The sequence below is a fragment of the Bos mutus genome, chromosome 1 (assembly GCF_027580195.1).
Source record: "Bos mutus isolate GX-2022 chromosome 1, NWIPB_WYAK_1.1, whole genome shotgun sequence".
Classification (NCBI taxonomy): Eukaryota; Metazoa; Chordata; class Mammalia; order Artiodactyla; family Bovidae; genus Bos; species Bos mutus.
The window spans coordinates 129,102,193-129,342,502 of record NC_091617.1 but is presented as its reverse complement, the minus strand read 5'-3'; the positions used below and the strand labels follow the sequence as shown (position 1 = coordinate 129,342,502).

Below are 240,310 nucleotides of genomic sequence, written 5' to 3'. Positions count from 1 at the left end.
TGTTGAGTTTCAAGGCAGCTTTTTCACTCTCCCCTTTCACGCTTATCAAGAGGCTCTTTAGTTCCTCTTTGCTTTCTGCCATTAGAGTGGTATCATCTGCATATCTGAGGTTGTTGTTTTTTCTCCTGGCAATCTTGATTCCAGCTTGTGATTCATCCAGCCCTGTATTTCACATGATGTACTCTACATGTAAGTTAAATAATCAGGGTGACAATATACAGCCTTGATGTACTCCTTGACTGCTTTTGAACTAGTCCTTTGTTCCATGTCCAGTTCTAACCATTGCTTCTTGACTGGCGTACAGGTTTCTCAGGAGGCAGGTAAGGTGGTCTGCTATTCCCATCGCTTCTAAGAATTTTCCACGTTTGCTGTGATCCACACAGTCAAAGGCTTTAGAGTAGTTTAATGAAGCAGATGTTTTTTCTGGAATTCCCTTTCTTTTCCTATGATCCAATAGATGCTGGCAATTTGACTCACTTAACTATAAAACCACTTAAGTATTCTTGCCTTGAGAACTCCATGAACAGTATGAAAAGGTAAAAAGATAGGACACTGAAAGATGAACTCCCCAGTTTGGTAGGTGCCTAATATGCTACTGGAGATCAGGGGAGAGATAACCCCAGAAAGAATGAAGAGACAGAGCCAAAGCAAAAACAACACCCAGTTGTGGATGTGACTGGTGATAGAAGCAAAGTCCAAATGCTATAAAGAGCAATATTGCATAGGAACCTGGAATGTTAGGTCCATGAATCAAGGCAAAGAGGAAGTGGTCAAACAGGAGATGACAAGAGTGAACATCAACATTTTAGGAATTAGCAAACTAAAATGGACTGGAATGGGTGAATTTAACTCAGATGACCATTAATCAACTACTGTGGGCAAGAATCCCTTAGAAGTAATGGAGTAGCCATCATTGTCAACAAAAGAGTCCGAAAAGCAGTACTTGGATGCATCTCAAAAACAGCAGAATGATCTCTTGTTCGTTTCCAAGGCAAACCATTATATCACAGTAATCCAAATCTATGCTCCACCAGTAATGCTGAAAAAGCTGAAGTTGAACGGTTCTATGAAGACCTACGAGGCCTTCTAGAACTAACACCCAAAAAAGACGTCCTTTTCATTATAGTGGACTGGAATGCAAAAGTAGGAAGTCAAGAAACGCCTGGAGTAACAGGCAAATTTGGCCTTGGAGTACAGAATGAAGCAGGGCAAAGGTTAACAGAGTTTTGCCAAGAGAATGCACTGGTCACAGTGACACCCTCTTCCAACAACACAAGACAAGACTCTACACGTGGACATCACCAGATGGTCAATAACGAAATCAGACTGATTACATTCTTTGTAGCCAAAGATGGAGACGCTCCATAGAGTCAGCAAAAACAAAACCGGTAGTGGACTGTGGCTCAGACCATGAATTCCTTATTGCCAGATTCAGACTTAAATTTAAGAAAGTAGGGAAACCACTAGACCATTCAGTTATAATCTAAATTAAATCCCTTACGATTATAAGGTGGAAGTGACAAATAGATTCAAGGGATTAGATATGGTAGACAGAGTGCCTAAAGAACTATGGATGTACGTTCGTGACATTGTACAGGAAACAGGGATCAAGACCATCCTCAAGAAAAAGAAATGCAAAAAAGCAAAATGGCTGTCTGAGGAGGCCTTACAAATAGCTGTGAAAGGAAGAGAAGCAAAAAGCAAAGGAGAAAACGAAAGATATACCATTTGAATGCAGAGTTCCAAAGAATAGCAAGGAGAGATAAAAAGCCTTGCTCATGATCAATGCAAAGAAATAAAGGAAAAAAATGAAATGGGAAAGACTAGAGAGCTCTTCAAGAAAATTAGAGATACCAAGGGAACACTTCATGCAAAGATGGGCATAACAAAGGACAGAAATGGCATGGACCTAAAAGAAGCAGAAGATATTAAGAAGAGGTGGCAAGAGTCCACAGAAGAACTATACAAAAATGGTCTTCACGACCAAGATAATCACGATGGTGTGATCACCCACCTAGAGCCAGACATCCTGGAATGTGAAGTCAAGTAAGCTTTAGGAAGCATCACTACAAACAAAGCTAGTGGAGATGATGGAATTCCAGATAAGCTATTTCAGATCCTACAAGATGATGCTGTGAAAGTGCTGAACTTGACATGTCAGCAAATTTGGAAAACTCAGCAGTGGCCACAGGACTGGAAAAGGTCAGTTTTCATTCCAATCTTAAAGAAAAGGAATGCCAAAGAATGCTCAAAATACCTCACAATTGCAGTCATCTTACACACTAGCTAGCAAAGTAATGCTCAAAATTCTCCAAGCCAGGCTTCAACAGTATATGAACTGTGAACTTCCAGATGTTCAAGCTGGTTTTAGAAAAGGCAGAGGAACCAGAGATCAAATTGCCAACATCCACTGGATCATTGAAAAAGCAAGAGAGTTCCAGAAAAACTATCTACTTTTACTTTATTGACTATACCCAAGCTTTTGACTGTGTGGATCACAACAAACTGTGGAAAATTCTTCAAGAGATGAGAATACCAGACCACCTGACCTGCTCTTGAGAAATGTGTATGCAGGTCAGGAAGCAACAGTTAGAACTGGACATGGAACAACAGACTGGTTCCAAATAGGGAAAGGGCTATGTCAAGGGTGTATACTGTCACCCTGCTTATTTAACTTATATGCAGAGTACATCATGAGAAATGTTGGGCTGGATGAAGCAGAAGCTGGAATCAAGATTGCCGGGAGAAATAAAAAACCTCAGATATGCAGACGACACCACCCTTATGGCAGAAAGTGAAGAAGAACTAAAGAGCCTCTTGATTAAAGTGAAAGAAGAGAGTGAAAAAGTTGGCTTAAAGTTCAACATTCAGAAAACGAAGATCATGGCATCTGGTTCCGTCACTTCATGGGAAATAGATGGGGAAACAGTGGAAACAGTGGCAGACTTTATTTTGGGGGGCTCCAGAATCACTGCAGATGGTGACTGAAGCCATGAAATTAAAAGATGCTTGCTCCTTGGAAGAAAAGGTATGACCAACCTAGATAGCATATTAAAGAGCAGAGACATTACTTTGCCGACAAAGGTCGGTTTTTGCTAGTCAAAGGTATGGTTTTTCCAGTAGTCATGTATGGATGTGAGAGTTGGACTGTGAAGAAAGGTGAGCGCTGAAGAATTGATGCTTTTTAACTGTGGTGTTGGAGATGACTCTTGAGAGTCCCTTGGACTGCAAGGAGATCCAACCAGTCAATCCTAAAGGAAATCAATCCTGAATATTCATTGGAAGGACTGATGCTGAAGCTGAAACTCCAAAACTTTGGCCACCTGAAGTGAAGAAGTGACTCATTTGAAAGGATCCTGATGCTGGGAAAGATCGAGGGCAGGAGAAGGAGACGACAGAGAATGAGATGGTTGGATGGCATCACCAACTCAATGGACATGAGTCTGAGTGAACTCTGACAGTTAGTGATGGACAGGGAGGCCTGGCATGCTGCAGTCCATGGGGTCGCAAAGAGTCAGCAGGACTTAGCACCTGAAGTGAACTATAAAACCATAAACAAAACCACAAGATATGCCCCAGGCCATTAGATGGAAGAAAAATGTCACCACCCTTCTAGTAATTCGATAATCCAATTTGACCTCATAGCATCAGACACTTCTCTACCTATTAAGAAGGAGGAGGTAGTGAAGGAGGAGCTCACAATGTATGCCTTACCTCTGCATCTATGTCTACTTGAAGAAGATGGGCTTTTCCCCTCCCCCCCTTTTTTCAATATAAAACTGTAGCTCAGTCAATCCTTGGGGCAGAGCTCCTTTGCCTGTCCACTTGCATCACTTATAAGCATCCTATATTAATAAATCTACTTCTTGCCTATCACTTTGCCTCTCGCTGAATTACTTACTGATACACAAAGAACTTGAGCCTTAGGAAGTCCAGGTACCAGGTGAGTGATTCTAATTAAAAGATTATGGGTTCAAGTCCCAAGTTGGGTTTTAGTGCTGTTTGAGTCCTAGTCACGTGGGTTAGGGTCCCAAATTGGGTTTTGGCTGGGTTTGAGTCCTGGCGTCATGGGTTAGAGTCCCAGACTGGGCTTTGGATGGCTTCAAGTCCTGGCTTCATGGGTTCAGTTTACAAACTACGTTTTGGCTGGGATTGAGTCCCAACACGTAGATTCAAGTCCCCATCTGAGGAAAATGGATTCAAGAGGAGCCTGGCATGCTACAGTCTATGGGGTTGCAAAGAGTTGAACATGATTCAGCAACTGAACGACAAAAATAAATATTATTTCTATATATAACTATAGAAGGTGGAGTTGGAAGCAAACATAGCAAATTCATGAAAATGTTGGTCTTCAGGGAGGAGAAGAAAGTAAAGGTATTAGGGTTGAAAGTCAAATACCAATTTATTTTCAGTATTTCCTTCTACTAGTGAAACAGGAGGGAAGGGGGAAGGGTACAACATTTTTAAAATGACATACCTATAGGACATGATAAAAACTGGCTAGGACCAACTAGCTCCAAGATGGTGGAAGATTCGACTTCCAATATACCTTAAGCCTCACTAAACACTGATTCTATTCATTAGCTAAATGACACACTCAACAGTACCATGCGTTCCAAGCTAATCATAAAACTCCAAAAAGTAGGCAGTGCCCAATTCCTGGAAATCTTCACTCCTTCCCTGAAATAGTTGAAATAATCCTCCCACTCATTAGCCTATGAAATTACCCAGATAATAAAAACACACCATATTTGGGAAACTTTCATCTTCTGAGATGGCCCACACTCTGTCTGTGGAGTGTTTCTGTGCAAATAAATTCACTTCTTATCTATCACTTTGCCTCTCACTTTAATCTTTCTACACCGAGAACCTGAGCTTCATTACATCCTGAGACCCAGTGTGTGATCTAAATTAATAAGCCACGGGTTCAAGATCCAACCTGAGTTGCACAGTTTCATTGGGATTTTTTATTGAGCCAGTATTTAAAAATGGTCAATTCTGGTGCTGGGAATATAAGCATTTTTCTCTGTTGGTTCGGTTCAGTTGCTCAGTTGTGTCCAACTCTCTGCAACCACATGAACAGCATGCCAGGCCTCCAAGTCCATCACCAACTCCCAGAGTTCACTCAAACTCATGTCCATTGAGTCGGTGATGCCATCCAGCCATTTCATCCTCTGTCGTCCACTTCTCCTCCTGCCCCCAATCCCTCCCAGAGTCTTTTCCAATGAGTCAACTCTTTGCATGAGGTGGCCAAAGTACTGAGTTTCAGCTTTAGCATCATTCCTTCCAAAGAAATCCCAGGGCTGATCTCCTTGCAGTCCAAGGGACTCTCAAGAGTCTTCTCCAACACCACAGTTCAAAAGCATCAATTCTTCGGCACTCAGCCTTCTTCACAGTCCAACTCTCACATCCATACATGACTACTGGAAATTTTCAAAGTAAACGATGCAGATTTTTGTCTTAACCAATTGAAACACAAGCCTTGGAATGCTCCTTAGACACTTTAAAGGTGCCTTCCTTTGGTTCTTTGGTCTAAGTAAGGGTGAATCTACAAACCCCACTCTCCAGATGACTCAGACCAAAATCTTATTTTCTCCTAAAACTGTCAAATGTTTCTGGTTTTAAGTTTATAAATTCATTTTGGTCTGATCCTTCTCCACTTTCCATGTTTTGTGTTGGTGGAGCCAGAGGCTCTTTGTGCTGAAGGAGGGAGGCCCAAGCAGAGGCAGCCTGGCTGGAGCAGGAGACTGGTTACTGGACTGGTGCTGACACACAATCCGCTGAGTCCAGAATCCTGGGCTCTGGGCTCATTTGAACGTCTCTGTGCAGCTTCCATTCACACATAGCCGATAGTCATGCTGGACCAATACTGGAAGGGCACGTGGAAAGTTTTAAACCTGTAGGTATCAAGTGATGTAACATTTCCCTTTAATTTTGATGTCCATTCTTGCTGTTTAAGAAGTAATTTCAGGAAATCCATTAATTCATTAACAATTCCCTTCTCCAAAGGACGCCCAATGAAAACATGGACTCTTGTGAATGAAAGCACTCTCTTAAAATAAATCACTGATGTCTATGGGTGGGCTGGTGAGAAGTAGTTTGAGGGGCTAGAGCAAGAACATCCAGGCACTTCTCGGGAAACAAGAAAACAATCTGAGAGTGGAAATAAAGTCAAAAGCAGGATCACCAGGCGAGTATGTTTCACACTCAGGTCAATACCTTTCACGGTGTTTTGTTCACACTTTCTTTTCATAACAATCCTCTTTGATAACAACTGGCCATGCCTACCTCCAGTGTGCTGGGCCCAGGGAATAAGTAGGTAGAAAATACAGCCTAAACTGGTATGTTCCTTAATTCCAGATATCCCAGAATCTATACCCAAGAAGGAAACATTTGCAGAATTCGCAGAATATTTCGCAGAATAAGCCAGCGGCGGTATCAGACTGCCTCACTTATGCAAGGGACAGACTTGAATGCACTTCATGAGTGGGCTGAACCCCTCTGCACTCTGGGGCCCTTAGGCAGAGGGGCTGCCCAGACCCCCAAGACAGGATCTATATTCATGTACAATACTTTTCTAACAGCAGATTCTGATACAGGCTGGCTTCATGTGCTGGTCCTGCAACTTCTGTAGGGCTTTGCTGCTGCTGCTGCTGCTGCTGCTAAGTCACTTCAGTCATGTCCGACTCTGTGCAATCCCAGAGACGGCAGCTCACCAGGCTCCCCCATCCCTGGGATTCTCCAGGCAAGAACACTGGAGTGGGTTGCCATTTCCTTCTCCAATGCACGAAAGTGAAAAGTGAAAATGAAGTCGCTCAGTCGTGTCCGACACTTAGCAACCCCATGGACTGCAGCCTACCAGGCTCCTCCATCCATAGGATTTTCCAGACAAGAGTACTGGAGTGGGGTGCCATTGCCTTCTCCGCTGTAGGGCTTTGAGTCTCTGTAAAATGGGAATAACTACTGGACTGTTGTGAGAACTACAGGCAATAATATACAAGGCACAAAGCAAGCATTCAATAAATTATACCTTATTGGTCTTGTAAAAGATATTCTGATTCCCAAAGTTTTACAAGAAAAGATTCTTCATTAAACAATATTTTTGAGCTGCTGCCCAACCAGGGTTTCCTGGCCCTAACCCAACAATTCACAAGTGTTTCTCAGAAGATCTAAGGACAAGAAAAAGGAATTAGGGACGCATCTTCATCTATTTCTGGAAATTTCCACTCTGGGGCCTTTTGCCTTCTCCCCTATCTCCCTGGTTCATTCTTTCAATCATCATTTATTGAAAAGTCTCTATTCAAGACACCGGTGCAGAAGAAAATGCAAGTATGAAAAGTCTTTGTCTCCAGGGAGCATTCAATACAGGGTAGCAAACAGGAAATCAGTGCTCTCTAAGCAGAATCCCTGTAACATAATTTCCCTAGGAATTCAGTCCATTACTTCGAAGACTAGTTAATCTAATCAATAGATTCTTCTTTATTATTATTATTTCTCAACTGCTGTTCTCTCACATACTTGCTCAGCATCCTCACTACCAATCCCAGAGGTGAAACAATCCTTTACATTAACACCAAGCTGAGGGAAGAAACTATACACTGGGACCTGTATGTCCCTTTGCCCTCAAATCTTCAGAGCCCCCAGAGAACCCTTTCACATGTTGGTTTTGCTGCTGAACCCATTTTCCACAGGAACCACTCACTGCTCTTTTCAGATGGCCCACTCAACCATCCCCTCCTCTGCAGTTATTGCTGTCTCTTCTTAATGAAAATCAAGGCCACCTGAAACATTACTCAGGTCTACTCTTCATTCATTCAACAACACTTATCAGAGCACAGTAGGAGCCTGCACTGTGCAGACGTGGGAGCTGCTACAGTGAGAACCAAGCGGCCATGGTCCTTGACTTCACAAACCTCAGCCTACTATTAAGCTGCGAGGGAGCCATGCTCTGTCGCTTCAGCCCTGTGCGACTGCGACCCCATGAGCTGTAGCCCGCCAGGCTCCTCTGTCCATGGGATTCTCCAGGAAAGAACACTGGAGTGGGTTGTGGTGCTTCCTCCAGGGGATCTTCCCAACCCAGGTTACCAACCTCATTGCTGGCGGATTCTTTACCGCTGAACCACCGCGGAAACTCTATTATGCTGTACATTCAACAAAGATTACACGAATACTTGTACAACTTGAACAGAACTGAGGAGAATTCCAGGTGTTGCAAGTCTTAGGATAGTTTTTCTTAGGAAATGCTATGTGACGAACAATCTCAATCTCAATGGAAGTTAACTAAGGGAAGAGGCAGGGAGGAGCGTCCAGGCAAAGGGAAGAGCATCTGCAGAGGCCCTGGGGTGAAGGACTTCACATCATTTGAGGATCTATCTCAAGGAAGCCAGGGGAGACCGGGGCAACATCATACATGGGGCCTCATGCCCATCCTAACGAGTTTTGATCTTTCTAGGAGTAATCAGAAGCTTTACAGAGTTTCAAGGACACAATGCTATGATCGTTTTTACCTGCCCCGTGGCTTCAGAGCAGGCAAGGTCTGGTTTTGCCCACCGGGTTCGCTCCAGTGTCCAGACAGCGCCCGCTGTCAGCTGGTTCTTACGGAGGCGTCTCGGGGAGTAAGAGTGCAAAGCCGGCCGCGCGGACCGCGGGCGTGGGTTGGGTCGCCGCGCGGGGGAGGGGCGGGCGGCGGTCGGCGCTGGGCACCTCGGGGACCTGAAGCGCGACAAAGAGTCGGCGCGCTCGGAGCTCTCGCTTCCGCGGAGGCTGCGTCTGGTTCTCGGCGAAGGGCCTAGGAGGTCCAGTCGGCGGAACCCACCGGTCTCTGGGCCCAGACCCCCCAGAGGCCCACGGCGCCCAGGTGAGCCTCACGTCCCAGGTGGGGCGGCCCGGCCGGCCCGGAAGCCCCTGCGCGCAGCGCCGGGCGCCCCCGCCGCGGTGCGAGCAGCCGCCATCTCCGGGCTGCGGCGACGGCGGCGGCGGGCGTGCTGGGCCGTGGGCGGTGCCCTGGCGGCGGTGCGACCCCGCGGTGAGGCCTAGGCCCGCGCGGGAGGCGGGTAGGGGACTCCGGGCGTCTCCCAGAGACCCGGCCTGGCGGCGGTTTGCTACTGCCCGGCCAGGCCCTGGAACCCGCGGCTCCGGCCTCTGCCCGACTATAAATTCATTATTTGTCGCAGTCGGAAGAGTGGAGCAGACGTCACAGGGAAGGAAGCGCAGGAGCCGAACCTTCGCTCCCGGGGAGCACCGGATTCACATTAAAGTGTCTTTCCTTCCAGTCCCCTTTTCCCTGCAAAAATGAGCCGGCTGTATTTTTGCAGAACCCGGATCACAAAGGGCTGCAGCCTGGCTTCTTTGTCTTACCAATACATCCCACGCGTCTGCGCGCGGCTGATGTTTGTCTCCATCCTTTTTACTGGCTGCGAACCGGTGCTTTGGTGCCAGGTTTTCCGCGCCTGACCAGAGCTCCATGCTTGCTGAGTGACAGGACTGTGATTCACTCCACGGATTATCTTCACGATGGTGAACAAACAGGTGGTTTTCAGTTCTTAGCTATTACAAAAAACGATTCGTTGAGCGCTGTTCCGTCTGGTTTCTTGATTGTGTAGAGAGGCTTGTGGTACTCATTGCAAAATGCTCCTTGGAAAAGTTATTCGCGGTTTTTGTGCCTCACATTTGGGAACACCTGGCTCAGAGAGCTAACTGACAGACCTTGTTGGAGGTCCCAGTGCTGATCCTGCGGACACCGTCAACACCTCTTTGTTAAGTTTGTTCAATAGCTGGCCTTACCTAGAGCTTTGCTGAAAAGAACCTGAATACCTTAGTAATTTTTAAAACCGACTTAGGTTTAGCTTGGATAAACCATTACAGTCCCCAGTACGATTAAACCTAAGTTAAAGCAAAATTCAAGCTGGGATTAGATAAATAGTGGAAACGTTGTAAAGTCCTACTCTGAAACATGGATGTTGAGTTGGTAGGACAGGGATTTTAAATGATTATGCTGAGGGATGTGTCACTAGAGCCTCAAGAAACTTGCCGTGAAGACCTGTAAACGTTCAAGTAAGTGACATTGTCCTTATCAGTGAAAATAAATGGAATTTGTTTTTCCATCCGTTTTACTTACATTTTAAAACGTGTGTGCTGAAATAGAGGGAATTTTTCTTTGTAATGATCATTTTCCAGTTTGGTCTCATGGTCCTGATAATTAAATGTATGTATAAGTTTTAAATGACAATGGATGAATTCCTTTCTCTCAAGTTTTAAAGCATAGGCTTCCTTGGTCTTCCCACCTATTTGGCAGGGCTAGGATCCTTTCTCTGGAGACTTTTTCTGGTTCTTTGTTGTTTAGCCCCTAAGTCGTGTCTGACACAGTTTTGAGACTTAGCGCGCCAGGCTTCTGTGTCCAAGGATTTTCCAGGCAAGAATACTGGAGTGGGTTGCCATTTCCTTCTCCAGGTGATCTTCCTGACCCGGGGATTTATGAACAGCACCACCCCAACACCCCAACCCACATCCCCCCACTCACCCCCACACCCCCACCTCCTGCCTTGGCAGACAGATAGATTCTTTGCCTCTGAGCCACCTGGGTAGCCCTGTTCTGTTCTTTACTGCTTCCCTTACCCACAGTGCCATGGCTGTGCTGTAATCATCTTTTGTCTCTCCAGTCTCTCACTCTGAGCTTAGTGCCTGGTGTATGAGTGACTGACGACTGCTAGCGTGGCGGATGAATTTAGAATATGACAGTAGCTTAGAGATTTGTGTGACAGGTAAATTTATTATTCAAATGAGTAAGGTAGAAACCCGGGACATGGACAGCTGTGATCATCTCTTGGTCATAAGCAAAATCGTATTCCAAAAAACACTACTGGCAAGACACTCGGGTTGTTTTTTTTTTAGTTTTGTTGAGATATAATTCATATACCTTACAATTCACCCATCTAAAGGATACAATTCAATGGGTTTTTTGTGTATTACAGTATTAATTTTTAAAAGTTGTGATCAATATACGACATAAAAATAGCCATTTAAAAATGTCCAGTTCAGTGATGTAAATGAACATAAAGTTCATTTATGATGTACAGCCATCACCACTATTTCCAAAACATTTTCAACACCTTCAACTGATACTCCCTAAATAAATGTTGAATGTATGAATGAATGTTGATAGTAGAGAGAAGTATATTTTATGTGACTTTGATTTCTAACCTCTCTTCTAATTTGTGTTGTCTTTTATGCTGTATATGAAATATAATTAAGAGGGTACTAAGCCTTATCTGGAGAAGGCAATGGCACCCCACTCCAGTACTCTTGCCTGGAAAATCCCATGGATGGAGGAGCCTGGTAGGCTGTAGTTCATGGGGTCGCTAAGAGTCAGACACGTCTGAGCGTCTTCACTTTCACTTTTCACTTTCATGCATTGGAGAAGGAAATGGCAACCCACTCCAGTGTTCTTGCCTGGAGAATCCCAGGGATGGGGGAGCCTGGTGGGCTGCTGTCTATGGGATCGCACAGAGTCGGACACAACTGAAGTGACTTAGTAGTAGTAATAAGCCTTATCTTAGTGTGGTAATACTTGAAATTCCTTAAAGTGAAAAACTGGGCAGTTCTTTCAAGTTTGTTGAATTACTGAACATTCTAGAGTCTCTAAAAGTTGTAGAGCAAAATCTGAGTGACGTCCCAAACTCTACTCTAATTTACAAAATACACGTACCCTAGGTTATATTATGCTATTTAGCTTACTCTATTGCTCTGTGTTCTTTTTGCTTTGATAGTTGCAGGATACCCTCCACTTTCATAGGAGGTATCCTAAGAGGTATATTTAAGACTAGAAAAATCCACAAATATATAAGGTGCTAATTTTTAAAAAGGGATTTATTTTAGGTACAATGTATTTTGAATCTTTAGTTTTTATTCTAAAATGTTTAGCTTTTTTTTGCCTGTTGGGTTGCTTTTATGGGTGCTAAGCTCTTCTTTAATATCTTTTAAAAAGCTATTTGTCACGTTTGGTTATTTCCAGACAAAAAAAGATTGGCAATCTCCCGTTTTTACAAGGAAAAAGCACCCTTGGACATCTATATGGAAAAGACTAGACTAGAGTAGGTCTTGGAAGCAAAAAAACAGTTGAATTTATTATTCGGTAGGTTTGACAGGGGTACAATTGTTAATCCTAAATCTTCAAATGTGGATGGTTTCCTATGCATGTGAGTATTACATGTGCTTCTGATTTTTAGCATTATAGCCCAGATAATTACACAGGTGTTCTGGACTCTGGATTTGGCTTGGACTCTTCTGGTGACCTGAGCAACCGTATAACTTTTATAAATTCATTATTGGCACTAGTAAATTAAGTGGGTTTGAGTAAGTGGGCAAATTAAGTTTGCTCTTAGAAAGCAAACTAGTACATCCTTTGCTCCTTCCTGCAAGCTTAACATTTCTTTGAAGTTATCTTTAAAAAATTTTTTTAATTATGTATTGTACCATAATACAACTTTCTAAATTTTAATATGAAGATTGAATTTTAAATTTGTTACTACCATGTAACATGGTGCCTCCAGAGGGCGTATTCTGTTTATCCTGGGGTTTTCTGTATTCCCTGACCTACTGCCTCTTATCCTTGGGACTTCTCAATCTGAGAAGCAAGGGACCCAGAGGACCTCTACGTCTCTTGCACCTCTGATGTGGTATGATACTTGAAATAAACTAGAGTTTATTCTCTTAGTTTTAGGAAATTATAAATCCATAACAGGGAAAAATATGACTGGCTGATTTGCATGATTTAATTTATTTCCCTGACAATTAGAGATTGCAATTCTATTGTATGTAAAAGCTGTTTCATCAGAAACTGCATGCATTTTAAGAAATGGATTGCAAAGTTAGAAAAACTCTCTGCACGTGTCATCTTTGTTGCTCTCAATCTTTCTTTGCTGCACTTCTGCTTTTTTCTTTCCTGGCTCCTAATTGGATTAAAGACTGTTTTGCCAACCATGGCATCTGGAGATGACAGTCCTATCTTTGAAGATGACGAAAGGTAAATGTCTTGCATTGTGATAAAACTGGATTATGAAGCTTTAAGGATGGGCTTTAATCATTCAGGAGAGTATCCAGGCTACTTTTTTGGAGAATACATTTTGTAATACTGCAGAATGCATAGTTGCTTCTCTGTGATTTCCAGCAAGGGTGGTGAACACCTGGCGTGGAGGTGGTCACCACTAACGAGGCATCCTTTCCCATAAAACCTGGATGTGAGGTCTGCACATCCCTCTCAGCACAAAATTCTTGGCAGTCACTTCCAAAATGATATAAAACCTATTTACTGTTTCTGGTTCAGAGCCTACAAAGAAGATCAGAGTGAATGAAGAGGAGGATGTGGTTAAGAGAATAGACTCTGGGACCAGACTCCTAAAATTATACCCTATCTGCCACTTACTGTCATTGTGATCTTAGACAAGCCTTTAGCCTCTCTGAGTCTCAGTTTCCTCATCTGTAAATAGAGAATAACAGTACCCCCCTCATGGTGAGGATTCTTTGAGTTAATGTGTGTAAAGCTCTTAGAACAGTGATTGGCACACAGTAAGTACTGAATAACTGTTAGCTATGAACATTACTGCTGTAATGTTACTTCTCTCAAAGCTAAAAATCTGTATCAGTATAAAAATATTACTTATATGTTATATATGCATTATATATAATATATTTTTATATTAAGACATTAATATAAAATACATGTTTAAGTTGTGCCAGAAACATCACAAGACAGAATTCTTTATATTTTTAATAAGATTTCCTGAAATAATGACAAGATTACTGTGTTCCATAATATTTTTGTATCTATTATGGAACATTTCTTCTATGACTTTTTTTCCTCAGTCTTAGTATTTTTAATTAGAACCTTTTTTGTTAAAATGAATCCCTAGTTATTGGTTCAAATATAAAAGGTTCTAAGAATTCTTGCTTTAGAGTGATAGGATCTGAAATGATAAAACCAAAATTAAATACTGTGCTTTTTAAATGACAGGAGGGAGGAGTAGAAACTTTTTACTGACCTTTCTGTGGCCAAGCTTAGAATACTGTCCTGGATAAACTGATTGATTCTTAATCCTATTACTATTAAGGTGACTTTGGAATTATCTGACTGTATACCCATAGATAGTAATTTCATCTTAAAAGAAGAATGCATAACAGGGTGAAAATAGTTACATGGATTGTAAGTAGGCTTTCTTAGCTTGTATCACTTTAATATTTTGTAATTTTAGGGCTTTTTAAGATCTGATATTTTCATCTTGGAAGGATTAACTGGTTATTCTGTTACTGTTTTTGCCTATTATAATTGCTTAATTTTATTCCCTTAGCCCTCCTTACAGCCTGGAAAAAATGACAGATCTTGTAGCTGTTTGGGAAGTTGCTTTAAGTGATGGAGTCCATAAAATTGAATTTGAACATGGGACCACATCAGGCAAACGAGTGGTGTATGTAGATGGGAAGGTAGGAAAAAATGGTACTTTGTGAAATCTAGTGTACAGAGAAGCTCGATTTTGCTAATGTATATTCATCCACTGTGAATTCAATGCTTTTCCCTTACAGTGGTTATATGTATATTGGCTTGTATCATTTTGCCATAAAAAGCAGACTAGTAATAGTTGTGGAATTCATAGACTATAACATCTAATATTTAACTTTAAAATGCCTTTATTTTCTAAAATCTTTGTATCATGAAGTAATAAAATCACATCTAAATAGCATTGCCATTTATTCCCTTTAATTATATTATTTCCAAAGTTAAACATTAAATTTTCTCCCATTTGTATGTTTTTAACTTCCGTATTTTATTACTTAGGAAGTGATAAGAAAAGAATGGATGTTCAAATTGGTGGGCAAAGAAACCTTCTGCGTTGGAGCTGCAAAGACAAAAGCAACCATAAATATCGATGCTGTCAGTGGTTTTGCTTATGAATATACTCTGGAAATTAATGGGAAAAGTCTCAAGAAGTATATGGAGAACAGATCAAAAACCACCAATACTTGGGTATTACATTTGGATAGTGAGGACTTTAGAGTTGTGTTAGGTAAGTGAAAGCCATTTCTGCAGAATTCGTTGGCTTTTTATGATAGCTGTTTACTTCAGTTCCTCTAACTCTCCAGACCTTTCATGGGAGCTTTGAATAGGAGAGTGGTACGTGCAGGTGTGTTTCTCACGTGTCCTCTGGGAATGAAGTATTTGTTGAATTGACCGATTTATACGGAAAATGTGAGAGCCAGATTTTATAGTGGTAGATTTGAAAATTATAAACTTGGGTTTAAAAAGAGAAATATTGATGTAGACATTTAATTTGTCATTATTTGATATTTCTCTTCAAAAGAATGTCTGAAGGCAGTTGGAAATTTAAGGTTTATCAGAAAGAAGGGAATTTTTCTCTAGGTTTAGGACTACAGCAGATCAAAATAATCAACGTCCAGGTAAAGTAGATTAAAAAATAAAAAGTAAGCCATTGATCCTTAAGCTAAGTTCTATTGTTACAGATTGCCATTTGTGTTCTTGATTTCACTCAGCCTACAAAACTTGAAAGACAAGCATTTGCTACCTTTGTTTATTACTGGTTACTCCTAGTATTTTCTGCTTCTCATATCACTGAAAGTGAAAGTGTTAGTCACTCAGTGGTGTCCAACTATTTGCAAACCTACCAGGCTTCTCTGTCCATGGAATTCTCCAGGCAAGAATCCTGGAATGGGTTGCCATTCCCTTCTCCAGGGGATCTCCCCAATCCAGGGATTGAACGCAGGTCTCCAGCATTGCAGGTGGATTCTTTACCGTATGAAGTAGCCTCCAATCACTAAGAGTTACCAGGGAATCCAACATTATGTAGATCACCTCATTGATTTATTGATTGATTTAGATAATACTGAGAACCTCATAAATGGCAGCTTATGTACCAGGCCTTGAAGACACGTAAATGAAGAGACTATCCATGTCTTTTAAGAGAGTATAGTTTAATTGAATGCTAGAAAAATTTTTTAAGAATGAAAAATACTTATCAAGTAATAAATGCACATGGTTGAAAAAAACAAACCAAAAAAAGAAAACCCTCTTGTATGGTTTATTTATTAAAGAAATTGGGTCAGATTTTTCTTGAAGAGGAGAGGGTATGTTCTGAATTTTGTGGATTCCATTCCTGTGATATTCTTCTATTAGTATTTCCTGCAAGTTGGTATTTGAAGAATTGATCAAATTTAAGGTTTTTTTATTTTTCAGGTAAGACATTATATTTATTCTATCAAGAGGCACATGGTTTTGCTTTGTCTAATTTTTTGATGTTGGCACCACTAATACCTAAGTGTCTATATCCATTAATTCATTGGCAGATGGATTCATTAATTCATTAATTCATTGGCAGATGGATTCATTCATTCATTAATTCATTGGCAGATGGATATATTCTGATTCCATCATTTCTTGTTCGTTAGCTGGAGTGCTCATACAGTGAGAAACTTCCTGTTGTCTACTATTTAGTTACACAGAGGCACATTTTGTATGACAAATGTAGGATCACAGCTTGTTTTCCCTTAACTACCAGTTTTCAAGATATTAAATTGATTCCTTTTTCTTTCCTAAAGGTGATCATTTAGGTTTTTTTTTTTTTAATCATTGGGCTTCCCAAATAACTTGTGGATTTAAACAAATTGCAGTGTTTCAGTACACTGCAATTATTATCCTTACTGATGCTCAAATTGTCCCATTTTTGGCCATTGTAGTGCTCCTTAGATCGGCTCCTGAGTCAAGGGAACTGTGTACATTCATAGGTAGATAGATATCGGGAGGAACGGGGAAGAGAGAGAGACTTTATCAAAAAATAAAATAGCTTATGAGTTCATACTGATGCTTATAATTCAAATTCCAGGATACCAGTTTTTTTAATTTAATCTCCTCTAATATCTTTATGTTCCTTCTTCCACACTGAGAATCCTTCTTCTCAGGGACACAGAGGATGATGCAAATAGAATATAATTACTTATTTCCTTTGTGCCATAATTATGTACATACTAATCTCAGTTAACAACAGAAATACTCTACCACCATTAATACAGTGACTGCCCAAAATTTGTCTTCCTTGGTGGCTCAGTGGTAAAAAATCTGCCTGCAATGCAGAGCCACTGGAGACACAGGTTGGATCCCTGGGTTGGTAAGATCTCCTGGAGGAGGGCATGACATCCCACTCCAGTATTGCCTGGAGAATCACATGGACAGAAGAGCCTGGCAGGCTACAGTTCGGTCACTAAGAGTCAGACACCACTGAAGCGACTTAGCAAGTACGCTTGCACAATTTAAAACAACTTTTTGCATATCATTTTCCAACTGTACTGCGTCTACATTGTCAGAACATACAGCTGTTATATACTATGCCAGGCTGCCATTGGGTGGCCACTCCCATATCTCCTGGACCCTCTGCCTTTCTCTCCGTGCCTCTAGCCCAGCTCAAAGTCCTTTCTCCACTCTCCAAGTGAGGCTTCTGTCTCAACGTGCAGGGAGAAAAGACTCTGTTCCTGGAGTAGATGGCTTGTCAGATGGCACCTCATCCTTGAACCCCAGGCAGCCTTTGACCCCCAGACTCCTTGTAAACACACAGGTCCTGCTTCTCTCTAGTCTTTGTTATAACAACCAAAGCTTGTCTTCTGGCTGCTTGATGACTATAGTCTTCTCTCCTGACACTCCGGGGGACCCTGACATTCACAAGTGGTTCTGGGGATCCTCCCCAAAATGCACATATATCTGTCTGTGCACATGGCATGCATATAACTCAGTTGGTAAAGAATCCACCTGCGATGCAGGAGACCCCAGTTTGATTCCCTGGTCAGGAAGATCCACTGGAGAAGGGGTAGGCTACCCACTCCAGCATTCTTGGGCTTCCCTTATGGCTCAGCTGGTAAAGAATCTGCCAGCAATGCAGGAGAACTGGGTTCAATCCCTGGGTTGGGAAGATCCTCTGGAGAAGGGAAAGGCTACCCACTCCAGTATTCTGGCCTAAGAATTCCATGGTATAGTCCATGGGGTCACAAAGAGTCAGACAGGACTGAGTGACTTTCACTTTCCCTGGAGTGAACTGTGGCCACTTAGCTAATGCCCAAGTGTATCATGGCAACATTTTGCTCTATTGTGTCAGCACTGTATTCAGCACAGTCCATCAAATACTATATTTTTTATTATGATTCTATAACTTTTCCCCAAAGTGAAATCATAACAAAATGAATAGAGATTATTGTACTCTTCAGTATGAAATTTACAGAGAAGGCAATGGCACCCTACTCCAGTACTCTTGCCTAGAAAATCCTATGGATGGAGGAGCCTGGTAGGCTGCAGTCCATGGGGTCACTAAGAGTTGGACACGACTGCGCGACTACACTTTCACTTTTCACTTTCATGCATTGGAGAAGGAAATGGCAACCCACTCCAGTATTCTTGCCTGGAGAATCCCCAGGATGGCAGAGCCTGGTGGGCTGCCATGTATGGGATTGCACAGAGTCGGACACGACTAAAGTGACTTAGAGGCAGCAGCAGCAGCAGCAGTGTGAAATTTAAGGCTAAATTGCTATCTGTCTATATGAATGCTATGCAGCCTTTTCTGTGGTTTCTTTGTGCCATCGTCCAGGTGGGTTAGTATGAGAGGCAGGGAGAATCATCTAGTCTCTTGATGTTAAAGAAAATTTGGGGAAGGACAAATTAGGAGTTTGGGATTAACAGACGCACACTGCATATATAAAATACATCACCAACAAGGACCTATTGTATAGATCAAGGAACTCTATTCAGTATTTTGTAATAATCTATAAGGGTAAAGACCCTGAAAAAGGAAAGCAATATTGGCTACAATCCAAAAAATAAAAATGAAAAATTAAAGGGATAAGGTCAAATATTATATTACTTGAAATATGTAAGTTTTGAAAAAGTCCATGGCACTCTTTAATTTGCTAAAATATATTGATACCCTAAATGGAAACATACTGTAATCCTCAGTCAGTTCAGTTCAGTTCAGTCACTCAGTCGTGTCCCACTCTTTGCGACCCCATGAATCGCAGCACACCAGGCCTCCCTGTCCATCACCAACTCCCGGAGTTCACTCAAACTCACGTCCATCGAGTCGGTGATGCCATCCAGCCATCTCATCCTCTGTCGTCCACTTCTCCTCCTGCCCCCAATCCCTCCCAGCATCAGAGTCTTTTCCAATGAGTCAACTCTTCGCATGAGGTGGCCAAAGTATTGGAGTTTCAGCTTTAGCATCATTCCTCCAATGAACACCCAGGGCTGCTCTCCTTTAGGATGGACTGGTTGGATCTCCTTACAGTCCAAGGGACTCTCAAGAATCTTCTCCAACACCACAGTTCAAAAGTATCAATTCTTCGGCGCTCAGCTTTCTTCACAGTCCAACTCTCGCATCCATATATGACCACTGGAAAAACCATAGCCTTGACTAGACGGACCTTTGTTGGCAAAGTAATGTCTCTGCTTTTGAATATGCTATCTAGGTTGGTCATAACTTTTCTTCCAAGGAGTGTGTAAACCCTTCTTTGATTCAATACCAGACCTTAGAAATTTAATTAAGACACTTCAGGTGATGTTTAAGAAAAAGGACATTCTCATATGGAAACGTCTCGTTACATTCATTTGTCTGCATCCTCCTTTATAGATTTTCTGTAACAAATCTTCATCAGTATATATCATAATTTTGTCTTAAAAGAGTGGTTTCATTTTGATTTTGTCTCTGAACAAAAAAACACAATTTCTTCAAATTTGGAAGAATTTCAAAGCCATGAAAAGTTAGTGGAGTTTTCAAAATCCAGTGTATCAAAATTTTCTTAAAATAATAAAGAGTTAACTTTATCTTTAAATCCCAGGTTATAATTTTTTGTAATCGGTTACTTTTACAGAGAAAGACACTCTGGATGTGTGGTGCAATGGTAAAAAAATGGAGACAGCGGTAAGTTGATCATTTGATCACTGTCACCATGTGCATGAGTGACCAGTGAAACGTTGCTGTGTTTCCTAACGATGCAGATATTTATAATTAATGAAGGTCCTTTTGGTTAAAAACAAAAGAGATGAAGTAATCCTGACTCCAGAATCTGAAGCCCTTTCCTGCGCAGTGCCTGGGGTAGTGAGAGTTTGGAAACAACTCATCTGGTGATTGGCACCAGCCTTGGACCCTGCTTGTCCTTTCCTGGACGATCCTCTATCCTAAAAAGATCTAGCCCACATTTTAAAACTTCCTTCCCAAAGGTTGCATCCTCTTGTGTTTATCCTGGTTAAAGTGGTGCTTTATACTACGGTTTCTCAAATTTGCATGCACAGAATCATCTCAGATCTTGCTAAAATCATATTCTAACATGTCCTCAGGTGATGCCCAAGTTGCTGGCCCATGGTCACACTCTGAATAGGAAAGCTTTACACCATACACTCAAAACAGATGGTACTTTCTAAAAGCAAAGGTTGTGAAAAAGAAACGAAACACACATGTCAGATGAGACAAAGGCAAACAGGAAAGGGCACTGTCACAAACCCCAGAAGACAAGTGGAATTTGTAGAGTAGCAGTGCTGAGAGGCTGCCCCGCTCGTTGTAGCCGAGAAAACCCTAGTGTGTTGGACTTTTGCTGCCTTGCACTGTTATGGCTGTGGTGGGATAAGTATAGATGTGAATTTCAAGTAGGTAGGATATAATCATGGTGTGCACAGCACATGGAGGAAGTGAGGCAGAGGAGACAGTCCTGGACACCAGGCAGTGTGGGCCTAGGAACTGGAATCACTGGGGGGAAATATCCACGTGTTATGGGATCAGCTGGCAAGTAGGGCATACCATCCTGGGTGTCCCCTTTCGTGCTGACTTCAGTTGTGACACCAGAGCTAGAGATGATGAAAAGCATGAGAAGCTCTCTTTGCCGGCATACTGTAGCTAGCTACCCATTGTGGTTGCTGCTATTACCTTCTTTATCTGTTGTAGGTCTGGGAGGGTGAGGAGAAGTCCTTGGAGGGAAGGCCTGGAATGAATTTATTCAGTAGACAAGCTAGAATCTGCTGGGCCTTGCAACTGCTTCTAAGGAAGTGCACAAGCCAGAAATCAAAAGTTACAAAGATTAATGTGTTTCTGTTTCTTAATCCTGATATTAATTCTTAAAGGGAAATGCAACCAGGGTTCACTCAAAATTGAATGTCAGCGTTTGAGCCACCCTCCGGTTCCATCTACCCATTGAGACTTTTATGCAGAGAGGCTTAGTGAGCTCTTCAATATTTTAGGGCCTGTTTTGGACCAGATTCAGTTACCATTAACATGGATTGGGTGCCCGATGCCATACCTGGTGGTCCTTTCTGTTCTTTCTGTCCTACCATGGAAATTTCTAGATGAAGAGTCAGCAGTTTGGGGTCACATTCCCTCCAACCCTCCAGGAATTCTCCTGTGCAAAAGTAGCATTGTTTCAAGAATGTGGTTGTAAATAAGCAAGAAGTTGAAATAATATTCATCCACAATGTCTTTGTTCCTAACTGACAAGAAGCCACAAGTGTTTGGACAATACCTCTCTCTCACCCAGTTGTCTCCTCCTTGTAACAGCAGCCTAGTTGGCAAGGTAGTTTTGGCAGCTCTGTGTCAGGCAGCCTTCCCCAGCACTATGCGCACCTGCTCTCGCTGCCTGTGAACTGCAGCTTTTTTTCTCCATTTCCTTTTCATCTCAAAGCATCATGACCAGATTATGTATCTGTCAGATTGCCAAGAAGCAATTTACAAGGATTGTATCACTCAACCCTTGCTCTTCTCTCTAAATTGATTTTGACAGAAGTATGCCCTAAAGGCTTTTTGCAAAGCTCAATGTGAAAAGGGCTAAAAGAATACACTGGACTCCAGGATCAGCACCCCACCCCCAGTCCTTGTGGTGGTCAGTACACATCCGTGTTGGCCAGATTCTTCCCAGAGAAAAACAAAAAGCTTCCCTCTCTGATGCCTCCTGTGCTTTCTCTGGTTAGATAATGTTAGCAACGGGACGGGGCCTTGCTCTGTCTGCTTTGGCTGCCAGGAAGCTCATAGCCAAGTTGTACATCTGATAGTGCTTCTTTTGCTTCTTGGCATAATTCATTTTTATCCTCTAAGCCTCATGCTCTTCCTTACTTTTCTGTGCTCCTTGGCCCCTATCTTTTTACTCTAAATCAGTGCTGTTCAACAGAAATATACTATGAGCCACAGATACGAGCATCATATATAACTTCTAATAACCACATTTCGAAAGTCTTATGGTGAAGTTCTTCTTAATAAAAATTTAAGTCACTGTATCAAAAATATTATTTAAAATGTAATAAATATATAAATTTTCCAATGAATTTTTTTTAACCATTCTTTGTTTCATACTAAGTCTTCCAAATCCACTGTATATTTTCCCCTATAATAGTGTATCTCATTTCAGACACACCACATTCCATGCGTGATTGCCACCTGTGGCCAAGGGCTGTTGTACCATATGCAGCAAGTCTAGACTCGGTTCAGTTCAGTTGCTCAGTCGTGTCCAACTTTTTGTGACCCGATGGGCTGCAGCACGCCAGGCTTCCCTGTCCATCACCAACTCCCGGAGCTTACTCAAACTCATGTCCCTTGAGTCGGTGATGCCATCCAACCATCTCATCCTCTGTCATCCCCTTCTCCTCCTGCCTTCAATCTCTCCCAGCATCAGGGTCTTTTCCAATGACTCAGTTCTTCGCATCAGGTGGCCAAAGTATTGGAGTTTCAGCTTTAGCATCAGTCCTTCCAATGAATATTTAGGATGGATTTCCTTTAGGATTGACTGGTTTGATCTCCTTGCAGTCCAAGGGACTCTCAAGAGTCTTCTCCAACACCACAGTTCAAAAGCATCAATTCTTCACCACTCAGCTTTCTTTCTAGTCCAACTCTCACATCCATACATGACTACTGGAAAAACAATAGCTTTGAGTAGATGGACCTTTGTTGGCAAAGTAATGTTTTGACTTTTTAATTTGTTGTCTAGCTTGGTCATAGCTTTTCTTCCAAGGAGGAAGTGTCTTTTAATTTCATGGCTGCAGTCACCATCTGCAGTGATTATTTTGGAACCCAAGAAAATAAAGTCTGTCACTGTTTCCATCGTTTCCCCATCTATTTGCCATGAAGTAATGGAACTGGATGCCATGATCTTACTTTTCTGAATGTTGAGTTTTAAGCCAACTTTTTCATACTCCTCTTTCACTTTCATCAAAGGCTCTTTAGTTCTTCACTTTCTGTCATAAGTGTGGTGTCATGTGCATATCTGAGGTTATTGATATTTCTCCCAGCAATCTTGATTCCAGCTTGTGCTTCATCTAGCCCAACATTTCACATGACCTACCCTCATATGTGTTAAATAAGCAGGGTGACAATATACAGCCTTGACGTACTGCTTTCCCTATTTGGAACCAGTCTGTTGTTCTATGTCCAGTTCTAACTGTTGCTTCTTGACCTGCATACAGATTTCTCAGGAACCAGGTCAGGTTGTCTGGTATTCCCATCTCTTTCAAAATTTTCCAGTTCGTTGTGATCCACACAGTCAAAGGCTTTGGTGTAGTCAGTAAAGCAGATGTTTTTCTGGAACTCTCTTGCTTTTTCAATGATCCAGTGGATGTTGGCAATTTGATCTCTGGTTCCTCTGGCTTTTCTAAATCCAGCTTGAACATCTGGAAGTTCATGGTTCACATACTGTTGAAGCCTGACTTGGAAAATCTTGAGCATTACTTTGCTAGCATGCAAGATGAGAGAAATTTGTGTGGTAGTTTGAACATTCTTTGGCATTGCCTTTCTTTGGGATTGGAATGAAAACTGACCTTTTCCAGTCCTGTTGCCATTGCTGAGTTTTCCAAATTTGCTGGCATATTGAGTGCATCATTTTCATAGCATCATCCTGTAGGATTGAAATAGCTCAACTGGAATTCCATCACCTCCACTAGCTTTGTTTGTAGTGATGCTTCGTAAGGCCCACTTGACTTTGCGTTCCAGGATGTCTGGCTCTAGGTGAGTGATCACACCATCGTGGTGATCTGGCTCACGAAGATCTTTTTGTATAGTTCTTCTGTGTATTCCTGCACCCTCTTCTTACAATAGTGTTAGGTTTTATGTTATTTATGTTGTTATTTATTGTAAGCCACCTATAGCCTGAGGAATCTGATTTTTAGAGTGGCGAAGAACACTCCATCCCTTATTGAGTGGGGTCTTCAGCAAGTTATTTAATGACTGTGTGCCTGTTTCCTCATGTATAAAATGTTGATAATAATTATACTCCAATCAGGTTATTGTGAGGATGCCATAAAGCAATGCATGTAAACCATTCTTTGTATAGAAGGAATCACAAATTTCCTATCATTTTTACTTTTGAAAAGACTGTATTATCTGCATAGTATATGTTATAGTCACATAGCCATGAGATATACTTTTTTTTTTTCCTCTGAAACAAGATTCTTAAAGACTATAGTGGTACAAATAAAAGACTTTGAATTTATAACTTAGACCTTAAAACACCTAAAAATAAGCTTATAATTTTAATTTTGCAAAGCTTACCATTGAGCTAACATGTACTTCATCATGCCTCCCTTTCTTGGTGATGTTAATGCTCTGGACAAAGATAAATGTTTCTGAAACACTAATTCCTCCTACTTTTGTTTGCCTAGGGTGAGTTTGTAGATGATGGGACTGAAACTCACTTCAATATTGGGAATCATGACTGTTACATAAAGGCTGTCAGTAGCGGCAAGCGGAAAGAAGGGATTATTCATAGTCTCATTGTGGATAACAGAGAAATCCCAGAGATTGTTGAATGACTTCATGTTAATGAATTTTAATCTTAAGAAGTAAAGATCAGGACTTTTAAATTACTGTGGTAATTAAATATGTTCAGCATGTACTTTTCAGTACATCTAGTCACCCTGTTTTTTAGTTTCTTGAAAGTAGTATTTTAAGCATCAGGAAAAAAATATGTATCATGAAAATTGCAATTTATTTTGTAAATAATGTAAAATGTTTTAAAGTCAAATGGAAAATAAGATATGGACCAAAAAATCACTACTGTTTCATAGGAGCAACTTTTAGTATAATAAACACTATAAAGTAACATCAGTGCTGCTTGATTTGTCTTTCTTGAAATGGATATCTTTGTATATATTTTTTTTAAATGTATTTCTGACCAGTGTACTCACTTTAAACTTGTTTTGTTGTTTTTATTTTTGGGCCGCCCTGTGTCTTCATTGCTGTGTGTGGGCTTTCTCTAGTTGTGATGAGCAGGGGCTGCTCTTCATTGTGGTGCACAGGCTTCTCATTGCAGTGGCTTCTCTAGTGGAGCACAGACTCTAGAGCAAGGGTTTGAGGCAGGAGACAGTGGGTCTCTGGGTAAAACTGAGCCTTTGTTCTCACCCAGATACTCCAAGGACAAAGCTAGTGGTAGAAGCTGAGTTCTGCTAAAGCAAAGAGATAAGGTGCCTACTCCTGAGGTCAAGGAAGACTTCCCTGTCTCTACATGCTCAGGAAGTCTTCTTGAGAATCGAAAAGTAAGGGGACCCCACTCCATAATCAGTGTAGATATGCAGCCATAGGCTTCGACAGTGGGATCCTTCTTTGCAAAAAGTTGTGCATACATCTTGGGGAGGATCTATGGACCACTCAGGTGTGAAAAGAGAAACAATTGGCCAAGAGTAAGCAAAGACCCAGAAGGACTGTCCTCATAAGTGCATGACGTCACCTCAGTACTGTGCTGCTCCTCCTCACTCAGGACACCCGCATTTCTCTCCAGGTGTGTTTCCGCCTAGTGTCTGATGCACTGCACTCCCTGTTAGAGAGGGTGCCCATATCCTTTCTCTTGGGTGTGTATCTCTGCCCTGCTTCTGAGTTGGATAAACAAACTGGTTTCCTGTGTGCTCTCCCATACATTGTGCTGTGCCTCTAATAATAAACTTTGTACCTGTTTTTACAGTTTTTGCCTCCTTGAAACATTCTTGCTTTCTAATAGGGGCAAAAACCAGGGTCAGTTTGCTTCTAGCCCCGAGTCCCTGGTGGTCTAATGGGTAGCCTCTTGGTCTTCTTTCAGGCTACTCGGGTTTAATTCCTGGGCAGGGAACTAAGATCTCTCCTCAGGACCATTCACTGCTCTCCCTCCGAGATCAGGCTCAGTAGTTGTGGTGCTCGGGCTTTGTTGCTCCATGGCATGTGGGATCTTCCCGGACCAGGGATCAAATCCATGTCCCCTGCCTTGGCAAGTAGATTTGTAACCACTGGACCACCAGGGAACTCTTCTTTGTATGTTTTTAACCTGTGCAGATAGATTGTCTAGTTTAAAGCAGTTGTTGTTCAATGATATTAACTTAACTGGAGAAAATGAGAAATTTCCAGAAATTTAAGGAAATGTCAAATAGAGTAACATAAAAATTTAATCAAGAATTCGTTCAGTTCAGTCGCTCAGTTGTGTCTGAGTCTTTGTGACCCCATGAACCACAGCATGCCAGGCCTCCCTGTCCATCACCAACTCCCGGAGTCCACCCAAACCCATATCCATCGAGTTGGTGATGCCATCCAACCATCTCATCTCATCCTCTGTCGTCCCCTTCTCCTCCTGCCCTCAATCTTTCCCAGCTTCAGGGCCTTTTAGGTTTCTGAAAATGTAATTGTTTTTGTTTCGTCACCACGAGGCCAAAAAAAAGCAAAACGAGGAAGAAGCAAAGCTTCTTTACAGCAGACACCATCAGTTGCATCATCAGGCAGTAAAAAGTCAGAGTTGAATGCTTGTGTGGAGGTTAGCACCAGTGTTAACATTTTGTGAAAGAAACAGGCCCACCCAGGCAGACTCACACAGTCTACTCATCTCTGAAGTCCTTTCAAGGCAGGACAGTTTAATAGTAGAGCCTTTTATTAGGGTATTTCATGTCTATTATCAAATGGGGATCCTCCATGAGAGGGAGAATACTCCATTTTCTAGACTTGTTCTGTCCTCTACAGTAGCCATTAGTCTTGTAACTATTCAAGTTAAATTAATTGAAATACAATCAAAAACTCAATTCCTTTATCACACTGACCACATTTCAGGTCCTCAGCAGTCACACAAAGATAGCAGCTACCACGGTGGACAAACAGAACATTTCGATCATCACACCAAGTTCAACTGAACAGCACTGGCCTAGAGACAATTTCTCAAATTTAGTGAGCTGTTTTGTACTTGCACAGTCAGGGTTTAAGTCCAGGTTTTTCGAATGCTAAACCCCATTAGCTTTGCTACTGTCTCTCTGCCACTCATTATTTCTAAGAGATGTGTGGCGGAACAGAAGTACAACCATGCTCTAACACAAGGCAGAGAAACTGAAAACCATCCTCCTGCTTTTCTCATGCCACCCCACGCTTTCCTTCACTGCCACTTAAAGACGAGGAGATGAACTAAGAGGGACGCTTCTGAGGCTTTTTAAACTCATTTTGCATTTGCTGTTAAGTGTTCTGGTGTGGTGGTTTTCATTTCCCTTGAATAAAGGGAGTCTTTTAATGGCCATATTTTATCTGATACAAAAAATGTTTTGTGCCAGGGCCAAAAGTAAACCAGTTATTTTTAGTCACTTTGTTTTAAACTCTGATTCAGTCTTCTGAAGATCAAACCTTGTGAAGGTAGTTTGCCTTTGACTTGGTTAACTCCTGTTTTTTGGTTAGTTTTGTAAATTTAAAGCAGCATGTTAATGAGGAAGGGGTACAGCCTGTGTTTGAACTTCAGCACAAAAGGTTAAGTTCTCCTTTTGTTTTAATACTATATTTTAACTGATACACAAAATTTAATTTCAACATGCAATCAGAATACAAATTCTTTATGAGATAATTTATATCTTCTATTTTTAAGTTCTTGAGCCTCAAGTTCTCCATCCCAACAAATGAAGTTATTTGTTTTGTTTAATGTAATGAGATAGTTTAGATGTACAAAAACCAGAAAGCAATATGACAAACCCTTGTATTATTTTGCGGGTTCATCTATCATCTAGTTTAGTAATTAAAGCATTAAAATACAACTGAAGAGGCACATGCCCTTGCTATACCTAAACTTCTCTCTTGCCCAAGTAATCACTATCATGAACTTGATAATTATTATTACCATGCAAGTCTGTATTCTTTATCTGTATAGGTGTACAGCCCTAAAAATATTCAGTATTACTTACAATTTTAAATGTTAGATTCTATAGATTCTTCCTACAACTTGCTTGTTTCCCATTCAGTACTGATTTTAAGACAGATCTGGGGTGGTACATGTAACTTCAGTTCCTTTTAACCCCTGCATTCAGCCATATGAATTTGCCATCCACTTGCCTCAGCAGTTTTCAAACAGTCACTATACCATCAGAGCTCTAACAAACATCTTTGTGTCTCTGTGTATGTCCCTTGAGGATATGCTAGAGTTTCTCTTGGGCTTAGCTATTTAAACTGTGTCCCTGGACCAGTGACAATTACATCACCTAGGAACTTGCTGAAATTAAGAATCTCATGAATTGGGAGATTGGGACTGACATATATACACTACTATTTATAAAAAATGGCTGTCTGGGGAAGCCTTACAAATAGCTGTGAAAAGAAGAGAAGCGAAAAGCAAAGGAGAAAAGGAAAGATATAAGCATCTGAATGCAGAGTTCCAAAGAATAGCAAGGAGAGAGAAGAAAGCCTTCCTCAGCGATCAATGCAAAGAAATAGAGGAAAACAACAGAATGGGAAAGACTAGAGATCTCTTCAAGAAAATTAGAGATACCAAGGGAACATTTCATGCAAAGATGGGCTTGATAAAGGACAGAAATGGTATGGACCTAACAGAAGCAGTAGATATTAAGAAGAGGTGGCAAGAATACACAGAAGAACTGTACAAAAAAGATCTTCACGACCAAGATAATCACGATGGTATGATCACTTACCTACAGCCGAATATCCTGGAATGTGAAGTCAAGTGGGCCTTGGAAAGCATCACTACGAACAAAGCTAGTGGAGGTGATGGAATTTCAGTTGAGCTCTTGCAAATCCTGAAAGATGATGCTGTGAAAGTCCTGCACTCAATATGCCAGCAAATTTGGAAAACTCAGCAGTGGCCACAGGACTGGAAATGATCAGTTTTCATTCCAATCCCAAAGAAAGGCAATGCCAAAGAAAGCTCAAACTACAGCACAATTGCACTCATCTCACACGCTAGTACAGTAATGCTCAAAATTCTCCAAGCCAGGCTTCAGCAGTACGTGAACCGTGAACTTCCAGATGTTCAAGCTGGTTTTAGAAAAGGCAGAGGAACCAGAGATCAAATTGCCAACATCTGCTGGATTATGGAAAAAGCAAGAGAGTTCCAGAAAAACATCTATTTCTGCTTTATTGACTATGCCAAAGCCTTTGACTGTGTGGATCACAACTGTGGAAAATTCTGAAAGAGGTGGGAATACCAGACCACCTTAAACTGCCTCTTGAGAAACCTATATGCAGGTCAGGAAGCAACAGTTAGAACTGGACATGGAACAACAGACTGGTTCCAAATAGGAAAAGGAGTACGTCAAGGCTGTATATTGTTACCTTACTTATTTAACTTCTATGCAGAGTACATCATGAGAAACGCTGGACTGGAAGAAGCACAAGCTGGAATCAAGATTGCCAGGAGAAATATCAATAACCTCAGATATGCAGATGACACCACCCTTATGGCAGAAAGTGAAGAGGAACTAAAAAGCCTCTTGATGAAAGTGAAAGAGGAGAGTGAAAAAGTTGGCTTAAAGCTCAACACTCAGAAAATGAAGATCATGGCATCTGGTCCCATCACTTCATGGGAAATAGATAGGGAACCAGTGGAAACAGTGTCAGACTTTGTTTTTGGGGGCTCCAAAATCACTGCAGATGGTGATTGCAGCCATGAAATTAAAAGACGCTTATTCCTTGGAAGGAAAGTTATGACTAACCTAGATAGTATATTGAAAAGCAGAGGCATTACTTTGCGACATTACTTTGCCAACAAAGGTCCCTCTAGTCAAGGCTATGGTTTTTCCTGTGGTCATGTATGGATATGAGAGTTGGACTCTGAGGAAAGCTGAGCGCCGAAGAATTGATGCTTTTGAACTGTGGTGTTGGAGAAGACTCTTGAGAGTCCCTTGGACTGCAAGGAGATCCAACCAGTCCATTCTGAAGGAGATCAGCCCTGGGGTTTCTTTGGAAGGACTGATGCTAAAGCTGAAACTCCAGTACTTTGGGCACCTCATGCGAAGAGTTGACTCATTGGAAAAGACTCTGATGCTGGAAGGGATTGGGGGCAGGAGGAGAAGGGGACGACAGAGGATGAGATGGCTGGATGGCATCACCAACTCGATGGATGTGAGACTGAGTGAACTCTGGGAGTTGGGGATGGATGGGGAGGCCTGGCGTGCTGCGATTCATGGGGTCGCAAAGAGTCGGACATGACTGAGCCACTGAACTGATCTGAATGAACCCCTACTGTATAGTGCATGGAACTCTACTCGATGCTCTGTGGTGACCTAAATGGGAAAGAAATCAAAAAACAGTGGGGATATATTATGGCTGATTCACTTGGCTGGCTGTACAGCAGAAACTGACCCAGCAAAGTAAAGCAACTATATTCCAATTAATAAGGAAAAGAAAAAAGAAAAAAAAAAACAACAGACTCTCAGACCTTTCCAGCCTAACAAATCATAATCGGGTTTTAACTAGATCCTGTGGTGATCTGTTTGTACATCAAGGATTGAGAGGCACTGATGTAGGTATGCCACAAAGTAGAATTGCTGAATTAAAGAGGAGTTCAGATCTTATCAGAGACTTATCAAAATGCTCTTATAGGTGGTTGTGCCACTATAAACTTTGACCAGCAGAGTTTTCTACCTCAAATCCTCAAAATTTGATACAATCAGGATCTCAGTATTATGCCAATCTTTTTAAAAAATTCTATGTCATTTTATTTTCTCTGGTCACTAATTGGGTGTCTTACATGTTTATTGGCCATTCAGGTGTCCTTTCTCAAGAATTACCTTTTTCATTTCTTTTGACTATTTTTCTGTTGATATGTAATCCCATGACTGTAGTCTTTCCCTGATAGCAGTATAAAATGTGCAATAGATCAGCACATTTTGTGCAGCGCAGTCATGCTTTCCACTTCACGCACTATTTATATCCTCTAAAGAGCTCTGAGGGCAGGGATCATGTACTGCTGTATCCCCTGGGATCTAGCACACCCCTCACAGATGAAGGGCAGTGAGATTTGTATTAAAGTAGCCAGCTCAGAGGAGAGATCTGGAATGGAGATATATAATGAGCATCATTAGCATATAGAAGAGATTTAATGCAATGGAAACGAGTAACATCAACTAGGAAGGTTGTAGAGAAATGAAAAAGGAAGATTAAATCCTGAAGGGCTATAGCATTTAGGCAAGGGAGATCTTCAATGAGGAAGGAAATTCTAAAGCTATCAAGCAAAAGACAAACTTTGATTATCTAGAAATCTAAATGTTGCATAGTAAAGGATACCATAAGCAAATCCAATATACAAACAATAGACAAGGGGAAGAAACTTATAATGGAGATGACAAGAGTCAAGATATATGTAAAAGCTCTTAAAAACTGATAAGAAAAGTCGGGTTAACTGTAAATTGGTTAAAGGATATTAATAGCCTATTCACAGAAAAGGAAATCCAAATAGCAAATAAATATATTTTTTAATGCTCAAATTAATTTATGTTTAGGAGTATTATTTTAAAAATGAAAACAGGAAAAGATATTTGAAAAGAACAATGACTGAAATATGGAAGAAAGGGTACCCCCTCACACTTTGGTGACAAAATTAATAAAATAAGCCTCAATGAAATGAGGCAGAAGCTATATGAAAGTGGAGAAATAATTAGTAGAGGATGGAATAAAAGTGGAAAGGGTAATGCTGACAAATCTCTTGCTAATAACTGAAAAATTGTTCAAAATATATGAATGGGCATCAACAGAAATAACCAACAATAGAAAGAGACCCATATGATTTGTAGATTAAGAATTCATTAGCTATAAAGCTCAAAATGATTATGTTTAAAATGTTCAAGGTAATAAAAAGACAACTCTGAAAATTTCACAGAGAACAAAAAATATTAAAAGGCAGAGGAAAATTTGAAAAGAACCATATGGAAACTGTAGAACTGAAAAGTATGACATTAATAACTCAGAATCAGAAAAATAATAAATTGGGAAATAGGTGAGAAGAAAATATCTAGGAGAAAAATACAAAGAGATTATAGAGAAGAGTAATTAAAATATAGACTATACAGTTAAAGGTCAAATACATGTAAACAGAGTTCTAAAAAGACAGAGAATTATGAAAAAGTAGATTTGAAGAGAATTTTCCAAATGAAAAAAGGTAGCAAGCAATAGACTGAGGAAGATCTGCAGACACCAAGTAGGAAGAAAACCAGCCCTCGGTATATTATAGGGAAATTGCTAAGAACCAAAGAAAAACATAAAAAAATTTTAAAGTGTCTGCTGCTGCTGCTAAGTTGCTTCAGTCGTGTCAGACTCTGTGTGACCTCATAGACGGCAGCCCACTAGGCTCCCCCCATCCCCGGGACTCTCCAGGCAAGAACACTGGAGTGGGTTGCCATTTCCTTCTCCAATACATGAAAGCGAAAAGTGAAAGTGAAGACGCCCAGTCGCGTCCGACTCCCAGTGACCCCATGGACTGCAGCCCACCAGGCTCCTCTGTCCATGGGATTTTCCAGGCAAGAGTACTGGAGTGGGGTGCCATTGCCTAGTGGGAAAAAAATGCATATTAAAATATAGTTAATTTCTTAACAGAAATGATAGAAATAAGAGAACACTGGAAATAATCCTCCAAAGTGCTGAAATAAGTAACTACCAAGCTAAATTTCTGTACCCAGCAAAAGTACCATTTACTAATAAGGCAAATAAAAGCTGAACAAATTAATCAAGTGGAGAACAACTTAGCATTTCCCTGGTAGTGCAGTGAATAAGAATCCTCCTGCCAATGCAGGGCACACAGGTTTGATCCCTGGTCCAGGAAGATTTCACATGTCACAGAGCAACTAGGTCCATGTGCCGCGGCTGCTGAGCCCACACCCTAAAGCCTGCTAGTCACAACTACTGAACCCACTTGCTGCAACTACTGAAGCCCAAGTGCCTAGAGCCTGTGCTCCTCAAAAAAGAGAAGCCGCCACAATGAGAAGCCCTCATACCACAAGGAAGAGCAGTGCCTACTCACCACAACTGGAGAAAGTCCATGCAAAGCAATGAAGACCCAGTGCAGCAGAAAGTAAAATAAATTTTAAAAAAAGTAGAAAAATTTAGGAATTATGAAAGGGTCTTCTTTGGTCTAAGAAAAAAATCATCCCAGATGAAAACTTGAAAATACAGGGGAAAAAAAGATAAAAAGCAATAGTAAAAATATACAGTTGACCCTTGAACAAAATGGGTTGGACTTACACAGGTCCACTTACAATAAACTTTCTTTTCCCCAGTAAATACATACTAAAGTATACTAATGATCCACAGTTGACTGAATCTGTGGATATAGAACCATATATAGGGAAAGTGAAAGTGTTAGTCACTCAGTCATGTCCAATTCTTGGCGAGCCCATGGACTATAGCCTGCAAGGCTCCTCTGTCCATGGAATTCTCCAGGCAAGAATACTGGAGTGGGTTGCCATTCCCTTCTCCAGAGGATCTTCCTGACTCACAGACTGAACCCAGGTCTCTTACACTGCAGGCAGATTCTTTACCAGTTGTGCCATTCTGCCCTTGGACTAAAGTATACTAAATGATCCACAGTTAACTGAATCTGTGGATATAGAACCACATAGAGGGAGGGGTGACTAAAGTTACATTCAGATTTCTGATTGTGTGGGATATTGGCCCCCACAGCCTCCATGTTGTTCAAGGGTTAATTGTATATTTAATGAACAATGGCTGTATAAAATAATACTTTCTTGTGGGATTTAAGACTGATACATGTTTAAAATCCAATAACAACAGCATATAGGTTGGTAGAAACTTAAACAGATTTAAAGAGTTCTAGGTTCTTGTGTTGTCTCAGATTAGATCAGATCAGATCAGTTGCTCAGTCATGCCCGACTCTGCGACCCCATGAATCGCAGCACGCTAGGCCTCCCTGTCAATCACCAAACTCCCGGAGTTCACTCAGACTCACGTCCATCGAATCAGTGATGCCATCCATCCATCTCATCCTCTGTTGTCCCCTTCTCCTCCTGCCCCCAATCCCTCCCAGCATCAAAGTCTTTTCCAGTGAGTCAACTCTTCGCATGAGGTGCCCAAAGCACTGGAGTTTCAGCTTTAGCATCATTCCTTCCAAAGAAATCCCAGGGCTGATCTCCTTGCAGTCCAAGGGACTCTCAAGAGTCTTCTCCAACACCACACTTCAAAAGCATCAATTCTTCGGCGCTCAGCTTTCTTTACAGTCCAACTCTCACATCCATACATGACTACTGGAAAAACCATAACCTTGACTAGACAGACCTTTGTTGGCAAAGTAACGTCTCTGCTTTTGAATATGCTATCTAGCTTGGTCATAACTTTCCTTCCAAGGAGTAAGCATCTTTTAATTTCATGGCTGCAGTCACCATCTGCAGTGATTTTGGAGACCAGAAAAATAAAGTCTGACACTGTTTCCACTGGTTCCCCATCTATTTCCCATGAAGTGATGGGACTGGATGCCATGATCTTCGTTTTCTGAATGTTGAGCTTTAAGCCAACTTTTTCACTCTCCACTTTCACTTTCATCAAGAGGCTCTTCAGTTCCTCTTCACTTTCTGCCATAAGGGTGGTGTCATCTGCATATCTGAGGTTATAGATATTTCTCTCAGCAATCTTGATTCCAGCTTGTGTTTCTTCCAATCCAGCGTTTCTCATGATGTACTCTGCATATAAGTTAAATACGCAGGGTGACAATATACAGCCTTGAGGTACTCCTTTTCCTATCTGGAACCAGTCTGTTTTTCCATGTCCAGTTCTAACTGTTGCTTCCTGCCCTGCATACAAATTTCTCAAGAGGCAGGTCAGGTGGTCTGGTATTCCCATCTCTTTCAGAATTTTCCACAGTTTATTGTAACCAGTATAGGCAAATTCAAAATTATAGTAGGATATTTTAACTTACCACTTTTATAAATGCCAGGCAAAAATTCAGTAATAATAAATAAATTTAAATAATTTAATAGCAGAATAGTTCTAATGAACATATGTAAAACGTTGATCTAATAACTTAATCTAATGAACATATGTAAAAATGTTGATCTAATAACTTAAATTGGGATTTTTTTTCATGTGCACACTGAACATTTATGAAACTTGAAATGTCATAATGACAATATTGTATCATAAAAAGTAGGTTCCATAATTTTGAAAGAATTTAAACTCATGTTCTATGAATGCCATACAATCTAGATATCAGTAACAAAATAATAATAATAAAATCCATGTGTATTTGGAAATAAATATACTTCAAAGTAACCTGCAGGTCACAAAGACAACAAAATGATAATTTTGGAAATATTTTCTATTGAATTGTGACGAAAAGTCTTCATTATCAAAATTTATAGGATGCAGATAAAGATTGTTATCATAAAAGCTAAAACTGATCAGCTAAGCAACCTTCTTATAAAGATGTAGGAGAGGAATAATAGCAAAATAAACCTAAATAAAGTACAAACAAGGAAATAATAAGGATAAAAGGACAGTAGAAAACAAATGTACAACAGAGGATCAAAAAAAGCCAAAAACTGATTTTTGTAAGACAACTGAAAAACTTCTAGTGACAGTAACTGAGAATACAGAGAAGGCACTAACCAAAACCAAGAATGAAAAGAGGATATCACTATCAATCCTGCAACATTAATACACTCTTAACATATGGATTATTTTATAAAAATAAGTTTGAAATGGTAGGTGAAATGGACACATACCTAGAAAATCACAACTCTTCAAAGCATATTTTTATAATCTGAATATTCCTGTAGCTATTAAGGAAACTAAATCCATACCTCAAAGAAACATCAGACATAAGGTCACTACCAAGGTTCTATTAAACATTTAAGAAATAACGCAAACCTTACCTGTGTTGTAAGGTCACCAAAAAGTTAATGACAAAAGCTGAAACAGACCTTAAAAAAAATTTATGGACCAATCCAACTGATGAAAATAGATACAGAAATCTCAAATGAATTATTAGCAAATAAAATCCGGGAATATAATTTAAAAAATATTACATCACAATCAATTCGGGCTCATTCCAGAAATGTAAGTATTTGGTTAAATATATGAACATCAGTCAATATAACTGAGTGTTTCTCAAGTGGCTCAGTTGTAAAAAGTAGGAGATATGGGTTTGATCTCTGTTGGGAAAATCCTCTGGAGGAGGAAATGGCAACTCACTCCATTATTCGTGTCTGGGAAATCTCATGGACAGAAGAACCTGGCAGGCTACAGTTCTTGGGGTTTCAAAGAGTTGGACACAACTGAGCAACTAGCTGGCACACAGTGATATAACTCACCAAATGAGAACAATTATTTGATCATTTTTGTAAAATGTAGAAAAATAACTTGATAGTATTCAGCATTCTTCATCATTTTTGAAACAAGTCCTGTGGGAACTGAAACATGCTTCCTTAACCTGATAAAAGATCCAGATTCCAAAGTAAACACCATACCTATTGAAGATTTTCCCTTTGAGATCAGCAAAAGGTTAAATACTGCTTCTATTCATCTTTTGTTGGAATTCCTAACCAGTGCAGAAGGGCAAGAAAAAGAAATAAAATGCTGAAGGGAATGGAAAAGAAGAAATAAAGGGACTAATCATTGCACATGACATATGCAAAATCAAAATGATTTCTATAAATGGTTAATAAGAATGTTTATGTCTGCTAAATAGAAACATCAATATCTACTGATTGCTCTGAAACTTTAGTTAAAACTATTAAAACACAGGTTGCTGGATTCCAACTCTCAAATTTCTGATTAAGTTTTGGGGTGGGGGTCAAGAATTTGCATTCTGCCCAGTTCCAAGGTATCAATATCCATGATATTACCTCTAGTCAAATCACTGTGGATAGATACTCCATTGTCATGGATTATAAGAGTCAACATTCTGAAGGTATCTATTTACCTCAACCTAAGGTAGTGCAACATCATTTAAAATTTTCATATTTGGGGCATCTCAGCAAGTAGATTCTGAAATGTATACTGAGGCATCACAGATAACTGTGAGTAAAGGGCATGGGTGCTTAAGACAGACTCCCTGAATTTGAATACTGCCTCCTACTTAGTGACTGTGCGTTCTGTCACTTGTAAAACAGGAAAGAACTATCACATGATTGTTAAAAAGATTAAATATATATAGTTTAGATGTATGCCCAGCACACATTAAGTACTATGCATGAGTTTAATGATTAAGTAAAATAAAATAAAAAAATAGGAAAATGAAATCTACTGGATATCTTCTAGAGTTCAGATGCAGACTCATGCATATGTGGACAGATAGTTTATGACCAAGGGTGATATAGAACAGTGGGGAAAGAGGATTATATTTCCAAATGAAAGTGAAAGTGAAGTCGCTCAGTCGTGTCCGACTCTTTGCGACCCCATGGACTGTAGCCTACCAGGCTCCTCTGTCCATGGGATTTTCCAGGCAATAGTACTGGAGTGAATTGCCATTTCCTTCTCCAGGGGATCTTCCCAACCCAGGGATCAAACCCGGGTCTCCCACATTGTAGACAGGCGCTTTACCGTCTGAGCCAACAGGGAAGCCAGATAGTTTAATAAATTGTTTAATAAATTGTTATAAGCACTCATTTTAGCATTACTTGGTAAAAATAAAGATGTATATAATTCTGTGACCCATCAATTTTAACCTTAAGTATATACATCCAAAGAAATACATACACATGTGAAATAGGAGATAAATTCTGATAATCACAGCAGCATCATTTGTAATAGCCTCAAACTAGAAACAACCTGTATGTGCCCAAGAGTAGACAGGATATATAAATTATAGGGTATCCATAACATGGAATACTATACAATGATGATAAAGGATGGAGATACATGCAATTAAATGGCTGAATCTTAAACAGTGCTGATGGAAAGAATCCTGATGATTGCCATAAAAGAAGATATGGTGATTACCTTGGCAGAACCTTTACAAGGAAGGGGAACTTGAACGTTTTCTCAGATTTTGACAATGTTGTTTCTTGATCTGAGTGGTGGTGACCTGGATATTTGCTCTATATGGTAATAGTATTTATATGTATTATTGTTTTATGTTCTTTTCAGTAGGTGCCTTTTCCACAATAAAAATGGTAGAAGAGAAGGTGGAGAATATCTGAAAGGCCAGACTTGTAAGTATTAAACCTGGGTGGGAGGAGGGAGGAGGGTTCAGGATGGGGAACACAGGTATACCTGTGGCGGATTCATTTTGATATTTGGCAAAACTAATACAATATTGTAAAGTTTAAAAATAAAATAAAATTAAAAAAAAAAAGTAAAGGGGAATCAGAAGTTCCAAAAATCCATTATATATTTTCATATAGTAATAACCCAGAAAGTGATGTCACACATTTTCTTCTTCATTGGAAAAGGGAATTGCCGGGAGCCAGCATGAGGAAATCCACTCGTGGCAAAGGTCATGAGGAAGGAGGCTGGACATACGCAAAGGCGGGATCGAGCCTCAGGAGTCCCCCTGGAAATTCTCGAGCATCTATCCTAAAAACCAGAGTCTGCCTACTTTACTACTTTGTGCTCTCACCTACACCTCTGACTTTATGGGGGGCTATCCCCCACCACCTCTTTCGGAGAAGGAGTTAACTTAGAGCTCGTTAAAAATAATTTCTGGGCATGATAGCAGTGTTTCAACCTACAGACTCCTCTGAAGGTTCTCTAGCCTGCCTGACAGGCTTGTCCGGCCACATGTGATTGTTCACAGCCTCCCAACCATGAGAGGCACGAGATGCTTTAAACCTTCTAAAAACAGGTTCTTTAGAGAAGTTATAAAACTATTAGTATAGTATAGTGGGCTGATTAGAAATTGTATTGAAGGGTTTTTTATTTGTTGAGCCAATGTTTACTGCTAAGTCTCCACATCCCCTGCCTTTATACACATTGATGAATATATAGAAAAAATAAGTATTAACCTTGATATTAATCACATTAGACCTTAGGCTAAACAAATTCTTTCCTTAATTAAAACCCACTACACCCTCACCCTATAGGAATGTAACTTTATCTGGTACCTTCGAAAGGTGGTGTCTGTTTTAAGAATAATCACCCCTGGAGAAATAAGTGTCCTGGTTGACTGACCGCTGTCACAAGGAGAGGGTCATAAATTGTCAGCAGGCCCCCTGGCCAGAAGATGATGTAACACCCCCTAAGACCTCTGTATACATTTGTATGAAGCACCTGACTTTAATAAAAGTCAGGACTGCTGACCCCGTGTGACTTTTGTATAACATCTCAGTGTATAAAAACAGACCCTGGAAAAATAAAAAATGGGATCAGCTCCTCGAAATACTGGTCTCCTCACGTCACTCTCTCTCTCAACCTCTGGCTGAGTTTCCATCTGGAGGGCAGAGGCCTGCCAAGCTTACTAATTTTGCCTGGGCTTCTAAGATCCAACCGGGGAGGCCTCAGTGTCTCCTCTTCCATGGGAGAACAGAAGGACGCCTGTGGCCTATGTAAGTGGCGCAAACTTCTTGGCTTGAAGTTTTATTGGTTTTCCGCGTAAACCAAGCTAACTCAGCCTCTTTTCTCCACTGAATTTTCCTGCTGAGCTATCCTCATTATATTACTCTTTATATCTCTAATTAATATTTAATTAAAGCCAGTGTATTCACCGACACCATCTCTCCTTCAGATTTCCCTGGATCCACCAGGGCTGGACCCTGGCAGGGAATAAAACCATTACTGATACTGAAAGAGAACAAGGCTCTGGGATGACATGATCCTACGGAAGAGATGCAGCATTCTGGTGTGCAGAAAGGGGAAGAGGGAGGTAGAAATAAGCAATTGTTGATCCGGTTATTGACCATGAATCATGCTTTAGATATACTGTACCTCCCTGCCTACTATGCTCTCCCCACTACCCCTTCACCTAGCTTCTATCTGTCCCTGAAGAACTCAGCTTAAAGGCCCACTTCTCCAGGAAACTGCAGCTCCTGGTCCCTCCCTCCTAAAAGCTGCTTGCCCCCCAACAGTCAGGGTCACATGGCACAGTACCTCTCTGCTCTTCACCTTGTAGACCAATCTTTCACCTCTACAGGCAAGTGATCCCTGCATTTCAGGCCAAGATCTGGGGCTGACGGTCAGGGCTATAGGCTGGACAAGGCAGAACTGAGAAAACACTGGAAGACTGAAGATGGGCAGAGAGCTCTGGAGCCTTCCATGAGATTCCTCCCTTCAGTGGCCTTCAGGAGGGGGAAGCAGAGAAATAAATGAGATTGCCTTTGAGTTGGGACTCAGCACATGTTTCCATTCAGTCTTAAACTAGCCTGTTCCACAGAATTGAGTACAGCAGTTATTACCAACCCCACACTACAAACAGGAAGCTCAGACCGTGAGAAAGAAAATAAACACCTTATTCCAAGGTCAGAGAGGCATAGCTGGATTGCAAATCCTAGCCTCTGTAGCTCACAGTCTGACTATAGACATGAGGAGAATACACAGGAAATAACAAAGTCATCTTTTGTCATCCCAGACCTGGGTAGATACAGATGCTGTCCTCAAGTATGGAAATGTATAGGGTTTCCAAACCTTGTTTTGGGAAAGAACCAAAGGCAGGGAGCCAAGGCAATGAGTAATCAGCCCCCAGGCAGGGAACTGTTCCTGCAACCCAGACCCCTAGCGCACCGTGGACGGTGGCTATCATTCATCTTTCTGACTCAGGAGAAGCCCCTAAGAATCAGACATGCAAGTCAGCAAGTGTGTACGGAGTAGCTGCTCGGAGTGCTGAGCAGCTATGGAATGCTACCATTGCTATCTATGGGGGCCTATGGCAGCGGGCAGGACAGTCAAGAGCCATGCCAGCCTCAGGTCCAGCACTGGCTGGGCAACTTCATTTCCATTTCTTACTCATGAAGACATTCACTAATTAAACATATGTTTACCAAGGAACCCATGCACTGAGATGTGTTTGGAAACAGTGGTACCCACTTCTGCATGGCAATGCTCACCACTTTCTAAATCCCTGACCCGTATCCTGGTGTATGTAACGGTGGACTGCTATAGGACAGAGACTCCTCAAACAAACCTGTCCTTCTTCAGTTCTACTCCTGGCACTCTCATTGAGCTAGAACAGTCCCTGTTCATCGAGCACTGAACTGAATGGTCAGTCAGTTCAGAGCTCCACCCCCACCATCAGCTGAGTTACTTCCAAGAAACTGTGCTCTGATCATCTGCCTAATGGAAGAGAGCTATAGAGTGACTAGCCTGGCCTTGGGTACCAAGTTTAACTGAAAGGACATTTTTCCAGACCTCAGGAACCTTCCCAAAGGCATGGAAACTCTGTGAGGACACCCTCATGTCTCAGGCTCCCAAAGTCCAAGAGGCCTCCCATACTGCCTGATGGGCTGGGAAACAAGGAGAGCAGTCACCGAAGAGACCATGATCCTCAGCTTACTCCTGAGGCTGCTTTGTCTGCTGATTTGACCATTTCTGACAGTCTCAGCACCAAAGTTCAAAGGCCTGTGCTGCCCATAAAGAAGAGGTCCACACATCCCAAGAGCAACCAAAACCAGCTCACCCATTTATTTGACTGAGAACATTAAGGAAGACAACAAAATTAAACAATTTTTAATAAAATTCCTATAGAAAACTCAGTCTCAGGGCAAACATTCAGTTCTCTTTTCCATGTCATTGAGGACTGAGAGCTCCCAAGAGTCTTTGGAGAATAAGCAGTAGTTTTGCTGGATGTTGCCAGTACTCAGAAAGAGCCTCCATTTACACATTCAAACCAGTAGTTCCTATTGCACATATTAACATTATCTGCAATCTAGCACCCTAAATATATGGTACCTCAACAAATAAATTAAAGAGTTCCATGTAGCATGAAACATTTCAATTTGAACTAATATTCCTGAAAAATCACATTATTACAAGTTTTAATAAATACAGTAAGAACAGCTGGCATTTGACTAAAACACTGAATTTTAGGTCTGGAGTTTATTCCATAAATAGTTTCCTGTTCATTTGCTTTCTGTCTGGGATACATTTGCTCAAGTATTATGCTCTATGAAGTGAACTCTTTCATAGATACCATGTAAAAACTGTATTAATATGTGCCTCATTATAGAAGCAGCTGGAAGAACTGGATCACATATTAAGTAAAAAGTAACTTAGGAAAAAGCTCTGCTTTTGTAAAACTTTAAAACACAGGCTGAAGAAAATCAAAATAATATCTTTTTATATAGAACTCCCACTAGAAATTTTATAAATATATATGCAGCATAAATTATATTTGCCTCACCAAGCAGATTTTCAGCAATTCTGGCTGGGATGATGCTATCATGGTAGATAAATATCAACAAAAGAATTAATGTTTCCACAGGTTTAAAAGATTTCTCTTGAAAAACAATCATAATTTCAAATTATATTATAATTTGTAGTTCACACAATTTAAAAAGGGAGGAAAGAAAGCTTTCTTTTAAGCCTCATTTGGAAAGTAAGAACAGCTACTAGTCCCCAGGTATGGATAAGTTGGCTGAGTGATAACACTTGGTCACAATATGAAAAAGAAGTATTTACATCTTTCCAGAAAAGTACCAAATACTTAAAAAAAAAAAAAGACAAAAATAATCTCTAGTAGCATTCCTTGGCGTGCAAAGTCAGCAGGAAATGATTATCCATAATGTTGAGTTTTCATGATGAATCTTGGAAGCATTCAAAAAGCAGAGGGTGTTGTCAGGGATTATTCAGATTACGTTACTGTGGGATGCCCCATTCTTAATTTATCTCTCGGTTCCAGGATTTCATTCCCTTTATAACATCTCTGGCAGGGTCATGTTCAATTTAGTGCAAGTGCAAAATGAAAACTAAACGAAACCAACAAACACATTAGGAGCAAAGGCTGATTGTTAAGATCTGTAGTCTTTGCGAACTGTGTGGGCCATCCAATTGACTTTAGTAGTCCAACTTTCCCTGAGTGCCTCATCAAATTTTTGCTTGAATTGCTTGAGTGCTTCTTCTTCAGTCTTCCCTAAGGCAAGAGAGTCCTGGCAATGAAAGAGAAAAATGTGATTTTATATAGTCTCCATAGTGAGGCGCAAACCTCAAAGTCTGTAGAAGGCTGGCTCGGCCATACAGTGCACACTCCATGTTCTTATTCAAATACCATTTACAGGAGAGAGCATGAACACCAAGGTATGGTGACAATATGACCTCTGCCAAAGGGTTTTCGTAGATGAAATGAATTTACAATTACTGCAAGACAACTATTTAGGTTCTTGCGGCTACCACTCAAGGTTAAATGATTTTATTCCATTTCCTTTGAACGTCTAGATAAAACAGGTAGATACAACTGAGCTCTATGTTTACAAGGCCCAAATTACAAAGGAAAGAGGTTTATACCTTAAGATACTGTATATCCTTGACTGAGGTGAGCTCAGGAAGCCCTGCAGTCAACATCAGTGCAAAGAGCGTGATGAAGAGATTCCCATGCCGGCGTAAAATCAGATATGCATCCTCACAACACTGGCGGAACCTTCAGTTGATTCAAGCAAATCACAGGAATATTATATCAGAACGAAAACAAGATATTTCATAAATGAAAATGAGACATATAGTGAAACTTCCCATAAAGCTGAAATTTTTACTTCTTTGAAAATTGTCTGAGGATGAAAATTTACATAAAATAAATCAAGCTCTCGAAAACCACATATATCTTTTCCAGAAACAAAACTAAACAGAAATATATAAAACGCAAAGTCATACTTAAACTACACTTTTTAATTCTGTGAGACATAAACAATTAATTGTAAAAAAGTGGCAATTATACTCCATAAGGATTTGTAACCACATTTCTAGACTTTAGATTTGTGGTCTGACTCCAGAGACTTAATTTCTTTAACGTCCCCCGAATATATTCTGCAGAAGCCCAGAAAGATCTGGAAATAATACTAGAAATCATTTGTTAAGCCTATCATATGAGTTGGTCACATCATATAATATATCGTTTATTATCAAAATACCCCTGAAGCTTAGTTATTTTTGTCACCATTGAAAATGAAGAAACAAATCTGAGATGATAAGTAATGTGTTTGGAAACATCAAACACCAAAGAATAGATATGAGATTACAAAGTCATTCTGTGAACCCTTACTCTCTTTTATCATACTTCACATTGAATGACAGCAAAATGCCAGTCCCTTTCAGCATTTCAAATGTCTATCAAATGTCTTAACAGTTTCAGAGAATTTTCCAATGCAGGTAAAAGGCAGCATTCTATTGGAATAAAACAGCAATTTATCTCAAATTCCTAGCATTATTTTTCATTCTCTGAATCAGAACATGGATCTCACAGGCAAATTCCCTGAAACCTCCTGTTGGCAGACTGACTATCTCCCCAATTAAATCTCTCTCAGCTAAGAAATGCTAGCCTAACTGAGAAAACAGTAGATGTGTTTACTTTGACACAAGGGCGATACTCACCGGCCAAATTTTTCTGTGTTTCCTGTTTTTCCTTGTTGAATCACATGAATGAAATCATAAGTAAGAATAAAAGGCACTCGCTCCCTTTTAATGCCAAATTTAGACTTGAAATTTCCAAGAATATGTCCAAAGTCAATGTGGAAGAGCTAGAAAACAAATGGGATTTAATTTCCACCCCCGTTTTTTTCGGGTGGGTTCTGAATAAAAAGGCAAGGTCTCAGCAGTCTTAGACCCTGAAGTACTACATCCAAAGTCATCAGACCCCTTTCTCACTTTTCATAGACTCTTGGATCATTTGAGAAAACAGTGCTTCTGATATTCATAGGTCTTTTATATTTAACAATAACCCTGATATTAAACTGCATATACCCAGTGGGAAAGATCAATCTTTAAAAAGAAAAATATATGCAAATCATAAACATGTCTGATTTTAAAAAGTCAAATAGTTTTATATACAGAACCAAACCAAAAGACAGTATATCCTTGCCCCACCGGTTCCTTCACTACCTTAAGTGCTACTACTTAGAGGTAACTTCTTCCCACACTTTCACATGTCTTTCCTGATATTTGCCTCCATTTTCCTAAATAGTTTATTTAGGAAATAGTTTCCTAAATATGTTTATTCTTATTTTTTACTTCCTAATTTTAGATTACTGTGAAAGGTAAAGATTTAGTGGTCTTGTGATGATGTTTGTTGTGATGATGTGATAGTATTAATACGTTTATACTTATTTTTACTTCCTAATTTTAGATTACTGTGAAAGGTAAAGATTTAGTAGTCTTGTGATGATGTGATGCCTCATAATGCAGCACAACTATAGAATAATTTATGGTTAAATCAATGTTGATGTTCCATTGCTAAGTCGTGTGTGACTCTTTTTGACCCCATGGACTGTTGCACGCCAAGCTCCTCTGTGCTCCATTATCTAGTCTTTATATTGTTCAAACTGTGTAAATATATTTCAAAGTTAAGTCATGTGGTAATGGTATATACTATGATTACATTTCCTTTTTTTTTTCAATTTTATTTATTTTTGGCTGTGCCGGGTCTTTGATGCACAGGCTTTTCTCCAGTTGCAGTGGTGGGCTTCTTTCTCACTGCAGTGGATTCTCTTGTTGAGGAGAACGGGCTCTGGGGCATGCCGGCTTCGGTGGTTATAGCATGTGGGCTCAGTAGCTGCAGCTTCCGAGCTCTAGAGTACGGGCTCAACAGTTGTCGCTCATGGGCTTCGCTGCTCCACAGCACATGTGATCTTCCCAGGTCAAGCCCGTCTCTCCTGCACTGGCAGGCAGATTCTTTACCATTGAGCCACCAGGGAAGCTGTACATTTCCTTTTCTGCTCATCTTTTTCCTTGACAAAACTTTTGTTTTGTTGTTTTCTTAGTGTTCTACGATCTGGTCATTAATTTTTCACAAAATCTTAAAATTCTAAAAATCATTGTAAAACAGTTGTCCACCGGGTCAGGTAGTCTGTCAGTTCCTGTCTCTGCTTGGCTGTTCTCCACGCCTGCCACAGAACTGTCACCCTGTGCTCACCCTTCACTCTTCTCCTATTTGGAGTCCCTGATTCCCAGGCCCCACATCACTGTCTCTTTTGGTATACACCAGACTTTCTCAATATTGGCACCACTGACATCTGGGCCCTGTAATTCTTGTATATGAGTGTTTATCATATACACTATATCTGGCAGCATCTCTAGCCTCTACTGAGAGATGCCTGAAGAATACCCCTATCTCCATCACGACAACCAGAAACGTCTTCAGGCACTGACAAATGTTCCCTAGAGGCAAAAGCACCCCCAGTTGAGAACTACTGGTTTAGACCTTCGTTCTGACATCCTCCTGAAAAAAAGGCACAGAGGTGATACAACTTTTAGAACCATTTTTCTACTTTTATACTGAAAGTCTGATATAGAATTAATTCTAGGTTAGAAATGAATTTTCACTCAAAATTATGAAGGATAATTTCCACTGTTTTATACTTTCCAACGTTGCTATTGAGAAGTCAAATCTTTCTGACTTATGAACCCTAGTATGCGGCCTGGTGTGTCTCTGGGAAGGTTTTAAGACCTTCACTTTATGCCTGATGCACTGCAATATGAGGGTGGATGGCCTCACTAAGGGTCTTTTCATCCACTATAAAGGATCTTTTGTTGCCATTTGGCTGAATATTCATGAACATCAGCTTTAGGAACCATCTTTATTTTCTGGCTAAGTTCCTTCCCTTCCTCTTATGAGCTACATTCTTCTGTAACGTTAGGATAGACAGTAAACCTCCCTGGACTAATTCTCTGTCATCAAAATCTTTATTCTACATATTAGGCATTTTGTTCCTTTTCGGGACATTAAAGGACAATATATATCACGGTGCCTCAAAAACAGAATCGGGGCCAAACTGCCAGGATTTAAATCCTGGTAGTCATTCTCTGTTTATCCATCTTCTCATCTGTAAATGAGGATAATACTACTTAATCTGTAAAGTTGTCATAATGATGATTCAAGGAGTTAACATATAAAGAATTTAAAGAACTATGCTTTCTATAAGACTTCAAAAAATCTTAGTTCATCTTTAATCTATATTATTCTAATTTTATTTGTTCTTCTTAACTTCCAAAAATTCCATTTTCTGATTTTTAAAAATAGAATCTTATTACTTCATAGATACAGTGTCTTTTCTTTTTTCACTTTTTAAATCATCTTCTGTTTACTGTAGTTACTCTGTTTTCCCAGAGTTCTTTTCCCCCCATTTTGCTTCTTTTTGGTCTCTATCTCCATCTGTTTCTACAAATGTCTAATAATCTTTGGCTGACCATTCATGTTTAAGAATGAGTCACTAAAAAGATGAATGAAAAATCTAAGGATGTGGTAGGATTCCTGATCACTGGGCTTCCTTGCAGAATGACTGGGGAAAGACCTCAACAGTCAGGACCTGTGAGCTTCACTGGAACAGAAGAGATTCTCTTGAGATGAACCATCTAGTCTCTCGGGAGAGTGGGAATATACACCTGGTTGCTATGTTCCTGGAGCAAAGCAAGCAGAAGTGGCTGGGAGTCATACTGTTTTTCATGACAACAATCACTTCATCCCCATTTTTAATATGGCAACTTACTCTTAAGCTTCTGTAGAACCTGTGTGTCCTTGAGTCAGAGGAATTGGTTTCTTCGGAGAACCGTCTAGCCCTTCTTAGAGTTAGGAAGGAGATGTGAGTACCTAACTGCTCCATATATACGCTACCAGTCAATCCTGTTTTTAGCTTCTTCTCCTCTCCCCATCTCTAGCAGCACCCACTGCCTCTAATTCCTGAGGGTGACACATCCACCTACAAGTAGCCATTTTCTCAGCTATGCTAAGTCACTGCTATTTCTCCATTTTGCTGTTGCTCATCCCCAAATCTGCTGATGTCTTTCACCCTTTGTGGCCTCTATTATCTTTGATATCTTGGATTTACATATTTTTTAATTTATTTTTTATTGAAGGATAATTGCTTTATAAATTTTGCTGTTTTCTGTCAATCCTCAACATGAATCAGCCATAGGTATACCTATATCCCCTCCATATTGAAACTCCCTCCCCATCCTACCCCTCTAGGTTGATACAGAGCCCTTTCCTGAGCCAAACAGCAAATTCCCATTGGCTATCTATTTCACATATGGCAATGTAAGTTTCCATGTTATTCTTTCCACACATCTCACCCTCTACCCTCTCCCCATGTCCAGAAGTTTATTCTCTGTGTCTGCTTCTGCACCACTGCCCTGTAAATAAATTCTTCAGTACCATTTTTCTAAATTCTGTATATATGTGTTAGAATATGGTATTTATCTTTCTCTTTCTGACTCACTTCACCCTCCATAATAGGTTCTAGGTTCATCCACCTCATTAGAACTGACTCAAATGTGTACCTTTTTATGGCTGAGTAACATTCCATTGTGTATATGTACCACAACTTTATCCATTCATCTGTCGATGGACATCTAGGTTGTTTCCATGTTCTAGCTGTTGTAAATAGTGCTGCAATGAACAATGGTATACATGTGTCTCTTTCAATTTTGGTTTCCTCAGTGTATATGCATAGGAGTGGGATTGTTAGGTTATATGGTGGTTTTATTCCTAGTCCTTTTAAGGAATCTCCATACCAACTTCCAAATAATGGCTGTATCAATTTACATTCCCACCAACAGTGCAAGAGTGTTCCCTTTTCTCCACAGCCTCTCTAGTATTTATTGTTTGTAGACTTCTGGATGAGGGCCATTCTGACTGGTGTTAGGAGATATCTCATTGTAGTTTTGATTTGCATTTCTCTAATAATGAGCTATGTTGAGCATCTTTTCATGTGTTTGTTTGCCATCTCTATGTCTTCTTTGGAGAAATGTCTGTTTAGGTCTTTTTCCTACTTTTTGATTGGGTTGTTTGTTTTTCTGGTATTGAGTTGTTTGAACTGCTTGTATATTTTGGAAATTAATTGTCATTTCTGTATACAGTTCTTCCATCTCCTTAGGTAAGTTTATTCCTAGATATTTCATTCTTTTTGTTGTAATGGTGAATGGGAATGAATCCTTAATTTCTCTTTCGGATTTTTCATCATTAATATATAGAAATGCAAGTGACTTCTGTGTATTGATTTTGTATCCTGCAATTTTGCTAAATTCACTGATCAGCTCTAGTAATTTTCTTATACTATCTTTAGGGTTCTATGTACAGTATCATGTCATCAGTAAACAGTGAGAGCTTTGCATTTTCTTTTCCAATCTGGATTCCTTTTATTTCTTTCTCTTCTCTGATTGCTGTAGCTAGGACTTCCAGAACTATGTTGAATAATAGTGGTGAAAGTGGACACCTTGTCCTGTTCCTGATCATGGGGGAAGGCTTTCAGTTTTTCACCACTAAGAATAATGTTTGCTGTAGGCTTATCATATATGGCCTTTTACTATGTTGAGGCAGGTTCCTTCTATGCCCATTTTTTTGAAGAGTTTTAATCATAAATGGGTGCTGAATTTTGTCAAAGGCTTTTCCTGCATCTACTGAGATGATCATATGGTTTTTATCTCTCAATTTGTTAACATGGTGTATCATATTGATTGATTTGCATATGTTGAAGAATCCTTGCACCCCTGGAGTAAACCCAACTTGATCATGGTGTATGAGCTTTTTGATGTGTTGCTGAATTCTGTTTGCTAAACTTTTATTGAGGATTTTTGCATCTGTGTTCATCAGTGATATTGGCCTGTAGTTTTCTTTTTCTGTTTTGTCTTTGTCTGCTTTTGGTATCAGGGTTATGGTGTCCTCCTAGAATGAGTCTGGAAGTGTTCCTTCCTCTGCAATTTTTTGAGAGAGTTCTAGAAGGACAGGCATTAGCTCTTCTCTAAATGTTTGATAGAATTCTCCTGTGAAGCCATCGTGTCCTTGGCTTTTCTGTTCTGGGAGACTTTTTTTATCACAGCTTTAATTTCAGGGCTTGTAACTTGGTTGTTCATAATTTCTATTGCTTCCTGGTTCGGTCATGGAAAACTGAACTTTCTCAGAACCTGTCCATTTCTTCCAGGTTATGTACTTTATTGCCTATAGTTATTCATAATAATCTCTTATAATCCTTTGTATTTCTGCATTGTCTGTTGCAACCTCTCCTTTTTCATTTCTAAGTTTGTTGATTTGATTCTTCTCTTTTTTATTTTTTATTTTATTCTTTTTTATTGATGAGTCTGGCTAAGGGTTTGTCAATATTGTTTATCTTCTCAAAGAACCTGCTTTTAGTTTTATTAATCTTTACTATTATTTTTTTCATTTCAATTTCATTTATTTCTGCTCGGATCTTTATGATTTCTTTCTTTCTACTAATTTTGGAGTTTTTTTCTTTTTCTTTTCCCAGTTGTTTTAGGTGTAAATTTAGGTTTACTCTCTTCGATGTTTTCCTTGTTTCTTGAGGTAGGATCATATTGCTATAAACTTCCCTCTTAGAATTCCTTTTGCTGCTTTGAGTTGTCGTGGTTTCTTTGTCATTTGTTTCTAGAAATTTTCTTATTTCCCTTTTGACCTCTTCAGTAACCTGTTGTTAATTTAGAAATGTGTTGTTTAATCTCTATGTGTTTGTGTTTCTTACAGGTTTTTTCTTGTAATTGATATCTAGTCTCATAGTCTCATAGCGTTGTGGTTGGAGAAGATGCTCGATACAATTTCAATTTTCTGAAATTTACTGAGGTTTGATTTGTGACCCTAACATATTTCTTATTCTTCAATATCTTATTAGAAGGGAGTCAAGAAAGAATGGAGAAAAACCTGTGTTTCAATCTGATTAACCAGAAGTCTGAGGGGATTTTTTTTAAGTGTGAACACAAGGTTCATCTCTCAAAGCCAAAACCAGATCTACTCAGATCTCCAAGGAGGTATAAAATTCTGGGTCCCTCTGAGAGTCAGAGTTCACATAGTGACCCAGAGATTTTTATTCTGGAATTCCTCTAGTGTCAGGGAATTATGGCTAAACTGAAAAATATCTCAAATTATTTTATCCCTCTTTGCTTAAAATATAAGATTTACAAATAAAAGTCACTCTGAACATTTAGAAATCTTTTATTTCAAAACTAAGTTTCTTTATAATAAATAACCTGGTATAGTTACTAAGCTATGCCAAAATGATATTACTCACACTCCCTTTCTCATTACTCCCACAGATGATCATATGTGATATTCTAAAAGAAAAAATAAAGTGGGATTTGTCTCAACTGTTTCTTTTCTTAATCTTTTCTTTCTTTACACCCTACATAATACCTGCTTCCTCTATCTGCAGGTACATGTGTCCCCCAAATACAATTTCTTATATTGAAGGACTAGGTCACTTATAAATAACCTCAATAATTTGTAAGCATTTAAATAAATGTTATCACCTAACTTTAAGCAAACAAACCAATATAAATGAAGCAGATGGTATATGAAACAAGGGGTGGGAAATAAAAGAAAAGCCAAAGACATGACTCAGAGAATCATAAAGAATCTGAGTTTCATTAAGAGACTGTGCTGCATATAACAGCATCACTGAGGTCCTTGCAGACTCTGGCTGCTTACCTGGCCAGTTTTTTTGACCATGATGTTATCACTATGTCTGTCACCAATCCCAAGGACATAAGAAGCTACACAGTAGCCGGCACAGGATAGGGTAAACTCCTCAATGGCTCGGTCCAGGTCATCCCTGAATGAGAGAAAAAAACAGAAGAAAAGATTTTAGTCTCCAAAGGTATGGGATGGAGCCAATCCACATTTCTGTTTCCTTTCAGAGGAGCAGGGCAGAGAGGAGTCAGCAGGCTGGCTCAGATACCAGATAACTAGAAATCAACTGTTCAAACTGCTGTGTCCTGGGGCTCATGTTTCAGTGAGGATGGGGGGTAGTTTCATATGAATAGTAATGAGAGGAGACCATCAGCTTTGCTGGTGATACTGGGCTTTGGAACACTTTTGTAGTTTTGAACAAAGACTAAAATCCATATTTAAGAGTTAAGTATTGAGGTTCCAATCATTTAAGTCACTGATTTAAATCAGAAACAACTAACATAGACCCTTTAGGGACAAGGCCCTAAATCAGAATTTGAACATTGATTCTCATATACAAGTTCCTGGATTTTGCCAATGATAAACATTTAAGTCTGACTTCAAAGTCTTAAGCCAGTAATACTTTTAGTGTTTCCTTCTCATTGAAAATTCATTAATTTCCTATGTATTAGGGATTGTACAACACAATAACACAAATAACACAATTCCGCGGCTTCCCTGGTGGCGCGGGTGGTAAAAAGCATATGCCTGCAATGTGGGAGACCTGGGTTCAATCCGTGGGCTGGGAAGATCCCCTGGAGGAGGGAATGGCAACTCACTCCAGTATTCTTGCCTGGAGAATCTCATGAACAGAGGAGCCTGGCAGTTCTCTGGAGTTACAAAGAGTTGGACACGACTGAATGACTAAGCACACACAGCACAACAGAATTTCTAGCACTGTATTTTTCAGTTTGGAGAGACCACTTGACAAACTCATTTACTTCTACTGTAAAAATCTACTGAAAATTTACTTAAGTTCATACATTCCCATAATTACAGAAGTTCATGCACTTAAAAAGTTATATGTTACTCGTTAAATACTTAAACTCTTAGGTTTGTTAAACTACTGCTCGGCTCTGAAATTTTATCTAGATGAAGTACAATTCAATGCTAATCTGTTAGACTCTAGGAAGGCCTGTTTATCATTTTGATCTAACCAGAAATGAAGCAATAGATAATATTAATATTTCCTCTAGGACACTGATGAGTCTAGCTGAGAGAATAGTTATTTGTTTGACAGTTTGTTCAGAAGACAAACAAAAACACACGAACCCAGAATTGTATTCTTTAAGCCAGTTCAGAAGGGCATCTTTGTTGAAGGCTGCTGCTGCAGCAACATTGCTACTGTTCAGCTGAATGTCAGCAATTGTTTCAGAGGTGCTCACAACTTCAATGAGGCCAGAGCGGTCTCCTGTTGCTAAGCAGCCGTAAGGTAGCATCCTGAAAAGAAGAAAAGGGATATAGAGTCACAGATCTATGCATCCATTAAATGAAAGGTTGACAGAATTCTTTTTTCTTTGAATTTTAAAAAAAGTTTTATTACCATTGATACTCTTGTCACTATTGTATCAGTCATATAAAAAAATATTAGTTCCACCTCCAGTTAGAGGATAAATATCTTGGCCAACAAATAGAGTACTTTATAGAACTCCAAAGTGCCAGCTAAATGTGTAATTTATTACCTGATTATTTGGTGCAATATTCTACTCACTTATGCAGGTAGAAGCATATTAGAGAAAAGAAAAGTCTTTCATTTTTACCCTAAATTTTGGAGAAGAGAATCACCCTTTACAGAGCATCTAGGTGCCACACTGCAAGCTAATAAGCACTTTATACATTACCTTGGTTAACAGCAACCTATCGTTCCACTGTTCAAGCCCACAAACTTAAGGTAATCTATGATTCTTCCTCCCATTCCCAATATTTACCTATCTTGAAAATGCATACAGGCTAAGAAGTTCTCTGTCTTCACCCTTCCTTAACCTACCACCCTAGTTCATGTCACCACCACCCCTATTCAATTACTCAAATTTCCTAACTAGTCTCCCTGCTCCCATAGTATAGTCTGTTCTAAATGCAAGAGCAATATATGCTGTATGCTCAGTCGTGTCCAACTCTTTGCAACCCCATGGACTGGAGCCCACCAGTCTCCTCTATCAAGGCAAGAATACTGGAGTGGGTTGCTATTGCCTTCCACAGGGGATCTTCCTGACCAAGGAATTGAACCCACGTCTCCTGCATCTCTCTGCACTGGCAGGAGAAATTCTTTACCACTGTGCCTCCATTTAAAATACATTCATAGGACTTCTCTGGCAGTCCAGTGGTTAAGACTCCACGCTGCTAATGCAGGGGGTGTGGGTTTGATCCCTGGTTGGGGAACCAAGATCCCACATGCTGCACTTTGTGGCCAAAAGATTTTAAAAAACAAACAGCCATTCATGTCATTCCCCTGACTGCAATTTTCGGCAATCGCTTCCCACCTGAGTGTAAGCCAACATGCTTCTTGGAACTCCCAAGACCTTAAATCTAGTCCTGCTTCCCCTCTCTTAGTATCTTTCCCTTGCTCACTTGTTTTTACTACACTGACTCACTTGCAACTCCTCATACATATTAGGTACAACAGTCTTTCATTCCTTTATCTGTGTTATTTTCTCTGCCTGGAACATTCTTCCCCAAGACATCTACATGGCTTATTCCCTTACCACTTTGAAATCTTTCCTGAAATGGCCCCGTCTCAGTAAAGAATTACCGAATCATCTTATATGCCAACAAACTACCTGTGGTCTCTTCCCTGCTTTATTTTCCTCGATAGCCCTCAACACTCCAAAATCCTGTACATTTTTTTATGTGTTTGTTTACTGTCTGTCTCTACCATTAGGATGTAAATTTCATCAGACAGGGATAATTTGTTCACTGTGTATCTTCAGTACCTGAGAGGGTGTACAAAACAGGCACTCAGTAAGTATTTCTGAATGAATTAAACAAAGTTAACAACAAAATTCCTACAAGTAAGGTGAGTTCCTTACTTAACAATTTTCAAGCACAATGTAACCTTCAATTTGCAAAAAAGTCATCCATTTAAGTAGAAGATCCAAGACTTAAAACTAGGTCTGAGTGGCTCTAAAGCAATCTTTTTAACTGATACAGTCTAGAGTCACTGACTATATAAAAGATCTCTCAGGCTGCTTCCTGTACAAAATAATTTTAGCTAAATTCATACGTAGCATTTTGCTTAAATTTGCATTTATATGATCCCTAATAAAAATCAACACTTTCTCAGGTCTCTTTTAGACATTTCAAGTAGAGTTTCTTTTGTGAATTAGTTAATCAGATATTTGGTCTATTTATTACAGTTTTAAACATTGTTCTTAGAGATTTATGTGAATTCTTTATATATTAGTATTATCCTCTCATTTTGGTTGTTAACGTTTTCTTTGGTTTTCTAAAAACTGTATTATCACTAGAACAAATACAAAATGGAATAAGATACCTTGTAAATTTCAAATATAAGGCTGGTGTCTACAGAAAATGCAAAGTATATAGAATTCACTGATTCAATACATACAAGTGCAGCTATATGTATGTTGGATGAATGTGACTGTTGGATGAATGAGAAGTGCCACTAGAACCTGTCAAGGACTAAGAAAGAGCTCTGTGCGGAGGAAGGACACAAGGGACAGAGGCAAGTACAAGGTAGAGAATAAATGCCGGATCAGGAGAGGAAATGGTCAGTGTTGAAAGACCAGGTGGAGCTTTATCTGTCATGTAAGGGCTTTACCAAAGAGAAAAATATATGTGTGTGTGTGTTGGGGGAATGAATGAATGTGTTAGTGTGAATAATAATCAGATAAAAGAGAGTTTCATTTTAAAGTTTTTAAATTTCCTTCTAACCAACAATTCAATTTTATGGTTCTTTAAGCTATTTCCTATTTCCAACAAAATATGGTTGGGAGCAAAATTGTGAAACTACATGCTGACAGCCTGATGATATACAAATAGCCTGCCTTTACATCTGCATTATTGATCAATTTCCCTTTTTTACAGTTTACCCTTCACTAGAAAAGGCACCTATGGAGCATGACAGTTTTTACCAATCCCCCCATCCTTATCATGACACAGCACATGTGAGGTAAACACGGTCCGGTCAAGTGCACTTTGGCTCACTTTCCGACATCTCTTCCTACCCTACTTGTAGCCAAACTGGGCAAAACTCCAACAACTTCCTCTTCACAAGCAGACACTGATGAAAGCATTTAGTGTCTTGAGGATAAAACGCTCACAATGGGTAGGAAAAAACATCCTTGTCATAAAGACAGTTTGACAGAAGTCAAGCTGGGGACAAACTCTTGGAGCCCTGACCACCTTACAGGGGCCCCCTTAGCACTCAACTTCTCATTCAGGCTATGACAATACTTAGTAAAGTTTATCTTCCTTTCTCAGACTCTCTGACTCAAAGCGCAATTTGTTATCTTTCCATTAAAGCAAGAATTGTAAAATGAGATAAATTCTAAAGCAGCAGGGATGGCAGCCCCATCACCCTACTCTGAATGGGTATGTAGAAAGTTTTCTCTGGCCTTGACTCTGACACACGGAACCAAGTCTTGGTGGTACTTTAGCCCATTGCCTCAAAAGGAGGCAAGTATAATTCTTTTACCTAAGGCTTGCATTGCTTCCATCTTCTTCCTTCATCCTTCTAACCACTGATACCAGTGTCATTAGAACTGCCGTGTAGCTCTCTCAAAGGGAAGTAAACCCCCATTAGTACAACTCAGATATAAAGTCACAATGAAGACAACTCTCCAAAATTCAGTACCTATTTGACACCCAGTGGTCAGAGTGTTCTAATACTGACGGCTTTCAAAAGTTCTAATTTGGCAGGAAAGCTATCAAGAGTATTTTGAGACATCAGAGAAAAATATGTACTTTAATTCATGCTTTTGTAGCACTTTTCAGGAGCTAAAATATTCTGATCAAAATAGTAATGTGTAGAAGGTATCTGAAGATCTGACATTGAACTTAAATGCCTGTAACTTCACTAGAGGCTCAGTGGTAAAGAATCTGCCTGCCAATGCAGGAAACACGGGTTCTATCCATGTTCTGGGAAGATCCCATATACCATGGAGCAACTAAGCCCGTGGGCCACAGCTATCGAGCCCTTGCTCTAGAGAGCCTGGGAGCCGAAACTACCGAGCCCATGTGCTGTAACTACTGAAGTCCGTGCACCCTAGAGACCATGCTCCACAACAAGAGAAGGCACTGGAATGAGAAGTCCATTCTACCACAACCAGAGAGTAGCCACCTTTCATCGCAACTGAAGAAAAGCCAGAAAAAAAAGAAAAGAAAAGCCAGCACAGCATAAAGACCCAACAGAGCCAAAATTAATTAATAAATAAAAGTATTAAAAAAATTAGTGTGTGCTACATGAACCAATTTAACCTCAACAGCTGGCCAAAAGAAAAACAAACATAACACCAACACTGGGGCATGTATATTTATAGAAACAGTCAAAAAAAAATGTTTGCTGAAAAAAACAGCTATTGGTTTGAAAATGAACTCAAAAGAATTAAAATCCTGCATATTTTTTAAAACATGGGATCAGAGTACAAAAAGTCAGCAAAGAACTCAACTGAACAGACAAGTTCCTCTTCTTGTTAGACACACAGTTTCCCCTGAGACTGACACCAAGTTTATTTCTAGCACTTCCACCTGTGGCTGCCTCCCTTTGCCTGAGGTCACAATGAACTTCATTTGATGCTAACTGTGCTTTACAGCTAAACAGAATGGCCAAAAAACAAAAAACTAGGAGAAAAGAATTTAGTTGGGGCTTTCAATTAGTCTGATTAAACTCAGGATAGTCTTTAGCTCAGCCTTTTGCAATTAAAAAGGCTCATTATATGGCTAGAATCTTCTCTACTTTAGTATAGCAGCCCACGGTGGAGCTTTATGTGCTGACCATGGAAACAAGTGACAAGTTACCAGCCAAAGCTTGAAAAGTTTTCCCCATTTTTTATGGACAAATAAAATAAAATCATTTTCATTGGGGTTTACTTTATAAGAATAATTAATAAACTTTTACTGAACTGAACCAGATAGTAAATATTTTAGGTGCTGTAGGTAATTAAATCATTTTGTACCTACAGCACAAAAGTGGTCATAAAAAAAAAAGAAGGGGAAAAAAAAAGGTAGGTCAGACCCCTCTGAGTTTGTGTTCCTCAGGAACAATTTCTTACAGTCAACCATTCCCCTCTTATCTACATATTATTTCTTATGACTAAGTTATTGACCAAAAGTTTGCTACCTATTCAAAACTACCTGTTCTATTTTTACACATATGTATTAGACATTTCTGCTAATTGAAAAGCAAACATCTTTTAATATGACAGTACTCAAAGGTCCTTTTTAGATGTACTATAATCTTACTTCTGTATTCCAATCACACCTACAAGTCATATTTATGGATCAAAACCTATGGCAAATTGTTCACTCTACCTCAACAGTACTGGAAAAGTTTCCAATGGAAAAATTCAAAGACCAGAGAATTCTTAAAAAAAAAACAAACAAAACAATGGACAATTACATACTTGGGCCACCAGAATACTTTTATAAACAAAGAGTTACTAGGTAAGTCTTACCATAATTTTTCCTAACTGCCAAATAACAAAACAACTGAAATCAAATTTAGAGTCTGACAGACCTCAATTTGGATCTAGCTCCACCACTCACTATTTCTGTAATTTTTGACAAACTGTTTATAATCCCTTAAACTTTAATTTTCTCATCTGCTGAAAAGGAATTTTCTCATTTTCTTGTAAATTACATGACATTATACATGTGAAGAACCTAATACAATACCTTGTTCAATCAATAAATATCAACTGTTTTAAGTTTTTAATAAATTAAAGTTAAAAAGAAATAAAGAAATACTCCTAATCTTGCAGGGATAAAGCACAAGTGTAACTGTTGCTAGCTACCTTGCGGACAAAGTTGCTACACATACTAAAACACATAAAAAATAATAAAGGAAAAAAGCTTTTAAAAGTTACAATTAGTAAGAAAGAAAAGGAGATGTCTATATTCCAGATATATAGATTATTCATAGTAGTGGCTCAGGAAGTTACTGACTTGGCTGACATTTTAATCTGCATGAGCAAAGAGACATGGTATCCAGCCCACGAGAACCAGGATCTGGACTTGAAATCCTACACAAAGCTGGGGCTACAAAAGGGCTATCAAGTGTATGAAGAGAACTAGAAAACGTCTGCTCGTTAATAACAGGATATACCATGAGAGTTTGCCTTAGATCTAACCTGGGCCTGGGGTGGGCAATAAAAAAGGAGAGATTCGTGAAAGTGCAAAAAACTGAAGACTTCCCATATGCTTATGAGCCTCAAATATAATCTGAAATATGAGAGCCTGAAGGCAAAGAGTTAACATAAAAACTGGTTGCTCATGCATAAAGATCTTGGGCAAACGCACAAACTAAACCAAAACTCATTTTGGGAGGAACTTTCACACCCTAGGGGGCAAAGGACCATCACAGAAAACACAATATTCACCAATAATGAATTCAAACTAAATATTAGTAACTACACAAGGAAATGAATAATATTAAGCATATAATTGAAAAGGTGATACCCTAAGAGAGAACAGTATGAAAGAGATGCTAAGATGATAAAGATATGAAAAGGAATACCAAGTATAAAAAGAGAAAAGTACAGTATTAATGGGAGAAGAGGTATACAAAAATCAAATCAAATACAAGAGCTAAATAAACAATTACCAAAACAAACACACTACGTTGATACACAAGAGATTAGACGATACTGAAGAGATAATTAATGAACTGGGAGACAGAATGAAAGAAACTACAATAAAGATTAAAAGGAGAGAAATAGCAAAGATATTAAGAAGACATGTAGGACAAAACAGGAAAGACCAAAATACATCTACTAAAGTTTCAAAAGAAAATGAAGAAAACTGCAATGACAAAAAATACGGATTCATTCTGCAGAAAATAAAAGATGTGATTTTCTTAAAAAGATAAAAAGAAAATGTGCAAGTAAAAATAAATCAAAAGAAATCCAAACACAGACAAATTATAGTAAAACTGTAGAAACAAAAGGCAAATAAAACTTTTTTGCTGCAATGGGAATTAAAAAAGACAGCTTATTTAGATTGACAGAAGACTTTAGAAAATGACAACAGAGGTCAGGATACTATGGAATAAAATCTTCAAGATTTCTAAGGAAAGCAGCTGTCAATCTGTATTTCCAAATTCTATAACCAGGTAATATAAGCAAAACCAGGAAGTTAAGGACCTTTGAAAATCCCCCCTTCTAGAACAACAAGAACACTGGCAAAAAAACTGTCAAGAATCAACTATTTCAGTAATACGGAAATATAAAAATGGTTTGCACTGATCTGGGGAGTATTTTTTGGCTCAATCTCAGTTGTGTTTTACTGTTACTTATTCTAATCCCATCTACTTTCCAGTTCTTCAGTAGACATGGCAACAAATGTCCCATAATCACTGTGATTACAGAAATCTGGTAGCCTCTAAAGGGGACAAAAAAGGGGTTGGAGCACCTTCAAAGCCTCATTTCTACATAACTGTCATTCTTTGAACTCTTGCAATTTCTAAGAAGATCCCACTAACAATTCTGTGTTTCTTTGACCTGACTGAAACCTTGCCTACTGTGAACTGCCTTTTAGCTAAGGGTGTTTCTCAAAAATAACCAGGAATAAGGTGTTTAACACTGAGGCTGTCTTAAGGGTAAATAAGAGTTGGGTCAAACAATAAAGAAAAACTTTAACAAAAAACTTAAAGGAAAACCTGTGGAATGAGATGTTCATAAAGGATATGAAAGACTGCAACACATTCAAAGGAATCTAGAAGCTGCATGGTTGTATACATTTCTGGGGTTGTGCAAAGGGATAGAAAAGAGTTGAGAAGGCCCTAGCACTCACTTCTTACTAACTTTGAGGCTTACACAAATTAGGGGTCACAACTCTAAATTACCTGGCTGACTCCTCAAGATATGTCCTAACATGCACAAAGAAACCTCAGTAAAGATTGGAAGACTTAAGAATTCCAGGCATTTAAGGAATCTGTGGTTAATCATTAGCTGACCAATAAACTAACCAAGCAGAGAAATCAGTGACCATGCATGACAAAGAACACAAACTTTACAAAATTAGTTGAGAAGTCATGAAATAAACAACAAACAGCAATAACAAAAAAAATCCTGAACAAGGGAGAGAACCTGATTTTCAAGGTTCACAAGATTAAAACCCTATATTAAGCATGTTCAAAGAAATAAAAGGAGCCATGTCTAAAGAACAAAAGAGAAGTATAAGAATGACAAATCAGATTTTGTTAGTGGTCCAGTGGTTAAGAATCCACCTGCCAATGCAAAGGACATGGGTTCAATCCCTGGTCTGGGAAGATTCTACATGCTGCAGGCCAACTAAGCCCATGTACCTTGGCTTTAGATCCCTACTGAAGGCTGTGTACCCTGGAGCCCATTCTCCACAGCAAGAAACCACCACAACGAGAAGCCCATGCATCACAACTGGAGAGTGGCTCACACTCGCCACAACTGGAGAAAGCCCACATGAAGCAACTGAGACTTAGCATAGCCAAAAATAAATTTTAAAAGTTAGGGGGAAAATATGATGAATCACCAGAGACTATATTTAAATAGAAATTATTTAAATGAACCAAATACCATGACATTTTTCAAAGAACAAGAATAATCCTAAATCTTATCACATACCAAGATTTCAGAATGCGCTACAATAATCAAAACAACATGTAACCAGCACAAAAATCAATGTCCAAAACAGAACAGAGTCCAAAAGTAAACTCATTCAATGGATCAATGAGTCTACGACAAGGGAAGCAAAGCTATACAATTGAGAAAGGACAGTCCCGTCAATAAGTGTCACTGGGAAAACTGGACGGCTACATATAAAGAATGTAAACAGTATCTTCTAACATCATATACAAAAAAAAACTCAAAATGGATTAAAGATCTAAATGTAAGACCTGAAACCACAGAACTCCTACAAGGCAATAGAGGCAGACAATTCCCAAATTCAAAACTTACTACAAATTAATCAAGACTATGCATAGAAATAAAATATATAGGTCAATGAAACAGAATTTAGACTCTAGGAAAATTCCCTCACATTTATAGTCAATTCATGTTTGACACAAGTACCAAGATAATTCAATGAAGAAAGAACAATCTTTTCAACAATGGTGCTGTGACAACTGGATATCAACACACTAAAAAAACGAAACTGTGGACTCCTACCACGTACCATACAAAAATATTAACTAAAAGTGCATTAATGACCTCCTAGATAAGGGCTAAACTAAAATTTTCAGAAGAAAGCATAGGTGTACATCTTCATGATAGTGGATTAGATAATGGTTTCTCAGACCTTACACCAAAAACACAAGAAGCTAGAGGAACAAATAGATAAACTGAACTTCATCAAAGGAAATATTTTGTGCATCTAAGGACACTATCATGAAAGTGAACAAACCCACAGAATGGGAGAAAATATTTGCCAATAATGTATTCACTAGGAGTCTAGTATCCAAAATATGTAAGAAACTCATAACTCAAAAGACAAATATAATAACCCAATTCAAAAATGAGCAAAAAACTTGAATAGGTATTTCTCCAAATAAGATATACAAATGACTATCAAGCACATGAAAATCTGGCTGACATTATTACTCATTAAGAAAATGCAAATTAAAATCACAATGACAAGATTAACAAAATTGCAAGCTAGAAACTGAAAAATACCAATTATAATAGGAGGTTTTAACATAACTCTGAAGTGACAAGTAAAACTTTAATGAGAAGAAAGATCTGGGAATAATCAACAAATTTGATATAACAGACCAGTTTATGACCTTACAGTTATTAACTACAGCATCTGAAATATTTTAAATCAATGAACATCACAATCAATGTGATAGAAAAACTGGGCATATGGTAATGCATAAAAAATCTTAATAAACATGACATTGATCTTACACAGACCACAAAATCTGACAGTAGTCAGATACAATAAAATTAAGACATCATAGAGACACCACCAACAAAAAAGTTCAATGTAATTTGGGAGTCAAAATAATCTAAACTAGCTCAGGACTTGAAGAAATAATAATGGAAATAATAAAACATTTAGAAGTAAATTCTATATAGTGTGATGTATTATAAAAAAGGACAAACAAGTACATTTTAAAACTTAAGGGAAAAAAATTTATGGGAAGCAGTTAATGTAGCTAGAAGAAATATATGTATGGTTTTAAAAAATGGAAATTAATGTCCCTATAGCTCAAATGGTAAAGAATCGCTGGTGATGCAGGAGACCAGGGTTCGATCCTTTGGTCGGGAAGATCCTCTGGAGAAGGGAATGGCAATCCACTCCAGTATTCTTGCCTGGAGAATTCCATGGACAGAGAAGCCTGGCGTGCTGAAGTCCATGAGGTCACAAAGAGTCAGACATGACTGAGCGACTAACACACATACACATACAATGTTCTGTTTCAAAAAATCAGAAACAGAATTAACACAAGTAAAAGGAAGGAAACTATAAAGATGAAATCAATGATAAAAACAGAAAAATTAGAAGCCCATTCTTTTAAAATACTAAGATGCAAACCTCTAAGACTAATCTAGAGAAGACTAATATGGAAAACATACTGCATACAAAATAATTTTACAAATGTAAAAGGAGAAAAAAATTAAACATAGCAGAAGTTGTAAAATTACAAGAAGACATTATAAATAGTATGGTAATAAATTAAAAAACAATGAAGAAATAGACAATTTTTAGCCTCAAAAGGGACTCAAGAAGAGTAATCAAAAAAAACCTAAATCCCAAAAGAGTCAATACTAGGACTAAACTTTCACAGAGATAGAAAAGAAGTCAATTTTAAAATTCGGAAAATAAAAGACAACATCTTTAAGATAATTGTACAGTGAAGGATTTTTAAAAAATAATACAAAAAGCATAAACCTCAAAGAAACCTAGGTAATTCACAGCAGAAAGAAGACACACTAATTATAAACACTGAAAAATTATTCAACCAAAGAAATGCCAATTAAAACTCTATGAGATACCATGTTATATCCACTAGATTTGCAAAAAACTAACAAGTCTGATTGGCAAGGAGATATTTCTGGGGAGAAACATAACACTGGTATAAACATTCTGGAAGCCACTTGGGCAACAGTGGTAAGGTTGAAAGTATACATGCTTTATGACCCAGCAATTCCACTTCTGGCTATATAAACTAAAGAACTCTTCCAAATGTAAGTAAAGAGAAGTGTACAAACAAATAAACACAAATAGCTACTAATAGGGGAATGGATAAACTTGTGCATTTACTCAAAACATTAATACAGAAGTGAAAATAACAAATTAGAACTTCACATATTCATCTTGATAAATCTCGAAACATGTAATAAAAGTAAACTTCAAAAAATTACATGTGATACGACAGTTATTTATTGGAAGTTCAAAACATTCAATGGATATATAATATATAGTTTAAGCACAAACATACACATATTACAGTTTAGAATGATGGTAAATCCTGAGTTGTGAGAAAGGAGAAGATCGTACGATTGCATTAATTTTATCTGCATATTTAATTCCTCTTTGAAAACATGTTAACATCTGTCATTAAACTATTAAATATCTACACAAATCTGGGTTTAAGAGCACAAAAATATTGTAAATTATCATCTATATTTCATGTTTAAAATATTTCACAGTTTAAAAAAACAAAGAATTAAGTAAAAGATGAAGTTATTAATAACTAGCATGGAGAAATGTTTTTAACTGTATGGCCCTATATCATGAAATATGTTTAATGTTTTTCTCTCCTTAAAAGGAGTAAACTGTAGAAAACTAGAGAACCAGGTATACCAAGGGCAGAGGGGATTGTATCATCTTTAATCCTACCACCCATAAGTAATGTCTATTATACCATTTTAGTTTCTGTAAACATTTTAAAATGTGTGTCATTTTTCAGCAAGTTTTTTAAATGGTTGAAAGCATTCTATCAAAATATTTTTTGCATCTCACTGGTTTGCATCTCCAAACTGATAGCAATTCTCTATAAACAATACTTTTAAATACCTGAGATGTTTCATCATATGTGAAAGCTCATAATTTTTTAACCATTGTACTATTGAGCAAACGTTGAAAAGCATGGCCCAATTTTTCTTTTTTACTGTAAATAAAGCAAGAATGAGCACCTTTGTGCATATATCTCTTCACATTTTTAATTTTAAATTAAATTATGGAAATATTGGATATAGAGTATAAATAAATGATACAGAGGTTTGTATTAATTTATAATGGTATACGACAATATCTGTGTTTCTGTTACTGCAACAGTGCTCCAGACTGTATTTCATTTAACAAAATTTTTGGTAAGAAATCAATGGTATCTAATTGTTCTTTTAATTTGAACTTCTACCTTAGAACAAATGGTATTTGCATAATTATTAGCTTATTTATTTTATAACTTGAATGGCCTTTTCACATCTTCTCCCTATATATTTCTATGAACTCTTAATATTTAGAATTTTTATCCCCTTGTCCTGTTCATTATGAATATAACACCTGGGGTGAGGCTCGACTTTGGTTTGTTGACACTTGAACCTTATATTTTTATATAATTAAATATATCAACAGTGTTTCCAATTATTGCTCTTTATCTTAAAAGATTTATAATAATTAAACTTTAAAAATCCATTATGTTTCCTTTTTCTTTGTTACCATACACCTGTTCTTCTCACTGTCTACCCCTAACAATGGTGGCAAGCAAAAAACCCTGGAAGTCCACCTAAAGACTTCCCTTTCAGGAAGGTTAAAAGAATCATGGTTACTAGGCTGAAAAAGAAGAGGCGCAGGCCCTTCTCTGGCTTATCACTCTCACGACCACCAGTGCATCTTTCCTGAGACCAGCTCCAAAACCGCAGATTGGGATGTGACTCTTGCTGTCACAAGTGTAGTTTTACACTTGATGAGGTCTCAGTAAGATAATGTATTGAGAGATTGTTGTAAACTATAAAGTATTATATGGATATGATTATGAACAACAACCAATAATAATATCAGGAAGAAATCAACAAGAAGTTTTTAAAACTCTATTGTGGAAGGAATACAACATGAGATAAAAAGAAATTCACTAGAAATCTTACCGAAGGTCCAGACCAGCTTCTTTCCAGAGTAAATCCATCAAGCGCAGCATTTGGAGTGTCAACATATCCTGCCGTAAATCTAAGCGGGAAAAGCCCGTATGTAAGTGCTCTATACTTTATGCTTAATAACATTAATTTAAGATTAACTAATTCAGCCAGAATTAACTGGCTGGAAAATAAACACTGAAAAATAACTCCTCTGTTAATTTTTTTCCCGGAATTTTAAATTTCTTTTAAAAATAGTTGTAAGCACATACACTTAGGTTCGCTTAATTCCATTTAACAGACCAAACACAGAGATGATATAATCTTCATGTACAGAAGAACCTGAAGCTCTATGAATTTTACATGATTTGCCTGCAATCACATAAGTAATGAATGGTAGCAATCATGACTACCTTCTGGTTGGTGTGATTACTTCAGAGGCATTTCTTTTATAAAATATGGGTAAAATTTTTTAATTAAAATATAAAACTATGGCAGCAATATAAAAATTGCTGTCATTGAAACAATGTTATGAACATATTGAAAATACTCTTATACTTTATAAGCTTTTAACCAAAGGAATACACAGCATTGTATTTTGTAGGGAAAAGGGAAGGCTTATTAGAACAATGCATGTTAAGTACGCTATACAAATCACTTTCCAAAAGGAGAAAAAAAGAGGGTTTATGATAGGTCAAATTCAACTTAATGACCATTAACAGCTACCTACTGGCTGCCATCTGTTTGTTCTACATTTTCACATCACCTTTCAGAGAAAGCAAAGAGACAATAAATGAAAAATACTAAGGAATTTGGCACTGTGAAGAACTCAATACATACCATCACCATTTTTAAAAATCACTCCAACTGAATCCTCACCAAACACCTTGTTGTTGTACACAAGCCACAAAGGCTTCATTTTGGAATCCATGTATTTACACTTCTCAACACTGAAAGGAAGAAAGGGAAAAATTAGCCCACTTCAGTCAAAACATATGGCAAGACTGTAATGTTGCTATGATATACTAGGCCTGGGAAAATCCCTCACCTGTTCCATTCAGGTCTACAGAAGTCAAAACTATAACATTTCTTCTTGGCAGAAAAGCAACTGTGACACTAGCCTTGGTCAGCATGCAGTGATGACAGATGAACTGAATTGAAAATCCAGATTTGCCCTTCTCACCCTTCTCATCGCTATATTTAAAACTCCTCCTTTTCTTTCCTTATTCTTCTTTAACTTTTGTTATCATACATGGACAATAACAATCAGAATATAACACTGGATTGTGAGTTCATTCGTGATTTCCTAAAGAGGGATCAACTCTGAATCCTGATATACTGAACATAATAATTACTTTCCCATTGTTACTTTTACAGGAAAAGTAAAAATAAGAAATCATTTTCTAAGTTTATTCAAAAATTTCATTTTGAAGGAAAGTTTAATTAGTAAATAATCTATGATGGCTGCAAACATTTTGCTTACATCAGACTTTCAACTCTACGTAAGAAACCAGTAATACAGAAAACAAATTTAATTGCATATAATTGAAAGGAAATTAACTTCCACTTACCCCACTGGTAAATTTAGCTAGAAGGCAAACATCCTATTAACATAAGAATAACTTTTGAGAACTTTAATATTTTCCTTCTTTAATTTTATTCCAATTACCAACAGCTGTCTTCACTGCTCCCCTAAAGCAGTCACTCGGAAATCCCTCCTACAATGTTATTTAAAGGGAAGTTCACCAAGCAGAGTACAGAAGGTCACTTACTAGAGTTCTGAGAGGATAACACATGGGTTGAGAGGTGATTGCAGGTCAGAGAGGGCTTCACGGTAAGCATTCTGTTTTAAACAAGTGTGCATTGCTTCTTTCCCTTTGGCTCTATTTAGCTTCATTGCATTCAGTTTGATTAAACTATTTAAAGTTTTTAGTTTATTGAGTGCTTCAACCTGAAAAATAAGTTTCCACAGCACCAAAATTCATTTCTGTTAAAAATAATATCACGTGGTACTATTAATCAATAACCATTCCCTATTAACTCTCCTCGCTACAACATACAGGCAGGGTAATCAGCTAAAGTAAAAATAGTACTCGCCTTATGACAAATATATTACATACAAGGAAATAAATTTATTGTGAACACTTGTCACTTAAAGCATCATTTTTCAAATGTTCACAAATCCTTTTCTTAAATAAAATCTTATAAATTAGAGAAAAGTAAAAAGACCTAGATTGCAGGTGAGACAGTAAGTATGAAACTTTACTCAGAACTCTGTAACTAACTGAGTTCAAATAGAATTTGAAACACAACGAATCTGAACCACACTCTAACTGGGCAACTCTATAGTATGAAAGGAAAATCTGTATTTACAAGTAACCCTGGGATTGACATTACTATCTTTGTTTAACATTTTGTTTAACACTCTTGTTTAACATCTTCTCAGTATATTCTCTTTCCACTAAGGGTATAACATAAATAACTGTTCAATAAAATAAATATGAATACAGACAACAATAGCTGTTGTTCAAGTCTAAATTACTGGTTTTTATAATGAGGTAAACTCTAGCTATCAAAACTTGAAAGTGAAAGTTGCTCAGATGTGTCCAACTCTTTTTGCAACGTGATGGACTATACAGTCCTGGAATTCTCCAGGCCAGAATACTGGAGTGGGTAGCCTTTCCCTTCTCCAGGAGATCTTCACAACCCAGGGATCGAACCCAGGTCTCCCGCATTGCAGGTTGATTCTTTACCGGCTGAGCCATAAGGGAAGCCCAACAATACTGGAGTGGGTAGCTTATCCTTTCTCCAGCAGATCTTCCTGACCCAGGAATTGAACTGGGTCAAATCTCTTACATTGCAGGTGAATTCTTTGCTAGCTGAGGTACCAGAGAAGCCTCTATCAAAACTTAAGCAAATAAAAAAAAACTTACGCAAGTAGTACAAGGGGAATCAACAAGGGCCAACTGAATCAAAATCATGTGTTTAAAAGTCAATCTTATTTTTACCAACTTAAGAACTGTCCAGGTCATATTAGTCAAATTCTTTAAGACCTAGCCTTGGCCAGCCATAAAACATAGAAAGGAATATTTCATTCTATTATTATGTCATTAAAACTGGAAACAACTGACAAATATTAAATACATACATCAACGTGTAAACTGCATATAACAAGCATATAGAATATGTATGCAACAAACATGAACACTATGGTTTGCATTTCCATGAACAGATTTATTTTACACCATGTTTTCATTTCTGAATTTTGCTTCTATACAAAGAAACCACTAAGACTCTACAGGGAAGTGAATTCAGCATGTTGTTTCTACAGACAGGCTGAGGGCTTGCTCACAGGAAACTGGAAAGGTTCTATGTAGTTGGAAGATAAAATCAAGATTGCTGAAGCTTGCCAAGTTAGCCATCTGTCAAAACCACAGACAGCCCATTTCTCAACAATTTCAGGAGCTGTACAAACACTTCTGAGAAGGGAACTAGCTGAAAAGTGGACTATGCAAATAAGAACTTTTTGTAGTATTTCAAATTTTAATTTCTTCCACATTTGTACAGTTGCAAATGTTCAGGGCCTATAGATAATTATGTTGATACACATTTCCTGGAACAGTGTTCTGAATAGCCACATGGCCATTAACCAAATACTTTTAAGTGTTTCAACACCTTGTCACACTGTAAGTTTACAGTGATAACAAGAATTGCCATGTAAAGGGTACAATCTTCCCCTGACTGTTCATTAGTAAGAAAGAGTAAGAATAATGTGATCCGACATATGCCATATTTTTGGTGTTGTAAAAATCAAACTGGGGTTCTCAGAGAAACAAGAAAATGCCCAGTGTAGTTTGATCATATGAATGAGTCCAAAGAAGTAGGGACTTTATCAAGGTGCGGGGGAATGCTGGTGTCTTAATTGACTTTGTGAAAAGCTGAATTTTATTATTCATGCAATGAAAATTACTGCAGGGATTTTGAAAAGGGAATTATTGTTGTTTAGTCGCTAAGTCGTGTTCAACTCTTTAGTAACCCCATGGAGTATAGCGTGCCAGACTCCTCTGTCCATGGGATATCCCAGGCAACAATACGGGAATGGGTTGCCATTTCCTTCTCCAGGGGATCTTCTGCACCCAGGGATTGAACCCATATCTCTTGTACTGATACATGGATTCTATACCTCTGAGCCAGCAGGGAAACCCTGAACAGAAGGTTAGGAGTTGGGAAACAAATGGCGTTCAAGTGAGAGATTTTAGAAAAGGTAAAAAGGGAGAGGAGTCTTTGCCACAAGGAAAATACAATGTAGTATCAAAAAACATAGTCTGGGAGAGCATATTTAATACTACATAAAATGTCAGTTACGTGAGGTGAATATACTACTTTCAGTTTACATTACCTAGATGAAACTTGGACTGCAAGGAGATCCAACCTGTCCATCCTTTAGGATGGACAGGTCTTGAGTGTTCATTGGACAGTCTTGAGTGTTCATTGGAAGGACTGATGTTGAAGCTGAAACTCCAATACTTTGGCCACCTGATGCGAAGAGCTGACTCATTTGAAAAGACCCTGATGCTGGGAAAGATTGAGGGCAGGAGGAGAAGGGGACGACAGAGGATGAAATGGTTGGATGGCATCACCAACTCAATGGACATGAGTTTGAGTAAACTCTGGGAGCTGGTGATGTACAGGGAGGCATGCTGTACTGGAATGCTGCGGTTCATGGGGTCGCAAAGAGTAGGACACAACTGAGTGACTGAACTGAACTGAGATGAAACTACCCTGCTAATATTTACAGCTTACATACTGTAATAATTACAATCACATACTGCTTATGGTCTAAATTTATACAACAGCATTAAGTAGTAAACCTTCAGGACTCATTTTTCTAACATGGACTCATATACATAGAAAAACTGAAAAGTTGATAAATCCCCCGATACTTTCATCAACATCAAATGACGCCTGTGAACTCTACAGTATCAACCAAGCTGAAACTGACTTTACCCAAAGAGACTGTGGCCTTTTGCCACAGTAACTACACACTGGGAGAAAGGAAATAATCAGGCTTTTCAGGGATTTTTGGACACTGTCTCTAGAATGGCACTAATGCAAAGGGACTCAAAACGTCACTGACGTTCACCAAACCAAGGGGGGGCTTACGGAGGTCAAGTTGACAAAAGAGTTTTAGCATAGATCTTTCTCGCAAAGGGCACAGTTAGTTCCAAATACATCTTGTGGTTATTTCTGTAGTTCCAGAATGTATAACTGAAACAGATAATACTCAGAAGCTGGCAGAATTCCCATGTTGGTTCCCTGATCTCTGGAGTGAGGGCTACTATGGTCGGAAAGGCTGGGTGGAAGTTATTACAACTGTTTCTACCTAGTGTTAGTCGCTCAGTCATGCCCGACTCTTTGCGAGCCCATGGACTGCAGTCCACCAGGCTCCTCTGTCCATGAGATTTTCCAGGCAAGGATACTCGAATGGCTTGCTATTTCCTTCTCCGGGGGATCGTCCCTACCCAGGGAATGAACCTGGGTCTCCTGCACTGCAGGCAGATTCTTTACCGACTGAGCTACAAGGGAAACCCATTTCTACCTAAGAAAACAGTAAATACATTCCTGGAATAACTGTATAGGTTAGTGTTATCATCAAGGACTTGAAAGATGCAAGGTGGTGATTCCCATCACATCCTCATTCATCCTGCCTACTTGGCCAATGCAAAAGATAGATGACTCTTAGAGAATTACAGGGGATTGTTACCGCCTTAACCAGGTGGTATATACCAGAGGCAGTTTCACTGCATAAATAAAGTAACTTATCTCCTGGTATCTGGTATGCAACTACTGATTAGACAAATGCTTTATTTTCCACACGTGTCAATAAGGACCACCATAAGCAATCTGCTTAAGTTAGCAATGCCAACAATACACTTCCATTGTCCTAACTCAGGAGTATATTAACTCTCCAGCTCTATGTCATAGTTCATTTGAAGGAATCCTGATCGACTTTCCCTTCAATAAGATATCATGCTGGTCCATTACAGTGATAACATTATGCTGACTGAACCCAGTGAGTAACATGCAGCAACTTCTCTGGACTTAAATTTGTATTTCAGAAAGTGGGAAATAAATTCAGCAAAAAATTTGAGGCCTTCAAACTCAGTGAAATTTCTAGAGCTCAAAGAGTGTAGAGCATGTTAAGATGTCCCTTCTAAGGTAAAAAATAATCTGGTGCTCAGGACCCTCTTTACAAGCAAAATAAGGCACAACCTAGTGAACCTCTTTGGATTTTGGAGACAACATATTCCTCTTGTACCTTGGCCTATGTATTGAGTGATCCAGCACCTGAAAAGGTGCAGGTTTTGAATGAAGTCCAGAATAAGAGAAGGCTCTGCAGCAAGCCCAAACTGCCACACACGTTGTGGCCACATGATCCAACAGACCTAATGGAGCTTGAACGGCCTTTGGCAGGCTCATAGAGCTGAACCATAGCACAAGTCCTTAGGATTTGGCAGAGAAACAAAAACCTACCATCCCCTGCTGACAGCTACTCTCTTTTTGAGAAATAGCTCTTCGAGTTTGCTTCTAGGTTTGAGAGGAGAGTGAATGTAATCATGCAACCTGAGCTGCCTGTCAAGAACCAGGTTTTATCTAACCCAGCACACATAAAGATGGGCGAGCACAGTGGCACTTCATGATCCAGTGAAAGTGGTTATATATAAGACTGTGGTCATGTATGGATGTGAGAGTTGGACTGTGAAGAAGTCTGAGCGCCGAAGAATTGATGCTTTTGAACTGTGGTGTTGGAGAAGACTCTTGAGAGTCCCTTGGACTGCAAGGAGATCAGCCCTGGGATTTCTTTGGAAGGAATGATGCTAAAGCTGAAACTCCAGTACTTTGGTCACCTCATGCGAAGAGTTGACTCATCGGAAAAGACTGATGCTGGGAGGAATTAGGGGCAGGAGGAGAAGGGGACGGCAGAGGATGAGATGGCTGGATGGCATCACTGAGTCGATGGACGTGAGTCTGAGTGAACTCCAGGAGTTGGTGTTGGACAGGGAGGCCTGGCGTGCTGCGATTCATGGGGTGGCAAAGAGTCGGACACAACTGAGCGACTGATCTGATCTGAGCCCAATCTGGCCCTGAAGGCTCAAGTTACATGAAGGAGTAGCCGACATATCCATGATTTCCCACTCCTGTTACACTATCTTCCTTCTCCTAGCCTACAACATGGCCTCATGGGAAGTTCTTTATGATGAATAGATACAGAGAGAGAAGACTTAATCATGGTTTACAGATGACTGGATTACAATACGTAGGCAGGATACAACTGTGGTACAACAGCCACTTTCAGGAATATATCTAAAGGACAGCAGTGAAGGGAAATACTCCCAGTGTGCAGAACTTTGAAAAGTGTACCTGGCTGTTCATTTTGTTTTGAAGGTGAAATGGCCATGTGTGCAATTCATGAGCTGTGACCAAATTTCCAAATTTGCTGGCATATTGAGTGCAGCACTTTCACAGCATCATCTTTTATCATTTGAAATAGCTCAGCTGGAATTCCATCACATGCATTAGCTTTGTTCATAGTGATGCTTCCTACCTATTCTATCGAATATAAAATACTTGATGGCAGCAACATAGCTAATGTGGCTTCAGATCACCAATACCTAACACAAACCCTGGCATATAGCAGGTTCTGAATAAGTATACATTAAGTCATTTTTTAAAAAACTTCTGCCTCTTACACGCCCTCTGCGGCAGGCTCCAGTTCCTCCTCCTCCTTTCTCCACTTCACTAGTCCCTTCAGGCCTGTATAAAGATCCACATAATCATGGAAGTTCTGCGTCCACAGCTTATAAAAATTGGTGGACGGGTTTATAGGAAGAATCCCATCCAAGAACAGACTTATCAACATGAAAAAGAAGATGATGACTATTACCAAGGCCTCGTGGAGTGTGCAGAAGAGCCCTGTGAAACCTACGAGGTGGTGCAGACCCCACAAGGTTTCTGATGTACCGTGAAGGCCCCCAGCCTACTCTACAAGCATATTGTTGGAAAGAGAGGGGACACTAGAAAGAAACTAGAAGTGGAGACCAAAACTTCTATTAGCATTCCTAAGCCTGGACAAGAAGGAGAAATTGTAATCACTGGTCAGCATCGAAGTGGTGTAATTTCAGCCTGAACTCGGATTGATGTTCTTCTGCTCACTTTTAGAAGAAAGCAGCCCTTCACTCACTTCCTTGCCTTTTTCCTCAATGAAGCTGAAGTTCAGGAACGATTTCTGAAATTCCAGGAGGAAGTACTGGAGAAGTGCTCCATGGATCATGGGGTTGATAGCAGCATTTTCCAGAATCCTAAAAAGCTTCACCTAACTATTGGGATGTTGGTGCTTTTGAGTGAGCAAGAGATCCAGCAGACATGTGAGATGCTACAGCAGTGTAAAGAGGAATTCATTGATGACATTTCAGGGGGCAAACCCCTGGAAGTAGAGATGTCAGGGATAGAATGCATGAATGATGATCCTGGCATGGTGGATGTTCTTTATGCCAAAGTCCATATGAAAGATGGCTCCAACAGGCTGCAGGAATTGGTTGATCGAGTGCTGGAACGTTTTCAGGCATCTGGACTAATAGTGAAAGAGTGGAATAGTGTGAAACTCCATGGTACAGTCATGAATACTCTGTTCAGGAAAGACCCCAATGCTATTTGAAAACTTCTACTTTGGTACCCTAAAGCTCAATTCAATTCACATCTCTCAGAGGTTCACAGTGGACAGCTTTGGAAACTATGCCTCCTGTGGACAGATTGACTTCTCCTGAGGTGGATCTTGGGAAGCACTGAAGTTAAAATCCTCACAAGGTGCTGAGGGAGAAGTCTCATCACTTTAAGCGCCAAGGAGGGATGTGGGAAACTGGGGATAACTTCCCTGGGCGGCTCCCCGAGGATGCCACAGTGCCTCGTGGTTGTCCACAGTCACCGCAGTCAGCCGGGATGGTTTTGGGCGTGGGGAGAACATGTGCCTGTAACATATGCCTCTTCATCTTTCTCATAATCTACCTCTCTTTCCAAAGCTCTTCTCTGGAAATGTACCTCTGAAGCCCATTGGAGCTCAGACTCATAGTATTTCTTACATACCTACTGATTTTGCCCCAGCCTTTAAACTTTTTTGTATTAATATTAATACTTTAAGAGAATTACAGATGTGTGATCTTATTAATCTCTCCACCTAGATAAAATATCAACAAATTCTAGAAGGTTTGTATTTTTCCCTTCCTCTTACACTCTAATTTTTAATCAGTACCCAGAATTTCTTTTTCATTGTGGTAAAAAAACACAGAACATAAACTTTAGTCTTAAACCACTTAAAAGTGTACAGTTCAGTGATGTTAATTATATTCATCTTGTGAAATATCTCCAGAACCTTTTCGTCTTACAAATCTGAAACTCTGGACTCATTAAAAAACTCTTCTTTTCCCCCTGCCCCCCAGCAACCACCATTTTACTTTCTACTCCTATGCATTTGACTACCTTGTATAAGTGGAATCATACACTGTTCATCTTTTTGTGACTGGCTTATCCTCCTTAACATAATGCCCTCAGGGTTTATCAATGTGTAGCATGTTACAGGACTTCCTTCCGTGGTAAGAATGAGTAATATTCCACTGGATGATACAGTCATCCCTCAGTTTCTTTGGTTCCAGGACCTCCCTCTGTATCTGTGGATTCTCAAGTCCCTTATATAAAATGGTATAGTATTTGCATATAACTTATACATACCATCCTGGATACTTTAAATCATTTCTAAATTACTTATAATGACCAAATACAATGCCATGTAAATAGTTGCCAGCACACAGTAAGTTCAAGTTTTCCTTTCTGTAACTTTCTGAATATTTTTGGTCCACAGTTGACTGACTCCCCAGATGTGGGATCCATGGATGTGTTGAGGGCTGATTGTACCGCATTTTGTTTATCCAGTCTTTCATCGATGGACACTTAGGTTCCTTCCACCTTTTGGCTGTTGTGAATAATGCCCTATGAACGTCGGTATACCAATATCTGAGACCCTGCTTTCAGTTCCTTTACTACTTAGAACTTTAACTTAAGCAAAATAACTGGTAAAGGTTTCAACCTCTTACTTTGATCTGTCCTTTTTCTTCTGAAGTTGGTCCCTTTTGTGCTCTCTCAGTTCCTGTCTCTTCACCCTACCCCAGCCCTTGCCTTCCCATACCACTGACGGAGCTGCAGTATTTGGCTCTTTTCTGTTTACTTCCCAGGGCAGCAGCAATTGAAATGGTGATATCAGCAGGACTGTGCAGTTTCCCAGGAGAATGTCAGCAACAGAAAGCACTCCTTTGCTGCAGACCGGCAGAGGGTGGGGGCTCTTCTGCTCAGCCCCACCCGTCAGCCCTGCCACTTTCTCTGCTAGGGAGCCCCAGCCTCACTGTCACCTCTCATCCCTGCCCCCCTACAGCTTTCCTCCCTCCGTGGCCTCTGTCTTTCCTTCACCACTTAGTCTCATCCTGATTATTATTTTCTGTTTGAGAAGTCTGATTCTGAACCCCATGTGTTAATAAGGCCACTAACTGGTTAAGACTGTATGTAACACTCAGATTTGTTACCCTTGTAACAGCACAAATCATTTGTGAATAAATGGATTTCTAAAGTGAAAAAAAAAAAAACTTCTAGTGGTAGGCTAGATAACATTCAATTCATGAAAAATTATTGCTAAAGAACAAGAGCATGTCATTGCTATCTGTCAATGAACAATTTCAGCATGAAGAAGCTAATACAGGGCTGCTTCCCTTGATGGCAGAAATGCTCTCATTTCATCCTTTAGGGCACCAAGAAGCCACCAACAATCAAGCCTGGGCCATGGTTATGCATCTCATTTGGACGAAAGCTCTTGAAAAACCATTGCTATTTGCAATTACTTAGCTGTATGAGTCAAGACTATCTCCAAAACAAAAATACACAAATAACTGGATACTGAGACAACTGTCAACAATAACCCTTGATGGAATTCTGTATTCAGTAAAACAGCATCTGTTTATTGGCTTATGTTTTACTTTAGCTTCAAAGATACATTTATACTGAAAAAATGAAATTGTTGTCTATTTTATTTTGATTTAAAAAAGAGGACTATTGCTAAAAAGTGTGAAAACTCCCTGTATAATAATAAAAAAAAAGAGATTTAGTTTTATACTTGGACAGAACTAAGTCTGAAACTTATTCTTTTACTTAATAACTGTGAACTTTTAGGCAACTTATTTAATCTCTTAAAACCTTGTTTTTCACCTTGTCAAATCCAGGCAGTATCAGTGACTACTGTGGCACATTATTAAGAGAGTAAAATAGCATACTTAAAACACTTATTTTGGTTCCTGGCATATAGTAAGCATTTAATATCTGATCTATTAAAAATGACTAATACCTCATTATCTGCAATGATTAGAAAATGAAGACCTAGGAAGAAAATGACAGAATATGAGAGATATTTCATGCCTGAAATATCACAGTTTCAGGCATGTATACACAGTTTGAAAAAGCAGCTTGAGTATATTGAATTCTAGAAGTTATAACACCTACGAACTAAGGTGTCAAAATATGTCAATCTAAAACAAATGACAGAGCATATGAATCATATACACTATTCTTATTGGAAGGAGTATCTCAGTGGTATGAAAAAACAGAGTCTAAAGATTTCACAACAGTTACCATCAAACCCATTGTTAAGCATGTCTAAATAGGTATTTGCTACTAAAAGTTAAGTCATGGTACTAATACTATGAGGAATCCTAATTTTTCAAATAGCATTCTATAACATTCTGCTAAATTTGCCAAAACTTAATTTCTAAGCTTACATTGTTTATTAAAAAATGTATTAATTGAATTTAGATATGGAAATCTCTTATGAAACAATGTGATGGGAGAAATAGCATATGACACAATTTATCATATATCATGTGGCAAAGTGAACATGAAGATTAAAGCAAGCTGATACCTGCTTAGAAAGCGCCTTCATGTGACCTACGCTTCCCCGGCAGTACGCTTCAAGGATAACACCAAATTGTACTGAAACAGCAGGAATGTGTACTTCAGATCTGCAAAAAGGTAACAGTAAAGATTTATCAAATACTTCAGGTCCCCAAATGAAAATACTTTTTAATGAAATTAACTGATGATGCTTATCAAAGAAAGGAAGATCATATCACATATACAGTCACTGGTTGGATGCTAACCTTTTAATTCTTTAAACACTGTAGTTTGAAAAGAAATGTGATATTAACATTAGTTAATGGTTTATTCCATGAAATCTGAAGTTTTTACATCTTGTTTTTTGGAGTGAAATGATAATATTACCAATTTATAGACAATTAAGATGATGGTGATTGCAGCCATGAAATTAAAAGACACTTAGTCCTTGGAAGGAAAGCTATGACCCGCCTACATAGCATATTAAAAAGCAGAGACATAACTTTGCCAAAAAAGGTCCATCTAGTCAAGGCTATGGTTTTTCCAGTAGTCATGTATGGATGTGAGAGTTGGACGGGGAAGAAAGCTGAGCGCTGAAGAATTGATGCTTTTGAAGTGTGGTGTTGGAGAAGACTCCTAAGAGTCCCATGGACTGCAAGGAGTCCCATGGACTGCAAGGAGATCCAACCAGTCCATTCTAAAGGAGATCAGTCCTGGGATTTCTTTGGAAGGAATGATGCTGAAGCTGAAACTCAGTACTTTGGCCACCTCACGCAAAGAGTTGACTCATTGGAAAAGACTCTGATGCTGGGAGGGATTGGGGGCAGAAGGAAAAGGGGACGACAGAGGATGAGATGGCTGGATGGCATCACCGACTCGATGGACGTGAGTCCGAGTGAACTCTGGGAGTTGGTGATGGACAGGGAGGCCTGGCGTGCTGCGATACATGGGGTTGCAAAGAGTCGGACACAACTGAGCGACTGAACTGAACTGAACTGAAGATGAAATAGATCTGACTCATATCACACAATTAACAAATCTCTCAATTGACTTCTATTTGATATTTTTTCTCATTTAAAGAATGGTAAACACATTTGAAAGGAAGGAATAGCTTACTCTGTTATTCATTTGAGGATTTAAAAATAAGAAGATTGAACTAGATGAGAAAGAAGGTAAGTTAAAACGTTAATAATAAAGAAATCAAGATTCATAACTATAACCCCTAAAATTACATCAAAATACTATACAGCTTATTTTCTTTAAGAAGCTAAGCCAAAGAGGAGAAAAGTTATCTTTCTGTTACTGATTAGCTTCAAAAACACGAAGTCCAGGTGGAAAAAAATCACAAATGTCTGAGTAGAGTCAGAAACAAAGAACTGACAATTTTCCTAGGAAACAAAAGATCTTTAGCTCTCTTTCTCAATTTTACTCCCATATAAACTGGTTTACTAACACTGATATATTTCTGAAAATGACCTTGTCAATAAAGAAGCTAAAAATAAAGTTGCTGATATAGGAAAACCTAAAATCTTTTGTGTGTGTGTGTGTGTGTATACATACATAATTTTATTTATTTTTTGGCTGCCTTGGGTCTATGTTGCTGGATGGGCTTTTCTCCAGTTGTGGTGCATTGGTTTCTCATTGTGGTGGCTTCCTTTGTTTCAGACCTCGAGTTCTAGGGCACACGCACTTCAGTAGCTGCTACTCCCAGGCTCTACAGCACAGGCTCAATAACTATAGTGTACGGGTTTAGTTGCTCCACGGTGTGTCGGATCTTCTTCTATCAGGGACTGAACCTGTGTCTCTTTCGTTGGCAGGTGGATTCTTTACCTCTGAGCCACCAGGGAATTCCTAAAATCTTTACTTACACAATAGTAGCAATGATGATACAACTATCCACAACCTTTTGTAGGAATAAGTAAGTCTATTTCTTAATCCAAATATGTCAACACAGTAAGTATACTTTACTGGAAAACAGCAATACTTATAACCATCAGTAGTAGTAATAAAAATTACTATGATGAAAAGTTATTAATTACAGTTAAAAATCAAGGAGGCATAGAGGGACACTTATTTATCTGAGTTACATTGCCAAATCATGAAAATTGAGAATCTGGGTATTGAGAAATAGGAGAAGACACCAGGAAAGCATAAATGTTATGGATGACTCAGAAACAAAGCAGCTGGACTGTTCTGCTAAACGTCCTATATTATGTTGATTAATACTCACAAAAGCATATGGTGGACTCAATTTGAAATATAAAAGACTTACCTGAGGTGCCAAAATAAAAACTGCCCTATCCTCCGATTAGCAAGTGCTCTTTCTAGTAGGAATCTAGACAAGGCACAATCAAGAAAAGGCTCATATTTTAAAACTTGCACCAACTGTAAAAGATATTGAGAGAGTTCTTCATCACTGAAAGAAACAAAACACAGAGTAAGTCACTCAACAATCAGAGCTGGAAAAAGACCCCTCTTACTTATAAAACTTCAAATACTAACTTTGAAACAGTGGTTCTTTTGGGTCAAGCCTGTTGCATGCTTATATTCACTTTCATGACTATAATAACACAAAATAAGCTGAGGATTTCGGTGGACAGAAGAGTATATGAAAAGGAGCAAAGAACAGCTATATGGGGCACTTTGAGTAAGTTAACGAGGTTGATACAAATGATGACTGTATTTACAATCAGCCCAGAGTTATAATAAAAATAGTTTTCTGATCATGCTGAAGAAGTTTACATACTCACTCAATCAGTTTTTTTAAATACAAATTCCATCAGTACTTCAGCAACTTAATTTTCCTTTCCTATCAAAGGGTTAAGTAATTTTTGATCCCAGATAATGAACGAACAATTAAAATTTTCAAATACTTTGAAGAATAAAGAGTACATTTATAAGTTGGAAGGACTCAAGGAATTAACAAAACACTATAATTAAATGAGCTGAATTAATTAAGATTGTGGCTCTCTATTTTGTATCTATCTCCAAACCATTCACATGTAAACAGTCTCATTAGAGGCAATTCCTGTAGTCAGGTTAAGATATGTTATCTCAAGGCCTCTACTTGGTGACTAGTCTTGGACAATAAACGGTTAAGAATGTAGTCTAAATCAGATGTGGAACCTAAATCTAGAACATCATTCATCTGAAAAAAAACCAAAAACACCTCACAAGCAGAAAATTTAACAGAGGAAGACACATTAGAATTACCTATATGGAACATGAGATCACAGCAATCTCTGCCTAGGGGTCAATATATTTGAAAACAACAATTGGCTCATTCCAAGGAGGTGGCAGGTAGCCTGCCCCTCAGGTATCCAATGCAAACTTAGGGAGGCTGAGGAACAATGGGGAGCCTCATTTATAAAAACTATCTATACAACAATTTTAAGCTTACTGTAAAATCCATGCCCATTATAAAACCTATAAATAGTGTGACAGAAGTATAGAAGGGGCTTCCTCTTTCCTAATACTTAAAAAGACATCTCATAAACATACCTGAAAAAATATTTTGTATAATTTGCTTTGAATATCACACAATTTAAAACATAAATGATTTATTTTAAAAAGAAAAAAAAATCACTATATCCTTAATTTTCTGAGAAGTTTTGCTTTTTAAATAATCATACAGAGACTTCCCTGGTGGTCCAGTGGTTAAGATTCTGGACTGCCAATGCAGGAGGTGCAGGTCTGACCCTTGGTCTGAGAACTAAGATCCCACATGCTGTGCGTCACAGCCAAAAGAAAAAAAAAAAAAAGCAAACCATACAGTATAACCCCTCCTTTTGAGGCTAGAAGGAAAATGGAAAAAATTTTAAATGCTCATTGTCTGAGATTGTCTCAGAAATGATATTTTATCAAATAAATCCCACAGATTCTCACACATGTATTACCCTAAAGGGACTATACAAACATGTTCACTGCATTGTTAATAATGGGAAATTTTGAGAAATCTAAAATGGTCTTCAATAGAGAAATGGAGAAATGTAATAAATATCTATGACAGAATATTACACACTAGTGGAAGGAATAAACTACATTTATACATACCAGGAGAAGACTACCCTCAAAAACATAATGTTTGATAAAGGAAAAAAAAACTATGTAAAACAATATATATGTGACAAGACACATTTATGTAATTTTTAAATGTACAATATTACCTCATACCTATACTGTATAGATATATAAAACTGATAAAAACAGAAAAATGATGTATAGAAAATACACACCAAATTTGTGTTAACAGTTGTCTCTGAGAAGTGAAAGTAATCAGGACTAAATAAGCAAACTATGAAGACTCCAACTGTAATGTTAATTGCTTAAAAAATACTTAAAAGTAAAAACTTTAAAAATACAAATTAAGAAATTAATATTTCTTAGTTCTGGGTAGTGGACAGAAAAGAGTTAATAGAATAGCAAGCAAGATTGCTATCCTTTGAAAAAGTAAGCATACAAGGTTAGCCCTTGGCTGGCATCTGGGAATGTAGACAGGGAAGGCTTCTCACCACCCTAACAAATAAGACTAGGTCACTGCTTAAACTGTTCTGCAAACAGTACTGCTTATGCCCAACACCCATTTTCATTCTGGGAGTCTAGGATGTGGGAATATGCTAAACAGAGGTACTTAAATGACTAGGTCTTAATAAAAATCAAACTAATGAACAAACAAACTACAACCAAGTCTCTAACAAGCTTTCTGGTAGATAGTATTCAGGCATGCTGTCACGAATTGTTGCTGGGGGAATTAAGTGTAGTCAGTGTGACTCCTTTTGGAAAGAACTCTTAGAAGCATCTCTCTGGTTTCCTCTGGATTCTGCCCCATGAATTTTTCCTTTGCCAATTCTGCTCTGTATTCTTTTGCTATAATAAATCTTAGCCAAGAGTCATGGAACTGGAGAGTGATCTTGGGGACCACCAGAAGCAGTTTTTGATTGTTTTTTTGTTATAGAGAGGGGACTTCCCTAATGGTTCAGTGGTTAAGATACCATGTTTCCACTGCAGGGGTGTGGGTTTAATCCTTGGTCAGGGATCTAAGATACTATACGCCATGTGGTATGGCCAAAAAGAAAAACATCTGTATCGTGTGTGTGTGTGTGTTGGATAGGAGAGACTTGAGAGTATGAGAGAATAATAGGGAGGAAGAGAACAAATGCTTTGAACGGAATCATTCCTAGCCTGTTCCTTTCTTACAGAACATTCAAGCAGATCTCAACTTCTCTTCTCACCCACAAGTTATTCCTTGACCCCAAAAAGCCTCCTGCAGGAGATACCTCATCTGTTGCAGGCAGCCCACAGCATATTCTCGCACATACTGATCTGGATAGTTGAAATCTAGAAGCTCAAGGGCCTCCCGGGGGGGCAGTTTAGGCCAAATCTGAAGCAGTGCTTGAAGCTGTTTAAAAGTTGAAAGGAAAAAAAAGATTACTTTTCTCTCCTATAACTTCTGAACCACTTATCCGTTTTTTCTTGGTACACAGGAACAGAGATGGTCAAAAGAAAGGAGAAGTATACGTGCAATTACTAAGGCCTCAAAAATCTATTATTGCTAATACAGGTTAACAAAAGATGGTCTCTGCTGAGGTATTCTATAGGTAAGCAGGCAAAAAAGTGATTATATACTTAGCTAGAAGTAGAATGATACACTGAATATATGAATTCTACAATCATTAACCATTACATTTTTTTTTAAAAAAGGAAATAAAGGCAGGGCAAGAGGAGAGGAGAAGGTGAGAGGAAGGGGAGGAGAGAGAAATGACTAAGAAATACTTAAAGGCCTTTGAGAGAGACTAAAGAGGGAGGGATGTATGTATACCTATAGCTGATTCACCTTGTTGTACAGAAATCAACACAACACTGTAAAGCAAATATCCTCCAATTAAAAATAAATTTTTTTAAAAAGAAATACTTAAAAAAATAAAATAAAAAATAAAAAGAAATACTTAAAATTCAAATTACAAATATAAGCTGAAAAAGTACATTAATATATCAACATAAAATTATCTTGAGAGAGTTTAACAGAGTTTATATCTATCAGTTTATAAAACTTTATTGACTAGAATACATTTAAATCCTTTAAATCATAGTAAGTTACCCACAGGAAATAAACAGTACCTAGTTTATTAAATACAGCCAGTTTCCCACTTACAGATGCCACTTAGAAATTATCAAGACATAGGATAAGAAAGCATCCCATGGGGGGATGACTTGGGATTACCCATGAAGGTTGGGTTCAGATGGACATGGAAACCTAAGTTCCAGAAAACCCAAATTTCTAGAAAGGATTTCATCTGCCTCCCAACAGAATGAGTGAGACTCATCAGAGTTGATTTCCTTTTATGAAGGGCTGATATTGGAAAGAGTCCCTTCCTCTTCATGATTTTGGTATCTTTATAGCTTACATTCTTATTGCAGAAGGAAGTGGGAAGAAAAGTGGTTATGGAGGAGAATGAAACACTTTTTTGACAATTATGAGTTGTGGCTGTCCACAGCTCAACCCTATCTGACAAAGTCTTATTCCTTAATTTCTAATTTATGTCGCTGGGTTTTCTTAGGTATTACTTAAACAGCACTGACATCAAGATCAAGGAAGAAGCACAAAATGTATGCAAGACCAGAGATACAAGAATACGGCAAATAGATGGCAATGGCTGAAGGCTTCTCTCAATTGCACGTTCAACCTCAAAGTCGTGTTGCAGGAGGTGGCCTGTGGAACCTGCTGTCTGCCTTGTCATTTGTCATTTGAGCATTTGTGAGAAACTTGGGCTTTGACAATTACATAAAAATAATTTAAATTTATTGTTTTAATTATGAAAATTACAAAACTTCTCATTAATTTCTCAAGTGCCCAAAAAAAGTCAACATCTAAATGAGTAACTAGTAGTTAAGGTATTTTCTCATACAAAACAAATTTAAAATTTAAGTTAAAGCAAAGGAGCAAAGGAAAGATATAAGCATCTGAATGCAGAGTTTCAAAGAATAGCAAGAAGAGATAAGAAAGCCTTCCTCAGTGATCAATGCAAAGAAACAGAGGAAAACAACAGAATGGGAAAGACTAGAGATCTCTTCAAGAAAATCAGAGATACTAAGGGAATATTTCATGCAAAGATGGGCTCGATAAAGGACAGAAATGGTATGGACCTAACAGAAGCAGAAGACATTAAAGAAGAGATGGCAAGAATACACAGAAGAACTGTACAAAAAAGATCTTCACGACCCAGATAACCACGATGGTGTGATCACTGACCTAGAGCCAGACATCCTGGAATGTCAAGTCAAGTGGGTCTTAGAAAGCATCACTACAAACAAAGCTAGTGGAAGTGATGGAATTCCAGTTGAGGTCTTTCAAATCCTGAAAGATGATGCTGTAAAAGTGCTGCACTCAATATGCCAGCAAATTTGCAAAACTCAGCAGTAGCCACAGGACTGGAAAAGGTCAGTTTTCATTCCAATCCCAAAGAAAGGCAATGCCAGAGAATGCTCAAACTACCGCATAATTGTACTCATCTCACACGCTAGTAAAGTAATGCTCAAAATTCTCCAAGCCAGGCTTCAGCAATACGTGAACTGTGAACTTCCAGATGTTCAAGCTGGTTTTAGAAAAGGCAGAGGAACCAGAGATCAAATTGCCAAATCCGCTGGATCATGGAAAAAGTGGGAGAGTTCCAGAAAAACATCTATTTCTGCTTTCTTGACGATGCCAAAGCCTTTGACTCTGTGGATCACAATCAACTGTGGAAAATTCTGAAAGGATGGGAATACCAGACCACCTGATCTGCCTCTTGAGAAATTTGTATGCAGGTCAGGAAGCAACAGTTAGAACTGGACATGGAACAACAGACTGGTTCCAAATAGGAAAAGGGCTATGTCAAGGGTGTATACTGTCACCCTGCTTATTTAACTTATATACAGAGTACATCATGAGAAACGGTGAGCTGGAAGAAACACAAGCTGGAATCAAGATTGCTGGGAGAAATATCAATAACCTCAGATATGCAGATGACACCACCCTTATGGCAGAAAATGAAGAGGAACTAAAAAGCCTCTTGATGATAGTGAAAGTAGAGAGTGAAAAAGTTGGCTTAAAGCTCAACATTCAGAAAACGAAGATCATGGCATCTGGTCCCATCACTTCATGGGAAATAGATGGGGAAAAAGTGGAAACAGTGGCAGACTTTATTTTTTGGGGCTCCAAAATCACTGCAGATGGTGACTGCAGCCATGAAATTAAAAGACGCTTACTCCTTGGAAGGAAAGTTATGACCGACCTAGACAGCATATTGAAAAGCAGAGACATTACTTTGCCAACAAAGGTCCATCTAGTCAAGGCTATGGTTTTTCCTGTGGTCATGTATGGATGTGAGAGTTGGACTGTGAAGAAGGCTGAGCGCCGAAGAACTGATGCTTTTGAAGTGTGGTGTTGGAGAAGACTCTTGAGAGTCCCTTGGACTACAAGGAGATCCAACCAGTCCATTCTGAAGGAGATCAGCCCTGGGATTTCTTTGCAAGGAATGATGCTAAAGCTGAAACTCCAATACTTTGGCCACCTCAAGCGAAGAGTTGACTCACTGGAAAAGACTGATGCTGGGAGGGATTGGGGGCAGGAGGAGAAGGGGATGACAGAGGATGAGAGGGCTGGATGGCATCACTGACTCGATGGACGTGAGTTTGAGTGAACTCTAGGAGTTGGTGATGGAAAGGGAGGCCTGGTGTGCTGCGATTCATAGGGTTGCAAAGAGTCAGACACGATTGAGCAACTGAAATGAACTCAACTGAATGATAATTTATAAAAAATTAACTTTAAATTGCTTTGCATTAGAAAAAATAACCCTTTTGAGTAAATTTTAGAGGTTGATTACATTACTATTATTAATATACATTTACATAAATTACTAACTTGGATATGAAATGTGATACTCTGCAATTTACATAATAAATTATATCAAACTTATTCAACAAATAGAGTGAAATGTTAATTTTTACATTTTAACTTTTACCTTAAATCTTGATTCAATTATTCTTAAACTACTGAAGAAAATGATTACCTCTTATACTTGTTCTTTTAATGTATACAGTACGTGCATGCATACAGTACATAGGCAGACTTACATACACTTACCTGTGGTATCGAAATCCCATGGGGATAGGGCTATTAAGGGAAAATTATGTAAAAATGCTCCTCAGGAGTGTAATAATGAAAAAAGATTGAGGAATACTGGTTTAATGATATGAAACGCCTACCTAATCCCAGGTTTTATCACACAATTCCTCCAAAACTCTAATGGACCAGTACTCCTTATATAGGTAAGGGGGATCGTTTTCTAAGGAACTGACACAATAGTTTAAAAAAACTCCTAGCATCCCCAGTTAACACATGGAATACACTGCTCCACAAACACAATACTGGGATAGATAATGTTATATAATAACAGAGGTTCAACTGGTATTGAAAATAGCCCTACTACTAAAAAGTAATTCTTTTAGTATGTTATTTATAATTATTAAATTGAAATATAAACATTAAATTACACTCATCACTTCAGTTTAATGAAAGCTATGGAAGCAAATAGGGAAGGCAAATCTGACTTAGCCAAATAAATAGTGAAATTAGTGTCACTATTTTCACTGTTTTTCACTATAAATAGTGCAATTAACATGTAATTAATTGCTCATCTCCTGCAGAGACAACTGAATTAATTTCACTATTTATATGGCTATTGAAATCCCTTCTGCAGTATGCTAAAGGAATACTTTCCTGTGGATTAATGGGAGGCTAATCTTTTATAGAATTTTCACCCATGGCTTATACCTTCAGAATCACAGTACAAATCTGCACCAGGTTCTGACTCTCTACTTCTCTTAGGCAGTCAATTTTTAAAAAATTTTTATTTATTCACTTATTTATTTTTGACTGCACTGGGTCTTAGTTGCTGCACAAGTACTTTCTCTAGTTTTGGCGAGCAGGGGCTACTCTCTAGTTGTAGGGCATGGGCTCTAGGGCATGTGAGCTTCAGTACTTAACGACTCGCAGGCACTAGAGAGCACAGGCTCAGTAGCTATGAATGGGCTCAGCTGACCCATGGCATGTAGAATCTTGCCGGCCCAGGTATCAAACCCATGTCCCCTACATCATCAGGTGGATTCTTAACCACTTGAACACTAGGGAAGTTTAGTAATCAATTTATTGAAAATATGGTTTATATTCTCTTCTACCAGTTCAGTGTAACTGGCAATGGTATAGGACTGGGGAGGTGCCAAAACACACTATTTTTTATTCTGTTGCTCTTCCTTTCTAGACTACTAAAAGGGTGGCTTAGGATCATGAAATTCATGTCTTCCTGTACTTGCTTATACATGTTTAGGTTTTTCTATTAGAGTATCCAGTTACACTACTGACTTTTTCTACACAATGGAGGAAATTAAGTTGTATCTGAAAACAACAAATTTCAGATTCACTCATGGAAATGAGACAAGTATACTAAACTCTTCAGTATAAAAATCTGTGTCCCTGGGTTTCAAATAAAAAAATACTAAGCTTGGACTCTCTTACTCTATTTTCTTACAGATAAAATACAAAACCTCTTTTTCAGATAACTTAAAGAGTATAGTAAGAATTTTTTTTCTATTCTAATCTATACAAAATAATAAAATGATGCATTTCTTGGCTAGGCACTTAGAAATGAATGCCAATCATGAGAAGCAGGCAAATGTGCCAACTAAAAAATTCTTATATCTTACATTCAACCATTATGGGGGTTCACAGAAAACTAACCTTGAATTTAAAGAAATAACTGGTTAGATGACAACTATATCGGAATAATTAAAATCTAGCTTTAAAAAAAAGATATCCTGACAAAAATAGCTCCTTTTCAAAGTAAGTAATGGTCATGTGGCCTAACTGTATCAACACTTCAAATAAGGCACATCATATAATTTTGTAACATGATTCCAAAAAAAACTGTTAGACACTAGGAATAAACTCAAAAGAAATCCTTTCTAAACTTAATTTGAGAAATAAAACAATAAAGTAAAGATTTTAAAAATACAAGATTAAAAGAAATATGTATTTCTCAACTAAATTTAACTCATTATAGATTTAACAAAACAAGAAAAAATTTTAAAGACCAACTGAATTTAAGTAAGTAAGGTGAATAAATGCAGTTCTCTTAATATACCAAATGTATTCATTCTGATTAAAAAATCATTTCAAGAAATTTTCTGGAGAACTTTGATAACCAAATGAATTTCGTAATGCCACTGTTTTTTCATACGTTCTTAAAAACAAAATCAAGTAGCTAAAATTTGGTGGCTTCTTCTGTACCCGAATTTTTTTCCCCTTTTCTCTATACTGCATAAAGGCAAATGTCATCAACACTGCCCAACTTTAAATAAATAATAAAAGTGATGTTTTATATCATTTATGATATAAAATGTTAACTTCTAAAAATAGAGGTTAATTTCAAACAATACATATGCATTTTAGACATTCATTGCAAAGGGTCTTAAGATGAAAACCTACAAGTTCATTGATAAAGCTGGTAAAAGTAACCCAGGATCTACCATATGCTGGTGGAAATTATGGATGATTATTCCAAGACCTAAGTTTTAATTATCTTTAGTAAAGGACATAGAAAACCTATTCAGAATTTGGGATTTTGAAATCTTAAAACTTTCTGGACTACCATTTAGATCAGAAGGTCTAAGAGTTTAAAACCTGTAAACTTCTACAGAAAATTATACAACCTATAGAAACATACCTTTGTAGGAAAGGACAATTTACATGAAATCAATAAAGTAATATAACCACCAAATGGAGTTACAAAAATGATCTCTTGTTACCTGAGCAACATCCTCAAGTTTATTCCACTTGATCGACAGCAGCAATTTCGGCAACGCGTGTGGGAAATTCTCTCTGCAGTCTTGTCGCAAAGTCCAAATAAGATCCATTTCATTCTCACACAGTTGAGACAAAGGATCCCTGTCCAAGATTTCTTTCAGTACAGCAAGAAACTTCTTTCCACCTCGACTCTAAGAGAGCAAAATTACTCGTTAGAAAACTAAATCGTGTAAACATCGCAAAGAGTCGGACACGACTGAGCGACTGAACTGAACTGAACTGAACTGAAACCTTGAACACAGGGGTTAGGGGCACCAACTCCCAAGCAGCAGAAAATCCCTAAATCCGTGCATTTAACCAAACCACGAATAATGTGGTACTGTAGAATGTGTATATTAAAAAAAATTCACTTGATCTGCACAGCTCAAACCCGTGATGTTCAAGGGTTAATTATACCAGGAATTTTTAAAATAATTAATGAACTTTAAAATGTGAGATACAATCTAATTCATTAAAAACTTGGAGCTTCCTTTAAAAGTTTTATTAAGCTGAGTATTAAATTTGTAAACTAAAGATGAAGGAAAAATTATTTTTAGTTTTTTAAAAGAAAGAATTAAAAAGAATCCTCTTTTAAAGTCCGTGTACAAACACTAGGTGGCAGAATTGCAATTTGGATTAAAAAGAAGACATATTTGAACTGAGTTTCTCATCTTTTGAAATTTTTAATTGCTATTAAAAAAAAAAACAAAATCAAAGATGAACCAAATATATGAAGTTTTTTTAGAAAAAAGTAATGGGTGCCTTCTTAGCTCTGAGGCACTAAACCATTTAGATTAAGAATTGAATCTTGGCTAAAATCAAACATTAAAAAAAAATCAGTTATCCCATTTTCTTTCCTAATCCTTTTAAGAATATATTAAAATAAAGAAAATGGACCACACTGTTTATTCAATCCAGACTCTGAATTAAGACTAACATGAAAGAAAGAGATACAAAATTTCCCAAATATAAAGAAAAACTATAAAATTTAGGCAAAAATGTATCTCCGTTACCCCACCCCCTCAAAAAATCTACAGAACTATCTGATAAGACTGTGTAAGGAGTTATTAATATATTCTATTACTATGCTATTTGGTACTCGAAATTACTTTAGCTGGGATTTCATATCAACATTAAACTGAATAAATCAAACTACTAACTTTCTAAAGTACTGAGATTCAAAATAGTATATGTATATGTTAAAAAGAATTAGGATAACATAATTGCCCATAGACAAAATCTGAAACAGTCAACCAAACCACCATTGGAACCAATAAGCAATTACACCAAGTGTGGGATACAAGGTTAATACATAAAAGTAAATCATCTTCTTATGTATTAGCAATACACAAGTGGAATTTGAAATTAAACAACACAATACCATTTACATTATTACCCCAAAATAAGTCAACAGGTATAAAGTTAACAAAATAAATACAAGATCTATATACAGAAAACTACAGAACTCTGATGAAAGCTATCAAAGAATTAAATAAATGGAGTTATATTCTATGTTCATGGATAAGAAGACTCAATACTGTCAGTTTTCCTCAACTTAATATCAATAGATTCAATTCAAACCCAATTAAAATCTCAGTAAGCTATTATGTGGCTATCAAAAAACTGATTCTAAAGTTTATATGGAAAGGCAAAAGACTCAGAAGAGTCAACACGTTATCAAAGAAGAAAGAACAAGGTTAAGGTCAACATGACCCTTAGGGTCAACATGACTTAGGTAAAAATAAATGTGAAATGCAAAACTATAAAACTTCTAGAAGAAAAAAGGAGAAAATCTAAATGACCTTGGGTTTGGTGATAACTTTAAACATATAACACCAAATGTATGATCCATCACTCAAAAGAATTGATAAGCTAAATTTCCATGAAATTTTAAATTATCTGCTCTCCAAAAGAAGCTGTCAATGGAATGAAAACACAATCCACAGACAGGGGGAAAATATGTGCACATATCTTAAAATAAAGGACTGGTATCCAAAGTATACAAAGAACTCTTAAAACTCAACAGCAAGAAAACAAACAATAGACAAGAATACAGATCAAAGACCTGAACAGATACCTCATCAAATAATAAATGCAGATGGTAAAATATATACATATATATAAGGAAATCAGTTCTGAATATTTATTGGAAGGACTGATGCTGAAGCTGAAACTCCAGTACTTTGGCCACCTGATGCAAAGAACTGACGAACTGGAAAAGACCCTGATGCTAGGAAAGATTGAAGGCAGGAGGAGAAGGGGATGACAGAGAATGGTTGGATGGCATCAACGACTCTATAGATATCAGTTTGAGCAAGCTCCAGGTGTTGAAGATGGACCAGGAAGCCCGGTGTGCTGCAGTCCATGGGGTCACGAAGAGTCAGACACAACTGAGCGACTGAACTGAACTGATATATGAAAAGATGTTTAACATCACATGTCAACATGGAAATGAAAATTAAAGCAAAAATGAAATATGACTACATACCTATTGCTACTGCTACTGCTAAGTCACTTCAGTCGTGTCTGACTCTGTGGGACCCCATAGATGGCAGCCCACCAGGCTCCCCCATCCCTGAGATTCTTCAGGCAAGAACACTGGAGTGGGCTGCCATTTCCTTCTCCAATGCATGAAAGTGAAAATTGAAAGTGAAGTCGCTCAGTTGTGTCCAACTCTTAGTGACCTCATGGACTGCAGCCTACCAGGCTCCTCCGTCCATGGGATTTTCCAGGCAAGAGTATTGGAGTGGGTTGCCTTCGCCTTCTCCTATTAGAATGGCCCAAATCCAAAACACTGACCATATTAAAAGCTGCTAAGGATGTGGAGCTACTCTTATTCAATGCTGATGGGAATGCAAAATACTACAATCACTTAGGAAGACAGTTTGGCAATTTCCTACAAAACTAAACACTCTTAGCAATCCAGTATCACGCTCCTTGGTTATTTATATTTACCAAAAGGAGTCAAAAGCTTATGTCCACACAAAAACCTGCACATGGATGTTTATAGCAGCTTTATTTAAAGTTGCCAAAACTTTGGAAGCAACCAAGATGTTTTTCAATAGGTGAATGGGTAACTGAATGGATAAACTGGAATACACAGAAAGGAAAACTATTTAGCACTGAAAGAATTTAGCTATCATGTCACAAAAAAGACACAGAGAAACCTTAAATGCATATGACTAATAGAAAGAAGACAATCGGAAAAGGCTATATGTGAAATGGCTCCAACTACAACATTCTGAAAAAAAGCAAAACTATGGAGACATTAAAAAGATCAGTGGTTGCCAGGGATAGATATGTCATTATGCATGTGTGCATGCATGCTCAGTGTGTCTGACTCTGATACCACATAAATTGTAGCCACCAGGCTCTGTCCACGGAATTTTCTAGGCAAGAATACTGGATTGGGTTGCCATTTCCTCCTCCAGGGAATCTTCCTGTCCCAGGGATGCAACCCACGTCTCCTGCGTCTCTTGCATTGGCAGGTGTTTTGTTTATGACTGCACTACCTTGGAACTCCTATATGTCATTATACATTTGTCCAAACCCACAGATACACAACAGCAGGAAGGAAATCTAAGGCAAACTATGGCTGTTGAGTGATAATGATATATTAACATAGATTCTTCCCTAGTAATAATGTACCATTCTGATGAGTGATGCTGATAAAGAGGAGGCCTATATATGTGATATGTGCAGGGGCAGAGATATATGGAAAATCTCTGTACAGTCCTCCTAAATCTGTTTCTAGTCTAAAACTGCTCTTAGCAAAAATAACCTCTTTTTATACACATGTATCCATACATACACAAACTCTCTATCTCCTCCCATGTATGAATTACAGTGGGTTATATTCAGAGCCTCAATCTAAAAAAGGTATGCTTTATTTCATGAACGTGACTGAGTTTCTTTGAAAAATGATCATGATAAATAATCAGAATTTGAAAATGAAACTCCTACACTTACATATAAAAGTGAAAGCTGATATTGCAAACAACGAAGAATATAAATTGTTCATGCGAGAGAAAGGCAGACTGCTGTTGAATTAAATAGTGAAAAAAGCTAGCAGACCTACTATAATCTCATGGATCAAAATAAGACTTTGCAGACCTGCTACAAGTAAATATCCTGAAGACACAGTAGTAAAGGAAGAAGGAAGAGCAATGAGTTAGCTGTGTAATTTCACTGTGAATGTTTACTGAGCTATGAAAAGCACAGTACTGAATAAGCCCAAGGTAAAAACAAACAACTACCAGAAATGTTGCAGTAAGCAAAAAAACTAAGAACATTACATTCTTTTACAAAACAATCAGCAATGAAAAATTATATTGCAGTGCAATTGAAGAACTTATACTCATGTTAAGATGCTTAAATTTAAGTTATGATGGGAAAAAAATGAAAATTAACAACCATATTCTCTTAGTTTTTATGTTTATATTTTTCAACTCATATACATATTATGAATTATTGACCAAAATAAAACACATCATATGTATCCTGCCATGAGCATATGAAAAAAGACTATGGCTCTTTCCCCTTGCTCACTGGAGGTAAGGGGTCAGGGGCCTGGAATATTCATCTGTCATATTCAGAGAGGCTAGAAACTCAAAATGTGTTAGCAATATGCTATTAAAGGACAGAATTAACTATGCAATGGCCAGACTGGGGACCTGACAAACACACAGCTGAGGATGAGACAGCCCATGCAGTCATGGCTGGTGGGATAGAGAGTGACAAGACAGTTAAATGACTGAGAGATTAATTACAAACAGAGATTGAGCAAATAAGTATGTTAAGGTTGATAGGAATCAAGATTACTCACTGTCAGAAAAGGTAAATTAAAATATATTAAGGCACAGACTAAAAAGAAATCCTGTGGTAGTGAATCCAAATAAGAGGCAGTGATAAGAACTCTCGGTTTTCAGTAGATAGATAAAGCAAAAAAACCATGTCTCGGTGCTTTTTGTTGTCGCTTAGTCACTAAGTCATGTCTGATTCTTCTGCGACCAAATGGAGTGTAGCCAATCAGGCTTCTTTGTCCACTGGATTTCCCAGGCAAGAATACTAGAGTGGACTGTCATTTAGTTCCCCAGGGTATCTTCCTGACCCAGGAATCAAACTTCCATCTCCTATATTGGCAGGTGAGTTCTTCACCACTGAGTCACCAGGGACGCTCAAATATGCAGCCGAACACATACTACCTAGCTTTGTTTCATGAAACGACCTAATGCAATTGCATGGCAAGGACAATGAGAATACTGAGTGCCCAGAATTTGGAATCTAAATACTTTTGACAAACAAAAGGAATCAGGATTTCTAGGAGGAATGACTGAAATCAAAGTTCAGTTCAGATCAGTTCAGTTCAGTGCACTCGCTCAGTCATGTCCGACTCTTTGTGACCTCATGAATCACAGCACGCCAGGCTCCCTGTACATCACCAACCCCCGGAGTTCACTCAAACTCACGTCCATAGAGTCTGCGATACCATCCAGCCATCTCATCCTCTGTCGTCCCCTTTTCCTCCTGCCCCCAATCCCTCCTAGCATCAGAGTCTTTCCCAGTGAGTCAACTCTTCGCATGAGGTGGCCAAAGGACTGGAGTTTCAGCTTTAGCATCATTCCTTCCAAAGAACACCCAGGACTGATCTCCTTTAGAATGGACTGGTCGGATCTCCTTGCAGTCCATGGGACTCTCAGGAGTCTTCTCCAACACCACACTTCAAAAGCATCAATTCTTCGGCGCTCAGCTTTCTTCACAGTCCAACTCTCACATCCATACATGACCACAGGAAAAACCATAGCCTTGACTAGATGGACCTTTTTTGGCAAAGTAATGTCTCTGTTTTTTAATATGCTATCTAGGTTGGTCATAACTTTCCTTCCAAGGAGGAAGCATCTTTTAATTTCATGGTTGCAATCACCATCTGTAGTGATTTTGGAACCCCCAAAAATAAAGTGTGACACTGCCACTGTTTCCCCATCTATTTCCCATGAAGTAATGGGACCAGATGCCATGATCTTCGTTTTCTGAATGTTGATCTTTAGGCCAACTTTTTCACTCTCCACTTTCACTTTCATCAAGAGGCTTTTTAGTTCCTCTTCACTTACTGCCATAAGGGTGGTATCATCTGCATATCTGAGGTTATTGATATTTCTCCCGGCAATCTTGATTCCAGCTTGTGTTTCCTCCAGCTCAGCATTTCTCATGATGTACTGTGCATATAAGTTAAATAAGCAAGGTGACAATATACAGCCTTGATGTACTCCTTTTCCTATTTGGAACCAGTCTGTTGCTCATGTCCAGTTCTAACTGTTGCTTCCTGACCTGCATATAGGTTTCTCAAGAGACAAGTCTGGTGGTCTGGTATTCCCATCTCTTTCAGAATTTTCCACAGTTTATTGTGATCCACACAATCAAAGGCTTTGGCATAGTCAAGAAAGCAGAAATAGATGTTTTTCTGGAACTCTTGCTTTTTTGATGATCCAGCGGATGTTGGCAATTTGATCTCTGGTTCCTCTGCCTTTTCTAAAACCAGCTTGAACATCTGGAAGTTCACGGTTCACTTACTGCTGAAGCCTGGCTTGGAGAATTTTGAGCATTACTTTACTAGCGTGTGAGATGAGTGCAATTGTGTGGTAGTTTGAGCATTCTCTGGCATTGCCTTTCTTTGGGATTGGAATGAAAACTGACCTTTTCCAGTCCTGTGGCCACTGCTGAGTTTTCCAAATTTGCTGGCATATTGAGTGCAGCACTTTCACAGCATATTCTTCCAGGATTGGAAATGGCTCCACTGGAATTCCATCACCTCCACTAGCTTTGTTCATAGTGATGCTTTCTAAGGCCCACTGTACTTCACATTCCAGGATGTCTGGCTCTAGGTCAGTGATCACACCATTGTGACTATCTTGGTTCTGAAGATCTTTTTTATACAGTTCTTCTGTGTATTCTTGCCACCTCTTCTTAATATCTTCTGCTTCTGTTAGGTCCATACCATTTCTGTCCTTTATCGAGCCCATCTTTGCATGAAATGTTCCCTTGGTATCTCTAATTCTCTTGAAGAGATCTCTAGTCTTTCCCATTCTGTTGTTTGCCTCTATTTCTTTGCATTGATCGCTGAGGAAGGCTTTCTTATCTCTCCTTGCTATTCTTTGGAACTCTGCATTCAGATGTTGATATCTTTCCTTTGCTCCTTTGCTTTTCGCTTCTCTTCTTTTCACAGCTATTTGTAAGCCCTCCCCAGACAGCCATTTTGCTTTTCTGCATTTCTTTTCCATGGGGATGGTCTTGATCCCTGTCTCCTGTACAATGTCACGAACCTCATTCCATAGTTCATCAGGCACTCTATCAGATCTAGTTCCTTAATCTATTTCTTACTTCCACTGTATAATCATAAGGGATTTGACTTAGGTCATATCTGAATGGTCTAGTGGTTTTCCCTAACTTTCTTCAATTTAAGTCTGATTTTGGCAATACCGAGTTCATGATCTGAGCCACAGTCAGCTCCTGGTCTTGTTTTTGCTGACTGTATAGAGCTTCTCTGTCTTTGGCTGCAAAGAATATAATCAATCTGATTTTGGTGTTGACCATCTGGTGATGTCCATGAGTAGAGTCTTCTTTTGTGTTGTTGGAAGAGAGTGTTTGCTATGACCAGTGTGTTCTCTTGGCAAAACTCTATTCGCCTTTGTCCTGCTGCATTCTATATTCCAAGGCCAAATTTGCCTGTTACTCCAGGTGTTTCTTGACTTCCTACTTTTGCATTCCAGTCCCCTATAATGAAAAGGACATCTTTTTTGGGTGTTAGTTCTAAAAGGTCTTATAGGTCTTCACAGAACTGTTCAACTTCAGCTTCTTCAGCGTTACTGGTTGGGGAATAGACTTGGATTACTGTGATATTGAATGGTTTGCCTTGGAAACAAACAGATCATTTGGTCGTTTTTGAGATTGCATCCAAGCACTGCTTTTCGGACTCTTCTGTTGACCATGATGGCTACTCCATTTCTTCTAAGGGATTCCTGCCCACAGTAGTAGATGTAATGGTCATCTGAGTTAAATTCCCCCATTCCAGTCCATTTTAGTTCGCTGATTCCTAGAATGTCAATGTTCACTCTTGCCATCTCCTGTTTGACCACTTCCAATTTGCCTTGATTCATGGACCTAACACTCCAGGTTCCTCTTCAATATTGCTCTTTACAGCATCAGATGCTTCTATCACCCGTCACATCCACAACTGGGTATTGTTTTTGCTTTGGCTCCATCCCTTCATTCTTTCTGGAATTATTTCTCCACTGATCTCCAGTAGCATATTGGGCACCTACTGACCTGGGGAGTTCCTCTTTCAATGTCCTATCATTTTGCCTTTTCATACTGTTCATGGGGTTCTCAAGGCAAGAATACTGAAGTGGTTTGCCATTCCCTTCTCCAGTGGACCACATTCTGTCAGAAAACCAAAGTGGGATAAAGAAATCACCAGATGAGGCTGGAACACTTTCTTGTGCCAGAAAGAAGTAGATGCTCAAAGAATGATGTCGACAGATCAAACAGACACAAGATAGAACTTGAGTTGCCACAGGCAAAATCTGGGTCAAATCTGCACATTAAAATTAACTATGTCATTAAATGAAAAAGAAATCACAAATTCAAACTACTATAATCTTTTTAAGTAAATAAATGGTGGGTGGGGGTGTGAGAAAAACATCTACCCTACAGTATACGTCAACTAACAAACCCAAAAGGAAAATAAATTTGAAAATCACACTTTGGATACCATTGTAATTAATACTGGTTCAGACAATCTGTATTAATAAATACTAAAACAAGTGGGTGAAAGTTAGCTGTGAAACAGTATGTTTCCTAAGTTGCAAAATAAGTCCACAAATTACTCACTTTATTAACTTCGTAGTAGAAAAACCTAGTGGACACTATCCTAACCAAGCAATAATAATTAATATCAACCGTAACAGAAAAACAACAACAACAACAAAAAGAGCCAAAATGACAAATTGACATTGTTTGCCTGTGAGTAAAACGCAGTAAGGACACATCACCACTTAAATTTGCTCAGTTGTGTCTGACTCTTTGCAACCCCATGGACTGTAGCCCACCAGGCTCCTCTGTCCGTAGGATTATCCCGACAAGAATACTGGATCGGGTTGCCATTTCCTCCTCCAGAGGATCTTCCCAACCCAGGGATCAAACCGTCCTCTTGTGTGTCTCCTGCATTGGCAGCAGATTCTTTACCACTGAGTTATCAGGGAAGCCCCCACCACTTCAATGTATTCATGCTAAAAATGCATTGCTAGAATCCAATCATGACAAAACATTAGGCAAATCCAAACTGAGTGACATTCTACAAAGTAACTGATCTATATCCTTAAAAAAAATCAGTCATTAAAGATAAGGAAAGACTGAGGAACTGTTCTAGAATGAAGGAAACTAAAGACACACGTCAAAGAAATACAACAAGTAATCCTGGGTTGAATCCTGGGCGTAAAGAACACTACTGAGACAACTGGCTAAATATGGAATGGAATGTGGGGAACAGACAATAGAACTGTATCAACATTATTTTCTTGATTTTCATGAATTGATTCTGGTTAACTATGAGAATGTCCTCATTTTTAGGAAATATACACTGAAGAATTAAAGGATAAATGGCATAATGCATGCCACTTCATCTCAAATGATTCTGAAAGAAAGGCACACATACACATGGAATGATAGAACAAATATGGCAAAGTGTTAATAGTTGGGGAAGTTGGAGAAAGCTGTACGGGAATTCTTCATATTCTTATCTCAGGTTTTCAGAAAGTCTGAGATTTTTTTTTTAATGTTTGCTCCTTTCTTCCATCAAATGGAGGGCACTAAAGATTCCAAATCATTCTATTAAGAAAACATTCTAGGTAGATCCCCAGAACCTCTGAACTAAAGGCTGAGTCACTATCTGCATTCACAGAAGCCAGTCGTTAAGATTTTGTGCCTGAGATTCAGCAATAAGAAAATAAAACTTTTTAACACACATGTTTTAGATTAGAGCAGGGTTTCTAACCCCCATGCTGTCTCATAGGAGGATGGTCCTGTGCATTGTAGGAAGTTGAGTAGCACCTGAACTCCATTCACTACCTGTCAGAAACAACCTCCAGTGAGCTGAGACAAATAAGAAAACTTCTAGAAGTACTAAATGCCCCACTTGAGGCAAAAAAAAAAGCCACAGGTTGGGAACTACTGGCTAGGAAGATCAAAAGCTGCCAATTCAAGAATCATAATTCACAAAGATCCCATTTTTTTCTGTTCTACAGATATCCCACAATCTTTGGCAACTATATGTTTTTAAAAATGCAAATAGCTATTAGGCTTAACACTTTCAAAAGAACAGAAGTGCTGTTGAGAAGGATATGAAAAATCAAGAATCCTTTTGCAGTCGGATTTTGCAGGTGGGAATGTAATATGAAACAGTTATTTTAGAAAACAATGGTAGTTCCTCAAAAGATAAAAAACAAAATTACCATATGATCTAGTAATTCTACTTATGGGTACATAGCCAAAAGAACTGACAGCAACATCTCAAAAATATATTTGGACACTCATGTTAATAGCAGTGTTATTCACAATAGCTAAAATGTGGAAGCAAACAAGTGGATAAACAAAATGTACTAAATAAACTGGGTATTAGTGGCACTAGTGGTAAAGAATCTGCTTGCCAATGCAAGAGACGTGGGCTGGATACCTGGATGGGAAGATCCCGTGGAGGAGGAAATGGCACCCTACTCCAGTGCTCTTGCCTGGAAAATTCCACGGGCAGAGGAGCCTGGCGGGCTGCAATCCATGGGGTCACTTAGAGTCTGACATGATGGAGTGACTGAATATACACACACACATATATACACACACACACACACACAATTCAACAAGTGAACTTACCATGATCTTATTAAAGAATGTAACATGCTCTTGACATATACATGAAGAGAGGATTAAAACAGTGGAACGAGAACATAGTTCTCTCTATTCCTTTCATTCAAAAAGATGAAGTATTTTATGTATTTAAAAATACTCAGCAGTAACAGTTCTGGGATATAAAAGAAAGTGCCTAACATAGGAATCCTTTACTGAGAGAAAGCAGATAGGACCAGGGATCAGATCTGCTAAGATTGAAGCGGTAGTGAGAAACACAGTTCCAGGATACATTCCAGCTTAGAATCAGAGGATTCAAGGAATGAGAGGTGGCCAGGGGGAATCATCAGGGAAGTTAGTTGTAACCGATCTGCAGGTGGAGCAGCTGCTATGGTCACATATGCCCCTTGCTCTGTTTGTGCTGAGCTGAAACAGCAATGGGATCAGCCCAAAACTGAGGTGAGGAGCAGGGTACTGAGTACTTGGGAGACACTTGATCTCAGAAGGGAGGAAATCTTCACATACAGGAAACTCATTTTCAGCACAGCCTACCCCAAATCCTACAGACACTGAATGCAGGTTACAGTGAATAAGCAAACAACCAGGGAGCCACAACTACAAAAGAGCTAAACTAAGAATCACCAAACACTGAGAAAAGCCAAAATAAGAAGAAAAGACAGATGCCAAAAGAAGAAGCAAGACCACTTTAAAGTTAAAGATTGTTTTATTCCTCAGAGAGAATTAATGTGACAGAATAACCATGAAAAAGGAATAAACAGAAATCTTTTAAAAGATAAAAATCTTTTAAAAGATAAAGAAACAAACTCCTACCTGACTAATCATAAGAAACTGCAAGTTAAAATAATATGACATCAGTTTATGTTCACTGAATCAATAAATTAAAAGGGTTGGCAGAAATGCAAAAGGATAGAAACTCTCCCACAGTGTATTTTAACTCTTTTAGGTTATGCAACTTGATAGAATTCTTACTAAAAGGAGACAAACCTTTCAACCTATAATTTTATTTGTATAAATTTATCCTACAAAACACAAACATGTATAAAGACATATGAAACATTTACTGCAACAAAGCTTTAGTAGAGAATAAATGGAAATGAGCAAACATACATCAGTGGAGGTATGAATATTTAATAACTAATTGTATCAGTAATTAATGTCATGAAATATTAACAAGGCTTTCATAAAGAGAGAAGTGGAACTCTTCCTACAAACATTACAAGATCCATAAAATGCATTGCATGAAAAGGAAGAAAATAAAAAGATCTCGAACTTTAAAAAAAATATACAGATATGTACACACAAAGCTAAACTGTTTATACACTTATCTCTAGGAGAGAAAGGTAAGTAGCAGTTAGTAAAAAACTTACATTTTGGTTCCATATAGTTTATTCATCGTACTATGACAAACCTAGACAGTGTATTAAAAAGCAGAGACATTACTTTGCCTACAATGGTACGTACAGTCAAAGCTCTGGTTTTTCCAATAGTCATATTATGGATGTGAGAGCTAAACAATAAAAAGGGCTGAGTGCTAAAGAATTGATGCCTTTGAACTGTGGTGCTGGAGAAGACTTTCGAACGTCTCTTGGACACCAAGGTGATCAAACCAGTCAATCCTAAAGGAAATTGACCCTGAATATTTATTGGAAGGACTGATGCTGAAGCTGAAGTTCCAGTACTTTGGCCACCTGATGTGAAGAGCTGACTCACTGGAAAAGACCCTAATGCTGGGAACAACTGAAGGCAGGAGGAGAAGGGGACGACAGAGGATGAGATGGCTGGATGGCATCACTGACTCGATGGACATGAGTTTTGAGCAAACTCCAAGAGATGGTGAAGGACAGGGAAGCCTGTCCTGCTACAGTCCATGAGGTCGCAAAGAGTCAACGTGACTGAGTGACAAACAACAACTATGTTCCCACTAAAAACAAAAAAATACAGCAAACCTGGACAAGAATATTGCATCATCATTAAGCAAAGAACCTCTGATTTATGTAAGATAGCAGTAGATCATAGGAGAAAAAACACAAATTAATTTAGGCTTCTGATATTCAAAGAGCAATATTAAGACTAATAAAGGGTAACTAAAAACAGGCATGAGAATGAAGACAGGTGTATATACATGTTATCTCTTAGACTGCAATTGTATGCTTCCATAATTTCCAGACAAGCTGAAAAGTGTATACTTGTAATAAAATTATTTTATTTCATTAAAGAGAACTACAGTTGACCATTAAACAACATGAGGATTAGGGATGCAGACTCTCAGCACAGTCAAAAACCTTGTATAATTTTACAGTTGATACTCTGCATCTGAGGTTCTGTATCCACAAATTCAATCAACTTGAAGGTCACGTGGTACTGTAGTATGTATTTAATGAGAAATCTGTGTGTAAAAGGACCTATGCAGTAACCGTGTTCTTCAAGGGTCAACTGTACTTTGAAAGTATTTGTAGTAGGAGTTACTTGCACTGCAGAGCTATGGACATTTTGGAGAACTCTATAAAAAGCATAAGACAGCCTGGGAAATATCCAAAACAATCTTAAGAAAGAAGAACAAAACTGGAGCAATCACACTCCCTGACTTCAGACTATACTACAAAGCTACAGTAATCAAACAGTATGGTACTGGCACAAAAACAAGACACACAGATCAATGGAAATGAACAGAAAGCCCAGGAATATATCCATACACTTATTGTCAACTAATCTACAAGAAAGGAGGCAAGAATATACAACAGAGAAAAGACAGTCTCTTCAATAAGTAGCCTTGAGAAAACATGGACAGCTATATGTAAAAGAATGAAATCAGAACATTCTCTAACACTACGTACAAAAATAAACTCAAAATGGCACTATAAAACTCCTAGAGGGAAACATAAGCAAAATACTCTGACATAAATTGCAGCAACATTTTTTAATCTGTCTCCTACAGTAATGGAAACAAAAGCAAAAGTAAACAAATGGGAGCCAGTTAAACTTAACAGCTTATGCACAGTAAAGGAAATCATAAACAAAATGAAAAGAATTTACAGAATGGGAGAAAATATTTACAAACAATGCAACCAACAAGAGATTAATTTCCAAAATATACAAACAGCTTATACAGCTCAATAAAAAAAATACAAACAAAAAAATTTTAAATATGCAGAACACCTAAATATTAATAGCTGTTTCTCCAAAGAAGACATACAGATAGCCAACAGGCACAAGAAAAGATTCTCAACATTTCTAACTATTAGAGAAATACAAATCAAGACAAAAATGAGGTAGCACTTCACACCAGTCAAAATGGTAATCATCAAAAAGCCTATAATTCATAAATGCTGGAAAGGGTGTAAGGAAAAAAGAACCCTACTACACTGTTGGTGGGAATGTAAACTGCTGCAACCACTATAAAAAGACAGTACGGAGGTTCCTTAAAAGACCTAAAAATAGAGTGGTTATATGATCCTACTATTCCAGCCCTGGACATATATCCAGACAAGATGAAAACTCTAACTTAAAAAGATCCCTGCACACCAATGTTCACAGCAGCACTATTTACAATAGCCAAGACATGGAAGCAATGTAAATGTTCACTGACTGATGAATGGATAAAGAAGATGTGGTATGTATACACACATATATACACATCTTACAATGGAATATTAGTCATAAAAGAATGAAGTATTTCCTACTGTATAGCACATGGAACTATTCAATATCCTGTGATAAAACATAATGCAAAAGAATATGTACATATATGTGTAACTGAATCACTATGCTATACAGTAGAAATTACCACAAAATTATAACTATACTTCAATAAAATAACATTTAAAAACAGAATGAAACATTGCCACTTACAGGAAAAGGAATGGACCTAGAGATTATCACACTAACTGAAGTATAATTCACTTAGATTATCACACTAAGTGAAGTTTTATCTACAAAACAGAAATAGATACAAACACCAAAAAACAAACTTTACAGTTACCACAGAAGAAAGTTAAGGGGAATAAATTGGGAGTTTGGAATTAACAGATACACACAACTATATATAAAACAGATAATAAAGATCTATTGTATAGCAAAGGGAACTATACGCAGTATCTTATAATAATCAATAATGGAAAAGAATCTGAAACATATATATAAACTGAATCACTCTGCTGACATCTGAAACACTGTAAAGCAATTGTACCTCAATTTAAAAAGGGCTTCCTTGGTAGTCCAGTGGTTAAGAATATGCCTGCCCATACAGGCAATACGTGTTCCAATCCCTGGTCTAGGTAGATTCCACATGGCACAGAGCAACTAAGCCCATACATCACCACTACTGAGCCTAGGCTCTAGAGCCCACATGTAGAACTATTGAAACCCATACGCCCTATAGCCCCTGTTCTGCAACAATGAGAAACCCATGCGCTGCAAGTACAGAGTAGACCCTGCTCATTGCAACTAGAGAAAGGCAGTGCACAGCAAGGAAGACCAGGGCAACCAAAATTTTAAAAACAATTAAAAAAATTTTTTTAATTAAAGAAAAAAAGAAGAAGAAGAAAGAGAAATGAAGAAGACACCCTGGGCCAGACGTTTCTCTAACTACAACATTAAATATTGCATTCATTCTGTACAAATAATAAAAGCATATACATTGTCTCCATTTGCCTCCTGGCTTCTAACTAATGACCATTCTATATAAAGTGGCATTACTATAGTCACTTGAAAACTATAAACTGATGACATGAAAAGAAAATATCAGATTAAAACTCAGGAAAGTCTTAAGGTTAAAGTAGAAAAAATTATTATTAAAAAATATAGATGGTAGAAATATTACACATATTGTAAACAAAATAATCTATTTTGAAGTCTTTGGGCAGAAACAATGGGAATGTTGTGCGTAGCAGAGACTGCTATTTATCTGTCAATATGCACTGTCCCCTTCTAGCTTTATTAACTATAATCTCTTATTCTTAGCCAAGTACATGACTGTCGGCCAAAGACTACATTTCTCAGTCTCACTTATCGTTAGGTACGGCCTCTAGTCTAACTTTTCCTGTTCCTGCGGTCCGGAAGGTAGTAATGTAGAAAGTTGAAGCACCAATAATAAACGAGATAAAACTACATATTAACATAAAAGATCACCAAAATGCAAGAAACCTGGGTCTCCAGCAGTGCAAAACCTGCCTTAAATATATCTGCTCTATTATGTCAGAGAAGTTAGGAAAATATAACCTCCTCATTCAACTGAATAACATTCAAAAGATGGTATTGTTAATTTATGAAGTGTCAGAGCATCCATCCCAGACCAGCTGCTGAACCTGTGCTTGAACCAGCAAAGTGCTTACTAACGAAACACAGACCAACCTGAAACAGCAGCCATTTAACAAAATATTAGCATGTACATACTCATGTACACTCAGACTATTCTTCCATATGAGTATGGTCTTCCATAAGCACATTACCATAAATGACATGAAAGTGAATAATAAGCACAACTTTGTAACATAAGGCTACTTGAAAACCTTGATACTTACTGATACATTAGCACTATCACTGCTTGCAATCTCAGCTGCTTTTTCAATAATCTGTCAAAAAAAATTGAAAAAATTAAAATTTGGCTCTTGTATTTGTAAAATTATAAGTGTAAATATCTAGACTTGTACATAGACTTATACATCCACATGTACAGAGGCTACATATGATATGGAATTTCTATGGTTTATAACCTAAGCATGAATTTTAAATGCAAAGTGGTATTATCTTGAAACACTTGACAAACTCTTTACTATAAAGGACTATTGACTCCCAGAGTATACTAGGATTCTCTATAGATAAAATAAGCAGTGCCTAGTATATACGAACAAATTTTTAATATAAGTAAATATTTTCTGGTTAAGAAAATGCAAAAGTATGTAATAGTTGGGAAATGGCAACCCACTCCAGTATTCTTGCCTGGAGATTTCCATGAATGCAGGACCCTGGTGGGCTACAGTCCATGGTGTCTCAAAGAGTTGGGAACGATTTAGCAACTAAATGATGTAATATTTACCAAACACAGAATAAGTTTTTATCATTTCTCTCGTTTTCTTCTGAATTAGCAGATAACAAAAGCAGAAGTAATGTCAAGAGAAAACATAAAAATATTTTCTGAATTTAGTAAGTTCAAAAGAGGCTCTGATTCTTGAAAAGATGGGGAACCCACTGTTCTACTGGAAAGGCTCAGCAGGTAAAAAAAACCTGAAAACCCATATCTAGTTACTGAGTTAACTAATTCTCTGCAAATAATTTAATTGCATCCATATGTATAAAGTACACTGGTAATTTCCATCCTATTTCATAAGGTTGTTATGTGATAAAGTTATATCATAGTTATTAATATTAAGCAATAATCATAAAAGTAAGTTGAAACATAAAATGTATACAAGTGGGTAAAGCAGAAAACATTAAATAAAAACGTAAGAAATTTTCACTTTTTATATCTGCATTATGTTTTTTAAATGATCATATATGCAATTGTACAATTAAAAGAAAACTAAAAAATATAAATATATTATACACATTTAAAGACTAAACTTTCCATCCTACGTAGATCTTCAAATACAGACTCTCAAAGGGATCAAAAAGGCAAAAGTACAGTTTAATAACCAGGTGTAGACAATTCTGTTGACAACAATGCTGAAATAGAACATTTCAAAAAACTGGACTTCTCTTAAAATATTAGATTAAAAATACTTAAAATTACACAAGATGTTAGATTTGTAAAACCACTTCAAAAAGCATTTCTTTTGATCCAAAAGAAATTATAAGTGACTGCTGAACACATACAATAACTGAAGACAAAAAAAGTCTGAGCTTGGACTATTAACTGTATCACAAGTAGCTATAGCTTATGTATAAATTCCTAATCTAAAGAATAAAGCCACAAAATAAATGTAATAGATGCATCAAAACATACCTTCTACCCAGTGTACACTAAAGTATATGGTTCTTGACATATTTGAGATTTCTACTGTAATAATCACAAATTTTAATTTGGTTGTATATTACTGAACAGAAAAAGATTCAAGAAGAAAATGAAAAATTATGTCTATGTGGATAAAATTCAATTAAAATGAAAGTAAAGGTAGAAATATTTGTTGGTACAGAATGTTAAAATACAATTAAGTGTATAATATATTAATTGAAACTGTACTATAGCATAAATGTTTAAAGACAGCTTGGACTCAAATGACTTAAGTAAATACAATAAACTTCTTATTTATTATCTGAGAATTTGCTCAAACATTTCCTCACAAAGATCAGCATCAATCATACCTGAAACAAAGATGCCAAACCTGAAGATAAAACCTATGACAGCTTAACTCTCTTAGCATGTAAATGCTCACAGCCTAATTTTCAACCTCCACCAGACACTCTCCATATCCCGAAGACATGCAGCTTTTACACTAAAAAGTTATGTTAAGAAACAGAAGCCCTTGCTGTAGCTTTTACAAAATAAGTCCTACTAACACCATATTCAGCATAAATAATCTGTTCTTTGCATACCAACTCTAATCATGCTACTGATTATCTTTAAACTGAACTGACACACTGGCACGTTTCACTGAATATTTCACATGTGTAGAGCTATACATGAATGCACTTATAGCCCTTTTAAATTGGAAAGAACCTCAGAGAACAATTATGATTTCCTCATTTTATAAATAAGCAATCTGAACTCCAGAGATGCCATGTCTCACTTGCTCACTGATAAAGCCAGTACTAAACAGAGCTGGCATCCGGCTCAGTGGTCTTTCCACTGAACCAAGTTATAAATGTATATAACATCTTCAAAGAGAAGCAAACATATCTAGCTTAAGTGATAAAGATACAGAGCCAAGAACTAATAACTGAATTATTTCATACACAGTGCCACGTTAAATAATTAGCTTACCTTATCAAAGGGAGGATAGTAATAAGGTTGTTTTTTATTCTCTGGGAATTTTATGTGCAAAGCTGTTGCATTTTCTGTATATGGATTTGTTTGAACAGTTCCCATTGGATTCAACATTTCTTCAAGTTCATCTAAAATATGCAAATAATTTTGATTCTTAGGAAAATGTTTTGAAAACTAAAACAAAACCTTAATGGATTCCTATCATGAAAATTACCTTAGAAGTGTGTCATCAAGACCACTCTGGTGGTCCAGTGGCTAAGACTCCCCGCTACCAATGCAGAGGGCCCCAGTCTGATCCCTGGTCAGGGAACTAGATCCCGCATGCTCCAACTAAAGATCCTTCACGCCACAACTAAGACCCAGCACAGTCAAATAAATAAATATTTGGAGGGGTTAGAGGGGTGGGGGCTGGAGGACAACAACTGTGTCACCTATGGAAGTTTGATAGACGATATCACTAAGCCTCTAATCTTCTTCATACTTGGCACAAAATTTGAATGTTTATTTAAAAACATCTTTAAAATGAAAAAAATTAATAAAAATTAATAGCTACCTCACAACTTTCTTCAAATTTGTTCAAGTATTCTCAATCTACAAATAAAAAAAGGAGGAACTACTTTCACTTGCTCAAAATTAGGTGGTCCATAGGAATTTTTATTATTTCAACAAAATTAATTTCTTAGTCACATATGCTCTGATTTTCATAGTCATCACAGTACCCAAACTGGTAATTTGAGTGTCATCAATGACATTCCTTTTAACAAACCTAATGTTGGTAATATTTCTCTGTAATCTCAAAGCTGCTGATATAAACACCTTCTTTGGTAGCTTCTGAAACATTCCATCCAAGTGGTTCTTCTTCAAGACACTCCTTCATGTTCTCTATCACTCTAAGTATAGTCCATTCACAGATAATGCATGGTAATCAAAAGTCAACATTATCTTAAACTCTGGAGATCATATAACTTTCTCACTTCACAGAGAAGTAAACTGTTGAAGAGACATTAAACTCTGAGGAAACAGAGTTAGCAGTACAAACTAAAGTCTCCCCTCTCCAAACTATTTCTCTCATAACAGATTTTTCGCACATTCTTTTGTACTTTAGTAAGGAAATAAAAGATAAAACTATATTCTGTCCAGTCCTGATGTCCAGGTAGTATGCAAACCCAGAATTGTCTCTCAAAGCTAGAAAATCTTTCCAAAATACTTAAAAGTTTCAGCTCTTTAATCAGTCCTTTGCTTATCAAGTTTAATACTCTCAAATCTCACAGATTCCATTTTGACCTAGATTGAAGGAATTCTCATAATTTCCACACTTCTAAAACTGACTTCTCAGCAAATTAATAATATCCTCTATTTGTGTTATCTACATAATAGTGTTATTTTGTCCTATCAATTGCAACCTATCTAAAGTCCAGTGTAGCAATTTAGTATTATCAGCCCCAAACATATGAAGAGAACACTGCACAAAATATGCTATTTTGCCTTAAAATAGGGAGAAAACTAGAAATTGGTGTTTGTATTTCCTGCTATATGCATAAGGAGTTAACGTGATTATAAACCTTCTAATGAGAAACTATGAACTCTAGATATTAGAGTATTTATAGTTCCTGTGTTTCTAGCTTGTACCTACTGGCATAAATGTGAATTCTAGAAACACAACAAGCAGAACAAATATCTCCAACATTTTGTTAGAGATAAATTCAGGTCCATGGGATGACAAGTTAATTGCAAAACTTGTCAATTTTTCTAAAAATATCAGTCAAGTTACTTACTGATTTTGGAGAATGTGTGTGAGTCTAAATTAAAATTTTCAGAAAAGTATACCACTGAACGGAATAATATTTACTCTGAAACTACAGCACCTCTTATGAAATGTGTAAATGCACACCACTCGCCTATATTTAGGGAATAACGTGGTAAGTGAAAATTAATGGAGGTGTATGCAGGAAAGGGTAGGAATAAAAGAACATACACAAATAAAATACTAGAATGTGAGCAGTTTATAAATATGTCTGGGGATAACTGATTATTCAAATACAGTTTCAAGGGTAGCAACTACTAAGATAGAACATTTAAAAATGTTTGTCACCCACAAAATAATTTTTAAAAGCAAGAAGGTTCACAATTTTATGAAACAGATTAACCAATGATGAAGACGGTGGGGGAAAAGCCAGTATTTTAACACAAAATAAAATCTCCAACATTTGGGAAAGATATAAGAAGAATGGAAAGAGTCAAGTAATCTTTTGCACAAATCCTAGGTTTGAACCAATTATGTTAAGACTGACTTCCCTTTTTCATCCATAAAAAGCCATCTCATCTCTTAACATGAGAATGTAAGCATTTCCTCTAGTTATTATCATGCAGTTTTTAAAAATGAATATTATTGTTTAAAAGTCAGATAAGAGTTATTTCCTTAGTATTTTTTTCCTCCACTGACACATAATTTTAGGAGTACTATTTAAGCCATCTCACAGGAGTACTATTTAAGAAATACAGGCGTATGGAAGATGCTCCTCTCCTAGCTCAAGTTTCAGGCTAAAGCTAACTAAGGAATAAGTGTTTTTACTATCCTTCCAATGTTAGTTAATGTTTCTTCTAGTCTAGAAGTTTAGAACAACTAGCAACAACAGAGGTTGTTATAAAAAGACATTGTTTTTAAGAATTTCTCAGAAACCTATAAAAAATAAAATAGTTAATGTGAGTATACTCATCAAAGTAAATATATTCAGATACAAACCACTTGTAAATATATTTATATAATATATAATATTTCCCAATATAATCTTTGGGAAAATCTATTTTAGAATAAATAATAAAAATATGAAAAGATGGTTTCTTTACTGGACTGAAAAAAGAGTGAGTGATAAAAACATGTTAACTAGTCCCCACATGCCAAAAATTACTCTTTAACACTAAGGATTAGAATGTAAATCTTACCAGGAAATGAAGACCAGCTGTGTAATATTATATCTCCAGATCTCAACTGTCCTTTAAAGTCAAAAACCATCGTATTTACCCAGGCTACAGGATAATGCTGTTGAGAAAGATACCATTGCATAAATATGCTAAGAATGAACTTTAAGGTATGAACAGGCACATGCCTTTTGCTTCAATATTGTTTCTAGAGTTCTAGATGATTTCCCCACAAATCACCCAATATAAAAACAAGATGTACATGGAAAGATGCTCAACATCTTTATAATGGTTTACGAAAATTCTAAAAGCTAATTAATGTCTCTCACAATAGAATATGCAAAAAATAGAACATTTATTCTGCATCTGTTGCAAGTGATGAGGAATTTTTAATAATTCAAGAAAATATGTCTGATATAATGTCAGATTATGTGTCTTAAGAGCTTTCAATCTACATAAATCTTAATTTGGCAAAAGGCAATGTCTCTAGCTATTGTAGAATTTATTTACATTTCTAAAAAGGAAACATCAAGCTAACAGAACTTTTATGTAGACAATTAGACTAATTAACCTAGTCCCAGGAAATGGATACCCACTGCAGTACTCTTGCCTGGAGAATCCCATGGACAGAGAAGCCTGGAAGGCCACAGTCTATGGGGTCGCAAGAGTCGGACACGACTAAGCACATACAGTGCAGCACAGTACAGAACAGAAAGGCTATAAAAGCTTGAACACTTTGACAAAAAATATGTATCTGTGGAGGAAAAAAATACTAAGGAAATAACTCTTATCTGACTTTTAAACAATAATATTCATTTTTAAAAACTGTATGATAAGGCAGGAGGGAGGAGGGTTTAGGATGGGGAACACATGTATACCTGTGGCGGATTCATGTTGATATATGGCAAAACCAATACAATATTGTAAAGTTAAGAAACAAAATAAAAAAAAAAAAAAAAGAATATCAACAAAAAACTTGGAAAAAAAAAAAACAAAAGAAACAAACAAAAAAAACTACATGATAATAACTACAGGAAATGCTTACATTTTCATGTTAAGAATAAAAGGATACAAATTCTTATAGATAAATATAGTAACCACATTTTTTAATATATAAAATTCATATACCCATCTTCAAAAAAAAAAAAAACCCTTTCCATAAAGTAAGAAGAAAACAAAAAAGACTTGAAAATGTGAAATGGAAGATGAGATCAGGTTCACCATCCTTTATCCACAATTTCAAAGTCTAAGAAACTCTTAAAAAGCAAAGGTTCATTTATAACTCATTTGACAATAAAACATGACCAGAAATGACATGAAGCTAACTGACAGCCTTCATTTGTCTCATTTAGTGTGAATATTCATATATTTCACTTCTAGAACTGATGTGTTTGATTACTGAGTTGTCCCAGACCCTACATGGGGTGTTGAGTGATCTACTATCTTTCTAAAATACATAAAAGTTTGAATTCTTAAATACATTTGACATCTGAAGTTTTAGTTAACCTGTAATATTTTAACTCTCTTCATTCTTAACTGTATTTCTAAAAAGCAAACATTTATAATAGAACACTTATATTTATGATATTTACTAAATTTGCCAAAACAAAAATGAAAACGACATAAGGGAGACTTACTGTCTTTTCAAAAATCAATTCTTAGGGACAAAAATTATATGATATAATTTCATTTATATTAATCCATTATTTTAAAGTTTAAAATTATCCCATTATGTTATTATTATTCCATTATAAAACTTTTTCAGAAATTAGTATATAACTACCACTTTTCCAGATTTCCTGATGGTCTGATACTTAGAGGGATTCATGGTTTTAGTTGATTTCTTAGTTTTCACTTTATCCAAAACTGCATAAACAGCAAAACATAATCGAGTCATTCGTGGCAGGTCACAAGTGTTGATATCAAATTCCAGTGGTTCATTCCAAATATGATCATTCTTCCCTGATATCTCTGAGCTTACGACAGTTTTACACAGGAGTTCGGTACCATGAAAAAGGCCGGCCCTGACATGAACCTGTAATGACGGAGACAAAAACAAACAGAGAGTCATGAATACTGCACCAGTAAAACATATTTGAAGAATGGAGAAACGCATACTGGCAGAAGAAGCAGACAAACTCTAGGAAAGTCTATTACTCCACAGAACCACATGTAATTCACAAAACTGTTAGCTAAAACCTATTTTTCACGTACTAAGCAGACTAGCTAAAACATGTCTCAATGGTGTAAATGGATCTAAAGAAACCAAGACCATAAGTATAAAACCTACTGCTGCTGCTGCTAAGTCGCTTCAGTCATGTCTGACTCTGTGCAACCCCATAGATGGCAGCCCAACAGGCCCCGCCGTCCCTGGGATTCTCCAGGCAAGAACACTGGAGTGGGTTGCCATTTCCTTCTCCAATGCATGAAAGTGAAAAGGGAAAGTGAAGTTGCTCAGTCGTGTCTGACTCTTAGCGACCCCATGGACTGCAGCCTACCAGGCTCCTCCATCCATGGGATTTTCCAGGCAAGAGTACTGGAGTGGGGTGCCAACTACTACTATATGCTTATTTCCAATGAATTCATTTACTAAGGGCCTTGTCTTAGTCTTCTGTACAGCTGGGAAGGAAAGGGTGGATAAAACGTCTCCAAAATCTCTACTTACAAATAATTTATGAATCAGTCATTATAAAAGTCAACTTAAAGATATTCTATCCATATTTACGATTATCCTACACACCACTGTCTTTCATTTGTGAAAGACTCGGGTTCAGAGTGATGTAGGACATGTGCAACATGTCCCAGGAAATTTTACTTAGTCATTTACATTGTTTTATAAAACAACATGACATGATTATCTCCAATTTAAAAGTGAGTGGTAAAAGTAGAATGAGTACTAAAACACAGAGCCTAGGACTTTCCTGATGGTCTAGTGATTAGCATTCTTTACCTCTACTGTAGGGAATAAGGGTTCAATTCCTGGTTGGGGAACTAAGGTCCAACATGTCACACAGCACAGCCAAAAGAAGAATTTATACAAAACTCAGCTTTGAGTAAAAACACACATATGGAACTTTCAGAAAGTCTTTGACTTTGGAAAGTCCAAATATTACTATTCAATTGAATATTCACATGGCCAAGTATAGTTGAGACTGAAATATACAGAATGACTTTTTCTGAATTGCACTGTCAACACTGTAAATCTATCCAATGAAAGACATGATAAAGAATATATATGTGTAACATTATTTTACCTACTACAGTGATGGTGGCAGGGGTTTTGGTGTGCATCACCCACGGTGTCTCCTTCAGAAGAAACTGCTAAACATCTCTCCATTAAAATAAAAGGATGAACTACAAACACACGACTAACTAGACTGTTTTTACCTTAAGAGATTCTGGGTATTATAACTGAGCATGTTTGCCTTGCTTTGGATGCTGTCCATATTGCAAGGAGAGAGTAAATCCTGTAGTATACATCAAGTAGTTACATAGGATTTTACTATATAAATATCTACTGCAAATCTTGCTCCTGGCTTTTTAAACTATTAAACATCTCAATTATTTTTTAAGAAGTCATATTTTATATATTCTTTGTGTATATATGAGACTGTGTGTGAGTACAAGGGCATGTGTGGGTAGGGCGAGGCATGCTTACCTCAAACCATTTGTGAAATGAGATTAGGGAAATTATAAATAAAACAAAATATAAATAAACCATATTTTGCATCCTTTGTATGATAGAATGGAAGATAGGAATTTCAGGAAAAAAAAGATATTCAGTTCTTACTCTCAGTGACATTAAAGGCTTATGAAACTATCACCTTTTGTATACAGAATATATAGTTTATTCAGAAAAATCATAAGTTTAAAAATAAATATTCTTCAATGTTTTTTTGATAAAGACAAGATACTAAAAATAAACTGCTATGCTTAAACACATTTGCATCTCTTGGTTTTTGACAATTTTTGAGAAATAAAAATAAATGAGCCCACTATATAAAAAGTACTCAATAAATGTTATTTAATACTTTAAAAACAAAAACAAAAAAAAATGTGGCTATCATTGAATCAACCAACTATTGGCAAAATGCAGGTATATGGAAAAAGTGAAAGTGTTACTCTCTCAATAGAGTCCAACTCTCTGCCACCCTGTGGACTGTAGCTCCATGGGCTCCTCTGTCCATGGACTTCAGAGAGAATACAGGATAGAATACTGGAGAGGAATGCCTAGGTCAGGTGAATATAAAAACTCAAAAAAGAACTCAAGTAGAATGAACTAGAAAAGTTCATTCAGTTACCCTAGCTGTAAACAGCAACAGCCAAGTCTGCTGTGTGTAAAAGAGTAACTATAAAGAATGACTCTAACTTGGGTGTGGTAACAATAAACAAAAAGAGACCCAGCACATTCTGAAGAAAACTGCTGAAATACCAATCACTGTCTAATAGTCAAACTGTGATCATTTAAGACCAAATCATTAGAACTAAGTCTGACTGAGAAATCTCCTAGTAATCCACTAATATAACTGAAGTTCATACATGGTTAAAAATAAACAAGAGGAGAAAAACTTATCTACATTTGAAATGAAAAACTTTGTGCTTTCTGAACTTAGAATCTCCTGATGGTTTTTGTTTTCAGAAAAAGCAGTTAAAAATTATTCTCTAAGTTTACATCATGTGAAATTTTGTCAAAATCGCCACATTTCCTGATGCTTTGTCTGAATCACCATCAGGCTCTGAAAAGTTGAGGATTTTAAAGCACCATCTTGTTTAATTACAATCACACATTTTATTGGCCAACTCAGTAAACTTCTAGACACATTTTCACAAATCCCAGAATATCTGGAGATCAAGAGAAGGCAGGCTTGGTCATGGAAATGACTTTCCACTGTGGTACAGCCAGGATGCGTCAAGCCTACACATAGCCTACATTTCTGAACTCACCAATTAAGAATGCTGTGTTGGGGAAGAAATCAAACTTTTTCCCAATATCAACACCTAACTTCGTTTTTGTTCCACTATATGTTCCCTTTTTATTTAAGACAACTGAAAAATGATCAGTAGTCCGAACAGAGCCAAAGCGTTTGACTGTGTGGATCACAATTAACTGTGGAAAATTCTGAGAGATGGGAATACAGACCACCTGACCTGCCTCTTGAGAAACCTGTATGCAGGTCAGGAAGCAAGAGTTAAAACTGGACATGGAACAACAGACTGGTTCCAAATAGGAAAAGGAGTATGTCAAGGCTGTATATTGTCACTCTGCTTATTTAACTTATATACAGAGTACATCATGAGGAAACGCTGGGCTGGAAGAACCACAAGCTGCCATCAAGATTGCCAGGATAAATATCAATAACCTCAGACATGCAGATGACACCACCCTTATGGCAGAAAGTGAAGAAGAACTAAAGAGCCTCTTGATGAAAGTGAAAGAGGAGACTGAAAAAGTTGGCTTAAAGCTCAACATTCAGAAAACTAATATCATGGCATCTGGTCCCATCACTTTATGCAAATAGCTGGGGAATCAATAGATGGGGAATCACCATCTGCAGTGATTTTTGGGGGCTCCAAAATCACTGCAGATGGTGATTGCAGCCATGAAATTAAAAGACACTTACTCCTTAGAAGAAAGTTATGACCAACCTAGACAGCATATTAAAAAGCAGAGACATTACTTTGCCAACAAAGAACTAGTCAAGGCTATGGTTCTTCCCGTGGTCATGTATGGATGTGAAAGTTGGACTATAAAGAAAGCTGAGCGGAGAAGAATTGATGCTTTTGAACTGTGGTGTTGGAGAAGACTCTTGAGAGTCTCTTGGACTGCAAGGAGATCCAACGAGTCCATCCTAAAGCAGATCAGTCCTGGGTGTTCATTGGAAGGACTGATGTTGAAGCTGAAACCCCAATACTTAGGCCACCTGATGTGAAGAGCTGACTCATTTGAAAAGACCCTAATGCTGGGAAAGATTGAGGGCAAGAGGAGAAGGGGACGATGGAGGATGAGATGGTCGGATGGCATCACCTACTGGATGAACATGGGTTTGGGTGGACTCCGGGAGTTGGTGATGGACAGGGAGGCCTGGCGCGCTGCGGTCCATGGGGTCGCAGAGAGTCAGACACGACTGAGCGACTGAAGTGAACTGAACTGAACTGAGTCCAAACAGGCTGAAATTCCCACAGTTTCATGAAATACGAGTGTGCGCATGCATGCGCAGTTGTGTCTGACTCTTTGCGACCCCAGGGACTGTTGCCCACCAGGTTCCTGTGTCCATGGAATTTTCTAGGCAAGAATACTGGAATGGGTTGCCATTTCCTTCTCCAGTGTATCTTTCTGACCCAGGAGTCAAACCCACGTCTCCTGTGTCTCTTGCATTGTCTGGTGGATTTTTTACCACTAACGCAGCTGGGAAATCTTCGAGAAGTATGGGTGTGTGTTCAGTCACTTTAGTCATGTCCAACTCTTTGTGACCCCACGGACTTGTAGACTGCCAGGCTCCTCTGTCCATGGAATTTTCCAGGCAAGAATTCTGGAGTGGGTGGCCATTTCCTCCTCCAAGGGATCATCCCAACTTAAGGATCAAACCCTCATCTCCTACAATGCAGAGGATTCTTTACCACTTAGCCACTGGAGAACCACTTAATAAAAAGGCATGTTTGCTCTGACTTAGTGGGAGAAGCCCTGTCTTACACTTAACTAAGGATTTACAGATGTCAGAGGCAGTTACATTAAGATGTATTAATTCATTGCACAAATATTAAATATTTATCTAGTGTTACAGGTACTGAAATAAGAAGATAAAAGGATTAAGATAGTTTTTTCTTTCCTGAGCTTCTATCTATTTTAACATGATAGGAGTGCTAACAGCCACAAAATTAGGCTTATAGGGTGTTAAGATTTTTGACTAATAAGAATCAAATTATGATTTTGAAAGAGAAAGTATCTGGGCTTGGAATTGTCTGAGTTTATCATGTTTAGGGTTCACTGAGTTTCTTAAATCTGTTATATTTATGTCTTTTGCCAACTTTGGAAAGTTTCCAGTAATATTTACTTTAGTTTTTCTCAGCCACACTCTTTCTCTTTTCTTTCAGAGACTCAGATTAGACAAGTGTTAGAGCTTCTGATATTGTTACTCAGGTATCTGAGGCTCTGTAGAGTTTTTTCTCCATTTTCTTTCAAACTATTGTTCAAAATGGAAAATTTTATTGATTAATCTTCAAGTTCACTCTTTCTTTTCACACTATTTCCATTATTGAGGCCATTCAGAGTTTTTTAATTCATTATTTGTTTTTCACTTAGTTTGTCCTTTATTCTCCCTCCATATTCACAGGTACTACATCCTCAGATTAAACCTATCAAATATGAAAACTGTTTTGGAAAAAAATTCCAAAAAGTTATAATAAGCATATTTGAATTTGCTGCATTCCAGTAACAATTTATATAGCATTTACATTTTATTAGGTATTATAAGTAATCAAGAGTTCCCTGGTGGCTCAGATGGTAAAGCGTCTGCCTACAATGAGGGAGACCTGGGTTCAATCCCTGGGTTGGGAAGATCTCCTGGAGAAGGACATGGCAACCCACTCCAGTATTCTTGCCTGGAAAATTCCATGGACGGAGGAGCCTATTAGGCTACAGTCCATGGGGTTGCAATAAGTAATTAAAGCATGGTTTAAAGTATAGGTTGTGCATAGGTTTTATAAAACTACCATATCATTTTATATAGTAATTTGAACTTCCTCTGAGAATCCTGGAAGCAAACCCCTGCAGATACTAAAGTACAACTGTATATTGTGGCTAAGACTTTCTCATTTTTTCCCATTATTTTCCACTGTGTTTGTTTTGCCCTTAGTTGCTGGAGCATTTTTATAACAATTTCTTTAACATCTTTGTGAAGACTTCCAACATTCATGTCATCTCAGCATTGCTGTCTGTTAATTCTCATAGTCCATAGGGCTTAAGATTTTCCTCGTTCTTTTTATGCCAAGTAATTCTGAATCGTACCCTGCACATTTTTTATATTTATTTATTTTTGGCAGCACTGGGTCTTCGTTGCTGCTCAGGGACTTTCTGTAGTTGTGGCGCAGGAGCTTCTCATTATGGTGGCCTCTCTCGTTGTGGCGCACAGGCTCTAGGGGGCTGGGCTCAGTAGTTGTGGTGCACCGGCTTAGCTGTCTGTGGAATTTTCCCAGACCAGGGAATGAACCCATGTCCCTGCTTTGGCAGGCAAATTCTTATCCATTGCACCACATAGGAAGTCCTATCCTATACATTTTGACTATTATAAGTCTCTGGGTTTTATTTATATTCTATAGAGACTGCTGATGATTTGTTTTAGGAGATAATAGTTAGTTTCAAACTGCAAGTTTCAACAAAACTTCTGTGAGGTGTGGTTCCAATACCAGTTCAGTTTTCAAATTCTTTGTAGGGCTATTTGGAACTGTCCAGTGTGTGCAACAAAATACAGTGACTAGTCTGAGATGCTGGTGATGGTTTATGCCACAGTTCTCAAAGTATATACGCAGTTGTGATTCTGATCCATATACGTACAGCTCAGGAATAAACCTAGAAGTTTTCTGAGCTCATCCCACTCTGAAATCATCCAAGTATATTTTGTGGCTGCCTAGGGCCCCCGTTTTATTGTCACCCAGAGAGAAAACTAAGGCTTCATTCACCCATATTTCCTAAAACAATGCTGAACAGAGAAGGCGGTTGGGGGGGGGTGTAGGGGGGGGTGGGCGAGTGGGTATCAGGATATTCACATTTCCCTTAGGACGAACGACAACTCCTCTAATCAAACAGGGATGTTCAACTCTGCATTTTTAGCAACCACTGCTGTTCTGCTACCACTAGCGCTCTGCTACTGCTGCCTCAGGACTTCTAGGGAGACTGGGGCAAATGAGAATAGAAAACAAATTAGAGAGGCCAAAATGGGGAGATCCCTACTGTCTTTTCCAAGAGTCAGAAGAAACCATTTCAAATAGTGGTATAACTAGAGGGCAATCTGAGCTCTCTGTCTACACAAATACCATCTTCTAGATTTTAAGCAGCATTGATTTCAGGATTCTGCTGAATATCAAGATGGACATGAAAAGGGAAATGCCACAAGGCTGGTAAAAGATCCACCAGAAAGCTCTATGCTACAGAATTCTAAGTGCTTTCACAGTGAAAGCCATTCAAGTGCCAAACAGGCAGAATAATGAATCTTCACTGAACACCTAGGATTTCATTATAGACTCCATAGAATCATGTGATCTTACTCCAGTAAGATCTCTGGGACTGTGATTACAATGGATTTCACTCCCATGATTAGGTTTTACTATAAAACACAGGTTACTTTAAGAAAGGGAGGGGCTTCTCTGGCAATGGTATGGTTAAGGTCTGTGCTTCCACTGCAGGGAGTGCAGATTCAATCCCTGGCTGGGGAACCAAGGCTGCGCATCCCACATAGCATGCCCAAACGAAACAAAAGGGCGGGAGATTATCCCTCATGGGCCTGACCCATTGGTGAGCCCTTAAAGGGACCAGCTTCTTCTGGCAGGAGATTCAAAGCCAGAAAAGGATTTAATGCTTGAGAAATACTCTGTTTCAAGAATTGAAAATAGAGCCAAGAACAAGAACCTGAAAGATTCTGAGAGCAATTCTCAGGCAAAAGTCATCAAGGAAATGAGAACTTCAGTCCTGTATAACTGCAAGGAACTGAGTTTGGCCAATAACTTGAATCATCTTGGAAGCAGATTCTTCCCAAGAGCTTCAGTAAGTAATGTAGCCCAATTAACATCTGGATTTCATCCCTGTAAGATTATAAGCAGAAAACCCAGCCACACCATGCCCAGACTTCTGAACAACAGAAATATGAACTAACAAATATCTGTTGTTTTAAGCTGCAAGAAAAAAACTAATTTAAGGGGCTGTAATGAACTTAATGCCAATAGATTTAAATAAATTTTAAATTCTTCAAAAGACAAAAATAATCAGAGCTGACACAAAAGAAATAGAAATTATGACTATCTATCTATCCAGTAAAGAAATTAAATTTCTAATTAAAAACATTCCCACTAAAAAAACCCTACTTTCAGGTGCTTGGAGTAAATTCTACCAAACATTTACAGAAGAAACAACACCAATCCTACTTAAACTTATTCAGAAAACTGAGGAGAGAAAGGCTTCTTACCTCAATTTATAAGGTCAACATTATCCCAATTCTAAAATCAGAGAAAGATATTATATGGAAAATACAGACCAGTATTCCCCATGAGCACAGACATAAAAATGTATACCAAAATATTAATAAGTCAATATCAGCAATATATAAAAAGGCTAGTACATCCTCAACGTGTAGCGCATAAAACTTTTGAAAATCAATCAAATTGGGGCTTCCCTGGTAGCTCAGTGGTAAAGAATCTGCCTGCCAATGCAGGAGACGCAGGTTTGATCCATGATCTGTAAAGATCCCACTTGCCAGGGAGCAACAAAGCCCTTGTGCCACAACTATTCAGCCTGTACTCTAGAGCCGGAGAGCCACTACTGAGTCCACATGCCGCTACTACAGAAGCCTGCGTGCCCTAGAGCCAGTGCTCTGCAACAAGAGAAGTCAAGGCAATGAGAAGCCAGCACACCGCAATTGGAAGCCCCCACTCACAATTAAAGAAAAGCCCATGCAGCAACGAAGACTGCACACAGTCAAAAAAAGTGATTAATTTAAAAAAAAAGAAAAGGAAATCCAATTAACAGACTAAAATATAAAAGCTACAAAATCATCTCAATAAATACAGAAAAAGCACTGGACAAAGTGAAACTTTTTCTATCCCTTTTAGTATAAAAAATCTCAGCTAAGTAAAAAGAGAAGAAAAATTCTTGAATAAAGGGCATGTGTGAAAAACCTACAGGTAATATTATACTTAAAGCTGAAAGACTAAATGCTTTTCTTTACAATAAAGAACAAAACAGAAACATCTACTGTGATGGTTAATTTCATTAATCCATTGACTGGATCTTGGGGTGTCCAGATATTCTGGTTATTTCTGTGACAGTGTTTTCTTTTTGATAAGATTAACATTTAAATGGTAGACTGACTAAAGCAGATTACCTTCCTTAGAGTAGGTGGCTCCAATCCACTCAGTGGAAGAAATGAACAGAACAAAAAGCTTGGCCCTCCTGAGACAGAATTCTTGCCTGACTAACATCAGCTCTTCCTGGGTCTTGAGCATATAGAACTTCCACAGGAACTACACCATAGGTGCCTCCTGTTTCTCAGGCATTCCAGGTGGCACTAGCCTGCCAATGAGAGGATGCAAGAAATGCCAGTTCAATCCCTTGGCCTGGAAGATCCGCTAGAGTAGGAAATGGCAACGTGCTCCAGTACTGTGGCTTGGGAAATCCCATTGACAGAAGAGCCTGGCAGGCTATAGAGTCAGACACAACTGAGCGACTACATACAAACAGACTCAGACTGGAACTAAACTATGGGGTCTTCTGGTTTCCCAGTTTGCAAACAAACTTCACAGACTGTGGAACTTAAACAACTCCATAATTATATGAGCTGATTCCTTAAATAAATCTATGTGTGGTGGACTTTCTTGGTGATTCAGTGGTTAAGAATCTGCCTGAAAATTCAGGGGACATGGGTTCTATCCGTGGCCCAGGAAGATTCCACATGTGCCACTATTACAGAAGCCCGCAGGCTCTAGAATCTGTGCACTGCTAAGCCTGCAAAGCATAACTAGAGAACAGCCCCTGTTCGAAGCAACTAGAGAAAGCCCATGCAGCAACAAAGACCAAGCACAGACAAAAATTAAATAAATCTCTGTGTGTATGCATATATATACACACACACACATACACAAACACCCTATTATTATTTTTCTTGGGAGAAACCTGAGTGATATGTTTGCTCTCTTCATTTTTATTCAGTACCACACCGAAGGTCCTACTCAGTACATCAAGAAAAGAAAAGTTTGGAAGGAAAGAAGTAAAGTTCCCTGCTCCCCATCTATCCCTAATCTTTTTTTTCCCCTCCAGATTTCTCTTCAACATTATACTGGAACTCCTAATCTGAACAGCAATTAAAAAAAAAAAAAATGAGATGTACGTAGAAGAAAGTGATGCCATAATTGCATTAACGTACTTCAATTCATCTATGTAACCTCTCTGAAAAGAGAAAAAGGGTAGAGGAGGGAGAATCAGAGAAGCAGATGGAGTGGGGAGGGAGAGGGTACTTTAAATACTATATTAAACCCACTAGTCCTAAAAATATATGACCACAAACAATAAAATCAATCCAGCTTGGAATATCTGATGGAAGTTGGTAAAACCTATAGAAATAAAATGTTACTCACAAGTAATCTGTCAAAGACAAAAATAAAGCATAATGCCCAAGAAAAATAAAGGCATATAGTAAACGCTTCTTTGGTCTTCTTTAGGAAGAAACTGAGTACGGATGAAAGGCTTCAGAGAAACAATAGCTACAAAAGAATTCAATAGCTAATAACAATAACCTAACAAATGGGAAGAATAGTAATTCCCATTTTTAGAATGCAAATTATCCATGGATTCATACAAACCACTGAGCAAAATGATACATATATGTTTAAAAAAAACACTCCATATGTATAGGTAGGTATATTGAGGGTATATTTGCCAATATATGACTTCTGCCTTTAGAAACGTAATATTCAAGGAACTCTACTGAATATTTAATAATCCAGAGAATCATCCAAGATATAAAATGAACAAATCATAGATTAATATATATAACATCATCCCTTTTCTTTAACAAACCAACCGATCAATAAAATAAACACAACCATAAGTTTATATATATTTGTATAAACATGGAGGTCACTCAAGGCTTATTGACCTTGAATCCCATGTGATGGTAAAGAGATGAGGAGGAGAGATCAGCAACTTCTTTCTTAAATCATATTTGGACTTTTTTTAACTGCTGCAACAATCATGTTATACTTTTACAACTGGAAAAGATTAAGAAAGAAAGTTTAAATTCAAGAGGAAAATTAAATTACCATTAAAATAGAAAACAAGGCTAGTTGGTCTTAAGCATACTCATTAAAAATTAAAATCTAGCTAAGAATATAAGAGAAAATACCCTTATTTTAATGACAGCTACCCAAAGAATCTTTAATGTCCACATAGAAAAACAAGCCACTGGTAATCTTTGGCAAGGTACTCCTGAATATATCCTCATGCCAGCAAACATCTCAAACTAACTGAATCTCTTTCTTGGATCACAAAACTATTCACTTCATTTCCTGCCAAGCAAAATAGAGGAAAATGCATGCTTTACACTTTGAAGCAAAATGCCTTGTTAAGTCTTTACTTAATTGTAGGGGTGGTGCAATAAATCCCCATGTGTTAACAAGTTGTGGTCTACAATGTAGTCATCTATTTTATTTCAGGAATGGCATTACATTTTCTGTCTGTTCAGCAAGTTTAAAAGGGAAAAAAAAGGAGGGGGCGGCGCCTAAAAGAGGCTGAGGGAAGCTCTGACCAAAGCTGAGAAAGAAGAATAAGCCTGCACAGAAACATGTGACCTACAGTTTTGGCTTAAATTTCACTTGCTGAATTCTTGATCTAAACCAATTTCTTTTCCATAACATACACTGGGGAAATGTCAATCGATCCAGTACATCTCCAACTATGCAAAGAATATTTTTTTTTTCAAAGAATATTTTAAAACAAAAATTTATAATTGTTCTATAATAACTGCCATATTCTATATCCTATAACAGACCAAAATGGATAAAATGTAGTCTCCAATCTGTCATTAACTGAGCATATTAGTGAATTCAAATAACAGAGCAGAAGACAAATTCAAATCTAAACAAGTACTCACTTTTACAGTTTCTTCTGTGTTAAGTTTATTTCCTTTAACCAAGACAATTTGGAAAGGATTGTTATTTTCCCAAACATGCTGGTAAAAAATGAAAAAATACAGGGTATTAATGTTTAATTTTAATTAAGAATTCATTTAATTACTCATTTTTTAATATTTAATTAAGAAATGAATATTTGAGGCTAACAATGAAACTGTCTTATCAGTTTGCATGTGCATTGGTAAAATAATGAAAATACAACTCTGAACTAACAACTGAAAACCACATATATTACATTAAGCATCACAACCACTAGCCCTTAGTTCTCAAGGCAAAACAATACTGCTACAAAATTCACTAGACACCATAAACAAATGGTATTAAAAGCTTTGGATAAATAAAGAATTGACTATATAAGTTAATATACAGGTAATATCTTAATTATCAAGGCATAGTTTTTCTTAAGATGGAAGAACTATTTAAAAACTGTTAAATAGTTAAATGAACCCAAATCTAAAGGTCTGCTTTATAAAAATAGTATATGCTAGAAGAAATGTCTTTGTTACATTTAAAGTCTAAAAGTTCAATAAGAAGAAAACAGACAAATTACACCAAAACACTATTATAAGCTAATACAAATGAGATATACCAGAAAATCAACTATCTCAGCACACCTAACTTTTCTACTGGTATGCCTCAACTTGCTCTCTGAAGTCTCACATTTAGCTCTAGTCTCAAAATATACTCAATTTGAGGGCATTTTTCTTTAGCACCTAAAGATAAACAAAAACATAAATGACCTATTTAGAATCATATGTAGCTTGGGTATGGAAAAATAATAGTAGCTTAAAAGGTTACTATTAATAAATGGTGATGCATCTTTAGAAAACATGAATTAGCTTCCATAGGAGAACTGAGCAAAGAATATGTGTGGGAGGCTCAAACATACAACCTAACAATAGCAACAATAAAAAAATCACATGGCTTTTAAGGTCACCAGAAGTTCTTATGTGAAACTTACAGAAATAATTCGAGTTTTCTTTGGTGGTAAAGGAAGAGGAAGGTTAGATGAATTTCGATTTATGGCAGCCTCTATGGCAACCATCTCCTGTTCATACAGCTTCTTGATCTTGCAACATTCCACAAGTATAAAATGGGGCAATGTTCTGTTCATTACACAGTTCCGGATATACTACAGTGGCAAGGGAGAGTAAGGCAAGGATTTTCAAACAAAACTTAAATCAAGAGAAAAATAAAATTAAGCTAAACAACATTAAAACAATATTTAAAGTCTATATTAACAATTCAATGTCAAAAATATGAGAAATTAAAATCAGAACATAAGAACTGTAGCACGGTTTGTCCAAGACCTGAGAGCTGTGATGCGCCGAGAGCTTTAATGTCCGTTGCTCCAAATCTTTGTTGTGACGAGACAAAGAACCGAGGGACATACACTCGCGTGACATTTATGGTGCCGTGACTCGGATTTAACCTGGCTGAAACAACCTCTACGTAGAAGAGGCCAAGCACAACAGGAGCCCAACTCAGCGAAGCTCCCGGGCTAGAAGCGGAAGGCGAAGAAACCCAGCACCGGGGAAGGCCCATCGTGCTGGAAACCGGGACAGCGAAAAACGAACTCAACAGAAAGCTCACGCGGCCCAGTCTCAGATTCCAGAAGACCTCCGGTTAAGAAACCTTGGACCACTGGACAAAACCCCGAGAGGGGTTTTCAGAAGATACTCTGACCAATCCCGAGGAAATCTGGTACACTGATGGAAGCAGCTTTGTCTTGGATGGAAAAAGAAGAGCCGGTAGTCAAGGTACCAGGACATGACTCCTAGATTCACTACTCACGAGTCAAGCCATGGAAGAAAACAGAAGAGGACACTCAACACACCTGTCAACCAGCTACAACATGCAGTGCCAGTTTAACAAAGATATAAAACTACAGCTGACCACGGAAAATATCACACACCCTTGGACACCGCTATAAGGACTCTGAGGCTTGAGACTAGCAAGAGGGGGAGGCCCAATACCCCTCGCCGCCCCAGTTCAGCAGGGAGTAGCCAGAAAGACCTCGACGCCCCTATTCCCAAAGAATTGGGCCTCCCATCTCTTGAGGGGGGAATGTTAGGTAGGTAGAATAGGGAAAAGGAGTCCAAAATGGCGGTGGCTAAAAGACAAGGAAGGTCCAAGGGCCAGAGTTAAGACTTCAGGCAGAACAAACAGCACTCCTGGCTAAGCCCAATTTGCATAGGGCAGGCCCAGGTGGAGGAAAAAAAACATATAAAATCAGAACATAAAATAGCTATCATTAAGTGAACACCTTCTTCAAGGTCAGAGCTAATCTTCTTAACTCTAAAAGACAGATTCTCCCCCTTTAATAGATTAAAGAACTGAAAACCCAAAGGCTAAGTTACACATTTAGTATCTCTAAGACCTGGAATTAAATCCACCTGACTGAATTTTTTTGTTTGCTAAACCTTAGAGAAATATGTGTCATAGTATATATGTTGTTTTGGTTTTTTTCCTCTTTTCTGCACTCCATACTTGACAGGATGACCAACTGGCACACTTTTCCAGGGGTAGAACTTGATCATAGACTGTGATGCTACAGTGCAAGCTCTGTCCAGTAAGTCAAAAAAGGTGAATATGCAGTACATGAGTAGCCATTTTTTTAAAGTCCTGAGGTAGATCATGGTACCTTATTAGCACAGGCCTCAAGGCAACCATTACTGTCTTTGTATCAAAAACCTACTGGCTATCCAAGTGTGATGCTCTGTTTTATTTCCATGAAACCAAAATAACTCTCCAGAGGCATATAAGGAAAAGGGTGATTGTTTACAATACCAATGATTCTAACAAAATGAATAAAAATACAATGCATTCCTCACCAGAATAACTTTCCTATACAGATATAAAGTGTGATTCAGTTTAGATAGTATAAGGTATACAGTATACTGCATTCAATTCAGAACCACTGAAAATACATTTCTGATATTAAAAAAAAAATGTCAAGAATGGCCTACAAGTGGGAGTTAACATGATACTATGATAAATATATTCATTCAAAAACTTTTCACTATGAAAGATGTATCATTCCATTTCTTTCAAAGTCCTTCACCTACATTCTATATTTTATTTCTCACACAAACTTGCGCGCGCACACACACACACACACACAAAACGCATACATGCTTTTAGTTTTCTTTGTAATAACAAATTCCAGTTTGGGCAAAACAATATACTTTCCCCTTGCTAAGGTTTTTTAAAAAAAGTATTAAAGAAGCAGAAGGCTACTTTAAAGATGGCAGAACATGAAGGGAAGAAGTCAATACTTTTATGTTACCACCAAGCACTTTTCATCTTCTTCCTCTCAGGGTTCGAGTTCAAACTGTCAGAATGCCACAGATCCCAAAGCTGTGCATGAAGGTTATACCTACTAAACCAAGAACTAAAGGCTACACTAAATATCTGAAAAAAAGAGAAGGGATATATAAAATCCCCTGGTACCTGGCTAATAAATCAGAGCTCCTTCTCAAAAGAGACATCACTTCATAATTAGCAGGCCATTATCCCTCTTTCTTCATACAAACACCAAAAATCACAAATAAGAGTAATCAAATACTTTTCTAAAATTCAATTACTATTTACCTCTAACTTGTCACTTAGTCTATTATTCTTTATGTAACAACTATTTTCAGTCTCCAAATGTAATTTCAACAAAAATATCTTCAAGTTCCTTGAAGGCAAAATCAGGATTCTCCTCTTTAAATAGCGTAACTTATGGTTGGGGGAGGGATGTGTCACTACATTGTATCTTAAACTCCACTATACTCCAAAAATAATCTGAGGCACTTGAATACTCTGCATAAGACATCTACTCAAAGAATTCATAAATGGTAAATTGACAGTTAAAACACATACCTGGAACTGAATTAGTGAGTGATCACCAAACACATATTCTACTCTCCCACTGACTTGCAACACATAGTCATAAGGGCTAACTTCATCTTCTTTCCCATGAATAGTCAGACGTTTTTGGATTGCCAATTCATTTATTTTGATAGGATTCATATTAGGAGATACCTGAAAACTAAACACATCCTAAAAAGGAGGGTAAAAAAAAGAAAGCAATTTTATATTTACAGTGAAAATATCACTCTTTACATTTGTACTTATTAGTAGTATTATTTATATACCACATTGTATCCAACAAGACACAATGCTTACACATATACATCCTTTACATTTAATGTTTCAGTACATTTTCTTCACTCCTACCAATCTTGGAAAATCATTTTTTAACCTAAATGAAGACTTTGTTACAATTCATCTCATGTTTACTATAGTGTCCCCACATGCTGGTTCCCAATGCTGGTCATCAGCAGTGATGCTGAAATGGCCAAATAAGGATTTTACAGAACTGGGCAGGGAGGGAATACATGCGTGATGGTTACCAAACATACCTTACTCTGAAATTTTGCCATTCCTATTTTTTGATGGTAACATGAAATGTTTATTCAATTATGAAATAGTGTTGGTAATAAATCATGGTATAGGGTATTTTTAAAGGAATAACAGCCTAAATAAAAAGCTATAAACTCTATGTGACCTGCCAAATTGATTTAAAAACTTTAAAATTTACTATTCTATATGATCCAAAACTCTTTTGGTTTAATCTCTGGGAAATAGGTAGCCAGAAGAAAAGGAGACTAAGGAGAGATATAGATATATTTCAATTAGCTGAATATATAGCATGTAGAATAAAGGGAGACTGAATGGATACTTATTCAAATAAGAAAGTATAACCAAAATACCAGAAATCACAGAAAGCCAGTTTGAATTTTTTTTAATTTTTTAAATACAATATTTAAATGTGTTCTTGCTCCCAATGAAAATATGCTATCAATATTTTAGTAAGCTGAACACTCCCCATAGCTAATGGATACATCGGGTTAGGGACACAGGCTATAAAGAATGGTGAAAAGAATTATTATATTATATAAAGAGCCTGCCAAGATGATCTCCAAACTCCTTTTACCATTAAATTCTATGACTGCTTGGAATCCAGTAACATTTCACAATGTCAATATTTTTCTGACTTTAAAACACTTCTTTTCACATGTAATCTGTTACAATGATGGATCACAGGGTTTCCCTGGTACCTCAGACAGTAAAGAATCTGCCTGCAATGTAGGAGATTCGATCCCTGGGTTAGGAAGATTCCCCTGGAGAATGCAATGGCTACCCACTCCAGTAATCTTGCCTGAAGAATTCCACAGACAGAGGAGCCTGGAAGGCTACAGTTAGTTCACAGCACCGCATTCAGACACCACTGAGTGACTAACACACACGTGCATAATAACAATCACATTCAAATTTATATATCTAGTAGAGATTTGACGCATATGTGATGAAATTCAGACTGACTGAGATTTCACAAATTGCCCACAGTCAATATTTTAAAGCTGGATTCTAATCACCTTTAACAGTGAAATTCCTATTTCAGCTCGTTCAACAATGCACGATTCTTTACCACTGAGTCACATTGGGAGCAAGAACACATTTAAATATTGTATTTAAAAAATTTTAAACCCCAATATAGAATGGTTACTGATAAAGGTTTCGTCATTTTTATCATAGTAACTGAAGGACAAAACAAAGTATCCCTACTTTCATACCCTAATTCTAAGGCCAGAGCCTAAATGATAAAATGAGTATACTTGAAACAAAAGGAGAAGCAGAATTTAGCTTGTAAAATGCTATGAACATTCAGATACAGATTAACTGTATATACTCTCCGTTATAATGCCCAATTCCATATCAGCACTTAGATCACGTATTCATAGAATGCAAAATTAAGAAACAGAAAAAAGAGCTCTTTTGATCAAATCTTTCATTTTATAAACAACATGAGAAAATAAATTATATCTACATTATTTACAACCAGGTTTGGCAAACTTTTTCTCTAAAGAACTGACAAAAAATGAGTCTCTATTGCATATTCGTCCTTTCCTTTCTTTTTAACATCCCTTCAAAATTGTTTTCAGTTTTTTACATAACCTTCAAAATACAAAAACCATTCAAAAACACTGTAGTTTTTGGACCCTGATATAGACAAAAATGCATCAAAAAACTGTATGTGTGCAAAGGATATGTCACTTTAGATGTCATAGCTAATCCTAAAATATATTTCCATCTTGAATCTAAAATGATCTTCATCAGTGTTTACTAGGTGAGCAACAGCCTCCTCTAAGATTGGTGCTGCATTCTGGGAAAATTCACAAGTTTATTATAAAGCATTTCTTAATATAATACTACCTGACAATTTTCAAAATGAACAGCCACAATGAGCTTTCCTCCATAAAGTTTATCTTCTAAATTTTCAGGGATGGATGGTTCAAGCTCAGGTGGATAGGTATGCTTTAGCCAATCCATCCAAGATAATCCCACAAGCGACTGAATCTTTTCCTCACTGAATCTGCGCATTTTTATTCGGAATTCATTCACTTCAGGATCCTTCAAGGCATCAAATTCATGCAGACCTAAACAAAAATTTTAAAGGTGTCATTTTGAGTACCTAATAATAAACAGAATACAAAATATACTTAAGGAAAGCTAATTTGGATGCTTGATTTTCATGAAATTAAAAAAAAAAAACTGGGCAGGAAAATATTATGAAAGATAAAAAAGAATACTGAAGACAAAATAATGAATTTCAGGTATAGAAGATGAACATACAATTAGATTTCAAAAGAGTACAAACTGGAAACCACAAAAGAAATATAGTTGGTGACCAATGAAAAAAAGATGATCGCTGAAACTCACACTACCATTTTAAAACTACACCTGAAAGAGCTACATGTTTTCTTTACAAATCAAAATACATTTAAAATATCTAACAAAGGCTAAGAATCTGAAAATGTTACAAATAAGCCTAAAAGTCAAGCTATTACTGAAAACTCAGTAAACTTAAATTTTATAAACTTTTAGTTTACTGTGATTTTCCAACAATGGTTACAGTATATATCAATTAGTCAAAAATCTCATAAATATGAAATTATTCTTTGTTGTACTTAATTATGATTCACTTCTGCCATGAAGTGACATATAACAGCTTTTTCATAAGCTTATACTTATTCTAATAAATAATTCTAGAAATTTAAAATAAATTGAACATGTACACATTTTTATATGTACATTAATTTTTACATCAGAATGGCAAACACTTTGATAAAACCTTGAGCTGTAAGGGTTAGAAAAGACATTAGCAAATTTAATAATTTATTAAAAATTACACACATACAAACACACATTTTGACCCTGGAATTCCAACAGGAGACTTAGGACAAACCACTGAAAGTCAAATATGCTCCCAAAACCAATCACGGAAGATGCCCAGCTTCTTCTGGGCCTACCTCCAGCTTCCGCCTGCCAACAACTTCTAATCAGGCAAAAAAGAAAGTCAACCACTTTCTCCAGAATGAAACTTAATGACTCCACTGCCTGACTTTGAGTTACTGCCAAACACAAAGTTTCTTTATTTTGGCAAACTGTGATTAAACATTATGTTCTCAAATTTGAGTGGTTACTTTCCACACACCTATGGAAATAATTTTTCCATAGTCATGTATGGTTTTTCCAGTAGTCATGTATGGATGTGAGAGTTGGACTTTAAAGAAAGCTAAGCATCGAAGAATTGATGCTTTTGAACTGTGGTGTTGGAGAAGACTCTTGAGAGTCACTTGGACTGCAAGGAGATCCAACCCGTCCATCCTAAAGGAAATCAATCCTAAATATTCATTGGAAGGACTGACGCTGAAGTTGAAACTCCAATACTCTGGCCACCTGATGTGAAGAGCTGACTCACTTGAAAAGACCCTGATGCTGGGAAAGATTGAAGGTGGGAGGAGAAGGGGATGACAGAGAATGAGATGGTTGGATGGCATCACCAACTTGATGGACATGAGTTTGAGCAAGCTCTGGAACTTGGTGATGGACAGGGAAGCCTGGTGTGCTGCAGTCCACGGGGTAGCCAAGAGTTGGACATGACTGAGCAACTGAACTGAACTGAAGGAAATAATTGTACAAATAACATGATAGAAGTACAAGAATGTTCACTGTTGCTTTATTATAAATAAAAAATTGGAAATAACCTAAAGATAATCATTAAGACGTGGTTTTAAAAGTTACCAGACCACCTGACCTGCTTCTTGAGAAACCTGTATGCAGGTCAGGAAGCAACAGTTAGAACTGGACATGGAACAACAGATTGGTTCCAAATAGGAAAAGGAGTGTGTCAAGGCTGTATATTGTCACCCTGCTTATTTAACTTATATGCAGAGTACATCATGAGAAACACTGGGCTGGAAGAAGCACAAGCTGGAATCAAGATTGCCGGGAGAAATATCAATAACCTCAGATATTCAGATGACACCACCCTTATAGCAGAAAGTGAAGAGGAACTAAAAAGCCTCTTGGTGAAAGTAAAAGAGGAGAGTGAAAAAGTTGGCTTAAACCTAACATTCAGAAAACAAAGATCATGGCATCTAGTCCCTTCACTTCATGGGAAATAGATGGGGAAACAGTGTCAGACTTTATTTTTGGGGGCTCCAAAATCACTGCAGATGGAGACTGCAGCCATGAAATTAAAAGACGCTTACTCCTTGGAAGAAAAGTTATGACCAACCTAGATAGCATATTGAAAAGCAGAGACGTTACTTTGCCAACAAAGGTCCGTTTAGTCAAGGCTATGGTTTTTCCAGTGGTCATGTATGGATGCGAAAGTTGGACTGTGAAAAAAGCTGAGCGCAGAAGAATTGATGCTTTTGACCTGTGGTGTTGGAGAAGACTCTTGAGAGTCCCTTGGACTACAAGGTGATCCAACCAGCCCATCCTAAAGCAGATCAGTCCTGGGTGTTCTTTGGAAGGAATGATGCTAATGCTGAAACTCCAGTACTTTGGCCGCCTCATGTGAAGAATTGACTCACTGGAAAAGACTCTGATGCTGGGAGGGATTGGGGGCAGGAGGAGAAGGGGATGACAGAGGATGAGACGGCTGGATGGCATAACCGACTCGATGGACGTGAGTTTGAATGAACTCTGGGAGATGGTGATGGACAGGGAGGCCTGGCGTGCTGCGACTCATGGGGTCGCAAAGAGTCGGACATGAATGAGCAACTGAACTGAACTGAACTGATACCCATACAGCATGCCAGAATGGTACAAGTGATAAAATGAATAAAATGTTCTCTGTTATTCGGGGGAAAGGTCACAGATATATTAAATTTACAAAGCAGGGACAAAATGGGTCTCACAAGATTCCTTTTATGCAAATTCAAAAGAAAGAATATAGAATTTGTATACATTTTTGCCTTGGAAAGAAACTTGAGATAATATTAATAGCATTTTATAGTTTTGGAGAGGGAAGCACAGTAAAGCAAGTTGTTACTTTTGATTCCACAAGACACAACCAATATTATATTTAAAAAAATATTGTATCATTTGAATATACATATGTCAATGAGTATTACCTCGATAGCAGACTTATCAGCATTGTCTACTTACATTAAAAGTTATCATTTTTAAAATATTAGCACTGATTTGTGATATTAAATATAAAAAATGTTTTAAGTTGCATAATACAACAAAGGTAAAATCCTGAGGGTAAAATGTAATTTTGTGGATACTTTAGATCTGGAATAAAACAAATTACTCTAAATCAGATATGAAGGAACCATAATTTAAGTTAATGGCTACAGGATGTACAAGAAGTAGGTAGAGACATTTATAAAGTAGATTTGACATGAGTTTGTTTTTTTTTTTTAGTAGATAAAGGGTAGATCATTTGATTTTTGTCAGATCTTCTCACAATCCATTTCCATTCCCCAATGTGTCTAAACTGAAAATGTAATGCTGTTATGCCCCTATTTAAATCCCTTCAATAGCTTCCCAACTGCTCTTATGAGTTCTCTACTTTTTATATGACTTGGATAGGCCGGCATACTCTGAAGCTGGTTGCCTTTCCGAACTTCCTGCTTATCCTGGCTGTCCCCGTCAACAAATCATAGTCAATTTCTTTTATTCCTTGAATAGACTATCTTTCACATATGCCATTCTCATTTGCTTTTCCTTCTTCTAACCCCATTCACCTGCTCAACTCCTAATGAGCACTGAAATCTCAGGTTAAGAGGATCTTCCTGTCTTACCTAGCTGAGAGAAGTGACCCTCCTTGACTCAGAGCAGGAAAGACCACATCACCTAAGTTCACTGCTATGGTTCTCAAGTAAAAACACTGAAAATAAACTGCTGAATTGCAACTGCTATCATTTTGGTCATTTTTTTCATTATTACAAATGCGGGACTGTTTTCATAAAACTATAATGAGAGTCAACTGAAAAGTTCACATTTCTTTCATTTATTTCAGACTCACTAAATCAATCTCTGAGAATTCGTATTTTAAGAAATTGATGACTGGTCACCTAATCTATGACAAAGGAGATGAGAATATTCAATGGAGAAAAGACAGACTCTTTAATAAGTGGGAAAACTAGACAGCTGTATGTAAAGGAATAAAATTAAGAGATGTAGAAAACAAGTTTATGGTAATGGTCACCAGGGGATGGGCAGGGGGGTAGGAATTGAGAGGTTAAGATTGACATATACACACCGCTGCATATAAAATATGTAAGTAACGAGAACCTGCCAAATAACACAGGAAACACTACTCAGTAATGTGTAATGGCCTATATGGGAAAAGAATCTAAAACAGAGTGGCTACATGTGGATGTATAATTGAGTCACTTTACTGTACACCTGAAACTAACACAACATTATAAATCAACTATGCTCTAATAAACTTTTTTTAAAAAAGAAGAAACTGTAGAAGCCTGAATTTGGGAACTCCTACAAAGATTTCTTAAAAATAGAATCTTTGACAAAAATAAGTTAGGCTGAGTAATTTCAAACCTAGTTAATTCCCTATGTGTCTTGTGTATGAAAATTTGATAGCAAAGCTTAAATCTTAAGAGTACTGTATAGTTTACAATCAAATAGAATTTTTTATATTAAAAAGTATTGAATGAACAATTTCTACATACTACAGATACCTTTAAAATCCTTGGACTATATATTTCCATCATTTTAAGGAATATTAAGGGGAAAAGGGAAGTGTTCAAATACTTTTATCAGAATGCTGACAAAATTCTTTGATCAAGATTTACTGCTGGGTGTTTGAAGAAATTAAGGCAAGAGTGACAAGTACCTTCACTACAGAGAATAATCAGCCCCAGCAGCAATGCTATAAATAATTATTTAGAATACAGAGAAAATAAAATGATTAGTCATATCATTTTTCAGGAAAAGGTATTTTTAGACCCGACAGGGCAGTTATGTCTGTAAAGGGTCTATTCTTTTCTTTGAGGAGGAGGAGGCAGCAAACTCTTGTTCCTCAAGTTAAACTGAAATAATTGTTTATTGTTTTCCCAGGAGGCATGACCTCACCAAGTCCTGGTTGTAGTCATCACATACAAATCAGCAACTGCAAAACTTGACTTATTGGGTATTTAATGTGGAAATTCACTCTAAAACATCAAAACAGACTTACTCAACTTCATAAATGAACGTTAATATTTGAATTTGTGTATACGATCATAATGCTAGCTATCCTAAACTACTGAGGATCTAAAGTATATAAAATTTATAAATTTTAAAAGCTTATAAACTACTAATTGCAATAAAACACTCCTGACATTTTCTTTGTCATTCAAGTTGCAGAACACACTGAATAAAACCTTTGTACAACATGCTTTATACCAGATAAAATATGGTGCATTGTTTAAAGAAAGAAAAATTCAATTCTAATATATATTAGATCCCTGTGCTAAAGTTAGAATTTTCAAATTAAAAAAAAAAAAACTATGTCCATTCGATTTGAATTTTAGATAGTGAATGACTTTTTAGCAGTAAGAGTATAACATGAATCTCCTGTATTTTTATACAGTAAATCTGACAAGCATAGATCAACATAATGGTGGCTCATGAATCCATATGCTTTGGAGATCAAAATCCAAAGAGAACAAAATGATCTAAGTTTTGAAAAGATGGTTAGTCTCAAAAAGACACCTATACGTTAACTGATAAATGTTAAGTCTATCTGTGACGTGAACCTTTTGAATTATCAAATATTTCAGCTTGTCTAAAAATCAGCAGAAAAATACAGAAAAACAGTATTTTCATAAACTATAAAACCCTTAAAAATAACTGTATCAAAATATTATCAGGGGATATTCCTATTCTGGTAAGTGATTTTTTATTCTTTCTACTTTTATACATACTCTTCAACTCAAACAAAGGAAAAACTTCTACTAATGGAGACTGCAGTTTTTAAAAAATCTTTGAAGCTCTAGAAAATAGGAATGCTTTCTACTGAAGCTATTAATATATTTTTAAAAGATCTGTAAGGTATACAATTACAAAGCTACTTAATGGGGGAAAAAGTTACTGCCAAAGCAAACTAGTTATCATCTGAAATAATCAAATGTTTTTAAATACCAGAGTGTCACATATAAATCAATAAGCTTCTGCTCTAAGCACTCAGAGAATTTAGTCCCCCAACGTAATCATTAGAATTTTAACTACAGGGTGAGATCAAAGAAAAGTATCTTACAGAGAACTGTACTATAGTATCCTGAATTTGGACTAGGATCACGGCATCTGGTCCCATCACTTCATGGGAAATAGATAGGGAAACAGTGGAAACAGTGTCAGACTTTATTTTGGGGGGCTCCAAAATCACTGCAGATGGTGACTGCAGCCATGAAATTAAAAGACGCTTACTCCTTGGAAGGAAAGTTATGACCAACCTAGACAGCATATTCAAAAGCAGAGATATTACTTTGCCAACAAAGGTCCGTCTAGTCAAGGCTATGGTTTTTCCAGTGGTCATGTATGGATGTGAGAGTTGGACTGTGAAGAATGCTGAGCGCTGAAGAATTGATGCTTTTCAAGTGTGGTGTTGGAGAAGACTCTTGAGAGTCCCTTGGACTGCAAGGAGATCCAACCAACCCATCCTAAAGGAGACCAGTCCTGGGTGTTCACTGGAAGGACTGATGCTAAAGCTGAAACTCCAACACTTTGGCCACCTCATGCGAACAGCTGACTCACTGGAAAAGACCCTGATGCTGGGAGGGATTGGGGGCAGGAGGAGAAGGGGACGACAAAGGATGAGATGGCTGGATGGCATCACCGACTCGATGCACATGAGTTTGGGTGAACTCCGGGAGTTAGTGATGGACAGGGAGGCCTGGCGTGCTGCAGTCCATGAGGTTGCAAAGAATTGGACACGACTGAGTGACTAAATTGAACTAACCCTGAATTTGATCAATATAGGTAGCCAATCCAGACCCAACAAATTGGATTATCCAACAAAATTACCTCAGTAATCCCTGGTAGTATGTAATTCAAGTTAATATCTTGTCTAAGGCAGAATACCACTCGTCCAGTAAACACCTAAGATTACTAAAGCAAGAGTGACTGCACCACATTAATTGTGTTATTCACAATTTTCCCTGGAATTAATATGCAAAGAATATGGACCTGACTTGCTATAAAAATAACTTCTACTTAAAAGAGAATTTTACTTATGAAGTCAAATTTATGGAAACTTATCAATTACCTTAAAGTCTCGATTATCACAGAGAGTTGTGTATAAATTATGTTCATACTTCAGGGGTAGTTCACAAGAAACTGAGGATGCATCTCTTAGAAAAGGGCTTCTCAAACTAACTGAGGCAAAGGAACAACTTTTTGATTTCCAATCTGACAAAAACCAATACTTTTATAAAATAAAAAGAAGTCAAAGACATATAGATGGCCAAAGGCACATGAAAAGATGCTCAACATCTCTAATTATTAGAGAAAAACAAATGAAAAGTACAATGAGGTATCACCTCACATCAGTCAGAATGGGCTTCATTAAGAAGTCTACAAATAATAAATGCTGGAGAAGATGTAGAGAAAATGGACCCCTCCTACATTGTTGGTGGCAATGTAAACTGGTGTAGCTACCATGAAAAAAATATTATAGACGTTCCTCAGAACAATAAAAACAGAGTTGCCACATGATGCAGCAATCCCACACCTGGGCATGTACCCAGACAAAGCTGTAATTCAAAAGTATAGATGGTTTCCTATGTATTCAGAGCAGCACTATTCACACAGAAACAGCCTAAATGCCCATCAACAATAAATGGATAAAGAAAATTAGGTATATATACACAGTGGAACACTCAGCCATAAAAAAGAATAATGCCATTTGCAATAACATGGATGGACCTAAAGGCTATCATACTAAGTGAAGTAGAAAGAAAAAGACAAGTACCATATGTTATCATTTATATGTGGAATCTAAAATTTTACACAAATGAACTTATATACAAAAAAGAAATAGATTCATAGAGAAGACACTTATGGTTGCCAAGGAGGATGGGGGTGGAGGACAGGTGAATTGGAAGGTTGGGGTTAGCAAATGCAAACTATTATATATAGAATGAATACACAACAAAGCCTACTTACTGTGTAGCACAGGGAACTATATAAAATATCCTATGATAAATCATAATGGAAAAGAATATGCAAATGAATGTATGTATTATATATGTGTGTATATAAAACTGAATCATTCTTTGTATAGCAGAAATTAATGCAACATTGTAAATCAACTATACTTCAATAAAATAAATTAAAAAAATACGTCACTGGAAAAGAAAAAGATAAAAAATTTATAAGCCCTTGTTATGGCAATATCACATTGTTAGAGAAGTTTCTAAAGATTTATTTTTGATTTCTGTTTTTACTTTATCTAAAACTGGTAACATAGACACCATAGACCACTCTTTGCAAAGCAATGTTATAGAGCGCACTTACTACATGTTTATAGATATATCTGGCAACAAACGTTAAATTCATACTAAGAATTGTTTAAATTACCTCTTCCTATAAGGACTCCAATTTTTGAGTCTAATTTTTCCCCTGGGTCACAACTTCTTGTCACTAATTTGAGAACTGGAAGAAAAGGTCTGACATCACAGAGTCTTCTTGTTTCATCTTCGAGTTCCTCATATACAGCAGTTTGATTCACACATGCAAACATATAGGAGTCGATTTCCATAAGGAGGTTAAACATTGGGTAATTGGTAACTTGTTTCCATAACATCTGCAGAAAAAAACAATAAGACATTTTATGAAATGGAAATACTTGCTCAAATGTACAAAGACATGTCTACAAAGATGCTCACTGTAGCACTTGTTGGAAAACTCAGAAATTGAGGACAAGCCAAATGTTTAGCAATACGGGTTTGGTTAAATGAATTACAGAATATTACAGAACTATGAAAATAAGATAGACAAACATGGTAATGCATAAAGTGTACAAGGTATATCACAGTTGGCTTCTTTTAAAACAGCAAATTGGAAGAGAATATGAATAGTATTAACCCCCTCTTGTAAAATAACAGAATGGTATAATTTTAAAAATACATTTATAAAAACAAAAGTATTAAAAGTAAGTATCTATGAAGAGCAAGAATCAATGAAGACTTTCATATTTAGCATTCTTGTAAACGTAAGTAACTTCTAATAAAAAAAGAACATTTAAAGTATGTATCATCTATCACCTTCACACAAAATTTACATTGTTTCTGTCCTGAATTCTTTTCTATTCACCAGAGTTATCTCCATTAACTAGGATTGCCCTGTCAGGACAAGCACAATCAATCTCTCATCATCTCCCCTGAATTCTCCTAAATGAGATCCTATAAAAAAGGTCACTATACAAATACAAGGTGGATTACATATTTTAACTGCAACCAGGACAAAAGCCTACAGCTGAAAAATGAAAATCATGGCCAAACCTCAAATTCAGTTACATAAAACAGAAAAAAATCAATGCTAGGCAAAAAAGAAAGAAAGAAAAAATAGGTAAATTGGATTTCATCAAAATTTAAAACTTTTCTGTATCAAAGGACACTATTTTGAGAGTAGAAAGGCAACCCACAGAATAGAGAAAATATTTTCAAATATATATTTCATAAGAGATTACCATCCAGAATACATAAAGAACTCTCATGACAACAACAAAAAAAAACAACTGAATTGGAAAATGGGCAATGGTCTTGAACAAAAAATTCTAAACAAAAGTCCACAAGAACATGAAGAGAACGTGACATTATTAGCCATCAGGGAAATGCAAATAAAAATAAAAATGAGGTACCACTTCACAACCAGAAGAATGGTTATTATTTTGTAAAAAAGGAAAATAACAAGTTCTGGCCAGCATTTTGAGAAACTGGAACCCTTGAGCATTGCTGATGGGAATGTAAAATGGTACAGCCACTATAAAAAAAAGTTTGGCAGTTTCTTAAAAAGTTAAAACAGAATTACCATATGATCCAACACATGGAGAACAAGGATTCACATTGAAACTTAAACATCAATGTTCAGAACAGCATTATTCTCAACAGCTAAAAGTTGATTATAACCAAAAATGTCCAACAAAAGATGAATGAATAAACAAAATGTGGTACATCCATACAAAACAATGATATTCAGTCTTAAAAAGGAAAGAAATTTGAATACATATGACAACATGAATGAAATGAAAAATACTATGGCTAAGTGAAAAAAGCAAGACACAGGCTGACTGTTGTGTGATTCTACTTACACAAGGTAGCTAGAATAAATACTACAATGGAGATTACCAGGGGTTAGGGGAGCAGAAGTTTATTATTTAGTAAGTACACAGTCTGTGTTTAGGATGATGAGAAGTGTTAGAAATGGATAGTGGTAATGGATTGGACAACACTGTGAATATACTTAATACCAAGAAATTACGTGCCTAAAAATGACTCTGATGAATTTTATTTTACAACAATACATTTTTTAAATTTTTTTAAATGGGTTTCAATAGTTAATTAAGCTTCAGCTATAGCCACAGTCATCCGTACCTGTCACTGGTGACTAGAAAAATAAATGTACTCTCTGCACCTGTAAGGTGCCTAAAACAATTTTTAATTTTTTTTTTCACTTCAGGGATCATACAGTTCTAGAATTTTTATGGCTCCCCAGTGAAGAAGCTTGGAAAACAGTTGAGAGGCTGTTCCAACTCTAGCACTCTGTCATAAATATTTTTTTCTTAAAAAGATCACAATCCTATACTGGGGTTCCATATTGGGTTCTAGAAAAATAATTTCATTTATAAGTCACAGTCTTTACAAATCAAACAGCACTCATCAGTTCACTTGAAAAAAATCAGCCAACAAACAGGCAAGCCTTGTTATATGAAAGAATTTGCTTTCAAGTGAGGACATACCATTCATTATGGGGGTGAGGAGGCAGAATCTAGTAAACAGCAGAAAACCTTTTCTTCCCCCAGAGTGACCATGAAAACTAGTGAGGATGGGGACAGAAGAAGGGGAACAGAAAGGGAAGGAAAAGGAGAAAAGAAACGATGAACCACGTCATATTTATAAAAAAAAAAAAAAAAAAGTGACAAATTCAAAGACAGTAAGTACAAAGACCTTACCTTAAAACTTTCTCTGACAATGTCAAATTCCTTTTGATAACCTGAACAAATCTTTCAAACTAGCTGACATAAGTTAGTGTGTCTTAATTCAGGTATCACACATGAATTTTTTTTTAATTAAAAGTGAGTAGGAGTGAGAATGAGTATGTATGTGTATATATATATACATACATACACATACACACATACACACACACACGAAATTGAAAGTGGCTCAGCTGTGTCCGACTCTTTGAGACCCCATGGACTATACTGTCCATGGAATTCTCTAGGCCAGAATACTGGAGTGTGAAGCCTTTCCCTTCTCCAAGCAATCTTTCCAACCTAGGGATTGAACCCTTCCGCATTGCAGGTGGATTCTTTACTCACTAAGCCACAAAGAAAGCCCAAGAATACTGGAGTGGGTAGCCTATCCCTTCTCCAGTGGATGTTCCCAACCCAGGAATCAAACCAGGGTCTCCTACATTGGATTTTTTACCAACTGAGCTATCAGGGAAGCCGTGTGTGTGTGTGTGTGTGTGTGTGTGTGTGTGTGTGTCTATACACATACGTGTGTGTGTGTGTGTGTGTCTATATACATACAAACCAAAAAGAAGATCCAAGACAAAATATGAATTGAAATCTGTAAAATATAGTAACTTATAAACTTCTCTTAAATTCGCCATATGATTTACATTAATACCATTCTAAAATGGAGGAATATATCCTCCAAGTAATAAAGTAAGTAAGCTAGGTTTACAGAAAGCTCACCTAGTAACATACCTGCTTAATACAGGAAATGGTAGCTTCACGAGGCACCTCCAACTGGATATAAATCCCAGTGGGCAAAAGAAAATCCACGGGTATGGAGCCATCAGACGCTATCTGTGAGTCCACTGCCCAGATGTCAAGGACGTCTGCCATAGCAGGAGGCATCATGAAGTAGAAGCACATTCATAACCACGGGGCTCTAGAAATCAGTAGGTAAAACTCAGTGAATTAATAAGCCAGATTTTATACTAAAACGTGATGAAGCCCACCAATCCATAATTAGTCCTTGGATTTCAAAACAGCCAACATTGTAACAGGAGGCCAATTAAATTAAGCAAGACTCAGCCACATTACTTAAAATACTTTTGGATATCACTACATGAATTATGTATATACACCATACTGACTCAAATTCAACATAACTATATGACATGTAAAAGATGAAAGGTTTAAGAAGTACAGGGTTCTGAGAAATTCAGTTAATGACCACTCAACACAGGATTCTCTCCAGAGAATCCTAGAGGATTGATATTGGATTCTTTAGCCAAGTTTTTCCTGGCAAACTCCATGAAAAGTGGGAATCAAGAGAGCTTTCTTTCAAAAATAATTTTCTATCAATCAATGTGAGAAAGAAATGTCATGAACTTCGATCCATGACCCATCATCAAAGTATTAAAAAAATCAAATCCCACAAACCAGCTGGCAAGGCCTTTTGCCCTATGACTCTGGCCTGTTTTCCTTTGCTTCTCCAACAATTTCACAGTCCAGGCTCTTATGCCACAAGTTTTGCCTCATGCTGCTAGACTTGTGTTCACAGATATGTTGACACTCCCCTTACCAAACCAGTTTTCCAACAAATGCACCCTCCAAGTGGGCCATTTAAGTCTCATCTGTTTTAAGCACTTTCTTCAAGAAAGCACAACAATAATCCTAAGAAGAACATGGGCAATAAAGTTAAAAAAGAAAAAAAAAGTCTCAAATCTCATTTATTCAAAAAATCCAAATCTTGTGTCAAAAGAGACAAGAGCCAATTTAAAGCATTTGGGGCATCAAAAACAATAATGACATCCGTGGATTGAAACACATCAAATATGAGACAATAATAATAGAGAAAGGCCCTTTACTGGTCAACTTTAAAGCCTGCTTTGAAACAGTCTGGGAAATTAAAATATGAATTAAGTATTAGAGTATTTTAAAGAAACTTCATTGTGTGAGGTATAATAACAGAATGTTTGTTATGTTTCTAAAAATCAGTCTTTATCAGTCAGATGCATAATAAATATACATCGGGATAAAATGAAATTATCCTTGGCATGTGCTTTAGGTTAGTCCATTTTTTTAAAAGTGAAAGGGTAGCTGATTTCAACAAAGACATAAAGGTAATTTCATGAGAAAAAGGACAGTCACTTGAACAAATGGTGCTTCAACTAGTTATTCTAGTTTGGAATACCTAGACATCCATAAGCTAAGAAAATGAAGCTCAATTCATACCTCATACCACTAATAATGGATTATAGTTATGTAAAAACTGAAACGGTAAAACCTCTAGAAGAAAACATAGAGAAAATATTGTGCTCTTGGATTAGGCAAACAGTTCTTAAATATGACACCATAGGCAATTCACAAAATAAAAAACTGATAAAATGCACACCACCAAAACTAAAACCTTCTGCCCGTAAGTATGATACTGTTTATAATATAAAAAGATGAGCCACAGAAGGGAGACAATGCTTGCAAACCATATAAAGATCTGGTATCCAGAATACATAAAGAACTCTCCATAAGAAAAAAACTCAGCTTACTTGAATTGGCAAAAGATTTGAACAGAAACTATCAAAGGAGATGGCAAAAAGGCTTAATAACATTAGTTACATAAACTAAAATTACAATGCGATACACACCTCTTACAGGGTAAAATTAAAAACACCAACCATACCAAGTGCAGACAGGGAGAGGAGCTGGAACTTTCTACACTGCTGATGGGAATGTTAAACAACAGAGCTACTTTGGAAAATAGTTTGGCAGTTTCTTAACATGTATTTACCATATGATCCAGTCATCCCACTTCTAAATATACACCTAAATGATATGAAGGTATCAGTTCAGTTCAGTTCAGTGGCTCAGCCGTGTCCGATTCATTGCAACCCCATGAATTGCAGCACGCCAGGCCTCCCTGGCCATCACCAGCTCCCGGAGTTCACTGAGACTCATGTCCATTGAGTCAGTGATGCCATCCAGCCATCTCATCCTCTGTCGTCCCCTTCTCCTCCTGCCCCCAATCCCTCCCAGCATCAGAGTCTTTTCCAATGAGTCAACTATTTGCACGAGGTGGCAGGAAGCAGGAAGAGGTAAAAGAAGAGGATTACCAAGGAACACAAGGAAACTCTTGGGAGTAACGGATATGTTCATTATCTTGTCAGATGATGGTTTCAGGGATATGTACATATGTCAAAATATATCAAATTACACATTTTCAATATGTGTAGTTTAAGTCAATTATCCCTCAGTAAGTGTTAGTCCTATGTCCAACTCTGTGCTCTCATGGACTGTAGTTCACCAGGCTCCTCTGTCCATGGAATTCTCCAGGCAAGAATACTGGAGTGGGTTCAAATTTCCTCCTCTAAAGGATCTTCCTGACACATGGATTGACCCCGGGTCTCCTGAATTGTGCAGGCAGATTCTTTATCATCTGAGCCATCAGAGAAGCCCATACCTCAATAAACACGTTTTTAAAAATGAGAGAAATAGATAAAATGAGAGGCAAAACATTGTTACTGACTGAGGTTGGGACATGAGGAGTACACTGCACTACTTCTCTGATTTTGTGTATGTTTGCTATTTTTCACAACAAAAAGGTTTTGTTAAATTCCACCTACGCCATTTATCAGTTATGTGATATGAAACTTCTTGAGACTTCAATAGCTTTAAAAAAAATCATACTAAAGTATTTCTCCTGGGAACACTGTGACAATGAAGGAGCTAAAATGGAGTGGCTAACACACTGCAATGACAGCTTTCTGCCTCCCCTCAACATCCTGGTCATTACTGACCCCTCCTTAACTCTTACACCTCATAGCCTAGGTCCAGCACACTGCCACTGTGATAAAGGTTTTGAATCTTTCAGACATGCCAGCCTTATTTCTGTAGACAGAACAGACAATGATTAAAGATTGTGTTCTCAGAGTCTAACACCTGAGTTGTAAACCTGGCTCCATCACTCACTAATGAAGATGTCTTGGGCAAATCACATTATCTTCCTCCTAATTAAGTTCCCTTACCTATGAAATGATGAAAACAACAGTAACTACATCATATCATGGTTATGAAAACTGAGTAAAGAATGCCCAACCATAATAGGCCCAAGGTTTGCTGCTACTTACAATTTTTTATTTTTATTCAAAAACCAAAAGTTCTTTTGAGCTGTGAGTTATATATATTCAACTACTTTGTTTCTCCAAAAGTGATTACACATAGTAGCCATTTGCAATTGTTTAATGAACTCAAGACCAAACGCTGCTACTCCTACAATAATTTTTTAAAAAGCTCAAGGGATAATGGAATTTATAACACTAAAGATAAGTACTTACTATGTATCAGGAATCTACTAAAATCTTTACATGCATTACTATATCTTATCCTGACTACTACCCTGTGGTAATATTACTACTCCTTAAGGAAGTACCTAAGACTTAGATACTTTGAGATCTCATTCATGGATAAAAAGTAGCAGTCTTGGGATATCAACTTGGGTCTAACTCTGGAGAGTGAGCCCAACTCTACACTCTACATAATAACTGCTGCTGCTGCTAAGTCATTTCAGTCCTGTCTGATTCTGTGCGACCCCACAGAGGGCAGCCCACCGGGCTCCTCCGTCCCTGGGATTCTCCAAGCAAGAACACTGGAGTGGGTTGCCATTTCCTTCTCCAATGCATGAAAGTGAAAAGTGAAAGTGAAGTCGCTCAGTCGTGTCCGACCCTTAGTGACCCCAAGGAATGACTGCAGCCTGCCAGGCTCCTCTGTCTATGGGATTCTCCAGGCCTGCCAAGCTCCTCTGTCCAAGGGATTCCCCAGGTAAGAATACTGAGTGGGTTGTCGTTTCCTTCTCCAGGAGATCTTCCTGACTCAGGAATCGAACCTGGGTCTCCTGCATTGCAGGCAGATTCTTCACCGACTGAGCTACGATACTATAATATACCATAATAACTGCTAAAGCATCAGGAAGTGTGAGACATTTCACCATATTAAACCACATTACCTGACTGTAAGCTCCTTGAAATCTTGTGCCAAGCTTTTTAAAAGACTTGTCTCTCACCACAGCATATAGTGAAATCACTATATTTAGTAATTTTAAACTGATAACTTTCATAGACAAGAACAAAACCACACAAAGTTACTACAAGATGTCATTAACAGACACTGATCCTGGAAATGCTTTACGCAAATCACTGCAGAACAGGCTTAGAAACTATTTTCAGTAGAGGAGCTTCTCAACTTTGCAAGTATTAGATATTCAAGAAACATCTGCATAATAAAAACATTCTACATCAAATTTTAAAGACCATGCTTTGCTTATATTCAAATAACACCATGCAAAGACAAACAGGAAAAAGCTGTCTCCTGAACACCAAGAGTCAGGAGACATATGAGAGTCAGGAGCTGTCAACAAAAACTGAGAGGACAAACTCAAGTTAGCATTTAAAATTGAGATGGGTTTATGAAACATCAGAATTATAATCAAGATAAACCTGTACAGTCCCCTGGTTGCTTTAGCATAGATTTTTGGCAAGATTCTCACAATTGAAACCAAATCACCTGATAAATATCAACAGTAATATAAGAGCAAAAAACTATAAAAATAAAAACTCTGAAACCTCACCCTTACCAGCAACTAGAAATGATGAGGATTTCTGAGCCTCTGGAGTCTAGAGTAGTAATCTTTTCAAAGAAACCGTACCTCACTACCCAATAGCATCAACTCCCCAGATTCAAAATTCTAAACTTCTCAGGTATTAAAGGGAAAATCACCATGGTAGATTTAAGAATTTCTTGATGATGAAGTCATATCTAAAATGAATTATAGGAATGAATTCATGGGCCCCTGCCTTCCCTTCCTTCTAGATCTGTCATTCAACACTCCCACACGTACTATCCTTAATCCTGCTGACACTTATCACCATGTCTCATACTCTTTCCTGCCTTCTACCTTAAATCTGTCATTCCTCTCCCTAGCATGTCATCCTGACCAACTCTCACACTTCTAGGCTGTGAATTAGAGTCTGTCCCTAATACTCCTCTGTGCACCCAAGTACCAGGGCATATACATGTCAACGAAGGAGTACACTATACTAAAATTCATTGCTATGGGATAGTTTCCCAGTCTCTTGCTATTTCCAGTTCAATAAACACTTACTTTTGGCTGAATGAATTAATGAATTCAAATTCTATGGAAATCACTACTAGACCAATTATATTTTATCATTAAAAATGTGATATTTTTTGGTTTTTCTTTGCCCCAAAGCACAGCATACAGAAACTTAGTTCCCTGAGCAGGGATGGAACCTGCTCCCCCTGCAGTGGAAGCACTGACTCTTACTCAGTGAACTGCCAGGGAAGTCCCATTAAAAATGTGATTTATATCATACTTGACAGGAAAAAAGGAACTATGTGGCCATCAGTGTGGTCTTTCAGTGCCTAGTATAATGAATATCAAAAACAGTTTCCAAATAGATATAACTTTTTTCACCAGGCCGGGGGCAGGTATTTCCTGGGTCTTTCATGCAGTACATATGCTCTTTGTTGAGGCACACAGGCTTATCTTGTTGTGGAGCACAGGCTCTAGAGCACATGGGCTCAGTAACTTGTGGCCTGTGGGCTTATTTGCTCTACCACATGTGAGATCTTAGTTCCCCAACCAGGAATCAAACCTGGGTGTCATGCATTACAAGGTAGATTCTCAACCACCAGACCATCTGGGAAGTCCCAACATACAGAATTCCGATTGCTTAATACCATCTTGTCTCCAGTCCATAAATGCCTGTCGTGTGAAGAGAAACATGATATAGGTCTTACCAAATACTGTATTCCCTCTGTGCCGCACTTCCAATAATGTTACAGCCATTACCAAAAATGATGTATTTTCAACTAATGTTTGACTATAGAACTGTTTATTCCATAAAATGGCATCTTCTATTAAATTTAGATTGGGGAACTCCCAAACTGGTGTCAACTGACAACCACTATTTTTAATATAAAGGAAAAGAAAGTAGAATTTTACTTCAGAATATGCTATATTTAACAATCATAATGCCTTAAATATTTAAAAACTGGCAAAATATTATAAATTGCAATGATGAAATATTCTTTCCTGCCATCTCAAAATGCATTATAAAGTTTAATCCTTTAGCTTTACAGTTCACCATGGTCCTTGCTTACTAAAGCAACATCACACCAGTCTCCAAAATCAATTCCCCTACCTTCAATTTCTTATTCTAAAAATATATCTTATTGAAGTATAGTTGATTTATAGTGTTGTGCAAAATTCTACCATTCAACAAAATGATTCAGTTATACATATAAATATATATATATACACACACATTCTTTTACATATGCTTTGCCTTTATGGTTTACCATACAATATTGAATATAGTATGAGGGCCTTGAACATTGGCAGATTTTGGTACTTGTGAGGCTCCTGGAATCAAACCTCTGCAGACACTGAAGGTGAACCCTAGTGAAAAGTTACATTCAGGTATATAAATTCCTACCTTGATATTTTCATATTAATCATTTACTAATAACTGAGCTAGAATGCTTGTCACGCTTTGTAAATATTCCAGATAAAGACACTATGCAATTACAGCCTAACACTGTACTTGTGTGTCACTTTAATAAAAGTACTTTTATTAAACCAGTTCTCAAGGTTTTCAAAGTACTTCAAGCTGAATACTACCTAAGAGAATGGTTTTCGGTCCTCATGTTCAGAACTTTTTAAATAATTTACAAATATTTTAAAAACCTGAAATGAAATTATTAATATAATTTCAGTTCAGGTCAGTTCAGTTGCTCAGTCGTGTGCGACTCTTTGCAACCCCAGGAATCGCAGCACGCCAGGCCTCCCTGTCCATCACCAACTCCCAGAGTTCACTCAGACTCTCACGTCCATTGAGTCAGTGATGCCATCCAGCCATCTCATCCTCTGTCGTCCCCTTCTCCTCCTGCCCCCAATCCCTCCCAGCATCAGAGTCTTTTCCAATGATTCAACCCTTAGCATGAGGTGGCCAAAGTACTGGAGTTTCAGCTTCAGCATCATTCCTTCCAAAGAAATCCCAGGGCTGATCTCCTTCAGAATGGACTGGTTGGATCTCCTTGCAGTCCAAGGGACTCTCAAGAGTCTTCTCCAACACCACACTTCAAAAGCATCAATTCCTCGGCGCTCAGCCTTCTTCACAGTCCAACTCTCACATCCATACATGACCACAGGAAAACCACAGCCCTGACTAGACGGACCTTTGTTGGCAAAGTAATGTCTCTGCTTTTGAATATGCTATCTAGGTTGGTCATAACTTTCCTTCCAAGGAGTGTCTTTTAATTTCATGGCTGCATATATACTTGATTTCAAAATAAACTCATGTAATCTTCTAATTATAATACAAAGAATAAATAAAACAAAATAGAAATCTATATTTCAGTATGTGAAAACTGGATATAACCATTATGTGCACAATAGAGTAGTCAGAGGTTTGAATCTCTACATACAATCACCATGGATGTGACAACTACAAATGCAGACTAATTAAATGCCACAAAAGCCAATGATGCCATAGATTTTTAAAATCTCTATTTTCCAAAATTAATGTACTAAAATCATGCAAAAATACTTTGTATTATTTCTTTATGTAAATAAAGTTCAGATCTAGGATCAGATAATAATAAGACTTTTAACCATTACATAATAGTAGTACCTCCCCCAATCACTAAAACAACAAAATCAATGTCCACAAATTTCAGAAGCATCTTATAGGAGGCATTTCACACTGCCCAGTTTGAGAATCACTGCTCTACAATAATTCCTACTATTTCTCAAAGGATTAATGGGATCTCCACAATTTATCTAGTCTGTACAAAAGAACTATACAAAAAAGATCTTCACAACCCAGTAAATCACGATGCTCTGATCACTCACCTAGAGCCAGACATCCTGGAATGTGAAGCCAAGTGGGCTTTAGGAAGCATCACTACAAACAAAGCTAGTGGAGGTGATGGAATCCCAGTTGAGCTATTTCAAATCCTAAAAGAAAATGCTGTGAAGTGCTGCACTCAAAATGTCAGCAAATTTGGAAAACTCAAAACTGGCCACAGGACTGGAGAAGGTCAGTTTTCATTCCAATACCAAAGAAAGGCAATGCCAAAGAATGCTCAAACTACCGCACAATTGCACTCATCTCACACGCTAGTAAAGTAATGCTCAAAATTCTCCAAGCCAGCCTTCAGCAATACATGAACCGTGAACTTCCAGATGTTCAAGCTGGTTTTTAAAAAGCCAGAGGAACCAGAGGTCAAATTGCCAACATCCGCTGGATGGTCGAAAAAGCAATAGAATTCCAGAAAACCATCTATTTCTACTTTATTGACTATGCCAAAGCCTTTGACTGTGTGCATCACAATAAACTGTGGAAAATTCTTCAGGAGATGGGAATACCAGACCACCTGACCTGCCTCTTGAGAAACCTGTATTCAGGTCATGAAGCAACAGTTAGAATTGGACATGGAACAACAGACTGGTTCCAAATAAGAAAAGGAGTACGTCAAGGCTGTATATTGTCACCCTGCTTATTTAACTTCTATGCAGAGTACATCATGAGAAACACGGGGCTGGAAGAAGCAAAAGCTGGAATCAAGTCTGCCGGGAGAAATATCAATAACCCCAGAAATGCAGATGACACGACCCTTATGGCAGAAAGTGAAGAGGAACTAAAAAGCCTCTTGATGAAAGTGAAAGAGGAGAGTGAAAAAGTTGTCTTAAAGCTCAACATTCAGAAAACTAAGATCAGGGACTTCCCTGGTGGTCCAGTGGCTAGGACTCTGTGCTCTCAGTGCAGGGGGTCCAGGTTCATTTCCTGGTCAGGAAACTAGATCCCATATGCTGCTGCTAAGACCCAGTGCAGCGACGTAAATAAATATTAAAAAAAAAAAAAGAAAACTAAGATCATGGCATCTGGTCCCATCACTTCATGGCAAATAGATGGGGAAACAGTGGAAACCGAGGCTGACTTTACTTTTTCGGGCTCCAAAATCACTGCAGGTGGTGACTGCAGCAATGAAATTAAAAGACGCTTACCCTTTGGAAGGAAAGTTATGACCAACCTAGATAGCATATTCAAAAGCAGAGACATTACTTTATCAGCAAAGCTTCATCTAGTCAAGGATATGGTTTTTCCAGTAGTCATGTACGGATGTGAGAGTTGAACTATAAAGAAAGCTGAATGCCAAAGAATTGATGCTTTTGAAGTGTGGTACTGGAGAAGACTCTTGAGGGTCCCTTGGACTGCAAGGAGATCCAACCAGTCCATCCTAAAGGAGATCAGTCCCAGGTGCTCATTGGAAGGACTGATGCTGAAGCTGAAACTCCAATACTGTGGCCACCTGATGCGAAGACCTGACTCATTTAAAACACCTCTGATGCTGGGAAAGATTGAGGGCAGGAGAAAAAGGGGACAACAGAGGATGAGATGGTTGGATGGCATCACCAACCCGATGGACATGAGTTTACGTAAACTCCAGGAGTTGGTGATGGACAAGGAGGCCTGGCGTGCTGCGGTCCATGGGGTCACAAAGAGTCAGACACAACTGAGTGATTGAACTGAACTGAACTGAATGAACAGTAATGAATAAAATTTATCATACATTTCTACCTGTCAATCAATAGTGTATCTTATACTTCTCTATTTTGTTTTCAGCTAATTCTTGAAGGCAAAAGAAGCTCTTAAGTCAAGAAGACTTTAGCCCCTTATCTGATGAGAAGAATGTAAGGTGAGTATAAGTGGCTCTTAGTTTTCAAGACGCTTAGTAAACATACTGATGGGGTAGTCTACCTAAAATCACAGGGTAACTTGCAGCACTTAGGAGCTTCTTTCACAATACTTTTAAGCTAAGTACTGAGAGAGGGGGTATACTCTCAAAATGTGCTGAGCTGAAATTAAAAATAGTATGTCCTTTATCTGACCTAAAACAAATAAGGTAACAAACCAACTGGTATCAGATAAATCTTTTATAAAGATACTCTGAAGAAAATTACTGCTACATAATTGTATTAAAATAAATGTGTTCTGGTTCCTATTCCAATAAGGCACCCTTATCTTATATGGAGCATCACACGTAAGAGTCCAACCTGAGAAGTAACTCATGGTTTCAGGTTGGGTGGTACCTTAGGAGCGGCAGGCCCTTCCTGTTTTAAAAATTAGGAAGCTAAGGCCCAGAGAAATTACTTAAGTTACCTAGGTGACACAGAGACACAGCCAAGACCAAAGTCAGATTTTTTTTCCCAAGCATTCCCTCTCCTTCCTTAAAGAAAATGTTTTTCACAGGGTTGCCCTAGCACAACAACCCTTCACAGGGTTACTCTAGCACAGGCTTACCCTGGCACAGCAAGCACAAGACCCTACCTCAGTCAGGTATGGCTCTTTAGTTTGAGCATTAAGCAAATGATCAAAGGCTGAAGACAAGCATGAGACTACTTATGAAAACAACTTTTCAAGGAAGCTATCAGAGAGCAAAGGAACTTCAGCAGTGACAATTAGCTCGACTCAGACTTTATTTTTTGGGGCTCCAAAATCACTGCAGATGATTACTGCAGCCATGAAATTAAAATATGCTTACTCCTTGGAAGGAAAGTTATGACCGACCTAGATAGCATATTCAAAAGCAGAGACATTACTTTGCCAACAAAGGTCTGTCTAGTCAAGGCTATGGTTTTTCCAGTGGTCACGTATGGATGTGAGAGTTGGACTGTGTAGAAAGCTGAGCGCCAAAGAATTGATGCTTTTGAACTGTGGTGCTGGAGAAGACTCTTGAGAGTTCCTTGGACTGCAAGGAGATCCAGCCAGTCCATTCTGAAGGAGATCAGCCCTGGGATTTCTTTGGAAGGAATGATGCTAAAGCTGAAACTCCAGTACTTTGGCCACCTCATGCAAAGAGTTGATTCATTGGAAAAGACTCTGATGCTGGGAGGGATTGGGGGCAGGAGGAAAAGGGGATGACAGAGGATGAGATGGCTGGATGGCATCACTGACTCGATGGACGTGAGTCTGAGTGAACTCCGGGAGTTGGTGATGGACAGGGAGGCCTGGCGTGCTGCAATCCATGAGGTCGCAAAGAGTCAGACACGACTGAGTGACTGAACTGAACTGAAGCCCTTAAGACTATAATTACAAACCCATATCCTGTCAATTGTTCACTGGCAGAAAGAGAGGAAGGGGTTTAAACATTCTCAGTTTCCCTAGCAATGTGCCAGCAAAACTACTGGATTTTACTTCTTTCAATAAAGTGATAAGCAGAAACCAACATACAGATGAACAAGACCTCATACAGATGAACAAGAAGTTCAGACAAAAACTTCTTAGAAAATCATGGGGAAAAAATTTGGTAGTGACTGAAAGGGAATTTTAAAAAATATTAAATGGAATAGCATTTACTTAATATTTATTTCTTTACTATTATAGGATATAGCTAGAAGACAAGTTTATTTACTGATCATTAAAAAAAAAACTGGAAGTGGCAGTGCACTTATCATAACACCACATTTACTATCTAAACCTGCAGGTTCTAATCACAGACAAGTGACAGGATTTTGATTTATCTGGGTTTCTGTCCCCCCATGTCTATCAGCCTTATTTATTGACTGACTTACAATAAAGTATCCATTATACTGAACACTGAAAAACTGAACAGTATAGCACTCCATTTGTTAAAGACGGTTATTTTATCTGAATCATTATCATTTCATGTAAAAGATCTCTCTAAAGTAGTTCTAAAAAGTACTAAAGAATAATTGCTAAATCATTTAGCAGTTATTTCAATAAATGATGCTAAAGCTAAAACTCCAGTACTTTGGCCACCTCATGCAAAGAGTTGATTCATTGGAAAAGACTCTGATGCTGGGAGGGATTGTGGGCAGGAGGAGAAGGGGACGACAGAGGATGAGATGGCTGGATGGCATCACTGACTCAATGGACGTGAGAGTCTGAGTGAACTCTGGGAGTTGGTGATGGACAGGGAGGCCTGGCGTGCTGCGATTCATGGGGTGGCAAAGAGTCGGACACGACTGAGTGACTGAACTGAACTGAACTGAATCTTATCATTTGTATTGAAATAAAATATTCACATTTATCATCTAAAAACAGAAGCTGGGGGGCTTCCCTGGAGGTCCAGCAGCTAAGAATCTGAGCTTCCACTGCAGAGGACGTAGGTTCCACCCTGGTCGGAAACCAAGCTCCTGAATTCCATTTGGTTGGGGAAGAAAAAAAAAAAAAAGGCATTCTAAAGAGCTTTTAGGAAATATCTGCAAATATGCATTGAGTCTTGAAAATTTTTTAAACCTACTAACTCATTAATTATGTTTTAAAACCTGAATTCAGAAGAATTTTCATACACAAAGCAAAATACACAAGTGACAAACTTGCAAATAAACCAATGGTTATACCCCTATCTGATGGTATATTAAGCAGCTATTTACACCGGTTTGTCAAATGTGTATATTAGAAATCTTTATGGATATATATAGAGTAAAATATAAAGGAGTATAGTAAGTACAATTAGAATTCTGTTTAACTGCAAAAAGGAAAAAATCATGAGTACAACCTAATGCACAGAAATTTAGGCTGGAAAACCAGAGTCTGGGAGGGGAAGAGAGAGGAAGGGGGTATAAGATGAGCAACTAACACTGTGGTCTACTACAATTGTACCTGAGTGTCTTTAGCATGTAAATAGCACACTGTTTTTTAGCACATAAATAGCACAATATTTTTTATCACAAATGACCTTTCTTTTAATTAAATCACATTTTTCTTAATGTATGTAAGCAGATATTACCTATAAATTTCTTTTTTAATATAGGAAAATAAGTATTATAAAACATACCACAGTGCCTTCCCTGATGGTTCAATGGTTAAGAATTCACCTTGCAATGCAGGGGACACAGTTTTGATCCCCTGTTGAGGAACTAAGATCCCACATGCCTCAGAGCATAAGCCCATGTGCCATGACTAGAAGGCCCGAGTGCCACAACTGCTAAGCCCACGGACTTCAATGAAAGATCTCACATGATGCAATCAAGACCTGATGCAGCCAAATACATTTTTTTTAATAAATAAAACATGCTACCAAAAGGGGGGTGGCTCTGACAGGGTTTAGAATCTTTATTATAAACTTCTTTAAGATTCTTTATATATATTGCAAAACAAACTAGAAAGGTACTTTCAAGAAAGGATTTGGGACTTCCACGGTAGTCTAGAGGCAAAGACTTCACACTGCCAATACAATGGACCAGGATTCGATCCCCTGTCCTGGAACTAGATGCCACATGTGACGATAAAGATAAAGATCTCACAGGCCACAACTAAGACCCAGAGGATGAAATGGTGGGATGGCATCACCAACTCACTGAACATGAGTTTGAGCAAACTCTAGGAGATGGTGGTGCACAGGGAAATCTGGCATGCTGCAGTCTACGGGGTCTCAAAGAACGGCTGAACAACAACAATTTATCGAATAATGTAACACTCTAAGCGAACTTCACAAAATACTGACATATCCACTTATCATTCATGTTATATTAAAAATTATTAGGAATTATATTTGTCTGTTTTAATTGAATCACTGAAGTTAATTTTTCTTTAAAAAATTCCATTCTTGGGACTTCCTTGGTGGTCCAGTAATTAAGAATCTGTCTTACAGAAGAGGAGACGTGGGTTCAGTCCCTGGTCTGAGAACTAAGATCCCACGTGGTGCAGAGCTACTGAGTTTGTGCGCCTCAACTAGAGATAAACCTGTGCACTGCAACTATTGAGTTGAGCTTATGTGCCGTGACTAAGACCCAACGCAACCAAAATTAAGTTTTTTTAAAAAATTCTATTTTCAGCATACTCTGTGTACTAATATAATGTATTCAGCATTCAAATAAAAGATGTTCTGTTTTTAAAATAAATCAAATTAAACCAACTGTTGTCATCCACTGCCCATTTTGGAGTGTCAGTGTTCTTCATTTCTAACTAGTATGGTATCTTTCTCTATTGAGAATTTTTATGTGGTAAGAATTTGGGCCTCTCCAAAATCAGAAATAGTCAAAGCTAATTCCAGAGGCCTAAGGTCTGAGAAGTACAATCTTGAAGATCACATAGAGCAGCAGAATCTAAGCAGTATTCTATGCTTTAGGACACAGGGTATAGCATAGTGGTATAGAATTCACCTGCCAGTGTCAGAGATGCAAGAGACACAGTTTAGATCCCTAGGTTGGGACGATCCCCCTGGAGAAAGAAATGGCAACCCACTCCTGTATTCTTGCCTGGAAAACTCCATGGACAGAGGAGCCTGGCAGGCTACAGTCCATGGGTTGCAAAGACCAAGCATACACATACAGCAATGCAAAGCATCTCAAAAGCCTGGGGATCATCAAACCACAGGGTAGCTCCACAATTCATACTTTCACCTTAACTTTTATTTGCTCCTTCCACTGATAATCTCTGAACATTTGAATAAGGTTTGAAACAAGCCATATAAATTAGCACTCTTTATTTAAACAGCAGTAGAAAATTTTAAATAACTCCCACATTCCCAACAACTTTGTCAGATAAAAGTATCAACAGAAATTTAGAAACCTAATCCAATACAATGGTACTCCCATGGGGAGTGGGGACAGTACATTATTGGTATTATTTCTTCACACTCAATGGGCTAATGAAAAATTTAGTTCAGCACATTACCAGGTCTAAAGTATGTTAATCTTCTTACAAAAATTTAAAAAAATAAAAATCACATCATTCCATTCTTCCAAAATATTGCAAACTGTTAGCTTCTTAGGATACTCAATTTAAAATTATTTAAACATTTTTCATTCAAATATTTAATTTTTTGTTTTGTTTTAAATACTTTTAAATTTATTTTGGCTGTGTTGGGTGTTAGTCACAGCACTGGGGATCTTTACTGGTGGTACACAGATTTTTCAGCTGTGGAGAGCTCGAGGGCTCACGCAAGATCCCAGTTCCTGGAACAAGAATCAAACCTGCATTCCCCCAAATTGCCAGGCAGGAGATGTCCTGAAATATTTCCATTTTTTATTAAATAATGCTATTTATTTTTTCCAGTGTTCCTAATTTCAGTCTGCTCTCCTGGCTTTTAATCTAAATGTTCAATTATACTTACCAATAAGAAAAAAATTGTTTTAATTGGATATTTATTACCAAGAAGATGTATTTCATCCTCACAGTGTTCTCCCTTCACCCTGTCCCTTCTCTTCTACTTCCAATGAATAGTATTAGGGGCACAAGAAAGTGAAAGAAAGTGAAGTCGCTCAGTTGTGTCCGACTCTGTGACCCGGTGGACTGTAGCCCACCAGGCTCCTTTGTCCATGGGATTCTCCCGGCAAGAATACTGGAGTGGGTTGCCATTTCCTTCTCCAGGGGATCTTCGTGACCCAGGGATTGAACCCAGGTCTCCTGCACTGCAGGCAGACGCTTTACCCTCTGAGCCACCAGGGAAGCCCAGTGGCACAAGAACTAACCATTAACCTTGCTTCAGTCACTGGTGGACCATTACCATGATTCAGAGTACATGTGATTATTTATCTAAATATATCAAATCAATCAGACAAAGACTCATTACCAATTGCTAATATATGGGGATCTTCTCCAACCATTAAAGATACAGCTAATGGAATTCTCCAACATGATGTACAAGTACTTTCTATTTCAAAATATTTTTTTGCTTAAAATAATACATAAACAGAAAAGTACTTTACAAATTACTATTTAAAAAACACCATCTATATCAAGAATTAGAACACTGCTAGCATCCCAGAGACTCCATAGATATTCCGTCCAAATAGCAACTGCCTCCCTCATCTCTCAGCACAACTCTGTGGTAACCCTTTCTTTGCATTTTACTCAGTTTACATAATAGTACAAACTGCAAAGTGAAGCAAATATTATAATCCTGGCTTAGTGGATATACTTTGTACCTATTATGGGATACATACTTCAGACAAAAGTTTCACAGTCTGGACAACTACTGCTTCTGTTTTTCAGTCCTGTAGCAATAGAACCAACAGATTAACTAGGGTGGGTTTTCTTTTCTTTTTACATGACAACAAATCTTGATTTGAGAAATCATAATCAAGTACGGTACTTGTTTATAACAAGTGACATCAAACAATTAAAAATTACTGTATAGCAAAGGGTACCCACATATAAGTGCTGTGAGGGTGAGTCATGAACCAGAGTGTACAAGTGTGTAGGGAGGCCGGTGAGTAACTACCCAACAGCCCTCGCATCTAGGAACTGATTCAGTGCCAGAAAGCCATCTGAATGGCAAACAGTAACACGAGAAGAATTTTAAATAGCTTACAGCTGTAGAAAAAAGCGCTGTTACAGGCGCCAAACCTTTTAGTTATTTCCATCTGCTGTCATTTTCAACATTAAATTGTAGGATGTAAAAATTAAATGAGAATCCTAAAAAGCTAGCATTTCTCCCAAACCATTTCAGGATTACCCTTCTCCACACTCTCTAAGTTTGGTCTATGCAAGAATTTGTCTGTTTTAAAACTTTTCCTTGGGCTTCCCTGGTGGCTCAGTGGTAAAGAATCCACCTGCCAGTGCAAGAGATATGGGTTTGATCCCTGGTCCGGGAAGATAGCACATGCTGCAGAGGAACTAAGCCTATGCACCACAACTATTAAGCCTGCGCTCTAGAGCCCAAGAGCCCCAACTACTGAAGCCCGCGCACCCCAGAGCCTGTGCTCTCCAACAAGGGAAGCCACCACATTAAGAAGCCCACACACTGCAACTAGAGATGCCCCTGCTCATCACACCTAGAGAAAAGCCCACACAGCAACAAAGAGCCAGGAAAGTCAAAAACGAATTAATAAAACTACCAAAAGAAGTTCTTAATTAAAACAAACAAAAATAAATAAAACTTCCCTGTCAACCAATTTTCCTCATAACCTATCCAACAATGAATAACAAAATGCTTCTGTGTACAGTTTTCATAGCCCCTTCATGCCGCAACTAAAGATCTTGGATGCTGCAACTAAGACCCAGTGCAGCCAAATAAACACATATTTTTGAAAAAGTGGTTAGGACTCTGTGCTTTTACTGCCAAGGTTCCAGATTCAAACCCTAGTCAGGGAATTAAGATCCCACTAGCCATGCAGCGTGGCCAAAACACAGAACAAAACAGTATGGTACTAGCACAAAAACAGACACACAGATCAAAGGAACCTAATAGAGAACTCAGAAATGAATTCACACTTATATGTCAACTAATCTATGACAAAGGAGGCGGAGGTAAGAACAAACAATGAAGAAAAGACAGCCTCTTCAATAGATGGTGTTCAAAAAACTGGACAGCTACATGAAAAAGAATCAAACTGAATTACTTTCTCATACAGAATACAAAAATTAATTCATAATGTTGATTAAAGACTTAAATGTCTGAAACCATAAAACTTGTACAAGAAAACACAGGATGCACACTCTTTGACATTGGCCTTAGCAATATTTGCAGGGTATGTCTCCTCAAACAAAGGGAGCAAAACCAAAAATAAACAAGCGGGATTACATCAAACTTTTCCTGCACAGCAAAGCAAAGTATCAACAAAATGAAAAGGCAACCCACTGAATCAGAAAAAATATCTGAAAACAATATCCATTAAGGGGTTAACATCCAAACCATAAACTCATACAACTTAACATCAAAAAGCAAACAGCCCAATTACAAAATGGGCAGAGAACCTGAATAGACATTTTTCCAAAGACATTCTGATGGCCAACAGATACACTGAAAAGATGCTCAACATCACTAACCATCAGAGAAATGTACACCAAAACAATAATGACATACCACCTCCACCTGTCAGAATGGCTGCTGTCAAAAAACCAAGTAACAAGTGTTGGCAAGGACGTGGAAAAAAGGAAACCCTTGTGCACTGTTGGTGGGACTATACTGGAGCAGCCATTATTGAAAAACAGTACAGAGGTTCCTCAAAAAGTTAAAAATAGAACTTCCAACAATTTCACTTCTGGGCATTTGCCTAGAACAAACCAAAACTCGAATTCAGAAACATATATGCACTCCAATGTCCACTGCAGCATTACTTACAACAGTCAAGATATGGAAACAACCTAAGCGTCCATCAATAGACAACTGGATAAAGATGTAATATATGTATCTATAATGGAATATTACTTAGCCATAAAGGGGGAAGGCGATCTTGCCATTTTTTACAACACAGATGGATCTAGAGGGTATTATGCTAAATAAAATAAGTCAGACAGAAAAAGACAAATGCATCATCTCACTCACATGTGGAGTGTAAAAATTAAATAAACAAAATGAAAACAGATTCACAGGTAGAGAACAAACAGGCTCTTGCCACAAGAGAGAGGGGTGAGGAGTGAGCAAAACAGGTGAAGGGAAGTAAAACATGCAAAGCTCCAGTTATATAATTTTTAAAAAAATAGCCACAAGTATCTAATACACAGCATAAGGAATAGGGTCAATAATAAGTTGTAATAGCTTTGTATAGGGATAGATGGGCACTAGACCAATCGTGGTGATCATTTCATAATATATGTGTGTGTGCTAAGTCGCTTCAGGCATATCCAACTCTGTCCAACCCTATACACTGTAGCCTGCCAGGTTCCTCTGTTCATGTGATTCTCCAAGCAAGAATACTGGAATGGGTAGCCATTCCCTTCTCTGAGGGATCTTTCCCAAGCCACGGGTCAAACCTAGTCTCCTGTATAGCAGGTGGATTCCTTACCATCTAAGCCACCAGGGAAGCCCTTTTCCTAATGTATGCATGTGTCAAATCATATGCAGTCCACCTGAAACTAACATAATATTGTACATCAACTGTTTCAATTTATTAAAAAAAAAAAACCCCACATGTGCTCTCTCAGTTACATTCAGTCCAATGCTGTGTACTCTACCACTGTGTTTTTTGAATCACCCTTCTCCATTCAAATAGAAAACAGAACTATGAAGAGGAGTGGGGGACACCGATGAGGCTACCATTGTGATGTTCCAAAATCATTCATCATTTAGCTTTCATCCTTGTTTATCACTCTGCACATACACTTTTTAATCCCCTGGTAAAAATGGACATGTTGACAGCTTTCTTTCTCCTCTTGACTAATCATCTGATTAAAATGACCATATTTTTCCTAAGTATACAGACACAAAGTACATGAATTTGAGGCAGGTAGAGCCAAGAGTAGTTTCCAAGAGAAAGGCATATTTGAACAGTCTTGAAGAGAGGAAATTGGCTAGCCAAAATGAAAAAGAACATATGTAAAGGCCTGCTGCTACTGCTAAGTCACATCAGTCGTGTCCGACTCTGTGCGACCCCATAGATGGCAGCCCACCAGGCTCCCCCATCCCTGGGATTCTCCAGGCAACAATACTGGAGTGGGTTGCCATGTCCTTCTCCAGGAGATCTTCCCAACCCAGGGATTGAACCCCGGTCTCCTGCATTGCAGGCAGACGCTTTACCATCTGAGCCACCAGGGAAACTCAGAATGGTAGTGGAGCGGCTGGCCAAATCCACGTTCCGATAGGCCACATTAAGGTACTATTTTTATGCAAAAAACAACAGGAGACTCAATGATGAATGTTAAGCAAGTGAATAAAAATTGATCAAATAAACAATTTTTATACATCACAGTGAGAAAATGAATATACAAAGAACACAAACCCAATAGAAAAATGGGCAAAATAATTAAACAGAAATTTTCACAGGAGCCAAAAGTCCCATTAGCATATCAGGAGTATGTACCATAAATATCATTAGTCACCAAGGAAAGTGAATTAAACCACAATGAGATACCATTTCATAGATCTGGAGGGACAGTAAACTGATTCAACCTCTTCCAAGAATTTTGGCATCAAAAATTCCTTTACTAGGCATCCATGCCAGGAAACCTCTTATCCAAGTTGTCACATGTACACGGGTGTGGAATGCGAAATTTTTCATAATATCCAAAAACTAGAGTCGAACACAACTGAGTGACTTCACTTTCACTTTGCACTTTCCTGCACTGGAGAAGGAAATGGCAACCCACTCCAGTGTTCTTGCCTGGAGAATCCCAGGTATGGGGGAGCCTGGTGGGCTGCCGTCTCTGGGGTCACACAGAGTCGGACACGACTGAAGTGACTTAGCAGCAGCAGCAGACACAAACTAAACGTGCATTGATAGAATGGATCAGGACTTCCCTGGTGGCACAGTGGATGAGGGTCCACCTGCCAATGCAGGGGACACAGGTTTGATCCTTGCCCCAGGAAGATTCCACATGCTGCGTAGTAACCAAGCCTGTTTGCCACAACTACTGAACATGTGCTCTAGAGCCCGTAGGCCACAACTACTAAAGCCTGCACACCTACAGCCTGTGGTCCTCAACTAGAGAAGCTGCCCCAATGAGAAGCCTTCACGCTGCAGTGAAGAGCTGCCCCTACTCACTGCAGCTAGAGAAAGCCCACGCGCAACAATAAACACATAGAGCAACCAAACGAACTAAAATTTCAAAGAACAGAATGGTTCAATAAATTATACATTTTAAAATATAGGAAATTACTAAAGCTATACATAGTACCATAAATGAATCGTATAAATAATATTCAGAGAAATAAAAAAGAATATATACAATATGATTCCATTTACTCAAAGCCTTATATCATTCAGAGATAGAGATGAACAGAGGTAGTAAGGTTATAAAGAAAAGAAAGAAAATAACAAAAATTCAGTAAAGAAGAGCTTGGGGAGAGGAAGGGAGACTGATAGAAGAAAACACCTATGATTCATCTGGCTGTTATGCAGAGTTGTTCACTTTTCATCATTCTTTAAATTATAAATTTAGGTTCTCATGTGCTATTCCGCATAGATGCTAAATTTCACACTCTTTTTATGGATTAACAGCAATAACAGATGTAAAGCTCCTCAGCAGCACCTACCCTGAAGAATCCATTTGATGGGAACCCATTCCCCATTTTACTGTGCCTATGACCTCAGGGTTAATGATAATCAAACCCAAGCTCTAGATTTTTTCTATCTCCAGCAGTTGCTTCCTTTCCAGCATTATTCCTACCTAAGAATCCTAACTATCATCATGGCCCTAACTACTACTCCTCACCAGCTTTGTCTTTATCTCTAGATTCCAGGAGGGAAGTGACATTAGCATCTGCAGCAAGGAGTTGTGATCCTGCTCAGCTCTACTCTTTTGCTGAAATCTAAATAGTGAATTCCTGAATGACAGAGACATGTTCTGTCATCTTTGCAGTTCTTTGTCCACCATGTCTGATACAGGACCTCAGTAACTATTTCCTAAATGATGAATAAATAAGTACTTATATTACAGAGCTAAGCTACTAGTGGAAAATAAGATTAAAGTTTAAAATCAATTTGGTGCTTTCTCGGGTTCCCTAGACCCTTTCACATTCTAAAAAAGAATCTTCAAGAACAAGAGAAAGACAATTCCAAAGCTGCTTTAAAATCTTTGCCACAAAAAAGAGTAGATCTGTAGTCATCACCTGTATATTATAACCTCCATTAATTAATAATTCTTAAAACTCTGAAAACAAAAGTTAGACCTTTCTTCAAAGTAACATAAATGATTTCCCATTTCAATTTTTACTATTATAATTTACTATTATTTTCTTTTAAAACTTACACTTAAGAGGGAGGGATAAATTGGGAGATTAAGATTGACATATACATACTACTTCATTAGTTACCTGTATACCTATATAAAATATTTTACGTAAAATAGGTAACTAATAAAAACCTATCTACTCAGTAGTATGTGATGGCCCATATGGGAAAAGAATGTTTAAAAAAAAAAACAACAAGAGTGGATATATGTATAATTGATTCATTTTATTGTACACCTGAAACTAACACAACACTGTATTGCAAATCAAGTATACTCTAATAAGAATTTTTTTTTAAACTTACACTTAAAATGTACTCTATGTATAATGCATAAAACTAGTTCATCCTCAACATAAACAAGAACAAGGCAGTCATTTATATCGCTTTATATATACTACTTCCTCTGTCATGTGGCAGTCAAAAGGCTAAGTGAGATGCTTGCAGCAAAGAAAACAGTTTTGAAAGGTCATGCTACGCAGAGAGCAGAATTTCTATCACAATATCCTTACTGTCTGTGGCAGACTATATGACAATCTAACCACAGTTATTTTCTGAGTTAAAGCAAAAAGCATGTTATCAAAGAACCAGAAACAGTAGACACTCAACAATATAATCTTTATGAACATTTTTCTAATGCATAAACATCCAGTGCATGTTAAACAAAAAGAATCCTGAGGCAATGAACTGGGAGAAGAGGAACTAGTAAAAAGTAGAATACAAGTTTAAACCATTCAGTTTATTCATAATGTTCACAAAACATGATAAGCAGTTTCTAAAATAAACTTTTTCAAGTTTATTATTACCATATGATGCAGTTAAAACATAAGATTTACCTAGGAAATGCAAAATTATAACAATATTGAAGCCAATGAATATAATCTATTTCAATATTTCCAAATCTTAATGACAACCGCAAACAAGGTACAAAGTTTTTAAAACCTCTCTGCAGAAACTATAATCCCATCAGCACTTTTTTTTGCTTATTAATAACTTTGATTGGTCTTCTATCCATCTAAACAAAGAATGTCTTTCCCAACTATTAAACAGACAATGTGTCAGTCAACAACACAATGAAAATCTCTCCACCTCCTTATAAAATTTCCAATTTCCAAATACATCTGTTGGGGGAGGGGAAGCATTCTAACTCATTTAATCATCCTGTCCAATCCTTGGAGATCATAGTTATTCCTACTCAGAAATTAAAACACATAGCTTTCTCTTAAGCCAAGTAAAGGTCCTTAGTACAGTAAACATCACAGTCAGATTACACAGAATAAGTTTTGGGCAATGCATTCTTTTCAAAGCCCCATAATTTTCATTTTTGTGAGGATCTCTCACTAAAATTTATTAATAACTAGGTGTTCTTGCCTGGAGAATCCCAGGGACAGGGGAGCCTGGTGGGCTGCCATCTATGAGGTCGCACAGAGTCTGACACGACTGAAGCGACTCAGCAGCAGCAGCAGCAGCAGGTGACAACTTTCTTTACCAGTTCTGACCTGGCAACAGAGCATGAAGATTTGTGTTCCTTCTAAGACTACTAGAAAACAATCTATGATAAACCTTCTTTTAAGGAAATATACTTAAAATGTTCTACTGCTCAAAATCAAAAACACACTATAAACCAGACAAAGATGTGAAGAAACCGTAAACCCTTGTATATTTCTGGTGGGAATGAAAAATGGTACAAACACTGAAAGAATATGGTAGTTCCTAAAATATTTAAATAGAATTACCATATGATCCAGGGCTTCCCTTGTGGCTTAGCTGGTAAAGAATTTGACCCCAATGCAAGAGACCTAGGCTCGATTCCTGGGTTGGGAAAATCACCTGGAGAAAGGAAAGACTACCCACTCTTAGTATTCTGGCCTGGACAATTCCATGGACTGTATAGTCCATGGGGTCACAAAGAGTCGAACACAACTGAGCAACTTTCACTTCACTTCACCACGCTGCTGCTGCTAAGTCGCTTCAGTCGTGTCCGACTCTGCACGACTCTATAGACGGCAGCCCACCAGGCTCCCCCGTTACTAGGATTCTCCAGGCAAGAACACTGGAGTGGGTTGCCATTTCCTTCTCCAATGCATGAAAGTGAAAAATGAAAGTGAAGTCGCTCAGTCGTGTCCGACTCCTAGCGACCCCATGGACTGCAGCCCACCAGGCTCCTCCGTCCATGGGATTTTCCGGCCAAGAGTACTGGAGTGGGGTGCCATTGCCTTCTCCTCACTTCACCATATAATCCAGCAATTCTACTTTTCTTGGTATATAACCCAAAAGAATGAAATGCAAGCAGTCACATGGATATCTGTATACTCATGTTTGCTGCTGCTAAGTCACTTCAGTCGTGTCTGACTCTGTGCAACCCCATAGACGGCCTCCTACCATTGTTTACAGCAGTATTATTAACAATAGCCAAAGGTGGAAACAAGTCAAATTTGCCTCAATAGATGGGTGGAAAAACAAAATGTGGTACATATTAATACATACAATGGAATATTTATTCAGCCTTAAAAGAGACATTGTGATACATGCTAAACAGAAGAACCTTGAGGACACCTATGCTAAGTGAAATAAACCAACCATGAAAGGACAAACACTGTATGATTGCACTTACAAGCCCTAAACAGAACAGGCAAATTCTCAGAGACAGACAACTTCACAGAATAAGAGTTATCTGGGTTTGGGGGTGATACAATAAGTTGTGGAGATGGATAGTGCTGATGGGTGCACAATACCATGACTATATTTATGTCAGGAAATTGTACACTTAAAAACAGTTAAAATGGCCAATGTTTAGGAAGAACATGTTGAGCTCTTTCCAAATGCCCATATTTGTACATATCCCAAGTTTAAGGATCCCTTCATCTATAAAATGTGGATAACTTCCATTTTAGAGAGAAGGTGTTGATAGGATGAAATATGATGATAAAGTAAGAACAATAAAGTCATATAGAGCTGTGGATGGCTTAACATTTATTTAAGCTCATTTATCTGAAAACTTGCCCCACTGGAGAAGGGAATGGCAAACCACTACAACATTCCTGCCTTGAGGACCCCATGAACAGTGTAAAAAGGTAAAAATAGGAATGGGCTTCCCTTGTGGCTCAGACAGTAAAGCATCTGCCTATAATGTGGGAGGCCCAGGTTCGATCCCTGTGTCAGGAAGTTCCCCTGGAGAAGGAATGGAAACCCACTCCAGTATTCTTGCCTGGAAAATCCCATGGACAAAGGAGCCTGACAGGCTATAGTCCACGGAGTCACAAACAGCTAGACATACGTGAGTGAAAGACCAATTACTATGACTAGGACTTCCAACTAGAAATGGGCCCATAGAAATGAAAGCTCAGAGTCCTAACCACTGGACTGCCAGGAAATTCCCAGGAAAAGGTCTTTAAGACCTTTTTGTTACTTCTGTACTCTGACACCATCTCTTAGTCAATCACAATGTGGTTTGGAAATCTCCTTTTTATTAAAGTTTTTAAAAAGGGAGTACTCTTTCTCAATTTATAGATAGAAGCAACAGCAAGAGAAGGGACCCTTGACAATATGAAATGAAACAATTAATTCTTTCAATATTTCTCAGTCTCTGTATCTGCTCTAAGTAAAGAAAAGCGAGCAATGACTGTACAGATGAAACTGAACATTCAGATGCTTTGTACACATGAAGAAGCATACCTAATTCATATATAGCAAATGTTAACTTACCATACCAAATGAAAATAATAATAGTCAAATGATCAATTTTGTTATGCACATTTTACAATTTAAACAGAGACTTCCCTGGTGGTCCGGTGGTTAAGAATCTATCTTGCAATGCAAGGGACACAGGTTCAATTCCTGTTCAGGGAGCAGCTGAATCTGTGAGCCACAACTACTGCGTCTATACACTCCAGAGCCCATACCACAACTTGAGAGCCGTGTGCGCCTCTACTGAAACCCCCATGCTCTGGGGCCCACGCTCCCCAAGTAGAGAATGTCTGTGTGCCACAACGAAAGGCCTTGTGTGCCACACCTAGGACTCAACATAGCCAAATAAATAAATATTTTTAAAATAAAATAAAATCCAAATAAATTTATCCATCAGGAATTACAAGCCCTCCATGTATCCAATTCACCTTTTTCTACACTTCCTTCTTTCCTGTGGTATTAAAAAAATCTGTGTTATTGTATTAAACTTATCTCCTGGAGTAGAAAATAGCAACTCACTCCAGTGTTTCTACCTGGAAAATTCTACCTGGAAAATGGACAGAGGAGCCTGTACAGTCCATGGGGTCGGAGAGTTGGACATGACTGAACATGCGCGCGCACACACACACACAAAATGCTAAAATATCTTCCACGTGGCTAACTTTCCCAATGATTGCTGTCTTATTTCCTGCACAAACTTCTTGAAAAACATTCTATTTTATTCTTCATGCTTCTTTGTATTTTGTAAAACCATTTGCTTAACCTCTTATAACTCATCTTGGTCTATTCAATCTGTTCTCGCAGATCAAGAATCTCATACTAATTACTATGTTACTTTATTATATAATTAACCTAATAATTATTAATTATTAGGTTATGTTTATACCTTAGATAGGTTATTGAATTTAATTAATCTTAATGCCCTTCTAGGGTATTAAAATCCATAATCTTTATAAGCATCTCATCCTTCTTCATACTTTTCTTATTCTTCCTTTATTGATTCTTTTTAACACCAATATTTACAATAAGCATTTCTAAAAGTTCTGTGCTTTACCTTTTTCTCTCTGCTAGGATACTAGAAATGTTACCTACTTCCACAGCTTAAGCTCCATGTGAATTACTCCAAAGTTTGTATCTTTGGGCCCTAAATTATCATTTTTCTAAATTTTAGTCTCGTATTTCCACATTTAGGGAGAAACACTGAAAGTTCTACCTGTACTTCCAAAATCAAAATAGGTCTAACAGAATTCATGTTACAGTCCCATCTGCTTGCCCCATAATAACCAGTCTTTCTTTGTGGTTTCCTTACTTTTCTTATGCTACTCAAAATCCTACATTCATATACATGATTTCTCTCTTCCATATGCCCTGTCAAACTTGCCTTTTAAATCTATACTGCTCAATGAACTCACAAACCACCAACATCCACTCCCACCCCCAACTCAGGTAATCATTATGTCACTTTTGTAGCACTTATCACAGAGAAGGCAATGGCAACCCACTCCAGTGCTCTTGCCTGGAAAATCCCATGGACGGAGGAGCCTGGTAGGCTGCAGTCCATGGGGTCGCTAAGAGTCGGACACGACTGAGCGACTTCACTTTCACTTTTCACTTTCATGCATTGGAGGAGGAAATGGCAACCCACTCCAGTGTTCTTGCCTGGAGAATCCCGGGGATGGGGGAGCCTGGTGGGCTGCTGTCTATGGGGTCGCACAGAGTCGGACACGACTGAAGTGACTTAGCAGCACTTATCACAGTGATGAGTGCTGTTAAACACCTAACTTGCCTGCTAGACTACGAGCCCTGTATAACAAACAAGTTATACCCAGGCACGGAATATCTGGACCCTGTTAATGGTATAACTAGGGTAGACTATGTAAATCAACACACAAAACAGTTAAAAAAAAAAAAAAGGCATAAAAATAGTTCAGCAAATACACAATGTTGTCTGTCAATTACATCTAAATAAAGCTGGAGGGAAATATTTGGGCATTAAATTCTTTATAAGAAGCTTGAACCAAGATATATATTGGTTTATACATACATATATATAATATATGTATGTTAATAGTTATACACTATAACTACAGTGCTTAGAGAAATGATTGCTACATACTAAGTACATACCATATATTGGTTTAATAAATCACTTAAGAGGTAAAATGTTCACTTTTTCAACTTCTCTTCACTATCTACTGCAAACTTACTTTTAGCAACAATCATAGACGGAAAATGGCCTCTAACCATCCAGCAATGACCTCTTAACTGCTAAATTCGAAAAGCTCTCAGTTTTTAATTAACCTCTCTAAAAATCTTTAAATACCACTGACCCCTCCTCTCTCCTTCATGAAGCTGTGTTAAAATATGTGGTAAACATAATCTTAAGTATCAATCTTAAAACAAAGCTTACAATTTCCTTCCTATGTCCACCCTAGAAGAACTAAATGATTTTAAAATGTAACCAATATTCAGATCTTCCTTCTATATTTAACTACTGAAAAAATAATTGATAAAGATGTAAAACTCATACTTACCTTGAAATAAGAGCTCCCATTTCAGTGTTTTAGAAAAATAGACGGTATTACTTGTTTTTTTGAAAGTGAAGTTTTCATGGAAGACTTTTTCAGATTAGAAGATACACTACAGAAAAAAGGGTAAAGATAAAAAATATTAATACCTAAATGGACTAAATTAAAAATAATTATATCACTTATATAACATAATTGCTTATAACTCCGTAATTGCTTATAACTCCGTAATTTTAAATATGGGAAAAACAAAGAAAACACATAAACCACAATATTTAACAAAATGTTAGAGCTGAAAGGGAATTAAGTTCATATCCTATTCACCTATCTGATCTCTTATGTAAATCACCTCCTACTTCTTGAAACCTCTTTTCTGTAATATACTAGTTATCTTTCTACTTCCCAAGCCACCCCTCCATCTACATCATAAGTGGCTAACCACGAGTAGCTTTCCCCTTACTTCTTTAATGTAATCTTTGACACACACAAAATATATGGAAAGATGAATGTAAGCAAGCATAAAATGAACACAGTAAATTGTAAATCACCACGTCACATAAGAACACCAATAACATAATCTAAGTGCTTCTGTCCTCCTAACCTTCATCCTAATTATGTATTATCCCATCATTTTTTAAAATATAACACTGTCACATATGCATATGTCCTTAAATAGTATTTTGTTTAGGTATGTGTCCTCCCCCAACCCATCATCATTTTTTCAGCTTGATAAACTGGTATGCTGAATGAAATATTTGGGGATGTGAATTTTTTCACGTGATATTTTTCTATGTTTTATCCATGTTACATTTTCACTGCCTTATATGGTATTCCATAATATAAATATGCCACAATCTATTTATGTATTCTGTTGACAAACATGTATGCCTTACTTTTTTGCTTTTATCAACATTACTATTCAAGTCGCCAGGTATATTTTTACAAGACTGTCTTTGGGATATGCAAAGTGGGAAACTGGTGGGTCACAGGGCATCCAAATTCTCATCTATCAAAAATGCCCAAGTGCCTTCAACTGGATCACCTTACCAATTCACCAGCAGCATATGAACATGTCCTCTCCAATACTAGGTAAAATCAAATTTTATAATTTGTAGCAGTCAGTCCAGTCAGTCAGTTCAGTTGCTCAGTCATGTCCAACTCTTTGCACCCCATAAACCGCAGCACGCCACGCCGTCTTGTCCATCACCGACTCCCAGAGTCCACCCAAACCCATGTCCATCAGGTCAGTGATACCATCCAACCGTCTCATCCTCTGTTGTCCCCTTATCCTCCTGCCCTCAATCTTTCCCAGCATCAGGGTCTTTTCGAATGTGTCAGCTCTTCGAATCAAGTGGCCAAAGTATTGGAGTTTCACCTTCAACATCAGTCCTTCCAAAGAACATGCAGGACTGATCTCCGTTAGGATGGACTCGTTGGATCTCCTTGCAGTCCAAGGGACTCTCAAGAGTCTTCTCCAACACCACAGTTCAAAAGCATCAATTCTTTGGCACTCAGCTTTCTTCACAGTCCAACTCTCGCATCCATGCATGACCACTGGAAAAACTATAGCCTTGACTAGACGGACCTTTGTTGACAAAGTAATGTCTCTGCTTTTTAATATGCTGTCTAGGTTGGTCATAAATAACTCTCCTTCCAAGGAGCAATCGTCTTTTAATTTCATGGCTACAATCACCATCTACAGTAATTTTGGAGCCCAGAAAAATAAAGTCAGCCATTGTTTCCACTGTTTCCCCATCTATCTGCCATGAAGTGATGGGACCGGAGGCCATGATCTTCGTTTTCTGAATGTTAGCAGGAATCAAAGGAGAGCATAACTGTTGCTATTAAACTTGAAAATCTTCATTTGAAAACTTCAAAACAAAATTTGGCTAGGAAGCAAATAATTTAATTCCAGTCTTGGTTTCTTTGCTTTTGAAATAAGGTCAATGATATGCTTTCTAAAAGGAAAGGAATGTTATAATTTTAGAGTAATGTCAACATATATCAAACTGCTTACTTTCCCAAAAGTAAGGGAATTAGTCAACTCAAAAATTACCAACATGCTGGTGCAGGATGTTGACAGTGAGGGAGGCTATGTGGCCGGGTGAGGGGGAGGGGGGCGGGGGAAGGTTGCATATATGGGAACTATGCACTTCCCATTCAATTTTACTGTAAAACTAAAACTGCTCTTTAAAACAAACCAAAAAAAAAAAAAAAAAGTCTATTTAAAAGGGAAAAGAGAAAAGGAAAGCAAAAAGTAATAAATAATTTAATACAGGCTATAAATGAATGTAAGTATACTGCTTACTCTTGTTCAACAGTCAATTACTCTGACTTACTCAAACACAGAATTAAATACAATTTATTCTTAAAGTTCCTAGTATCCTTTAGATTTAAACAATGTTATTAATAACCTAACACATGAAGATCCACTCAAAACTTTATTGTCAAAACAGAACTTACTAAGAGAACTTCTAACCTTTAACCCTAACCATAACCCTAACCCTAAATTTTAAAGGGGTGGGGGTGGGGGGGAGAATTTCAAAAGCTCATCCAAAAGCACTGAGAACGGCACATGATGATACCAAAACCCCCACACAGAGCACCACAACTAGAGAAGCCTGCAAGACCCAATGACACCCAGCACAGTCAAAATTAAAAAAAAAAAAAAAATCTACATTCCAACATAAAAAAGAAACAAACTCACATATACAAACTAACGATGGGGGGGTGGTGACTGCCGCAGGGGATAAAGAAATACAAACTATTGTTATGTGGAAGACCCCCAGAAGGGGGAAGATCCCCAAGAGAAGGTAATGGCAACCCACTCCCCCATATTCTTGCCTGGAGAATTCCATGAACAGAGGAGCATGGAGATCTCTAGTCCATAGGGTTGCAAAGAATCGGACACAATTGAGTAACACACACACACACACACACACACACACACGCAAAGAGTTGGAAACATCTAATACACACCAATAGGAGCTACTCTACGTTCAAGGTCAGGAGGGACGGCAGTGAGGAGATACCCCTCGTCCAAGGTAAGGAGCAGCAGCTGCGCTTTGCTGGAGCAGCCATGAAGAGATACTCCACGTCCAAGGTAAGAGAAACTCAAGTAAGATGGTAGGTGTTGCAAGAGGGCATCAGAGGGCAGACACACTGAAACCATACTCACAGAAAACTAGTCAATCTAATCACACTAGGACCACAGCCTTGTCTAACTCAATGAAACTAAGCCATGCCCGTGGAGCCACCCAAGATGGGCGGGTCATGGTGGAGAGGTCTGACAGAATGTGGTCCACTGGAGAAGGGAATGGCAAACCACTTCCGTATTCTTGCCTTGAGAACCCCATGAACATATGAAAAGGCAAAATGATAAGATACTGAAAGAGGAACTCCCCAGGTCGGTGAGTGCCCAATATGCAACTGGAGATCAGTGGAGAAGTAACTCCAGAAAGAATGAAAGGATGGAGCCAAAACAAAAACAATACCCAGTTGTGGATGTGACTGGTGATAGAAGCAAGGTTTGATGCGTAGGAACCTGGAATGTTAAGTCCATGAATCAAGGCAAATTGGAAGTGGTCAAACAGGAGATGGCAAGAGTGAACATCGACATTCTAGGAATCAGAGAACTAAAATGGACTGGAACGGGTGAATTTAACTCAGATGACCGTTATTATCCACTACTGCGGGCAGGAATCCCTCAGAAGAAATGGAGTAGCCATCGTGGTCAACAAGAGAGTCCAAAACGTAGTACTTTGGATGCAATCTCAAAAACGACAGAATGATCTCTGTTTGTTTCCAAGGCAAACCATTCAATATCACAGTAATCCAAGTCTATTTCCCAACCAGTAATGCTGAAGAAGCTGAAGTTGAACAGTTCTATGAAGACCTACAAGACCTTCTAGAACTAACACCCAAAAAAGATGTCCTTTTCATTACAGGGGACTGGAATGCAAAAGTAGGAAGTCAAGAAACACCTGGAATAACAGGCAAATTTGGCCTTGGAATAAAGAATGAAGCAGGGCAAAGGCTAATAGAATTTTCCCAAGAGAATGCACTGGTCATAGCAAACACTCTCTTCCAACAACACAAGAGAAGACTCTATACATGGACATCACCAGATGGTCAACACCGAAATCAGATTGATTATATTCTTTGCAGCCAAAGATGGAGAAGCTCTATACAGTCAGCAAAAACAAGACCAGGAGCTGACTGTGGCTCAGATCATGAACTCCTTATTGCCAAATTCAGACTTAAATTGAAGAAAGTAGGGAAAACCACGAGACCATTCAGGTATGACCTAAATCAAATCCCTTATGATTATACAGTGGAAATGAGAAATAGATTTAAGGGACTAGATCTAATAGATAGAGTGCCTGATGAACTATGGACGGCTGCAAAGAATATAATCAATCTGATTTCGGAGGTTCGTCAAGGCTGTGGTTTTTCCAGTGGTCATGTATGGATGCGAGAGTTGGACTGTGAAGAAGGCTGAGTGCTGAAGAATTGATGCTTTTGAACTGTGGTGTTGGAGAAGACTCTTGAGAGTCCCTTGGACTGCAAGGAGATCCAACCAGTCCATTCTGAAGGAGATCAGCCCTGGGATTTCTTTGGAAGGAATGATGCTAAAGCTGAAACTCCAGTACTTTGGCCACCTCATGTGAAGAGTTAACTCACTGGAAAAGACTCTGATGCTGGGAGGGATTGGGGGCAGGAGGAAAAGGGGACGACAGAGGATGAGATGGCATCACCGACTCGATGGACGTGAGTTTGAGTGAACTCCGGGAGATGGTAATGGACAGGGAGGCCTGGCGTGCTGCGATTCATGGGTCGCAGAGTCCGACACGACTGAGAGACTGAACTGAACTGAACACACACAGGAAGTTAGGCATGAACAATAGAGAAGTAGCCTATTGAAAAGGATGCAAGCTGATCTCTAAACCCCACCTAAGACACGCCCAGGAGAGCTCACAGATATGCTACAAAAAATAACCACAGAGATCATTCCAAGTCCTGCCCATGCGCCCCAGGCACAATGTGGATACAAACTAGCCAAAGGGGCTTCTCCAACTGGGACACAAGAGCCACTGATGCAAAGCTGTGTCCTCAAGTAACCTTACGCAGCCAGGAACCCATTATGGGTTCATAAATATTCTACACATACATACAACTGATTATAACAGACTGAATTATCGGAAAGACATAGAGCTTGTTGTTATGTCACATGCAACTGTCAATCAAAACAGTCCACGCCCAACTAGATGAACATGTAACAGCCCAATTTGGCTGGGTCCCAGACATAACCCCTTCCCTGACTGGCCTTGAACGTACACCCAATTTGCATTCCCTTTCCTGACTGGTGGCGGGTACAAGCCCTATTTTGCACAGGGTAGAACCAAGAAGAAGTACAAAAAGAAAGCCAAGAGGGATTGCTGCTTCTCCTTCAGGGTTTCAGGTCTCCCAAGTCTCCGGTGTTTACTATCCACTGTCTCCTTAATAAAATTCTGTCTGCCTGAGCTGTAACCAGTCTGTTGTTTCAAATTCTTGTTACAACAAGACAAGAGCTGAGAAATCCTGCTTGCTTGAGCTATAGTAATTATAATTAGTCTTTGATGCAAAATCTTTGTTATGACGACACAAAAACTCAGGGAGAGAAATAAACTGACCTGTTGCTCAGACTAAGCGTCTGTCTACAATATGGGAGACCCGGGTTCAATCCCTGGGTCGGAAGTTCTCTGGAGGACATCGCAATCCACTCCAGTACTATTGCCTGGAAAATCCCATGGACAGAGGAGCCTGGTAGGCTACAGTCCATGGGGTCACAAAGAGTCGGACACGACTGAGCGATCTTCACCGTTGCTATTATACATAAAATAAATAAGCTACAAGGATATACTGTACAGCACAGGGAGTTTAGTCAATATTTTACAAGAACTATAAATGGAGTATAAATGATAAAATATTTGAATCATTATGTTGTACATATACCTGCAAACTAATACAAACTAATATTTTAGACTGACTATCTCAATAAAATAAACCAATAAACAATGTTGATATTTTAAAAATAACTCTGTGGGAGAGGGAGGGGGGGATGATTTGAGAGAATGGCATTAAAACATGTATAATATCATATAAGAAATGAATCACCAGTCCAGGTTCGATGCAGGATACAGGAAGCTTGGGGCTGGTACACTGGGATGACCGAGAGGGATGGTATGGGGAGGGAGCTGGTAGGGGGGTTCAGGATGGGGAACACGTGTACACCCGTGGCAGATGCATGTTGATGTATGGCAAAACCAATACAATATTGTAAAGTAAAAAAATAAATAAATAAATTTTAAAAAATAAATAAAGTTAGTTATTAACTTTGGAAAAAAATAAAAATAACAATTCTTAAAATACTTATTTTTGGCTGCGCTGGATCTTCATTGCTGTGTGCAGCCTTTCTCTAGTTGTGGAGAGCTGGGACTACTCTTTGCTGCAATGCACAGGCTCCTCATTGCATTGGCTTCTCTTGTTGAGGAGCAGAGGCTCTAGGCACTCAGGCTTCAGTAGTTTGGCTTAGTTGCTTTTTGACATGGGTAATCTTCCTGGACCCGTGATCAAACCTATGTCCCCCACATTAGCAGGGGGATTCTTAACCACAAGATCACCAGGGAAGTCCATAAAAATGATAAAATTAAAAATTAAATTCTAAAAATCACTTCATGGTGGAGGTGCTCATCTCTCTCCTTTCCCTACTGGACCAAGAGCATTCCTCACATACTACCAAAAAGTCCTAGCCCTACATCAAAGGAATGTAATCTCTATTCTAACACTTATTTTTATAAAATGCAATTAGAACACTCAGAATATTCTTTGAGGGAATTCCCTGGTGGTCCAGTGGTTGCTGCTGCTGCTAAGTTACTTCAGTCGTGTCCGACTCTGTGCGACCCCATAGACAGCAGCCCACGAGGCTCCCCCATCCCTGGGATTCTCCAGGCAAGAACTTAGGACTCTGCATTTCCACTGCAGAAGGCACAGAATCAATTCTAGTGAGAGATCACGTGGGAGCTGGTATCCCACATGCTGAGTGGTCCAGCTCTCCTCCCAAAAAAAGTTTCTTTGATACCCATGAAATCGAATACTTCTTGATTATCCAAGAAATAATCAGATTAAGACTATTAGTGTATGAGTTTGTTAGTCTTTCTTTTTACAGATGGAGATTATATATTCTGGCTTTTTTAAAAATACAGTTTCTGAATGGACCAATACAGTCAGTAAATATAAAGGGGGAAATTGGCAATTTTATTAGTACTCTGGAAAATAAAAATTAAAACCACAATAAGATACCATGTGTGTACCCATCAGAATGGGTAAAAATTAAAGAAAATAATAATACCCAGGCTTGTTGAAAATGTACAGCAACGGAAATCTACATTACTTTACGACATAGAAATTCCACCCTAGATATAAATCCAAAAGAAATGTGTATACATTTCATCAAAAGATATTTACTAGAATGCTCACTGCAGCATTATTTCAGACTACCCAAAAAGTACAAATGTAAAACAGAATGGATAAATGATATATTAGCATAGTATAATACTATGTTGCAATGAAAATGAATTAAGTACCTTAGAGATAATTAAATATGGTCTGACACATGAAAAATATGCAAGATGCTAAGCAAAAAAAAATGTACAGATAGTTGCTGTAATGTGTTTTGGGCAGAGGGATAAAGATGTAATCTATATTCATATTCTCTTTGGGCTTCCCTGGTGGCTCAGATGGTGAAGAATCTGCCTGCAATGCAGAAGACCTGGGTTCAATCCCTGGGTCAGGAAGACCCCCTAGAGAAGGGAATGACAACCCACTCCAGTACAGAGGAGCCTGGCAGCCCAAACTCCATGGAACTCCAAAGAGTTAGACATGACTGAGTGTCACGACTGAGCAATTACCACTACCACCACAGTAAAAGACAATGGAAGATTATACAGAAACTAGTAATATTAGTTTCCTAGGTAGAGTCAGATGTTAGGCAATTGGGGTAGACATGAACTGGACAGTTCATGTAGAAGTGGGAGACTTTACTTTTTTTATACTTTTAATCTTTGAACCACAGGAATCTATTACATATTACAAATATAAATAATTCAGAAAAAGGATTCAAAGACCACAGATGTATATGTTTTAAATCTATTCAGATATGAGTATCTGAATTACAAAAAGATATTTCAGCAATAAAAATGATTTGCAAACTCCTCAATAAAATAAAAATCATAAGTGATTCAAACATACACAAATAGTGGGAATCACTCTTAGACACTGTAGGAATGAGAACATATTTTTGTTCATTTTACTAAGCCACATGGAACAACTCACAATGACACTTAACAAGGATAAATGTTACAAATATATTGGAGTTTTCTCTTTTTTAGAAGAGGGAGATCAACTTAAACAAAAAATATCAGTTCCAGAAGCTGGAAGTCTGAAATTAGGCTGCCATCATGGTCAGGTTCTAGCTGAGGGACCTATTCATGGTTTACAGATCACCATCTTCTCATTGTATCTTCATATGGCGCACAACAGAAGAGAGGCGGCAAGCTCTCTCAACTCTCTTTTTATAAGGACACTAATGCCGTAATGGAGCTTCCCGGTAGCTCAGATGGTCACGAATCTGCCTGCAACACGGGAGACCCGGGTTCAATCCCTGCATCAGGAAGATCCCCTGGAGAAGGAAATGGCAACCCACTCTAGTATTCTTGCCTGGAGAATTCCATGGACAGAGGAGCCTCGCAGGCTATATAGTCCATAGGGTCCATAGAGAGTCAGATCTGATTGACAGACTAACACACACTTTTAATGCCATAATGAGAGCTCTAACTTATGATCTGATTATCTTCTAAAGGCCCCCACCTTTTAATACCATCACAATCGGAATTAAAGTAACAACATCACCATTGTTTCAATGCTGAGCATTTTCACATGTACTATTTCAGAGAATCCTCATAGAAAGCCTCTCATGTAACTGGAGTAGGGATCATTATAGTCACTGAGTTCATGTGATCTCAAAGTCATCCAGCTGGGGCAAGGCAGTATGAGAATCCTAATTTGGGCTCCTGGTTTCTGACCATTCCCCTCCCCATCATTATGGCCTCGATCATGAAAAAAGTGGTTCCTTTTGAAAATAATGCCATTCTCAAATGTAAAGTATTTCCGTTTTCCCTTCCCCGGTGGCACTGACATATTGGTTTGTTTTGTTTGTTTACAGTATTAGTTTCGGGTGTCACCAGCATATTGTTAAATAAAAGACATCAGATACAAAGGTACCCCTACTGCATGATTCATGTACAAAACATTCAAAAAATGGGCAAAACTGATTCTAGGGTGTTAGCTTTCAGAATAGTGACTTCTTTGGGAAAGAAACAAGCAGAAGTAAGTGGGCTGGGAGGTGGCACACAAGTGGGCTCTTGGCAATGTTCTACTTCTTGGTGGTGGTTACATGGATCTATTTACTTTGAGATAAAATCATGATATTATACATTGATGATTTTTTGCCATTTACTGTATGAGTTAGACTTCACTGAAAAAAAAATTAAAAGGAGGAAAAAAACAGTGAACCACTATATTACATGTTAGACTGACAAAAAGATCTGACAGTATCAACTTATTTGAGATTATGTGAAACAACCAAAACATTTTACCTTCCTGTTGACAGTGTAAATTAGTATGAACTCTAAGGAAAACAATCTGACATTATCTAATGTATTTCATCATTTTTAAGATGAAGTGTTTTCTGCATTTGAACACCTCTGACACAGAATGCATCTTACAGTCACTACCAGGTAGCAGGAATGCCTCCTGTGAACCTGGTTCTTCTTCCTGATGGCCCAATGAGACAACTACAACCCTTTAACATTTCAGTGCACAAATCACGGAAAGACCATCCGAAAAGGAAAAAAAACCATCTTGGCTGTTGTCTGAAACTTTTGTTGACATCTTCTGGTAAAAAAATCACCAAAAAAAATCCAGATTGAGTGTCAGAGGCTTATAAAAATCAAACCTTACTACATGCTTAAGATTTATACACTCTGCTGTACCTGTTAAACTTGAATGAGGAAAAAAAAATGTATAAATGTATAAAACAATTTCTGCTTCAAAACCCCTAAAATAGTTAAAGTCACAGAAAAAAGCAGGGGGAAAGGGGAGGAGTCTTGAAACTATGGACAGACTCTTAACCTCACTCATTAGAAAAATGCAAATTAAGACTATACTTAGACCCAATTTTCAACCTCTTTGTCATGGTACATTGATGGCAAGGCTGTGAGTAAATACACATCACCCACCTTAAGAACAGAACAGTAAGTATGTAAATTATGTGATGGATATTTTAAAGAACCTTATTGTGGTAAATCTTTTGCAATATATACCTATATCAAATTATCACACTGCACACCTTGAATTCAAACATGTTTTATGTCAATTAAATCTCAATAAAGCTGGGGAAGGAGGAAAGAAACACAAATTATCCCTTTTCACTGGTGGGAGAGTCAGGGTGCAAACATAAGGGCAACCTAGCAATATCTATAAAAATTACAAAGGTATATGGCCGTTTATTAGTAATACCACATCTGAATTTATTCCATAATTATTTACTTGCATACAGGCAAAATGCCAGATGTACAAGGTACTTCATTGTAACACTGTTACAAAAATGAAAAAACAGAAACAAGTCAACAGAGAACTGGTTAAATAAATTATCAAAGGGAAATCATACAAAACAAAAACTATATACTGGAAAATGAAACAAAACTACTCTACAGGAAGATCTTCTGTAAAGATCTCCATTGTTAAGTAAAAAACACAACATACAAAGGGAAGGGTCGATTGTTAAGTAAAAAACACAATGTACAAAGGAAAGGGTAAGAAGACCAATCTGCAGATCAACAGGTGTAACACCGTACTTTTGGAATCGGTGACCTTTTTGGATAGACAGGAAAAAGTGTCTCTATTTTTATTGCCTTTATTTATATATAGAAATTCTAGAAGACTACACTGCTAACTGATTAAGTCACTTCAGTCGTATCCGACTCTGTGCGACCCCATAGACGGAAGCCCACCAGGCTCCCCCGCCCTGGGATTCTCCAGGCAAGAACACTGGAGTGGGTTGCCATTTCCTTCTCCAATGCATGAAAGTGAAAAGTGAAAGGGAAGTTGCTCAGTCGTGTCTGACTCTTAGCGACCCCATGGACTGCAGCCTACCAGGCTCCTCCATCCATGGGATTTTCCAGGCAAGAGTACTGGAGTGGGGTGCCATTGCCTTCTCCAAGAAGACCACATTAAAGGCTAATAAACAAGTTTTCCTGGAAAGAGGGAGTTTTGGAGGAATGTCATAAATAGGAACAGGGTGGCTGAGGGCTAGCGGCGGAATAGTTTGTATATTGGAAATGTTTTTTAAGATCATGGGAAAACCAATATATATAGATTGGTGGTGGTGGTGGTGTGGTCAATAAGCTATGTCCAACTCTGTGACCCCATGGACCACAGCCCGCCAGGCTCCTCTGTCCATGCGAATTTCCAGGCAAGAATACTGGGGTGGGTTTCTATTTCCTTCTCCAGGGCATCTTCGTGACTCAGTGATAGAAACTGAGTCTCGTGTATCTCCTGCATTGGCAGGCAATTCTTCGCCTGGGGGGCCAGTCTATACATAGATTATACATACTATATATACTAAGTCGCTTCAGTCGTGTCTGACTCTGTGCAACCCCATAGATGGCAGCCCACCAGGCTCCCCCGTCCCTGGGATTCTCCATGTAAGAGCACTGGAGTGGGTTGCCATTTCCTTCTCCAATGCATGAAAGTGAAAAGTGAAAGTGAAGTCGCTCCGTCGTGTCCGACTCTTCGCGACCCCATAGACTGCAGATTAGTAAATTAATAAACCAAATTAGGGTCCAAATACTACCAGCATACACATATGATGACAGAAACTATTCTTTTACAGTATCTGTAACTGAGGCAACAGCAGTATCCATCTCACTGAAGTCTTGTAGTGTGAGCACATCTACCTGGCTTGTCATCATCTCTAACACTAGCCTCCTTAAGAAAGTACATTTTCTCCCAAAATTCCACTTTGCTTCTCTCGGAGTCGGGTCAACCTCCTCTCCTCTAGTTACATAAAACCTCAAGACTCTTCTGAACAAAAGACTCACTGAAACGTTCTTGCACTCCCACTTATAGGCCCAAGGGCTAGTCATTTCTACTCACCATTAATTCACCCTAACAACTAAATTATGGTCTAATAAATAAAGGGACATACAAAAGGGAGCATTTAGAGTTCTATTTCCCAGATGGTAGAGTGGTTAACAATCCACCTGCCCATGCAGTCAACTCAAGAGACTCAGGTTCAATCCCCGAGTCAGGAAGATTCACTGGAGTCAGAAATGGCAACCCACTCCTTGGGTATTCTTGCTTGGAAAATTCCATGGAGAGAGAAGCCTGGTGGGCTACAGTTCCTGGGGTTGCAGAGTCAAACATGACTGAACACACACACACACACAAACACACCAATGTTAGGTAGCTGGAATATAAAAAGAAGTCCAAGATGGGCATGGCTAGAAGAACCACTGAGAGGGCACGCAAAAGAAAAAAAAAAAAAAAAAGCCCAGGAAAGAGGAGGCTGAGGACCAGAATGAGAACCTCTGGCAGGAAAACATGCCCCCTTCCCTGATTGGCCTTGAGTGTATGCCCATTTTGTTGGCAAGTACAAGCCTTAATTTTGCATAGGGCTGAGCAATCAGGCTCCAGGGGGAGGAGACAGTATAGAAAGGAAAGCCAGGAGGGATTGGGGCACTCCTTCAGAGGTCTGCCTGCGCTCACATTTCTAGGGTTCACTGCCTGCACCCTGCTTGAGCTGTAACAGAGCTGTAACTAGTCTGTCGTTACAAAAACTGCCTGCTTAATAAAATCCTGCCTGTTTGAGCTGTAAGTATTCTTATCTCAGAACTAAGGGACACCAATAGTATCTCCTCCTTAAACTAAAACAATGAGATAACCCCTATTTTGAACTGTCCTCCACAGTGCATCTCTCATTTACCTAAAATACAAGACATAATTTGACTAAATTCTGGTAACAACAAGATTAAGTATGAGAGTTTGGAGTATAAACCTCTGGTGCTGGTGCAGATGGTGCCCATTCCATCACCCTGTCCAGCAGGCCAGATCCTATACACCCGCCCCAGGTCAGTGACATTCTCTCTAGAGCCCTTTCTGAGCCCCCAAGGCTCACTCCCATGGGATCCTGCTGTGGCTTCTATTTCATTTATCACAGTGCATTACAAATAACTACTTTGCTTATATCCCTTGCAGGACAAGTAGAGAGTAACATTCAAATTTACAATCCAAGTACCTGCAAAATGACTGATTACATCAGGTAATAAAAAAATGTTCACTTAGTGAATTAAACTGCACATGTAGCTAAACTCCCATTTAATGTTCTGCTTCACTCCAAAGGTATTTTACTTCATTCCATCCCTGTTTTGAAGAAAACAGCAACTCCAATAACACTTTTTCTTACTGAAATATCATCAGTATCTTAGATATAAGGCTTCTATAGACATAAAGCTGATGAAAATATTTAGAAAACATGTCACTCACTTCAGAAGTATTACATAAAACTATGTAAAAATTAAGTATGTCTATTAAACAGTAATAAAATAAAGTGACTTCCCCAGCAGTCCAGTGGTTAATAATCTGAGCTTCCATTACTGGGGGGCAGGGGAGAGTGTGTTCATTTGATTCCTGGTCAGAGAACTAAGATCCTGCTTGCCCCATGGCCAAAATAATAAAAGTAATTATTATCATTATTAGTATCCCAAATGCTCTGCAGAGTGGCAAAAAAATATAATGAAGTAAAAAATAGCTGATGGTACAGTGCTAAATTTTCACAACCTTTTTTCTTCTCTTATTTTAAAGAAATTATAATATATAATGATAACAAAAAATAAGTACATACAACATTTTGCAAGAAGGTAGAGAGGGTTATAGGAACCAAGCATTTCTCCCAGAGTCTCAAACACTAACTTATACAAGCATTCCCACATGGGCTATTCCATGTGACCCAAGGAAAAGTACAGAGAAGAGAACAATTAACTACTCACATACACCAAAGAACTGTGTGACAAGTGTTTACAATTCAAGATGAGATTTCAAATTTTATCAAACACTGGTAAAAACTGGGAAACAAGGAGAAATGCAAACTTGAAAGATGCCTTTTAAATACATCTTAGTTAACCAAATTAACATAAAAATAGTCATTTCTCTGTACTTGGATTTTAGGCTTTTTTTCCTTTAGCAATAGATCCTGTAAATCACATTATATCAGTTCATGGGCATATTCCTCATTCTTTTTTTCAACATCTGGATATACCAATGGTATAAACATTCTGTGGATATACCACTGTTAGGCGGCTCAGTGGTAAAGAATCTGCCTACCAATGGAGCAGACACGGGATTAATCCATGGGTCGGGAGATCTCCTGGTGTAGGAATGGCAATCCACTCGAGTATTCTTGCCTGGAGAATTCCATGGGCAGGGGAGCCTGGTGGGCTTCAGTCCATGGGGTCACAAAACAGTTGGACATGACTTAGCCACTAAACAACAACAGATTGTTTCCAATATTTTTACAATGTAAACTACTGATATCCTCCTGTCTGCTCCCCTGTCAAACAACATCTCAGAGGAAAGGACAACAAAAAAAAGGGGCTTTGAGCTCAAAACATACCAAATTCAACCAACACTCCCACTGTCCCTGGCCCAGCCTCAGTCTAAGCCATTATCAGCATTTATGGACTATTCTGCTTTGCTGGAGCAGCCATGAAGAGATACCCCACATCCAAGGTAAGAGAAACCCAAGTAAGACGGCAGGCATTGAGAGAGGGCATCAGAGGGCAGACAGACTGAAACTACAATAACAGACAACAGGCCAATCTGATCACACGGACCACAGCCTTGTCTAACTCAGTGAAGCTAAATCATGGGGTAGGGCGCCACCCAAGACAGATGGGTCATGGTGGAGAGGTCTGACAGAATGTGGTCCACTGGACAAGGGAATGGCAAATCATTTCAGTATTCTTGCCTTGAGAACCCCATGAACAGTATGAAAAGGCAAAAAGATAGGATACTGAAAGAGGAACTCCCCAGGTCAGTAGGTACCCAATATGCTACTGGAGATCAGTGGAGAAATAACTCCAGAAAGAATGAAGGGATGGAGTCAAAGCAAAAACACCACCCAGTTGTGGATGGGACTGGTGATAGAAGCAAGGTCCGATGCTGTAAAGAACAATATTGCATAGGAACCTGGAATGTTAGGTCCATGAATCAAGGCAAATTGGAAGTGGTCAAACAGGAAATGACAAGAGTGAACATCGACATTCAAGGAATCAGCAAACTAAGATGGATGAGAATTGGTGAATTTAATTCAGATGACCATTATATCTACTACTGTGATCAGGAATCTCTTAAAAGAAATGGAGTAGCCATCATAGTCGACAAAAGAGTCCAAAATGCAGTACTTGGATGCAATCTCAAAAACAACACAATGATCTCTGTTTGTTTCCAAGGCAAACCATTCAATATCACAGTGATCCAAGTCTATGTCCCGACCAGTAATGCTGAAGAAGCTGAAGTTGAACAGTTCTATGAAGACCTACAAGACCTTCTAGAACTAACACCCAAAAAAGATGTCCTTTTCATTACAGGGGACTGGAATGCAAAAGTAGGAAGTCAAGAAACACCTGGAGTAACAGGCAAATTTGGCCTTGGAGTACAGAATGAAGCACAGCAAAGTCTAATAGAGTTCTGCCAAGAGAACTTGGAGTACAGAATGAAGAACAGCAAAGGCTAATAGAGTTCTGCCAAGAGAACACACTGGTCAGAGCAAAAACCCTCTTCCAACAACACAAGAGAAGACTCTACACATGGACATCACCAGATGGTCGACACCAAAATCAGACTGATTATATTCTTTGCAGCCAAAGATGGAGAAGCTCTATACAGGCAGCAAAAACAAAACCGGGAGCTGACTATGGCTCAGATCAGGAACTCCTTATTGCCAAATTCAGACTGAAATTGAAGAAAGTAGGGAAAACCACTAGACCATTCAGGTATGACCTAAATCAAATCCCTTATGACTATACACTGGAAGTGAGAAATAGATTTAAGGGACTAGATCTGATAGACAGAGTGCCAGATGAACTATGGACGGAGGTTCATGACATCCTACAGGAGACAAGGATCAAGACCATCCCAATGGAAAAGAAATTCAAAAAAGCAAAATGGCTATCTGGGGAGGCCTTACAAATAGCTGTGAAAAGAAGAGAAGTGAAAAGCAAGGAGAAAAGGAAAGATATCAACATCTGAATGCAGAGTTCCAAAGAATAGCAAGGAGAGATAAGAAAGCCTTCCTCAGCGATCAATGCAAGGAAATAGAGGAAAACAACAGAATGGGAAAGACTAGAGATCTCTTCAAGAAAATTAGAGATACCAAGGGAACATTTCATGCAAAGATGGGCTCGATAATGGACAGAAATGGTATGGACCTAACAGAAGCAGAAGATATTAAGAAGAGGTGGCAAGAATACAAAGAAGAACTGTACAAAAAAGATCTCCACAACCCAGATGATCACAATGGTGTGATCACTGACCTAGAGCCAGACATCCTGGAATGTGAAGTCAAGTGGGCCTTAGAAAGCATCACTATGAACAAAGCTAGTGGAGGTGATGGAATTCCAGTGGAGCTATTTCAAATCCTGAAAGATGATGCTGTGAAAGTGCTGCACTCAATATGCCAGCAAATTTGGAAAACTCAGCAGTGGCCACAGGACTGGAAAAGGTCAGTTTCCATTCCAATCCCAAAGAAAGGCAATGCCAAAGAAAGCTCAAATTACCGCACAATTGCACTCACTCATATGCTAGTAAAGTAATGCTCAAAATTCTTCAAGCCAGGCTTCAGCAATATGTGAACCGTGAACTTCCAGATGTTCAAGTTGGTTTTAGAAAAGGCAGAGGAACCAGAGATCAAATTGGCAAAATCCACTGGATCATGGAAAAAGCAAGAGAGTTCCAGAAAAACATCTATTTCTGCTTTATTGACTATGCCAAAGCCCTTGACTGTGTGGATCACAACGAACAGTGGAAAATTCTGAAAGAGATGGGAATACCAGACCACCTGACCTGCCTCTTGGGAAACCTATATGCAGGTCAGGAAGCAAGAGTTAAAACTGGACATGGAACAACATACTGGTTCCAAATAGGAAAAGGAGTACGTCAAGGCTACATATTTTCATTTATTTAACTTCTATGCAGAGTACATCATGAGAAACGCTGGGCTGGAAGAAGCACAAGCTGGAATCAAGATTGCTTAGAGATACATCAATAACCTCAGATACGCAGATGACACCACCCTTATGGCAGAAAGGAAAGAGGAACTAAAAAGCCTCTTGATGAAAGTGAAAGAGGAGAGTGAAAAAGTTGGCTTAAAGCTCAACATTCAGAAAACGAAGATCATGGCATCTGGTCCCATCACTTCATGGGAAATAGATGGGGAAACAGTGGAAACAGTGTCAGACTTTATTTTGGGGGGCTCCAAAATCACTGCAGATGGTGACTGCAGCCATGAAATTAAAAGACGCTTACTCCTTGGAAGGAAAGTTATGACCAACCTAGATAGCATATTCAAAAGCAGAGACATTACTTTGCCAACAAAGGTCCGTCTAGTCAAGGCTATGGTTTTTCCTGTGGTCATGTATGGATGTGAGAGTTGGACTGTAAAGAAAGCTGAGCGCCGAAGAATTGATGCTTTTGACCTGTGGTGTTGGAGAAGACTCTTGAGAGTCCCTTGGACTGCAAGGAGATCCAACCAGTACATCCAAAAGGAGATCAGTCCTGAGTGTTCATTGGAAGGACTGATGCTAAAGCTGAAACTCCAATACTTTGGCCACCTCATGCTAAGAGTTGACTCATTGGAAAAGACCCTGATGCTGGGAGGGATTGAGGGCAGGAAAAGAAGGGGACGAGAGAAGATGAGATGGCTGGATGGCATCACCAACTCGATGGACATGAGTTTGGGTAAACTCCAGGAGATGGTGATGGACAGGGAGGCCTGGCGTGCTGCGATTCATGGGGTCGCAAAGAGTCAGACACGACTAAGTGAGTGAACTGAACTGAACAACACAAAATCAAAAACACAATCTTTCTAACCTCCTTAGATTTAAAAATATATCTACAGTAAAATAGCTTCCAATATCTGATATCTGAAGAAGTACCTGTGCCAGAGAGAAATTCTTTTGCAGTAAAGCCTGGAACAGGGTTAGGGTGGATGTCAGGCTAACCAAGTAATTAGAAAAGCTCTTGCAACAATTCTCAGGCGTGAGAAGGGTAAATTCAATGAAGAGCTTCCCTATGTGCCCTAGGGAATCCATTGCAGCCTGCACACCCTAGAGCTGGTAGCCTCCTTCTCTAGGTCCCTATTACTCAACTAAAATAAAGCTCTAAAATGCAGAGGTTCCCTGCCACAGTTTTCATGAAATCTCTAACTTGTGTGCCTAGGAAATCCCGAACCTCTCTGAAGAACAATCTGGCATTCCCAAGGTCTGAATTTTAACCAGAGTCAGCTCATTAGTATTCCACATCGTATTAGCAAAGCATTCAATTACTGTTAGATCACTTAACAACAAATGGGTTAACACTGTTATCACATTTTCTAGATAAAGAAATAACAGAAATAACCTGACAAATTATTTGACCTCTTGAAAAGAAAAAGCCCTGTGAATATTTTAGAAAACAGCCATTAAAATAATTTCCCAGTTCCTATTATGTTTTATAAAAGTAGATTACTTAAACTTTCAGTAGTTAAAATCACAACGTATTTTTCATTGGCAGCACAACCTGTAAATATGGCCAACACACAAAGACATTCACTTTGGCAAAGCCTTAGAACAAGGTTCACAGAACTGTATTAATGGCATAGTTTAAAAAACAGGCTTTTCTGGGAATTCCCTGGCCGTCCAGTGGTTAGGACTCAGCATATTCACTCCCAGGGCCAAGGTTCAATCCCTGGTCTGGGAACCAGGATCCTGAAAGCCATGGGTTGTGATTTAAAAAAAAAAAACAGGCTTTTCTTCTAAAGGGTAGAGATGTTCACTAAAATTATCCATAATGTTCACTAAAATTTTACTACATTCTCACTTTTGTTTTTTATGTCAACTATTCAAAAAGCCTTATATGGTCTTTAAGTGTTTATTACTCTCACGAACTTTTAAGAACATCTCTATAAAATCAGCTAAAGTCTGGTCATTGAATGCATGATATACAATTCCTTAAGAATTCTTAAGTTCTGTAATTTCTTTCCCAGCATACTTTAAGCATCAGCCTTTAGAAAACTCAGTAAGTATTAAAATCAGCATTATGAAGTCAATTTTCCATTTCAAAAGGATTCTTCCCCTTATAAACAGAACCAGAATTTCCTTAACATAGGCAGGGCAATAGTTTCTATATAGACTAACAGACAGGTATGTTAACACACAATTATAAGCACATCAATGGTTTGCTTATAAAATCTTCAGTTATTTTTGAGACTTGAAAAAAAACATTCAGAAGAAACATCACTATCACATTCACTAAGTCAGTCACATGATACCTTATGTTATGTGGTCAGCAGAATGAAGCATCCCAGGAATGACTGAGTTGACATATTACATTAAGTAGAGGTACACTGGCAGGGGTTGGGGGGGCAGAGGGGGGTGGCATTCCTTAAATCCTTTTCCTCCTTCCCTTATCAGATAAGATTATCTCCACTTGTCTCTGGCACTAGCTCCCTTTCTGCCTAACAATCTAGATTTTGTCCCATCCCTCAATTAAGAAAATTTAATCACCAAATCCTTCAAGACTTAATTCAAGTCTGACTTCCAGGACGCAGTCCCTTACTAGTCCAGCTCACACTGACTTCTGACTCCTTAGAATTTTAGGGTTTTTAAAACACAATTACATACATTACACTGTACATTGCTGGCATATTGAGTGCAGCCCTTTAATGGCATCATCTTTTAGGACTTGAAATAGCTCAGCTGGAATTCCATCACCTCCACCAGCTTTGTTCATAGTCATCCTTCCTAAGGCCCCCTTGAGTTCACACTCCAGGATGCCTGGCTCTAGGAGAGTGATCACACCATCTGGTGTGATGGGTGGTTATCTGGGTCATTAAAATCTTTTTTGTAAGTTCTTCTCTGTATTCCTGCCACCTCTTCCTCGTATCTTCTGCTTCTGTTAGGTCCATACCATTTCTGTCCTTTATTGTGCCCATTTGTGCATGAAATGTTCCCTTGGTATCTCTAATTTTCTTGAAGAGATCTCTAGTCTTTCCCTTTCTATTGCTTTCCTCTATTTTTTTGCATTGAGCACTTAAGAAGGCTTTCTTATCTCTCCTTGCTATTCTTTGGAACTTTGCATTCAGATGGATATATTTCTCCTTTTCTTATGGATATATTTCCCTTTGCCTTTCGCTTCTCTTCTTTTCTCAGCTATTTGCAAGGCCTCCTCAGACAACCATTTTGCGTTTTTGCATTTCTTTTTATTGGGGATGGTTTTGATCACTGCCTCCTGTACAGTGTTACATAGTTCTTCAGGCACTCTCTCTATCAAATCTAATCCCTTGAACCTGTTTGTCCTTTACACTGTCTAATCACAATCATAATTTAGGTACTGAATGGTGGAGTAGAAGGATGTGCACTCATCTTCTCCTGCAAGAACTCCAAAATTGCAACTAACCACTGAACAACCATCTACAGGAAAACATTGGATCCCATCAAAAAAAGATGCCCCAGGTCCAAGGGCAAAAGAGAAGCCCCAACAAGATGGCAGGAGAGGTGAAATCACGTTTACAATCAAACCCCAAACCCACCAGACACTCGGAGGGTTCAAACAAAACCTTGTCTGCACGAGGACCAAGGGACCCCACAAGAGACTGAGGCAGATCTGCCTTTGAGTGTCTGAGTGTCTCCTGCGGATGCACGGGTCAGCTGTGACCTGCCATGGGGACAGGGGCTCTGGCTACAGCAGACCTGGGAGGTGTGGTATGTGACATAAGCCCTTTTGAAGGAGGCAGCCATTGTCACCATTACCCTATCATAGTTTGGCCAGGCCAAACTTCAAGGAGGGAACACAGCCCCACCCATCAACAGAAAATTGGATTAAAGATTACTGAACCCTGACCATCAAAGCAAGACCCAGATTCCCTGACAGCCAGTCCCTCCCATTAGGAGCTTCCGGAAGCCTCTTATCCTTATCTATCAGAGGACAGACAGAATGAAAACCACAATCACAGAAAACTCCCCAAACTGACCACATGGATCACCTCCTTGTCTAACTCAATGAAACAATGTGCCATGCCATGCAGGGCCACCCAAGACGGACGGGTCACAGTGGAGCTCTGACGAAATGCACTCCACTGGAGAAGGGAATGGCAAACCACTTCGGTATTCTTGCCATGAGAAATCCATGAACAGCATAAAAAGGCAAAAAGATATGATACTGAAAGACTGCTAAGAAAACCAAAAGCCAGATTTCTAACCACCGCAGTGGGGCAGCTAAGCAACAAGACGCTAGAATGATTTAGAGTTGGAAACATCAGTAAAAACTCATGTTTAATTTAATAATGGGTTGAGATGGTTAAAATAAGAAACCCTTATTAAATTTTTTAATTTTTAAATAAAGAAATAAATAAAAAAATACAGGACTTCCCTGGTGGTGCAGTGGTTAAGACTCCACACTTCCAATGCAGGAGGCAAGGGTTTGATCCCTAGTTGGGAAACTAATAAATATCCTGCATGCTTCACAGCACAACCAAAAAATTTTAAAACTCAAGAACAAAATAACAGAAATATCTATTTAGAAATTATTTATTCACAGGTTCATATACTTGAGTATTTTCTTGCTTTGTCAGCCAAGAAGGCCTAGGGGCAGTGATAACCAGTAATAATAAGTACACTTAATCAGATCAGATCAGATCAGTCGCTCAGTCATGTCTGACTCTTTGCGACCCCATGAATCGCAGCACGCCAGGCCTCCCTGTCCATCACCAACTCCCGGAGTTCACTCAGACTCACGCCCATCGAGTCAGTGATGCCATCCAGCCATCTCATCCTCCGTCATCCCCTTCTCCTCTTGCCCCCAATCCCTCCCAGCATCAGGGTCTTTTCCAATGAGTCAACTCTTAGCATGAGGTGGCCAAAGTACTGGAGTTTCAGCTTTAGCATCATTCCTTCCAAAGAAATCCCAGGGCTGATCTCCTTCAGAATGGACTGGTTGGATCTCCTTGCAGTCCAAGGGACTCTCAAGAGTCTTCTCCAACACCACACTTCAAAAGCATCAATTCTTCGGCGCTCAGCCTTCTTCACAGTCCAACTCTCACATCCATACATGACCACAGGAAAAACCATAGCCTTGACTAGACGGACTTTTGTTGGCAAAGTAATGTCTCTGCTTTTGAATATGCTATCTAGGTTGGTCATAACTTTCCTTCCAAGGAGTAAGCTCTTTTAATTTCATGGCTGCAGTCACCATCTGCAGTGATTTTGGAGCCCCCAAAAATAAAGCCTGACACTGTTTCCCCCTCTATTTCCCATGAAGTGGTGGGACCGGATGCCATGATCTTCGTTTTCTGAATGTTGAGCTTTAAGCCAACTTTTTCACTCTCCACTTTCACTTTCATCAAGAGACTTTTTAGTTCCTCTTCACTTTCTGCCATAAGGGTGGTGTCATCTGCATATCTGAGGTTATTGATATTTCTACTGGCAATCTTGATTCCAATTTGTGTTTCTTCCAGTCCAGCGTTTCTCATGATGTACTCTGCATATAAGTTAAATAAACAGGGTGACAATATACACCCTTGACGTACTCCTTTTCCTATTTGGAACCAGTCTGTTGTTCCATGTCCAGTTCTAACTGTTGCTTCCTGACCTGCATACAAATTTCTCAAGAGGCAGATCAGGTGTTCTGGTATTCCCAGCTCTTTCAGAATTTTCCAGTTTATTGTGATGCACACAGTCAAAGGCTTTGGCATAGTCAATAAAGCAGAAATAGAGGCTTTTCTGGAACTCTCTTGCTTTTTCCATGATCCAGCGGATGTTGGCAATTTGATCTCTGGTTCCTCTGCCTTTTCTAAAACCAGCTTGAACATCAGGAAGTTCACGGTTCACATATTGCTGAAGCCTGGCTTGGAGAATTTTGAGCATTACTTTACTAGTGTGTGAGATGAGTGCAATTGTGCAGTAGTTTGAGACACATCTTAGTTTCTAAATACCAGCCTCCAAAAAAAGGAACCAAGGTCCCTTGGAGAAAGGACTGGTCCTAGGAGTGTAGCAGAAAATAAACACGATAAGCCCCACTGGAGTGGGGTGCCATTTCCTTCTCCAGGGGATCTTCCTGACCCATGGATTGAACCCAAGTCTCCCACATTACAGGCAGACGCTTTACTGTCTGAGCCACCAGGGAAGCAAAAGGACCTTTCAGGAAATACAGCAACTAAATGCAATGTGGTATTTTGGGTGGAATTCAAAAACAGAAAAACTACATTAAAGTCCAAAGAAATCCAAATAAAACATGGACTTCAATTAATAACAATTTATCAACACTGGTTTATCAATGTAACAAATGTACCACGGTAATGTTAATAAGAGAAACTGGATGCAGAGTATATAGGAACTCTGGGCAATCTTTGTAAATTTTTGGAAATCTAACACTGTCTTGGAGAAGGCAATGGCACCCCACTCAGTACTCTTGCCTGGAAAATCCCATGGACGGAGGAGCCTGGTAGGCTGCAGTCCATGGGGTCGCTAAGAGTCTGACACGACTGAGCGACTTCACTTTCACTTTTCACTTTCATGTATTGGAGGAGGAAATGGCAACCCACTCCAGTGTTCTTGCCTGGAGAATCCCAGGGACGGCGGGGCCTGGTGAGCTGCCGTCTATGGGGTCGCACAGAGTCGGACATGACTGAAGCGACTTAGCAGCAGCAGCAACACTGTCCTAAGAAATTTTATTAAACCACCTCTACCTTCAGATATTCAAACAAGCTTTTATAATTTTGTAATTCACCATCAAATCTTAACTTCTCAAGAATTATTCCTTACTGCAACATTTTTCTCTTATAAATTACACTTTTGGAGAGGGCCTAAATTTATTATTCTTTTCTATACAATTTAACCCTTGCCTTTTTAGGCTTGCCTTTATATTATTAACATATATATAAGAATTGTTTTTTCTACTTCTTAACTGGATGCTGAAGTATAAGTCAGCTTTGCCTTTTTGCTGACCTTTAAGTTTATCACCATTTTGTAACCTTGATAATAATAATTCAGGGGGAAAAAAAACCCTCAAGGGATGCTAAAATTGGTGACAGTTTGATAAGAAACACAATCGTTACTTAGACTCCCACAAAAATATTTATTAACAACCAAAGCAAAAATTAACAACTTTATATGGAGAAATCAGGCCAACATCACTTTAATCAAGTAATCAAACATGGTGCTCCTGCCAAAAACCCATAATCCATAATATGGATCTAATCATGATGAACAACCAACCCAAATGAGCAACATTCTACAATATAAACTGACCTATACTTTCCAAATATATCAGTTATTAAAGGAGAAAAAAAAAGCTCCATATTTGAGGGAACTACTGAGACCTGACAACCATAATGTGACAGTGGCTTTGGCAACGGTAGAGACAATATAAAGTGAAAGAAGTGAACATGTCAGTCAGTTAGTCCTATCTGATCTTTGCAACCCCATGGACAGTAGCTTGCCAGGCTCCTCTGTCGACGGAATTCTCTAGGCAACAATACTGGGAGTAGGTAGTCAGTCATTCCCTTCTCCAGGGGATCTTCCTAACCCAGGGACCAAACCCAGGTCTCACTCATTGCAGGCAGATTCTTTACCGTCTGAGCCACTAGGGAAAAAATATACTTAATACAACTGGTGTAACTGGAATATGGATTATAGATAATAATATTTTACCAATGTTAAATTCCTAACTCTGATAACTATACTACGGGTATGCAAGAGAATGTCTACTGATATGTGCAATACCTTGGATGGATCTTCAAGGAATTATGCTAAATGAAAAAAACCAAACTCAAGGGTTACAAACTAGAGAATTTACACAGCATTCTTTTGTGTGTTTGAGGCGGGGAGGGGCATGTCACACAGCTTGTGGGATCCTAGTTCCCTGACTAGGAATCTAAATTGGGCTCCCAGCAGTGACAGTGCTATGTCCTAACCACTGGATGCCAGGGACTTCCCTATACAGCATTCTTTTTTTAACATTTACTTATTTTTAATTTTTGGCTGCACTGGGTCTCTGCTGCTGCTCTCAGGCTTTCTCTAGTTGTGGCAAACAGAGGTTTACTCTCTAGTTGTAGTGCTCAGGCTTCTCACTGCGGTGGCTTCTCTTGTTTGCAGAGCATGGGCTACAGAGCTTGGAATCAGTAGTTGTGACACAGGGGCTTGGTTGCCCCAAGGCATGTGGAATCTTCTCCAACCAGGGTTCAAATCCCTGTCCCCTAAGTCCACAGAAGTCACTTTAAGAAGCAGCATTCCTGGAGTGGGAAATGGCAACCCACTCCAGTATTCCTGCCTGGAAAACTCCAGTCAGACGAGCCTGATGGGCTACAATCCATGGGGTTGCAAAGTCAGACACCACTGAATGACTGAGCACACGATATAAACACGGTTCTCACCTTAAAGGCTTTGAGAATTTAATGCAGTGAAAGTAATCCCTTATTAAAATTAAAGTCATCCATTTAAAAAAAAAACAAAACTCTAAAAGTGACAAAAATCATTGAGAAGGAGAACACAGAGTAGTTGTCAGAGGTTAAAAGGATGGGAGGGAAAGAGGTAGCATGCAAGATTGTGATGTAACTGTTGTTATCTTGACTGTAGTGATCACACAAATCTATACATGTGATGAAAATGTACAGAAATAAATACAAAAATTACACGAAAAACTGGTGGCTTTTGAATAAGGTAGATGGATTGTATCAATTTCCTGGTTCGGATATTTTTTCTATAGTTATGCAAGATGTTACTACTAGGGAAATATGAGTAAAGGGTAGCCAGGATTCTTCTGTATTATTCTTATAGCTACATGTGAATCTACAATTATCAAAATTTTAAAAAAAATGGTGCCTCTCATTTTTTTCAAGATGTTAAAATTTTATTTACAAAGCTTCTTTGTTGGACAGAAAAACATGCTCTTATAATCTCACTGTAATTAGACAGTTGACTCACCAGTCACAGCTACTGATACTACAGCATGAGTCTTAAGTGAAAACCTAACAATGCTTACAATTTTATATGGGTCAAGCGTGCACAGAATCAAACATCATTCTTTTGGGGGATGACTACAATGTGCATAACAATGTTTAGAGTATGATATTGTTTTAGTTTTAAAGAGGGAGAGATATATAAATATGTACATATATATGTATTTGTTTATATAAACTGAGGAAAAACACATCTTCAACCACTAGTTGCTTCAGGATTGAAAACTGGGTGACTGGGGAAAGGGTGGAAAGATTAGCAATTTTCTAGGTTCAATGTTCCTAAGGCCCATGGCTTTCTTCAGCTTAAGACAAATATTATGAAGTGCCTACTATATGCTAGTGAGTGGGTGAGTAATGGTCACTCAGTTGTGTCTGACTTTTTGAGACCCCATGGACTGTAGCCTAGCAGGCTCCTCTGTCTATGGAATTCTCCAGGAAAGACTGGAGTGGGCTGCCACTTCCTTCTCCATACTATATGCTAGACACTGTGCTAACAAGTATTTTAGTGGTGGTTGCAGGTAAAACTAAATTACACAAAACAATACAAAAGATGGTCCTCCACCATCAGATGGGGTAAATAATTAGATATGAGAATTTCAAAGGAATGAGGTGACATCTAAGACAAAGGTATAGGATACAGAAGTGGGGCTCTTGGTGCAATCAAGATGGTTTGGGGGAGAAATACACTTGAGCTGTAAAGGCTGAAAAATAGCAAAGTGGGGGGGCGGGGTCAGGGAACAGAAAGCTTTCTCAATGTGGAGGAATGCTGTACCAACAGCTCTACAGCAACATACAATGAGGTGTTATTATCCCATTTCGCAGATGAGGAAATGAAGGCATAGAGAGAACAGGCAACTTGCCCAAGATTATATGGTTAATAACTTCAAACAGTCTGGTACCAAGACAGCAGTTTTAGTACCTGCCTTGGACACATCCGGCCTATTTCACCCCTATCCTTTAATCCTGCCTCCTTCAATTGTTTGTTCTCTCCTTCATTCTCCTACCTTTCCAGATTTTCTCCTGCTATCCTCCTCCCTTGTCTCAAACATCAGAATGGCCTTTTCCTCTTTCTCAGTCTCCACACATAGCCTGCAAATCTTGAATTCAAACCTGGCCACATCAAAACTATAGCAAAAGATTAGAAACAATTTAAATGTTAATTCATATACAAATAGAGAAAATTTATGTTACATTGACACAACAGAATACTAAGAAACCATGAAAAAGAATAAAGCAGTTCTGTGATGATAGATACATAATATCAAATATCTTGCTAAGTAATAAGAAAAGACACAAAGAAAAATGTGCATGCCAGCTACCATTTCTGAGGGTGGGCTTTTACCTGTGTGTATATTCATTAAAAGTGGCTTCCCAGGCAGTTCAGTGGTAAACAACCCACCTCCCAATGCAGAAGACATAAGATCCCCTGGAGAAGAAATGGCAGCCAACTACCGTATTCTTGCAAGGGAAATCCCATGGACAGAGAAGTCTGGCAGGCTACAGTCCATGGGGTCACAAAAAACTCAGGCACAACTCACCTACTAAACAACAACATATTCATTAATACACAGGTTGGGAATTCCCAGGTAGTCCAGTGGTTAGGACTACATGCTTTCACTGCCAAGGGCCCAGGTTCAATTCCTAGTAGGGGAACTAAGACCGCACAGGCCGAGTGGCACAGCCAAAAAAATAAATAAAATAAATAAATACATGGGTTATCTAAGAACAAAAAAAAACTTAAGAGAATAATTATCTCCTCACAGAGAATTAGGAGAGGCACAAGACTTACATTTCACTGTATTCTTTTTAAATTTTAAATGATAGGCATGTACCTACTATTAGAAATAAATATACCTAAGAACTACCCTGGTGGTCGAGTGATTAAGAATCCATCTGCCACAGCAGGGGACACAGGTTCCATTCCAAGTCCAGGAAGATTTCACATGCCTTGGGGCAACTAAAGCAATGTACCAAATGACTGAAGCCCACCCTTTAGAGCCTGTGTGCTACAAGAGAAGCAACTACAATGAGAAACCCAAGCACCACAACCAGAGAATAAGCCCCCTTTCCACAACTAGAGAAAGCCCATTCAAAGAAACAAAGATCTAGTGCAGCCAAAACAAAATTAAATTAAAGAAACAATTCAGATACAGAGAAAAAACTACTGGTTACCAGTGAGAGGGGAAGGGAAGGGGCAAACAGGGGTAAGGCATTAAGAAGTACAAACTACCATGTAAAAAATAAGCTACAAGAGTATATTGTAGAATCAAATCAACAAAATTAGAAATGAAAAAGAGGTCACAACAGACAATGCAGAAATACCAAGGATTGTAAAAGACTATTATGAACTATATGGCAACAAAATGGAAAACCTGGAAGGAATGGACAGATTCTTAGAAAAGTTCAATCTTTCAAGACTGAACCAGGAAGAAATAGAAATTATGCACAATCCAATTACAAGCACTGAAATTGAAGCTGTGGTCAAAAATCTCCCCAAAATTCAAAAGCCCAGGACCAGATGGCTTCACAGGAGAATTCTATCAAATATTTAGAGAAGAGCTAATGCCTATCCTTCTAAAATGCTTTCAAAAAATTACAGAGGAAGGAACACTTCCAAACTCATTCTACGAGGCGACTGTCACCCTGATACCAAAACCAGAGAAAGACAACACAAAAAAACAAAACTACAGGACAATATCATTGATGAACACAGATGCAAAAATCCTCAACAAAATTTTAGCAAACAGAATTCAGCAACACATCAAAAACCTCATACACCATGATCAAGTTGGGTTTATTCCAAGAATGCAAGAATTCTCTAATATAAGCAAATCAATCAATATGATACACCATATTAACAAATTCAAAGATAAAAACCATATGATCATCTCAATAGATGCAGAAAAAGCCTTTGACAAAATTCAGCAACCATTTATGATTAAAACTCTTCAAAATATGGGCATAGAAGGAACCTACCTCAACATAGGAAAGGCCACATATGATAAGCCTACAGTAAACATTATTCTCAATGGTGAGAAACTGAAAGCATTTCCCCTAAGATTAGGAACAAGACAAGGGTGTCCACTTTCACCACCATTATTCAACAAACTTCTGGAACTCCTAGCTACAGCAATCAGAGAAGAAAAAGAAATAGAAGGAATCCAGATCAGAAAATTTAAGTTCTCTCTGTTTGCAGATGACATGATACTGTACATAGAAAACCCTAAAGATAGTATCAGAAAATTACTAGAGCTAATCAGTGAATTTAGCAAAGTTGCAGGATATAAAATCAATACACAGAAATCACTTGCATTTCTATAAACTAACAATGAAAAATCAGAAAGAGCAATTAAGGAATCGATCCCATTCACCATTGCAACAAAAAGAATTAAGTATATAGGAATAAACTTACTTAAGGAGACAAAAGAACTGTCCACAGAAAATTATAAGACACTGATGAAAGAAATCAAAGATGACATAAACAGATGAAGAGACAGCCCATGTTCCTAAGTAGGAAGAATCAACATCGTGAAAATGACTATACTACCAAATGCAATCTACAGATTCAATGTGATCCCTATAAAATTACCAATGGCATCTTTTACAGAACTATCAAAAAATTTCACAATTCATATGGAAACACAAAAGGCCCCGAAAAGCCAAAGCAGTCTTGAGAAAGAACAATGGAGCTGGAGGAATCAAGCTTCCTGACTTCAGATTATACTACAAAGCTACAGTCATTAAGACAGTATGGTACGGGCACAAAAATAGAAATATAGACGAATGGAACAAGATAGAAAGCCCAGAAATAAATCCATGCACCTATGGGTACCTTATTTTTGACAAAGGAGCGAAGAACATACAACGCGGTAAAAACAGCCTCTTCAGTAAATGGTGCCAGGAAAACTGGACAGCTATAAGCAAAACAATGAAATTAGAACACTTCCAAACACCATACACAAAGATCAACTCAAAATGGATTAAAGACCTGAATGTAAGACCAGAAACTATTAGAGGAAAACACAGGCAGCACACTAGATGACATACATTAAAGCACGATTCTCTATGACCCACCTCCTCCTGCTGCTGCTGCTAAGTCACTTCAGTCGTGTCCGACTCTGTGCGACCCCATAGACAGCAGCCCACCAGGCTCCCCCGTCCCTGGGATTCTCCAGGCAAGAATACTGGAGTGGGTTGCCATTTCCTTCTCCAATGCATGAAAGCGAAAAGTGAAAGTGAAGTTGCTCAGTCGTGTCCAACTCTTAGCGACCCCATGGACTACAGCCTACCAGGCTCCTCCATCCATGGGATTTTCCAGGCAAGAGTACTGGAGTGGGGTGCCATTGCCTTCTCCGTGACCCACCTCCTACAGTAACGTAAACAAAAACAAAGTATACAAGTGGGACCTGATTAAACTTAAAGGCTTTTGCACAGCAAAGGAAACTCTAAGCAAGATGAAAAGACCCTCAGAATGGGAGAAAATAATAGCAAATGAAACAACTGACAAAGGATTAGTTTCCAAAATATACAAGCAGCTCATACAACTCAACACTAGGAAAACAAACAACCCAATCAAAAAGTGGGAAAAAGACCTAAATAGACATTTCTCCAAAGAAGACATACAGATAGCTAACAAACACATGAAAAGATGCTCAACATTGCTTATTATTAGAGAAATGCAAATCAAAACCACAATGAGATATATCACCACACACCGGTCAGAATGGTCATCGTAAAAAAGTCTACAAATAATAGAGGAGAGGGTGTGGAGAAAAGGGAACGCTCTTAGACTGTTGATGGGAATGCAAACTGATACAGCCACTATTGAAGACAGTATGAAGATTCCTTTAAAAACTAGGAATAAAACCGCCATATGATCCAGCAATCCCACTTCTAGGCATATACCCTGAGGAAACCAAAATTGAAAAAGACACATATATCCCATTGTTCACTGCAGCACAATTTGTAATAGCTAGAACATGGAAGCAGCTTAGATGCCCATCAACAGATGAATGGATAAAGAAGTTGTGGTACATATACACAATGGAATATTCAGTTCAGTTCAGTCTCTCAGTCATGTCCGACTCTCTGCGACCCCATGAATCGCAGCACGCCAGGCCTCCCTGTCCATCACCAACTCCCGGAGTTTACTCAAACTCATGTCCATCAAGTCGGTGATGCCATCCAGCCATCTCATCCTCTGTCGTCCCCTTCTCCTGCCCCCAATCGCTCCCAGCATCACGGTCTTTTCCAATGAGTCAACTCTTCGCATGAGGTGGCCAAAGGACTGGAGTTTCAGCTTTAGCATCAGTCCTTCCAATGAACACCCAGGACTGATCTCCTTTAAGATGGACTGGTTGGATCTCCTTGCAGTCCAAGGGACTCTCAACAGTCTTCTCCAACACCCACAGGTCAAAAGCATCAATTCTTTGGTGCTCAGCTTTCTTCACAGTCCAACTCTCACATCCATACATGACCACTGGAAAAACCATAGCCTTGACTAGACGGACTTTTGTTGGCAAAGTAACGTCTCTGCTTTTCAATATGCTATCTAGGTTGGTCATAACTTTCCTTCCAAGGAGTAAGCGTCTTTTAATTTCATGGCTGCAATCACCATCTGCAGTGATTTTGAAGCCCCCCAAAATAAAGTCTGACACTGTTTCCACTGTTTCCCCATCTATTTCCCATGAAGTGATGGGACCAGATGCCATGATCTTAGTTTTTTTGAATGTTGAGTTTTAAGCCAGCCTTTTCACTCTCCTCTCTTGCTTTCATCAAGAGGCTTTTTAGTCCCTTTTCGCTTTCTGCCATTAGAGTGGTGTCATCTGCGTATCTGAGGTTATTGATATTTCTCCCGGCAATCTTGATTCCAGCTTGTGCTTCTTCCACCCCAGCGTTTCTCATGATGTACTCTGCATAGAAGTTAAATAAGCAGGGTGACAATATACAGCCTTGACGTACTCCTTTTCCTATTTGGAACCAGTCTGTTGTTTCATGTCCAGTTCTAACTGTTGCTTCCTGACCTGCATATAGGTTTCAGCCATGAAAAGGAACACATTTGAGTCAGTTCTGATGAGGTGGATGAACCTAGAATCTATGATACAGTGTGAAGTGAGTCAGAAAGAGAAATATCGTATTCTAACACATATATACAGAATCTAGAAAAATGCTTCTGAAGAATTGATTTACAGAGCAGCAATGGAGGAACAGACATAGAAAATAGACTTATGGACATGGGGAGAAGAGAGGAGAGGGTGAGATGTATGGAAAGAGTAACATGGAAACTTACATTACCATATGTAAAATAGATAGCCAACGGGAATTTGCTGTATGGCTCAGGAAACTGAAACAGGAGCTCTGTATCAACCAAGAAGGGTGGGACGGGGAGGGAGACGGGAGGAAGGTTAGAAAGGGATGGGATATAAGTATACCTATGGCTGATTCATGTTGAGGTTTGACAGAAAACAACAGGGTTCTGTAAAGCAATTACCCTTCAATTAAAAAAAAAAAAAAAAAAACTAGAAAAAAAAAGTATTGTACAACACAGGGAATATATCAATACTTTATAATAACTATCAATGGAGTATAATCTTTAAAACTTATGAATCACTATGTTGTATACCTAAAATGTTGTACAACTATCCTTCAAGAAAAATATTTCATTTTTTAAAAATTAAATAAATGTTAAAAACCAGAAGGTGGTAGTCTCCTTGGAGATTACTATTTACTTCCTTAGTAACAATGGGCCTTTCTTCACTGAGTCATGAAACAGTACCAAGCATTCCTGAGCTTATTCACCCTACCTGACATGAGTTTGAGTAAACTCCGGGAGTTGATTATGGATAGGTAGGCCTGACTTGCTGCAGTCCATGGGGTCGCAGAGTCAGATACGACTGAGCGACTGGACTGAATTGAACTGAGTAGATAATGTACCAGTATACAACCAAAACATGGTTATTACTATAGAGAATTAAGTACACATAAAGTTCTCTACAAAATTAATCTTCTGGGGAAATCCCTGGTGGCCCAGTGGTTAAGACTCTAAGCTTTCACTGCCAAGGGGCTGGGTTCAACCCCTTGTCAGAGAACTAAGATCTCAAAAGATGTGCTGTATGATGAAGCCAAATAAGTAAGTAAGTATATAAATAAGTAAAAATAATCCTCTGAACAAGATCTCAACCACACAGAGTTACTATTTCCTGATTTTCAGTATTATTGTAAAGTATCCTTGGTGGAGAAGAGCTTTGCTACAGAGAGTATAAACAAATCTCTGCAGGCAACCATTAGTCTACTTAACCAAAATAGACACCCAGGTAAAAGGTCAATGCAGGGGGCTTCCTGGTGGCTCAGTGGTAAGGAATCCACCTGCCAATGCAGGAGACATGGGTACAATCCTTGGTCTGGCAAGATACCACATGGTGCAGAACAACTAAGTCCATGCACCACAACTACTGCAGCCCATGTGCTCAAGGGCCTGCATGACTCAACAACTGAGGCCACACGCCACAACTACAGAAACCTGCGTGCCAAGAGCAGGTACTCCACAACAAGGAAAGCCACTCCAATGAGAAGACTGTGCACCGCAATGAAGAACAGCCCCCAATCACCACCACTAGAGAAAGTCTGCTTGGAGCAACAAAGACTAGCACAGCCAAAAAATAAAATAGATAAAGTGTTAAGCCCGCATGTACAGGAAGTAAAAAGTAAAAGGCATACTGTCTATCAATAGGGTAGATAAACATGCTAACACAAAAAACGACTAATTAACTGAGCATAAGTTAAGATCATAACTTGTATTCAGTGATTCTATTTAACCAGAGGATAAAATCATGGCTCACAGCCTTGTCCCGGCAAAGGGACTTGTGTAGCTCAATGAACCTATGAGCCATGCCTTGAAGGGCCACTCAAGATGGACAGGTCATAGTGGAGAGTTGTGAGAAAATGTGGTGAACTGGAGGAGGAGATGGCAACCCACTCCAGTATTCTTGCCTGTAGAACCCCATGGACCATATAAAAAAAGCAAAAAGATAAGACACCAGAAAATGAGCCCCTTGTAGGTTGGTAGATGTTCATTATGCTACTGGGGAAGAGCAGAGTGCAATTATGAATAGCTCCAGAAAGAATGTAGCTGCTTGGCAAAAGCAGAAATGATGCTCAGTTATGGATGTGTCTGATAGTGAAAGTAATGTCCAGTGTTATAAAGAACAGTATTACATAGGAATCTGGAACTTAGGCCCATGAATCAAGGTCAACTGGATATGGTCAAGCAGGAGATGGCAAGAGTGAATACTGCTAATTTAGAAATCAGTGAACTAAAATGGACAAGAACGGGCAAATTTAACTCAGATGACTATTCTATCTACCACCATGGGTAAGAATCCCTTAGAAGAAATGAAGTAGCCCTCATAGTCAACAAAAGAGTCTGAAATGCAGTACTTGGGTGCAACCTCAAAAATGACAGAATAATCTCGGTTCATCTCCAAGGCAAACATCACAGTAATCCAAATCTATACCCAAACCACTGGTGCTGAAGAAGTTGAAATTGACCAGTTCTAGGAAGACTTGCAAAATGTTCTAGAACTAACACCAAAAAGAGATGTCCTTTTCATCACAGGAGATTGGAATGCAGAAATAGGAAGTGAAGAGATACTCAGAATAACAGGTGAATTTGACCTTGGAGTACAAAATGAAGCAGGGCAAAGGCTAACAGAGTTTTCTTAAGAGAACACGATGCTCACAGCAAACATCCTTTTCCAACAACACAAGAGACAAAGACTCTACACGTGGACATCACCAGGGTCAATATTAAAATCAGACTGATTATATTCTTGGCAGCCAAAGATGGAGAAGCTCTATACAGTCAGCTGGAGACTCTACACAAGCTCTATACAACACCTGAAGCTGATGGTAGCTGAAATCATAAGCTTCTTATTGTAAAATTCAGATTTCAATTGAAGCAACTAGGGAAGACCACCAGGCCATTCAGGTATGACCTAAATCAAATTCCTTATGATTAGACAAGGGAGGTGAAGAAGAGATTCAAGAGATTAGATCTTGTAGACAGAGTACTCGAAGAACTATGGATAGAGGTTCATAACACTGTACAAGAAGCAACGACCAAAACCATCCAAAACAAAAAGAAACACAAGAAGGCACAGTGGTTTTAAGAGGAGACTTCACAAATAGCTGAGGAAAGAAGAGAAGCAAAAGGCAAAGGAGAAAGGGAAAGATACACCCAACTGTATGCAGAGTTCCAAAGAGTAACAAGGAGAAATAAGAAGCCCTTCTTAAATGAACTATGCAAAGAAATAGAGGAAAACAATAAAATGGGAATGACTAGGGATCTCGTCAAGAAAACTGGAGATGTCAAGAGAACATTTCATAATAGCATTGAACACAAAAATGGACAGAAATGGTAAGGACCTAACAGAAGTAGAAGAGATTTAGAGAAGGTAGCAAGAGTACAGAGAAGAACTATACGAGAAAAGTCTTAATGATCTGAATCATCCACAATGCTGCGGTCATTCACCAAGAGCCAGACGTCCTGCAGTGTGAAGTCAAATGGGCCTCAGGAAGCACTAGTATGAATGAAGTTAGTAGAGATGATGGAATTCCAGGTGAGCTATTTCAAATCGGAAAAAACGATGCTTTCAAGTGCTGCACTCTATATGTCATCAAATTTGGAAAGCTCAGCAGTGGCCACAGGACTGGAAAAGGTCAGTTTTCATTCCAATCCCAAAGAAGGACAATGCCACAGAATGTTCCAACTACCGGACAATTGTGCTCATCTCACAGGCTAGCAAAATAATGCTCAAAATCCTTCAAACTAGGCTTCAACAGTACGTGAACCAAGAACTTACAGGTGTACAAGCTGGGTATAGAAACGGCTGAGGAACCAGAGATCAAATTGCCAACATTTGTTGGGTCATAGACAAAACAACAGAGAAGGCAATGGCACCCCGCTCCAGTACTCTTGCCTGGAAAATCCCATGGACGGAGCAGCCTGGTGGGCTGCAGTCCATGAGTTCGCTAAGAGTCGGACACAAGTGACCGACTTCACTTTCACTTTTCACTTTCATGCATTGGAGAAGGAAATGGCAACCCACTCCAGTATTCTCGCCTGGAGAATCCCAGGGACAGGGAGCCTGGTGGGCTGCCGTCTATGGGGTCGCACAGAGTTGGACACGACTGAAGCGACTTAGCAGCAGCAGCAGCAGCAGAGCTTGTCTATAGGAAGAAGCATATTCAGTAAGATCTCAACTCTTCAGTAGTAAAGAAAATAATCACACAGATTTCCCTGGTGGCACAGTGGATGACAGTTTGTCTGCTAATGAAGGGGACACGGGTTTGATCCCGGGTCCCGGAGGATTCTGCATGCCACATGGCAACTAAGTCCATGCATGGAAACTACTGAAGCCACTGAGCCCTAGAGCCTGTGTTCAGCAACAAAAAAAGGCAGCACAATGAGAAGCCTGTGTCCACAGCTAGAGTAGCCCTGCTCACTGCAACTAGAGAAAGACCATGCAGCAACTCAGCGTAGCCAAAAAGAAGTAAAGAAATAAAAAGAAAATCACCCACAAATCTCCCATTTGCAGATCAGATATGCTATCATAATGGCTTGTAATGGAATCACAACCAGAACCTTGGCTGAAGCAAGTTACCTGGACTCCAGGGTTAGACAGAAAATCCATTCTGTTCTATGCATCTCCTTCCATGTGTCCAGGTACTGCTAATGGCAAATGTAATGTTAATGCTTACATTCCTTTCTCATGTGAATATGAAGAGGAAAAAAAAGGCCAAATAGTACTAATTCTTCTCAAACCATTTTTTTTTAATGTTAAGGGATTAAAAATTGTCTACTGGTTCATTTATTTTAAAATAAATTTATGTCTACCTTCCTCTATTCCCATTAATTTAGGATCAAGCTTAGTAATATGTTTTAATGAACCACCGAAACAAATAACCTAAAAAGGAGAGAGGGAAAAAAATACTTTATATCTTTTTTTTTAAATGTAGATCATTTTTAAACTCTTTACTGAATTTGTTATAATATTATTTTCATTTTATGTTTTGGTTTTTGACCATGAGGTATGTGGGATCCTAGTTCCTGGATCAGGGATCGAACCCACACCCTCTGCATTGGAAGGCGAAGTCCCAACCACTGGACCACCAGGGAAGTCCCTGTATTTTCTTATTTTAAAACTCTGTAAAGATTATCTACACAAGAAGACTAGGACCTCTAACTACATGAGGTTATACATTAAGTATGTTCATTACCTACATATGTATGACAAACCACAAAACCACACTCCAATTGTAAAGCCAAGGGAAAAGGAAAGCTTATCTTACATTCAAAACAAAAGTATACCATATCACATAACTAATTTATTGTTTAACTCTTATCCATAAAAAAGGACTATACACATAAAAACTTGTTTAAGAGTAGTGAGTGAAGAACTCTGGGTGGCCAGTGGATAAGGCTCCATGCTTCCAATGCAGGGGGCACAGGTTCAATCCCTGGTCTGAGGAACTAAGATCCTATATGCCATTCAGAGCAGACAAAGGAGGAAAAAAAAGAGTACTGAATGAAAGAAAGTTAGTGGCTAAAACTAAAAAACTGATTCCTGTTTCCAAATACACAGGTACTGTCAGATCAAAGTGGTGATTATCATGCTAAAAAACAATACTTCAAACTTTTAGTCTCTTTCAACCTTCCGCTGAAAAAAACAAAAAATAAAAAAATTATTAAGGTGATCAGTTATAAGCATAAATTCTATCCCAGTTTTCACTGCAGCACTGTTTACAATAGCTAAGATATGGACACAACCTAAGTGTCCATCAACAGATGAATGGATAAAGAAGAATGGTATACATACAATGGATGACTGCTCTGCCGTTAAAAACAAGAATGAAGTTTTGCCATTTGTAACAACATGGATGGATTCAGGGGGTATTGTGCTAAGTGAAATAAGTCAGACAGAGAAAGAAAAATACTGTATGATAATACTTACACGTGGAATATAAAAATTAAACTAATGAATATAAAAAAGAAAAAAGACTGACAGATATAGAGAACAAACTAGTGGTTACCAGTAGGGAGTGGGAAATGGGGAGAAGCAAGGTGGGGAGGGGATTAAGAGGTACAAACTACTACACATAAGATAAATAATCTAGAAGGGTATATTGTACAAGACGGAATTTTTGTAATAACTATAAATGCCATATAATCTTCAAAAAATTTTCATCACTATGTTGTATACCTGAAACTTATATAACATTATAAATCAACTATTCCTCAATAAAAAAATAAACTTTAAAATAAACAAGAACATAAATTCCAGAGTCATACAGATTCAGATTTGAAACCTGAGTTTCCCACTTAAAATCTGTGTGCCACCTGGCATGTTAATTTCCCAAAGCTTCAGTTTCCTCATCTCTTAAATAAGAATATTATTAGTACCTTCTCTACAAGTTTGTTATGAAGATAAACTGAATAATACACAAAGAGCACTTAGCATAATCTGACGCACAGGTGCACATTTTACAACGTTAACTATGGTTATAGTTTAATTCTATATAGTAAATCAGTTTCTCTAATATACTACATTGACAGCCAGTTTTGAATGGCAAAAGAACATAAAAGAAAACAAGTAAAAATAGACAGACTACATGATTTACAGAAATCACTGACTAAAAAGTAACTGCCTATACCTCAATGAGAAGATAGTGACCTCTTCACAAATTAAAGATAAAATAATTGATGCTGGTTGGTATGGTATATACAGTTCTCGTAACACACACACACACACACACACAGAAATATTCCTTTCTTGTAGGTAGAATGAGAATCTAAACTCAGAAGCCTCTCAGTTAGTTAGGGGATATTTTAATAATATAATTTAATAATGGAATGGTAGGTGAAGTACATCATTTTCAGACAACTAATGATTTCCAATGAAAATGTGAAATTTCCACTGCTATCAAGAGAACAAAAATTAAAGAATTATAATTGATCACAACGTTGTCCAAAACCAACTACCTTCTTCTGTGGATGTTTCCCTAGGCTCATAGAGCAAAAAACAAGCACATTAAGAGAACTCCAGTTGGTATTCCCCCCGGACATGCCTCCAGTGATTAACTACAATGAATCTCAATTGCAGGAATGATATCCACATAGCTAATGAATATGGAACTGTAAAGAAGGCTGAGCACAGAAGAACTGATGCTTTCAAACTGTGGTGCTGGAGAAGACTCTTGAGAATCCCCTCCATAGCAAGGAGATCAAACCAGTCAATCCTAAAGGAAATCAACCCTGAATATTCATTAGAAGGACTGACGCTAAAGCTCTAATACTTTGGCCACCTGATGCAAAGAGCTGACTCACTGGAAAAGACGGATACTGGGAAAGACTGAGGGCAAGAGAAGGCATAGCATCACCGACTCAAGGGGCATGAGTTTAAGCAAACTCTGAGAGACAGTAAAGGACAGGGAAGCCTGATGTGCTGCAGTTCATGGGGTCACAAAGAGTCAGACACGACTTAGAGACTGAACAACAACTTTTGAAAATATATTACAAGTACAGAAATAAGTTTTAAATAAATTTTTGTTCAGTTAACATAAAGGCAGAAATTTGTAATGATTTATAAAGCCAGAGGAAAACACCCATTTTAACAGCATAATATCTAAATACAAGACCCACACTAAATCAGTACCTCAAGAATCAGTTCAGTTCAGACCAGTCGCTCAGCTGTGTCCGACTCTTTGCGACTCCATGAATTGCAGCACACCAGGCTTCCCTGTCCATCACCAACTCCTAGAGCTTACTCAAACTCATGTCCATCTAGTTGACGCCATCCAACTATCTCAACCTCTATCGTCCCCTTCTCCTCCTGCCTTCAATCTTTTCCAGCATCAGGGATAAGCACTTTTAAATAACTGTATTTCAACTATTTAATAGAAATTAACTACTGTGTAACTACATGTAAGTAACATGTCAAAGGCAGTAGGATAGCTGCCTGGCGACAAACACTTATATTTCAAATAGCAAATCTTCAGTTTAGTTCCTATGAAAATGGTTAGCAGTTTAAGCGATTAAATAAACATTAAGGAGAACTTCAAATTGCAGTAAATTTATAATTCTGACAATCTCCAGTACTCATTTAAATCACAAAAGCTCAATCATTTAAGCTAGTAAAGTACAAATGTCTCAAAATGGAGTTTGGCCTCTTATTGACAATCACCTCAAATTTCTTCCAGTGGCTCAGCAGGTGAGGAATTCATGGAATTCTGGTCTTCAAGGTCTAGTAAGCACTGTGGTTAAACCATACAGTCAACACGGAGTCATGTGGGGCAAAGCCTATAGATTATCCAACTCCTTTGTCCCCTCCCATATCTTCTTTACTTTGTAACTACCATTACTTCTAAATGGTACAAGAAGATAAACATGAAATTGGTAAATATTATAAATTAGTTATTAGAAATGCAAGGAAAAACTATGGTCAGGAATGTGGTTAAACTGCAGTTTAAATAAAGCTTCTGGATTATCCATGGATTTCTTTTAATCCACATAATCCTCCTCCTGAAGGCATGGATAATCAGGATCGCATTTCCACTGAAGGCAAATGAGCATTTGTCTGGTGGTCTCCCAAGCAGCCAGAGCAGCAGAAGACAAGCTACAGGGTCCAGGATGCGCCAGTCCTCCTGGGTTTGCAGCAGGGCCTTGTGAACTGCTGGCCTGAGCTTTAACAATACCACAACACAGGGGACTGCCAGATTAACATCCTTTGTTTTGGCAATAGATACTCCCAATTAAAGAGGCAACTGCTAATAACCTCAGGTGACCTACTTTAAGTACTTAAGAAAATGAGGAACTATACATTCTTGATGAAGAAGTCCGAGAAAGATCTAGAGGCAGGACTTAGGGGAAGGATTTGTAAATTTTTTTGAGGAAATGAGGGAATTTCTAGATTACTGACTATTTTAGGCTGGAAACAAGAAAGCTACCTTTGCAAAACACTAAAGCTATAAAGATAGCACACTTTTCCCTCCAATCCTAGAAAAGTGGAATACCTAAAATAACTAAATGCAGAATAAAATAGATAAGCTAGCAAAAAGTGACAATGTTAGAGAAAAGGGAGAAAAGCTGAGACTTCATAACATAACCCTTCGCAAAATTAATCTCTAGTTTACCCTAGCCTACCCTGCAATTGCAGTAAGTGGGAATTCTGGATTTATCGAAGGGAGATGAAAAGATATGTGATGTCATCCATTATGATATTATCACAGACTTAGCCGCCAAATTTCTTTGTTAGATGTTCCCTATTGTAACTTGACATTATGGGATTTGCCTCATTTGACAGGTTCCAGAAGTTTTACAATAATTTTTTTAAAATTTAAAGCCTTTTGGGAAAGGAGTACATCAAGGCTGTATGTTGCCACTCTGCTTCTTTAATTTATATGCAGAGTACACCGTGCGAAATGACAGGCTGGGTGAAGCACAAGCTGGAATCAAGATTGCCAGAAGTATAGACAACCTTGGATAGAAGAGAAGACAAACTAAACAGCCTCTTGATGAAGGTGAAAGAGAGTGAAAAAACTGGCTTAAAACATTCAAAAAACTAAGATCATGGTATCCGGTCCCACAGCTTCATGACAAATAGATGTGAAAAAGTGGCAACAGCGACACATTTTATTTTCTTGGGCTCCAAAATCACTGCAGAAATGAAAAGATGCTTGCTCCTTGGAAGAAAAGCTCTGACCAACCTAGACAGCATATTAAAAAGTGGAGACATCACTTTACCAACAAAAGTCCGTATAGTCAAAGCTACAGTTTTTTCAGTAGTCACGTAGGGATGTGAGAGTTGGACCATAAAGAAAGCTGAGAGCCGAAGAATTGATGCTTCCAAACTGTAGTGCTGGAGAAGCCTCTTGAGAGTCCCTTTGGACTACAAGGAGTTCAAACCAGTCAATCCTAAAGGAAATCAGTCCTGAATATTCATTGGAAGGACTGATGTTAGAACTGAAGCTCCAATACTTTGGCCATCTGATGCAAAGAGCCACCTAATTGGAGAAGACCCTGATGCTAAGAAAGATTGAGGGCAAGAAGAGAAGGGGATGACAGAGGATGAGATGGTTGGCTGGCATCACAGACTTAATAGACATGAGTTTGAGCAAACTTAGCGACACAGTGAAGGTCAAGGAAGCCTGGCGTGCTACAGTTCATGAAGTCGCAAAGAGTCACACATGACTTACAGACTGAACAACAATAGAACATTCCTCCATCTACAAAGTTTAGTACTTTTTTCTAAAAGAATACCAACAATTACATTGATCAATTATCCACTTATTCCAAGTTTTTTTTTTTTTGCTTGAGAAATATTTCTTGCTATGAGGAATATTCTGTTTAGAAAAAAAGAACAGTAAGTCCAAGTGTTAAAAAGGAAAACAGTGGGCTTCCCTGGTGGTTCAAAGGTAAAGAATCTACCTGCTGATGCAGGAGAGACTGATTCGATCCCTAATTGAAGGAGATCTCATATGCCATGGTGCAGCTGAGCCCATGTGCCACAACTGTTAAGCCTGTGCTCTAGAGCCCAGGAGCCGAGACCACTGAGCCCACATGCTGCAACTACATGCCCTCAAGCCTGTGCTCCACAACAAGACAATCACAGCAATGAGAAGCTCACAACTAGAAAGCAGCCCTCCCTTGCAACTACAGAAAAGCCTGTGCAGCAATGAAGACCCAGCACAGCCAAAAAATAAATTAATTTTTTTTTAATGAAGGGGAGTTGACTGCACAGGGGTAACATGAGAGAATTCTTTGGGGTGTTGAAATTATTCTGTACACTGTTACAGAAATCTAGGCAGAAAAAGATTTAAAAAAAAGATTGAAAAAAAGTAAAGAAAGTAAAAACAATCTAGGTACGTGTTAAAACTCACAGGACTGTACATGAAAATGTTTTTGCAAAATTTTTAAAGTTCAATGTCACTCTCCTTTTAAAAATGTCCTCTTACTTTAAAAAATCTAGTAACTCAGAAAAAGAAAGGTCTAAATTAGACATATGCAATCTGCAGTATCAGAGCAACTGGTAGGTAACACACTATACACACCCGACCATACATCTAATTCCTTTCATTTTTCCTCTCTCAACTAGAAGCTTGTGACTCAGGATTGTTTAACCTGGGGATGATAACAGAAAGGTTACCATGATACATGAGAGAACAACTTTAAAAGGAAGTACAGGCACTTCCCTGTTGGTCCAGTGGCTAACATTCCGTGCTCCCAACGCAGGGGGCCCGGCTTCAATCCCTGGTCAGGGAATTAGATCCCACATGCCTCAACTAAGTTTGCATGCTTCAGTTAAAGGTCCCACATGTCACAACTAAGAACCAGCACAGCCAAATAAAAATATAATTAATTTTTTTTTAAAAAGGAAAAAAAAAATAAAAAAAGGAAGTACACCAGTTTAGAGTCACTCCAAAAGGTAAAGCTGGACTAAGTGGCTGGAAAATCAAGAGAGTCAGACCTTGATTATGAGAAGTAGAAAGACCTCTTCAAGAAAGAATTAGTATCCTCTCACAAAAAGTGTCCCAGACTACCAAAGATACATAGACATTCCTTAGAAGAATAGCCCATACAAATCAGGGAATGCAGAGAAGGCAGAGGGAAAAATAATCCAAAGTGTCAAAGTTTGGAGATGTAGGTGAGGAGGTAAAAGAAGTAAGAAGAGAATTTGTCCCACCCAAGCCTGAAAATCTATAATGCTCTCCTCTATCTTCCTTTTCTTTTTCTCTTCTACTAAATGTTCAGTATTATTCCTCTTGTCTAGGATTTCCTTATCCAACGTATCTTTTTCCTATTATCTACTCTGACAATGGAATTCTACACTTTGATTTTTCCATACCCTTCTTTCTTCACAAACCTGCTAGACAGTTTTAAGGGCTTCAGTCTCAGGCAGGGGGAAAATCCTGAATTATTAATATTTGCCTCTTTCTACAACATGACAAAGCTTGCAAGTGAGCAGTTAACAGAAGACAAATGATAGAGATTTATCTCCAAGATATGCTAGGATACAACTGAATCAAATGGTTCAGAGGAAACACATAAATGCACATAGGCAGGGTAGGGGGAGTCTCACATTCAAAAAATATATATATATATAATGCAACTGAAACAAAAATGCCTGTTCTCTAAAAATTTCAACTGCTACCCTATACAATTTGGTATGCAATACTGGATTAAAGTACCACATTCTACAGAACCAGTTCCCTCCAGTCAGGACCAAAATTTAATGCTTCTAAAGAACAAAACAAGGCTGAAAAGCTTGCTTGGTTTCTTATTCACAAAAATACTAATGATCCAGTATACAATGGACAAAATCCACATTTGTTCTTGCTGTCAATCGCTTAACGTCTAAATGCTTAGTCTTTTCAGGAGGTGCAGTATCTTAATGAAAACTGAGAGAGGAAGGATACCTAATAGAATAATTCCAGGCCCTGTGATTACTTCCTCATTTGCACAAACCTGGGACCAAAAAAAAAAAAGATCATGTGTTCAATACATGTTATACTTGGAATTAGAAGATTTTATAATGTATTTCATTCATGCATTCATCCATTCAATAATAGTTAAATTTTCCAGATACTGTTCTGCTCACTGAGAAAACCTCAGGGAAGAAAAAGTTCCTTCCATCAGAGAGCGTATAATATGTTGGAGAGAAAAGGCCACAAACAAATGAACAAAGAAATAAACAAGATAATTAGTTGATAACGCAGGAAAAGAGTTTGGGTTTACTTTTTAGTGTAGTAAGTCACTGGAGCAGGAAAGTAAGTAAAGTTCACTCTGACTGCTGTCTGCAAATGGACTGTAGGAGAACAAGGTCAGGGGCAAGGAGACCCGTTAGGAAGCTACTAACCAGGAAGAACTGGAGTGGTGGCAATAAAAACAAACATGGACTTCCCTGGTGGCCCAGTGGATGACAGTCTGCCTGCCAATACAGAGGACATGGGTTCGATTTCTGGTCTGGGAGGATTCCACATGCCATGGAGCAACTGGGTCTGAGCTACAACTACTGAGCCCAAGCTCTGGAGTCTGCGTGCAGCAACTACTTAAGCCCATGTACCTACAGCCCATGCTCCACAATGAGAGAAGCCACCGTAATAAGGCCAAGCACCACAACAAAGACAAGCCCCTGCTCACCACAACTAGAGCAAGCCCAAGCAAAGCAATGAAGATCCAGTGCAGCCAAAAATAAATTAATAAAAATAAATTAAATAGAGTTGGCTTCATTTTTTAAAAATAAATAAAAATAAAATAAATATATCTTGGAGGCAAAATCAACAGGGTCTGCTCTGGGTGGTGGAGGAGCAGTAAGGCAAAGTGATGAATTAAGGATGATCACAATTCAATTAAAAAAAAATTTTTTTTTTTTTTTAAAAACACAAAAAAGGATGATCACCAGGGTGGTCCAGTGGTTAAGAATCCGCTTTCCAATTCAGGGGATGCAGGTTCAATCCCTGGTCAGGGAACAAAGATTCCACATGTTTCAGGGCAACTAAATCAGCATGCGGCAACTAGAGAGCTGCAATTAGAGAAGGCTTTGAGCCACAACAAAGACTCAGGGCAGCCAAAATTTAAGAAAGAAAAGAAAGAATGACCACCAGATTTTTCACTTAAGTAGAAGGAAGAGGGGGCAGATGGGTGCTCTTATGAAATCCAGACTGCTGGAGAAGGAATAGATTGAAGAATGAAAATCAAGAGCTCCACTTTGAACACAAACGGAGTGAAGATATATAGGCAGGTAGAAGAAATCTGAAGGTCAGGGCTGGAGATAAAAATCTGAAGAGTCCACAGCACAGTGGTAGTATTTAAACCACCAGACAGGATGAGATCACGCAGAAAGAATACAGGTGGAAAAAAAGGAGAGAGACGGGCTTGGATGCCCTGAGGCATTAGGATGTTCAGAATTCAGTAAGAGAAGAAAAAGTCAACAGAAGAGATAAAGGGAAAGAAAACCATAAAAATGTAGTGTCCTGGAAGGACACTTTATATAATAATTCTCTAATGAACCACAACCTCCCAACTCCTGGCCACAGAGACTCTCAAATTCTGTAAACAAAAACTGAGGCCCAAGAAGACAGGTGGCATCCCAAAGTCCCAGCTATGTGGAACCCAAAACCAGTCTTCCCTGGTGGCTCAGTGGTAAAGAATTCTCCTGTCAACCTCTGCCAATGCAGGAGACGCTGGTTCAATCCCTGGGTTGGGAAGATACCCCGGAGAAAGAAATGGCAACCTACTCTAGTATTTTTACCCGGAAAATCCCAGGGATAGAGGAGTCTGGCGGGCTACAGTCCAAGGGGTCACAAAAAGTCAACTTAGCGACTAAACAATAATCAGCTCTAAGAACCAAGATGTGACTTTCGACCTTTTCGCAGTGACTAGTAGCGCTTTTACTGTTCGTTTCACCAGTGAAATAGGGAAGGTCTTAATTTAGGAAGAACAACAATTAGATTACAAGGAAGTACATAATTTAGATTACAAGGTTAATTTTAGTTTTTTCTATATATTTTGTTTACAGTCACAAAGCAAGTTGGATCAAAAACCTTTCCGGACAGTCTCTAAGAAAAGTAGGAAATACAGACAAGAGGGGCAAAATGGAAATAAATCAAAACCCAACTCAATTTTCCCCACCTCTAAAAAACTCTCTGAAGGCAGAAGAACCTCAGGATGGGAATCAGAGATTGTACAACAAAGTTTTCGGTTTCAACCGTTTTTGCTTTGGTGAATACAATTTCAGTTCTAAAGTTTAAGATTTTAACTTTGCTCCACACTTGCCTTCTGAAACTAAGTTAAGATCTTTATCCTGACCACCCTCTCCGATTCTACATTATCATGACTTAAGCAGTTCTGCTTTTACCATAAAAATCTTAACAGTGTAACCTAAAAATCCCCAAATGATTAATGAACTGCTGAGAATTCTGACTCGTTGGCGATGATTTTATTAGGACTCATATTTTCAAACATGCATTCAGGGCTTCAAAATAAGTACTCATCTAATTTAATTATGATGACTTCACCAGACAGTAACACTGCCCACAATGATGTTTACAAAACCACTTGTCACTCCCTTCGTGCATGTAGCAATGCAGAAAAAGGAGTCTGTTTCCATATTCTTCTGTTTATACTCTGTAACAAGTGACAGAGTTTAAGTGGCACTTAAGATTTTAAACAGCAAAGCACTTCAAGTTTAATGCGTCCCACCGTCTTGCATCCGAAGAGAATGGTAAATTCGCTCAGTTTTATTTCAGCAGCAATTCCCATTCAGTACCCGAGACAGGTATTCCAAGAAAGCCTTCGCAAAAAAATAAAAGAGAGCGACTCCACGATCTTGGATACTGTTAAGATAACAGGCTCTAATATTAAGCAACTTCAGTAGAGGTTACTGCAACATCAAAGCACTTCGGAAATAAGCGTGCCCCCCAAAAGTACACCAGCAACCAGGTATCAGGGACAGTTAACAAGGTAAGATGCTTCAGCAGAGTTACTCCTGATAGCCACCTGATCCAGCACTCGCTGTTCGGTCACGCACATCACCCTGTGCTAGCTTCACAACAACCCGGGTGAAGTACGTGTAATTGTTCCCACTAACAAATCCGGATACTCAGATTCAAGGCCCCAGGACTGGTCACCAGAGGCTCTGGGATCTGAAAACAAGACCCTATCCCAACAGTCCAGGATCCCCGGCCCTAAAATACACTGCGCAAAAAGGTATCTGAGAGTCGGCAGCTCGCTGGTGTCCGCTGAGACGCAGGAAAAGAGGACGCCGCCTCTCCGCAGACGCCCCTCATCAAAGCGACTCAAACCGCCGGCAGACCGGGGCGCCCGGCCCCATCCCTGCCGCCCGGAGGCCGGGGAACGCCGCTCACCTTGGAGAGCCCGGGAGGCCGCAGGCGAGCCAGGCGCCCCCACGGGCCGGCGGGCGGGTGTCCTCGGCGCCAGCAGGAAGCGTGGCGCGGGCACCCCAGTCGCCGGCGCTGCAGGCTGTGGCGGGTAAGAGCGCGCCCGCGGCCCGCGCCGGGGCACCTCAGAGGCCCGCCGCGACCGCGCCGCGCCTCAGCCGTGCCGCATCCGGGTCCCGCGCCGCTGCACTCACCTGCTCAGCGCTCCGCCGCCGCCGCCGCCGCCGCCGCCGCGGCCGCCCGCTCTCAGCTCCTGGTGCGCGTTCAGCAGACCAGGCCGCCGCAACCTTCCAGCTACGGCGCCCCCATTCCCGTCTCTCTCAATCGCCGACCGCCTGCCCCGCGCGGCGCTACACCAGCCCACCGCCCACTGCCATGGCAAGCTCCGCCGCCGCCGTACCGACCGACGGAGCACGCGCGCGCCGCCGCCGTGCCCGCGCGCGCGCGCGCTCGCCTTCCCGCCCCACCTCCCAGCAGCCCACGCCCCGCCCCGTGCGCCGCTCCGGCCAATCCCCGATCTGCGGGCCGGGCCGGGCCGCGCCGGTCCCAGCTGGGAGGAGAGTTAGGCGGAACCCTCGCCTCTTTCTCCACGGTTGCCTGCCCTGTGGCGGTGGTGCTCTGAGGCAGTTCTCTTTGCGGCTCTGGGAGGACTTGGGATCGGGAATTCCCAGCAAGCTACTTTCAGGAGAGACCCAGCACCTGCCTCAACCTTCGAAGCCACCTCCGAGAGATTCCTCTGTTCCTACGTTTACTTGCCGGCTTTCTCTTGTCAATCGCTGGCCTCAGTTCTGCGACTTTGAACCGATTGCTAGGTTCCTGGGTACGCACTTTGCTTTTCCCTCTCCGGCTCTGTCACTCCTGTTCTATGGGTGGGGATGTTAGTTAGGTCGGCCTCCCAGCCGCTGACCCTTCAATCCCTGCATTGGCCATCAAAGCAAAAGTTCAGCCTTTCAAGCCCAAGATTCTTTTTCTGTGTGCTCATTTTTTGCGATAACAACCAGCATTTATCTGCAAAGCCTTACAGTTTACCCAGCTCTGTTCGCATACCTTATCTCCTGTTATCTTTTGACCTCAACTGGGAAATTTCATGGTTCTCTTTCTTAGTGGTTCACTTGAATTTCTCTTACTGAAAACCAAAATTTTAACTTACTGTAAAGGTACTCTGTTGTAAAGTTGTGTAATAGCTCAGGTAAACAGTCCAGTAGTCTGGGATGAAATCTCTAGTAAATCTAGTAATTAAAGCAAAGGTGACATACAAGCCAGTGATAAAAGAATAGTTTATTTGATCAGTGATCCTGATTTAATTCCTTCATAAGTAGTCAAATCTAGAGCCATGCCATATTCAAAAATTAGGTTCCAGAAGAGACAGACATAAAAATATACAAAACAGACAAGAAATTTTTTTAAAGAATACTAATATAACTTTAGTGAGGTGAAACATTAAGACAGGAAGCCCAGACTCATCCCCCCCCAAAAAAAATACCTAAATACTTTGCAAGTTTTGCATGACATCACACTAAGACAAGTTCTTTATAAAAGAAATAAACAGATGGAGTAGAACTGCACCAAACATGGCAAACACACTTCATCTCTAACACAGGTGAGTCACTCTAAGTGGATAGGCTACCCATTCCAGTGTTCTTGGACTTCTTTTGTGGCTCTGCTGGTCAAGAATCTGCCTGCAATGCTGGAGACCTGGGTTCGATCCCTTGATTGGGAAGATCCCCTGGAGGAGGGAAAAGCTACCCACTCCAGTATTCTGGCCTAGAGAATTCCATGGGCTGTATAGTCCATGGAGTCACAAAGAGTTGGACACGACTGAGTGACTTTAATAAAAGAAAATTTGGCTTTTTAAAAGTCCACTTGAAGTGAAGTGAAAGTTGCTCAGTCCTGTCTTTGGGACTCTTTGCGACCCCATGTACTATACAGCCCATGGAATTCTCTAGGCCAGAATACTGGAGTGGGTAGCCTTTCGCTTCTCCAGGGGATCTTCCCAACCAAGGTCTCCTGTATCTTAGGCAGATTCTTTACCAACTGAGCTATCAGGGAAATGTTTTTATAATACAGGCAACAGGTATAAGCAGGCAATTAATGAATGAGAAGATCCAAATGATTCATTAAAAAGATGCTGGTTTCACTAATTTTCATGGTAAAACAAAACAGTAATCCATTTTTCACTCATTAGATTGGCCAACATTAACAAGACCAATCAATACTACTTGGGGAAACAAGCTCTGATGGGAGTGTAAATTGCCACAAACTTTCTAGGAGTAATCTATTGAAATTTAAATACATATACTTATTCAAGAACCAAGAAATACATTAACTCCACCCTATTGGTTGGGACGATCCCCTGGAGAAGGAAATGGCAATCCACTCCAGTACTATGGCCTGGAAAATCCCGTGGACCGAGGAGCCTGGTAGGCTACAGTCCGTGGGGTCGCAAAGAGTCGGACACAACTGAGCAACTTCACTATTGAAAAATTAAAGAAAATACTAGTTGCAAGGATGGATCCAAGGATGCTGTGGCAGGTTAAATGTTGGCCCTCTAAAAGATTTGTCTGCAGGAACCTGGGAACATAGGCTTTCTGGAGAAAGGGTCTTTACAGATGTAATTAAGGAGTTGCTGCTGCTGCTGCTGCTAAGTCACTTCAGTCGTGTCTGACTCTGTGCGACCCCATAGACGGCAGCCCACCAGGCTCCCCCGTCCCTGGGATTCTCCAGGCAAGAACACTGGAGTGGGTTGCCATTTCCTTCTCCAATGCATGAAAGTGAAAAGTGAAAGTGAAGTCGCTCAGTCATGTCTGACCCTCAGCGACCCCATAGACTGCAGCCTTCCAGGCTCCTCCATCCATGGGATTTTCCAGGCAAGAGTACTGGAGTGGGGTGCCACTGTCTTCTCCAATTAAGGAGTTAAGGATCTCGAAATGAGATCATCCACATTTGGGGGTGGGTCCTAAATTCAATGACAGTCATCCTTTCAGGAGAAAGAGAAAGATTTGAGATAGAGACAGGGAGATAAAGGGGATGTAAAGAATGAGGCAGAATTGGAGTAATGCACATAGAAGCTAAAGAATGCCAAGGATTGCTGGCAGTTTCCATAAGCTAGGCGAAGACCACAGAACAGATCCTCAGAGCTAACACCTTGACTTCAGACTTTGGAACTCCAGAAACTGGAGAGAATAAATTTCTGTTGTTTTAAGCCACCCAGTTTGTGGTAATTGTTAAAGTTGCCAAAGGAAATTAATACAGATGCTTATTGTGTTACTTGAAGTGCAAAAGAAACACAAACTAGGAACAATGTGATTGTCCATAGGTAGTGGAATACACAGTACCAATTGTACTGTCTCCCTTCTATGCAATATTTTACAGCATTGAAAATGGGTTACACCTATCTGTATTGACCCAGAGGGATGCCCATGATACATTGCTAAAGTGGAAAATGCAAACTGAAGAGTGATAAAGAATGCTATGATCCTATTAGTATATTGCTGACCATTTATAGATATATTCCTGTGGCCATAGAGAAAGGGGTGGAAAACTTTAGACTAAGCTGATCACTGGATAGTTCAGAGGACTGAAGAAGAGGGGTTAGGTGGGAGGGAGTTATCTTTTCCTTTAAAGATATTTGATATCTTACTGTTAAAACCATTGTATGTTTTATCTTATTCCTTTAATAAGTAGAGCTTTAAAGGAAAAAAGCAACTTGTGACTAGTTTTTAAATCATGATTAAAGTTGTGAATCTAAAGAAAAGGTTCTCTCCAGATTTTGGAAGATTCAAATGTTCTACATGACCCCCCACTCCCCCACTCCTGAGTATTGAGTTATATGTTCAGTATATGATCTTCTGGTGTTTTGGGACGTATTTCACCCGTATTTTCCTTCTTCTTGCTTATGAGTACTGCCTGCCTTCTGAGTATTTCTTAGGCTCACAAAAATTTATTTTTCTTTTTAGAATTTGAGTGCTTTTCATTTTATAATACAACGGAACTTTATACATTTTATAATGTACAACAGAACACACAGAAGTCTCTTTCGGCTATGAATCTCTCTTCACACACAACCAAAGTTGTCGGTTTCTTGAGCATCTTTCTGAAAATATTGTATGAATATATAACCAAGTACAGGTATAATTCCCCATTTTTTCACACCTATGGAAGTGTTTGATTCATGCTTTTTTTTTTTTTCATGTAATATCTAGCAGGTTGTTTCATATCAGTGCTTATAGAGTTTATGTATTCTTTTACAATTTTACTGCTACATAAAATACAAAACAAACTGCCCACATCATAAAATTTTCACAAAGAGAACACACCTGAAAAAAAAAAAAGAACAGACCTGTGTAACAATTTCTCAAATCAATAGAGAACATGACAAAATATCTCAGAACACACTTGTGATCCTTTTCAGTCACTGCGCTTCTCTCGGGCTAACTACAGTCCCAGCTTCTATCACGAGAGATTCCTATTTCCTGTTTTTGAACTTTAATTAAATAGACTCACACAGTGTGTGCTTCTTTTAAATTTGGCTTCTTCTGCTCTACATTTCCTCTACATTGTTTTGATATTCATACACTACTGCATGTAACTGTATTTCGCTCATTCTCGTTGTGATACAATATTTCATTGTATCTGCATTCTATTTTCTTGTTATATAATGTTCCATTGTAAGGATATACTCTATATTTATCTGGCCCCTTATTGATAGATATTTTTAGACTACTTCCAGTCTTTTGATGTACAAATAATGCTGTAATGAACAACCTTGAATCTATATTATTTTGAGCATATGCAAGTGTAACTACAGAATAAATCCCTAGAAATAGAAATATTGGGTCCATAGGTATCGGTATTTGTAATTTTGAAGGATATTGCTAAATTACCCTCTCTGTGAAATGTACCCTTTACACTCCCACCAGCAGAATATTTGAGAGTTAATTTTCTTAGAATTTTAGAGTTTGGAGCTTGGGAGACTCAGAAATTACATTGTATACCATACTCATCTTACACAGAGAGAAATCTAAGCCCTTAGAGGTGAAAAGACTTACACAAAGCCCTATAATAAGTTACTTATCATCCCCAAATTCTGAAGGAGGAGGCATGGATGCTGGTCTCGCATATCAGAGAGAGCCGGCAAAGCCGCAAGCATCCTGTCCTGCCCACAGCGCCTGGCATGCTGCCTCTCTCTCCCCTCCTCTTCCCCAACTGCCTTCAAAGACCACTTCAAAAAGACCTAATCTCCCCCCACAAATACACACACACTCACCAGGGCCACCAGCCATGGGAGGAAGGGGACAGAAAGTGACAGTGGAAGACAGAGAGGACTCAGGGGGAACCAGACCCCACATGCTTCCAGAAAGCAAAGTAAGAGCTAAATAAGCCTTTGAACAGAAATTCAATAAAACAGTTACACCTGTGAGCACATTCATACACATACACAGGTCATAACTGAATTATGTGATAGTATACAACTGCAAAAATAATGAAGCATTTCTATATGAACTGATCAAGAACAATCTCTAAAATACTATTTTATGAAGTAGGCAAGATGCAGAACAGTAAAGTCTGCAACTATTTGTATATGCATAGATTATTATCAGAAAGACACAAGAGACTAACAGTGGTTGCCTTGGAAAAGGAGAACTAGAGATTGGGAAACCAGAGTGGAAGGGAGAATTAGTTTTTATGGTTATTGTCTTTTATGCTCTTGAAATTTTTATCATGCTCATATATAACCTATTATATAGTTAGAAATAGACATATAAATATATAGATAAAGAAATCATGTAAAAGGGATATAATTTAGCCAGGGATATGATTATCACTGAGGAAGAACAGACAAAAAAACAAGAAAGGAAGGGGTGGACCCTAGCAAGGGAGCCTGTGAGGCAATGAGGGCACTAGAAGGACAGGAAGTAGACTCAGGGACCAGCCTCACAAATCGAGAAGTCTGATCACAGTGTATTTTAAGTGCAATTTGTCTTCAACTCTATTAACTTGCTTCCCTTGTGCTCAGCTGGTAAAGAATCTGCCTGCAATGCAGGAGACCTGGGTTCAATCCCTGGGTTGGAAAGATCCCCTGGAGGAGGAAAAGGCTACCCACTCCAATATTGTGGCCTGGAGAATTCCATGGACTGTAAAACCCAGGGTGTCGCAAAGAGTCGGACAGAGCGACTTTCATCATCTATTAACTTGCAAGTCTAGAATGGTGCCATTCACTAAAGAAGCATAAGTTGAATGTTGAAAAAAAATAAATCAGGTACTTCTAAAACCAATTAGCTCTGGTATGCAGAGTTAACTAGATCAAAGATTGTAGCCCTGATTCCCAAGAGGTTTGGGTGTGACTCTGCCTTGTGGAATGTGAGTTATTTATCAACAAAGGCTCTACCCTGTTTTTTGTTGTGGACAAGCCACTTGAAACTGCAGTTTAACCTGTTTTTATAAATAAGGATGTAATGTAATTAATGTTTTAAATAATCTGCTAACTTAAACAACTGGAATCCAGAATTTTCTGGCCCATTAAAGAGGAGTCAGAAGCAGAAATGCCCCAAACAGGCTAGGGGCCTGCTTACATTTTCACCCTGATAAATCCATTACTGAAATTTTATTGAAGAACCTATATTAAGGTCCATTAACAGCACTCAGGGCCTAGTATCTGCACAACAAAGCCCAAATTTCAAAGGGAATTACTTTAGCTAAAAAATGAGCTTCATCAGAGACTTTTTTTCAAGTAAACTCCAAACCAAAGAGTTGACTTTACTTTCTGCTTCTTAATCAAGTCTTTATTTCAAAATGTAGGTAGAGGAGATGGTTTGACTTTTTGCAGCAACTTTCGATACTTCAGTCAAGCCCAGCTCACAGGTCTAGAGTAGTCTGGAAATACTTATGCAAATGAATGGGGAAGCTAGCAGGTACAGGATGGGTCTGGAAAACAGAAACCTGGATTGCTCAATCTGAAAGGGTGGGGACCAAAGCAGAATGTGAAATGGCTCCTCGAGTCCTCAATCCCCCAGATTGGTCAAGAGGTGGGTAAATGTACAAGAATCAAGACTTACACATTCAGAGGGTTCAGGGATGTTCCATCTGGATAGAACTTCCAGAATGAGATCGGCAAGTATTTGTCATGTCAAATTCCAATAATACACAACTCTTTGGAGGGGAAAATAGTAAATAAAATCTCTGATTCTTGAGAATATTCTTCATTCACCAGCAATAGCCCCAGGCACTGGATAAATGATGGAGATATGGGGGTGGACAAAACAACATGATTCCTATAGCATCTGCAGCAGAGAAAGAAACAGTCTTTAATGAAATCATCACATGATTAACTGCACATTACAGCAAAATGCCGTAAGGTAGGGGCACCTGACGCTTTGAAAGCAATACCAGAGGAATTGACTGAGAAGAGAAAGCAAAACTTTCCCTAAGGAAAGGCAAACTTGCTTCAGTCTGAAGGAAAATTAGACTAAGCAAAGAGTGGGAGTAAAAATTGTCATAATCAGGGACTTCCCTGGTGGTCCAGTGGCTAAAACTTCATGTTCCCGATGTCAGGGGCTGGGTTCAATCCCTGGTCAGGGAACTATATGCCCAGATGCCGCAGCTGAAGATCCTGAGTGCCACAACTAAGACCTGGCAAAGTCAAAGGGTCACAATTAGGGAAAGGAAAAAAACAGCCAAGGCAAGGGTCCTGTGGCAGGAGGGAGCATGGCTATTTAAAAAACCAAAAAGATGGGCTGGAGTGCTGGAAGCCTGATATTGTTATTGAATTGGTTGACTAGGCGAGCTCCAGGGTTCTAGCCCCAGCCAAGACCCCATGTCTTAGGGCAGTTCTTTTTCCAATCAGATTCATTTATCCAATGAGGAAACCTATGGTGAGACTAGAACAGCAGGATCTTTACTCTCAATGGAGAGTGGAGAAGCAGGATTCTAGTTGGCAAATCAACTTCTCAACCCAATTCTGATAGAGACACCATGCATACTGAACAGTCAAAGTAAAAGGGAGGGATTTGGGAAGAGTGGGAGGAATATTCATGAGTTATTGGAGAACAGGGGTGTGGTTGGGACCTAGCATTGATGCAACCCTCATTTTCAGTCCTGCCTTTTCTGGTGGTTGTCATGGTGATTGTCAACTGTCAAGGCATGATGGCTATTTCACTGAGCATGCTAATGCATTCTAGTGAGCATATAATGAGCCTCAAGATATATTGCAAGTCAATTCTTCCGCCATATTAGGCTTAAACAGTTATTTTTTTCTCTCTGCGGCTCTTAGAATTTTATTAGAGCTTGGAGCCTGGAGACTTACATTATGTACCCCACTCATCTTACACAGGAAGAAATCTGAGCCCTTAAAGGTGAAAAGCCTTACACAAAGCCCTAAAACAAGTTACTTATCATCCCCAGACTCTGAAGGAGGAGGCCTGGATGCTGGTCTCCAAGATCCACAGCACCTATCCTTTCTCAACATAGGTTTCCTTGTTGGATGTGTGAATCTGATCAGAAAAAGAACTTCCCTATCTGAGACAAGGGGTCTCAGCAGGGGCTAGGAACTTGGCACTGGTCTAGTCCACCAATTTGGTAACAATATCATGCTTCCTGCACTCCTGCCAATCCTTTTGATTTTTCAAATAGCCATGCTCCCTCCTCCCACAAGACCCTTGCCTTGGCTGTTTTGTTTTTTTCTTTCCCTGAAGCTTAATAAGAACAATTGGTTTCCGTTTGAGAGAGGGGCAAGTGTATGATTCTGGGGCAACAGCCTTGGTAACAATATGAGACCCTTGGTAGAGATTACCACCACTTGCTAATATTTCCAATTCTTTTCTCCTGCAGAGCCCTTGAGAGGACTATACTTCCTCTCTCCCTTGAAGTTAGATGGAATCCTTACAGCTGAATGGAGACATGAGGCTTGCTTTGGCCAATGAAATATGAGAAGTGGCATCTGCTGCCTCTCAGTAGAAGCATTTAAGACACAGAGTGTGTTTTTCTCCAGATCCTCTCCTTTCCACATGCAGATGTAAAGGTACCACAAGAAAGGATCAGTGCTGTGGATCTTGGAGCTAACACTTGAAGGATGGCTACCCTGCAAAGCTGACAGGAGCAGACTGGGTGTGAACCTTCGCCATGTTCGACACTGTGATTTAGAAGTTGTTTGTAATTGCAGAAAACCTAGCAAACCTATACCTTACTGATACAATCCCAGATTTGAAAAACTCCTCAGAAGAAACATATAACCCAAAGGAAAAACACTAAAATAATTCAGAATTTACACAGACTTTCTTTCATCTACAACTATATCTATATCTCATCCACATTCACAGACCTTTATTCAGTTATAAATTTCCATATCTAGCTTTTCAGAACTGCATCTGACTTGCAGCTTCTGATTTTCAGTCTTAAACACTGAAGAAGAGTGTCTTTTTTTTCATTTTATAAATTGAATAGAAAACATTTATCAAGTGCCACTCTATTAGCACCAAACTAAGTATCTGAATTCACTCATTTAATGTTCCTAACAGAGGAAATGAAGGCCTATTATTGTATACATTTTCCAGATGAGGAAACTGAGGCTCTACTTGTATCTCCTACCAGATTGTAAATTCCTTGGAGACAGGATATGGTATTATTGTTCAGTCGCTAAGTCATGTCTGACTCTTTGTGATCCCGTGGACTGCAGCACACCAAGCTTCCCTGTCTTTCACTATCTCCTGGACTTTGCTCAAACTCACATCCACTGAGTCAGTGATGCCATCCAACCATCTCATCTTCTGTTGCCCCCTTCTTCTCCTACCCTCAATCTTTCCCAGCATCAGAGTCTTCCAGTGAGTCAGCTCTTCATATCAGGTGGCCAAAGTATTGGAACTTCAGCTTCAGCATAAGTGTTTTGTTTTATTTGTTTAAGAGTTATTTATTTTTGGTTGCACTGGATCTTTGTTGATGCATGCAGGCTTTCTCTAGTTGCGGTGAATGGGAGCTACCCTTTGTTGCCATGTGCAGGCTTCTTCTTACAGTGGCTTCTCTTATTGCGGAGCACTGGCTCTAGGTCACACGTGTTTCAGTAATTGCAGTACATGGGCTCAGTAGCTGTGGCTCCCGGGCTATAGAGCACAGGTTCAATAATTGTGGCCCACAGGCTTAGTTGCCCTGTGGTACGTGGGATCTTCCCAGATCAGGGATCAAACCTGTGTCTCCTGCATTGGCAGGTGGATTCTTTACCACTGAGCCACCTAGAAAGCCTGTGGTGTTTATTTCTATACTCCCCACAGTTGACACAGAGCCTCCCTCTCAGTGAGTCTTCAGCAAATATGTATTAGATCCCTTCACCTGAATCCACGTAGCAAGTCATGAAACAGGGATTCAAACCCCATCTGTTCAGGACAATAGCCCCAGTTCCTTCCACACCATACTCACACCACTCTAGCCTCCCTGAGTTCTATTCCTCCAGGTTCTTAATTAATTTGGTGAATTCTAGGAATATGCAATTTATGACTCAACCATACATGGCAATGGGAAAAAGTTTTTTTTTTTAATTTTGTATTCAGCTTTGAAAAACATTAAGTCATCTGTTATTTGAAAAAGAAAGAATAGAGAAAACACTTAATTGTACATATGATTAAATGGCTTGAGGATGTAACACAAGCCAATCAAAGCACAGAAACCCAGAGTTCACCCTGCAAGAGCATCCTGAAATTGTGTCTCTACTTCCACTCTGGATTTTTGAATGAGAATGAGCTTCGCAGGTGTTATTTTCCAAAGATGACATAACTTAATATCTGGAGGTCTGGATTGCTCTGAACTGGAAAGATAGTATCTTATCATACTTTAGTCCAAGCAGCTTCATTCAGAACTTCCAAAACTTTTTGACCCAACCTACAGTAAAAGATGCATTTTACTCCAACCCAGTCAGTACATTAAGAGGGATGTGTGTATATGTGTATTTGTAATATTATATAATGAACTAAGAACATGATGGAATAACACACATCATGTGAGAGGCAACATCATGTCTGGTGTTTTCTAGGCTGTTTCTATTTTCTATGTTATACTAGTTCATGTTTTAAGAATTGTAGTTGCAATCCACCGAGTTAATTTTACTATCCATTGAGTCTTGCAGTTTGAAAATTACTGGTCTAATGCAAATATAGAAGTGATGATGAGGAACAGGGAGGCCTGGTGTGCTGCAGTCCATGGCGTTGCAAAGAGTCAAACACGACTGGGTGACTAAACAACAAGCAACACTCCTTGAATGCAGGAATATGTGTGTGTTCAGTCGCTAAGTTGTATCTCACTGTTTGTGACCCCGTGGACTGCCAGACAGGCTCCTCTGTGCACAGGATTTCCCAGGCAAGAGTACTGGAGTAGGTTGCCATTTCCTCCTCCAGGGAATCTTCCCAAACCATGGATCGAATCCAAGTCTCCTGTGCCTCCTGCATTGTCAGGCAGATTCTTTACCACTGAGCCATCTGGGAAGCCCTGAATCCAGGGATACATATCATATTTACCTGAATCTTTAGCACCTATCACCTCCTTTTATTTATTTATTTTTCTGGATAAATAAGGGAGTGAATACCTACCACAGGCAACCAAACTAGGAGCTAAGTATGCAACCAAGAGCAAAACTAAGAGCTAAAGCTGAGGGAATCCTTGCCCTGGTGGAGTTTACAGCCTACTGAGGGAGACAGACTTTCAACCAGTACGAAATTAAATAGAAAACTATTTTTTTTTTTTTTTTTAATCCTCAAGCCTTTCTTTTCTTTTTTTTTTTTTTTTTTTCTAATTTTATTTTATTTTTAAACTTTACATAATTGTATTAGTTTTGCCAAATATCAAAATGAATCCGCCACAGGTATCCATGTGTTCCCCCATCCCGAACCCTCCTCCCTCCTCCCTCCCCCATACCATCCCTCTGGGCCAGTCCCAGTGCACCAGCCCCAAGCATCCAGCATCATGCATCGAACCTGGACTGGCAACTCGTTTCCTACATGATATTTTACATGTTTCATTGCCATTCTCCCAAATCTTCCCACCCTCTCCCTCTCCCACAGAGTCCATAAGACTGTTCTATACATCAGTGTCTCTTTTGCTGTCTCGCACACCGGGTTATTGTTACCATCTTTCTAAATTCCATATATATGCGTTAGTATACTGTATTTATGTTTTTCCTTCTGGCTTACTTCACTCTGTATAATAGGCTCCAGTTTCATCCACCTCATTAGAACTGATTCAAATGTATTCTTTTTAATGGCTGAGTAATACTCCATTGTGTATATGTACCACAGCTTTCTTATCCATTCATCTGCTGATGGACATCTAGGCTGCTTCCATGTCTTGGCTATTATAAACAGTGCTGCGATGAACATTGGGGTACACGTGTCTCTTTCCTTCTGGTTTCCTCAGTGTGTATGCCCAGCAGTGGGGTTGCTGGATCATAAGGCAGTTCTATTTCCAGTTTTTAAGGAATCTCCACACTGTTCTCCATAGTGGCTGTACTAGTTTGCATTCCCACCAACAGTGTAAAAGGGTTCCCTTTTTCCACACCCTCTCCAGCATTTATTATTTGTAGACTTTTGGATCGCAGCCATTCTGACTGGTAAAAACTATTTTTGAATTACAAAATTGCTATGAGAATGTCAGCAGATATATGTAACAACGTGTGGGGTTGGGGGTGGCATCTCTCAGAGAGACGTTTAAGCTGAGACCTAACATCCAAATAGAAGTTAACCTCATGGGATGCAGCTAGAGATTATCATACTAAGTGAAGCAAGTCAGAAAGAGAAAGACAAATACCATATGATATCACTTACATGTATAGTCTAGCAAATGAACCTATCCACAAAACGGACTCATAGACATACAGAACATACTTGAGGTTGCCGAGGGTGGAGGCAGGGGGAGCAGTGGCCTTCCAGTTTAGAGCTGGTAGATGCAAACTATCACCTTTAGAACAGATAAACAACAAGGTCCTGGGACTTCCCTGGTGGTTCAATGGCTGAGACTCCCTGCTTCCACTGCAGGGGCAGGAGTTTGATCCCTGGTTGGGGAAGTTCCACATACCTTTCAGTGCAGAAAACAAAACAAATAAACTAAAGGTCCTAATGTATAGCACAGGGAACTATATTCAATACCCTGTGATAGACCATTATGAAAAAGAATATTTAAAAAAGAATGTCTACATGTGTATAATTGAGTCCCTTTGCTATACAGCAGAGATTGGCATAACATTGTAAATCAACTATACTTCAAGTAAAAAAAAAAAAAAAAGGAAGTTAGTCATATAGGATGTGAGTGGCAAAGAGGTGGGAAAGCATTCAAGGCAGAGGAAAGAGCACCCATTTCAGCAAACAGAGGCAAGAAGGAGATTGGCACACATGAAATCTCTCCCCACACAGAGTCTGCAGAAAGAAGCCTGGACCTCTACTGGATCTGTCCCCACTTTTCTTTTAGAAGCCCCGGCCCCTTATTCTACAAGGGCCTAGTGGGACCGCTTTGGGGGAGCTTTGCTCTTATCTCACAGGCATGAGTTGGGGCCCAGCCAATCAGAGCTCTGCACCTCCCTGACCAGAGTGATAAATGTGATTCATTCAGGGAAGAGCAGGTGACTTTAACTGGACCGACGTCACCTTTATAATTTGTATGTGGAAAGGGTCTTTTTTCCTCTGGAACTCTATAAAATAAGTAAAGCCAGAGCTCTCTTCCATTGTGTGAAGGAGTAGGTTAGAAAATGCAACCAAATGCAGAGGAAAAGAGTGCTAAGAGCAGGAGGAATAGAAGGAGAAAGAACATCGGTTGAAACTCTGGGTCCAGGACTTCCCTGGTGGTCCAGTGGTTAAGACACCACACTTCCACTGCAGGGGGCATGGGTTCAATCCCTGGTCTGGGAACAAAGGTTCTATATGCCATGAGGCCAACAAAAGAGAAAAAAAACAGAAACAAAAACAACAAAATCCCTGTGGGTCCAGATTGACCTCAAGCCAGGACCAGCAATACTTCATAATTGTTTGAGCTAAATAGCTCTATTTTTCCCTATTACTGGTTTTAGTTGGCTCTCAGCTATTTGCAAATGACTGCAAGTGTGAAAGGAAGGGTAGAAAGCCAATTAATGTCTTTTTTAAAATAAGAAATATGTTTGTGGGGTCACAGTCACACTTCTTCCATGAATGGGAAATTTGCTTGGAATATGCCAAGTTTCAAGATTTCCAGATTTATGAGATTGGTCATTTTCTCCCTTCCTTCCTTCCTTCCTTCCTTCTTTCTCTCTCATTATTGTATCAGCTGAGTGGAGAAATGTTAGGGGAGTTTTTAGAGAAAGCTGGGAAGCTACAATATATTCCCAGCTAGAAAAAATAACTAGATAATGTGGCTTAAATGAAGGTGTGGTGCCAACAACAGAGATCAAGAGAAGCAAATTTAAGAACAACTTTGGTTGAGTTGCTAGGACTTGGTCATGGATTAGATACAAGGGACTGAACTGTCCAGATGAATGGATAAAATGGCTAATTAACAAATGCTAAGTTAAACAGTCACAGAGTAGCTGAAATGTCTTAGACCCTGTAGTAGGAGCTAGGACAGCAGAGATGAAAGCAGTTCTTGCCTTCAAGGATTTTACAAAAGAGGAGCCCTTAACATTCAGAAAAGAAACAAAAAATGAACAAAAACAACAAACCAAACCAGGAGTAGTGAAGGGCTCACCTGGAGTTGAGAGAATGAGCTTTGTGGTCCCAGATGTGGGGCCTTAGCCTTGCCTTTGGAAGACAGGACTTGTGTTGGTGTGTAACCTGGTCTACAGATTCCTCAGGCTGTTGTAGGGGTCAGCGGAAGGACTTGGAATGGCATTGAGAGGACAGTGTTTGAGGGGAAGGAAGAAAGAGAGGGGGCAAAACTGTGTGCAGGGTGGAATTGCTGAGTTTCCAGCTACATAGGATTTGGAGAAACAAGGGGTATGAGGGTAGCTGCTTCATGATGATTGAACGGGAACCTCTAAGGACAGTATCAGGCCAGTTATCTCAGAGGCCATGTGACTAAATGCTTGGATTGCATGCTTTATTGAACCAAGGAAAAATACATAGGGAAAAGCAATGGGAAAGAGAGTCAGTTGTCACATTTAAGATAGGAAGCAAAGAGGTAGAAACATGGGAGAATTTGAATCTTGGGGGAACACAGGGCTTGTATATTGTCCCTTGGTTGCATCAGCCTTCCCTGCTAATGGTGAGTTACAGACCAGAGTTTTGAGGTTTGAGCAAAGTTATGCTTATGGATGGAAATTTCCTCATCAATAAACAAATGCCAAAGAAATGCCCACAACAATACACTTGGCCACGGATTTTGCTCACCAATTAGTCAGCTGAGCGGTTATGAGTTTTATTTATATATTTTGGAGAGAATGGAGCCACAGTGGTTGCTATCTTCTTCATTAAGATTTCATGCATGAATATTTAGTGTATTTAGGGTATCATGAATACTTAGAATTCCAGTACCTCACATATATTTAGTACCTCAAAAATATTAGGTAGGCTTCCCAGGTGGCTAGTGGTAAAGAATCCCCTTGCCAATGCAGGAGACGTAAGAGACGCAGGTTCGATCCCTGAATCAAGAAGATCCCCTGGAGGAGGACATGGCAACCTACTCCAGTATTCTTGCCTGGAGAATCCCATGGTCAGAGGAGCCTGGCAGGCTACAGTCCATAGGGGTTGCAGAGAGTCAGACACGACGGAAACAACTTAGCACACATGCATAGAACACTAAGTATCGCTTGGTCTCTCCATCTTTCCTCTCTGTGTTTAAACTCACATACCTTGTACTTACTATCTTTTTTTAAAAATTGGTGTAGGCTTGTCATGCGGTTTGTTTTGTTTTTTAGGTCGTGCCACTCAGCATGTGGGATCTTTGTTCCCCACTAGGTATAAACCTGTGTCCCCTGCATTGGAGGTACAGAGTCTTAACTCCTGGACTACCAGGGAAGTCCCTGTACTTACTATCTTTACTTCACAAATCTATATAGCGTTTTGCCTTCATCTTACAAAACTACAAACTTGTTCTTTTTCTAAAATAGACTCAAATAGTCTAGAAACAAATGCACAGTAAGACTTCCAGGTCTCCAAGTTGGAGGAGCTTCCGCAAGTGGTAAAAACTACTCCAGCCAAGAGGGCCTGAAGCCCTGGCAAAGGCTCTTCAGATACCAAAGAGGAAGGGGACCTTCTCCTTCAGGAGTCAAGAGCTGAAAGCAGGAAGGGAGGAGGGGCAACCAGAGCCTTCCAAGGGGTGCTTGGGGGACAGTAGCCAGAGGTGTAATAGGGAAGCAACCGGAATAAGCAGAGCAGCCTAGCATCCAACCGAGACAGGTAGGACGGTTGACACCCAAAGTTGTAGCAAGTGGCTTTTCCCTAGGATTCCAAGAATGGAGACTTAAGGGAAGACGTGAGAGGAAGCCGGGCTAGGTCCAGCCCAGCCCTGCCCAGCCCTCAGTCATATGAATAAAGACCAGCTCATACCAGGACTCCCCAGGTTTCTTGCAAATCTGTAACTTCCTTAAAGTAGGTTATTTTTGTTATTCCTCGTTTCCCTGCAGCTCAACTAGTAAAATGAATAGGCTTTAAGCAAAGAAAGGAGGAAGTGCAATGTGGGGCTGGCTACTTACTTAAAAACCGGCCTGGGGAGCTGAGAACATCCCCAGATGGGGCAGGTGGGGGTGGGGTGGCTGTGAATGGACAGCACCCAGGGGGTCTGTGAGGAGAGAGGAAAAGGGGTCCATTGCAGTGGAGGTGTGAATGCTGGCTGGGGTGAGGGGTGGGGGTGGGGGTAAAAGCTCAGTTAACCCCTCAGGCTACACTTGGGCTTTCTAAAACCGCTTTGCTTTGTAGTCAGAGGTGTAGGAACTGACTGCTGTGGAAAGAGGGAAGTGTGGGAAGCAGTTCTGCCCCTCCCTCTCTGCTCCCACCGTAAACTGGGCTGCCTCTTCCACCACTGCACCCTCATTGTCTGCTCTCTGTAGGTCTCCCCGCCAGACCATGAACGTCCCAGGAGCAGGCACTGTGTCCGATTCACCTCCTTCTGCCTCACAATGTGGCCCAGCATGGGGCCTGACACTTGGAAGTTTCTCAAAGAGTTACTTGTTGAATGAATGAACAAATGAATGCTTTCTCCAAACTACACTGAACTCTGGATGGGATTTACAAAGGAAAGGCCTGATTACCCACTTATCCTGTGCCTCCAGGATTCAAGAAGGCAATGAGCCCCTAAAGGTTTGGTTTCCGTGTTTATATGTGTTTTCCTAAGGACAGGATTCTGAATCATTCATTGGATTTTCAAAAGGGTGTGTGTCCCCCAGAAGGATAATCACTTAAGAACATAGTCCAAGATGGATGTTTTATATAAATTGTCTTCCAATTCATTTTCCTGAACCGAACTATTTTTTCTTCCCAACACTACTATTTTCTTCCTATATATAATCTCTTGGGGTGTGTTACTTTGTAATGTCAGAATCTCCCGTTCATCTGAGGAAATGATAACGAGATGCCAATGAGGTTCAAGACATGCTACCCCAAAATATGACACCTTGGCATATTAAATACCTTAATCGGAAGGAATTTTAAAAAGCGGCAGCGGAACTTCCCTGACCGTCCAGTGGTTAAGACTCTGTGCTTCCACTGTAGGGGGCTTGGGTTTGATCCCCGGTTAGAGAACTAAAAGCCCTCATGCTCCTTGATGCAGCCAAAAGTTAAAAAAATAATAATAATAATTTTAAAAGACAATAAAATTTTTAAAAATAAAATAATACTAAAAAGTGGCAGAAGCAGGATGGTCATTCTAACCTCCCTGCCCTTCTTCCCTGAAACAGGTCATAAAACTCCCTTGTGAAAGTACCCTCCCTAAACCAGGAGGAAGGAGAACTTTCTTGTTGCCATGAACAGTGAATTTGGGGCAGAGGCTATATAAACAAACTGTGTTAAGCTAACCCCGTATCTTCCTAGTTACTTCTTGGCCATTTACTACTCCTAGCCCAAACCCTCTGTCTTGTCAATTCTTCACACATTCATTATTTGCCTAAAAGATGGAAAAGCTTCCTGCTCTGATCACGTCTTCTTTCACTTGATGAATTAAATAAAAATGTATTAAAAGTTGTATGCAGTTTTCTTGTTAACCTGTCTTTGCCAGTTTCATTTTCATACCCAGCCAGGGGTCCTAAGAGGGCAACTTTTTCCTCCTCTCCCCTGCCTCAGCCAAAGCCTCCTTGTTCATGTCCTCCCACACTCTCAGCTCCTTTGTTCCAGATTTTGCAGGTGGGAAGTTAGTGTGGAGGGGGTGTGGGGCTTGTTGGAAGTGAGACCTCAAGGGCAGAGGCAGAACCCGGAAGAGAGCTGTGGAGTCACCCTGCTACCTAATCCAGCTCTCCACGCCTGCATAACAATGGAAGGAAAGAGGAAGTGGGAAAGAATCAGGTCATCTAATTGAATTAGAAGGGGAATTACCCAGACCCTGGAGCAGAGGTGAAGCAGCTCCCAGAAAGAAGGGCTGAAGACAGCACACAAAGATGAGGAGTGGGGAAATCAGTAAGATATTCACTTGTGTCCAGAAGCAAAAAGGTCAAAAACCCAGAGCTGAGCTGCACAGGCACTGAGGAAAGCTGAGATTGGCAGGCAGGTCTGGGCTGGGGCAGGATCCCCAGAGGAAGAGAGAAAGCTCCAAGCCCCGCCAGTATTTCTCGGCGGCTGCCTTGGCCTAATACTCAGTATCGGTGCCTCAAGGGAAGGATGAGTCAGTGCCAACAGATCCGACTTTAGGATAAAAGCCACTGGGCAAACACAGTGAGAGGGCTCTCTTATCACCCAAACCCTGGCCCTATGCAGGAAACTAGGGGGTCCCTGGACCCTGCAGAAGAGCTCCTTCTTTAAGAGAATGAGAGTGAAGTGCCTGGGTAATTACCTTCTTTCCTCTGCAGAAGGTTTCAGCCAGACATGTTGCTCATTGATTGCATAAAGCTATCTAAAGCCAAGGTTGGCATAGCACAAAGGGCAAAGGGGTGAGTACTAGCTGATGGCTGTGACTGTCACACCTTGCTGCAGGAGGCAAGGAAACCTGGAAACAAGAATATTCTTGGTCTCGGGAGTGGCTATAAGTGCACAGAGTGCCTGGGTGCCTCACGGAGGAGACTGATTAATGGTGTGGCGATCTGGCCAACTGGCATGTGGTTCCTTTGAAGAAGGTAAGTTCCACCACCCCATCACAGCATTCAGGATTGTTGAAAGGATGGCAGGACCGGTTGCATCACTCAGCCTGAGAGCTCAGCACTTAGCCTGTGAGAGCGGTTCACAGTGGCTAAGGAACCGATGATTATATTGTGTGTAAAGGAAAGATTGCCATCTTTGGAGGAAGTTTGAGATAGGTGACTTTGCTTATATGGTTTTGCGGGGTTTTTTTTTTTTTTTTAGGGACTTCCCTGGTAACTCAGCTGGCAAAGAATCCACCTGCAATGCAGGAGACCTGGTTCGATTCCTGGGTTGGGAAGATCCACTGGAGAAGGAATAGGCTACCCACTCCAGTATTCTTGGGCTTCCCTGATAGTTCAGCTGGTAAAGAATCTGCCTGCAATGTGGGAGACCTGGGTTCAATCCCTGGGTTGTGAAACCATTTACCACAGATTGGGACTTGAACCTATGTGCAGGGACTCGAACCCAGCCAAAACCCTGCTTGGGACTTGAACCCATGTGGCTGGGACTCAAACCCAGTCAAACCCATGGTACCTGGTTTCAGGACCTAATGAAGCTCAGGTTCTTGAAGTTTCATTGCAGAAAGAATTCAGTGAGAGACAAAGTGATAGGTAAATGGATTCTTTCAGAGTCAGAGAGAAGCACACTCCACAGACAGAGTGTGCGCTGTTGCAGAGGGAAGTGCAACCCCGAAATTTGGTGTGGTTAGTTTTTATAGGCTGGGTAATTTCATATGCTAATGAGTGGAAGGATTATTCCAACTATTTTTGGGAAGGGGCAGAGATTTCCAGGATTTGGGCCACTGCCCACGCCTTCGTCTTTTAACAGTGCCTTGAAATTGTCTTGGCACCTTTGGGTGTGTCGTTTCATTTGCTGATTGAGAATCTAGGTCTAATCGCTTT

The 240,310-nt window shown here is 38.8% G+C and overlaps 2 protein-coding genes and 1 pseudogene across 5 annotated transcripts; 2 read left to right on the top strand and 1 right to left on the bottom strand.

The window, feature by feature from the left end:
- The first annotated feature begins 8,717 nt into the window (after positions 1–8,717).
- Positions 8,718–25,913, top strand: FAIM (Fas apoptotic inhibitory molecule). 4 transcript variants are annotated; one of them, XM_070375619.1, is made up of 6 exons: positions 8,736–8,857; positions 12,963–13,021; positions 14,343–14,475; positions 14,828–15,056; positions 19,909–19,958; positions 24,668–25,913. In XM_070375619.1, exons 2-6 carry the CDS (start codon positions 12,978–12,980, stop codon positions 24,815–24,817), a joined length of 606 nt encoding a protein of 201 aa, XP_070231720.1. In that variant the 5' UTR covers positions 8,736–8,857; positions 12,963–12,977; the 3' UTR covers positions 24,818–25,913. The 4 variants fall into 4 exon arrangements, with proteins under 4 accessions (XP_070231727.1, XP_070231720.1, XP_070231733.1 ...); XM_070375626.1 differs by lacking the exon at positions 12,963–13,021 and having other exon boundaries at positions 8,718–8,857; positions 24,668–25,911; XM_070375632.1 differs by lacking the exons at positions 8,736–8,857; positions 12,963–13,021 and adding an exon at positions 8,902–9,528.
- Positions 25,914–41,753: 15,840 nt separating this feature from the next.
- On the bottom strand, positions 41,754–220,634 carry PIK3CB (phosphatidylinositol-4,5-bisphosphate 3-kinase catalytic subunit beta). The gene is made up of 24 exons (XM_070375585.1): positions 220,407–220,634; positions 171,897–172,002; positions 143,775–143,961; positions 140,420–140,645; positions 131,753–131,976; positions 129,356–129,535; positions 126,450–126,620; positions 125,449–125,526; positions 113,379–113,630; positions 111,620–111,716; positions 108,674–108,804; positions 106,275–106,325; positions 89,805–89,993; positions 83,240–83,361; positions 80,236–80,379; positions 77,992–78,091; positions 67,754–67,932; positions 66,822–66,931; positions 65,997–66,075; positions 53,026–53,193; positions 51,733–51,856; positions 44,679–44,824; positions 43,599–43,731; positions 41,754–43,243 (listed from the first exon to the last, which is right to left on the bottom strand). Exons 3-24 carry the CDS (start codon positions 143,943–143,945, stop codon positions 43,106–43,108), a joined length of 3,213 nt encoding a protein of 1,070 aa, XP_070231686.1. The 5' UTR covers positions 143,946–143,961; positions 171,897–172,002; positions 220,407–220,634; the 3' UTR covers positions 41,754–43,105.
- Positions 72,836–76,601, top strand: LOC102278581 (activating signal cointegrator 1 complex subunit 1 pseudogene; annotated as a pseudogene).
- Positions 220,635–240,310: the final 19,676 nt, after the last annotated feature.

What these genes read in the sequence shown, in the direction of transcription:
- FAIM (XM_070375619.1), top strand. Translation starts at nt 12,978, where the DNA reads ATGGCATCTGGAGATGACAGTCCTATCTTTGAAGATGACGAAAG. An exon ending in ATCTTTGAAGATGACGAAAG is followed by an intron (nt 13,022 to 14,342) that starts GTAAATGTCTTG and finishes TTATTCCCTTAG; the next exon opens with CCCTCCTTACAGCCTGGAAA. An exon ending in GGACTTTAGAGTTGTGTTAG is followed by an intron (nt 15,057 to 19,908) that starts GTAAGTGAAAGC and finishes TTACTTTTACAG; the next exon opens with AGAAAGACACTCTGGATGTG.
- PIK3CB (XM_070375585.1), bottom strand. Translation starts at nt 143,945, where the DNA reads ATGTGCTTCTACTTCATGATGCCTCCTGCTATGGCAGACGTCCTTGAC. An exon ending in GTGATAGTGCTAATGTATCA is followed by an intron (nt 89,994 to 106,274) that starts GTAAGTATCAAG and finishes TTGCTCTCTTAG; the next exon opens with AGTCGAGGTGGAAAGAAGTT. An exon ending in GAAGCTGGTCTGGACCTTCG is followed by an intron (nt 53,194 to 65,996) that starts GTAAGATTTCTA and finishes TCTTCTTTTCAG; the next exon opens with GATGCTACCTTACGGCTGCT.